The sequence below is a fragment of the Azolla caroliniana genome, unplaced genomic scaffold, assembly GCF_043228905.1.
Source record: "Azolla caroliniana isolate FFs.n. ecotype wild unplaced genomic scaffold, voAzoCaro1.0.p SCAF_15, whole genome shotgun sequence".
Classification (NCBI taxonomy): domain Eukaryota; kingdom Viridiplantae; phylum Streptophyta; class Polypodiopsida; order Salviniales; family Salviniaceae; genus Azolla; species Azolla caroliniana.
The window spans coordinates 8,688,654-8,977,011 of record NW_028230450.1 but is presented as its reverse complement, the minus strand read 5'-3'; the positions used below and the strand labels follow the sequence as shown (position 1 = coordinate 8,977,011).

General features: G+C 46.1%; 5 protein-coding genes across 7 annotated transcripts; 3 read left to right on the top strand and 2 right to left on the bottom strand.

The window, feature by feature from the left end:
• The first annotated feature begins 26,537 nt into the window (after positions 1-26,537).
• LOC147854539 (uncharacterized) lies at positions 26,538-29,009 on the top strand. The gene is made up of 6 exons (XM_087331564.1): positions 26,538-26,619; positions 26,813-27,735; positions 27,786-28,367; positions 28,533-28,655; positions 28,766-28,792; positions 28,911-29,009. The coding sequence occupies exons 1-6, from the start codon at positions 26,538-26,540 to the stop codon at positions 29,007-29,009; spliced, it is 1,836 nt and encodes a 611-aa protein (XP_087187690.1).
• A 37,798-nt stretch (positions 29,010-66,807) lies between these two features.
• Positions 66,808-94,239, top strand: LOC147854538 (uncharacterized). Its single transcript, XM_087331563.1, has 7 exons — positions 66,808-67,435; positions 73,181-73,274; positions 93,118-93,195; positions 93,244-93,294; positions 93,631-93,662; positions 93,796-93,864; positions 94,070-94,239. Exons 1-7 carry the CDS (start codon positions 66,853-66,855, stop codon positions 94,237-94,239), a joined length of 1,077 nt encoding a protein of 358 aa, XP_087187689.1. The 5' UTR covers positions 66,808-66,852.
• Positions 94,240-98,657: 4,418 nt separating this feature from the next.
• On the bottom strand, positions 98,658-186,724 carry LOC147854537 (uncharacterized). Of its 3 annotated transcripts, none has more exons than XR_015531036.1 (2): positions 186,710-186,724; positions 98,658-98,822 (listed from the first exon to the last, which is right to left on the bottom strand). XR_015531036.1 is itself a non-coding variant. In XM_087331323.1 (2 exons), the coding sequence occupies exons 1-2, from the start codon at positions 99,608-99,610 to the stop codon at positions 98,673-98,675; spliced, it is 336 nt and encodes a 111-aa protein (XP_087187449.1). In that variant the 5' UTR covers positions 99,611-99,682; the 3' UTR covers positions 98,658-98,672. The 3 variants fall into 3 exon arrangements, 1 of the variants encoding a protein (XP_087187449.1); XR_015531035.1 differs by lacking the exon at positions 186,710-186,724 and adding an exon at positions 99,030-99,134; XM_087331323.1 differs by lacking the exon at positions 186,710-186,724 and adding an exon at positions 99,425-99,682.
• Positions 186,725-205,356: 18,632 nt separating this feature from the next.
• LOC147854536 (uncharacterized) lies at positions 205,357-206,825 on the top strand. Its single transcript, XM_087331562.1, has 3 exons — positions 205,357-206,050; positions 206,140-206,723; positions 206,816-206,825. The coding sequence occupies exons 1-3, from the start codon at positions 205,622-205,624 to the stop codon at positions 206,823-206,825; spliced, it is 1,023 nt and encodes a 340-aa protein (XP_087187688.1). The 5' UTR covers positions 205,357-205,621.
• Positions 206,826-256,922: 50,097 nt separating this feature from the next.
• Positions 256,923-259,497, bottom strand: LOC147854535 (putative glucan endo-1,3-beta-glucosidase A6). The gene is made up of 3 exons (XM_087331727.1): positions 259,258-259,497; positions 257,550-258,893; positions 256,923-257,058 (listed from the first exon to the last, which is right to left on the bottom strand). The coding sequence occupies exons 1-3, from the start codon at positions 259,334-259,336 to the stop codon at positions 257,021-257,023; spliced, it is 1,461 nt and encodes a 486-aa protein (XP_087187853.1). The 5' UTR covers positions 259,337-259,497; the 3' UTR covers positions 256,923-257,020.
• Between the last annotated feature and the right edge of the window lie 28,861 nt (positions 259,498-288,358).

Below are 288,358 nucleotides of genomic sequence, written 5' to 3'. Positions count from 1 at the left end.
AGTTTTTGGCGACCATGGACACGGAATTGGTATGCCAATCCTAATCCAGACCGGATCGTAGCCGGTTGCAGAGGCGAGGAGCGAACGGGCACTTTGAAAAGGTGGGGTGGGTGGCTAATTAAAGCTTTTAAAGACAGGCGCACCATGTGTCAATTGACTGCTATATTAGTATAGGACGTGCATGCGCGGGAATCAAGAAAAGGCGCCATGAATGGAGAAAGAAAACCCATGCTACGCTAAGTCCCTTTCATTTTGCGGACACAGAGATCTCAGTGTCCATAGGCGATTACGAGTGATCAGGTGAGAGCACGCAGAGCACGCAGGCTCACCCATCTTACCACAACCAACCGATTCTGAAGACGACATGGAATGCATGGTACTCTCAGAAGCGGCTAAGAAATGGCTGAAGCAACACGGTCTAGAGGGATTCTTGCGGATAGTCGAAACACCGCAACATGGAGATGTGGAAAATTTCGTTAAAAACATCGACACAGAGGTCATCACCGAGGAAGCCATCCAAGCCATGACTTGCCTACTTGAAGGGGGAATCTACTCGATCGATAACCCTTCGCCGGAGCTGCTGAAGAGGTATTTTGGGGAATACTCCCTGGGCAGCAAGGCGTACCGCATGCAAGGCGGTGAAGATCTCTTGTTTTAGGAAATCGCTCAGGTACTCCACGAGTATGGCCATGTGTACCCCCGACCACCGGCAATGCCCAGGAATAGAGCCGGTCTGATCATAGCCACCTACGAGGGAGTACAGGTGGATTGGCCGATAATGATTGCCGATGGCCTGAGTGTTGCCATCGTCTCGATAAAAGATGGCAAAAAGATGTGGACAATAGTGGCGCAATGGCTCACCTTGCTAGCACCGCCGGTGGAGTCCATGAAACAAAGGAAGAGGGGAAGATCGACAGAAGCGATCCCCAAAGCAGCTTCAAAACGGCAGCAACTCCTAGCTACCCAGGCGAAGGAACGGCCTAATCGGAAGCGGCTGGCAGAGAAGGAGGCATCGGTGGACACCTTGGGGAGATCAAGCTACACTTGTCGGAACAACAAGCAGACCAGCAACTGGAGAAAACGCAAGGGCAGGACCCCTTGGCGGGGTTAATCAACAATGAGACCCTGGAAGAAGAACAACAGGAAGATGAGCCGACCGAGACGCTGCTAAGGCGTCGCCAGACTAGAGAAAAGGGCTACGAAGGGGGGGCATCAAGGCTAATGGAGGACAATATACGGGAACCCTCCCCTAAGGAGCTGCAGCCAAGGAAGGCGGCAGAACTTGGCTCAACAAGAATCAGGAACGGAGCAAGGGTTGCGACAAGACATCATGGAACCAGCGGTCCAAGACACGACAATCCCTGTGAATCAAGAACCGGTCATTGAATTGCCGGCATCACCGCTGCAGCAGCAACAGCCAGAATGGGAGCGGCTGTGTGATGTAACTGTCAATAGTGGGCTCGTGACCAGTGGAAACAACATCCCACGACTAGAACCAACACGACCACAAGGTTTCGGCAGTCGATGGCTTCGATGGGTAGAAGAATAAGTGATTGGTGTTGTCAGCCAGTTAGAAGCGGAAGAAAAAGTGCAGGAAGTCCGATTGCTAGCCACAACCGAGGAATTAGAGATGGCCCGGTCAAGAATCCAGATCATGGAAGAAGACATAGAGAAGGCCAAAACAGACATGGCCAAGTTGGTCATAAAAGGACCACAACAATCACAACCGGTGGCCCAGGTAACTCGATAGAACGATCAAACCCTGGTAACGGCAACGGGCCTAGATACTCATGACTCGGCAGCACAGGAGCTTGCCACACTAATGGAAGCCCTGGCAGCGCAAGAAGCCTTACGAGCCAGCGAACGAGAATTGAAAAAAGTGGCAGAGGAGGAACAAAGGAGAACGGCCGACAACCTCCGCTAAACAAAGGAAAGCTTGAGAAGAGGGCATCAAGCGTATGATCGGCTGAAAGAAGAGAAAGACAAACTCCTGCAAGAAAAAGAGAAACTCCAGAGGATGGTGGAAGTGGAGATTGAGCGACTCAAAGAAGAGCTCCGGAAACAAAAAGACCATGAGGACCGCGCTCGCTGGTTCATGAATCAAAAGCTCAAAGAGAAAACCAACAACTTTGATTGACTGCACCGGGATTATAAGCATTTGGATGCCGATCATAAGAAATTCACTACCGAAAGTGACCGGCATCAAGAAAAGTGTAGAGAACTCTGAGAGGAAGTTAACCGGTTGATGGCAGTAGTGTTGGAAGAGCAGTCGAAGGGAGCCGAACAAGCGAAACAAGTGGCGGCAACAGCAGCAAAAGAGCGACTAGACCTGAAAGTGCAGTACCATGCGGAAACGGAGTGTGCTACAATGACTCTAACAGGAGGGGGAACAACAGCAGCAGACGACAGAATAGCTTCCTGAGGAGCCATTGCAACCCTTAGATCACAGTATTCTGGACATTTTGGAGGATGAATGAAGGCCGGATAGTGGTATTCAACGTACAAGGTACTGTCCCACGGGCGTGCCATGTGTTAGCCGGCCGGAAATGGAAGTCCGGAATGGGAAACGAGGGGATAATTAATGACCGGGAGTTGATTATATATTTATATAGAATTATTATGATTTTGAGAAGCGAACGGACGGACATGGAATTGGTATGCCGATCCGGATCTGGACCGGTTCGTAGACGGTTGCCAGTTGGCACCGGTTTGTACCTAAACCGGAGACCTATAAAAAGGGTTGGCTAGATTGTAATAATTAATGGATAATTAATAAAATGTTGTTGTTTTGTATCTTAATCATTGTTAATTACCGTTCTGTGCTAAGTGTAATTTATCCTACACGTGTATTGTGACTAATGATATTGCCACTTAGTGACCAATTAGGGTTCCATTAATAGTTGTGCTAACTCTATCTCACCGCAACACCCTTTTGGTGAAGTGTCTCAAACGGACACCCTGTGTTAGGCCATTGTCTGACCTTAGCGATCATAGTTTTCGACTTGTTCAGAGCCTTCTGCGTAGTGCGATCTCTGACGCCTCTCTACGTCTCTTCAGCTTTGTCCGAATCGACTCTCTTTTTCCAACACTCACTCTCCTTGTGGCCTTTTTTGCCACAGTACCAACATTCCAACATGGCCTTCTCTTGCCGGCTTCTGGCGCCGCCATGACTCCCCCTGCTTGTGGAGGGTCTGGAACTATTGTCGACATTTCGATTATGCCGCTTGTTTTGCTCTTGTCGGTTGCCTCCATTGCGCACCGATCTGCCTCATACACCACGAGCACGGGGCCTATCTTCCTCCGTGTACAGCATCTTGTCGTCGGCGTGCGTATTTGTTGACGCACCTGCGTGATTTTCCTGCATGAGCAACATTGACTGAAGCCCAATGAACGAAGGAGTGTTCTGCCTCATACAAATCTCCATTCGGAAGGCTCCGAACCTAGACGCTAGCCCACCAAGGCAAACCTGCACCATTTCATCTTCCTCAACGTTCACATTGATGGAGGCGAGAGAATCGCAGATTTCCTTGATTCGGACCGTGTAATCAAGCACAGACAGATCTTTCTGCCGGACATCGTTGAGCTCCTACCTGAGCTGCGTCTTCATGGCCATTGTGCTTGCGGCGACAATCTTTTTTAGATTCACCCACGCGTCGTTTGGCGTCTTAGCATCCCAAATATAGCTCAATAGTTGGTCACTCACATAGGATGCAAAGCAGTAGACAACTCTGCTTGCCGCTTGTTCGCAAGCCGAAAAATCTCTATGTGTCAAATTGGGTGCCACATCATTAGCTCCTTCGATATAACTCCAGTTGCCGTTGTTGTGTTGTAAATACTATGCTCAACAATGTGGTTGAAAGATAGTAAAATATGGACACAAGCTAGTTATGACACTTTAGGCATGATGGTGGATGCTTTAGTCGAAGGTAGATGTGAAGAATCAAGATGAATTGATGTGACATAATCAAAGAGTGCCTTTACATTAGGCAGTCAATGTTTTGGTCGTAATATTTCAAGGGAATGTTGGATTTCAATAAATAAACATTCTTTGGAAAGCTTGCTCGATGTGCTACAAATGTCTACAAGGGGTCGTGGATAGAATCAAGCATCTTCATACCCAAAATAGAAGATCTATCGGTTACATGCAAAGGAAAGTGGTTGAAGTGTTACATGTGCTCGTAGTTAGACTCGCTCCGATCTGACTCGGCACTACTGAAGTCGTATTCTGGCATTTTCTTCTTGGCCTTCTCCTTGGGCGTAAACCGTCTCCTTGGTTCTTTACCTAGGGACATCACGGCTGAGTCACCACTACTCACTGTACCGTCTCTTCAATAGGTTGGCCATTTTGGCCCAACCCGTCATTCAGTCCACTTAGCCGTAATGAGATCAGACTCTCTCTTAGAGCTCCGATTTCCTCATCATGCAGAGGAATCTCAGCCTCGCTGACTTCTTCCTCAAATTTCGGAATGGAGTCATGAGGTATTGGAGGTGAAGGCAGGTACCACGAAGCGGAGTCGTCGAACACGAGATCTCGACTTATGCGTACTTCCTTTGTTCAGGGGTTAAAACATTATACCCCTTCTACTCGTCTAGATAGCCGATTAATGTTACCGGCCGGCAAGGAGTCCAAAATACGGAGTGAAGGAATTAATTAAGTATGGTTGTAAATAAGCATAGTGTGGACGGACGGACTGGAAACGGTATGCCGTTCCAGATCCGGACGGATCCCGAATAGGTGCGATAGGGTGATTACGGCATAGGATTAAGATTCAACGATTACACCGACTTACGTAGGTTACACGATTAGAGCGCTTTTGTTAATTACACGCGTAAGATATAACAGTAATTACAGAACGGAAATCAACACAGAAGTATAAACACCATATGCTCTATTAATTATCCGCTGCGATTACAATGGGGTCCGGGCCTTTAAATAGGTTTCCGGCCCGTAGTACAAAACGGTGCCTATCGCACCTATTCGGGATCCGTCCGGATCTGGAACGACATACCGTTTCCAGTCCGTCCGTCCACACTATGCTTATTTACAACCATACTTAATTAATTCCTTCACTCCGTATTTTGGACTCCTTGCCGGCCGGTAACACATGGCACGCCCGTGGGACAGTACCTTGTACGTCGAACCCTTCTCGGCCCCTTCATTGTTCACCCAAATTGTCCAAAATACTTTGTTCCAGAGTTTCCCCTTGTTCTTCCGGTTGTGGTTGCTGCGGCTGTGCTTGCTGCTGCTGTGCTTGCTGCTGCTGCTATGGTTGCGGTTGGGACTGAGGCTGCTCCGGCTGCTCTGCTTGCTGCTGCTGCTGTGGTTGTGGTTGTGACTGAGACTGCTCCGGCTGCTCTATAGGCGGCTGCTCCGTTTGTTTTTCTGACTCCGGCATCTCCGTTTGACTGCTTCCGGTCCGGTCTCCTTCCAGTAACGGTTCCTCATCACTGAGGTTGACCGTTACTGGTTCTCGTGCTTTCTCTTCCCGGATCCGGGACCTCTCGTAGCTTTCAAACTGGATCTGCGCCTCCAGCCTGTCGTCGTCCAGCTGAGCTACAAGTTGCCGGACTTGCCCTAGTTGGTCCTCTGCCAAGGCTTGAAAGTCTTCGACCAGCTCATCTCTTATGCCGGTGAAGTCTTCGGAAGTCAGCATATAGCAATCATCTCCCTCCTTCCGCCGGTTCTCTACGTCGGCCCGGAGCAATTGGAGTTCCGCCGCGTTCGTGGCCCACTTGGTCCACCATTTGACGGAACCGTTGTCAATCAAGCTCTTGGTCTAGTTCAACCAGGCCCGCATGATATCCTGGATGCGACTTGCTCCCATTTGCGCTCTACTTTCCACAACTTGTCGTTCCTCCTTCAACTGCTTGATGAGATTAGCCGTATCCTCCGCCTGCTCTCTGTAGCGCGTCAGCTGCCCTTGATATGTTGTCTGCAGCCTTTGCAGTACCTCCGCCGCTCTTTCTTTTTCCGCCTGCTGTTGCCTGAGGAGCTCTGTTCGAACCTTCTCCACCTCTTCCAACCGTCTTCTGGTTTCCGCTTGTTCATTAGCGTATGCCGTTGCGGTCCGATCAACTGCTTGCCGGAGCTCATCCGTCCGTTCCTTGTGCTCCGTTTGCAACCGTTTATACTCCCGGTGCAAGTGCTCAAATTCCTCCGTCTTTTGTTTGAGCTTGCCGTTGATCTGGCGATGGTTCCGGTCCTCCCGGTCCTTTAGCTGCCGGAGTTCCTCTTTCAGGCGCTCTACTTCTGTTTCGGCGTTTCTCCGGAGCCTGTCCTTCTCTTGCAGCATTTTCTCCTTTTCCTCCTTGAGCCGGTCGTATGCTTGGTGGCCTTTTCGTAAGCTCTCCTCGGCCCGGCGTAGATTCTCAGCAGTCTTTTTGAGTTCTGCCTCCGCTGCCGTCTTCAACTCTCTTTCGCGGCTCCTCAGCGCTTCTTGGGCAGCTAGCTCATCCTTTAAGTCCGCAAGCTCTTGGGCTTGTGCCGCATTTCTCTCCGGAACGGTTTCCGTTGCCGGGGTCTGATTGCTATGTACAGGTTGATCTGACGCTTTAGTCTGTACATTGCCCGGAGTCACCGGTGCTTGGACTTGTGTTGTCAAAGCCAATTGAGCCATTTCCCTTGTGACCCTGTCCAAGTCTTGTTCAAGGCTCCGGATTCTGGACCGGGCCGTCTCTAGATCTACGGTTGTGACGAGCAACCGTTCGTGGTGCGCTCTCTCCTCCGCCTCTATGTACTCGACCGCTCCGGCGATCTGCTCGCCTACCCACCGTAGCCACATGCTACTGGTGCCTTGCTGCTGTACTGGTCGAGTCGGCTCGTTCACTGTGGAATTGTCTGGCCTGAGTGCCTGTATCTGCCGTTCTGGTTCTACTCCTTGGCCGCCGTGTGTGCTGGCTGGGCTCGCCGGCTGTTGAGTTCCGGTTCTCGCCGTCTCCGGAGCCGTTGGAATGACTTCTGGTATAGAAGTCGACAAGGCCGGTTCTATACGCACCGGTTCCGGTTCCTCCCTTGTGGTTTGCTCAGGTTATGTTGGGGGTGTTTCTTCCTTTTGCGGGTCCGAACGCTCCCCCGTTGTCCCGGCGGTCCTACTTCTTGACCGTCGTTGGAGGTGCTCTTCTGGCTCCTCCGTTTCCTCTTCCTGGGTAACGGCATGTTTCTGTGTGCTCAAGGGTTCCGGTTCCTTCTGTCCCGGTCACCGTATGGTTATCTTAACGGGTCCCACCGGTGACACCTCCTCCGGTTCTGGGAGCCGTCTCTTCCCTTTCGTCGCCTTTGACGCCAGCAGCTGCTGCCGTTTGGACGCGGGTTTCGAAGTGCTTCCTTCCGATAATCTTGGCCGCTTCTTTGGCTGAACGGTCTCGACCGGCGGCACGAGCAATGTTATCCACTGAGCTACGGCATGCCACAGCTTCCGGCCCTCCTTGCCGTCCTTCCCTCGTACCATGTCGATTGCCGCGCACAAACCGTCTGCAATCAACACCGGCCAATCCACCTTGATCCCTTCATAGGTGGCTATGATCATCCCTGCCCGATTTTTTGGCATGACAGGGGGTCGGGGGTATACGTGGCCGTACTCATGGAGCACTCGAGCTATCTCCCTGAATAGCGGATCTTCGCCGCCCTGCGTTCGATAGCCTTTGCTGGCAACAGAGTACTCACCGAAATATCGGATGAGTTGCTCCGAGGTTGGGTTATCAATCTGAAAAATACCTCCCTCCGGAAGGCCTGTTAGCGCACGGATCGCTTCCTCGGTGATGACTTCCATGTCGAGCTCCTTGATGACCCGGTCGGCTTCTTTGTGCGGTGGTGCCTCCATGATGGTCAAGAACCCATCCAGTCCGTGTTGCCTGAACCATTTCCTGGCCGCTTCCGACAGCGTTTGTGGTTCCATGTCTGCTTCGAGGTCGAGGAAAGATGGCGAGGTAGAGTGGTGATGAGAGTGAGAGCGAGAGAGAGAGCGTTCCGAACGTGGGGGTTCTCTGAGTGCAGGTTCGCGTTTGCTAAGCTTCCACTGCCTTGGTGCTTCTGTGCTTCTTGGCTCGCGAAAGAAAAAGGTCTCCATGCGTTCTTCTTTTTCTCTGTGCGTCTTGGCGCCTTTTCCGAGCATGCGCACGTCGTGTACCAATTTAGTATTAAGTAATGTGGCGGCTCTTAAATGCCCACTACGTACCTTTTCGCTCCTTGCTTTCACGTCCGTTCATACCTCAATTTTTAATGATTTCTTCTTTTTTTTTTTTCTTTTTTTTTTTAATGACGGTATGTGATCTTACACATCCGTAGGTCCCTTCGGACCCTTACCGTTTTCCTTACGGGTTGCCGTGTCTTCCTTCGCCTCTGCTATGGGTTCCCCGTCGTCTTTTTCTTCCATCCGTACCGTTCCCGGTATAGTGCCGGTGGGCTGCATAAACGGGTTACTTGGCATCGGTCCTTTATAGGGCTTTAGTCTAAATCCGTTGACCCACTTGCCTAGCACTTCACCGGCAAGTGTCCCTAACTGATAGGACCCGTTGTATTCCCGTGTCAGCCAATACGGGCCTGTCCATCTGAACCGGAGTTTACCCGGCATCTTGCCCATCCTTGTTTGGAATACTAGCACCGGCTTTCCGATTTCGAACATCTTTTCATTACCTTTCCGGTGACGGTCAACGAACGCTTTCCGTCGTCGTTGCTCCAGTTCCATGTGTAGGATGCTGGCCAGCCGTTGCTCCTCCAGTTCGCATAGTGCTGTTAGCCGCATTTCCTCCGACTCCTTTTCATTGAGCCGTTCCCGTAGTTGGATCCGTAAGCTTGGTACCTGAAACTCCACCGGCATGACCGCCTCTAAGCCGAACGCTAACCGGAACGGCGTTGTCCGGATACTTGTTTTGTATGCCGTTCGGTACGCCCATAGCGCGCTATGGAGCTTTGTATCCCAGTCCGTCCGGTTTTCATTGACGATTTTGCGGAGAATGTTCTGGAGCGTTTTGTTGGTTGACTCTGCTAACCCGTTCGCTTGTGGGTAGTACGGTGTGCTCCGTTTATGGACCACGGCATAGAACGTTGTTAAGCTTTCAACTACCTGGCCAAGGAAGTGCCCTCCTTGGTCGCTGATTAATTCAATCGGACATCCATATCGGCACCAAATGTTCTCGTATAGGAATTTTGCTGTGGATGACGCGGTGTTGTCTTTCAAGGGCTTAGCCTCCACCCATTTAGTGCAATAATCTGTTGCCACGATGACATAACGATTACCCGTTCTCATTGCCGGTGGCTTGAACGGTCCGACAAAATCCAACCCCCACTTCTGGAATGGCTCTAGTGGAAGTACCGGTTGGTGTGTCATCCGTGCTTGCTCCGTAGGCTGGCCCATTCGTTGGCATAGGTCACATTCCTTAGCATACTTGACGGCGTCTTTTAACGTCGTGGGCCACCATAAGCCGCTCTGCCATACTTTCCTTGCCGTCGCTTCCCCGGCATAGTGTCCTCCGGCAACCCCACAGTGTGCTTCCCGTAAGATTACTTGTTTCTCGTCACTACGGACTGCCCGTCTCCATATTCCATCTGCTCCTTTGTGGTAGAGAGTGTCCCGTAACAGACAGAAATTGCGGCTCTGCACCGCCAGTCGTTTCCTCTCGTCCCGGTTCATTTCCTCCGGTGGCAGGCCCGTGCTTAGGAACTGGTGCATGTTTGTCAGCCACCTATCTTCTGATGCCACCGTGTCGTCCGCTGCCGTTTCCGGGGTGATACGGAATAACTCTGCGTCCAGGAATTCATCCGATACTCCGTCGCCTGATTCTCCGGACTCTAACTGGCTCAGGTAGTCTGCTACGGCATGCTGGATACCGGGCCGGTGAAAGATCTCGAATTCGAACTCCTGCAACAGCAAGGTCCATCGGGCCAACTTACCGGTCAAGGACGCCTTGGACACTAAGTACAGGAGCGCCGAGTGATCCACATGAAAGGAGAACTTCCTTCCCAATAGGTAATGACGAAACTTTGTTACACTGTAGATCATGCCCAGGGCCTCCCGTTCCGTCGTTGAATAGTTCTTCTCCGCTTGGGATAGGTTCCGGCTGGCGTAATATACCGGCCGGTACCATTTAGGCTCCGTAAGTTGCATTAAGGCGCTGCCGATAGCGATGTCGGAAGCGTCAACGAACACATGAAATTCCTTGCTCCAATCCGGAGGCTGCACGACGGGTGCTTGCGACAAAAGTACCTTCAGGGCATTGTATGCCTTATCCTCCGTATCCGTCCATTGGAACGGTGTCCGATGTACCGCGGTGTGTAATGGTGTAGCCAAGTCAGCCAAGTGACGGAGCATCCGGCTGTGCCACCGGATCTGTCCTAAGAATCGGCTTAGTGCTTTGGCCGTTTTCGGCGCCGGTGCCCCTAGTATCGCGTTTACTTTGTCCGGGTCGACCGCAATGCCCTCCTTACTTACAATGTGTCCCAGTAAGATTCCACTTGAAACCCCAAAGATGCATTTTGCTGGGTTTAAGCTTAGCCGGTATAACCTACACTTTTCAAGGCATAACCGTAGGTGCCGCAAATGGTCTTTTCCCCGGCTATAGACTGCAAAATCATCCAGGAAAACCTGCATGAAGGCAGGAATGTATTCGCCGAAGATCTCCATGATGATTCGCTGGAAAGTTGTTGGTGCCGTTTTTAGGCCGAACATCATTACTTCGGCCACAAACACCCCCCATTCGGTGACGAACGCTGTCTTCTCCTGGTCGTCAGGGTGCATCCGGATTTGATTGTATCCGCTGAACCCGTCTAAAAAACTATAAACTTCATGGCCGGCGACGGCATCCAGTACTCCATCCGTGAACGGAAGAGGGAATGCATCCGTAATTGTGGCTGCATTTAGTTTCCTGTAATCTACACACACGCGGATTTTACCGTTCTTCTTTGGGACGACAACGATGGGGTCAGCCACGTCGCTTTCTTTACCGGCCGGATGAAGCCCACTCTTAGGAGTTTGTCGATTTCCTCCTTCACTTTGGCGGCGTAGTTGGGGTTCATTCCGTAACGTCTTTGCGCCACTGGTTTCGCATCCTTGCCTAAGTGGATCTGATGCTGATATAATTGAGGGTCCAGCCCTCGCATGTCTTTGTATGACCAGGCGAATACGTCGCGAAACTCCGTGAGAAGTTTGATCATCGCCGCTTTATCTTCCGGCTTCATTTCTTTGGCGATGTGTACCGGCTTTGATTCGTCCTTGCTTCCTAGGTTCACTTCGTCGAGCTGGGATGTTTTTACCCATTGGGAAACGGCCATTTCCCGTTCCAACGCTTCCTGTGCTTGCCGTAATTCCCGAATCGAATCTTTGTCTGGTTCGGCTTCGGTTTCGTCCCGCTGCGGCAAGTATGGCGCTACGGCTTCAGCTACGTCAATCTCGAAGAGTGGTACGATCTTCGGGTGTTCCTCCAAGTACTGGGCTTCTTCGTCGTCTGCCAACCCTTCAAGCATGTTCACGCATTCCGCATACAGCGGTGTGCATTCCTTACCGTTGCTCGTCCGTGGTTGTGTCGGTACCTGGACCTTGGCTTTTCCGCGCCGGAAGGTAATCATATTTTTCCGCCAATTTTGCTTGATGTGTGCTGTTTTCAACCATGGTCTGCCCAGCAACAGTGGGTACGCGCCTTGCGCCTGTAGCTGCAGCACTACAGCCGAGATGTGAAATGTGTGACCTCCTATGGTGACCTCCAATTTCCGTATTAAGCCCGTCGGCCGTACAGAGCTCGTATCCGCCATCCGTAGCCAGAACGGACATGGCTCCCATTCATGTATACCCAAGGCATCACACGTGCGGAGGCTTATTACGTTCACCCCAGAACCTCCATCGATTACTGTGCCGGGAAGTTCGTGCCCTTTGACAATAGCTGTAATCACCGGACTACTAGTGTCCACCACCGTCGGTCCCTCCTCCGGATTCGAGAAGAGGACTGGTGCCGGTGGGGCTATACCGTCTGTCATGACCGTTTTTAGTCCTTCCGTAAATCGCGGCACGAGCTGCAAGAGTCTTCCTAATGGCAACGTGATCTGACATTCTTGCAGTGCTTGCCATGTCTCGTTTTCTGCGTGGCTACCGCCGGCACTCCCTATGGTATTCGCCTTTTGCCGTTCCGCGTCCGCGACGTTCCTTTCATTGGCTTCCTTCACCCATTCCGTCGCCTGTTTTCGTATGGCCTCTGGTGTTTCCCATTCTTTGGCCATGCCTTTCGACCGTGTGGTTACTTGCTGTAAATCCGCCACTTCCGGAACCACCATATTAACTGCTGGTCGTTTATCGTAGCTCTTTGCCGGGCACTGGTTACTGTAGTGGCCTTCCTGCTTGCAGTAGTAGCAGTACTCTTTACGGGTATTGCTGGATTTAGCATTGCTGGTAGCCGGAGTCGGTCCCGTAGTGAGTGGTGCGTTCTGTGCCGGTTGGCTCCTTGGGGTTCCCTGTTCCGGGTCCCTAGTGTGACCACCTTTCTTGAAATTACGTTTCTTATTATTCTTATTTTTATTTCGGTAGTCCTGTCGTGGTGGATCGTAAAATCGGCCGTAGTCCTCCTGGTGCCTTCGGTAACCAGGGGAATGGTCTCTGTCGTATTGCTCGTGTCGTCTGTTGGACTCCCGATAACGGTCCGATCGCTCATACTGGTCGTAGTTATCATGCCGATCCCTGTACCGGCCATCATTCTCTTGTCTGTCTCCGTACCGGACATCCTGTGCCGGTCGGTACCGGTTCATTCTTTGCCAACGATCTTCATCTTCGTCTCGACTGCTTCTTGGCTCGATCCGTCGGACGGGTGGTGCTTGTCGGTTTAACAGGTTATACTCGCACCGGTCCGTTGTATGACTCTTGGATTGACAAATCACACACTGAGTTCGCATGGTGCACTCCACTGCCGAGTGTCCGGCATTCAAGCAGATTGTGCATTGAATTGCCTGCCGGAACCAGAGATCTACTTCTGTGGGTAACACCCGTTGTAGTGCTCCCAGTGTAAGCCATGAGCTTGACTTTTCCATTTCTCTGACCCGGTCAATGACCTGGTCAATGGTGCTTCCTCGAAAGTCGATTACCGTACACACCGTGCGTAACGGTTCCCGGAGTGCGTTTAAAAATATCGTCCGTAATTCCTCCTCCGGGGGTGCACGGGCAAGCTGGCTATGCATTCGTTGGAAACGGATGACGAATTGGGGAATGCTTTCCCCTGCCTCCTGTCGGATCGTATAAAACAGGCCCACCATTGTCGTCTGGTCGACCTCCTTGTGGAAAAAATGCAAGAATTTTGCTTTTAATTCTGCAAAGGTTGTGATGGTCGCCGGGTCCTGCGTCCGCCGCCATCGTGTCGCTGGTCCTTCCAACGTGACCCCGAATTCCGCTATCTTCGAGCGTTCTTCTTCCTCCGGTGTCATTCGCTGGGACGTGTGATTTGCTTCCCATGTCTGCTCGAAGGCATGAACATGCGCTTCCGCGTCCGGATCATCGCAATACTTTGAGTATTGGAACGGCATGTCGTCATCCAGTATTAGGCCGCGGTTTAGTGGCGTTTGTTGATATCTTTCCGGTTTTCTCTCCGGTTCCACTTCCTGTTGTTTTGCCGGTGCTTTTTCCGGTTCCTCTTCCGGTTCTTTTTCCGGTTCTTTCACCGGCTCGTCTTCCGGTACCATCGCCGGCTCTTTCGTTGGTGTCGGTGGCTTTGCTTCTTCCACTTCCGGTGTTGGTGGGTTGACGGCTTCCGTTTGCGGTTCCGGATAGCCCTGGTCGAGCGGTTCCGGTTCTGGAGTCGGCACGGTATCCGACCCGTCGTCCTCCGGGCCGCCGGGGGTATCGTTGCTGCTCCGGTAGTTCGTGTGCACGCTGTATCCCCCTTCGGAATCCGACTCGTAGGCTGAAAAGGCTTCTGCCTCGTTTTCTCTGTTTGCCAGCGCCTCGAGGAGGCGTTCGGTTTCCCGGAGACTACTTAGACTGCTTCCGTCGTCCTGGTCGCGAGTTTGCTGTAACCAAAGAGATTCCTCCGCGACTCTCCGGATCTCGTTGGAGAACGAACGATCCGAGCGAATTTCGTGCGCTGCTTGCTGGAAAGTCTCACGCCGTCTTTGCCGTTCGGCGAGGCGTCGAGCTCGGTCTGTAACCAGGTCGTGCGTTGGTCTCGTCATCCATTAAGCCGTCGTTCGCTGCGAGAAAGCAGGAATCGTGGTCGCCAAAACTGTGTTATTCTCTGACCGGACAAGGCCTAACACAAGGTGTCACGGAGACACTTCACCAAAGGGTGATTACGGCATAGGATTAAGATTCAACGATTACACCGACTTACGTAGGTTACACGATTAGAGCGCTTTTGTTAATTACACGCGTAAGATATAACAGTAATTACAGAACGGAAATCAACACAGAAGTATAAACACCATATGCTCTATTAATTATCCGCTGCGATTACAATGGGGTCCAGGCCTTTAAATAGGTTTCCGGCCCGTAGTACAAAACGGTGCCTATCGCACCTATTCGGGATCCGTCCGGATCTGGAACGGCATACCGTTTCCAGTCCGTCCGTCCACACTATGCTTATTTACAACCATACTTAATTAATTCCTTCACTCTGTATTTTGGACTCCTTGCCGGCCGGTAACAATTAAGATGCACTTTTCGGCTTTGGCATCTAGTTTCCTCCTCTTTTCCTTTGGCACATGCACATATGCAATGCTACCGAAAATCTTCAAGTGTGCCAAGTTCGGCTTCTTCCCGAAATATAGCTCATGTCACGTCACTCCTCCATTAGCAGAAGTCCAACTCTACAAGTAGATAGCCATCCTCACGGCTTCAGCCCAATAGAATTTCGGCATATGCTTCTCTTCAAGCATTGCTCTAGCCGCTTCTTCGATTGTCCGATTCTTCCGCTCTGCCACACCATTCTGCTGCGGCGTGTATCTACACGAAAATTCGCGTTGAATTCCCTCCTTCTATAGATAACTTATGAACTAGTCAGAGAAGTACTCCTTTCTGCTATCGGACCGTAGGCTTTTGATCTTATGCCCTGTTTCCCTTTTCGCAAGGCTCTTCACCTTCAGGAAACATGCGAAGACTTCGCTCTTCTTCGCGATTGTGCATACCCACGTGTGCCAAGTGAAGTCATCGATGAAGATTACAAAGTAACGGCTTTGACTGAGCCTCACGTTCTGTGGCGGTCCCCACACATCCGAATGGATCCAATTGAGCGGACTTCGACTACGATTACGCTCATTGGGAAATGGAAGTCGGTGTTGTTTTCCCATCTCACAAGCTTCGTCGACTTGGCCATTACAGCCCCGGAATTTCGGCAAGCCGAAAACAATGTTGTTCATCTCCATCTCACGAAGCCGTGGGAAATTTATGTGGCCAAACCGCTTATGCCACAGGTCGATCTTGGACACGACCTTCTCCCTTTCGCAAAAATAGCGGTGCCCACATTGTTGGTTTCGAGGATAAACATCCTCCCTTCACGGCTCCCTTGCGCGATTACTTTGCCTTCCTCTTCTATGAAGTAGCCGAGATGTATAAATCAAACCTACATTCCCCGGTCGACAATCTGACCGACCGACACCATGTTCTTCGTTATTGTCGGGACGTGCAACACGTTGTCGAGGTATTCCTCACGGATGCGTGGAGTGAGGCGGGACCTCGGGAGTCCTGTACCGAAGAGTAAGAGAGAGAGAGACCCACTACGTGCGAGCGTAGATTCACAGGGACACGGCCCTTCGACGCAAGGACGCGAATGGGACAGCGACACAAAAGACACGAAAGTATGTATGTATTGACAAGACAAACAACAAGAACACTAAGACAACAAAACACGAAGTCGGTTACAACCGAACAGGCTGGCGGACAGATGCCGATACCTGTTCGTAAACGCACAGAAAGACAGGAACAGGTTGGAGGTGCTGCCGGAAGCACTCGGGCATTCCTCGGAGCAGCGCGAGCCTCCCGAAACCTGCAGAGAAGGAAGCTATGGAGTCCGTGAACCAGAGAGAGAGAGAGAGAGAGAGAGAGAAGCCTTCGCGCCCAATCCGACAACACTTCGTCCTCGACTCTCCGCGATCCCTTCACTCTCCTACCTACCGAACCTACCTAGGATTTCCTTAAGGCGCACGTGCATGAAGAGTCGGTTTCTACGCTCTAGTACACCGATTCCACTTGTGGACGGTTTTCTTCACGACATCCGCCCCCACCTAACCGCGCATCCACCGGCATGCGCCAAATTGTGTTGGGACGGAGAAAACCGGTCCAACCTTCATTCCCCGCCCGTCGGTTCTTCCTCGGTTTCGGATCGCTCGTCGTCGCGGTCCAAGTTAACCTGATCCGGCTCGTCGTCGTGACGCTTCTTGAACGTCTTGATCTACTTCCCAGCTACCGGTATCATCATTCTCGTACCGTCGAGTTCCGCCAGATGGTACGTCCCGTTGTCGTTGGCGCTTTGTACCACGTAAGGCCCGAACCACCTCCTTGCGAACTTCCGCGTTGCTCGGTGCTGGTTGTCGAGGCTGCTGTCGTAGACCAGCACCCAGTCGCCTTCCTCGATCTTCTTCGGTCGGAGCCGGTGTGTTCGGTCGAACCGGGCTTTGTTCCTCATCCTTGCTTCCCGAAGCTTTTCCACAGCCTGCTCCACGTCCTCCGGTCTCCGCTCGAGCTGTCGTATGCGCGCCGTCAACAGTTCCTCCCGGCTCATCTCGTCTCTCCAGTCCACGGTTGCCCATGAGGAGACCGTACGTTCGATCGGCATGATCGGCTTCTGCCCAAACATGAGCTCTGCCGGCATGAATCCGGTTACCGAACTGTGCGTAGTCCGGTCAGCCCACAACGCGTAAGGCAGTAGCCGCAGCCAGTTCCCGACTTGACCTCCGCATGCTCGAACTAACGCCTTGACGATCGGTCCGTGTCCGCGCTCCACCTTTCCATTTGCCTCTGGGTTGTACGCAGTGGTAAGCGAGAGCTTGACTCCTAGCCGGTCGAACAGCTCCTCGGCCTCTTCGGCGTCCAACTCCCCACGATCAGCCACGATCTTTCCGACGCACCCGTACCGGCATATTACGTCCTCGAGCAGGAACCGACATACGGCCGCAGTCGTTTTGTTCTGAAGGGCCCGGCCTTCCACCTGGTTCGTTAGATCTTCCCGAGCCAGGACCAAATACCGCATCTGTCCTACTCCTATCGGCATCGTTACCAGGTCTACCATCCATTTGAAGTGGATGGTCGGAGGGTACGTAGGGTGAAGTTCGTCCCGGTGTCGGACTATGGAGTGCATCTGACAGCTCTCGCAAGTTGTCACGAACCGATGCACGTCCCGGTACAGTCCCGGCCACCAGTACTTCCCCTTTATCTTCTCGAACGTGGCCCAGGTTCCACGGTGTCCGGCCCAAGGGCTGTCGTGGTAGGCCGTCAGCAGCTCCTCCTGTTCTTCCTTCATCGCCACCACCCGGAGCGGAGCGCCGTCCCTCTTCTTCGGGTGCTTCCATAGGTATCCGTCCCGGAGAAAGAATCGGTAAGCTTTCTTCCGGATCCGGTTGGACTCTTCCTTCGTCCATGACGCATCCGGCGTCATTGTCCTCAAGAATCCACCGATCTGGAGCCACTCGCCGTCGTACTTGCTCTCGTCGAAGTCGTTAAGTGCCGGAGTGCTCGTCCCATCGGTCGTCACGTACGTTGACTCGAAGAAGTCCACGCCGACTTCTTCATCCTCCGAAACCATGCCGTCCTCGTCATCAAACCTTGCCCTCGAAAGCATGTCGGCCATGGCGTTATCCTTTCCGGAAATGTGCCGTATTTCCGGGTTCAGGGACTTGACGTAGGCTATCCACCTGATTATCGCCAGGTCCGGTGTCGCGCATCCGGAAACCATGCCGAGAATTGGCAGGCAATCCGTCTCGATAATCACTTCTGCCCCGATCAGGTAGTCTTTGTCGGCCTTTACTGCCGAAACGATACCCCAGAGTTCACGTTTAACCTGGGCGTACCCTCGTTGTCGCTCACTGAGGATCTTCGCGCCGAATCGGATCGGGAACCGAACGCCGTCCTCGTCTTCTTGGTTGACGACCCATCCGATCCCGGTCGGACTCGTATCCACCGTTATGTATACCGGGGTACCCTTCTCGTAGACAGCCTTCAAAATACGAGCGCCGGTGTTGCCGCAAGAGCTTCTTTCAGCTTCCGGACCGACTCCGTGTGCTCGTCTCGCCACTCGAATTTTCGCCCTTTCTTCAGCAACCCGTATAGCGGCTCCGCAACGTGGGCGTAATGTGGGATCCATATGTGGTAGAATGCGCATGCCCCCAGGAACCTCCGAACTTCCGTAACCGAGCTACAGTCGGTCTTCATCGCGGAGATGGCTTCTACCTTTGCCGGAGACGGCTTCCGGCCATATGGTCCGCATAGATGCCCGACCACCAGGATTTCTGATTGCCCGAAGGCCGACTTCTCCCCGGAGAAGGTGAGCCTCGCCTCCTCTAGCCTTTGTAGCACCTTCTCGCAGTCGTTGATGTGTGTTGCAACGAATAGCCGGCATCCGTCCGGCCCGAGTGTCTCGTCCTTCTCTTCCACCGGGCACCCTTTGATAGGGATGTCGTCTAGAAACGGCATGGTGATGTCCCGGATGCAATCCCTCAGTACCTTGTTCATTGCATTCACCATGTGGGCCACCGAGTTGGTCCCTCCCTGTGGCAGGGTACACATTCGCACTAGGCCGAGGGGAGTTCGCATCGTCGTAATGTCTCTACTTTCCACGGCTAGCTGGAACTGGTCGTACCCTGAGTACAGATCACCGACCGAGTAAATCGACCTTCCGGCAAAGGCCCCCGCGAACTCGTCTATGGTCGGTCCGATTCCTGCGTTTCGAATGGTCACTCTGTTGACCGGCTGCAGGTCTTGAATGAAGCGCAACGTTTCGTTTTTCTTCGGTACGGTAAACCATCGGTTCGAGTATGGGGCACTCGACGGTTCAAGAATGCCCATATCTACTTTCTGCCTCAATAGCTCCATCAACTTCGGGATGTGAGCTCTCGGTACCGGAATCGGCTTGAGATTCCACGGCACATGCGGTACCGTGAATATCACCATCGGCTCCACGATCGTCGGGTCTACGCACCCGATCTCTTCCGGTGAGAATGCGAAGGCTTTCCCGTGCCTTCCGAGCATCCTCCGAAACCGGTCTTCCTCCGCCGGCAGTAGGAACCCGCCCCCACCGATTTTGAGCTCCTGGAGCGTCCCGTCGGTGAAGGTGTGCCCTATGCAGGCCGGATCTCGTAAACTGGGGTCCGACGCAACCCCTCTGATCCTGGACTCGCTGCCCTCCGGTAAGGGTGCCAAGACTGGCCTTACCTTCCGGTCCACAATCTTGTACTTTGTGCTAACTCGGGCCGTCTGATCCGTCCCGAGCCCCCGACTGAAGTCCGCGATGACTTCGTACATCTCTTCGGAACATACCGGTATCGTCCGGTCTTCGTTAAGGTCTTCTCCGGCAACCTTCCTCAGCATCCCTAAGGTGTCGTCGAAGGAGACCGCCTCCACGGCTCCGCTGATTTCCTCGTCCGGGCCGAGAACTCCGCACGCTCGAAGTCGCTCTTCCGCCCTTGTCTTTTCTCGGCCAATGATGTCGACCATCATACACCCTTCGTTGTCGGAGAAGCAAAATCCCCTACCTATCGTACAGTCGTGGGGTCTTTTCCGAGTGTCCGGGCTGTCTCGGCCCCACGCCTTGGCAGCCCTCTCTAAAAATCCTCCCGGTTCTCGCCACCGAGGGACTCGCGGTTTCTCTCATGGTTCGGCCGCACCGTCAAAAAGTGCACCGAATGGCGCCCGTCCTGGCTTTTGACCCTCGCGTAGGCCGAACCGTTGTCCAGCACCTTGGTCTCCATTCGCGCCGCCGTGATGTATGGTTCCCCTAATATGACCGGGTGCGAAGACGTTTCCTGTACGAAGAAGTGCTGGTCAATCTCGACGTCGTCGATCTTGACTCGCACGTTCGGGCAGGCCCCATGCAGTTCCTCTGTGGCGCGCGTCGCCGCCCGTATCTTCCACCCGTGCTTGGTGTTGATCGGCCACTTCCCCTTCTTATAGAAGTCCATGGACATTAGGTTTATTTCCGAACCGTGGTCCACCAACGCCACCACCGGTTCCCGAACATCTCCGATTTTCACCGGGGTCTCCGTGGTCGCTCGGGCCCAGTGTGGCCTCGAATAGTGGCTCTCCGCCCACTCATCTTTCAGCGCCGAGTCGTCGATGTGCGTCGTCCGCACCTCCACCGGTTTTTCCGGTTCCGTCTCCGTCGACAGTCTCTTCCGTTTCACCAAGTCTACAATGGAGTCGTGGAACTCCTTCTTGGCGATCCCTAGCACCTCTCGTAATGACAACTCCACCTTGCTGTCGAGGATCCGTTCCTCTAGGACCTTCCGTAGGTCCGTAGTCCTTTCAATTTCCGTCCCTAGTTGGTATCCACCCTTCCTGGGGTTATCTTGCGAGCTGGACCCACTGGCATCGTTCCGTCGTTGCCCGAATCGGGTCTCGTACCGTTGTGAGGGCCCGGCCGCTCCGGCTTTCCCCACTCGTTTTTCTTCTACCAGAGCCTCGTAGTTTCGGCAAGCGGCTTCTACGAAGCCCGTCTTCTCCTCGACCGGATCGCTCCACCCGGTTATTTCCCGGACCCGCCTCTTAGCGCGGTCCGTTTCATCTTTCCTCAGCTGCGCGCCGGCGAGGCCTTCCAGCATTGCCGACCAGAAACCGTCTTTACTTTCCTTTCGGGCCTCGCTACCCCCGACCTGAATACCGGCTGACGCCGAGTAGTGGATGGCCTCCACGTGTCGGGCCACTGCCTCTTCCATCAGTCTCTTCATACCTCCTCGCCCGTCGTTTCAGCTCAGGGCCCTCCTAGTGTCGCCAGCGTGCACCCGGCCTTCCCACAGGGACACCACCCGGTTTCTCAACGCCTCTGCGAAATCGCCGCAGTCCTTCCGAATGTGGCCGACCTCGTCGCACCACATGCACCTGTTCCCTGCTGCCGGCCGTCGGTCACGAGCCGGTTCGCCGCCTTCCCTTCGAGTCTGGGCGATCTGGAGATCCTTTATCGCCCGCGTCAACTCCTCTAGCGCGGCTCCTCCGTACGAGCCATTGACCATGCTGGTCGAAGCTGGACCGGTCTCGAGCCATTCCCGGGTTTCTTCCCTTCGCACTTGCGGTGCCGGTTCAAGCCTCCTTGCTGTAACAGAGCCCGCACCTGCCGCCCCGTTGTCAGCCCATTCTCGCCGTTTGTCAAAACGGCCACAGACTCTCTTAACCGCAGCCCAGTCGGTTGTCAGCCCGTCTTCAGTTTCCAGCAAGGAGCCGACTTGATCCCGGTCCCGTTCGTCCACCGACTTGACGAACAGTAGGACCCGGCTCGTATCCAGAATGGTTTGGTCAAGCGCCGAAAGGCGCGCAAAGCGTTCTTCGAACTCCCGGAGGAGTGCCGACGCGTTTCTTCCTTTGCCGGGGGACTCCACCCATTCCATGAAGTCCCGTTTCGAAAGCCGGAGCGTGTCGTCCAGCCCATATTTCTCTAGGAGTCGGCCTTCGAACTCCTCCCAGGTACGGCTCTCCGCCCGTACCTCGAGCACCTCCGCATGGATGCTCGGCATCGCCACTCGAGGGAACCCGGCAAGACGCCTCTCTTCCGGAATGTCCCGCATCAGCATTTCCGCCCCGTAGGACGCCAAATACTTCGTAGCATCCTTTCCGCTGAAACAGCCGATCGTACCGACGACCGCCTCAATGGCTCTGTCGAGGGCACCGGTGCCCTCGCGTGTGCTCAATATCCGATCCACGGCCGAAGCCATGGCCTCTGCAAGATCCGACCCCCTCATCCTCTGCTCTTCTGCCGCCTCTTTCACGTCGGGTTCACCAAATATGTCGAGGTATTCCTCGCGGATGCGTGGAGTGAGGCGGGACCTCGGGAGTCCTGTATCGAAGAGTAAGAGAGAGAGAGACCCACTACGTGCGAGCGTAGATTCACAGGGACACGGCCCTTCGACGCAAGGACGCGAATGGGACAGCGACACAAAAGACACGAAAGTATGTATGTATTGACAAGACAAACAACAAGAACACTAAGACAACAAAACACGAAGTCGGTTACAACCGAACAGGTCGGTGGACAGATGCCGATACCTGTTCGTAAACGCACAGAAAGACAGGAACAGGTTGGAGGTGTTGCCGGAAGCACTCGGGCATTCCTCGGAGCAGCGTGAGCCGCCCGAAACCTGCACAGAGAGAGAGAGAGAGAGAAACCTTCGCGCCCAATCCGACAGCACTTCGTCCTCGACTCTCCGCGATCCCTTTACTCTCCTACCTACCGAACCTACCTAGGATTTCCTTAAGGCGCACGTGCATGAAGAGTCGGTTTCTACGCTCTAGTACACCGATTCCACTTGTGGACGGTTTTCTTCACGACAACGTTCATGAGCTTCCCTTTCTACCCGACGTAGCTGAGGGGAACTTTGCTTACATGTTCGATGGTATGCGGATTGTTTTCTCCTGTTTCGACCACTCCTTGTGATTCCTATTTCTCCAAGTATGAGAACCATTCCTCGTGACTCGTCATATGATTTGACACTCTAGAATCAACATACCACACCTCGCTTGATTTCGAGGTGTTCACGACCATAGAATTGGCCTTATGCTTCATTACGAAGGTTGGGCCCGATTTGTTTTCAGCTTGTTTAGCGCCTTCTGCGTAGTGTGATATCTGACGCCTCTCTGCGTCTCTTCGGCTCGATCCGGCTTTGTCTGAATCGGCTCTCTTTTTCCAACACTCACTCTCCTTGTCGCCTTTCTTGTCACAATACCAACATTCCGACACGGCCTTCTATTGCCAGCTTCCGGCGCCGCCATGACTCCCCCTGCTTGTGGAGGGTTCGGAACTACTGTTGGCATTTCGATTATGCCGCCTGTTCAGCTCTTGTCGGCCGCCTCCATTGCGCGCCGATCCGCCTCATCCACCATGACCACGGGGCCTATCTTCCTCCGTGTACAACATCTTGCCGTCAGCATGCGTACTCGTCGACGTACCTGCGTGATTTTCCTGCTCGAGCAACATTGACTGAAGCTCGATGAACGAAGGCATATTCTCCCTCGTACAAACCGCCGTTCGGAAGGCTCCGAACCTAGACACTAGCCCACCAAGGCAAACCTGCACCATTTCATCTTCCTCAACGTTCACGTTGACGAAGGAGAGAGAATCACAGATTTCCTTGATTCGGGCCGTGTAATCAGCCACAGATAGATCTTTCTATCGGACATTGTGGACCTCTTACCTGAGCTGCAGCTTCCTGGCCGTTGGGCTTGCGGCGAAAATCTTTTTCAGATTCACCCACGCGTCGTTTGGCGTCTTAGCATCTGGAATATAGCTCAATAGCTGGTCGCTCACACAGGATGCAAAGTAGTAGAGAACTCTACTTGCCACTTGTTCCCAAGCCGAAAAATCTGTGTGTGGAATCGAAAAATACCAAATATCTTAATATTGGAATTGGTGGTATTATTGCTTTATTTGCATATTTTGGCACTTGGGTGTTTCGAAATAATGGCGGATCTCTTTAGTGAGCCTTTCACTAGGACGAATAGTGATGTCGTGCAATTCGTGCGTCGGTTGATGATTTGGGCTCGACAAGCCGGGAAAAGTGATGCTTATGTAGCGATAATGGTAAGCCTTTTGTTGGATGGTCCGGCTTTAGATTGGTTTGTAAGGTTAGTGCCTATAGAGGTAAAGAATGATTGGGAAAGTTTGCAACAAGCATTGTTAACCCAATTTCAAAAAACTGAAACTCCATAAGCTATTTGGAAGGATATTACAAGGGTAAGGCAAGGGTATGAGGAGGATATTAGGGATTTTATTAGGAGGTTTGAAGATTTATATAGGAGATTGGAGAGATTAGGAAATGATCAAGTTCCACCCGATTTTATGAAGTGTAACCAATTTATCGTGGCCTTGCATGAGGATATTAAAGAGAAGGTAGATGATAAGGAACCTGAATCTTTTGGAAGGGCAAAAGAAGTGGCAATAAGTAAATGGAGAAAGAGGATGAGAAATCTTGGGAGGGACATGAAAGAAGATGATGAAGCTATTGAAGGTGCGACATCATACATTCACAGGGTACATGAAAAAAGTCCTGATGTGTGTGTCTTCACGGCGAGAGTCTTTTACAAGTGGGGCCATGGATCTTGCACAACAAGCCGCAAAGATGGCTGATGAAGTAAGTAAGCTTTGTTTTAACCAAGCTGAACTTACAAGGTCTATACAAGTTTCTCAACAAAAGAAAGATATTGGGAGGCCGAATCCCAATGTGCAGTGTTATAATTATTTTGAACGAGGACATATTTCACCAAATTGCCCACATCCTAAGTGCGAAGGAGGAGGTATTGCCCCAATTCCAAGACGAGTAGAAGAGCAAAGGTCACAAAATCAAGTAAATTCTCATGGTGTTAATTTGATTGAGTTTAAGAAGAATGATAATGTAAAGGATGCATTAAATACAACATGTGGGAAGGTCATGTTAGATGGGGATTCATATGATGTTTTAGTGGGAAAGAGAGCTCGTTTAGAAGAGCACGAGGGAGGATCAAGAATGCGAACTAGGTTGCATAATTAGGTGAAAGATGGAGCAATATCACAAGAGGGAGAACCTAGTAAGCATAGGGATAAGCAAGGAATGAAATCTCTAGAATCAAAGAAGAGGATAGCAATCAAGGATTATCCACTAGGTTTAAATCAAGAATCATGTTCCTTGTTGAACGACTTGAAAGAAAGGAAAGTGGATATGACCTTTGCCCAAGCTTTAGAATTAGTTCCTAAGCTACGTAGAGAGTGGTGGAAAATGGTGAGTATTTCTAAGAAGGGTAGAAGGGCAACTAATACTATAGGTAGAGTAGATACTCAAGATATTCCTCGAATATGTTACAGTCATGAAAAAGATTTGTTGCCAGTACTAGAAGTTTGGTGTCAAGGGCAAGTGGTGGCCCCAACATATGTAGATGGTGGTGCACAAGTATGTGTCATCACGGAGGATACATCAAGCAGATTACAATTAAAGATTAATAGAAAACATGCATATAACATGAATATGGCAAATAATGCAGTAGTCCGATGTGTGGGAGTAGCAGAGCAAGTAAAGTTGTATGTGTTAGGGCAACAAGTATTGGTGGATTTGCACATCTTGCCAGCAAGACCAAGGGCTTATCCACTAATACTAGGAAGACCATGGTTGATGGGTATGAAAATGAGACAAGATTGGCATCGTGGGGAATTAGAATTGTTCACCAATAAGCCTCATGGTCAAAGAGTGAAGTGTGATATGAAGACAAGACAATTACTTTATTTCCCAGATGCTAGACTAGAAGAAGAAGGGCAAGATGATGTTGAAGAATTTTCAGATGAGGAATCCTTTTCTTCAAGTGAAGAGGATGAGGTTGATGATGGGTATGAGGAATTACACATAGGAGTCGACCTATGTGGTATTGGGTTAGAACCCACCAAAAGTCAGCCCAATGTGCCCAAGGAGGAACTCATGGTAATGTTATCCCCTAATTTGACTGAAGACCAATATTCCATGTTATTTGATAAGTATCCTAAGTTGTTTGCTACAAAGTATACTTAGATGAGGGGAACACATTCTGTGTTACACGAGATAAAGTTGCATAGCAATGCAATGCCAGTTCCTCAAAAACTCAGAAGGTTAGGCAATATAAGAAGAGAGATTTTGGGGGAAGAGGTAAGCAAGTTGTTGGCTGCTGGATTTATTCGACTTGTAGATGATGCTGATTGGATATCCCCAGTGGTTATAGTGCCTAATAAGAGTGGCAAGTGGAGAGTATGTGTGGATTTCAGACCTTTGAATGCGGCAACCAAGCGACATCATTACCCAATGCCTTTCCAAGATGAAATATTGGATGAAGTGGTGGGACATGAAAGGTCTTCAATATGTGATGGTCTTTGTGGATATTTTCAAATCGAGATTGCACCCGAAGATCAAAAGTTGACTAGTTTCATCACTCCATGGGGTGTATTTTGTTACACTAAGATGCCTTTTGGGTTGGTTAATGCTTATGCAACTTTTCAAGGATGGATGGATAGGTTGTTAAGTCCTTTCTTTGGAAAATTTGCAAGGTCATTTATGGATGACATAGGAATATATAGTGATAGAAAGAGTCATGTAGAAAAGCTTGATCAAATTTTTGCTAGAATAGATGAAGATGGAGGTCAATTGAATCCTAATAAGTGCAAAATTGCACATAGTAAAATTATTCTACTTGGGCATGAAGTTAGTGCTAATGGGATTGCCCCTGATCCAAGTAAAGTAGAATCTTTACTATTGATGGATGCTCCGACTTCTACAAAGCAATTGTTAAGCTTCGTTCAAAAGGTACAATATCTTTCACGTTCAAAAGGTAGAGTATATTTAACCACTACAAAGAGCCTCAATGAGAGATCCATTTGTGTGGGGAAGAGTGGAGCAAAATGCCTTTGAAGAAGTAAAAGATAGATTGAGTACTCTACCCATCCTAATGCCACCTAATTGGGATCAACCATTCTATGTTAGTTTGAGTGTGGGTGTTGAAGCAATAGATGCAGTATTAATGCAAAAAGGTATTAAGCAATCATATATGCGTCCAATATATTATATTAGTAGGAAGATGTCAATGGTAGAGAAGACTTGGACACAAGAAGAAAAACTTGTATGGGCATTGGTGCTTTCCCTCCAAAAAGTCGTATTTGTTAGGAAGAATCACAATAGTTTTAACTTCATGTGCTTTGCTCCCTCATATGTTAAGATTTTCAGGAGATAGCCCATGTATGAAATGGTGGATAATGATTATACAAGAGTTTGAAGTAAGTTTTATTAAAGAAGAAACTACTAGCTCTAAGATGGCGGATTTGCTTACCTATAAGGAGCTTGTGCCAACTAAGAATGTAAAAGAGATAGATGATCATGTCGAACCAATCAATGAATCTGAAATAATGTTGAAAAAATTTGAAGGGGTATTATATTTTGATGGTGCTTTTAAGCAAAAAACAAAGATTGCAGGAATTGGATATGCTTTCATGAATAGAGAATGCCATGAGTTATGGAGTGGAAGTGATCACATTGAAGCAAATAGTCACAATGAGGTCGAGTATCTTAGCTTAATTCATGCCTTACAAGTATGCATGGAAAAAGGAATTAGAAGTTTGATGGTAAAGGGAGATTCATTGTTGATTATAAGACAAGTGCAGGGGGTGTGGAAGGTGCAAAAGGCTAGTCTTCGTCCCCTTCTCCAACAAGTGATGCAATTGCAACGCCAGTTCTTGGAATGTCAATTTCAGCATATCCCAAGAGATAAGAATGCAAGGGCTCATGGGCTAGCAAGAAAGATAGTAACACAAGAAGTGGGAGTGCATGTTATAAATATGCCATCATACAAAGATCGAGAGAGCCTAGAAGAGGAGGAATATGTTTTAAGGACAGGAAGGGCTAGAAAAGAGCTCCCATATCATAGGCATCTTGCCATAACACGTCGTGCACAAAGGTATGTGATAATACATGATGATCTTTATTTGAAAGATATAGATGGGGTGCTTAAACGTGTATTATGGCATGATGAGATTCAAGAGTGTTTGTCTATGTGTCATGAGGAAGGATGTGGAGGCCATTTTGGAATAGAATATACTAAAAGGAAGATCATGCAAACTCAAGTAACATGGGCAAGCATGTATAGGGATGTGGTACATTGGTGTAGGTCATGTCATGAATGTCAATTATATCAACAAAGAAGATGCTTGAACCTCCAGGGAGGATTGTTAGCTATAAGATATTCTCTAAGTGGGGTTTAGATATCATTGGGCCATTACCGAGTTCTATTAGTGGCAAAGTATACATTATGTCAACAGTAGAATATGTTTCACGATGGCCAGAAGCACGGGCTACAGGTATTGCAACAAGCAAAGAAATGGCGAGGCTTGTTTTTGAACAAGTAGTATGTAGATTTGGTGTGCCTTTGGAGTTAGTTACAGATAATGTTGAATTTAGAGGAGATTTTATTAAAGATTTGGTAACTCATTTGGAGATTGCACATAAAAGAGCTACTCCATATCACCCACAATGTAATGGATTTGTGGAGTCCTTTAATGGGATTATACAGAAGCTATTGTTCAAGCTTGTGGACTTGTATCGACGGAGTTGGGATAAAGTGTTAAACAAAGCACTATGGGCATGTAGGATGACACATAAGCTTTCCACAGGTTTTACTCCCTTCCACTTAGTATATGGGGAGGATGAAATGATGCCTGCAAATGTGTTGTTTCCTTCTATTCAAATGATGGAGTGCTTAGGAGTGCATGATGAATTTCAAATGGATGTATGAAAAGAAGCTATGCATGATTTATTTTGGAAAAGAGATGAGGCAATACATTTCTATGAAGACTTGTGTCAATGACGGGATAAAAGAATTCAAGCACTAGCAAGGAAAAAAAACTTGATGGAGGGTATGTTGGTCTTAATATATAATATTTCCTTGGATAAGACTTTTCAAAGAAAATTCAAGCATAGGTGGGATGGACCTTATGTAATCCACAAGAGGTTTACCAATGGTACATATGAGCTAAAGAGTATGGATAGGTCATTAATGACAGAAAGGATCAATGGGGTGAGATTAAAGCCATATCATTTACGCATAATGAGTTCCTCAATGACAATGGCTTCTTAAAGTACAAAGAATGAAACGTTTACTTGTACATATTTGTGAAATGTTTTTAGGTATTTGCTGCTCGAGACAAGGATAAGGTATATATAGAGGATATTGGTAGTTTACTAGTGTTCAACTAGAAAAAGCTTTGACTTTATCAAGCTTTACTTGGAGGGGGCTAAAGTGTTGTGTTGTAAATACTTGTGCTCAACAAAGTGGTTGAAAGATAGTAAAATATGGGCACAAGCTAGTTATGACACTTTAGGCATGATGGTGGATGCTTTAATCGAAGGTAGATGTGAAGAATCAAGATGAATTGATGTGACATAATCAAAGAGTGCCTTTACATTAGGCAGTCAATGTTTTGGTCGTAATATTTCAAGGGAATATTGGATTTCAATAAATAAACATTCTTTGGAAATCTTGCTCGATGTGCTACAAATGTCTACAAGGGGTCGTGGATAGAGTCAACCGTCTTCATACCCAAAATAGAAGATCTATCGGTTACATGCAAAGGAAAGTGGTTGAAGTGTTACATGTGCGACATGTGGCAAGATACATGCAAGAACTAACAATTAAGCCCCGCCCCTATTGTATATAAGTATGAGTGTGAAAGCCTTGAGAATAGAATAGCCATAGAATATCTCTCTTGATGTAGTGTGTGTTTTTATATCTGTCTTCTTAATAAATACTCTATTTTCATTCTCCTTTCCTCCTTTCATAGATTATGATACATATCTTTGTCAATTCCAATCTCCTATTTGTTGTACATGAATGATTATCATAAAATATTGTAAACCCTCTTTGGTGTAGTGAGAATATATATATATATATATATATATATATAATATTATCAACTCTTGATATAGATCCTCCCCTTTCATATTTCTTCATTGATTGTCTTTGTTATACCCATTCATCTCTTTTTGTGTTTGTGGTATTTCTTAAACTCAAAGATGTTGTTATGGTGCCCTATGATGATGTGCCTTGTGTGTTTCGAGATGTATTGTGCTAGAGTTTTGAGAGGCAAATTCTTACGCAGCACCGTGACCGAGCAGGTACTGGTGCATTTTGTACGACCAAGATGCGTAAAAGCTCCTGTCAAGCTTTTCAATCGGTAGCAAGCTTCCCATACCTCTGTCCATATTGTTGTCTTTTCCTTTTTCGAAAAAAAACAAAGAACAACTTCAACTCTGTTTTGTTGCAAGCTTTTCTTGTCGGTTGCATAGGACTTCAACCCTCGTGCTTTGATACCATGTAAAAGAATACGTGTGCGGAAGCGTGTGCGTAAACACAGAGTACACAATTCAGAAATAAAACAATTCGGTAAACTCAGAAAACACAGAGATGGAGATGGAGATGGAGAGACAGAGAGAGAGCATACAACTTAGTTCTATTTCAAAATAATGACGCTCTGTACATTGTTCGTGCTGAGTGAGCACCTTTTATACAAGCCCTGACTATCGGGCTGACACAAGTACTGACAGTACTTGACTGCTCATAAATGAGCCTACTACACTAACTCCCAAAATTATTTCTTATGAGGAATACCATACTAATGGCCTTTCGGTTTACCCACCGATACAGCCACGTTATGCGTACTGTTTTACGCACCCAGTCTACGCACTAGGTTATGCACCGTATTACGCACCCAATTTTGAGCTTGTCACTCAACAAGATGCCACTCCCTTGCCACTGCTATTGCCACCACCACATGAACCATTGTGATCTTCGCCACCAGTGGGAAGGTCTCGTTGTAGTTGATTCCATTGGTATGCGCATATACCTTGGCCACCAATCAGGCCTTGTAACGGTTGACCGAACCGTCAGCATTGTAATTCACTTTGTATACCCACTTACATCAATGTTGGAGATGGTCAACCAAGTCCCATGTGTCGTTGGCATCTAGTTCCCGCATTTCTTCCTCCATGGGCGAACGCTATTTGGAATCTTGTGATGCCTCAGCATAGCCCTCCGGCTCACGCACTTTCGCCACTTTCATCATGTATGCATAATGGTGCGCCATGTACTTGTTATAACCATACCGAATTACCAGCTTCTTATGGTGAGTTGATCGGCGGAGCTTCTCATTTGCTGATTTTATGGCCCTCTTGGCCTCATCTGACCTCAACACTTGAGGTCCATCATTTCTCTGTTTGGTGTCGAATTATTCCTGATTTGACGCCGATTTATCCGTGCCATACTCCGGCATCTTCATCTTCCTCTTCTCAACTATTTAGGTTTAGGACATCTTTGTTATTCACGCTGTAATACGTCATCCAAGAGAGAGAAGTTGAGAGAGAAATATTTTCTTATTCATTCATTCCCCATAAGGGGTTAAATAGTTATAAGAGGGGTAGATACATAGGGTTGCAAGCCCCCTTGGCCATTCACACTAATCACTCACTCACACTTCTTCTTATCTATCCACTCACACTCACATTTACATTCGCTCGCACTCATAATCGTATACACTACACATATATACAACAACATTAAGTCTCTTCACCCGCACTCCTCACACTCAACTCTCCGTACATCTCATAATGTAACACATTATGGCACGCCCATGGGACAGTGCCTTGCACGTCGATCCCACATGCCTTGATCATTATCTTTATTCAACCGGAACTTCCATCGGTCCCACGGGCGTGGCATAATGTGTTATTGTACGAGATGTACGAAGAGTTGAGTGTGATGAGTGAGGGTGAAGAGATTTAATGTTATTGTATGTATGTGTAATGTATATGATTATGAGTGAATGTAAGTGTGAGTGTGAGTGGACAGATAAGAAGAGGTGTGAGTGAGTGATTACTGTGAATGGCCAAGGGGGCTTGCACCCCTATGTATCTACCCCTCTTGTAACTATTTAACCCCCTCCTGGGGAATGAATAAAAAATGAAGAACTTCTCTCTTGTCATTTCTCTCTCTCTCTCTCTCTCTCTTTCCTTTACGTTGAACCCCGTTGGGAGGGTGGTAGAGCCATTCTATGCACCACCCCCCATCCCGTAATGCTTATCAATCTATCAACCTATCAACCTAAATGTTTATGAATCTCTGTGAAAGTTAATATGCGGAAGCTTTCACAAAACCAGTTACACCGGATAGTAACAGAGAATAAACACAGGTTTAATGGAAGCTTAGAATACACAGTTCACGGGAGAGATAGAGAGAGTAGAATAGCATCCACTCAATTTCAAAATAATAACACTCTATACATACAATGTGCTCAGTGAGCACTTTTATACAAGTCCTTAAAAACGACTGACAGAAGTATTGACAAATGCTTCAATGCTCATAGTAGCAACTAACACTAACTCCTAAATATATGCCTACGTACTAGGCTAGATTCGTAGGCCTCAATTGCCTACCGGTTACAATCCGATCCGGCTCCGGATCCGGTTGAGCTTGTCCGCACAATACTCCCCCTCAACCTTAACTTGAGGTCGGATCGTAGTGTCAGTGTCTGATGTGGTCGTTCGTCCTCTCCTCCGGTTCCTCGTTCAGTCCGGTTCTATTTTCCGTGATGTGTCCAGTTCCGCGCACCTCAACCTTCTCGATCGGTGTCATAAACAAGATGCCACATGGAACTGTGGGGGTTGAAGCCATGACCTTTTGGTCTTATTGGGCAACCTTACCAATTCAGCTACATGTATCTATTCATTATTGTATTGTATAAGATTCAACTTATTACATTGTAGATTGATCACTAGAACTTTCAAGAACCTTCTAGAGAATGCATCTTCATGCACTCTCTAGAAATTTCCATGCACTCTCTAGAAGTTTTCTTACTTTCATGCATACCTCCACATTCTTGTATAAATACTCAGGTGCACCTTGATTACAATCAAGGTGAACAGCACCAGTTACGAAAGCATAATTCAGTTCTTGTTATTTTGTCTATTTTGTCTCTCTCTCTCTTTCTTGTTCTCTTGTATATTCTCTCTCTCTCTCTCTCTCTTAGTATTGCGCCTCGTCTACTTGTTTGTGACAATCTTGTTCTTTTTCTTATGCTCTCTCTCTCTCTTAGTATTTAGCCTCATCCACCCACTCGCGACAGTTTGTTCACCTTCCCATTTTCTAAGCCTCAACATGTCGGATCTTTCTGAGAGAATAAATGAACTCATGGAAGCCATGTGTTGGGAGACAGGTCCCTCCGGATGGGAAGGGAGAAGAACAGTGCTGATGAACAAGCTCGGCCGAGGCCGAAACCGGATGAGTACCCAGCTACGGAGAGCCGGATGGTGCAGACCCGGTATGAACCGGATGAGGAGTACCTGGCTTCGGAGAGCCGGATGGTGCAGACCCGGTATGAACTGGATGAGGAGTACCTGGCTACGGAGAGCCGGATGGTGCAGACCCGGTATGAACTGGATGAGGAGTACCTGGCTACGGAGAGCCGGATGGTGCAGACCCGGTATGAACCGGATGAGGAGTACTCGGCTACGGAGAGCCGGATGGTGCAGACCCGGTATGAACCGGATGAGGAGTACCCACCCGGCTACGGAGAGCCGGATGGTATAGACCCAGTGAGAACCGGATGAAGAGACTATATTTGTAAATAGCCGAAAAGTCATATTAGTATAAATATGACTTAGGGCAAACTTTTAGAATGAAAAGGGTTGTCATTTTCTTGTTGGTGCAAGAAGAGAGAGCGTGTAACAGTGTACAGGTTGAGAGAGAGAGAGAACGAGGTCGTTGCCTCCGTGAACTCACTGTTTTGTACATTCCAACATAGTGATAGTTTGTAGCCTGTGGGCTGCCGTGGTTTTTTCCCTCTTTGGGTTTTCCACGTAAACATTCTGTGTACCTTTTTTTTCTCTCCTTTGTGTCGCATGCATTTGTTTCCCGTTTTTTGTGTATGATCCTAAGCTCGGTTGTGGCCGAGCGTTGTGCATAAGGAGCCTTGAGTTCCCGTCAAGTGGTATCAGAGCGAAACAACACAGAAATATGGACGAATCGTTTGGCCGCATGTTCAAGCTCACCGGCTCCAATTATTCGGTATGGAAGTCGAAGATGAGGGACATTCTCGTGGTTAAAGACCTCTGGTTGCCGGTTCAGTTCGGGGACAAGAGACCGGACAAAATCGACGCCGCGATATGGGAGGTGATGCACATGAAGACAATGGGGTACATACGGTGCTTCATCAACATGAGCCTGTACAACAACTTCAATGAAGAGAGCAAGGCTCATGAGCTCTGGGAGAAGATCGACATAATGTTTCTGAACAAAAATGTTGTTAATCAGGTGTCGGTATTCCGGAAGCTAGTAAGACTCCGGTACCAAGATGGCTCCAGCATGGCGGAGCACATGAATAGGCCTTCCAGGGGCTGATACACCAGGCAACATCATTGGAAGTACCTCTCGCCGATGAGGTACTAGCGCTACTCTTGCTCGGTTCCCTCCCGGATAGTTGGGAGACGTTGGTTGTCACTTTGGGCAACGCCGGGCCGGAAGGAAAGCGGTTATCCCTAGCAAGAGTAAAATCGAGCTTGCTAGATGAGGAGGCGCGTCGGAAAGATAAAGATACAAGCTCCGACTTCAAAGCGCTCCTTGCCGAATCGGAACGCGGAAGACAGAGAAACCGTAGTCCCCAGAACCAGGAGATGCCGGCAACCCCTCGAGATACAAAGCCAGGATCGTGGTGAAGGGGTTCCAACAGAAGAAGGGCGTGGACTTCGACGAGATATTTGCCCCGGTAGTAAAGATGACCTCCATCCGGACGGTGCTGAGTATAGCAGCAAGCATGGACCTTGAGGTAGAACAGCTGGACGTGAAGACGACATTCCTTCACGGCGACCTCGAAGAGGAGATCTACATGCAGCAACCGGAGGGATTTGTGGAGAAAGGGAAGGAGCACCTGGTATGCCGGCTGAAGAAGAGCTTGTACGGACTAAAGCAGGCTCCCCGACAATGGTACCGGAAGTTTGATTCCTTCATGACCGATCAAGGGTACCACAAGACGCAGGCCGATCACTGCGTGTTTGTGAAGAAGTTCGAAGGAGGCGACTTCTTGATACTCCTCCTGTACGTGGATGACATGTTGATCGTCGAACGTGACCAAGTCAAAATACGGATGCTGAAGAAGGCTCTCAACTGGACCTTCTCAATGAAAGACTTGGGTCCGGCAAGACAGATGCTGGGGATGCACATCATCCGGAACCGGTCAGCGAAGCAATTATGGCTATCACAGGAGAAGTACGTGACAAAGGTGCTTCACCGGTTCAACATGTCAGATGCGAAACCGGTCGGATCGACACTTCCGGCAAACTACAGGCTATCCGGTAAGCAGAGCCCGAAGAAGAAAGCAGAGAAGGCGGATATGATGAAGATTCCATATGCCTCTGCCGTTGGGAGCTTGATGTACGCAATGGTGTTTACCCGACCAGATATAGGATACGCAGTCGGAGTGGTGAGCCGGTTTATGACCAATCCCGGCAAGGAGTACTGGAACGCGGTCAAATGGATACTTCGGTATTTGAAGGGCACTTCAAATATGAGTCTCCGATTCGGCTCCGGAAAACCTCAACTGGACGGTTTCACCGATTCGGACATGTCGGCTGATGTGGATACCAGCCGGTCTACATCCGGGTATGTAATGACATATGCAGGGGGAGCTGTTTCGTGGCAGTCGAGGCTGCAGAAGACGGTTGCATTGTCAACCACAGAGGCGGAGTACATGGCGGCTGTGGAAGCCGGCAAGGAAATATTATGGATGAAGGACTTCATCGGAGAGCTCAGTATCCGGCAAGAGGAATACCGACTCTATTGCGACAGTCAAAGTGCCATCCACCTTGCTAAGAATGCGGCCTACCATTCCCAGACGAAGCATATCGAGCGGAGGTATCACTGGATCCAGGACAGACTAGATGACCAGGAGTTCGCACTGACGAAGATCCACACGGCCGAGAACGGGTCAGATATGCTGACCAAAGTGCTGACACCCGACAAGCTGAACGCATGTCAGAAGAGGATCAGACTGGTAAGACACCCCATGCCGGAGTGAAGGGGGAGTTTGTTGGGAGACAGGTTCCTCCGAATGGGAAGGGAGAAGAACAGTGCTGATGAACAAGCTCGGCCGAGGCCGAAACCAGATGAGGAGTACCCGACTACAGAGAGCCAGATGGTGCAGACCCGGTATGAACCGGATGAGGAGTACCCGGCTACGGAGAGCCGGATGGTGCAGACCCGGTATGAACCGTATGAGGAGTACCCGGCTACGGAGAGTCGAATGGTACAGACCCGGTGAGAACCGGATGAAGAGACTATATTTGTAAATAGCCGAAAAGTCATATTAGTATAAATATGACTTAGGGCAAACTTTTAGAATGAAAAGGGTTGTCATTTTCTTGTTGGTGCAAGAAGAGAGAGCGTGTAACAGTGTACAGGTTGAGAGAGAGAGAGAACGAGGTCGTTGCCTCTGTTGTAACCGCCGCCTGTGGCGAAGATCGTAAGCACGAGGTCGTTGCCTCCGTGAACTCACAGTTTTGTACATTCCAACATAGTGATAGTTTGTAGCATGTGGGCTGCCGTGGTTTTTTCCCTCTTTGGGTTTTCCACGTAAACATTCTGTGTACCTTTTTTTTCTCTCCTTTGTGTTGCGTGCATTTGTTTCCCGTTTTCTATGTATGATCCTAAGCTCGGTTGTGGCTGAGCATTGTGCATAAGGAGCCTTGAGTTCCCGTCACCATGCATCAACTTCAACTTGAGAATGACAACCTTCGGGAATTGTTACGAAAGCTTCAAGTTGGAACACCGATGGAACGAAGAAAAAAACAACTCTCCTCCTGCATCAACAAATGTTCTACCTATAGAGCATGGTCTCTCATCTAGTATTTCTCCAACTCCTCCCCATTGAACTACAAGTATGGAGCCTGAGCTTAGTTTACCTGACAAGTTCGATGGCATGAGGAAGCACTTCTAAGGGTTCATAACTCAGATTAAACTTATTATCCAACTACAGCCTCTGTTACCTGGCCGACAAAGGAGTTAAAGACCAGAATGTGAAAGGGAATGCTTATTCGGAATAGGGTATAATTAAGTAGTTTATAAAACGTGAACGGACGGACCGGAATCGGTATGCCGATCTGGATCCGAACCGGTTCCGAACTAGTGCCGGTTGGCATCATTTTGTACTCAGCACCGGTGACCTATATAAAGGCCCGGTTACAATGTAGAACGACGACAGATAATTAATAGAGCTTCTTGTTAATCTTTAAGTATTGATTACCGTTTTGTACTAATTGTTCTATCATACGCGTGTATCAAGTATAATGCCATATTGCTAAGTAACCAATTAAGTCTGATTAATCGTTGTGTCTTAAGTTATCTCGCCGTAACACCCCTTTGGTGAAGTGTCTTCCGTAGACACCCTACCCTGTGTTAGGCCATTGTCCGGCCCTAAGGAATAACACAGCTTTTAGCGACCACGATTCTTGCACAAGCGCAGCGAACATCGACGGGAATGGATGACGAGACCAACAAACGACCCGGTTACGGAGCGAGCAAGGAGACTTGCTGAACGGCTGAGGAAGCGAGAGGCTTTCCAACAAGCGGTAGAAGAAATTAGAGCGGATCGCTCATTTTCCAAAGTGATCCGGAGAGTGGCCAAGGAGTCACTTCGTTTACAACAAAATGACTAGATACCAGGATGATCCGGACGCGGAAGCCCACGTCCATGTGTTTCAGCAAACCTGGGAGGCAAACCATGTGTCCCAACGCTTAAATGTAGCCGAAGAGGAATGCTCAAAAAGGGCAGAGTTCGGCATCACCCTAGAGGGACCGGCCGCCAGATGGCACCGAACACAAGATCCCAACACCATCCCCACGTTTGAAACATTAAAGACAAAATTCTTGCATTTCTTTCACAAGGAGATGGACCAACGGGAAATGGTAGGCTTATTTTATAGTATCCGGCAGGAACCAACAAAGAACATTCAATAGTTTGTCATCTGGTTCCAGCGGATCCATAGACAACTCAACCAGACACCACCAGAGGAAGAAACAAAGGCCATATTCTTAGCAGCACTCCAGGAACCCTTACGAACGGTGTGCACCGTGATTGATTTCCGCACCAACAGCATAGATCAAGTGATCGACCGAGTTCGAGAAATGGAAAACTCAAGTTCATGGCTAACCATGGGTGCACTTTAGCGTGCACTACCGACAGATGAGGACCTCCGTTTCCGGCACGCAATTCAATGTACGGCATGCTTGAATGCCGAACATTCGGCGCTGAAATGCACCATGCGTTCCCAATGCTTGCTCTGCCACTCCAGAAGTCACACAATGGAACGGTGTGAGTATAACTTGTTAAATCGACAAGCACCACCGGTTCGGCAGGTTGAACCACGAAGCAACCGGGAGGAAGAAGAAGAACGCTGGCGGCGAGAGGAGCGCTACCAGCCAGCACAAGATGTCCGGTACAGCGATCGAAGAGACGCTTATGACCGGTATGACAGACAGGATAGATACCGGGACTATAATGGATGGTACGAGAGATATAACCGAGATCACTCCCCTAGTTACAACCAACGACGGGACGACTATGGCAAGTATGACGACCAGCCCCGTCATGGTTACCGAAACAAAAAGAATTTCAACAAGAAACGTCATTTCAACAAAAAGGGGGGTCATCCACGGGAACCGGAAAAGGGCGCTCCAAGCAGCCAACCGGACCAAAACCAAGCACTTAGCACTGGACCTCAACTAAGCACAAACGCCGAATCCAGCAACACCCGGAAAGCGTACTGCTATTATTGCCGGTAAGAAGGCCACTATAGTAACCAATGTCTGGCGAAGAGCTACGACAAGCGACCAACGGTGAACATGGTAGACGCGGAAGTCGCGGACTTACAACAAGTCACTACAAGAAGCCATCCGGAAGCAGGCAACCGAATGGGTGAAGAAGGCAAACGAGTGGAATGCGGCAGAGCTCGAACAACAAAAGGAGAATGCCGACGAGCTCACCGGCCCGGGGCAACCCGAAAACCCAACATGGCAGGCGTTACAAGAATGCCAAATAACGTTGCTGTTAGGCTGGCTATTGCAACTGGTACCACGCTTCACGGAAGGACTGAAGACAGGAAGGACGACAGCCGACACGCCACCGGCTCCCGCATTCTTTTCAAATCTGGAGGAAGGACTGGCAATGGTAGACACGAGCACTCCGACAATCACAGCCATCGTGAAAGGAAAAGAGCTACCCGGCAACTTTATCGATGGAGGATCCGACGTGAACATGATCAGTGTCCAAACGTGTAGCACTCTAGGAATCCATGACTTGGAACCATGCCCGTTTTGGTTTCGGATGGCTGACACAAGCTCAGTACGGCCGACCAGATTAATATGTGATCTGGAAGTGACCATCGGGGGTCGCACATTTCGCATTTCCGCAGTAGTTCTCCAGCTACAGGCTCAGGGAGCTTACCCACTATTGTTGGGACACCCTTGGTTAAAAACAACACACATCAAGCAAAACTGGAGGAAGAATATCATTACGTTCTGGCGTGGAAAAACGAAAGTGCGAGTACCGACTCAACCACGGTCCGGTACCGGCAAGGAATCGACGCCGCTATATGGGGAATGTGTCAACATGCTGGAAGGATTGGCGGACGAAGAGGTCGATCAATACTTACAATAAAATCCGAATATTGTACCTCTGCTCGAGATTGATGTAGCCGAAGCAGTATCACCGTACATACTGCAACCGGACGGGCCCGAAGAGGAACCGAATAAAGAAGCAATCCGGGAATTACGGCAAGCACAAGAAGCATTAGAAAGAGAAATGGCAGTGTCGCAGCGCGTGAAAGCATCCCAACTAGAAGAGGTAAACCTAGGTACCACAGAGGACGCAAGACCGGTGCCCATCGCCAAGGAAATGACCCCGGCGAATAGAATGGCAATGATCACACTCCTAAAAGAATTTCGCAATGTGTTCGCCTGGTCCGATGAGGACATGCAGGGACTCAATCCTTAGTTGTATCAATACCAGATACATCTGAGTAAAGATGCCAAACCGGTAGCGCAATGACGTTACCAGATGAACCCGAATTACGCAACAAAAGTCAAAGAAGAAATCGACAAGTTGCTAAGGGTTGGCTTCATCCGACCGGTAAAGAAAGCCACATGGCTCAGTCCGATAGTCGTAGTACCGAAAAAGAACGGTAAGATAAGAGTTTGCGTCGACTACTGGAAATTAAATGCGACTATGGTAACAGATGTCTTCCCAATTCCATTCACAAATGGAGTCCTGAATACGGTCGCCGGTCATGAGGTGTACAGTTTTTTGGATGGTTTCATCGGCTATAATCAGATCCGGATGCACCCAGCCGACCAGGAGAAAACCGCTTTTGTCACCGAATGGGGAGTCTTTGTTGCCGTAGTGATGATGTTCGGACTGAAAACGGCGCCGACAACCTTCCAACAGATCATCATGGTGATTTTCGGAGAATTCATTCCGGCATTCATGCAGGTGTTCTTGGATGACTTCGTTGTCTATAGCCGGAAAGAGGAACACCTTCAGCACCTCCGACTATGTTTGGAGAAATGTAGGGTTTACCGACTAAGCCTGAACCTGGAAAAATGCGTGTTCGGAGTGGCCAGCGGAGCATTACTTGGCCACATCGTGAGCAAGGACGGTATTGCAGTAGATCCGGACAAGGTCAAAGCTATTTTGGAGGCACCGGCACTAACCACGGCAAAGGCATTAAGCCGGTTCTTAGGACAGATTCAGTGGCATAGCCGAATGCTCTGGTATCTGGCAGACCTGGCTACACCATTACATGCCGTGGTACATCGGACACCGTTCCAATGGACGGACACAAAAGACAAGGCTTATCGGGCACTAAAAGTATTGTTGTCACAAGCGCCGGTGGTGCAACCTCCAGATTGGTCTAAAGAGTTCCATGTGTTCGTTGACACGTCCGACATCGCAATCAGGAGCGCGCTTATGCAACTTACAGAACCGAAATGGTACCGGCCAGTGTATTATGCTAGTCGGAAGTTGTCCCAAGCATAACGTAATTATTCCACAACAGAAAGGGAGGCCTTCGGTATGATCTACAGTGTCACCAAGTTTAGACACTATCTGTTGGGAAGGAAATTTTCCTTCACGTAGATCATTCGGCGCTCCTCTACTTGGTGTCCAAAGCATCACTCACTGGTAAACTTGCCCAGTGGACGTTACTATTACAAGAATTTGAGTTCGAGATATTCCACCGACCCGGCATACAACATGCGGTAGCAGACTATTTGAGCCGGTTAGATTCCGGCGAAACCGGTGACGGCATCCTAGACGACTTTCCGGATGCAGAATTGTTCAGAGTTACAACAGAAACGGCAACGGATGGTACGGTCGCAGAGGAAGACAAGTGGTTCACCAACATGCACCAATTTTTGAGCATCGGCTTACCTCCGGAGGAGATGAATAGAGATGAAAGGAAACGCTTAGCGGTTCAAAGCCGACACTTCTGTCTATTACAGGACACACTGTACCACAAAGGCGTAGATGGAATATGGTGGCGTGCAATACGCAACGACGAAAAGGAAATAATATTACACGAAGCACACTACGAGTGGCTGGAGAACATTATGCCGGAGACGCTACGGCAAGGAAAATATGGCAGAGTGGACTATGGTGGCCAACAACATTGAAGGATGCAGTCTGGTACGCTAAAGAATGCGACCTATGTCAGCAAATGGGCCAACCAACCGAACAAGCCAGGATGCCTCACCAGCCCGTGCTACCATTAGAACCATTTCAGAAATGGGGGCTAGATTTTGTCGGTCCATTCAAACCACCAGCAATGAGAACCGGCAACCGGTACGTAATAGTAGCTACGGATTATATGCACAAAATGGGTGGAAGCCAAAGCACTACGTGACAACATCGCGGCATCCACGGAAAATTTTTTATATGAATACATCTGGTGCCAGTATGGATGTCCAATAGAGTTAATAAGTGACCAAGGTGGGCACTTCTTAGGGCAAGTAGTGGAAAGTTTGACGACATTTTATGCGGTTGTGCACAAACGGATCACTCCCTATTATCTGCAAGCCAACGGATTAGCCGAGTCAACAAATAAAATACTGCAGAACATCCTTCGCAAAATCGTCAATGAGAACCGGACAGATTGGGATACAAAGCTACACAATGCACTCTGAGCCTACCAAACGGCATATAAGACAAGTATCCGCACAACACCGTTTCACCTAGCATTCGGATTGGAAGCAGTGATGCCGGTCGAGTTCCAGGTACCGAGTTTACGAATACAGATTCGGGAACACCTAAATGAGAAGGAATTAGAAGCTATCGGGTTAGCAGCACTATGCGAATTGGAAGAACACCGGCTAGCCAACATCATGCACCTAGAACTAGAACAATGGCGAAGGAAAGCGTACGTGGATCGTCACCGAAAAGGGAACGAAAAGATGTTTGGAATCGGTAAGCCAGTACTAGTATTCAAGACCCGGATGGGTAAGATGCCAGGGAAGCTACGGTTTCGGTGGACCGGACCATACTGGATTACGCGTGAGTTCAATGGTTCGTACCAGTTAGGGACACTCGCCGGCGAGGTTTTGGGTAAATGGGTAAATGGGTTCTGACTCAAACCATACAATGGACCCATGCCAAGAAACCCATTTGAACAAGTAAATGCTGACACAGAACCAGACACCGGTAAGTTGGATGAAACGGCAACACAATTCACAATCGGCAAGAGGGAGCACGAGCCGGCAAACAGCAAGAACGACGCAACGGCGGGTAGTCCCATGGCCAGCAAGTCCCACAATTTTGATAGGGGGTCCAATGGGACCGGATGCAAATTAACCAATCAATTTTAACAATAAATAAATAAATAAATAAATAAAATATAAATAAAATAAAATAAAATAAAATCAATCAAAGTAAATCATGCAAGGGTGAGGTGTGAACGGACACATGCAAGAACAAGGAGTGAACATGCACTTTGAAAAGGTACGTAGTGGACTATTAATAGGATATTAAACCGATGCCACAAGGCACATTATTCTATTTTAATACACGACGTGCACATGCGCGAGTCAGAAAAAAGGCACCAACATGTAGCAAGAAAACTCCCACTGCATGGAAGCCTTCACATTTCGCGAATAGAGGAGCACAAACGAGCACAGGCGATTGAAGATCATCAGACGCGAGCCCAAGAACACAGAGCCTCCTCAAACACACCCCTCACCAGCGCTCACCGACCTCGAAGAAGCCATGGACTACCAAGCACTCTCAGAAGTAGCCAGGAAGTGGCTAAGGCAACACGGGTTAGAAGGTTTCCTCACAATCATGGAGGCGCCACCACACCGGGAGGCGGAGAAGATAGTAAAGGAAATTGACACGGAACTAATCACGGAGGAGGCCATCCATGCTTTGATTGGCCTTCCGGAAGGGGGCATCTTCACTATCGCCAACCCTGCCCTGAACCAACTCCAGAAATATTTTGGGGAATACTCTCTAGTCAGCAAGGCCTACCGGACACAGGGCGGCGAAGATCCATTATTTCGAGAGATTGCCCGTGTGCTCCATGAATTTAGACATGTATACCCTCGACCTTCGTGCATGCCTAAGAACCGGGCCGACTTAATCATTGCAACATATGAAGGCGTGAAGGTGGACTGGCCGGTACTGATTGCGGATGGCCTCTGTGCAGCCATCGACTCTGTAAGAGGCAAGGAGGGTCGGAAGATATGGATGGCAGTGGCGCAATGGCTCACCCTATTGGCACCACCTATCGAGCCCGTCAAGACCACGAAGCGGGGAAGAACAACCGAAGGTACCCCGAAAATGGCAGCAATTGTTGGCCTCTAAGGCAACCAAAGGGAAGGCGGCCGACTCGGACCAGGCGGCAAAGGAGCGCGCCAATAGGAAGCGGTAGGCGGAAACGTAGCAGGAGCCACCGGCACGGCCAATCAAGATCAAACTTCACCGACCGGTTCAGCAAGAGTCGGACCCCTTGGCAGCAAAAATCAACATCGGGACTCAGGAGGAGGAAGCGGAGGAGGAACCGTTAGAGCACCTCCAGCGGTGCCAGAAGGCAAGCACCTCCGAACAGGCCGGGGAGTGTTCGGACCCAAAGAAGGATGGAACGCCTCTACCCCGCACTAAGCATGCCGCACCAAGGGTGGAACCGGAACCGGTTCGGACAAAACCGGTCACAGAGCTCCCTGCACAACAAACTATACCGGCGGGTCAGGATACGGCAAGACCCGAATTGCAAGCGCTGGAAGTACAGTTGCCTACCCCACTGGCAGGTCAAGAGCAATCAGAGGCGGGGCGGCCAACGGAGCCGCAACCGGAACCAGAACGGCAAAGTGGTCACCAACCAGAGACAGAGTTGCAGCTCGACACAACCGGACAAAACCGACCACTGGTCAGCGACACCAACAGCCAACCCTCCAGGCAGACGCAACAATAGGGCACCGACAGCCAATGGCTACGGTGGATTGGAGAACAGATTGTCGGAGTGGTGCACTACATAGAGACGGAAAAGAAAGCGCAGATGGACCGGTTGCTCGTCACAATCGGAGAACTAGAGACAGCCCGGTCAAGGATCCAGAGCCTAAAACAAGACTTGGACGGCCACACAAGAATTGGCCAAAATGGCCTTAACTGGACCAACGATCCAAGCACCGGTGACTCTGGTAGATGTACAGAATATAGAAACACCGGCAACTGTACATAGCAATAAGACCCCGAAGACGGAACTAGTCCCAGAGATAGTGCCAGCGCAAGCAAAAGAGCTTGCTAAATTGAAAGATGAACAGGGCAGGGCGCACAAGAAGCATTACACACCCGAGAAAGGGACTTGAAAAAAGCGGTAGAAGAAGAACAAAGGAAGACTGCTGAGAACCTCCGCTAGGTAGAAGACAATTTGCGGAAAGGACATCAAGCATATGACCAGCTTAAGGAGGAGAAAGAGAAAGTGCTGCAACAAAAGGAGAAGTTGCGATGGATGGCGGAAACGGAGATTGAAAGACTTAAAGAAGAACTCCGTCAACAGCAGGATCGGGAAGACTGTGCTCTCCAGCAACTCAACCAGAAGCTGAAGTAGAAGACTGATGATTTTGAGCACCTGCACCGAGACTACAAGCATCTAGATACGGAGCATAAGAACCAGCAGGAGAAGATGGCAGAGCTCCGACAGGAGGTGCATCGAGCTGAGACGGCGCTAGCGGAGGAACGGGCTGAAAGAACCAGGCTGCTGGAGGAAGCCGTGCAAGAATATATGGAGCTCCATAAGCAGCATTATGAAGAGAAGGAAAGAGCGACAATGGTATTGCAGAGGTTGCAGAATAGCTACCAACACCAATTATCACATTACCGGGAGTAGGAGGTAGACACGGTGGCGCTAATCAAGCAATTGAAGGACAAATGGCAAGCCGTGGAGGACAAATCAAAGATGGGACTTGAGCGGATCTAGTTCATTGTCTAGGCATGGAGGAACAAGACCAAATTCTTGATTGACGAAAGCTCTACGCAATGGTGGGACAAATGGGCAAATCACACAGCTGAGCTCCAGTTGCTAAGGGCTGACGCAGAAAACCGGCAGAAGGATGGCGACGACTGCAACATGCTAACAGAGGACAACTTCACCGTCGTAAGAGATGAGTTAGCAAAAGATTTTGTAACTCTGGCGGAGGAACAATCAACAGTGAGTGGTCCGACAACTGGTAGCACAGTTGGACGATGATCGACTGGATGCTCAAATCTAGTTTGAAAGCTATGAGCAGACCAGGCTTCGAAAAGAAGAAGCAAAGCAAGTGGCGACCGTCAACCTCAGAGATGAGGAGCCATCACCGGGGCAAGGACCGGACGGAGACAAGGCCGGGACGAGTCAACCAGAGTCAAATCCGCCAAAGCCGCTGACGGAGAAATTACCGCCACAACTGCCGTTGTAGTGTAATTCGCACACTACGTGAAAAATTACATTTTTGGTTTCTTCGGATAGGATATGGAGTACCCAGTGAGAACCGGAAGGAAGAAGGCCGGTGAGAGTCGGTGAGAAACGGACGAAGAGGACCGGTAAGGAGGATCCGGTAAGAACCGGATAAAGAAAACCTGCGAGAACCGGATGAAGCAGAACCGGCAAGAGCCGGATGAAGAAGGTCAGCGAGACCCAGATGAAGAGACATATTTGTAAATAGAAGAAAGTATAAAATTATATATTACATGCATAGGGCAAGATTCGAACCTTGCACCTCCATGTTAATAATGTTAAGCCTTATCATTATACTAGCGTATTATGAGTTTTAAAGTTATACTAAATTTTATTCCATGTAAATATTCTAGACATGCATGGTACAAAAAGTTATTCATGCAGAGACATTGGAGTTCAAAGAAAAGATGAGATAGAAAGCTAATCATGCACATGCAGTGTGCATGAAAACTAAAGATAGTGTTGAGATATCAAGCTCAACTAGTTTAATCTAGTTAGTCAACACATGTAACTTAGTAGTTACCTAGATCGAATCTAGTTAATGTGTTGACCTTAAGCCTTTAAATAGGACCTTGTACTTAAGTGGGATATTCTAGATCCTCCACTCCTTAGTACATTTAATGTAGGACTTACACAATAGTACCTATGTTCTACCCACACATGTGCACCTTTGCACATGGGTTGTATATATACCTCATTGTGGGTATTTTTGTATGTTGATGACACTTTTCAATATAGTAATCGTCCCCCATTTATCTTTGTGTTCAAGTGTAACTTCCTCTCTCTCTCTCTTCCTCTCACACACTCTCACGCGCATATCATACTAATCTTCCGTTGCTTAACGTAACCATATAATTAGTCTCTAATTAACCCTAGTTAATTACCTAATTACTTAACATGGTATCAAATCGAGTGGTTTACAAAATCCACTAAGCCCACCGCTTATTCGTGATTGTGTGTTCGAGACACCGACGACAAATTCCGGCTATTCGCTATCCGCTACAGTAGTGCCGCTACGAAGGACGTGTACGCGACCAAGAGAAGAAAAATAAAACGGAAGACACAACAATAAACATGAACAAACAAATGGGAAGCTCACTCCCTAGCGAAAAGCTAGACCGAAGCAACTATTCATCTTGGGAGTACAAGATGAATCAATACCTTGTCGGCCAAGGGTATTGGAGCTACATCAACGGTGCACAAGAAAACAAACCCGAAACCACACACGCCAACTACCCAACATGGGAGCAAGGCGCGAGTTGGGTAATGTATTGCTTGGAAATATGTGTAAACGACCACATGCTTAGCCACATTCGTGATGCCAAGACGCCCAAAGAGGCGTGGGAAAATCTCAAGAAGATTTTCGCTGCGGACACATCCGCACGCAAGCTTCAACTTTGGCAAGAGTTGAACAACATATGACAAAAAGAAATGTCCGTGACGGACTACAACTCTTGGCTCCATCAACGTCAACATAGACGAGGATGAGATGGTACAAGTATGCTTGGGCGGCCTCGCACAACGATTCAACCCGTTGAGAACGGCAATCTTGGCGAGAGATACCCCTCCCTCGTTCTTCAACCTCCAATCAATGCTATTGGTCGAAGAAAACCACGTTCAACCAAAGACCAACACATTGGAAGGAAAAATGCTCTTCTCCGATACGGATGGTGCCCATAGACGAGATCGACGCGGAAGAGGTCAATTCGACTTATCCCACGAAGGGAATTCACAATTTCGGCAAGGAAACAGAAGCCATCGAGGAACCTCCACAAGAAGGGGGAGCTTCCATGCCGAACAAGGTCGGCGAACGACGCCACCTACGTGCAACTATTGTGGCAAAATCGGCCATCACGAAGAGGAATGCCAAAAAACACGAAGCGAGTCGGCTTCAACAAGCCGGCAACTCACAAATTACGCCGCGAACGTGGAATACGCGGACTACGGCGGACTCTTCGAGATGAGGCATAGAGCGAACTCTATGATGGCCTCCGATCCCACAAACTCTACAAGCACCTCCAACTCCAAACATGCGTGGTTCGTAGACTCCGGCCGGCGCCTCGCACCACATGACGTTGCACCAAGAGTGGTTTCGCGACTTGCGAACACCGGATCGACCCGGCTACATAGAGACCGGAGACGACACTCCGCATCCCATTCGGCACATTGGCGATGTCCCATTCGGGAAAGAAGGCGAGCAAACTTGCATCAAGAATTTCTTGCACGTGCCCACAATAACAAAGAATTTGGTCTCGGTCGGCCAAATCGTGGAGCAAGGCATGCAAGTCCGCTTCAACAATGAAGGTTGCTTCATCGAGAAAGATGGCCGACTCATAGCCAAGGGACGGAGAGACGGTCGCTTGTTCATCCTTGACTCGAACGAGGTAAAATCGGCCATGTACGCCAAAGGTCTCAATACTGAGACAAACATCGAGTTGTGGCACAAGCGAATCAGCCACGTAAACCTCCAACGGCTTCACGGAATGCAATCAAAGGGAGTCGTAATCGGACTTCCGGCCTTCGAATTGAAACGAGTCGATCGAGTGTGTGAAGCATGCCAACTCGGCAAACAACATTGACTCCCATTCCCGAAGGAGAGCTCTGCAAGCAAAGGCCTCCTTGACATAATCCACTTGGACGTATGGGGACCGGCTCAAATGCTGACGCTCGGTGGATACCGCTACTATGTCACCTTCATCAACGACCACTCGCGCTACACGTGGATATACCTGATGAAGAAGAAGAGCGAAGTGCTCTCCCACTTTCAAAGGCTCAAAAACCAAGTGGGGAAAGAAACCGGTCGCCACATTCGATGCCTACGATCGAACGGAGGAAAGGAGTACTTGTCCGACCAATTCACCTCCTACCTCCAAGGTGAAGGCATTCGTAGAGAATTCTCATGCCGACACACTGCCCAACAAAACGGGGTAGCCGAGAGAAAGAATCGGCAAATACTCGAGGTAGCACGCACCATGATGCGTGAGAAGCACATGCCGAACTTCTATTGGGCGGAAGCGGCATACACGACCGTCAATCTCATGAATCGATGCACCACAAATAGCGTGCACGAGCTTACTCCATATGAGATCTTCGTTAGGAAGCCCATCCTCTCACACCTCAAGGTGTTCGGAAGCATTGCGAATGTACGCATCCCGAACGAAAGTCGAGAGGAGCCCGACGCGAAGTCAGAAGAATGTATCCTCATAGGATACTTGTCCGCGAAAAAGGCGTACAAGTGCTTCAACCCTTCGACCCGAGCGGTGCGGATAAGTCGTGACGTCGTTTTCGGCGAATCGGCATCTTGGTATAAGCCCGATGCGACTCCATCCGACCCGATCGAGGAAGAGTTGAACGCCAACTCGGACGACGAAACTCGGCCAAGTCCTGCACCGAAGGACAATCCAACCTGTACCGACCTAATTGGCCCACAAGAGCCTCCACGTGATGAAAACACGTCGCAGCCAAGTCCGACATCGGACAAAGGCAAAGGTAAGATGCCCGAATACGAAGTCGAGGTCCACCCCGACGACCATGATTTGGATGATTCGGCTCGCTCACTAGATAGTGAGTTCGGTGTACCCATCATGAGGACACCCGGAGTAAAGAAGGCACTCACATCGACAAACGAGAAACTCCGCCGCTCCTCACGAGCGAAGACCCAAGTTACTCGTTACGCCTACAACGAGTATATGGCCCATCACTATGCCCTCACGATGAAGGTAGTGGCCGAACAAGAGCCTGAGGATCCAAGCCTTCGTCACAGGCTTGAGGGGGAGAACAAAGCCGCAGAAAAGCGCGCAACGAAGCTGCGAAGAAAGCCGCGCAACGCCGCACAACAATGTTACGGAGAACCACGCAATGAAGCTGCGAAGACGCGAAGAAAGTCACGCAACGCTGCGCAACAAAGCCGCCGAGAGCCACGCAACGCCGCGAAGAAAGCCACAAGCCGCAAGCCGCACCGATGCCGACGAATCCGAAGGAAGCTAAACCGGACGTTGGATGCCTCACACTTGAGCTTGAGGGGGCGTGTTGAGATATCAAGCTCAACTAGTTTAATCTAGTTAGTCAACACATGTAACTTAGTAGTTACCTAGATCGAATCTAGTTAATGTGTTGACCTTAAGCCTTTAAATAGGACCTTGTACTTAAGTGGGATATTCTAGATCCTCCACTCCTTAGTACATTTAATGTAGGACTTACACAATAGTACCTATGTTCTACCCACACATGTGCACCTTTGCACATGGGTTGTATATATACCTCATTGTGGGTATTTTTGTATGTTGATGACACTTTTCAATATAGTCAATCATCCCCCATTTATCTTTGTGTTCAAGTGTAACTTCCTCTCTCTCTCTCTCTTCCTCTCACACACTCTCACATGCATATCATACTAATCTTCCGCTGCTTAACGTAACCATATAATTAGTCTCTAATTAACCCTAGTTAATTACCTAATTACTTAACAGATAGGAAAAGCATGATGCTTACATGTGATAAACTTAGACTCTTCCAACACTATATAAGGAAGAGAGAAAGATGTATAGAGGTTGTTGATTATTTTACAAGGGTTGATTAATATAATATAATCGTGGGATCCATGAGTTTGCTAACTATTTTTCTCTCTTAATTTGAGTACTCACTAATACACTATACTCGTGGGATTCACGAGTTTTCAATATCTTTCTTTCTTACAATATATTTCATATTCTTAACTGGCTTAGAATTTTCTTTCCTCCTAGTTTAAAACCCCAGCGGTTCCCACTCGACTCACGCAACGATCCGGAGCCGAAAGGCACGACACAAAGTGGTGAACCCGATGTGAAAACGTGTGGCAAGGAGATGGAGAATCAACAAGCTAACAATATGATGGCGATGTTCGAGCGGATGCTTCAAGAACAACGTGTGATGTCGGAGATAGCGGCGGCAGTAGAGCGTCTCGTGCAACGGATCGGGCAATTCAACGGGAAGGACGTATTGCGCTATCTTCGGGACTACAAGGCGGAAATGATACGATGCGGGATTTCAGAAGGATTGCAAGTGACATCCTTCAACCGGTAAGCTACCGACTGGGTTCAAGCAAGTATCCACGTGCTACGACAACAAAATCCGACATGGGAAGCATTTGAAGAGGCGCCAAAGACCACGTTCGCTATCGAGGACTCCTCCAAGGCAACGCGGAGAGGATTCGAGGATTGGGTAGAAACGACGGACATGGGGATGAAGGTCCTCGATGTGTTTTCGGCATTCGAAAGTCAGTTCGGGAGGTTGTCTGTGAGAGATCAAGCTATCCTCGCACCGGACAAAGTTATCATGTTCTTACGAGCCGTAGACGTCCGGGACCGGAAGGACCTTGGACTACTTCTAGAGGACACGACTACCGAGAGTGGCCTCACCGAAACATGGGAAAGCGTGCGGGATATCGTCGCGCGATACACAAAGAGGGGGCAATGGCTTGCCAACGAAGAAAAGAGGGTTTCGGAACCGATTCCGAAACCGAGATCCAGATCAGAAGACCATCAACCGCGGGCTCGGGAAGCTACGACTGAGAAGGGAATCGACGCAACTACAGTGGAGCAGTTGCTGAAGGAGATGGAGAATCTAAAAATCGCGATGGTGAAGAAGTCGGATGACCGTCCTACAAGTTCCAAGTATATGGCCCGTCGATGCATATGGTGCGATAGCACCGAACATGATCGGAGGGATTGCGACGAGCACAAGGAAGTGCTACGACAGGATCTTATCTACTACGAGGGAAATCAGATTCATTCGATGGACTCTCAGAAGCCGCTCCGACCGAACTTCCAAAAAGGCGGCATGAAGAAGGTCCTAGAGGAGGAAATAGTGGCAAAGAGCAATTACACGACAATCTCGGGAATATGTATCGGGGAGTCATCGGGAGCAAAGGTGTCTTTTTGGCCGGAAGTGCTAGAAAACACCGAGAAAACTGACTCTAACGAGATCCGAAGCACCGCGGAAGGCATCCGGGAATCTACGGGATGGGAATGCCCCGTCGATAAGAATAGCGTATACGCCCTATGTCAATTACATGAGGTATATGTGGACGAGAAGCGGCGACGCAAGGAGGATGCGGCTAGACCATCGAAAACACCGGAGAGCTGGAACTCTGACGGAAGAGGGAAAGGAAAAACGATTCCGGCATTCAAGCTCGCCTCGGACATCGAACAACAAACGGACTTGAAAAAGGTGTTCGAGGAGAGAATCCTTGACATCCGGGTAGATTTTTCTCTTCCAACACTATATAAGGAAGAGAGAAAGATGTATAGAGGTTGTTGATTATTTTACAAGGGTTGATTAATATAATATAATCGTGGGATCCATGAGTTTGCTAACTATTTTTCTCTCTTAATTTGAGTACTCACTAATACACTATACTCGTGGGATTCACGAGTTTTCAATATCTTTCTTTCTTACAATATATTTCATATTCTTAACTGGCTTAGAATTTTCTTTCCTCCTAGTTTAAAACCCCAGCGGTTCCCACTCGACTCACGCAACGATCCGGAGCCGAAAGGCACGACACAAAGTGGTGAACCCGATGTGAAAACGTGTGGCAAGGAGATGGAGAATCAACAAGCTAACAATATGATGGCGATGTTCGAGCGGATGCTTCAAGAACAACGTGTGATGTCGGAGATAGCGGCGGCAGTAGAGCGTCTCGTGCAACGGATCGGGCAATTCAACGGGAAGGACGTATTGCGCTATCTTCGGGACTACAAGGCGGAAATGATACGATGCGGGATTTCAGAAGGATTGCAAGTGACATCCTTCAACCGGTAAGCTACCGACTGGGTTCAAGCAAGTATCCACGTGCTACGACAACAAAATCCGACATGGGAAGCATTTGAAGAGGCGCCAAAGACCACGTTCGCTATCGAGGACTCCTCCAAGGCAACGCGGAGAGGATTCGAGGATTGGGTAGAAACGACGGACATGGGGATGAAGGTCCTCGATGTGTTTTCGGCATTCGAAAGTCAGTTCGGGAGGTTGTCTGTGAGAGATCAAGCTATCCTCGCACCGGACAAAGTTATCATGTTCTTACGAGCCGTAGACGTCCGGGACCGGAAGGACCTTGGACTACTTCTAGAGGACACGACTACCGAGAGTGGCCTCACCGAAACATGGGAAAGCGTGCGGGATATCGTCGCGCGATACACAAAGAGGGGGCAATGGCTTGCCAACGAAGAAAAGAGGGTTTCGGAACCGATTCCGAAACCGAGATCCAGATCAGAAGACCATCAACCGCGGGCTCGGGAAGCTACGACTGAGAAGGGAATCGACGCAACTACAGTGGAGCAGTTGCTGAAGGAGATGGAGAATCTAAAAATCGCGATGGTGAAGAAGTCGGATGACCGTCCTACAAGTTCCAAGTATATGGCCCGTCGATGCATATGGTGCGATAGCACCGAACATGATCGGAGGGATTGCGACGAGCACAAGGAAGTGCTACGACAGGATCTTATCTACTACGAGGGAAATCAGATTCATTCGATGGACTCTCAGAAGCCGCTCCGACCGAACTTCCAAAAAGGCGGCATGAAGAAGGTCCTAGAGGAGGAAATAGTGGCAAAGAGCAATTACACGACAATCTCGGGAATATGTATCGGGGAGTCATCGGGAGCAAAGGTGTCTTTTTGGCCGGAAGTGCTAGAAAACACCGAGAAAACTGACTCTAACGAGATCCGAAGCACCGCGGAAGGCATCCGGGAATCTACGGGATGGGAATGCCCCGTCGATAAGAATAGCGTATACGCCCTATGTCAATTACATGAGGTATATGTGGACGAGAAGCGGCGACGCAAGGAGGATGCGGCTAGACCATCGAAAACACCGGAGAGCTGGAACTCTGACGGAAGAGGGAAAGGAAAAACGATTCCGGCATTCAAGCTCGCCTCGGACATCGAACAACAAACGGACTTGAAAAAGGTGTTCGAGGAGAGAATCCTTGACATCCGGGTAGATTTTTCTCTTCCAACACTATATAAGGAAGAGAGAAAGATGTATAGAGGTTGTTGATTATTTTACAAGGGTTGATTAATATAATATAATCGTGGGATCCATGAGTTTGCTAACTATTTTTCTCTCTTAATTTGAGTACTCACTAATACACTATACTCGTGGGATTCACGAGTTTTCAATATCTTTCTTTCTTACAATATATTTCATATTCTTAACTGGCTTAGAATTTTCTTTCCTCCTAGTTTAAAACCCCAGCGGTTCCCACTCGACTCACGCAACGATCCGGAGCCGAAAGGCACGACACAAAGTGGTGAACCCGATGTGAAAACGTGTGGCAAGGAGATGGAGAATCAACAAGCTAACAATATGATGGCGATGTTCGAGCGGATGCTTCAAGAACAACGTGTGATGTCGGAGATAGCGGCGGCAGTAGAGCGTCTCGTGCAACGGATCGGGCAATTCAACGGGAAGGACGTATTGCGCTATCTTCGGGACTACAAGGCGGAAATGATACGATGCGGGATTTCAGAAGGATTGCAAGTGACATCCTTCAACCGGTAAGCTACCGACTGGGTTCAAGCAAGTATCCACGTGCTACGACAACAAAATCCGACATGGGAAGCATTTGAAGAGGCGCCAAAGACCACGTTCGCTATCGAGGACTCCTCCAAGGCAACGCGGAGAGGATTCGAGGATTGGGTAGAAACGACGGACATGGGGATGAAGGTCCTCGATGTGTTTTCGGCATTCAAAAGTCAGTTCGGGAGGTTGTCTGTGAGAGATCAAGCTATCCTCGCACCGGACAAAGTTATCATGTTCTTACGAGCCGTAGACGTCCGGGACCGGAAGGACCTTGGACTACTTCTAGAGGACACGACTACCGAGAGTGGCCTCACCGAAACATGGGAAAGCGTGCGGGATATCGTCGCGCGATACACAAAGAGGGGGCAATGGCTTGCCAACGAAGAAAAGAGGGTTTCGGAACCGATTCCGAAACCGAGATCCAGATCAGAAGACCATCAACCGCGGGCTCGGGAAGCTACGACTGAGAAGGGAATCGACGCAACTACAGTGGAGCAGTTGCTGAAGGAGATGGAGAATCTAAAAATCGCGATGGTGAAGAAGTCGGATGACCGTCCTACAAGTTCCAAGTATATGGCCCGTCGATGCATATGGTGCGATAGCACCGAACATGATCGGAGGGATTGCGACGAGCACAAGGAAGTGCTACGACAGGATCTTATCTACTACGAGGGAAATCAGATTCATTCGATGGACTCTCAGAAGCCGCTCCGACCGAACTTCCAAAAAGGCGGCATGAAGAAGGTCCTAGAGGAGGAAATAGTGGCAAAGAGCAATTACACGACAATCTCGGGAATATGTATCGGGGAGTCATCGGGAGCAAAGGTGTCTTTTTGGCCGGAAGTGCTAGAAAACACCGAGAAAACTGACTCTAACGAGATCCGAAGCACCGCGGAAGGCATCCGGGAATCTACGGGATGGGAATGCCCCGTCGATAAGAATAGCGTATACGCCCTATGTCAATTACATGAGGTATATGTGGACGAGAAGCGGCGACGCAAGGAGGATGCGGCTAGACCATCGAAAACACCGGAGAGCTGGAACTCTGACGGAAGAGGGAAAGGAAAAACGATTCCGGCATTCAAGCTCGCCTCGGACATCGAACAACAAACGGACTTGAAAAGGTGTTCGAGGAGAGAATCCTTGACATCCGGGTAGATTTTTCGCTTCGGGAACTACTCGGAATAGCAAAAAAAGAGTGTTATGATCTTCTTGTGGATCTCGTAAAAAGAAAAAGACAAACTACGGAGGAAAATGCGCCGATGGTGAATGCAAATACCGTTCTGATGAACGACACCGAAGTGGAGGACGAGATTCTGAATTCCCACTATACAAAGCCACACTGGGCACGTGCAACTACGGAGACTCCGGTCTGAATCGGCAACATCAAAGAGCCCGTGCTAACATTGATTGATCACGGATCGGAGATCAATTTGATGTCCAAAGAGTTCTACCGGAAGGGGAAGTGGCCTATTAACACCAATCATGGATGGAAGATCCGGGCGGCTACTAAAGCAACGGAAGATCTATTTGCGGCTTGTCCGAATGTGACGGTGAAGATTGGGGATGTCGAGATCGACCAAAATTTCTTCGTACAAGACGAGGTCTCACACTCCGTAATCCTTGGGCAACCCTTTATCACGGCATCATGGATGGAGACGAAGGTGCTCGATAGCGGTGCGGCTTTTGCACGAATTCGGAACTAAAACGGAGGGAAATCCGCCCAATTCCTAACCGTGCCAGCAAATCATGAAAGGAACAAGAGAGAGCTCTTGTCCCAAAAAAGAATGGATTTTTAGAGCCGACTGTTGCGAAGTGGAGAAGTGATAGTCCGAGAAGCCCTGATACCCGACACAGGAAGAAACCTCTCGGTGCAAAACAAGTACGAATCGGTCTGGATGGGACATCCACATACACGGCCGTAACCGGAGGAATGAAGAAAGAATACCGAAAAGTGGAGGATAAGTTACGGTCGGCATCAATAATAAAAGAAGACGAAGAAACCGTGGGAATAGTCGAAGAAGTGTTCTATGGGAGCACACTACAACGGCTTGAAGAGCTCGCGGAAGATACAAGCCAGGGAAATCGGGTAATTCCGGTGGAGTCGATCGAGATGTACGAGATCATTGTGAAAATGGGGTCGGATGCGCTCCGCAAAGAAGAAGCAATGGTAAGTATGAAATACAAGACCGTGGAGAAGAAAGCGAAACCGGTCGTAGGACCGTTACCTGCAGATAGCGAACAAAAGAGGAAAGAAGTCTCGGGGGATCCGACACTTCGGAAGTCCATGGATATCGGACATGCCTTCACGGATGAGACCTGGAAGAAACTTCGGATTGGTGGAGGTGGGTTCCTATTAAAGAATGAAGAAGAACGATTCCGTGGGATGCTAGAGCGACAGGGGAGAGCATTTGCATTTACATCGAAAGAAATAGGATGCGCTGACCCGAAGATAGTGGAGCCGATGGTGATCTTCACGATTGACCATGTCCCGTGGAACCTGAAGCCGATTCCGGTGCCACCGGCGCATATTTCGAAAATCATCGACTTGCTCAAGGAGAAGGTGGCGATGGGGATTCTAGAGCCATCAAGTGCTCCGTACTCAAATCGATGGTTTATGGTTCCGAAGAAGAATGGGTCACTCCGATTTATTCAAGATTTGCAACCAGTAACAAGGTCACGATCCGGAACTCCGGAGTCGGTCCGATAGTAGAAGAATTTGCGGAAGCATTTGCCGGTTGCACGATATACTCCATCGGAGACCTATACTCCGGATATGACCAATTCCAACTAGCTGTGAAGAGCTGAGACATCACTACTATGCGGACACCGATAGGATTAGTCCGGATATGTACGCTACCACAAGGCGCAACGAACTCGGTCGCACATATGATGAATGCGATGAACAAGGTGCTTCAAGACTACATTCCGGAGATAACAATGCCGTTCCTAGATGACATTCCAATGAAAGGATGCGCGGTAGAAGAAAAAGATGAAACTATGGATGATCGGGGATGCCGAAAGTTCGTAGTCGACCATATTCGTGATTGCGAGAAAGTGCTTCGAAAGTTAGAAGATGTGCACCTAACACTTTCCGGTGAGAAATCGGCATTTGGGCAAGAAGAAATATTGGTAGTCAGACATCTATGTGGGCCCTACGGCCGAAGACCGTCACCAACCAAGATCGACGCGATTCAAGCTATGAAAGAATTATGTGAGTCACAATCCAAAGTTCGAAGGTTTCTTGGAGCATGTACATTCTACCACATATGGATTCCACACTATGCACATATAGCAGACCCACTCTATCACTTGTTACGTAAGGGTAAGAAGTTTGAATGGAAACTAGAGCATACCAAAGCCGTGAAGAAGCTCAAGAATCAATACGGAGGGCAGAAGCACTAAAGAAGCCAAACTATGACCAACCGATCATAGTAACGGTTGACACAAGTCCAACCGGAATCGGATGGGTCATCAATCATGCCGATCCGGAAGGTTTGCAATATCCGATCCGATTCGGAGCAAAGGTTCTCAACGAAAGGCAACGCGGGTATGCGCAAGTCAAAAGAGAATTATGGGCAGTCGTGTCGGCAATCAAATCGGATCGAGATTATTTGATCGGAGCCGAAGTAGTGATCGAAACGGATTGTCTTCCGATACTCGGGATGATGCGGTGTTGTACTATACCGGATGTGGCTATGCTAAGGTGGATTGCATATTTTAAGTCACTTAATCCGGAGGTAAGACACATCTCCGGAAAAGACAACGCTATAGCGGATATGCTATCAAGGGCGGGGTTCAAAGATGACATAACCGAATCCGATAATGAAGAAGTTTCCGAAGACTACTTTGCTTCGGAGCACATATGCCGGGTGGACGTAATCCAAGAATTCCACGAAGAAGGATACGAGGGAGAAAGCTTGTTGATCGGGAAAATGCTACGAGAAATCGAGGAATCATCGGGCAATAAAGAGAAGAGAGCCGAGATCCGAAGTAAGAAACGGCAAGTCCAAAAGTTCTTCTTGAAAAATGGATTAATATGGAGGGAGCCGAAAAGACCAGTGGATCCCACGATTATATTATATTAATCAACCCCTTGTAAAATAATCAACAACCTCTATACATCTTTCTCTCTTCCTTATATAGTGTTGGAAGAGTCTAAGTTTATCACATGCAAGCATCATGCTTTTCCTATCTTTAGTTTTCATGCACACTGCATGTGCATGATTAGCTTTCTATCTCATCTTTTCTTTTAACTCCAGTGTCTATGCATGAATAACTTTTTGTACCATGCATGTCTAGAATATTTACATGGGATAAAATTTAGTATAACTTTAAAATTCATATTACATTAGTATAATGATAAGGCTTAACATTATTAACATGGAGGTGCAAGGTTCGAATCTTGCCCTATGCATGTAATATATAATTTTATACTTTCTTCTATTTACAAATATGTCTCTTCATCTGACTCTCGCCGGCCTTCTTCATCCAGCTCTTGCCGGTTCTGCTTCATCCGGTTCTCGCCGGTTTTCTTTATCCGGTTCTTACCGAATCCTCCTTACCAGTCCTCTTCGTCCGTTTCTCACCGACTCTCACCGGCCTTCTTCCTTCCGGTTCTCACTGGGTACTCCATATCCTATCCGGAGAAACCAAAAATGTAATTTTTCACGTAGTGTGCGAATTACACTACGACACTCGCCCCCTCCGAACCCGCACATCCTCCGGTATGTGCCGAAGTCCCCGATGCTTCCTATTCACCTTCATCCGAAGCTTCCTCCAATTCTCCCCTTAAGTCGACTATGAGTTGTAATTCACTTCCCTTGCTTTCCGCATCACCGCGATCTTCGTCCGATTGCTCCTTCTTGTCGATCTTGTTTAGGACCACATAGGGTTCTTCTTCAGTCCGCTTCTTGAAAATCTTCACCCGTTTCCCAGCTATAGGCACTCGTAGCGTCGTTCCATCCATCTTGCATAGTCGGTAAGTTCCGTTGTCAAAAACTTTCCGAACCTCGTATGGCCCGAACCACCTTTTCGCGAACTTCCGCATCGTTGTATATTGATGATCCAAACTACTATCGTAGACAATCACCCAATCTCCTTCTTCAATCTTCCGTGGTCGTAGTCAGTGCTTTGTGTCGAACTGGCTTTTATTCCGGAATCGTGCTTCTTGTTGTCGGCGTATTGCTTCCGCTATGTCTTCCGGTCTTCCCTCTAGTTGTCGTATACGGACCGCTAGTAGTTCTTCCCGGCTCATCTCTTCCTTCCACGGTAGCACTGTCCATGTCGCGATCACGTTTTCCGATGGCATTACCGGTACTTGTCCGGTCATGAGTTCTACCGGCATGTAACCGGTTGCGGAGCTATGCGTCGTCTGATCCCCCTATAGTGCATACGGAAGCATCTGTGGCCAATCCTTCACCCTTCCGTCGCATGCTTTGGCAAGTGCTTTGACGATCGGACTATGTCCTGGTTCGATTTTCCCGTTGGCCTCAGGATTGTATGCCGTTGTTAGTGTTAACCGAACTCCATGTTTGGTGAAGAATTCTTTAGCTTTATCAGAGTCTAGTTCTCCTCGATCCGCAATCACTTGTCCTACGCACTCGTACCTGCAAAACACCTCCTCCAAAAGAAATTGGCATACCACAAAACACGTTATCCTTCGTATCGCCCAACCTTCTACTTGGTTTGTGAGATCTTCCCGAGCTACCACCAAGTACTTCTTTTGTCCGATTCCGGTTGGCATGGCTACAATATCGACCATCCATTTGAAGTTGATTGTTGGTGAGAATATCGGATGTAACCCATCTCGGTGTCGAACTCCGGAGTAGATTTGACACTTCTCACAGCTTTCCGTGAACTCTGCTATATCTTTGTACATGTTCTTCCACCAATATTTTTGTTTGATTTTCACAAAAGTTGCCCATGTTCCTCGATGTCCAGCCCAATCGGATTCGTGAAATTCAGACATTATCCGGTTTCGTTGCTCTTTTGTCCCGACTACCCGAAGTGGTATGCCACAGGGGCACGACCCGTCAACACAGAAGACGCAAATGGACACAGAGACAGGAAGACACAAGTGTTTGTATATTAACGAATATCAAATACACAAAAGAGCACACGAGCGGCTACAACCGAGCATGCCGGCGAACAGATGTCGATGCCTGCTCGTCTGCGCACGAAAGGAGAAAAGGGTGGAGGAGCTGCCGGAAGCACACGGGCGTTCCTTGAAGCAGCGCGAGCCTCCCGAAACCCTGCAGAGAAGAGTGATGGAGAACGAACAGAGGAGAAGCATTCGGTTCCGGTCCGGCAGCACTTCGTCCTCCTTAATGCCCCCCCTTTCTCCCTGCGTCTCCCTCTCCTTTATAGCTTCAAGAAAGGAGCCGTCTCCCTCATCTACTCCCCACCCACCGAATCTAACTACCCGGATATGCCTTTGTACTTAATTCCCTATTATATACATTAAGGGCGCACACACGTGAAGAGCCAGTTCACGCGCGCTATGCACCGATTGCGCCAAGGGACGGTTTTCTTCACGACATCCGCCCCCACCTAACCGCGCATCCACCGGTATGCGCCAAAATTGGGTTCTGGTTGGAGAAAACCGGCCCGGGTTCCGTTTCTTCGTCCATCGGTTCGTCCTCCGTTTCGGACTGTTCGTCTTCGCTGTCTAGGCCTCTTAGATCCGGTTCGTCGTCGTGGCGCTTCTTGAACGCTTTGATCCGCTTCCCTGCTACCGGCATCGCCATCCTCGTACCGTCGAGTTCCGCCAGGTGATACGTCCCGTTGTCGTTGGCGCTCGTTACCACGTAAGGCCCGAACCACCGCTTCGCAAACTTCCGCATTGCTCGGTGCTGGTTGTCGAGGCTGCTATCGTAGACTAGCACCCAGTTGCCTTCCTCGATTTTCTTTGGCCGGAGCCGGTGCGTTCGGTCGAACCGGGCTTTGTTCTTCATCCTCGCCGTCAAAAGTCTCTCCGCCGCTCGTGCCACGTCCTCTGGCCTCCGCTAGAGCTGCCGTATACGCGCCACTAGCAGTTCTTCCCGACCCATCTCGTCTCTCCAGTCGACTGTCGCCCAAGAGGAGATCACCCGTTCCATCGGCATGATCGGTTTCTGTCCAAACATGAGCTCTGACGGCATGAACCCGGTTACCGAGCTGTGCGTTGTCCGGTCCGCCCACAAGGCATAGGGTAACAGTCGTGGCCAGTTCCCAACCTGTCCTTCGCACGCCTGGACTAGAGCTTTGATGATTGGCCCGTGCCCGCCTCCGGATTGTATGCCGTGGTGAGCGAGAGCTTGACCCCTAACCGGTCGAACAGCTCCTCGGCCTCTTCGGCGTCCAACTCCCCTCGGTCAGCCACGATCTTCCCGACGCACCCGTACCGGCATATCATGTCTTCGATCAAGAACCGACACACGGTCGCGGTCGTTTTGTTCTGCAGGGCTTGGCCTTCCACCTGGTTCGTCAGGTCCTCCCGGGCCAGTACCAGATATCGCATCTGCCCTACGCCCATCAGCATCGTCACCAGATCTACCATCCATTTGAAGTGGATGGCCGGAGGGTATGTAGGGTGAAGCTCGTCCCAATGTCGTACTATGGAGTGCATCTGACAGCTCTCACAAGATGTCACGAACCGATGCACGTCCCGGTACAGTCCCGACCACCAGTACTTCCCGTTTAGTTTCTCGAACGTGGCCCACATTCCACGGTGTCCAGCCCAGGGGCTGTCGTGGTAGGCCTTCAGCAGCTCCTCCTGTTCTTCCGTCATCGCCACCACTCGGAGCGGGATGCCGTTCTTCTTCGGGTGCTTCCACAAGTATCCACCCCGGAGAAAGAATCGGTACGCTTTCTTCCGGATCCGGTTGATCTTGTCCTTTGTCCATGACGCGTCCGGCGTCATTGTCCTTAAGAAACCTCCAATTTGCAGCCACTGCCCGTTGTACTTGCTCTCGTCGAAATCGTTAAGCGCCGGAGTGCTCCCTCCCTTAGTTGTTACGTAAGCCACCTCGAAGAAGTCTACGCCGACTTCCTTGTCCTCCGAAACCATGCCGCCCTCGTCGTTGAATCGCACCCTCGAAAGCATGTCGGCCATGGCATTGTCTTTCCCGGAAATGTGTCGTATTTCCAGATCTAGGGACTTGATGTACGCTATCCACCTGAGCATCGCCAGGTTCGGGGTTGCGCATCCGGAAACCATGCCGAGAATCGGCAGGCAGTCCATCTCGATAATCACTTCTGTCCCGATCAGATAGTCTTTATCGGCCTTCACCGCCGAAACGATACCCCAGAGTTCGCGTTTAACCTGGGCGTATCCTCGCTGTCGCTCGCTGAGGACCTTCGCGCCGAACCAGATTGGGAACCGAATGCCGTCCTCATCTTCTTGGTTGACGACCCATCCGATCCCGGTCGGACTCGTATCTACCGTTATGTAGATGGGAGTGCCTTTCTCGTAGACAGCCTTCCGGAGTGCCGGTGCTGTAGAAAGAGCCTCCTTTATCTTTCGGACCGACCCCGCATGCTCGTCTCGCCACTCGAATTTTCGCCCCTTTTTCAGCAACCCGTATAGCGGCTCGGCAATGTGGGCGTAATGCGGGATCCATATGTGGTAGAACGCGCATGCTCCCAAAAAGCTCCATGACCGAGTTACAGTCGGGCTTCATTGAGGAGATGGTTTCCACCTTAGCCGGATACGGTTTCCGGCCATACGACCCACATAGATGTCCGACGACCATGATCTCTGATTGCCCGAAGGCCGATCTCTGCTTTCTACGGCTAGTTGGAACTGATCGTACCCCGAGTATAGATCACCGACCGAGTAGATCGACCTTCCGGTGAAGGCCTCCGCAAACTCGTCTATCGTTGGTCCGATTCATGCGTTCCGAATGGTCACTTTGTTGACCGGTTGCAGGTCTTGAATGAAGCGCAACGTCCCGTTCTTCTTCGGTACGGTAAACCACCGGTTCGAGTACGGGGCACTCGACGGTTCGAGGATGCCCATATCGACTTTCTGCCTCAATAGCTCCATCAGCTCCGGGATGTGAGCTCTCGGTACCGAAATTGGCTTGAGATTCCATGGTACATGCGGTACCGTGAATATCACCATCGGCTTCACGACTGTCGGGTCTACGCACCCGATCTCTTCTGGTGAGAATGCGAAGGCTTTCCCGTGCCTTCCGAGCATTCTCCGAAACCGGTCTTCTTCTGCCGGCAGTAGGAACCCGCCCCCACCTATTTTGAGCTCCCGTAGCGTTCTGTCGGTGAAGGCGTGACCTATGCAGGCCGGATCTCGTAAACTGGGGTCCGACGCGCCCCCCTGGATTCGCAACTCGCTGCCCTCCGGTAAGGGTGCCGCGACTGGCCTTACCTTCTGGTCCACAGTCTTGTACTTCGTGTTAACCCGGGCCGTCCGATCCGACTCGAGCCCTCGACTGAAGTCCGCGATGACTTTGTACATTTCTTCTGAACAAACCGGTATCGTCCAGTCCTCTTTAAGGCCCTCTCCGACCACCTCTCGCAGTATTCCCAAGGTATCGTCGAAGGAGACTGCCTCCACGGCTTCGTAGATTTCCTCGCTGGGCCCGAGAACTCCGCACGCCCGCAGTCGCTCTTCCGCCCTTGTTTTTTCTCGGCCAACGACGCCGACTATCGTAAACCCTCCGTTGTCGGAGAAACAAATTTTTCTACTTATGGTACAAGGTTTCTTTGGTTTCGCTTCTATCGTACATTTGTGGGGTTTTCCCGGAGTGTCCGGACTGTCGTGGCCCCACGCCTTGGCAGCCCTCTCTAAAAATCCTCTTGGTTCTCGCCACCGAGGGACTCACGGTTTCTCTCGTGGTTGGGTCGCACCGTCAGGAACTGGACCGAATGACGCCCGTCCTGACTCTTGACCCTCGCGTAAGCCGACCCGTTGTCCAGTACCTTGGTCTCCATTCGCGCTGCCGTAATGTACGATTCCCCTAGTATGACCGGGTGCGAGGACGTTTCCTGCACGAAGAAGTGCTGGTCTATCTCGACGTCGCCGATCTTGACTCGCACGTTTCGGCAGGCCCCGTGTAGTTCCTCGGTGGCGCGCGTCGCCGCCCGTATCTTCCACCCGTGCTTAGTGTTGATCGGCCATTTCCCCTTCTTGTAGAAGTCCATGGACATCAAGTTTATTTCCTAACCGTGGTCCACCAGCGCCACCACCGGTTCTTGAACATCCCCGATCTTCACCGGGGTTTCCATGGTCGCTCGGGCCCAGTGTGGCCTCGAATAGTGGCTCTCCGCCCACTCGTCTTCCAGTGCCATGTCCTCTATGTGCGCCGTCCGCACTTCCACCGGCCTTTCCGGTTCTGCCCCCGTCGACAGCCTCTTCCTCTTCACCAAGTCCACGATGGAGTCGTGTAACTCCTTCTTGGCGATCCCGAGCACCTCCCGCAGCGACAGTTCCACCTTGTTGTCGAGGATTCGTTCTTCCAGGACCTTTCGTAGGTCCGTGGTCCTTTCGATCTCCGTGCCCAACCGGTATCCGCCCTTCTTGTGGTTATCCCGGGCACTGGACTCACCGGCCTCGTTCCATTTCAGCCCGAATCGGGTTTCGTATCTCTGTGAGGGTCCGGCCCCTCCGATTTTACCTACCCGTTTGTCTTCAACCAGAGCCTTGTAGTTTTGGCAAGCTGCTTCGACGAAACCCATCTTTTCTTTGACCGGGTCACTCCACCCGGTTACCTCCTGGACCCGCTTCTCCGCGCGGTCCGCCTCGTCTCTCTTCAGTCGGGCACCGGCGAGGCCTTCTAACACCGTCGGCCAGAACTCGGCTTTGCTCTCCTTCCGGGCCCCACTGCCCTCGACCCGAATACCGGCTGTCGCTGAGTAGTGGACGGTCTCCGCGTGCCGGGCTGCCACCTCTTCCATCAGCCTTTTCATTCCTCCTCTCCCGTCGTTTCGGTTCAAGGCCCTCCGGGTATCGCTGTCGTGCACCCGACCTTCCCACAGGTACACTACCCGACTTCTCAAAGCCTCCATAAAGTCCCCGCAGTCTTTCCGGATGTGGCCGACCTCGTCGCACCACATGCACCTACTTCCTGCTGGAGCCGGTCGATCACGAGCCTGATCGCCGTCTTCCCTCCGAGCCTGGGCGATCTGGAGATCCTTTGCCGCTCTTTTCAACTCCTCCAGAGCTGTCCCCCCGGACGAGCCTCTGATCATGCCGGTCGAAGAAGAACCGGTTTCGAGCCACTCCCGGGTCTCTTCCCTTCGCGCCTGCGGTACCGGTTAGAGCTTCCTTGCTGCGATAGGTCCCGCCCCGGTCAACTCTGTATCAGCCCACTCCCATCGTTTGTCAAAACGGCCGCAGACTCTCTTTACCACGGCCCAGTCGGTCGTCAACCCTTCTTCGGTTTCCAGTAAGGAGCCAACTTGCCCTCGATCCCGTGCATCAACGGATTTGACAAACAGTAGGACACGACTTGTGTCCAGAACGGTCCGATCGAGCGTTCCTCAAACTCCCGGAGGAGTACCGACGCACTTCTTCCTTTGTTGGGGGACTCCACCCACTCCATGAAGCTCCACTTCGAAAGTCGAAGCACGTCATCCAACCCGTATTTCTCCAGGAGTCGTCCTTCGAACTCCTCCCAGGTCCGGCTCTCCGCCCGAACCTCGAGCACCTCCGCATGGATGCCCGACATCGCCACTCGAGGGAATCCGGCGAGACGCCTCTCTTCCGGAATATCCCTCATCAACATCTCCACCCGGTAGGACGCCAAATATCTCGTGGCATCCTTTCCACTGAACCGGCCGATCGTACCGACGATCGCCTCAATAGCCCTGTCAAGGGCGCCTGTGCCCTCGCGCGCGCTCACTATCCGGTCCACGGCCGAAGCCATGGCCTCTGCAAGATCCGAACCCCTCATCTTCTGCACCTCTGCCGCCTGTTTCACGTCGGGTTCACCAAATATGTCGCATTACTACGCGCATGCATGGAGAAACGAGGCGGGACCACCGGGGTCTTGGACCGAAGAGCAGGTGATAGAAGGGGAATGAGAGAGAGACGCCCTGTCACGTATGAGTAAGAAACACAAGGGCACGGACCGTCAACACAGAAGACGCGAATGGACACAAAGACAGGGAGACACAAGTGTTTGTATATTAACGAATATCAAATACACAACAGAGTACGCGAGCGGCTACAACCGAGCAGGCCGGCGAACAGATGTCAATGCCTGCTCGTCTGCGCACAAAAGGAGAAAAGGGTGGAGGAGCTGCCGGAAGCACACGGGCGTTCCTCGAAGCAGCGCGAGCCTCCCGAAACCCTGCAGAGAAGAGTGATGGAGAACGAACAGAGGAGAAGCGTTCGGTTCCGGTCCGGCAACACTTCGTCCTCCTTAATGCCCCCCCTTTCTCCCTGCGTCTCCCTCTCCTTTATAGCTTCAAGAAGGGAGCCGTCTCCCTCATTTACTCCCCACCCACCGAATCTAACTACCCGGATATGCCTTTGTACTTAACTCCCTATTATATACATTAAGGGCGCGCACACGTGAAGAGCCGGTTCACACACGCTATGCACCGATTGCGCCAAGGGACGGTTTTCTTCACGACAACGTCGTAAAAGACAAGCTTGGGAAGCATCTCAATATTGGGAACTCTACCATATGCTCATGAGTAGGGACTGTGCCCTTGCATGGAAGAGACTACGGGAACCGAAACCAAAAACACCCATCAAGGATCCCAATATTTGGCACACATATATCGAGAGACTCTACCATGTCCCCAACCAACCACCCATTCCAATGCCTTCCACAGCTCGACATACCATGGGGACACTTTTCACGACCTCTAGGGTCACAAAGGTCATAAAAACATTACAACATAGGAAATCCATGAACCACACAGGATTGCGAGCCGAGCACATCATATATGCTCGAGAGTGCCTAGCCCCCTTTCTCACTCTAATCTTCAATCGCGCCCTTGCTGAGGGTTTTCCACCACAATGGGCCATGAACACAATGGCTCCTATACATAAAGAAGGGGACCCAATGGAACCAAATACATATAGGACCATTATGATAGGTCATACACTCGCTAAACTATATGGTGTAGTAATGGAAGCGGAGCTCAGCAATTATATGGAAACATTAAGTCTTCGAGCACCTGAGCGAGTTGGCTTTAGACGAGCATTCTCCCCCATTGACCATATCTTCACACTTAAGTGCTTAATTGACCAGAGAAAGGCTTGTAAGAAGAAACTATATTGTTGCTTTGTGAACTTCCGCAAAGCCTTTGACACAGTTCCTAGGGAGAGGTTGTTTGATAGACTTAAGAGCTTGGAGATACCAAATGACATGATCTGGGCCATCTATGCCCTATATGAGCAAGTCTCTGGGTGCGTAAGATGCCCAGGTGGCCTATCCGATTGTTTCACTAGCGCCATTGGTGTGAAAGAGGGTTGCCCCTTATCACCGACTCTTTTTGGGATCTACATTGATGAGATCACAAAATTTATTGCTCGTAAGGGAGGCAAGGGAGCAGTTATTGGGGATACGCAAGTTAGCTTCTTACTTTGTGCAAACGACATTGTCTTGCTCTCAGAGTCACAACACGACCTACAAAAGCATCTTAATGCCCTAGATGACTTTTGTACACAACAAAGACTAGTAGTGAATCTACCGAAAACTAAAGTCCTTATCTTTCATACATCGTCCCGAGTTAGGATTAAATGTCACCTAACCCTCTCTCATAAACTAGTTGAGGTAGTTGGATCATATGTATACTTGGGAGTCCCTTTTAGTGCTCACTCAGGTAAATTCTCGATGACCCAAGTAGCCAAAGATAGGCTAACGAGAGGGTATGCATCCCTCTCACTCTTAGAGAGACAATGCCACCAGGCATACTTTCAAGGCCACAGACCAAGGGATGGCTCTTCGACTCATTAGTGACCCCTTCCCTTATGTGTGCATCAGTAGTATGGGCTCCAGGTCTACCATCTTTCATGTAGATGCAATTAGAGAGACCTTTGGTGACGATGTTATCACATCAACTCCGAAGCAAATCGACAGTACCACATGACATTATTAGAGCAGAGTTCAGTCTACCCCCGATGTTAGTAGAAACACTCTTTCAAGTGGTAGTTTTTATTCATCGGATACATAGCCAACCACAAGATAGGATATCCCGTCGAGCCTTTGAGGCATCCCGATCCCTACATGCGTCTGGAGACACTAGCTCTTGGTGGCCATTGGACAACTTAGGATATCATCTCACCAACTTGAGATTGAGAATGGTCGGGCTAATAGAGTCCCTAGAGAGGAAAGGCTATGTAGGTTATGCCACATAGAGATAGAGGATGAGCATCATTTCACATGCAAGTGCCCAACTTATGCCGAGATATGGGCGAAATACCAAGACATATTAGATACCCTGAGTGTAAAGAGACTAGGTAGGTATATTTTAGAGTTAAAACAACATAGGGAGAATAAATTACAAAGTGTTAACCATAACCCTTTTACTATTCATCAACATGTAACTAGTGTAAATTTTCAGGAACAAGGGGAGACGATGTATGTGGATACACGTACACCGATCAGCCTCTCTCTTGAGGAAGTAGAAATGCAAAGAACACCTAAATGCCCTCGGATGTTGGGCTTCAAAACAAGCTGGCGTGGAGTAGAAAAGATTAAGAAGATAAGGGAACGTGAGCTACGTCGACTAGAAGCTATGGTTGGGGTACCTTTTACATTGGCATCACGGGCCACATCCACATCGCAACCCTTTGACCTCCCGCTTCTCTTCGGAAGACTTGGATGGAAATGAAATTAGGCCTAGTATAACCTTTTCATTGTAGAACATGATTTTTATATAGAACATGTTTATTGTTTTACTAGAACTATTTAGATTAAACTCTATTTTATCTTATTTTTATTTATTTTTTACTCTCGATGAATGAGTAAATATCCCATTTTTTGTTGTAAACCATTTGTCTCATGGGCCAATTTTGGCCTTAGAAGACCTTAATATATCTTTCTTTCTTTCTTCTTTCTCTCTCTCTTGTGTACTACTTGGTTTCTTTTCTGTCTTCACTGCCATCAAAGCTATGAACTTGCATTCACTTACAATCTTATCCTAGAAGAGTATTGATCTTGTTATGCATTAGATGACGGTGTACCCAACATCTGGTATCAGAGCGATGTTTGCTTGACTCCACTGCCGCCATCTATCTAACCTCCATCGGTAACTCTTCTCCTGTACACCCTGAAGATCTCGATTGGCAATTCCTCTTGAAATCACATCTGATGAAGAGAGAGACAACCCCAATCTGTGTTTCATTGGGTTGAACGACACTCGGGAGGACTAGTTGGCTCCGTCCCTCTCATCATTGCAGTTACTCGAAAAAGGATTGACCTAGTGAATCGCACATAATCAGTGTTGAGAAATCTCGGAAAAATCGACATTCGAAATCGAACAATCAAATCAGGGTTCAATTTGACTAAGTTAGTTGATTGTAGTCACTTTGAACAAGATTCATCTATATTCGAAACCGACACGACTTGTGTCCAACTCCAGTTAGAACGACATCAAGTGAGCATGGCTACTGCACTCCACCATAGTTCATAGCTGACTCCAGACAAAGTCTATTAAACCAACACAGATGGCATCAACATCCAGCTCGTCAAAGATGAGTCTAAGGAAGTTCAACGGATCGAACGTCAACTTCTGGAATGAGCAGATGCAAGATTATTTAATAGTCAAGGGGAAAATTGACCCCATTGAGAATGAAGACCCTCCATAAGGATACAAGCCTCTTGAATGGGAAAAACTCAACGGAATCGTTCGAGCCACCATTCGGATGCACCTATCGGAATCTGTGTACTTCACGATGCAATCGTGTTCGACTGCCTTCCAACTATGGAAGACACTTTCGAACACTTATGGAAAGAAGGTCGCCGCCACCAAGATATACCTGATTTAGCGCCTTTATAACCTTTGGAATAAAGAGTTTGACTCGGTCCAGGCACACTTGAACGAGTACGAAAGCTTAAGCTCCCAAGTTTCGGCCCAGGGGACGATTATTGAGGATGAACTAAAAGCAATGCTACTCATGAGTAGTCTCCCTCCTTCGTGGGAAACTTTTGTTACAACCGTGTGCAATGCGTCGACAACTGCCATCCTTAGTCACGAGTGCAATTTTGACTGAAGCAGCTTGGATAAATCGTTTGCTAACGATTCAGCCAACAACACTTACATAGTACAAGGTTCGACCGACCGATTGAACATCCATGGAAGTAGTTCTTCACGACAACCGAACAATCACCGAAGTCGGAGCTAGTCCCGAGATAATCGAGTCTGCAACTACTGCAAGAAACCCAGACACATCAAAGCCGATTGTCGTGCACTCAAGGCTAAAAACGATAAGCCTCAACGAGCGGAGCAGAAGAGTGGCCGACACGAGGAGATCAACTAAGTCGGCTCTATAGCCGAAGTATTATCAAATGAACATACTATCAATTGAGAACCCAATCGAATCAGAAGTTCTGCTTACGACTAAAGAATCGAGCACATGGCTCTTAGATTCAGGTGCTTCCTTTGATGTGACTCCTCATCGATCCCAATTCCGGCAATACATGTTGCGATTTCGGACTTGACGTGGTCGATTTCGTCCAGGTCAGCGCCAGCGATGATTAAATCATCAACATAAAGTAAAATACTAACCGGTTTGTTTCGACCTTGCCGGATGAAGAGTGAAGAATCCGACTTTAATGCGGCAAACCCCATCCGACGTGGTCGTTGTGTGATCTCCGCGTTCCAGGAATGCAAGGCTTGCTTTAATCCGTAAAGGGACTTCTTCAGTCAGCAAACGGACGACGTGTTCATTTTGGACTGAAATCTGGGGGGTTGAACCATAAACACAACTTCCTCAAGATCACCTTGCAAGAATGTGTTTTTCACATCCATCTGATATAGATGCCACCCCTTTCTCGCTGCCACCGCAAGTAGGACACAGACAGACGTCATCTTCGTGATTGTCGCGAACTTCTCATCGTAGTCAATGTCGTGCTGCTGCACGTAGCCTTTGGCCACTAACCAGACCTTGTACTTGTTGACGGAGCCGGAGGTGTTGTATTTAACCTTGTATACCCATCGACAACCGATCGGCTTCACTCCTTTCGATACGTCCACTAAATCCCAAATCTCATTTTCCGTGAGTGCGTGCATCTCTTCCTCCATAGCGACACGTCAACTTGCCTCCTTCGCAACTTCTACGTAGCTCTCTGGCTCACGCAATGCCGCCACTTTTGTCATGTACGCATAATGATGCACCATATACACATTATACTCGTACCTCTTCACGGGGTTCTTCTGGCGGGTGGATCGGCGCAATTCCTAATTTGCCGATTTTGCGGTCTTCTCAGCCGACTTCGACCTGTATCTTACTAGGACCAAATGGTCGGAACAAGGAGTGCGTAGGGATAGGCACACAATGATTAGAGGGTGCTTAAGCTAAACAAGAGAAAGTAGGAAACATACACTAATGAGAGAGAAAGATATATATATATATATATATATGTTTTAATTCAAAGAGGGTGGTGGTCTTAGGCAAACTAGTTTCACTCCATAGTGGAGCTCTTCAGTGCAAAGACCATTACAACAAGAGAATGTGATTAATAAAGGGGTGGGAAGGAAGAGGGAGTGAGAGAAATGGAGTGGGGAGGATTTGATTTGTGTAGTAGATGAGATAGAATAGGATGTGGTGATGAGAGAGAGAGAGAGAGAGAGAGAGAGAGAGAGAGAGAGAAATGTGTGTATGAAATGATAGGGAGTGAGAGAGGGGGAATGAGTATAATGATGATGGTGAGGGGGGAGTTCTTAATGTGATGAAAAAGGGGATTTAGGATGGTGGTATAATATTAAGTGTGGGATGTGGGTGAATTATTTGAAAACTTAGTGTTAAGTGGGGGATTTGGGTGGATTGTTTGAAAATTTAGTCTTAAGTGGGAGATTTGGGTGGATTGTTTGAAAACTTAGTTTTAAGTGGGGGATTTCAGTGGATTTTTTGAAAACTTAGTCTTAACTAGGAGGGCATGTATGGACTTAGATTTTGTCCAACATATGAAGGGGCGTGAGATGCTTGTAAGCCCGGGATCTAACATTAAGTCATTATAGAGTTTTTTCAGAAAACTATGAATGCCTAGTTTTGGGGTATGTTTAGTGTATCTAAGTTTAAAGATTGTGGTGTTAAGGGAAGTAGTAGTTTTGGGTTGATATAGGAGTGTTTTTCTAAGATTAAAAGGTATTTTCTAATAGCTTTTTAGTATAAAGGATGGAGGGTAACCACGATTAACTAGTCTATTGAAAAAGAGTTTTTTCATTTGGTAGAAACCTAATGGGGTGCTTTCTCTAATGAGATATCTCTTCACTTCATTAGTGATAAACTATTGTTTTGTATGGGAAGGATGATCCAATGAAAAAGGCAAGTATTGGTATGAATTGAGAGGTTTTTGAAAACAATTGAATGAAAAAGATGAGTTTTCGAGGTTGATCTATATGTCTAAAAATGGTAGCCTAAAGGGGGAAGTTTGAATAGTAAGCTTGATGGAGTTTTTTGTGTGTAAAGGGTAAAAGTCAAGATATTCTAAAAGTTGAGATTTGGTGCCTATCCAGACCCCAGATGCATCATCAATAGAAGAGATGGGGGGGCGATGGTTGTAAGTTTTCGAGATATACTAAAAAGAGGCATGCATATACGACTGAAAAGTTGCTACCCATGGCTGTACCTTTTATTTGTTGGTAAACGATGCCATCGAAAGTTAGATAGTGATATTCTAAAACAAGGGCACTAAGGGTATAGATGAGATTTGTTTTCGAAGGGGAAAAGTGGGGGGTGATTAGACTATGTAGGGCTTGGATTCCTAGCTTAGGGGGGATACTAGGATAAAGAGATTCAACGTCAAACGTGAATAAGAAACTATTAGATGGTGGGTGTAGGTTTTCTAGTGATTGGATTAGTGTGTGAGAGTCTTTTAGATATTGTGGTTGGAGAAGGAGGATTGGTAGAAGTTGGTGGTGTAACCACTTCGATGTTTGTTTAAATAAGGAGTTATTATATGAACAAATGGGTCGAAAACCCATAGGTGTTTTGTGTAATTTAGGGAGGAAATAGAGGAACTTGGATACTTGATATCCTTTTTTGTGTTTGTGGAGGATGAAATTGGCTTCAATTAGGGAAAGTGTACCTAAGTGGTTTGTTATTATGTTATTAAGGCAGTATAGTAACTCTTCCAAGGGGAAGTGGGTGACTCTCTTATAGGTGGTAGAATTCAAGAGGTGTTCTATGGCTTTGGTGTAGTATGTGTCTTTATCTAGAACACATCTCCCATATTTTTATCGGTTGGGAGGATGATAATGTGTTTGTTGTGTTGGAGGCTTTTAAAGGCTCTAGAGAGGAGTTGAGCTTGAGGGGGAGTGTTGAGATACAAGCTCAACATTGGCCGGATCGGCTGTGCGAGCCGAGAACCAGATCGGTTTGGACCGATCGAATAGGCCGGATCGGTGCATAAACTGGTACATAAACTGGTGCACAAACCGGTGTGCAACAAGAGGCCAAATCGGTGCGGAAACCGGGAAGCCGTTGAACAGATATTCCACAAGGGAATATATTTGGGAGTTAGTGTAGGAGCTCAGTTATGAGCATTGAAGTACGTGTCAGTACTTTTGTCAGTCCGTATGGACTTGTATAAAAGTTCTCTTTGAGCACATCCTATGTACAGAGTTTTACACATTATTTTGAATTTAGTTTTTTTTGTGTGTTCATTCCCTCTCTGTCTCTCCCGCATACATTGTCTCTTAAGCTCTCCATTAAACATGTTTTTCCCTGTTGGTATTCTGTGTTTCGTATAGCTTCCGCACGTAACATTCCACAACCGTGAACAAGGGAGAGTATGCCCCTTGGTATGCACGTGAGCCAAGGACCGAGAGGAAGCCAGGCAACAACACGAATAATGATCGATTCACGAACAAACTGAATCACGGTAATAACCGGCACCGACAAGATTATCAGCACAAAGAGGATAATCATCCTAGAAATTGTCGATTTCAAGCAAACGAGGATTGTAGAGATGATCGGCACCCCCGACAAGTGCAACATTATAATCCTTGGCCACGGGACGAACCTACTCGACAACTACCATCACCACCAATAGAACGAGGGGAATCAAGTCAAGCAGCACCCATCATATGCTACAACTGCCACAAACCAAGGGACTACGCTACTCGATGCCCACAAAATGATAGAGGGACCCCCCAACAATCAACATGATCACGGGAGAGGTTCAAGAAGTGACCACCCACAACAAAACAAAATAGTTTGAGTGGGAAGCTCAGAACGAGATCAGTAAAGCGGCAAAGGTCTAAATTGATAAGGCCAACAACGTGAATGCTGAACGCATGCAAAATGAGATGCAAACTATCACAATCTGCAAAACCCACACATAGGAACAACTAGCAACAACCGACAAACCACTTGGGGACGAGCAGATCTACCAAGGGCTGCCAAATTTCAAGGCCACTGAGTAAGTTGCTGAATCTCGTTCCCCCTTTCAAAGAGACGGTGGCGGCAATGGCAAGCAAAAAGGAATGGCCGAATGCATTGATCCATTTTGCCGAATCAAGCATAGAACCGGTGGTGTTGGACGCATAGAACCCAGCCGTGAAACTCGTCATCAAAGGACAAGAAATACCCGATTACATAACCAACGTAATTAGTAAAGCTACATGCCACCGACTCGGAATTAACCAATGGGAAGCTTGCCCATTCTGGCTAAGGATAGCGGATATGAGCTTCGTAAGACCTCTTTATCTAATTCAAAACCTCTAAATCATAATTGATGGGCATGCATTTCAAATTTCGGCGGTCGTCCAACACCTAAACGCATCTGACGCGTATCCGATTCTACTCAGAAGTCTATGGCTGTGGACAACCAACATCAAACAGAACTGGCATAGAAATATCATCACCTTCTAAAAAGGTAAGAAAAAAATTCAGGTCCCGACTCTACGCCAAAAGAGAGAACACCACTCTACGGCGAGGGAGTTCATATGCTCAATGGATTGGCCGACAACGAGGTTGACCAGTATTTAGAAAAGAACCTGAAACTAATATTGTTATTCGAAATTGATGTCATCGAAGCGGCCAGCCCATACATGTCCAATACGGACACTAAGATAGAGGGAAACCAAAATCTGTGGAAGAACTCTACCACGCCCGAGAAGCCTTAGAGCGAGAAATGGAGATATCTTAATGGTAAAGGCATTGACCTTGGAGGAAGCCGATTTAGGGACATCAAATGACCCCCGACTGATTAAGATCGCCAAGGAGCTTTGTTAAGAGTCTATTACTAATCAATAGACCAAAGTAAAGTAAAAGAAGGAAAATAGATTGGATAGAAGAACGTGTTCCACCCGACTTCCTCCAAGCTATGATCTAGACATAGCCAACCTACCATCGACGTCCCATACCGTTGGATATTAGGATGACTATGGAAGAGATAAACACGATCGTCGAGACAAAAGTTGAGCCCGGCACCACCGGTATCTAAGACAGTAGCCTTCCGACGTAATGTCCTTATGAGGGTAGCTAAGCCTCATATTTATACCTTTTCCTAGGCCCCTTGAATAGATGTGCCTTTCTAAAAGGGTCTCCATTCATTGGTTGCCCAAATCATGATAGTGATTGAACCTATCATTCCTTCTATCCAATCACATTAGCCCCTTTTTAATATTATTGAACATACCCTTCACTAATGTAAATATTAGTGACCTACCCTCACCAACATTATGTGTACATAACATACTCCCCCACTTTAAAAGATTGCAATCTTGCAATATGAAGTGAGGAAATTGTGCCTTAAGAATATGCCCGCGTTCTCATGTGCCATCATCAATACGTTTATCCATCCATTTGATCTTGAATAGCCGAATCTCTTTAGAACGTAAACGTTTAGTACGAGAATCAAGAATTCGTTCAGGAACATGAGGTTTGTAAGAAAATCCTCTAATGTTACAAGATCTTGGATTGTGATGGTGTTATCACCAGAACCTAAAAATAGTTTTAGACGACTAACATGAAAAACAGGATGAATACCAACGTTACGGGGTAAGGCAAGGTGATAAGCAGATGACCCAACTCGCTTAAGGATTTCAAATGGGCCACAATATTGGGGCTAACTTAGCACACTTGCCCGTAGACAATGACGTAGAGTCAGTAGGGACACGCAAAAAAACTTTTTGACCAATAGCAAATGCATGAGGACGTGTCTTCTGATCAACATAAAATTGAGCACGATCTTGAGCTATCTTGACATTTTCTTTGGCAATATGCAACATTTGGTTCATGTCTTGCAAAAAATTGCGTGTACTGTCTAATGTATCACAATGAATCGTGACATTGACTGGGGCACGTGGCTGAAAACCATACATCAACATAAAAGGACTATATCTAGTGGATGTATGTTTAGAGCTATTATAGGCAAATTCTAAGATAGGAAGGTATTGCTCCGACTTAGAAGGGGTTTTTGCTACATAAGCTCGAAGCATGTCCTCAATAATTTGATTAACTCATTCAGTTTGTCCATCAGATTGAGGATGATCTGCGGAACTCATGTTCAATGTAGTTTCTAGTTTCTTAAAGACTTGAGTCCAAAAGTCACTAGTAAACTTGATCAGTAATCCATAAAAACGAAATAACTCATCAACAAATTGATAAGCCAATTGTTGAGCGGTTACCATGGTTTTGGTAGGTATAAATCTAGCCAATTTTGTTAGTCTGTCAACGACAACCCAAATGGCATCATAAAAATGAAATAACTCATCAACAAATTGATAAGCCAATTGTTGAGCGTTTACCGTGGTTTTGGTAGGAATAAATCTAGCCAATTTTATTAGTCTATCAATGACAACCCAAATGGCATCATGACCGCTGTGTGTACGAGGTAAACTAACAATAAAATCCATCGAGATACTTTCCCATTTGTTGTTGGGAATATCTAAGGGATGTAAAAGACCAACAGCTTTAAGTTGTTCCGACGTATTAATCTGACATTGTAAGCATTGAGTTACATATTTATGCATGTTAGAGCGCATCTTAGGCCAGAAAAAAGTACTCGAGATGAGAACGAGTGTGCGTTCTATTCCAAGATGACCCGTAGATGGTGCATCATGACATTCATGAAGAATTTTCTGTTTTACGTTTGGTAAATCTGGAACATAGACCTTTTCACTACAGTAGAGCAAACCATTTGTATTGTGAAAGGTCGCCTTCGAGGGCAGGGTGCTAGTAATGGCATCTAAACCTGATTCGGCTTTCATCTAGTATTTTGAGAAATAACTATCATCAAGTTATTTCCCTCGAAGGTGATCTAAAAAACCAGATTTTATTTCCGTGAAGCTAAGCATGTTAACTTATTTAATGTGACTAAGAGCATCTACAACGATGTTCATAGAACCCTTGCGACACTGTATGGAAAAATCAAAATATTGCATAAGGTCAGCCCAACGGCCTTTACAACCAACAAGATTTGACTGGTCACAAAAATACTTGAATGATTGATGGTCTGTTGTAACCACAAATTTATTTCATAGAGATAGTGCCTCCATGTTTGAAGTGAATGTATTACCACAAACAACTCTTTCTCTTGAACCGAATACCGAGATTGAGCAGCATCAAGCTTCTTAGTTTCAAAAGCAATAGGGTGATCGCCTTGATAGAGAATGGCACCAATAGCATAATCACTAGCATCAGTTTCGATTGAGAAAGGCTTATAAGGGTCCGATAATAGAAGAGTAGGAGCCTACACACATGCTCTTTGAGTGTCTCAAATGATTTGTCAAGTTTTTCATTCCATGCAATCGGTTTGACAAACTTACGTGGATGACCTTTTAAAAGGATAGTTAATCGCGTAGTCAATTTGGAATAGTTACGAATTGATTTTCGTAAAAATCCAACAAACCCTAAGAATGATCGCAATTCACGAATATTACAAGGAATAGGCCAAAGTTTAACCTTTTGAATACGAGAAGGTTCAATTTCAACGTCATTTTCCGTAATTAAATGACCTAGGTACACAATACATTTTTGGAAAAAAATCACATTTTGAATGTTTTGCATAGAAAGAGTTGTCACGCAACTTTTGCAAAACAAATCGAACATGTTGAACATGATCTTGCAAGGTATGACTATATATCAAAATATCATCCAAGAAGACAACAACAAAATCACCGAGTTGATCTCGGAAAATGTCATTCATCGCTTGTTGGAATGTAGCTAGAGTATTAGTAAACCCGAAAGGCATGACTAAAAACTCATAATGGTCATAGCATGTACGAAAAACGGTTTTAGGAATATCATCCCTGGCAATGCGAATCTGATGATAACCTGTTCGTAAGTCAATTTTAGTAAAATATCGGGCCCCATGCAAACGATCAATCAAATCATCTACACGAGGTAACGGATATGCATTTTTAATTGTCATTTTATTCAAACAGCAATAATTGATACACATTCGCCATGAACCTTCCTTCTTCTTAACTAATAGAACTGGCACACCCCAAGGTGATTTACTATACCTAATGTGGCCCATACTCGAGTATTCCTAAGTTGTTTAGCGATCTCATCCTCTTCTAATCGACTAAGTCAGTAAGGTGGAATGCTCACAAGAGCAACACCGGGGATGAGTTCAATTTGATGGTCCACATTACATTTTGGTAGTAAAATAAGCGGCAATTCGTTAGGAAACACGTCTTGAAAATCGTCTAAAATAGAGTTGAGTAATCGTTGTTCATAATGTGGTAATTGTGTGGCATCAATATTAAAATAATAAAATTGAAACGCAGGATCAATTACACATGAATAAATTAATGAACTTGAATACTCACTTAAAGATTTAGAAGACACAAGTGAACGAGAAGGAAGTTTGGAACATTGAATAAAATGTTTACAATTATTAAGTTCAAATGTGATTGAGTGATTAACCCAATCAATGGACAAAGAAGGGTTTTTATTAAAAAATCAAGGGTATCCTAAAAGGACATTTACGGATTGTAGTTTCATAACATGAAAATCTAGCTTCTCCAAATAGGTATCTATTTGAATTGGCAGTTGACAAACAATGCCACTGATGTATTGAATGCTTCGATTTTCCATGTGAATTTGATAGATATGATCACTTGCGTTTATGTGGAGTTCCATTTATTGCACAAAGTGATCATTAAGAAAATTGTGAGAACTACCGAAATCAAACAAGAAATGTGTTTGTGTTCCATTGATATACCCGACTGCTTGGGGTAAATCATTAGGTCCAAGTAAATGTGAAGGAAAAGGGCATTCACATGAACTTCAACAACATCAAAAGACTCACATGTGTGACTCGTAGATTTGTCTTGAGGAGGGGTGTTCATTGACTTCCTCTCAAGACGACGACAGGTATCCTTTGTGTGGCCCCGCTTCTTGCAATATGCACAGAAGAGGTTCGGTTTCTTGGAGTCGTGGTCAAGAGTGTCACTGGATTGCTTACGTTTCCCAATGAACTTGACATTCAAAGTTTTGGCAAACTCAGGTTTATTGTGGTCTTTCTTGGAAGTCCTATGGTACTGAAGTACAATGTTGACGGCTTCCTCGAAAGTTGTGGGGTCCTTGTCATGGACAATCCAATGGCAATCCCCATTGGGAATACCATTCAAAAAGTAAGCAACAAACCATTTCTCACCCGTAAGTCCCGATTTTTGGATATGGGTCCGAGCATGATGCACATAATCCTCAAGAGAGGTAAATGGCTTACTCGACAACGTGAGCAAGTGTTGCGCTTGTTCAGTTTGAGAAGGTGGCTGCAAAAACTGTTTCTTAAAAACATCAACGAAACCTTCTTAAGTTGTGGGTAAGTTCTTTGCAGTCCTTAGGCCATGCCACCAAGTAGCAACTCAACCACCCAACTCACAACCGACATAACCAATTTTTACAACATCGGGCTTGGGGTGGAGCTCAAAGTGAGACTCCCAATGACCAAGCCAAGTGTTAATGGCCTCCTCGGTTCTTTCTTTCTTATCTCCCTTGAACCTTCTTTCTTGGACTCAATAGTTGTCATGATATGGCAAGACTCGAACCCATGACCTTATGGTATATGGGTCGAGCTCTTAACCATCACACCATCTATTGTAATTCATAGGATATTATTTTCATTTATGTTTTATTATAAGAAAGTAATGTATATTCCAGATTTCTCTAGAACATTCTAGAAGTTTCTGGATTACTCCTGACAACACTATAAAAGAAGGCACTAGGCATTATGTTGAACCAAATTGGTTCAACGCCAGTCTTAAGCCTCTCAGCCGCTTGTACTTATCTTTTCACATAATATATTAGCTGCTGTCATCATCTTTCTCTCTCTCTTTCTCACTTCCTCTCTCGGGAATCTTACGTAGTCCCGTCCTCTTAGTACTAATAGTACTTCTCTTCTTAGTACTAATTCCATCTCTGCTTTAGTACTATTCCTGACAGTTTGAACCAAATTTTCCTTTCCTCCTACCCTTTTCCCTATACTATGGCTACTGTTAGCGCCCAAGAATATCAATCCGTTTTCTCTGAGTTATAGTGCCTAAAAGAAAAGTTTGTTGCTCTGGAACAAGAAAACCAACGGTTGATAGGGGTTCTGCAACAAATCGCTCCCGAAAAACAACAAACGCAACAACAACATGGGGAGTTAGCATTACGGGTACAACAACTCGAAGCAGCGTTGCAACAACAAGGATCAAGTCCCCAAGGATTTCATAAAGAGCCCAAGATTGGACTTCCTGTGAAATTTGATGGAACGCGATCGCAATTCTGGGGATTCCTTAATCAGGTACGCTTAGTCATCCAGATGCATCCTTCCCGATATCCCACTGATGCATCTCGAGTCGGCCTAATAGGCACGTTACTTAGCGGCTCAGCCTTGGCATGGTTCACTCCGCTTCTAGAAAAACAATCACCCTTGCTTAATAACTTTGAAGATTTTATTGGTGAGTTTAAAGCCTGCTTTGGAGATACCGACAACATCAGGACGGCTATCAACAAGATCTGAAGATTGCGTCAAGGCGATCGTCCAACCTCTGCCTACGCGGCGGATTTCCGCCTACTCGCCTCAGATATTCCCTGGGATGATCAGGCCCTCATGGAGCAGTTTCGCTACGGCTTGCGCAATGATGTCAAAGATCTACTTTTAACCTTCCCCGAAGAACCAAAGTCTCTTACGGAGGCAATCAGTCAAGCGGTCCGATGCGACAACCGCCTTTTCGAACGGCGTTCGGAGCGTCAGTTACAAATACCACGCTCTCGGCCGGAACCCATATACGCCTCAGTCACGGCTAAACCATTTGCACGCGATGTACCTCAAGCCAATATTCCGACACCGATGGAGATCGACACCATGCGTCGACGTGGCCCGTTATCGGAAGAAGAAAAGCAACGACGACGTGCCAATCGATTATGTCTTTATTGCGGTGGACCAGGGCATATCGCCATCAATTGTCCCCATAGGCCAAAAAGACAGGTAAATCAAATCGTCGCTTATACTAAACCCGAGTCAATTCTTCCCTTCGGAGTGTCTGATAGTATTAATAGTACTAATAGAGTGTCAGATAGTATTCATAGTACTAATAGCCCAAGTATCTCAAACAAATTTGAAATCCTTAGTCAATTAGATGAAGAGTTAAACGATTGAGTCCAACCAAAATAGGAACCGTTTGGTTGGACAGCAGCCCTAGATCTGTACAGCCCATTAGTGGTTCCATTCCTTCCAAGCAAGTTAGCAATGTGTTCCTAGCCCAAGTCATTGTTAGTACTAAAAGTACTCCCCCAGTACCCGTCCTAGCACTCTTAGATTCCGGAGCTAATTCTTGTTTCATGGATCGAAATTTTGCCCAAGCTTCTCAGATATCCCTAAGAAAACTTCCTTGTCCTGCATCTGTAGTAGTCATTGATGGTCATCCCATTGCTTCCGGGAATATTGTAGAAGAATCAGAACCCATTCAAGTTGTCCTAGGTAGTTTTGTGTGTGTAATATCATTTAATATAATTAGTAGTCCAGAGCATCCCATTGTCCTAGGATTACCTTGGTTTGAATTACATAATCCAGCCATAGATTGGAGAACAAGAGAAGTCCGATATCGACCACCCCAAGAATCTACTCACCGAGTTTCGACCATTTCACTCCATCAATTACGCGAAGAAGGACACAAGGAGGCAATGTTCCTATTTGCAATATCAGTACATCCTTCCAGCACTATTAAGAAGGACTCCTCAGTACAACTTCCGGCAAAATATCATCCTTATGCCGATGTATTTGACAAGGTAAAAGCCGGTACCCTTCCTCATCACCGTCCCTATGACTGTCCCATCGATTTACAACCAGGAACCGAGCCCCCATGGGGACCAATTTACAACTTGTCACCCACCGAGTTAGAAGTCCTTCGAGCCTACATCAAGGAGAACTTGGCAAGCGGGTTCATCCGTCATTCGAAATCTCCGGCCGGTGCACCCATCTTCTTTGTCAAGAAGAAAGATGGCTCACTTCGTCTCGTCGTTGATTACCGCGGATTGAATAAGGTCACCATCCGGAATAGGTATGCACTTCCTCTTATATCAAGTCTTTTAGAGCGAGTTAATGGTGCCAAGTTTTTTACCAAAATCGATCTACGAGGAGCGTATAACCTCGTGCGGATCCGACTGGGAGATGAATGGAAGACCGCCTTTCGCACGCGGTATGGGCATTTCGAGTATACTGTTATGCCGTTCGGCCAAACCAATGCACCCGCAGTCTTCCAACACATGGCAAATGATATATTCAGAGACCTCTTGGATATCTGTTTGATCATCTATCTTAATGATCTATTGATTTATTCGAAGACCCAGCAAGAGCACGATTCTCATGTACTATTAGTACTAAAGCGACTCCGCGAGAATGGTCTTTATGCCAAGCTAGAAAAATGTAGCTTTGACTACAAGCAAGTGGAATTTCTAGGCTACGTCATCTCCTCAAAGGGCATCGCCATGGATCCAGCTAAAGTCCAAACTGTACTAGAGTGGCAAATTCCACAGTCGGTACGAGATGTACAATGTTTTCTAGGTTTTGCTAACTTCTACCGTAAGTTTATACAGGATTACTCGAAGATTATCTTACCCCTCACACAACTTACGAAGAAGGGCCAAGCATTTCTTTGGTCCATTGAAGCAGATATGGCTTTTCGGCATCTTAAGAAAGCCTTTACATCAGCACCGATTCTAGCTCATGTGGATACTAGCAAACCAGTCATCATGGAGACCGATGCTTCAGATTTCGCCCTCGGTAGCATCCTTTCTCAACAAGGAGATAAAGAAGAGTTGCATCCGGTGGCTTTCCATTCGCGCAAATTCGATGTTGCGGAAATCAACTACGAAATACATGACAAGGAGTTATTAGCCATCGTGGATTCATTTGTGCAATGGCGGCATTTCTTAGAGGGCTCTCCACATCAGGTCATTGTCTTTAGTGATCATAAAAATCTTGCTTATTTCCAGAACGCTCGCGTACTAAATCGACGGCAAGCTCGGTGGGCGCAATTCCTCACGCGTTTCGACTTCAAAATCACATATCGACCGGGGAAGCAGCAAGGAAAAGCAGATGCACTACCACGGCGTTCATATCTTGCACCTCGTCCTGGTGATCCAACATTTGATATCAAAAGCAAGTAATCTTGGGACCAACACGATTGCACACGACGCGGATTTTTCACACCCCGATGGATTCACGGATTACCGATGACATACGTGCAAACTTGAAGACGGATTGTTTTGCTCAAGACATCCTAGATCACATTGATACTTCTCGGGCATCCTGTTCTCAGTCTCAACAACCAGGTATTGACTACCGACAATTCGAATATCATGATGGTTTGTTATTCTTTAAAAAGCGCGTATATGTCCCCGATTGCTCCTGTCGCCTTCAAATCGTCCAGCATTGTCACGACACCCATATGGCGGGACATTTTGGTAGTACTAAGACGTTGGAGCTAGTGCATCGATCTTTTTGGTGGCCCCACAAGCGCCGTTTTGTTGACGACTACGTTCGGACCTGTGATGCTTGCTGCCGAGCAAAGATGCCACGACACCATCCATATGGCTTGTTGGAACCCTTACCGATTCCAAGTAAGTCGTGGCAATCTATTTGTCTTGATTTTATCACAGATCTGCCGGTCTCACAGGGGTTCGACGCTATCTTAACCGTCGTCGATCGATATACGAAGATGGCACATTTTGTTCCGTGTACTAAGGCCATCACTAGCGAGGAAACCGCCGCCCTAGTCATTTGGAGAGACTACGCAAGATCCAGATAGATCTCTCGACTCATCTTCGTCATGCTCAACAGACACAGAAGACTTACGTGGATCGTCATCGGCTTCCCTCCTCTTTTGCCATCGGAGATCGAGTATGTCTCTTACGTCGTCACATCAAGACTACTCGACCGTGCGACAAGTTGGATTATCGACGACTCGGTCCTTTCCGTATTACGGGTAAAGTTAATGATGTCACATTCCGCCTTGATCTCCCTCCGCAGCTTCAGATACATCCGAGTTTCCATTGTTCTCTTCTTGAACCTTATAAAGCAAACACCATTCCTGATCGTGTTACATCACCGCCGCCCCCGCTGGAGTTGGACGCCGGCCCAGAGTATGAAGTTGTTGCCATCCTCAATTCCAAACTTATTCGCAACAAACTTTATTATTTGGTCGATTGGGTTGGTTATAGTCCGAGCGAACGCACTTGGGAACCCGTCGAGCATGTTGCCAATGCTCAGGATCTGCTTGCTGATTTCCACCGAAAATATCCAGACAAACTCGGTCCGCAATCAGCGCCGACTCGTTCCACTCGTCGTCTTTAAGGGGGAGATAGTGTCATGATATGGCAAGACTCAAACCCATGACCTTATGGTATATGGGTCGAGCTCTTAACCATCACACCATCTATTGTAATTCATAGGATATTATTTTCATTTATGTTTTATTATAAGAAAGTAATGTATATTCCAGATTTCTCTAGAACATTCTAGAAGTTTCTGGATTACTCCTGACAACACTATAAAAGAAGGCACTAGGCATTATGTTGAACCAAATTGGTTCAACGCCAGTTTTAAGCCTCTCAACCGCTTGTACTTATCTTTTCACATAATATATTAGCTGTTGTCATCATCTTTCTCTCTCTCTTTCTCACTTCCTCTCTCGGGAATCTTACGTAGTCCCGTCCTCTTAGTACTAATAGTACTTCTCTTCTTAGTACTAATTCCATCTCTGCTTTAGTACTATTCCTGACAATAGTCAATTCTTGGAATTTCTTTTCCAATGCCATATTGGCTTGCCTCATTTCGGCCAATTGATTCAAGGTAGTAGTGAGCAATTGTTCAATAGTGATCTCAGCTGGTGTGCGAGATGCGGATTGGAGTTGAGAGGTCTCAGTCGGAGAGATCGCTCCAACAACGTTCAAAACTTGTTCCATGATGCAAGTTGTGGGTATGCAATATAAATAAGGAGGTTCAGAAAATACACAAGCAAAATGAGTGCTTGAAATTTTGATTGTAAGAACTCTACCAAGAAAGCATCTCACGTCTTTACCCCTCTAAACATATGAGATGTGATTCGAGATCTGATAACTATGGTAACACTATGGTGTTTTAAAAACCATGGGGGGAAACATAGCTAAGATGTCTTTCTCGGATCTCTATCTTGAATAATCATGGTGGCTCCCTAAGGCTCAACCATGGTTCTAACATCAATGTAGTTTCCTAGTTAGCCTTATATTAGAATGCCAACCCAACATGTATTGATATGGTCGAGAAAGTGTATTGCGTTAAAAAACAAGTGCACTCGCAAGTAATATTCTAGTCTTGCATAGCAAGCAAATGTTATGAAAAAAAGAGAAAAAGAAGTCACTATCTATAAGAGTCAAGAAGTGACGAAAACAAGGTTCAAAAAAACCCACGTGCTACCTACTAAAAAAAATGTCACAAATAAATGGATAGTGCGAGGTATGCAGATATACATCCCAATATGATGGTTGTAATTTGCACAATTGTGTCATAAGCCACAAATTGATACAAATGGTGGTGGTGTTGTGTGCAAAGATGTAGTACTCAAATTTATGAGTAAAACATCAATTGGGGAACTCGTGTGTTTTTAATTGAGTTCTAAGGCTCGATTACATGAGTCAAACCTAGAGAACACTTTGGAAAAAATGTTCAAAAAGCGGCATGATGCCCACTCAATATTAAAATTTAGTCTACATGAATCCTTACTGTTGTAGACGAGGTCGTCAATGCGGAAGATCAAGAAGCATTCGATTCTTCTGAGTACCTGCGTATGACAGATTGTAGGTCGTGCACAGAGAGAGAGAGAGAGGGAGAGAGACACAAAAGACTTTCTTATTTCACAAAGAGACAATACAACAACCAACCTTACAAAAAGGTTGCAAGGTCACTATATATAGTGACCGACTTAGGGCAACTACCCTTTATGCTAATTACATAAATGGCCGAAACGGGATAGTGTGAATACGTCCATTATACACATGTATTCGACACTCCCCCGTAATGGGCGTATACATGGGTTATCTAAGATTACAGGTATAGACTTAGGTTCTCGGACATATCAGCTTTGTTCGAGTCGGCAGGGTCCGAAGGCAGAAGACCGAACTGGTCGGGTCGGGACAGTTGAAGCCGATCATTAAGGAACTGATGTCGGTTGTCGGGAACCATCCTGCTCTGTGTCCGGGTCTAACCGGACTGGTTTGTCGTTACGCCCATCTGATGCCGAAGAGACCGAAAACGGTCTGCTGAAAGACACTTGGTCATTCCATCTGCGACATTGTCGGTTGTGGATATTTTCTCTAGACCGATTTTCCCTGAAATGACGCAGTCCCGAACGAAGTGATATCGAACATCGATATGTTTGGAGGCGTTGTGGTGAACCGGGTTTTTCGACAGGGCAACAGCACCTTGACTGTCGCTGTAGACAACTGGAGCCGAGTCATGATCGACTTGTCGAAACGTGTGCGCCAGCCGACCGAGCCACAAAGCTTCTTTTGCTGCGTCGGACGCAGCTACATATTCTGCTTCGGTCGTTGAGGTCGCTGTGCACTCCTAAAGTTTCGACTTCCACGAGATTGCTCCATTGCCGAATTTGAAGCAGTATCCGGTTGTTGATTTCCGACTATCTATACAGCCGGCGAAGTCCGAGTCGGTGTAACCGACTACGCCTGAGGTTCGGTTCGGACCGAAAAGAATGCCGTGATCTTTTGTGCCAGCCAGATATTTGAACACATGCTTGACTGCGTTCCAATGCGATCGGCCAGGATTGTGCATAAATCTGCTAATGACTCCTACGGCGTGAGAAATATCAGGCCGTGTCGCGACCATCAGGTACATAAGGGAGCCGACTGCCGGTGCATACGGTACCGACTTCATATCTTCCCCCTCCGGACCGGATGTCGGGCAGTCTCGCTGAGAGAGCCGAAGATTCATGGGGAGCGGGGTTGAAGCAGATTTGGCTGATTGCATGTTGAAGCGTTCCAAGACACGTCCGATATAGTCGGTCTGAGACAAAAAAAGATGTCGTTTATCGCGATGCCGACTAATTTTCATGCCAAGGATGTGTCGTGCCGGACCGAGGTCCTTCATGGCAAACTTCAACCGCAGTTGCCGAACGAGATCGGCAAGTTCGCCCGCGTGGCGTCCAGAAATGAGCATGTCGTCCACGTAAATGATGAGGAAGATGGGTGATCCATCTTGAGCTGTGTTGGTAAAGAGACAATGGTCCTCATCGCTTTTTGAGAAGCCGATCGATTGGATGAAGTCGTCGAACTTCTTGTACCATTGTCGCGGTGCCTGTTTGAGGCCGTATAGACTCTTCCTGAGTCGGCAGACTAGATGTTCTTGGCCAGTCGCCACGAAGCCTTTTGGCTGCTCCATATAAATTTCCTCGTCAAGATCACCATGGAGGAATGCTGTTTTGACATCTAGCTGAATCAGCTCCAAGTTGTCGGCTGCCACGACGCCGAGCAGAAAACGAAGGGTTGTCATTTTCACCACTGGTGAAAAAATCTCGTCGAAGTCGACGCCATATTCTTGTCGGAAGCCCTTCGCAACTAATCTGGCCTTGTACTTTGGGGTGGTCGAATCAGACGTCTCTTTTAGTCGATAGACCCACTTGCAAGGAAGAGCACGTCAGTTCCTAGGTAATTCGACCAGATCCCAGGTCTTGTTTGCCCGAATGGAGTGCATTTCCGACTCCATCGCCAGATGCCAGGTGGCGGAATCGACAGATGTCGATGCTTCTTCGTAAGACGTCGGTTCGCCGGCGTCGGTGAAGAAAATTCCAGGAGAATACCTCTCCGGAGGTTGCGACAGTCTCTCGGATTGTCGAGGTATGATTGGACTGGTCGCATCGGGTATCGAGGTCGGATGGTCCGAAAGCGGATTGTTCTGCTGTGCCGAGTCGGAGTTGTCCGAGTTGGTAGTGTAAGGTTCAGCTACCCGTGAAGCTGACCGTGTGTTGAGAGAGGGGCCTTCTTGAAGGGTCGGCACATCGGAAAACGTTACCCTTCAGACTTCGATCGGTTTTTCGACTGATGGATTCATAGCCGACTCGTTGAACACAACGTCCGAACTTCGAACGATTTGCCTGTGTTCGGGGTCCCAGAGTCGGTATCCCATTTCGCCGTCGGATCCATATCCAAGGAAAATGCATTTCCGGGACCGAGGTGCAAGTTTTCGGCGATCATCTTTCGGAATAAGGGCGTACGCCTCGCATCCGAAGATCCTCAGCTTGTCGTAATTCGGCTTACTGCCGATCCATAGTTCCTGAGGAATTCGAAGTCCTAGAGGTCTACTTGGCGACATATTGATTATGTGTACTGCCGTGAGTAGAGCCTCTGCCCAGAAGCCATCCGACAGTCCGGAGTGTTGGAGCATGGAAACTATCCTTTCTTGGATTGTCCGATTCATTCGTTCTGCAATCCCGTTTTGCTCCGGACTGTGTGGTGCCGTAAATTCACGTCGGATGCCGCGTTGTCGGCAGAATTTGACGAATTCTTCGGATTTAAATTCTCCCCCATTGTCTGTCCGAAAGCATTTCAGCTTTCGGTCGGTTTGATTTTCTACCATAGCGAGCCAATCGGTGAAGATCGAGAAGACCCAATCTTTGGAGCGAATTGGATAAGCCCACACCTTTCGAGTCGAATCGTCAATAAAAGTGACGAAGTAAGAGGCACCGCCGAGAGACTGATGCGGCATTGGGCCACAGACGTCCGAGTGGACCAAATCAAGAGGTCTCGTTTCTCTGGGTGCTGATGTCGGGTGTGATGCGGCTGCTTGTTTGCCATACTGGCAATGCTCGCAGAATTGATGGTCCGAGAAGGAGAGTTTGGGGATGTATCCGGCTCTATATAGGTGCGTGATGCCGGCCTTGCTGAGGTGTCCTAATCTTCGGTGCCATAGTGATGACACAGGAATATCCACCAAAAACAGGTTACCCTCTCTGAGCGTAACATGTAACGGATACAGGGAGTGTATCTTGGGTCCTCTAGCAAGCAGGAGGTTCCCCCTGTGGAGTGTCCACCCTCCCGAAGAGAAACCGGCACGAATGCCGTCTTCATCTAGTTGTCCGACTGAGATCAATGGCCTTGAGAGCTCGGGTACATGTCGGACATTGTGGAGTACAAGTGTAGAGCCACCTGCAAGGTTGAGCTCTACTGTGCCGATTCCGATGATGTCACAGTGTTGCGAGTTACCGACTCGAACTGAGTCGGAGTGACGGATCGTATATTGCCGAAATTGGGATCGATGAGGAGTCACGTGAAATGACGCGCCCGAATCTAAGAGCCATGTGCTCGATTCTTCAGTCGTGAGTAGAACTTCTGATCCGACTGGATTTTCGATTGATAGTATATTCGGGTCGTCCGGTAGTACATCAGCTGAGAAGCTGACGTAATTGATCTCCTCATGCCGGCCACTCTTCTTGTTGTTCTTGTTCTTGAGTGCGCGGCAGTCGGCTTTGATGTGTCCGGGTTTCTTGCAATAGTTGCAGATTCGGTTATCCCGTGACTGGCTCCGTCTTCGCTGATTGTTCGGCGGCCGTGAGGAATCTCTTCCTCGTATGTTCGATCGGTCTGTCGAACCTTGCACTACGTAAGCGTCATCTGTTGAGTCTTTGGCGAAAGACTTTCTCCGAGCTGCTTCGGTCAGGATTGCGCTCGTGACTTCGGAGTATTTAACAGCCGTGGTTGACGCGTTGCACACGGTTGTGACGAAAGTTTCCCATGATGAGGGAAGGCTGCTCATGAGTATCATTGCTCTGAGTTCATCCTCGATTGCCATCCCCTGTGACGAGATTTGGGAGCTTATGCTTTCGTACTCATTGAGGTGTGCTTGAACCGAATCGGATTCTTTCATCCGCAAGTTGTAGAGGCGCCGGATCAGAAACATCTTCGTTGCGGCGACCTTCTTTTCGTAAGTGTCCGACAGTGTTTTCCACAGTTCGAATGTTGTCATACACGATTGCACCGTAAAGTATACCGATTCCGATAGGTGCATCCGAATCGTGGCGCGGACAATTCTGTCCAGCTTCTGCCACTCAATTGGTTTGTATCCTTCTGGAGGTTCTTCATTTTCGATGGGATCGATTTGCCCCTTGACTATGAGATAGTCCTGCATTTGCTCCTTCCAGAAGTTGAAGTTCGATCCATCGAACTTTCGTAGACTCATTTCTGACGAGCCGGATGTTGATGCCATCAAATTCGGTTTCGGTTGACGAAGCTCGGTTCGGAGTTGACTACGAACCTTGTTGGGGTGCAGCCGGTTGGCTCACCCGATATCGTTCTAGTCGGATTTGAACCCGAGTCGGTTCGGCTTCGGAACTTGCTCGAATTGACTTCGGTAGCTTGAGGGACAGAACCGACTGGTCTTCCCGAATGTTGCCGAATACCGATTATTGAAACCGATTATCTGGACCGATTCTGCTTCGGGTGGCTGCAGCGACGAGAGAGACAGATCCAACTGATCCTCTCGAATGTCGATCAGCCGGATGAAGCGCGAATTGGGGTTGTTGTCTTGAGACCGATCTGCACCGAGTGGTTACAACGAGCAGCGAGCAGCGTTTAATGACCTTTTCGGATGCCGTTTAACCGAATGGAGCACGATCGTGTCAATGATGCACAAGGGGATTTCACCTCGAGCTGTTACGATCACAAGGAACGGAGTACAACCTGATGGCTTACTCCAAGCAAAAGGATCTAACGCGATGAGGTGCAAACCTCGTTTTTGTTCTTCTTCTCTCTTTCTTCGAATGACGCGAATACTGTGCAGGCCGTGATGAAGTGAAGAACCGAATGCTGTGCAGGCGGTGACGACGGCCGACAGCGGATTGAAGGACCGAATGCTGTGCAAGCTCTGATACCAGATGTTGTAGACGAGGTCGTCAATGCGGAAGATCAAGAAGCATTCGATTCTTCTGAGTACCTGCGTATGACAGATTGTAGGTCGTGCACAGAGAGAGAGAGAGGGAGAGAGACACAAAAGACTTTCTTATTTCACAAAGAGACAATACAACAACCAACCTTACAAAAAGGTTGCAAGGTCACTATATATAGTGACCGACTTAGGGCAACTACCCTTTATGCTAATTACATAAATGGCCGAAACGGGATAGTGTGAATACGTCCATTATACACATGTATTCGACACTTACACCATTAAACGTACGTAAATAATGTAAATGAACTTAAAATAAGGGCAAGAAAGAGAGTTAATTGTGGGTGGGTATTTAATGACAATTATGAGAAAATCATTAGAAAGTGAAAAGACAATTTGTGTAATTAGAAAATAATTAGAATAATAATCAATTAGTTGTATGAATATTAAGCATGCCTTAAGGTATGAAACCCTAAGGTAGTCGGCATGCACCTCCTCAAGACCACCACACCTCCCTAGAATCCGCCAAGTGATGGCTCAATAAAGAGTAAAGTGGCATAGGTAAGTGACATATACCTCGTTAAGGCCACAACATCCCATAGAATCGGCCAAGTGATGGCTTAATAGAGAGTAGAGTGGCATAGTTAGGCAACATACACCTCGTCAAGACCACAACATCCCATAGAATCAGCCAAGTGATGGCTCAATAAAGGGAAGAGTGGCATACTCAACATCATATGCAAAAGGGCCATGAGGTGAGCATGTGCGATTAGGGCAAACGCACTCGACCCGATGCACAAGAATAATTATTATCTTAAGAGATGGCTCAAGAGAGGGGAGAGTGGGAGATACATTGCAATATTGAAAAGAGCCATGAGTTGAGCTTGTGTGATTAGTGCAAACACACACGGCCCGATGCACAATAATAATTAAAATCGTAGCATGGTAGAAAGTAGAAAGAAAGAAAATAAAAAGTTATACAAATTTGATTCGACCAAGAAGACAACATCATAGAAAAGGAGAGAGAGATCGAGAAAGAAGAATACCGGGTTAAGAATGTTGTTTTGATCCTGTGAAGAGCATACGAGCCTTGTTAGATCCCCATCGCTCACATGCAAAAAACATTACAACAACAAAAAAAAATTATTAGTAAATGCTCTGATACCACTGTTAAGAGTCTATTACTAATCAACATGACTCAACATGGAAGAGGTGATTGGTGTGCATAGTAAGAGTTTTTTCATAAAAGAATTTTTTCTCGGTAATCTCCGATATGTTTGGTGCGGATAGTGAAGCAGATGCTTTACCTTACATAGGGATGATGATCTTCATCCCTAAGATAGGATGAATGATAAGGTTGTTTCATAAGGACAACAGTGTATGCATTCATTTTTGTTTATGTAGGTTTAAGCTATTGGAGATACTCGATAACAGTGAGCTGATTGATGGGGAACTTCGTGGACATTGGCAAGATGCTAATATGTGAGATGGCTGATGTGGATTGAATGAAGAGATTTTTCCTGTGATAAGGATGAGTGAAGATGATGGGGGTGTTGTAGCCTACTATCATGAATGGGTGAGGTTTTTTCATGGACATTGGCATGAGGCTAATCAGCCAGACGGTTGATGTGGACTGAACGAAGAAAATTTTTCTGTGATAAGGATGAGTGAAGATGGTAGGGAGGTCGAAGCCGACTATAGCACGATTGGGTGAGGAAATGTTTAGACCAATTTTTTTTTGATTAATACAGGATATGCGTGGACACTAGCACCATGTTAATCGGTGAGATGGCTGATGTCGACTGAACGAAGAAATTTTTCTGGGTTAAGGATGAGTGAAGATGGTGGGGAGGGTCGAAGCCAATTATCAGGAGTGGGTGAGGAAACGTTTAGACTAATTTTTGTTGATTAATACAGGATATGCATGGACATTGGAACCATGTTAATCGGTGAGATGGCTGATGTCCACTAAATGAAGAAATATTTGTTGGGTTAAGGATGAGTGAAGATGGTGGGGAGGGTTGAAGGCAATTATCAAGAGTGGGTAAGGAAACTTTTGGACTGATTTTGTTCTTAACACAGGATTACCAACAAGATATAATCCCAATTCAAAACCAGGTTCAATCTTGCATTGGAAAAAGGCAGAGAAAGGTATATAAAGACTGAGAAGATGGGCAGGCTAAAGAGAAACCAGGTTTTTTGGCAATGTTTAAGCCGATGTTTACAGGTCCAAGAATTTGGATAGGTTATGAATCTTGCATTGGAAAAAGGCAGAGAAAGATATATAAATACTGAGAAGATCGGCAGGCTAAAGAGAAACTAGGTTTTTTGGCAATGTTTAAGCCGATGTTTACAGAGCTAGAAGAAGACTACGGCCAAGAAGCAGCAGATTACCTCAGCAGCTTGATAGGAGAGAGGATTTTTACTACCAAACTGGTAGAAAAGGACACATCACATGGGAAAGTTAAAGGCCAAGGAACGGGCACAAAACTGAGTGTTATTCTGTATGACATTGAGCCATTTTAATCTGTCTTATTCTGTATGAGATTGAGCCAGTTTCTGTAGGAGATTGAAGAAAAGCAGATGGGATGCCAAAGAGAAACTAGTTGAGTCTGTGATGAATACCCAATTGTTTTCAAGGGGAAGAAGGAGGTGGCAGTATTATGGGCTTTCATTTTGGGTTTTGTTGTGTTCTATGGCTGTTTGATTTGTTCTATGGCTGCCTCATCGAGATGTCTCCAAAACATCGTACAATTTCAGCATATGATCCCATGGAATATAAATCAATGATAGTGGCAAAGAAGTTAAATGGCAGAGTCTGAGAATGGTTCTGGTTGCACAATGTCCCACATGTTCAAGCAAAGGTGAATGGAAAAGAGGTGATAAAGAGGCTTATTCGTGCTAAAGTGGAGGCCTTCTCAAGGTTTATATGTGGTCTTATAACTCGACATAGCAATGGAATTTTCTCAAGGTTTATATGTGCTCTACTAGCAAAGGTGTTATTGGCAACAATGTAGTTTTTTTGATAATATGTATTTCTGCAAAGGAAACAGTATTATGTACTATTTGTATATTGCCTTTGGCTTTTTAGACATAGCCAACCTACCACCAACGTCCATACCGCCGGAAATTAGGATGACTAATACCTTGGAAGAGATAAACACGATCGTCGAGACGAAAGTCTAGCCCGCACCACCGGTGCCTAAGTTAGCAGCCTTCCGACGTAATGTCCTTATGAGGGTAGCTAAGCCTCATATTTATACCTTCTCCTAGGCCCCTTGTATAGATGTGCCTTTCTAAAAGGGTTTCCATTCATTGGTTGCCCAAATCATGATAGTGCATGCACCTATCATTCCTTCTATCCAATCACATTAGCCCCTTTTTAACATTACTGAACATACTTCACTAATGTAAATATTAGTGACCCACCCTCACCAACGTTATGTGTACATAACAAGCTTGCGCCAACCGAGAGATCAGTGATGGTGAAATTGTTAAAGGAGTATAAAGACGTATTTGCATGGTCATATAGTGACATTCAGGCTCTCGACCCTAGGTTTTATTAGCACCAGATACATCTCAATACGAACACGAAACAGGTACAACAGCAATGGTATCGAATGAACCCAAACTACGCAGTCAAGGTAAAGGAGGAAATTGACAAGTTGTTGCGAGTTGGTTTCATTCGGCCAGTCAAGCAAGCAACATGGAGTCCAATCATGGTGGTGCCGAAAAAGAACGGCAAAATCCGGGCCGATGTCGACTATTGGAAACTCAACGCCACCACTATCACAAACGCATTTCCCCTAGCTTTCACCAATGGAGTATTGCATGTAGTAGTAGGCTACGAAATCTACAACTTCCTAGAGACTGTTTCAGTGGATACAATCAAATCCGGATGCACCCGGACGACCAAGAAAAGACAATGTTCGGCACAAAATGAGCATTTTCGTGGCATTCGTCATGATGTTCGGCCTAAAAACGACACCTGCGACATTCCAGCATATCATCATGGAAATCTTCATGATTACATTCCTCCATTTATGCGGGTCTTTTTAGATGATTTTGTTGTATACATCTGATGACTTGAACATCTCAAACACCTACGCCTTTGCTTGGATAGATGTCGACCGGCTTGACTGAGCTTGAATCTAGCGAAATGCGCATTTGACGTAACAAGCGGAGCGCTACTGGGTCACATCGTCAGGCAAGAAGGAATCACGGTAGACCCCAATATGGACAAAGCAATAATCTAGGCTCCACCACCAAAAAACGTGAAAGCCTTGAGCAAATTTCTAGGACAAATTTGGTGGCACAACCGAATGTTATGATATTTGGCCAATTTCACGACGCCACTACATGCGGCGGTACACCGCATGCCATTTCGATGGAGACCTACCAAGGACGAGGCATACCATGCCCTCAAAATCATGTTGTCACAAGTACCCGTCGTCCAACCGCCGGACTGGCCAAAACTATTCCGTCGACGCCTCCGACACGGCAATTCGCAACGCAGTGATGCAGTTGATAGCACCAAATTGGTACGGTTGGTATATTATGCCAGTTGGAGAGTCTCAGCAACGGAGAAGAATTACTCGACAAGAGAGAGAGAGAGAGAGAGGACCTTGACATGATCTACATCATCACCAAATTTCGACATTACCTACTTGGTTGAAAATTCACTTTTCACGTAGATCGCTCGGCGTTGTTTTATCTTGTCACGAAACAATCATTACTAGGCAGATTGGCCAGATGGATACTACTACTACAAGAATTTGACTTTGATATCCATCACAGGCCAGGGGTACAACACGCGGTAGCATACTATTTGAGTCGACTCGAATCCGGGGAAATAGTCAGCGGCGTACAAGATGACTTCCCGGAAGGGGAAAATTTTTGGATTGACTCGGCCAATTCAGGTGACAGGAACCAAGACCCCAAGGACAAATGGATTGACGATATGATATGCTTCCTAATCTCGGGCCTACCACCTGCTAGCATGCTTCTCGAGTAGAAGAAGATATTGGCGTCCGAAGCCGGCATTTTTGCATACTCCATGACACACTATATCGTAAGGGCATCGACGGGATCTAGCAATGAGCGGTTCGACAATTCAAGAAAGACATGATCCTATTCTTGATTATTGCCATATAGAATGGCTCTTTTATGGTCCACGAGGAGTCTAATATTAGTCTCACCATATCATCTTGTAACATTTTAATTTGTTTTGGAACCATGCTTCAATATATGTCATGCACCTAAACTAGTATAAACTTTCAACATCAAAATCGGTATAAACACTCAACACATTTTAACTTACATTGAGCTATTTGCATTGGAACCATCTACCATTTATGTCATTCATCTAAATCAATATAAACATTCAACACCATGCAACTATATATTTATAATGTGTTTGTTGTGGAACTAATTCTACAATAGATGTCATGCATCTAAATCGGTATAAGCAATCAACACCACGCAACTATATATATATATATATATATATATAATAGTCTTATGTACCCCACTTCACCAAATGCATACTTAGCTTTACTTAATAAAGATCCTCACTTCATTGGACATGAGAGGGTTAATACTATAAACCAGAATGGAGGAAGATAATAAAAAACCTCACTACCCAGAAAGGATGGTAAGTGTCCTCCCATTTTTTCCTTTGCCTTTAAATTCTCATAGCATTTAGGTGGTTGGTTATTTTAGGGCTCTTTCTTAAATTCAATGGTTTTTCCACATATTCTTAAATTCGATGGTTTTTCCACAAAAAATGAAATGTTCCTAACCATTTCGGCAAGTATATGGCAACCAGTTACATTCATTACACTAAATAATCCATGTTCACCTTTAGGTATAGTAGGTAAATTATCATTCTTCCAAGATGGAAAAGGCATCACTGAGATTCACTGTCTTACCATATCTGTGAATGAATAATCAAAACAGAAGTATAAATTCCTCTTGCCATTAAAATACAAAGTGTAACGACATGTATCGCATATATTGTTGCACATGACATATGACCATGTCATAGTCAACAATACAATAGTAGCTCTTCACCTACTGACTCCTACTCACATCAACTTGGTGGTGACAGAACGCTAAAGCCTTGGGTTGGTTATTTATTTCAAAGCTATGGAGCCAATCGTACACCATTTTAGAATGCACATTCTAATATCTATATATTCCTAAAAATTAACTTAAAAAGCAAACAGTCATAAGTCATTCTGTTAAATGACATTTCTGTACAAAACAATCAGCATTTTTTCTGGTATAAACATGACAGAAGAATTTGTAAAGTGAGAACGAAAGACATCACTTGCAAATGCACATAACCAAGATTGATAAAGACCATTTCCACACGCATTCGATCCACACTTATCCAGTATATTGAATTAGCCAAAAAGTCATTTCTAAATGAAACAGATCCACAGTTATCAAGCATATTGTATCAGCCAAAAATCCACGCATATGGTTTCCATCAAGTCTCTTAATTCACATGTCCGCTATACAATGAGCCTTCAAAAAATATTCCAGATAAAAAAGCTGATGATGTGTGTACCTTACATACTCTATGGCGAAATATGCACCCTTAAACATAAACACACACAGCCTTCAAAGCAACCGAAACAAAAAACATGCATGCATCATTGACAATACAAAACATGTGCAACAGTCATTAAACAACCAAATTTGGTAACCTCCGGATGGATTGGCTCCAACTCAAACCGGACAAAAATGAGGCCAACTGAAATGCAGATATGCACCTAACTCAGAAATTTAATCTAGACAACCATTGACAAAATCCCATTATCTACTTCGAAGTTTTTCTTTGATTTTCTATTTAAATTGAAAACAATCCAAAAACATCAATATCAATTAAGGTGCCTCATAACTTGGCACGAACTGACCCCACCCACCCACCCCACCCCCCGGAGAACAATAAATCAAGCATTTCTGCATCCATAGGAAGAATCTAATGAGGTAATGCCATCGAATTCTGATGCTAGTTTTGCTATGCTAAAGCAAGATATTAATCTTTCACTTCTTGTGGGTGCCCACAAGGTTTGGCTTTGTCCTTGCATTTCTTCATGACACTGCAATTCCACATCCACACAAAAATGAGTTGTATGTATGTATGTATGTATGTATGTATGTATGTATGTATGTATGTATGTATGTATGTATGTATGTATGTATGTATGTATGTATGTATGTACGCATGTATGGATGTACGCATGTATGTACGCATGTATGTATGCATGTATGCATGTATGTATCCAGGTATATATACATGGATGTACCATATGTATAACGAGTAGTTACATGTCTACATAGGCATATATACAATGCAATGCATACATTACAACATGTACAAAGGATTTCAAATCAAAAGCCTAAGCAGTGGACATATTTTAGACTTGAGTAATTTGCAACGTAAACAGAAAGTAGAAAATCACGATCAAACAAGCCATTAAGCATCATATGTCAGATTTTGGATACGATAAACTGATGGATACATTCAATGGTAAGACGATCTAATGTGTCATTTAAATCACATAAATAAGAGGGAGAGAGAACTTTATTTCCAAAATTCAGATCTACAAAGAATTAGGTACATTCGAAATCGTTAGGTATTTTGTTCCTGGAATGTATCTCTGTAAGTCCTCTTCGGTGTGTATTTGTGTGTTGTATGTACCTGGGGAACCGGAGCGGGTGCTGGTGGTGCAGGTGCAGGTGCAGGTGGTGGTGGGTAGTCGTCATCGGTGGAGGAGGAGGAGGAGGAGGAGGAGGAGGAGCAGAGGCGGAGGAGGTGCAGCTCGGTGGGGGAGAGAGCTCCTATGGCCCCCGCTGCGAGCCCCGCGAAGCATCCGAACGTAGCCATCTATCTGTCTTCTCTGGTCTGTCCCCTTCCCTCTCTCACACTCTGCACGCGAGCAGACCGAGAGAGAGGGAGGGAGGGAGGGAGGGAGCTCAGAGAGAGGATTTGAAGGGCCTACGGTACATACGTATATGTATGTACATATGTACATATTCTTCTTATATGTATTGTATAATTAATATGTATATATGTGTGTAGCGCTTGAGCATCATCGCTTCTTCTTAATTCACTTGTATTCTAAGAATAAATTCTAAATAAATGGGGTAGGTGCACGTCGTCAAGACTCAAAGAGTATCACAAATGCGGCTCAAGATAGACTATCAAGAATGGCATCTGACTGACATACTTATTCGCTCCCCTCTTGTCTTCTTCTCAACAAGACTAACTTCCGAGTCACAAATATTTGAGCATTCATTCAATGTTATGCTCAATGCATTCGACGTCAACGAGATTGTACCATTTGGATTCATTGATTGGGTTGACTCTACAATCTAACACATTAATACAAGTGAATTTCTTTCTAAGCTTACGAGATAGTTTGTAAATAATGTGAAAGTCTATATGCATAGTCGACCTAGCTCAACTGAATCACAGCAATGAACAACCAAGACAAAAAACAGTAAACTATAGAGATAGTGACACAAAGAGAGTGAGCGAGACAAAAAATACAACTGTATTACAAAAACAACCAGTTCATTACAATGTTGTTCAGTGAGCCTTTATATATCTAAACCTAGTATTGCCCTAATAAGATAGTGGGGTTTTATATGTACAAGGGGTTTGAGCTTGCTATCTCAACACTCCCCTTCAAGCTCAAGGTCTGGCCTCTTCGGCCTTTCGGCCCTTAGAGCCTCCAGACTCAAGCAAGCCCCCCATGCCTGGAACGCGAAGATCATGCAGAGTCTGCATCGGATAGGGTTTGCTCCGTCGAAATCAAACTCTTCACTTTTCATCTGGCACGGTCGGAACGGGCTAGTAAGCATTTTGCTTTCTGTTGATGATTTCATCATTGTCGGTGCTGATATGGACGAAATCACCCGCATCAAATCCCAACTCGCAACATCATTCAAAATGAAGGATCTCGGTGACCTTCATTACTTCCTTGAGATCAAAGTGATCCGCAACCCCAAAGGCATACTGATCAACCAATGGCATTATGTGTTGAGTATGCTCTTCAAATTGGGTATGACGGAAGGCAAATCCGTCTCGACTCCTTTGGACCTGAATGTGAAGCTTCGCCCCGACTCCGGAATGACATGTGACCCGAAAAGGTTCCGAAAGATAGTCGGAAGCCTCATATATCTAATCATCGCCCGACTGGATCTCAGCTATCCAATCGGATTGATTAGTCAATTCATGGCGCATCCGACTGTGGAGCACCTTCAACACGCACTGAATACTCATGTATGTTAGTGGCACTAAGGACAGGGGGTTGTTGTATCGTACCGGTGTAGCCAGATAACTTTTCCGCTACATGAATGCCGATTGGGTTGGAAATGTCGGTGATCATAGGTCTACATCCGGATATGCGTTTTCCATTGGAAGCACCACAATCACCTAGAGCAGTAAAAAGCAGCCGACAATAGCACTGTCGAGCACTGAGGCCGAGTACCGAGGAGCGGTTGTCGCAACGTGCGAAACCATATGGCTAACAAGGCTCCTCAAGGATCTGCAAGTGGAGGTGTCTGATCTGATGACGATCTATTGCGACAACCTCAGCAACATTCAGTTGGCAAAAAACCCCGTCTTTCACGCTCGAACTAAGCACATCGAGGTGCACTACCATTTTGTCTGAGAGCACGTTCTCTCCAGTGGAGTGGAACTGCTACATGTTCCTAACAGATCGGTAGGTGGCCGATATCTTCACCAAACCCCTTGGCTTGGACAAGTTGCGGCAATTTTCAAGTGCATTGGGTGTGTTGTACCTTGATATGCCGAACTTGAGGGGGAGGAATGAGAAACATGACTGGAATGAAGGGAGGAATGGGAAAGACGACCGAAAAGCCGAGTCGGAAACCAATCTTGATTTCGGTCCGACTGAAGAAGTCAGTGTGCACGTGTCGACCGAGAAAGCCGAGACCAGACATAGGGGGAGGCACCGAAATGCAAAGCCCAAGTTGGAGCCAAGCAAAAAAGAGGAAGGCAAAACTGGAAAGACCGAGACCAGGACATGGTTCGACGTGGTGAAGGGTATGGAGATTGAGGACGAATTGGAGACAGCCAACTCGGACAAGAGTTGGAACAAATCGGAGGCACCCGATTCGGAAGAGGTACGATGTTGTAAAGATTTTCGGCAACAGTGTGAAAATCGCGTGGAACGAGGAAAATCAAGAAGGTGCAATGTGCACACGTATGAAAGGAGTGATGATTACACATGTATGTTAGCACGTTAATGTGCACGTGTGATGTGTGTTTAGGTGTTCATTACACAAGATATAAAAATAAGCCTAGGTCCTAGTGGCATACAATGAGGTGCAAGTAAGGTTTTGAACCTTACACCTCAAGGATAGGAGGCAATTGACATACCATTAGGCTAGGTTATTCTCTTTAAAGCTTATTTCTTCATTTCACATGTAACAACTCGTACATGAGGCTTGAATGAGAGACATGTGATGCATGAGCGCCAAATGGCAATCATGCATCACGTGCATTTCATGCATTGTATGCATGTCTTACACCCTCCACGCATCATATGCATGGGGGCATCTATATAAGAAGGAAAGGAAGGGAAAGGAAATCAAGCAATGTATGGAATCAATAACAATAATAATAAATCTTAGTTATCTCATTGGAAATGTGTCTTGTCCCTCAATTTTGAAGTCAAAGGTTCAAACCCGGAATTGGAATTCTCGTTCGTATCTATCTATCTACCAATCTATCTTTAATACTTTCTTGCTTGCGCTAGTCCTTCCGGTCCAGAACACTGACGGTTCCACTTCATTGTCTTGAACGATCCTTTTGATCCTCCATCACCACTTGCAGATAGAGGCCGGTGCTTGTTTGCGCACATGTAACACACACATCACGACCTTTGGCACCTGTCACGTGCTTCACGACATCTTTGTGGTGTAGTAAATATTTTCTCAATATCGCTCTCTCTCTCTCTCTCTCTCTCTCAACCCACACAAGCATCTTCGACAACAAGAACGACCCGATTATAAACCTAAATGACGGTCGATTCCTTACAAGTACAAGTCACCCAATTCATCCTCCTTGGTCAAAGACCCCGGATTTCCGCGACATAGATTTGGTGAACCCGACATGAAGAATGGCAAGGGAGGATGGCCGGAACTTCAAGTGCTAGAGATTCTAATGATAGTCTAGCACAAGCAAGAGCAAGGATGATGGACCAAATGCTCCAGGAGAGAGACAACGTCGCAGGCCTTGACGTTGCCATCAATAGGATCGTGGATACCAATGGATGCTTTGACGGTAGAGATGTGACAGGATACCAGGAAACGTACAAAACAGAAATGCGAAAAAAGGGTATTCCTATGGCAAGACAATTGACAAGCTTCTCAAGGATTGTAACTTCAAGTCTTTACTCTGGGGTCCTAGAGCTACAAGAGATCAATCCTGAATGGTCATCTTTCGAACAAAGTTTACTTGAAGAATATGGGTTTGGTGACTCATCTCGAATGACGAAAAAGATTTAAGGTGAATTCTTCTAACAAAGAGTTGAGTGCGAGTCCGACGCTCCATGAGTTCGAGCAAAGATTTGATCAGTTGCCTACACTTGACAAAACTATTCTTGATTCCAGCAAGGTGCTCCTATTTATCAAGTTAGTAGATGAGAAAGATCGAACAAATCTTGGACTACTACTAGAAAACGATGAAGGCCTCATTTCTGATTGGGCAGTAGTGAAGAGAGCATGTGAACATTTTGATAAGTGTCGACAATGGGACAACAAGACAAGATCGAGTGTTGCAGCTCAGAGTGGCCGACAAGCTTATAACACAAGACAAGAACCACAAGCCCAAAGACCGAGGGATGTTGAAGTAGCTAGCTCACGGACGAAGCCACTATGGATAAACTTGTAGAATGCTTCAAGAGATAAGAATTTCTCAAATTAGAAAGGAAGAAACTCAAAGTTTTCTGGGTCATCGCTTGGACTTTCCCCGCAGGTGTATTTGGTGTGACTCTTTGGAACACTAGCGGAGAGATTGCTCAGAATTCCAAAATGCCCTTCGATGAGATATCATTTATCTCTCAACCAATCAGATTCACTCTTTGGTGATGCAACGTCCTCTCAATACTAACTTCGACCGAGGAGGTATGAAGTAGTTGATGGAGGAAATGGAAGAAAACAAAGTGAATAGTGTTTACTATTCCTCATCTGCCGGGATTCAAGATGGACACAAGACGAGAGCCCAAGAATCTCAAGCAGGAGAATTTTGGCCAATCATATTGAATCAAGTCGGAAAAGGGAAGCTCTGCATAAACGAGGCACTCAAAGCAGAACGAAGAGTCCAAGCAATGACGGGATAGGAGGACCCTGTGGAGGAGAAGTCTAGCTTCGTCGAGGCCATGTGTCAAAACTATGACGTCCTAGTTGAAGAGAAACGAAAAAGACCAGATGACCAATCAGGCTCTTCAAAGAAACATGACACAAGAGAGGCTGTTCAAAGAAGGGAGGAATCATCACCGCCCAAAACGATAACCGAAAGAGGGAAGGAAAGAATCGGACCAATGTTCAAACTACGCTCGGAGATAGAGCAATCCACCGACCTTAAGTGTGTGATGGAAGAAAGAATCCTGGATAGCCGAATCGAGTTCACACTATGGGAGATCTTAGGAATTGCAAAGAAAAAATTTCATGATGTCATCATTGACTTAATAAAAAGGAAGAGACTGACGACAAGTGGAGAAGGAACTAGACCAACAAATGTCTCGACGAGCGCTATCACAACGGAAGGTCTCGAAATTGAACAAGAATTTGCCAATAGCCATTTTGCAAGGCAACATTGGGCTAGGGCTACTACTGAATCACCGGTGTGGATGGGAGACTTGAAAGATTCGGTGGTGGTGCTCATTGATCATGGCTCGGAGATCAACCTCATGTCTCTTGACTTCTATTGAAAGGGTCGTTGGCCCATTAATATTAGGCATGGGTGGAAGATTCAAGCGGCAACCAGGGCGACTGAAGAGCTTCATGGGGCCTGCCTTAACGTTAAGGTAACTATTGGCGACGTTGAGCATGATCCACACTTTTTTGTGTAGGAATCAGTGTCACATCCTGTCATCCTTGGCGATCCTTACATTATAGCATCCCAAGTGGAGACAAAGGTACTTGATAATGGTTCGTCATATGCGGATACAAAGTCAAGATGGGATGAGCTCGGTTCAATTCCTCACCATACGACCAAACCATGAAAGAAATAGGTATAGCTTAGGGAAAGAATCTAGGGAGTATTTTTAATTCGGGCTATTAGGGAGAGGGACAACAACAGTCTAGGACATCTAACTATGTTCCCAAATTAGTGTAATAAAAGTTGTCACCCCATTAATGAAAATGAAGTGTTGTTTTCTGAAAATGGGATGTGTAAATTTAGCAACATTAATGGAGGAGATATTAAAATAGAAATCCTAGAGGAACAACTTAGAGAAATCGGGATTATGAGCGAGGAAGAGGCAATAAACGGGTACATGGAGATAATATCATTTGATGATACTCTTGGGGAAATGGAGAAAGTCATCGAATCGAAACTACAAGTCAACAGAATAATTCTAATCAACTTTGTCGCCTTATACACCGTCATCGACGAATACGAACAAGGTGTTGCAATGGATGAAGTCGAAGTTAATACCAAATACAAGACTGTAGATAAGAAGGTCAAACATGTGGCTACTCCCTTGCCTGAAAACAGTTGGCAGTGAATAAAGAAGGTAACGCAAGATCCGTGCCTTAGAGACCCGAAAGGAGTAGGGCATGTCTTCACCGATGAAACTCGGAGGAAGCTCAAAATTGGTGGGGGTGAGTTTTTGCTTCCCAAAGAAGAGTCCAAGTTCCGGGAAATGTTGGAGCAACACGGGAAGGCATTTGCCTTTTCCCCACATGAGATCGGATGTTTTGACCCAATGCTTGTGGAACCAATGGTTATCTTTACAATACCCCATGTGCCATGGAACTTGAAGCCAATTCCCGTTCCAAGAACTCACATTCCAAGATTGCTAGAGCTGTTAAAAGAAAATATTAGAATGGGAATCCTTGAGCCATCTAATGCGCCTCATTCAAATAGGTGGTTCACAGTGCCGAAGAAGAATGGAGCACTTTGATTTATCCAAGATCTGCAACCAGTAAACAAGGTCACCATTCGTAATGTTGATATTGGACCTAGTGTTGATGAGTTTGCTGAAGCTTTTGCAAGAAGGTCGATTTACTCGATTGGAGACTTGTATTCTAGATATGACCAATTTCAATCGTCTTTGGATAGTCGAGACATCACAATAATGAGGACTCCCATTGGGCTAGTAAGGATGTGTACATTACCGCAAGGGGCAACTAACCTAGTGGCTCACATGATGAATGCCATGAACAAAGTACTAAGAGACTGCATCCCAGATATTACGATGCCTTTGTTTGATGCTATACCTATAAAGGGGTGCCCTAAATCAGAGAAGGACGAGTCTTTAGATCAAGATGGATGTCGAAGATTTGTTTCAAACCATATTGAAGATTGTGGAAGAGTGCTGGAAAGACTAGAAGGTGCAGGGCCTCACATTCTCTGAAGAAAAATCAGCATTTGGCCAACGTGAGATCCTAGTAGTGGTACATTTTTGTGGGCCATATGGATGGAAACCCTCTCCCGAGAAGGTGAATGCTATTCAAGAGATGCGAAGGGAATGTGGAACGTAGACAGAGGTCCGAAGATTCTTAGAAGCATGTGCGTTCTACCACATTTGGATTCCGCACTATGCTCATGTGGTTGAACCCTTGTATAGCTTACTGAAAAAAGGGAGAAAATTCAAATGGGAACCGGTACACACTGTTATTCTCTGACCGGACAAGGCCTAACACAAGGTGTCACGGAGACACTTCACCAAAGGGTGATTACGGCATAGGATTAAGATTCAACGATTACACCGACTTACGTAGGTTACATGATTAGAGCGCTTTTGTTAATTACACGCGTAAGATATAACAGTAATTACAGAACGGAAATCAACACAGAAGTATAAACACCATATGCTCTATTAATTATCCGCTGCGATTACAATGGGGTCCGGGCCTTTAAATAGGTTTCCGGCCCGTAGTACAAAACGGTGCCTATCGCACCTATTCGGGATCCGTCCGGATCTGGAACGGCATACCGTTTCCAGTCCGTCCGTCCACACTATGCTTATTTACAACCATACTTAATTAATTCCTTCACTCCGTATTTTGGACTCCTTGCCGGCCGGTAACACATGGCACGCCCGTGGGACAGTACCTTGTACGTCGAACCCTTCTCGGCCCCTTCATTGTTCACCCAAATTGTCCAAAATACTTTGTTCCAGAGTTTCCACTTGTTCTTCCGGTTGTGGTTGCTGCGGCTGCTGTGGTTGCGGTTGGGACTGAGGCTGCTCCGGCTGCTCTGCTTGCTGCTGCTGCTGTGGTTGCGGTTGTGACTGAGACTGCTCCGGCTGCTCCGTTTGTTTTTCTGACTCCGGCATCTCCGTTTGACTGCTTCCGGTCCGGTCTCCTTCCAGTAACGGTTCCTCATCACTGAGGTTGACCGTTACTGGTTCTCGTGCTTTCTCTTCCCGGATCCGGGACCTCTCGTAGCTTTCAAACTGGATCTGCGCCTCCAGCCTGTCGTCGTCCAGCTGAGCTACAAGTTGCCGAACTTGCCCTAGTTGGTCCTCTGCCAAGGCTTGAAAGTCTTCGGCCAGCTCATCTCTTATGCCGGTGAAGTCTTCGGAAGTCAGCATATAGCAATCATCTCCCTCCTTCCGCCGGTTCTCTACGTCGGCCCGGAGCAATTGGAGTTCCGCCGCATTCGTGGCCCACTTGGTCCACCATTTGACGGAACCGTTGTCAATCAAGCTCTAGGTCTGGTTCAACCAGGCCCGCATGATATCCTGGATGCGACTTGCTCCCATTTGCGCTCTACTTTCCACAACTTGTCGTTCCTCCTTCAACTGCTTGATGAGATTAGCCGTATCCTCCGCCTGCTCTCTGTAGCGCGTCAGCTGCCCTTGATATGTTGTCTGCAGCCTCTGCAGTACCTCCGCCGCTCTTTCTTTTTCCGCCTGCTGTTGCCTGAGGAGCTCTGTCCGAACCTTCTCCGCCTCTTCCAACCGTCTTCTGGTTTCCGCTTGTTCATTAGCGTATGCCGTTGCGGTCCGATCAACTGCTTGCCGGAGCTCATCCGTCCGTTCCTTGTGCTCCGTTTGCAACCGTTTATACTCCCGGTGCAAGTGCTCAAATTCCTCCGTTTTTTGTTTGAGCTTGCCGTTGATCTGGCGATGGTTCCGGTCCTCCCAGTCCTTTAGCTGCCGGAGTTCCTCTTTCAGGCGCTCTACTTTTGTTTCGGCGTTTCTCCGGAGCCTGTCCTTCTCTTGCAACATTTTCTCCTTTTCCTCCTTGAGCCGGTCGTACGCTTGGTGGCCTTTTCGTAAGCTCTCCTCGGCCCGGCGTAGATTCTCAGCAGTCTTTTTGAGTTCTGCCTCCGCTGCCGTCTTCAACTCTCTTTCGCGGCTCCTCAGCGCTTCTTGGGCAGCTAGCTCATCCTTTACGTCCGCAAGCTCTTGGGCTTGTGCCGCATTTCTCTCCGGAACGGTTTCCGTTGCCGGGGTCTGATTGCTAGCAATGTACAGGTTGATCTGACGCTTTAGTCTGTACATTGCCCGTAGTCACCGGTGCTTGGACTTGTGTTGTCAAAGCCAATTGAGCCATTTCCCTTGTGACCCTGTCCAAGTCTTGTTCAAGGCTCCGGATTCTGGACCGGGCCGTCTCTAGATCTACGGTTGTGACGAGCAACCGTTCGTGGTGCGCTCTCTCCTCCGCCTCTATGTATTCGACCGCTCCGGCGATCTGCTCGCCTACCCACCGTAGCCACATGCTACTGGTGCCTTGCTGCTGTACTGGTCGAGTCGGCTCGTTCACTGTGGAATTGTCTGGCCTGAGTGCCTGTATCTGCCGTTCTGGTTCTACTCCTTGGCCGCCGTGTGTGCTGGCTGGGCTCGCCGGCTGTTGAGTTCCGGTTCTCGCCGTCTCCGGAGCCGTTGGAATGACTTCTGGTATAGAAGTCGACAAGGCCGGTTCTATACGCACCGGTTCCGGTTCCTCCCTTGTGGTTTGCTCAGGTTGAGTTGGGGGTGTTTCTTCCTTTTGCGGGTCCGAACGCTACCCCACTGTCCCGGCGGTCCTACTTCTTGACCGTCGTTGGAGGTGCTCTTCTGGCTCCTCCGTTTCCTCTTCCTGGGTAACGGCATGTTTCTGTGCGCTCAAGGGTTCCGGTTCCTTCTGTCCCGGTCTCCATATGGTTATCTTAACGGGTCCCACCGGTGACACCTCCTCCGGTTCTGGGAGCCGTCTCTTCCCTTTCGTCGCCTTTGACGCCAGCAGTTGCTGCCGTTTGGACGCGGGTTTCGAAGTGCTTCCTTCCGATAATCTTGGCCGCTTCTTTGGCTGAACGGTCTCGACCGGCGGCACGAGCAATGTTATCCACTGAGCTACGGCATGCCACAGCTTCCGGCCCTCCTTGCCGTCCTTTCCTCGTACCGTGTCGATTGCCGCGCACAAACCGTCTGCAATCAACACCGGGCAATCCACCTTGATCCCTTCATAGGTGGCTATGATCATCCCTGCCCGATTTTTTGGCATGACAGGGGGTCGGGGGTACACGTGGCCGTACTCATGGAGCACTCGAGCTATCTCCCTGAATAGCGGATCTTCGCCGCCCTGCGTTCGATAGCCTTTGCCGGCAACAGAGTACTCACCGAAATATCGGATGAGTTGCTCCGAGGTTGGGTTATCAATCTGAAAAATACCTCCCTCCGGAAGGCCTGTTAGCGCACGGATCGCTTCCTCGGTGATGACTTCCGTGTCGAGCTCCCTGATGACCCGGTCGGCTTCTTTGTGCGGTGGTGCCTCCATGATGGTCAAGAACCCATCCAGTCCGTGTTGCCTGAACCATTTCCTGGCCGCTTCCGACAGCGTTTGTGGTTCCATGTCTGCTTCGAGGTCGAGGAAAGATGGCGAGGTAGAGTGGTGATGAGAGTGAGAGCGAGAGAGAGAGCGTTCCGAACGTGGGGGTTCTCTGAGTGCAGGTTCGCGTTTGCTAAGCTTCCACTGCCTTGGTGCTTCTGTGCTTCTTGGCTCGCGAAAGAAAAAGGTCTCCATGCGTTCTTCTTTTTCTCTGTGCGTCTTGGCGCCTTTTCCGAGCATGCGCACGTCATGTACCAATTTAGTATTAAGTAATGTGGCGGCTCTTAAATGCCCACTACGTACCTTTTTGCTCCTTGCTTACACGTCCGTTCATACCTCAATTTTTAATGATTTCTTTTTTTTTTTTTTTTTTTTAATGACGGTATGTGATCTTACACATCCGTAGGTCCCTTCGGACCCTTACCGTTTTCCTTACGGGTTACCGTGTCTTCCTTCGCCTCTGCTATGGGTTCCCCGTCGTCTTTTTCTTCCATCCGTACTGTTCCCGGTATAGTGCCGGTGGGCTGCATAAACGGGTTACTTGGCATCGGTCCTTTATAGGGCTTTAGTCTAAATCCGTTGACCCACTTGCCTAGCACTTCACCGGCAAGTGTCCCTAACTGATAGGACCCGTTGTATTCCCGTGTCAGCCAATATGGGCCTGTCCATCTGAACCGGAGTTTACCCGGCATCTTGCCCATCCTTGTTTGGAATACTAGCACCGGCTTTCCGATTTCGAACATCTTTTCATTACCTTTCCGGTGACGGTCAACGAACGCTTTCCGTCGTCGTTGCTCCAGTTCCATGTGTAGGATGCTGGCCAGCCGTTGCTCCTCCAGTTCGCATAGTGCTGCTAGCTGCATTTCCTCCGACTCCTTTTCATTCAGCCGTTCCCGTAGTTGGATCCGTAAGCTTGGTACCTGAAACTCCACCGGCATGACCGCCTCTAAGCCGAACGCTAACCGGAACGGCGTTGTCCGGATACTTGTTTTGTATGCCGTTCGGTACGCCCATAGCGCACTATGGAGCTTTGTATCCCAGTCCGTCCGGTTTTCATTGACGATTTTGCGGAGAATGTTCTGGAGCGTTTTGTTGGTTGACTCTGCTAACCCGTTCGCTTGTGGGTAGTACGGTGTGCTCCGTTTATGGACCACGGCATAGAACGTTGTTAAGCTTTCAACTACCTGGCCAAGGAAGTGCCCTCCTTGGTCGCTGATTAATTCAATCGGACATCCATATCGGCACCAAATGTTCTCGTACAGGAATTTTGCTGTGGATGACGCGGTGTTGTCTTTCAAGGGCTTAGCCTCCACCCATTTAGTGCAATAATCTGTTGCCACGATGACATAACGATTACCCGTTCTCATTGCCGGTGGCTTGAATGGTCCGACAAAATCCAACCCCCACTTCTGGAATGGCTCTAGTGGAAGTACCGGTTGGTGTGTCATCCGTGCTTGCTCCGTAGGCTGGCCCATTCGTTGGCATAGGTCACATTCCTTAGCATACTTGACGGCGTCTTTTAACGTCGTGGGCCACCATAAGCCGCTCTGCCATACTTTCCTTGCCGTCGCTTCCCCGGCATAGTGTCCTCCGGCAACCCCACAGTGTGCTTCCCGTAAGATTACTTGTTTCTCGTCACTACGGACTGCCCGTCTCCATATTCCATCTGCTCCTTTGTGGTAGAGAGTGTCCCGTAACAGACAGAAATTGCGGCTCTGCACCGCCAGTCGTTTCCTCTCGTCCCGGTTCATTTCCTCCGGTGGCAGGCCCGTGCTTAGGAACTGGTGCATGTTTGTCAGCCACCTATCTTCTGATGCCACCGTGTCGTCCGCTGCCGTTTCCGGGGTGATACGGAATAACTCTGCGTCCGGGAATTCATCCGATACTCCGTCGCCTGATTCTCCGGACTCTAACCGGCTCAGGTAGTCTGCTACGGCATGCTGGATACCGGGCCGGTGAAAGATCTCGAATTCGAACTCCTGCAACAGCAAGGTCCATCGGGCCAACTTACCGGTCAAGGACGCCTTGGACACTAAGTACAGGAGCGCCGAGTGATCCACATGAAAGGAGAACTTCCTTCCCAATAGGTAATGACGAAACTTTGTTACACTGTAGATCATGCCCAGGGCCTCCCGTTCCGTCGTTGAATAGTTCTTCTCCGCTTGGGACAGCTTCCGGCTGGCGTAATATACCGGCCGGTACCATTTAGGCTCCGTAAGTTGCATTAAGGCGCTGCCGATAGCGATGTCGGAAGCGTCAACGAACACATGAAATTCCTTGCTCCAATCCGGAGGCTGCACGACGGGTGCTTGCGACAAAAGTACCTTCAGGGCAATGTATGCCTTATCCTCCGTATCCGTCCATTGGAACGGTGTCCGATGTACCGCGGTGTGTAATGGTGTAGCCAAGTCAGCCAAGTGACGGAGCATCCGGCTGTGCCACCGGATCTGTCCTAAGAATCGGCTTAGTGCTTTGGCCGTTTTCGGCGCCGGTGCCCCTAGTATCGCGTTTACTTTGTCCGGGTCGACCGCAATGCCCTCCTTACTTACAATGTGTCCCAGTAAGATTCCACTTGAAACCCCAAAGATGCATTTTGCTGGGTTTAAGCTTAGCCGGTATAACCTACACTTTTCAAGGCATAACCGTAGGTGCCGCAAATGGTCTTTTCCCCGGCTATAGACTGCAAAATCATCCAGGAAAACCTGCATGAAGGCAGGAATGTATTCGCCGAAGATCTCCATGATGATTCGCTGGAAAGTTGTTGGTGCCGTTTTTAGGCCGAACATCATTACTTCGGCCACAAACACCCCCCATTCGGTGACGAACGCTGTCTTCTCCTGGTTGTCAGGGTGCATCCGGATTTGATTGTATCCGCTGAACCCGTCTAAAAAACTATAAACTTCATGGCCGGCGACGGCATCCAGTACTCCATCCGTGAACGGAAGAGGGAATGCATCCGTAATTGTGGCTGCATTTAGTATCCTGTAATCTACACACACGCGGATTTTACCGTTCTTCTTTGGGACGACGACGATGGGGCTCAGCCACGTCGCTTTCTTTACCGGCCGGATGAAGCCCACTCTTAGGAGTTTGTCGATTTCCTCCTTCACTTTGGCGGCGTAGTTGGGGTTCATTCGGTAACGTCTTTGCGCCACTGGTTTCGCGTCCTTGCCTAAGTGGATCTAATGCTGATATAATTGAGGGTCCAGCCCTCGCATGTCTTCGTATGACCAGGCGAATACGTCGCGAAACTCCGTGAGAAGTTTGATCATCGCCGCTTTATCTTCCGGCTTCATTTCTTTGGCGATGTGTACCGGCTTTGATTCGTCCTTGCTTCCTAGGTTCACTTCGTCGAGCTGGGATGTTTTTACCCGTTGGGAAACGGCCATTTCCCGTTCCAACGCTTCCTGTGCTTGCCGTAATTCCCGAATCAAATCTTTGTCTGGTTCGGCTTCGGTTTCGTCCCGCTGCGGCAAGTATGGCGCTACGGCTTCAGCTACGTCAATCTCGAAGAGTGGTACGATCTTCGGGTGTTCCTCCAAGTACTGGGCTTCTTCGTCGTCTGCCAACCCTTCAAGCATGTTCACGCATTCCGCATACAGCGGTGTGCATTCCTTACCGTTGCTCGTCCGTGGTTGTGTCGGTACCTGGACCTTGGCTTTTCCGCGCCGGAAGGTAATCATATTTTTCCGCCAATTTTGCTTGATGTGTGCTGTTTTCAACCATGGTCTGCCCAGCAACAGTGGGTACGCACCTTGCGCCTGTAGCTGCAGCACTACAGCCGAGATGTGAAATGTGTGACCTCCTATGGTGACCTCCAATTTCCGTATTAAGCCCGTCGGCCGTACAGAGCTCGTATCCGCCATCCGTAGCCAGAACGGACATGGCTCCCATTCATGTATACCCAAGGCATCACACGTGCGGAGGCTTATTACGTTCACCCCGGAACCTCCATCGATTACTGTGCCGGGAAGTTCGTGCCCTTTGACAATAGCTGTAATCACTGGACTACTAGTGTCCACCACCGTCGGTCCCTCCTCCGGATTCGAGAAGAGGACTGGTGCCGGTGGGGCTATACCGTCTGTCATGACCGTTTTTAGTCCTTCCGTAAATCGCGGAACGAGCTGCAAGAGTCTTCCTAATGGCAACGTGATCTGACATTCTTGCAGTGTTTGCCATGTCTCGTTTTCTGCGTGGCTACCGCCGGCACTCCCTATGGTATTCGCCTTTTGCCGTTCCGCGTCCGCGACGTTCCTTTCATTGGCTTCCTTCACCCATTTCGTCGCCTGTTTTCGTATGGCCTCTTGTGTTTCCCATTCTTTGGCCATGCCTTTCGACCGTGTGGTTACTTGCTGTAAATCCGCCACTTCCGGAACCACCATATTAACTGCTGGTCGTTTATCGTAGCTCTTTGCCGGGCACTGGTTACTGTAGTGGCCTTCCTGCTTGCAGTAGTAGCAGTACTCTTTACGGGTATTGCTGGATTCAGCATTGCTGGTAGCCGGAGTCGGTCCCGTAGTGAGTGGTGCGTTCTGTGCCGGTTGGCTCCTTGGGGTTCCCTGTTCCGGGTCCCTAGTGTGACCACCTTTCTTGAAATTACGTTTCTTATTATTCTTATTTTTATTTCGGTAGTCCTGTCGTGGTGGATCGTAAAATCGGCCGTAGTCCTCCTGGTGCCTTCGGTAACCAGGGGAATGGTCTCTGTCGTATTGCTCGTGTCGTCTGTTGGACTCCCGATAACGGTCCGATCGCTCATACCGGTCGTAGTTATCATGCCGATCCCTGTACCGGCCATCATTCTCTTGTCTGTCTCCGTACCGGACATCCTGTGCCGGTCGGTACCGGTTCATTCTTTGCCAACGATCTTCATCTTCGTCTCGGCTGCTTCTTGGCTCGATCCGTCGGACGGGTGGTGCTTGTCGGTTTAACAGGTTATACTCGCACCGGTCCGTTGTATGACTCTTGGATTGACAAATCACACACTGAGTTCGCATGGTGCACTCCACTGCCGAGTGTCCGGCATTCAAGCAGATTGTGCATTGAATTGCCTGCCGGAACCGGAGATCTTCATCTGTGGGTAACGCCCGTTGCAGTGCTCCCAGTGTAAGCCATGAGCTTGACTTTTCCATTTCTCTGACCCGGTCAATGACCTGGTCAATGGTGCTTCCTCGAAAGTCGATTACCGTACACACCGTGCGTAACGGTTCCCGGAGTGCGTTTAAAAATATCGTCCGTAATTCCTCCTCCGGGGGTGCACGGGCAAGCTGGCTATGCATTCGTTGGAAACGGATGACGAATTGGGGAATGCTTTCCCCTACGTCCTGTCGGATCGTATAAAACAGGCCCACCATTGTCGTCTGGTCGACCTCCTTGTGGAAAAAATGCAAGAATTTTGCTTTTAATTCTGCAAAGGTTGTGATGGTCGCCGGGTCCTGCGTCCGCCGCCATCGTGTCGCTGGTCCTTCCAACGTGACCCCGAATTCCGCTATCTTCGAGCGTTCTTCTTCCTCCGGTGTCATTCGCTGGGACGTGTGATTTGTTTCCCATGTCTGCTCGAAGGCATGAACATGCGCTTCCGCGTCCGGATCATCGCGATACTTTGAGTATTGGAACGGCATGTCGTCGTCCAGTATTAGGTCGCGGTTTAGCGGCGTTTGTTGATATCTTTCCGGTTTTCTCTCCGGTTCCACTTCCTGTTGTTTTGCCGATGCTTTTTCCGGTTCCTCTTCCGGTTCTTTTTCCGGTTCTTTCACCGGCTCGTCTTCCGGTACCTTCGCCGGCTCTTTCGTTGGTGTCGGTGGCTTTGCTTCTTCCACTTCCGGTGTTGGTGGGTTGACGGCTTCTGTTTGCGGTTCCGGATAGCCCTGGTCGAGCGGTTCCGGTTCTGGAGTCGGCACGGTATCCGACCCGTCATCCTCCGGGCCGCTGGGGGTATCGTTGCTGCTCCGGTAGTTCGTATGCACGCTGTATCCCCCTTCGGAATCCGACTCGTAGGCTGAAAAGGCTTCTGCCTCGTTTTCTCCGCTTGCCAGCGCCTCGAGGAGGCGTTCGGTTTCCCGGAGACTACTTAGACTGCTTCCGTCGTCCTGGTCGCGAGTTTGCTGTAACCGAAGAGATTCCTCCGCGACTCTCCGGATCTCGTTGGAGAACGAACGATCCGAGCGAATTTCGTGCGCTGCTTGCTGGAAAGTCTCACGCCGTCTTTGCCGTTCGGCGAGGCGTCGAGCTCGGTCTGTAACCAGGTCGTGCGTTGGTCTCGTCATCCATTAAGCCTTCGTTCGCTGCGAGAAAGCAGGAATCGTGGTCGCCAAAACTGTGTTATTCTCTGACCGGACAAGGCCTAACACAAGGTGTCACGGAGACACTTCACCAAAGTGTGATTACGGCATAGGATTAAGATTCAACGATTACACCGACTTACGTAGGTTACACGATTAGAGCGCTTTTGTTAATTACACGCGTAAGATATAACAGTAATTACAGAACGGAAATCAACACAGAAGTATAAACACCATATGCTCTATTAATTATCCGCTGCGATTACAATGGGGTCCGGGCCTTTAAATAGGTTTCCGGCCCGTAGTACAAAACGGTGCCTATCGCACCTATTCGGGATCCGTCCGGATCTGGAACGGCATACCGTTTCCAGTCCGTCCATCCACACTATGCTTATTTACAACCATACTTAATTAATTCCTTCACTCCGTATTTTGGACTCCTTGCCGGCCGGTAACACACACTGAGGCGATGAAGAGGTTAAAAGGGCTACTGGTGGCAACACCAACTTTAAGGAAAGCCGTCTACAAAGAAGGGATGCCCATCTACGTCACGGTAGATATGAGTCCAACGGGGATGGGATGGGTCATCAACCAAGAAGGAGAAGATAGCACATGGTACGCCATCCGGTTCGGAGCAAAGGTCCTTAGCGAACAACAACGAGGATACGCCCAAGTAAAGTGGGAACTCTAGGGTATCGTGTCTCCAGTGAAGGTAGACAAGGACTACCTAATCGGGTCGAAGGTGGTATTTGAAACAAATTGCCTCCCAATCCTTGGGATGATCTCCGGATGTGGGACACCAGATCTGGCTATGCTAAGGTGGATCGCTTATATCAAGTCTTTGAACCCAGAGATCCACCATATTGCTGGGAAGAACAACGCCATGGCTGACATGCTATCAAGAGCAAGATTTGAAGATGAAAGTGACATGGTTTCAGAAGATGAAAACGTCGCCCTTGACTTCTTCAAGGCAACCCAACTATCAACAGAAGACAGAGGCACGCCAACCCTCCACGCTTTCAACGAGAACGAGTATGAAGGGGAGTGGTTACTAATCGACAGATTCTTGAGAACAATGATGGCAGATGCTTCATGGATGAAGGAGGAGGCTCTACAAATACAGAAGAAAGATTACCAGTACTTTCTGAAGGGAGGATTCCTTTGGCGGCACCCAAAGAGAAGGACAGGGATGCCACGACAAGTAGTGGTGAAGAAAGAGGACCAAACAACGTTGATGTCTGAATTCCGCGAGAGTCCATGGGCAGGTCATAGAGGAACGTAGGCAATGTTTGAAAAGCTAAAGGAGAAGTACTGATGGTCGGGCATGTATAAAGATGTATTACATTTCGTGTCCACATGTGAAAGCTGCCAAGTACATTCAAACATCATTACCGTGATGAGTTGAGGCCAACATACCCACTCACCATACACTTTAAATGGATGGTGGATCTGGTCTCGATGCCAATGGGAGTGCGACAAATGAAGTACTTGGTACTAGCGAGGGAAGACTTGACAAATAAGGTAGAAGGACGAGCCTCATCAAATAAGACGACGATAGCCATATGCAAATTTCTATTCGAAGAGATCGTCTGCCGATACGGATGTGTGGGAAAGATAGTGGCCGACCGAGGGGAGTTAGATGCGCACGAAGCAATGGAGCTCTTCGAGCGACTAGGCGTAAAGCTCTCCCTCACAACTTCCTATAATCCGGATGCAAATGGGAAGATCGAGCGAGGGCATGGGCTGATAGTCAAAGCCATCGTACGAGCATGCAATGGTTGAGCTGGGAATTGGCCGCGATAATTGCCCTATGCATTGTGGGCCGATGGAACTACGCACAATTCTCTGACGGGCTATATGCCAACAGAGCTCATGTATGGACAAAAATCAGTAATGCCCATCGAGAGGACGATCGCCTCATGGGTAGCAATACCATGGGAGAATGAGATGAGCCAGGAAGAATTATTGGTGGCACGGATAAGGCAGCTCGAAAGAAGATAATGTGCAAAAGATAATGGAGACAGCCCGAGTGAAGAATAAGATTCGGTTCGATAAGACACACCGACTGCGTCCCAAGAAGATCGAAGAAGGAGATTGGGTATTGGTCTACGACAACAGCCTTGATAACCAACACAGGACGTCAAGGAAGTTCGCAAGAAGGTGATTCTGACCGTATGTGGTGATGAGTGCCAACGACAATGCCACCTACCATCTCGCGGAGCTAGACGGATCAAGGTTGGCCATACCCATTGCGGGAAAAAGAGTAAAGATATTCAAGAAAAGACAAGATGAAGGTCCTAACCTCGATGACCTCAGCAACGAAGATAGTACAACCGGACCCACAAACGTGAGCAAGGTCAATGAGGATGTGGAGGAAATTGATTAATCACCATAGCCGAAAACTCACACTCACTTCTTGGCACGTACCGGAGGACGTGCGGTTTGGTGGGGGCGGATGTCGTGAAGACTTTCGGCAATAGTATTAAAATCGCGTGGAACGAGGAAAATCAAGAAGGTGCAATGTGCACACGTATGAAAGGAGTGATGGTTACACATGTATGTTAGCATGTTGATGTGCACATGTGATGTGTGTTTAGGTGTTCATTACACAAGATATAAAAATAAGCCTAGGGCCTAGTGCATACAATGAGGTGCAAGTAGGGTTTGAACCTTACACCTCGAGGATAGGAGGCAATTGACATACCATTAAGCCAGGTTATTCTTCTTAAAGTTTATTTCTTCATTTCACATGTAACAACTCGTGCATGACAAGTTGAATGAGAGACATGGTCATCATGCATCACATGCATTTCATGCATTGTATGCATGTCTTATACCCTCCACACATCATATGCATGGGGGCATCTATATAAGAAGGACAGAAAGGGAAAGGAAATCAAGAAATGTATGGAATCAATAACAATAATAATAAATCTTAGTTATCTCATTGGCAATGTGTTTTGTCCCTCAATTTTGAAGTCAAAGGTTCAAACCCGAAATTGGAATTCTCGTCCGTATCTATCTATCTACCAATCTATCTTTAATACTTTCTCGGTTGCGCTAGTCCTTCCAGTCCAGAACATTGATGGTTCCGCTTTTGAACGATCCGTTCAATCCTCCATCACCACTTGCAGATAGAGGCCGGTGCTTGTCTGCGCACGTGTAACACGCACATCGCGACGTTTGGCACATGTGTCACATGCTTCACGACATCTTTGTGGTGCGGTAAATATTTTCTCAATATCGCTCTCTCTCTCTCTCTCTCTCTCTCTCTTTCTCTCAGTCAACCCACACAAGCATCTTCGACAACAAGAATGACCCGATTATAAACCTAAACGACGGTCGATTCGTTACAAGCACAAGTCACCCGATTCATCCTCCTTGGTCAAAGACCCCGGTGGTTCCGTTCAACCGACCTGCAGGCGCGGATTTCCGCGACAACGATCTGGCCTGATGTTAAGCTTGAGGAGGAGTGTTGAGCAGACAAGCTCAACCGGGTCCGGATCGGCTGAATAAGCCAGAGATGGATCGGTATCCGGAACAAAGAACCAGGTAGGTATTCGGATCGGAGAGCCAGATCGGATGGTAACCGGTACGCCGTTAGAGGTCTACAATCTTAGCCTAGTACGTAGGTAGATTCCTTGGAGTTACTGTCAGCCACTCATATGAGCATTGAAGTACTTGTCAGTACTTCAGTCCGTGTAAGGACTTGTATAAAATTGCTCTTTGAGCACATTCTATGTACAAAGTGTTATTATTTTCAATTTAGTTTAGTGTTATGCTCTCTCTGTCTCTATGATTCAAGCTTCCATTAAACCTTGTCTCTGTATTTTCTGTTGCTATCCAGGTAATAGATATGCTCTACGGTTAATCCCAAATCTTCTAGAACATCTTAGTGGAGCAAAATATTTCACGAAGTTGGACCTTCGCGGTGTCGCGAAGTTTCGCGCGTGCGTGTAGAAGGGCGGGACCATGGGGGTCTCGGATGAGGGAAGGAAGGAGGCCGAGAAGACGATTCCGGATGCGTTCCGGAAGCAACCAAATGAGAGAGAGAAAGAGAGGGAGACAGAGAGGGAGCGCGCGCTTGACACCGACTCATGCACACACACACACACGCCGACCCGACTCACACCCTTATGTGCAGGAACGTAGGAAAGGGGAAGCACCCGACACCAACAGAGACACGAATATACACAGACAGATACAAATGTATGTATTACAAGGGAAAGAATACAACCCCGGTTTCGAGCCGGACCAAGCTAGGGTAGGTTACAATAGCAGTCTGCAGCCAAGCCGCCATCCGGGGAGCTCTCGGGCTCGTCATGCAGAGCGGGGTCTTGCACAGGAGACCGAGTAGAAACAACCCTCCACAGTCCACCCACACCGTGAAGAAGAGGAAGAAGAAGTAGAAGAACTGACCCTAAATCTAACGGTATACCCTCTAACACAAAATGGGCATCCGTTTCACAAGAGGCGCTCCCTTCCTTTTATAGAACAAGGAGGGAGATGCGTTACAATGTGGGATAAATCCCGACTTACATGGGATTCTCTATCCCGACTTGTCTACTCTTCAGTGCCATAAAGGCGCCCTCGTTATTCACACTAAATGTACAAGGGTGATTGCACATGCTGCACCCTGTCGATGCAGCCAATATTTCCCGGTTTCCGCCTCTGGCCAAAATTCTTCACGACATCTGCCCCCACCAAACCGCACATCCACCGATACGTGCCAAATCCGGTGAAGGGTGAGAGATTTCGGCCGGTGAGAAACCGGTCTTCCGTAATCCGCATCCCGGCTCGCTGTCGGTTTGAATCGTCGGCTTCGGTTCTTTCTTCGCGGTTAACTCCCCGTAGGCTCGTTCGACCCGTCGATGGGTCCTTCGCCGCGATCTCCATAGTCTGCCTACTTCCGCTGGCCCTTGTTCGGACGCATGCACGCTCCGCTCTCCGCTTGAGGAACGCCTGTAGTAGCTCGCCTGGCCTCCGTCGACCATTCGCGTGGTCCTGGTCATCGTCCCACATTGTTCCCCATTGCCTTCATCCCCTCGCCGCCACCTTCCTTCTCCTTGGTCTTTCGTTGCCACGTCGGCTCGGACTGCCAAGGTCTTACGTCGGTGTGGAGGATCCTTCTGCAGTCTTCTACGTGTGACCTCCGAATTGTGCAACCCATTCTTCGCGCTCGCTTTGTTCAGCACCGACCGTGCCAAACACCGTCCCGTAGTCACGCTTCGATCCGGCCCACGATGGCCACTTGCGAGACTCTTGTTCCACCCCAGGTGTGCCTTTTCGGCCCGACACACCTCCCCGTGTTTGCCCCTACCGGCTCCTTCCGAAACTGTAACCGGCCGGTAGGGGTTCCGCACTTCGTCCGCCCCGTCTTACCGACCTTTGTCGATGCCGGGTCTCGTTCCTTGCCGCCACCTTCCTTCTCCCTCAGTCTTACGTTGCCACGTTGGACGAACAACCGGGGTCTCCGGAACCGGTGTGAAGATCCCATAGGACCGGTCTTCGTTTCGTTGCTTGCCGAAATTCAGGGTGTCTTTGTTTGAGTCTTTCCCGGACTCTCCTCGTGTCGTCCGCGTAGTCGGGTCCCGTTTCCCGCCGCCACCTTCCTTCTCCCTCGGTCTTACGTTGCCACGTTGGCCGAACAACCGGAGTCTCCGGAACCAGTGTGGGGATCCCGTAGGACCGGACTTCCTTATGCTCGTGACCTTGCCGGTAGGTCCGATTCGGTTTAGTAGCCACGTCGCCGGCCTGATACCTTCTTTCTCTACTTCCGTCGTTCGATCACGTTCACCTGCCGCCATCGACCTCTCCTATAGGACTCATGCCGGCACTCGGCCCGACCGCCAGATCGGTGCGAGGATCTCCGTAAACCGCCCGTCCGCAGTTCCCTCGCCTTCGTCCCCTTTCCGCCACCGATCACCACTCTAGGTCTCACGTCGGCTCTCGGGCCGACTGCCGGAGTCTCTAGAACCGGTGTGAAGGATCCTCTTTGGGCTCATCGTATCCTTGACCCTTATCCCAGGTCTTTCTTTCCTTCGCAAGCCAAGATGGTGGCTCGCTCCACACCCTCTCCCGTGGTACCGACGTACCGTGTTCTCGGCCTCTTCGTAGGCCTGCTCTCTTCCTCCCTCTCGGAATGGTTATCCGGGAGTCCGCTCCGCCCGGTTCTCGTTCGGGTCCGTTCTTCATTCTCCGGATTGCCACTCGGGCCGACGGCCGGATCAGTGTGAAGATCTCATGGGACCGGTCTTCGTTCCCCTCACTTCTCTCGAACTCGTCGTCGCTCTCCTTGTTGCACTCCCGCCTCAATCTTCCTTCTCTTTGGTCTTACGTTGCCACGTCAGCCGAACAACCGAAGTCTCCGGATAGGATGTGGCGTAACCGATTTTGCAACGTCTTTCGGCAACTCGTCCGGGCCACCGCCCCTTTTAGTGGTGTCGGTGGATAGCATCCGCTCTGTGATCAATCAAGCCCCGCCTGAGCTTGATTCTTCAATGTTCGGAGTTTTGGCTCCTATGCCGACCTTGCCAGACTCGTTCCAAACCTCTGACCACCCTCCTTTCAATTCCTGATCTTCGCCCGGTCGGTCTTTCTCCCCATGTAAAAGAGGGCGGCTCGTCCCGCACCCTCTCCTGTATCGGCACCTTCATGCCGAATCCGATCCCGATCGAACAATCCACGACCGGATTACGCTCCACCCGTATCGGAGCATCTCGCAGTTCGGTCCCTGGTCGGGTTGTTCCTTGGTCTCTTCGTCGACCCTTTCGCGGGCCATCTCCCATCCATCTTCGCTGGCATCGTGCCAGGACTCCTCAGTACCGCCATCCATCTCCTTGGTCTTACATGGGCATAAGGGCCCGAATGCCGAGTTCTCCGGAATCGGGTCCGAGGGCTTTCGTCCGCTCCTTCCCCGTATCGTCTCCCCGGTGATTCTTGGTCTCTCGCCGTCGCCTTCCTCCTCTTGGGACTCACGTGGGCACTCGGGCCCGACTGCCATCATCTCGGGAGCAAGTGTGGGAAGACACAAAGAATCGCCCATCCGTTTTACGCCCTTGTCCGTAGCCACCGGCTCTTCATGGTCGGTGGTCGTCTCCTTACCGATCGCGTAAGCCCCACCTGGGCTTGCTTCTCCAATGTCCGGGGTTTTGGGCTGACACGCTTGAAACCGCTGGTCCCAACTATCCGATTTCCACGATCGGTATCTCGGCCTCGTCCTTGGCCGTTCTATCTCTGCAAGTCGAGAGGGTGTTTTGTTCCGCATCCTCTCCCGTGGTACCGTGGTACTGATCTTCCGCCATCGCATGGGGCAAGTCCGTCTCCTCACTCTCGGCTTGCGGCCTCGATCTTTCTTCTTCCTCGAGCATCACCTCGAGAGTTGCGTACGCCTCCGCAATCCTGGACCCAACGCCGATCCTTGCTGACTCTCTTTGCCGTTCGGCCTCTTCCCGCTATGATGGCACGCCGTCATGCGCCTTCCTCTTAGCCTTCTCGGCTCGCTCATTGTCTAGCCGTTGGCACACCCTTCCGACTTTCGAGCAGTCCTCCGTAAGCCCATTCGCTCCGTCATCGTCTTCGAGCTCAATCCCGATGGCCTCCTGTTCCGCTCGGTCGATTGACCTGACGAACAATAGGACTTTGTCCGCCCCCACCAAACCTTGTTCCCGCTCCGGGAGCCGAGCAAGCTGCCACTCGAACTCTCGGAACGCCTTCGTTGCGCCCTGGTGGGTCTTTGCTGATGCTACCCACTGGTCGAAGGCGTGTTGTCCTCAGCTCTTTCGCCGTCCTCCATATACCTGCAGGAGCGCCTCTTGAAAGGCCTCCCACGAACTATGAGCTTCTCGGAGCTCCTTCACTTCCGCGTGCATACAGACGACGACAGCCCGACAGAAGAACTCCAGCCTCAACGCTTCGTCCACGTCTTGCTCCTCCATTTCCATGTTGTAGGCTTCCAAGTAAGATGGGACTTTGTCCCCATTGAAACGGCCGACTCTTTCAACCACTCGCTCGACCGCTTGCTGCGCCGATTCTCGCCTTGCTGTCGCTCGACCAAACTCTCTCACCACTTCGACGAAAGGTTGCACGAAGTCGTCTTCTTCTAACTCCATTCTCCCTTGCCGCCCTTCACGTCGGGTTCACCAAATATGTCGCGAAGTTTCGCGCGTGCGTGTAGAAGGGCGGGACCACGGGGGTCTCAGACGAGGGAAGGAAGGAAGCCGAGAAGACGATTCCGGATGCGTTCCGGAAGCAACCGAATGAGAGAGAGAAAGAGAGGGAGACAGAGAGGGAGCACGCGCTTGGCACCGACTCACGCACACACACACACGCCGACCCGACTCACGCCCTTATGTGCAGGAACGCAGGAAAGGGGAAGCACCCGACACCAACAGAAACACGAATATACACAGACAGATACAAATGTATGTATTACAAGGGAAAGAATACAACCCCGGCTTCGAGCCGAACCAAGCTAGGGTAGGTTACAATAGCAGTCTGCAGCCAAGCCTCCATCCGGGGAGCTCTCGGGCTCGTCACGCAGAGCGGGGTCTTGCACAGGAGACCGAGCAGAAACAACCCTCCACAGTCCACCCACACCGCGAATAAGAGGAAGAAGAAGTAGAAGAACTGACCCTAAATCTAACGGTATACCCTCTAACACAAAATGGGCATCCGTTTCACAAGAGGCGTTCCCTTCCTTTTATAGAACAAGGAGGGAGATGCATTACAATGTGGGATAAATCCCGACTTACATGGGATTCTCTGTCCCGACTTGTCTACTCTTCGGTGCCATAAAGGCGCCCTCGTTATTCACACTAAATGTACAAGGGTGACTGCACATGCTGCACCCTGTCGATGTAGCCAATATTTCCCGGTTTCCGCCTCTGGCCGAAATTCTTCACGACAGTGCTGCATATAATCTAGTTCAGATTCTTCTGGGGGATGAATGGAGGAGTGCTTTTCGCACTAGCTGTGGACATTTCGAGTATACTGTGATGCCATTCTGTCTCATGAATGTACTTGTAGTTTTTCGACATATGGTGGATGATATTTTTCGCACTGGCTATGGACATTTCGAGTATACTGTGATGCCATTCGGTCTCACGAATGCACCTGCAGTTTTTCGAAATATGGCGGATGACATTTTGATCTGCTTGAAGACCCAAGAGGAGCATGATAAACATGTTCATCAGGTACTATGAAGACTACGAGAATATGGTCTCTACGCAAAATTAGAAAAGTGTAGTTTCGCCCAGAATCAAGTGGAATTTTTGGGGTATGTTGTATCTGTGCGGAATAGTGCTTGGGCACAACCAAGTCTTAACCACTCAATGGAAGGAACAAAATAGAAATGAAGATTAGTGCACTTACACAGAATGAGACGCCACTAGATGTTAACGTGGAAAACCCGAATCGGGAAAAACCACGAGAGCCCATAGACTCCAACTATCACTATGAGAGGAAGGATACAAATGCGAGAGTTGGAGGCAACGACCTCGAGCTCTATCTTTGCATACTGATGGTTACAATAGAAAAGCTTTCTATCTCTATCTCAGTCTCTGTTTCTGTACAACAATAACGACAATGAAAACAACCTTATGAACACATTTTCCCTAGTTATATTTATACTCATATAAGTTTATGGTTATTTACATATATGACCTCAACGGTCATGTATGAACATATTAACTAATATGTTCCTACATGTTGGTTCATACTGGATCCGGCTGGACTCCTTCCGAAATCTGTTATTCGCTTAGCCGGACAAGGCCTAACACAAGGTGTCACGGAGACACTTCACCAAAGGGTGATTACGGCATAGGATTAAGATTCAACGATTACACCGACTTACGTAGGTTACACAATTAGATTGCTTTGGTTAATTACACGCGTAAGATATAACAGTGATTACAGAACGGAAATCAAGACAGAAGTATAAACAACATAAGCTCTACTAATTATCCGCTGTCATTACAATGGGGTCCGGGCCTTTAAATAGGTTTCCGGCCCGTAGTACAAAACGGTGCCTCTCGCACCTATTCGGGATCCGTCCGGATTTGGAACGGCATACCGTTTCCAGTCCGTCCGTCCACACTATGCTCATTTACAACCATATCTAATTAATTCCTTCACTCCGTATTTTGGAGTCCTTGCCGGCCGGTAACACATGGCACGCCCGTGGGACAGTACCTTGTACATCGAACCCTTCTCGGCCCCTTCATTGTTCACCCAAATTGTCCAAAATACTTTGTTCAAGAATTTCCACTTGTTCTTCCGGTTGTGGTTGTTGCGGCTGTGCTTGCTGCTGCTGCTGTGGTTGCGGTTGGGACTGAGGCTGCTCCGGCTGCTCTGCTTGCTGCTGCTGCTCCGTTTGTTTCGCTGACTCCGGCTGCTCCGTTTGTCTCTCTGGCTCCGGCATCTCCGTTTGACTGCTTCCGGTCCGGTCTCCTTCCAGTAACGGTTCCTCGTCACTGAGGTTGACCGTAACTGGTTCTCGTTCTTTCTCTCCCCGGATCCGGGACCTCTCGTAGCTTTCAAACTGGATCTGCGCCTCCAGCCTGTCGTCGTCCAGCTGAGCTACAAGTTGCCGGACTTGCTCTAGTTGGTCCTCTGCCAAGGCTTGAAAGTCTTCGGCAAGCTCATCTCTTATGCCGGTGAAGTCTTCGGAAGTCAGCATATAGCAATCATCTCCCTCCTTCCGCCGGTTCTCTACGTCAACCCGGAGCAATTGGAGTTCCGCCGCGTTCGTGGCCCACTTGGTCCACCATTTGACGGACCCGTTGTCAATCAAGCTCTTGGTCTGGTTCAACTAGGCCCGCATTATATCCTGGATGCGACTTGCTCCCATTTGTGCTCTGCTTTCCACCACTTGTCGCTCCTCCTTCAACTGCTTGATGAGATTTGCCGTATCCTCCGCCTGCTCCCTGTAGCGCGTCAGCTGCCCTTGATATGTCGTTTGCAGCCTCTGCAGTACCTCCGCCGCTCTTTCTTTTTCCGCCTGCTGTTGCCTGAGGAGCTCTGTCCGAACCTTCTCCGCCTCTTCCAACCGTCTTCTGTTTTCCGCTTGTTCCTTGGCGAATGCGGTTGCGGTCCGATCAACTGCTTGCCGGAGCTCATCCGTCCGTTCCTTGTGCTCCGTTTGCAACCGTTTATACTCCCGGTGCAATTGCTCAAATTCCTCCGTTTTTTGTTTGAGCTTGCCGTTGATCTGGCGATGGTTCCGGTCCTCCCGGTCCTTTACCTGCCGGAGTTCCTCTTTCAGGCGCTCTACTTCTGTTTCGGCGTTCCTCCGGAGCCTCTCCTTCTCTTGCAACATTTTCTCCTTCTCCTCCTTGAGCCGGTCGTACGCTTGGTGGCCTTTCCGTAAGCTCTCCTCGGCCCGGCGTAGATTCTCAGCAGTCTTTTTGAGTTCTGCCTCCGCTGTCGTCTTCAATTCTCTTTCGCGGCTCCTCAGCGCTTCTTGGGCAGCAAGCTCATCCTTTAAATCCGCAAGCTCTTGGGCTTGTGCCGCATTTCTCTTCGGAACGGTTTCCGTTGCCGGGGTCTGATTGCTATGTACAGGTTGATCTGCCGCTTTATTCTGTACATTGCCCGGAGTCACCGGTGCTTGGACTTGTGTTGTCAAAGCCACTTGCGCCATTTCCCTTGTGACCCTGTCCAAGTCTTGTTCAAGGCTCCGGATTCTGGACCGGGCCGTCTCTAGATCTACGGTTGTGACGAGCAACCGTTCCTGGTGCGCTCTCTCTTCCGCCTCTATATACTCGACCGCTCCGGCGATTTGCTCGCCTACCCACCGTAGCCACATGCTACTGGTGCCTTGTTGCTGTACTGGTCGGGTCGGCTCATTCCCTGTGGAATTGTCTGGCCTGAGTGCCTGCATATGCCGTTCTGGTTCTACTCCTTGGCCGCCGTGTGCTCTGGCTGGGCTCGCCGGCTGTTGAGTTCCGGTTCTCGCCGTCTCCGGAGCCGTTGGACTGACTTCTTCTATAGAAGTCGACAAGACCGGTTCCCTACGCACCGGTTCCGGTTCTTCCCTTGTGGTTTGCTCAGGTTGAGTTGGGGGCGTTTCTGCCTCTCGCGGGTACGACCGCTCCCCTCCTGTCTCGGCGGTCCTACTTCTTGACCGTCGTTGGAGGTGCTCTTCTGGCTCCTCCGTAGTTGGGGTTCATTCGGTATCGTCTTTGCGCCACTGGTTTCGCGTCCTTGCCTAAGTGGATTTGATGCTGATATAATTGAGGGTCCAGCCCTCGCATGTCTTCGTATGACCAGGCGAATACGTCGCGAAACTCCGTGAGAAGTTTGATCATCGCCGCTTTATCTTCCGGCTTCATTTCTTTGGCGATGTGTACCGGCTTTGATTCGTCCTTGCTTCCTAGGTTCACTTCGTCGAGCTGGGATGCTTTTACCCGTTGGGAAACGGCCATTTCCCGTTCCAACGCTTCCTGTGCTTGCCGTAATTCCCGAATCGCATCTTTGTCTGGTTCGGCTTTGGTGTCGTCCCGCTGCGGCAAGTATGCGGCTACGGCTTCAGCTACGTCAATCTCGAAGAGTGGTACGATCTTCGGATGTTCCTCCAAGTACTGGGCTTCTTCGTCGTCTGCCAATCCTTCAAGCATGTTCACACATTCCGCATACAGCGGTGTGCATTCCTTACCGTTGCTCGTCCGTGGTTGTGTCGGTACCCGGACCTTGGCTTTTCCCCGCCGGAAGGTAATCATATTTTTTCGCCAATTTTGCTTGATGTGTGCTGTTTTCAACCATGGTCTGCCCAGCAGCAGTGGGTACGCGCCTTGCGCCTGTAGCTGCAGCACTACAGCCGAGATGTGAAATGTGTGGCCTCCTATGGTGACTTCCAATTTCCGTATTAAGCCCGTCGGCCGTACAGAGCTCGTATCCGCCATCCGTAGCCAGAACGGACATGGCTCCCATTCATGTATACCCAAGGCATGACACGTGCGAAGGCTTATTACGTTCACTCCGGAACCTCCATCGATTACTGTGCCGGGAAGTTCGTGCCCTTTGACAATAGCTGTGATCACCGGACTACTAGTGTCCACCACCGTCGGTCCCTCCTCCGGATTCGAGAAAAGGACTGGTGCCGGTGGAGCTATACCGTCTGTCATGACCGTTTTTAGTCCTTCTGTGAATCGCGGCACGAGCTGCAAGAGTCTTCCTAATGGTAACGTGATCTGACATTCTTGTAGTGCTTGCCATGTCTCGTTTTCTGGCTGGCTACCGCCGGCACTCCCTATGGTCTTCGCCTTTTGCCGTTCCGCGTCCGCGACGTTTCTTTCATTGGCTTCCTTCACCCATTCCGTCGCCTGTTTTCGTATGGCCTCTTGTGTTTCCCATTCTTTGGCCATGCCTTTCGACCGTGTGGTTACTTGCTGTAAATCCGCCACTTCTGGAACCACCATATTAACTGCTGGTCGTTTCTCGTAGCTCTTTACCGGGCACTGGTTACTGTAGTGGCCTTCCTGCCTGCAGTAGTAGCAGTACTCTTTACGGGTATTGCTGGATTCAGCATTGCTGGTAGCCGGAGTCGGTCCCGTAGCGAGTGGTGCGTTCTGTGCCGGTTGGCTCCTTGGGGTTCCATGTTCCGGGTCCCTAGGGTGACCACCTTTCTTGAAATTACGTTTCTTATTATTCTTATGTTTATTTCGGTAGTCCGGTCGTGGTGGATCGTAAAATCGGCCGTAGTCCTCCTGGTGCCTTCGGTAACCAGGGGAATGGTCTCTGTCGTATTGCTCGTGTCGCCTGTTGGGCTCTCGATAACGGTCCGATCGCTCATACCGGTCGTAGTTATCACGCCGATTCCCGTACCGGCCATCATTCTCTTGCCTGTCTCCGTACCGGACATCCTGTGCCGGTCGGTACCGGTTCATTTTTTGCCAACGATCTTCATCTTCGTCTTGGCTGCTTCTTGGCTCGATCCGTCGGACGGGTGGTGCTTGTCGGTTTAACAGGTTATACTCGCACCGGTCCGTTGTATGACTCTTGGATTGACAAATCACACACTGAGTGCGCATGGTGCACTCTACTGCCGAGTGTCCGGCATTCAAGCAGATTGTGCATTGAATTGACTGCCGGAACCGGAGATCTTCCTCGGTGGGTAACGCCCGTTGCAGTGTTCCCAACGTAAGCCATGAGCTTGTCTTTTCCATTTCTCTGACCCGGTCAATGACCTGATCGATGGTGCATCGTCGAAAGTCGATCACCGTACACACCGTGCGTAACGGTTCCCGGAGTGCGTTTAAAAATATCGTCCGTAATTCCTCCTCCGGGGGTGCACGGGCAAGCTGGCTATGCATTCGTTGGAAACGGATGACGAATTGGGGAATGCTTTCCCCTGCCTCCTGCCGGATCGTATAAAACAGGCCCACCATTGTCGTCTGGTCGACCTCCTTGTGGAAAAAATGCAAGAATTTTGCTTTTAATTCTGCAAATGTTGTGATGGTCGCTGGGTCCTGCGACCGCCGCCATCGTGTCGCTGGTCCCTCCAACGTGACTCCGAATTCCGCTATCTTCGAGCGTTCTTCTTCCTCCGGTGTCATTCGCTGGGACGTGTGATTTGCTTCCCATGTCTGCTCGAAGTCATCCACATGCGCTTCCGCATCCGGATCATCGCGGTACTTTGAGTATTGGAACGGCATGTCGTCGTCCAGTATTAAGCCGCGGTTTAGTGGCGTTTGTTGATATTTTTCCGGTTCTTTCTCCGGTTCCACTTCCGGTTCTTTTGCCGGTCCTTTTTCCGGTTCTTTTTCCGGCTCTTCTTCCGGTACCTTTGCCGGCTCTTTCGTTGGTGTTGGTGGCTTTGCTTCTTCCACTTCCGGTGTTGGTGGGTTGACGGCTTCCGTTTGCGGTTCCGGATAGCCCTGGTTGAGCGGTTCCGGTTCTGGAGTCGGCACGGTATCCGACCCGTCGTCTTCCGGGCCGCCGGGGGTATCGTTGCTGCTCTGGTAGTTCGTGTGCACGCTGTATCCCCGTTCGGAATCCGATTCGTAGGCTGAAAAGGCTTCTGCCTCGTTTTCTCCGCTTGCCAGCGCCTCCAGGAGTCGTTCGGTTTCCCGGAGACTACTTAGACTGCTTCCGTCGTCCTGGTCGCGAGTTTGCCGTAACCGGAGAGATTCCTCCGCGACTCTCCGGATCTCGTTGGAGAACGAAAGATCCGAGCGAATTTCGTGCGCTGCTTGCTGGAAAGTCTCACGCCGTCTTTGCCGTTCGGCGAGGCGTCGAGCTCGGTCTGTAACCAAGTCGTGCGTTGGTCTAGTCATCCATTACCGTCGTTCGCTGCGAGAAAGCAGGAATCGTGGTCGCCAAAACTGTGTTATTCGCTTAGCCGGACAAGGCCTAACACAAGGTGTCACGGAGACACTTCACCAAAGGGTGATTACGGCATAGGATTAAGATTCAACGATTACACCGACTTACGTAGGTTACACAATTAGATTGCTTTGGTTAATTACACGCGTAAGATATAACAGTGATTACAGAACGGAAATCAAGACAGAAGTATAAACAACATAAGCTCTACTAATTATCTGCTGTCATTACAATGGGGTCCGGGCCTTTAAATAGGTTTCCGGCCCGTAGTACAAAACGGTGCCTCTCGCACCTATTCGGGATCCGTCCGGATCTGGAACGGCATACCGTTTCCAGTCCGTCCGTCCACACTATGCTCATTTACAACCATATCTAATTAATTCCTTCACTCCGTATTTTGGAGTCCTTGCCGGCCGGTAACAAAATCCATTCGACCCGGTATACGGATACCTTCCGGACCCATCTAGTCCGGTTCCTCCCTTTGGCTCGTCCGATTCGGCTCATCCGGATCCCATCTGAAGGGACCTATTTCCCAACAATCTCCCGTTTCACTCCGGTATGGGATGTCTCGTCATTACGTTCTGTCTCCGGCACATGTTCAGCTTGTCGGCTGGCAGAACCTTGGTCAACATGTCTGACCCGTTCTCCTTTGTATTGATCTTCGTCAGCAAGAACTCTTTATCTTCTACCTTTTCCCAAAGCCAGTGATATCTCCTTTGGATGTGCTCTGGTCCGGGAATGGCAGGATACGTTCTTTGTGAGGTGGATGGCACTTTGACTGTCGTAGTAGAGCCAGAATTTCTCTTGCTAGATCCCGAGCTCTCCAATTGTGACTGCCACAACACTGCTCCCCCTGCATAGGTCATCACGTACCCTGACGTGGATCGGCTCGAGTCGACATCTCCCGACATGTCCGAGTCGGTAAAACCTTTTAGCACAAGTTTTTCGACACCATACCTTGGCATACCCCCGAGGTGCCCTTTAAGTACCCGAGTATCCACTTCACTGCTACCGAGTGTTCTCTCCCTGGATTACTCATATATCGGCTTACTGCTCCTACAACAAATGCTATGTCTAGTCTCGTACAGACCATAGCATACATTAGACTGCTGATGGCCGAGGCATATGGTACCTTCCTCATCTCGGCCTTTTCCTTCTCCCCTTTTGGGCACTACTTCGCATTCAATCTGCAATTTTTCGGCAACATTGAGCCGACCGGCTTTGCATCTAACATGTTAAATCTCTCTAGGATCTTTGCCACATACTTCTATTGTGACAACCATAACACCTTTTGAGTTCTATCTTGAACTATGTGCATTCCCAAGATATGTTTAGCCGGTCCAAGGTCTTTCATGGCAAACGATTTGCCGAGAGCTTTCTTCAAGCTTCCAATCTTCCTTATATCTTGACCAACTATCAACATGTCATCAACATATAACAAGAGAATCAAGAAGTCTCCTTCTTCGTTCCTCTTAACGAACACACAGTGATCGGCCTGTGTTTTCTGGAACCGATGTTCCATCATGAAGGACTCGAACTTCTTGTACCATTGGCGTGGAGCTTGTTTTAGACCGTACAAGCTTTTCTTCAGTCAACACACCTGATTCTCTTTCCCTTTCTCCTCAAAGCCTTCGGGTTGCTGCATATAGATTTCTTCTTCTAGCTCGCCGTGCAGAAATGCAGTTTTGACATCCAACTGTTCGATCTCCAGATCCATACTGGCAGCTATGCTCAGAATAGTTCGAATGGATGTCATCTTCACAACTAGTGCGAATATTTTGTCAAAGTCGACACCCTTTTTCTGTTGAAAAACCTTCACCACTATGCGGGCTTTATACCTAGGCTCACTATCGGCTTCTCCAGTCTTCACTTTGTAAACCCATTTATTCCTGAGTGCTCTCTTACCTTTCGGCAGTTCTACTAGGTCGTAGGTGTAATTCTTGTGCAAGGATTCCAACTCATCTTGCATCGCGCTCAGCCATTTCGCTCTGTGCTTGTCAGCAATGGCTTCTTCATAGCACTCCGGTTCACCTTCATCAGTCAAGAGGATGTATTGGTTGGCATATGTAGTCGGTGCTTTCCTCTCCCTGAGTGGGTATCTTCTTCCACTCATTGTTGGTTCTCTTTTCGATGTCTCTGCCAACTCTTCTCTCTGCTCAGGATTCTGCTCGTCAATCGGCCTCTCTTGGTTGGACAACTCCAATTCATATTCATCAATTGACCTTTGCAGCTCTGCTGACTCTGACTCGTAGTCAGTCGGTCTCTCCGAGTGGATAGACTTAGATTCGGCTCTATCGGCCAACTGTCTCCTTATAGCTGTCGGTGACGATTCACTTGGCCTTAAGTTGATGGTAGTTGAGGTTGACTGGGGAGTCGATTCTGACTTCTGTTGCTTCCAATCTTCAACCGTCTTATCTTCTGGAAAGACTACATCCCGACTTCTCACTACCTTCTTGTCGACTAGGTCCCATAGCCTATAGCCGAACTCATCTTCCGAGTATCCCATGAATATGCATGCCTTCGACTTACTGTCGAGCTTTGACCTTTGATCCTGCGGTACATGCATATACCCCAAACATCCAAACACCCTCAGGTGTTGATAGGAGACATCCTTCCCTGTCCACACTCTCTGTGGGACATCACCCTTTAATGGTACTGAGGGAGACCTATTGATCAAATAAACAACTGTGTACATCGCCTCCGCCTAATAGGATTTCGGTAGTTTGGCATGAGAGAGCCTGCTCCTTACCCTCTTCATGATTGTTCGATTCATCCTCTCTGCAAAGCCCGTTCAACTCTGGGGTCTTTGGCAATGTGTATTCGATCCGAATACCTTGGCACTTGTAGTATTCCTCGAACTGCCCTCTATACGCGTCACCGTTGTCGGTTCGAACAACCTTCAACTTCCGACCTGACTCTCGTTCAACTCTAGCTTGGAACTTCTTGAAAACCGACAATACTTGATCCTTCGACTTCAGTACGAAGGCCCATGTCTTCCGACTATATTCTTCAATGAACGTCACAAAGTACTATCCACGTTGATGCGATGGAGCATCCACATAGCACACATCCGTGTGTACCAGTTCTAGTGGCACTTCTCTTCTCCTCGGTGGTCTTGTGTGGAATGCTTCTCTATTTTGCTTTCCGACTAAGCAGTCGACGCACTTCTCCAGGTGCACTCCCTTGACTTCTGGTAGAAGTTTCTTGTCTGCTAGCAGGTGCATTCCCTTCTCACTCATGTGGCCTAGCCTCTTATGCCATATTTCTCCCGTCGAGTCGGCTGCCACATTTAATTCTGATTTGCACAGTCGGGCATGCATCATATATAATGTGCCTTCTTTCTGTGCTCCGACCACTATAAGATTTCCTTGATAGAACTTCCACTTGCCTTTTCGAAAGCTACCACTATAGCCTTCGTCATCTAACCTTCCAGTCGATATCAAATTCAATCTGATATCGCAGACATGTCGAACACCCTTCAGTGTTAGTCGACACCCTGTCGATGTCGTTAAGCAAACAATTCGGACTTCGGTTACCCTGCACTCTCCACTGTCACCCATCTTTACATAGCCACGATCCCCGACTATGTAAGTCGAGAAATACTCTCTCGACGGAGTTATGTGGAACGATGCCCCGGAATCAATCACCCATGTGCAATCTTCACTTGCAAGATTTGCACTCATCTGTTCACAAATGAATAGGAGTTCTTCATTGCTCGTAGCAATGGCCGAAGTGTTCTTTTCATCAGGAATCTTCTTGGGTTCGACATTATTTCCAACACTCTTATCTTTCGTTAAGTGTCGACAGTCCTTCTGGAAGTGTCCAGACTTTCCACAATAAAAGCACACGGGCTTACCTCTGGACTTCGATCTGGCATGGGATTTATCCATTCGTTGCGGACTTCTTCTTCGCCGGTCTCTTCCTCTGTCCATATGTTGAGTCCGATTCGACTCCGATTGGGATAGGACTCCTTTGTCTTTCCTCCTTGCCTCCTCATTTAGAATGCTTGTCTTCACCGTCTATAAAGACAAGTTCTCTTCTTGACAGGAGGTGCTGAGAGTAACCACCAGGTTCTCCTAGCTGTCCGGCAGTGCGCACATCAGCAAGATGGCCTGCATTGCATCATCCAAGGGAAACTTGGTCGCAGCAAGTTGATTTACATACCCCATGAACGTGTAGATGTGTTCGACGATGCTCTCACTGTCTTTGTATTTAGCCTTACGGTTTTTCTCATTAGTGAGGTTTTATTGAGCACGTTCTTCCTTTCATACAGACCCGACAACTTCTACCACATCTCGTGGGCAATAACCCTTGTTTGCCACATGCTGAAGGACAGTTACATCGACGCATTGCCTTTCTGTTTGGAAGTTTCCAATCCGACTCCAATACCACCCTGGGTATGTCTGCTCTGTCGACTAGCTCGTACAGGTTTTTCACGACGAGGAGATCTTCCATCTTTATCTTCCAGTCTGCATAGTTCTGTGAGTTTAGAACTATCATACTTGGGAAACTGCTCACACCTCCTTCCATGCTTGCACCTCAAGCTCTGATACCAATTTGTTGAGAAATTGTTCGGTCAAATCACAATAAACGAACTATGCTGAAATACGAATCATAGATATGCTAGAAAAACAAGACAACAATGGTGCACAGAGATTTAACGTGGAAACCCTAAAACGGGAGAAAACCATGGGAACAGAGCTTCACTTTGTATAGTGGATATACAACACAGAATGTTACAACACTCCTTCGAGTGTATCAGTGACTGTGTCGTGCCTTTCGGCTCCGGATCGTTGCGTGAGTCGGGTGGGAACCGCCGAGGTTTTGGACTAGGAGAAAGAAGAATATGAGATGAGGCTAGTAATGAATAGATTATTAGAAAGAGAGATAGAAATTTCGTGAATCCCACGAGTGTATTGTATTCGATTAATCAATATTTAGATAAGAATATGTATTTAGATTGAAAGAAAGATATAAGAAACTTGTGAATCCCACAAGTATAGATTATATTATTTTCGTGAATCCCACGATTATATTAATCGGTTGGTGTTTTCGGAAATATATCCAATTTCCAAATATTTCACACACAATTACATTGTGCTCCCCATCCTTATGTAGTGATGAGGAAGTCTTAGTAATCCATGCTTTTTCTCTAACTATAGACCCCATGCTTTTCCTATAGATAGACTATATGCTTTATCTAAAGTGACCATGCTTTTTTCTAACTTGTGCGTTTTTTATCATGCACGCTAGATGTGTATGTGTAGCGTTTTCTTTTGTTATGCGTTTTTCTAATGTTTATCCTAGCGTGAATTTACCTTTCTATGTGGGACATCTATGCTTTAACACTAATGAAATGCTAGTGTAATGGTAAGACATTACATTATTAACATGGAGGTGCAAGGTTCGAATCTTGCCCTATGCATGTTCCATTTATTTTGCTATTTTCTTCTATTTCTTCATTTTTTATTGAATCTAATACTATATACGTTTTTCACGTAGTGTACAAAATACACTACGACACTCGCCCCCTCCAAACCCGCACATCCTCCGGTATGTGCCGAAGTTGTTGGTGTTTGTTAGTCTCCTCCGTCCGGTCTCTACCCGATTGGTTTCGTTGCCGGCTCGTAGTACCCTCGACTTCTCTTGTTATGTTGACTTTGTCTCTCCATTTGGAGCACATCCATTCTTTCCACCCGAACCATTGTCGACATCCGATCCACCATAGTCTTCGTTCGCTTTTTGCATGGCCCGCTTGGTCCTTGTCATCCGCGGTAGTATCTTTTCTTGCCCTCTTTCTTTTCTTCATCAATCTCGACTTCTTTTCGGATTTTTGGTTTAGTCGGATTAGCTTACTTCCGATTCGGTCTCGTCGGATCGTCTTTCGTTTAGTTCGGCTTCCTTTCCGATTTGTATTCGGTCGATCCGGACTCGGTTGATCGGTTTTTACCGATTTAGTGCTCTTTCGGGTCGGTTTCTTTTCTTTTCTTTTCGTCTGGATTTGCTTTCTTTTCTTCGTTTTCACCTGCCTTGTCCGGTTCGACTTTCGGCACTTCTTTCCGTTGTTCGCCACGTAGGTCCTCCGATATGTGCTCGTTGTTCGGTCCTCGTGTGGTTGTAATGCATGCTTCTTTTCTCGCCGTAGCGCGTGCTTCTTTATTCGCCATAACACGCGTTTCTTTATTCGCCGTAGAGCGTGCTCTGTATTACGCGCTTCTCCCGTCGTAGACCCGACCTCCGCATTGTCACACTTTCTTTTAGATTGGAATTTCGGATGAATCATTTTCCATCCGAACCGACTTCCGACTTTACCTTCCTCGCCGTCATCTCCCGTCTCTCCGGTCTCACGTTGGTTCTCGGACACAACCGCCGAAGTCTCTAGATATTGTTGGCATGAATCCTCGGTATTACCTTCTTTCGTAGTTTCACCCTTAGCATTCTTCTCGGCTATCTCTTCATCGTATTCGTCGGCTTCGACATTCGTTTTCTCTCCGCCACCTTCCGTCTCTTTGGTCTCACGTTGCCTTTCGATCGCAACCGCCGGAGTCTCTGGAATCAGTGGTGGGGAAGTCTCGATATGGCAATCCGCCATTGATTCGTCCATAGCCACCTCCGATTCGATTTCGTCTTTTGTGGCTACCTCCTTAATCACATCCGCTTCACACTCTTTATCTGCATCAATTATGCAAACATCTATTATGCTTACCCCTTTTTGACCCGATGTCTCGGGCACTTGTATCCCGAAATTTCCTTCTACACTTGAATTATCGGCCTTATCCTTCGCCATCGTTCTTTCACAAGACAAGTGGGTGTCTTGTTCCACTCTTTCTCCCGTGGTACCATCATGTTGTATTTCGGCCTTCATATTGGCTTCATCGTTTTTCCTCAATCGACCATCCTTCATGGGCCATGTCGTTGTTGACGAGATTCTCAGCTTCCTTTCATCATGTCTTCGGCATACCCTTTCGACTTTGGCCCAATCCTCAGTAAGACCGTTCGCACCGTCATCATCTTCGAGTTCGATCCCGATGTCCATCCTTTCTTTTCGATCGATCGATTTTACGAACATTAGGACTTTATCCTCCCCCACCAACCGTTGTTCTCGCTCCGAGAGTCGAGCAAAACGATTCTCGAACTCTAGGAATGCTTGTGTTGCACTTCGGTGGGTCTTCTCCGATGCCACCCATTCGTCGAATTCTCGCTGATCTTTTCCCTTCGATCTCTTGTAATCATATGCCTCTCGTAAACCTTCTTCAAATGACCCCCATGTCGAGTTTTGTTGCCGTATCTTGTGGATTCTCTCTTGTAGCTCATCCGTGGCCACCCGATTGAAGGATGTCACTTGCAATCCTTCCGGTATCCCACATCGTATCATCTCCGCCTTGTAGTCACGTAGATAGCATGACACATCGTTTCCGTTGAATTGTCCGTTTCGTTGTACGAGCCGCTTTACTGCCCCCGTGATCTCCGACATCACTCGTTGTTCTTGTAGCATCCGCTCGAACATCATCATCATCGTTATGCTCATTGCCTCTTGTTGATTCTCCATCTCCTTGCCACCCGCCTTCACGTCGGGTTCACCAACTGTGTCGTGCCTTTCGGCTCCGGATCGTTGCGTGAGTCGGGTGGGAACCGCCGAGGTTTTGGACTAGGAGAAAGAAGAATATGAGATGAGGCTAGTAATGAATAGATTATTAGAAAGAGAGATAGAAATTTCGTGAATCCCACGAGTGTATTGTATTCGATTAATCAATATTTAGATAAGAATATGTATTTAGATTGAAAGAAAGATATAAGAAACTTGTGAATCCCACAAGTATAGATTATATTATTTTCGTGAATCCCACGATTATATTAATCGGTTGGTGTTTTCGGAAATATATCCAATTTCCAAATATTTCACACACAATTACATTGTGCTCCCCATCCTTATGTAGTGATGAGGAAGTCTTAGTAATCCATGCTTTTTCTCTAACTATAGACCCCATGCTTTTCCTATAGATAGACTATATGCTTTATCTAAAGTGATCATGCTTTTTTCTAACTTGTGCGTTTTTTATCATGCACGCTAGATGTGTATGTGTAGCGTTTTCTTTTGTTATGCGTTTTTCTAATGTTTATCCTAGCGTGAATTTACCTTTCTATGTGGGACATCTATGCTTTAACACTAATGAAATGCTAGTGTAATGGTAAGACATTACATTATTAACATGGAGGTGCAAGGTTCGAATCTTGCCCTATGCATGTTCCATTTATTTTGCTATTTTCTTCTATTTCTTCATTTTTTATTGAATCTAATACTATATACGTTTTTCACGTAGTGTACAAAATACACTACGACAACGCAGGGCTCTTGGTGTCTACTGTTACGCACACAGCTATGGCACTGCTCTCACTCACTCTCTGTCTCACACGCTCTCACACTACTTTTGTTCTACACACACGTTTAGCCCTAAGTGTATTTATACTTATACACTGTATGGGCTATTTACAAATGTAGCCTTTACTACGTATCATTATTATTATTGTTATAATAATAATAGTTGAACTATCAAACAATCGACTCATTGTTTTCGACTCTTCAATTGTCAGCTTTCCGAACAATCGAATCTTCCTTGTTTTCGACTATCGTCACTCCTTGGTCCGATCAGTCGGCTCCTCGTAGTCATCGACTATGAGCACCTTCTGGACAGTCGGTTCCTCCTCCCATTGGAGGGACATATTCCCAACATTTTATTCATCCGAGTAGCCATTGAGAATGCATTTGTCATCTTTCGCGTCTAACTTCCTCTGTTTTTTTTTCGGTACATGCACATATGCAATGCTACCGAACACCCGAAAGTGTGCCAAATTTGGCTTCCGCTCGAAATAAAGTTCATGCGACGACACCTTTGTCCCTAGGGCCGATATCAGATTCTAGATGTAGACGGCTGTCTGAATTGCTTCGGCCCAATAAAACTTGGGCATGCTTTTCTCCTCAAGCATCGCCTTTGCCACTTCTACCAGCGTCCTGTTCCAATGTTCGGCCACGCCGTTCTCTTCCGGCGTGTATCTACAAGGGAATTCCCATAAGATTCCCTTCATTTGCAGATAGCTCGTGAACTAGCCGGAGAAGTACTCTTTTCTTTCATCTGGTCTTAGACACTTGATCTTTCTTCCGGTCTAATGTTCGATGAGGTTCTTCAAATCCCGGAAACACGAGAAGACTTTGCTTTTCTTCTGGATTAGATAGATCCAAGTATGCCGATGTTGTGTAATTCTTCACACACTATGTAAAAAAATAATGAAATAATTATTTTAGATTAGATTAGTGGCTTGGTATAAAAAGATAGACATCTTCAAGAGCTTCAAAACGCCTTTTACTACATATAAAGTGGACAACTACATATCAAGTTATGTGAATATGATGTTTGAGAAGATAGGGAAAATAGAATTGTGAAATATCCCACATAGATAGGAAACTTTAGGATCCAGCTATATAAGCAGATTGAGAACCATTAGTTTTCATCTATGTGTTAAGAGCACAAAAGGAATGGTTGGACTTGGGTCACTTTGTCTAGATGGACAGATGTGGCTAAGTCGTCGGATGTGGCTAAGTTGCCCGAACCGGCCAGTGAAGGAACAAGAACAGGCCGATGATAGAGCTAACAACTGGCAACTAGAATGAAGTTGGAAACCGACAATTGGATGGAGTTGGCAATCGGATAGAGCCAGAAATTGGCGACCGGGCGAAACTGGTTACCAGACAAAATTGGCAACTAGACGGAGCTGGAAACCGGACGACGATAGATCAGAACCGGAACGGCAACTAGACGAAGCTGGGAATCGATGATCGGACAGAACCGACAACTGGTTACTAGACGAAGCCGAGAACCGGATGGAGCCGACAACCGACAATTGGCAACCGACCGAACCGGAGAAGGAACGGAACCAAAACCGGTTGGCAACGAAGCTGGGAACTAATGACGGAACGGAACCGGCGACGAAACCAATTGGGCGGAGACCAGACGGATCAGATGGGTGATGATCGAGATGGATGGATGATAGGATCATGCGGCGAATTAAAGTAAAGTAAAGAAAAGTAAACTAAAGTAAAGGCGATGTGGACGCATGTAACTAAAGTTGGAGGGCATGCATAAAGTAAAGGTCATGTGGAAGGCATGCAAAAGAAAGGTGGAGGCCATGCAACTAAAGTAAATGCCATGTCGGAAGCATGCAATGGAACTGGAGATGCAAACTGAAGTTCCTTCATGCAAGTGTATTTGCGGGAACAAAACTAGGAATCCTAATTTTCTTAGGGGGCCATCCATCAATGAAAGATATCACCCAAAAACCCTAAATTTCCTATCGAATCCAATGCAAGTGATTGTCGGGACGTGCAGGACGTTCATCAGCTTTCCCTTCTGCCCGACATGGTTGAGACGGATCTCACCGATGTTCTCGATGATATGAGGAGTGTCGTCTTTGGTTTTGACAACTCTTGGTTGCTCCGGTTTTTCCAGGAACGAGAATAATTCTTTATTTCTCCTCATATGGTTCGACGCTCCGTAGACAACATACCACACTTCCTTCAAACCAGAAGTGGTCTTCTTCATCGAGTTAGACTTGTGTTTCATCACAAAGGCTGGCTCAGTTCCATTTCCGGAACCAGATTTTTCCGATTCCTCGACGTAGTGCGAGCTTTGCCGGTTCCTTGACCGGCCTTGCCGGATCCGAATTTGTCCGAATTAGCGCCCGCCTTCCAGCACTCGCTCTCTCTATGGCCCTTTTGGCCACAATACCAATAGTTCGTTGTCGTGATGTGTCGTGCTCGAGAGTGGGAAAAATTGGCGAAAGGGGAGGGTCAAAATATGCATGTGCAATGTGTGTGCACACAAAGGCAATTAATAGTGCACATGGGTGGAAAGGGGGTATAGGAGCTCGTGTAAAAAGTAAGAGAGAGGAGAGATAAAAAGTAGAGGGGAGACAAGTTATGAATTTGTAGATATAGAATTATATATTATATAAGAGAGAGTTAATGGGCTAGTGGATAGTCACATTGATTTCTAGCTAGAGGTGCTCAGTTCAAATCCGGTCTTACAATGGAGCGTGATTTAAAGAATTTTATTCCTTTTTCATTGAGGACAAAATTGGTGACCCCCCTTCTTTTTTTCCTATAAAAGGTGGTCAAGGGGGGCTCATTTAGAAGGACATTTTGGGAGGAGGAGACTATCGCCATTTTTCCTTCGGAGCTCTTCATCTTCTTCTTCACCACTTCCCTTCATCTCATACCCTTCATCCCCTCATCGCCACGTGCTCGTCTTCTTCACGTTCGCACTTGAAGTGCTCGTGAGCCCGAGTTTGTGACGAGGGAGTGTTTCGGGCGTGCCCATGCACCTCTCCTCCTCATAAAGGTGTACGAGCATTTTGTGCGTGTGTTTGTGTCTTCCTTGTACGTTCGGCCGTCTTGTGATGAGGGAGCGTTTCAGGAGTGCCCATGCACCTCTCCTCCTCATAAAGGCGTACGAGCATTTGTGCGTGTGTTTGTGTCTTCCTTGTACATTCGGTCGTCTTGTGACGAGGGAGCATTTCGGGCGTGCCCATGCACCTCTCCTCCTTATTAAGGCATAAGAGCATTTTGTGTGTGTGTTTGTGTCTTCCTTGTACGTTCAGCCGTCTTGTGACGAGGGAGCATTTCGGGCGTGCCCATGCACCTCTCCTCCTCATAAAGGTGTACGAGCATTTTGTGCGTGTGTTTGTGTCTTCCTTGTACGTTCGTCCATCTTGTGACAAGGGAGTGTTTCAAGCGTGTCCATGCACCTCTCCTCCTCATAAAGACGTACAAGCATTTTGTGCGTGTGTTTGTGTCTTCCTTGTACGTTCAGTCGTCTTGTGATGACGGAGCATTTCGGGCGTGCCCATGCACCTCTCCTCCTCATAAAGAAGTACGAGCATTTGTGCGTGAGTTTGTGTCTTCCTTGTACGTTCGGTCATCTTGTGACGAAAGAGCGTTCGAGCTTGCCCATGCACCTCTCCTCCTCATAAAGGCGTACGAGCATTTGTGTGTGTGTTTTGTGTCTTCCTTGTACGTTCCACATCTTGTTACAAGGGAGCGTTCGGGCATGCCCATGCATATCTCCTCCTCATAAAGACGTATGAGCATTCGTGTTTGTGTTATCATCCCCTTGTGCGTTCATCTTGCGTGCTCATCTTTGCTTGTACCCGCTTGATCACTTGGCTCGTGTGGTGAACTCAAAAACTCGACGAGTCGTGATCAACGAAAGCCATCGGCTTCACAAAAAGGGGCAACGAGGCATTGCTCAAGAACGGGTCAGGAAGTAGCATCGTCCTAAAGCAAAACTCGGGTCTCTCTATCCCTTCAGTACTCCCTACCGTGGTCCCACCCAAGTAACAAACACGCGCGAAACTTCGCAACACCATTGCGGTCTTCTCTTGCCGGCACGCGACACCGCCTTGACTCACCCTACTTGTGGAGAGTTAGGAATTGTTGTCGGCACATAAAGACTACTTGACCATGTGATAAGCTAGAATATAAACACTTGGGTCCTTTTGTCATCACGAAGCCGATTAATGATGCAACATTCCGTCTTGATCTTCCTGCAAATTTGCAGCTTCATCCAGTCTTTTACAACTCTCTTTTGGAACCTTGCCACACAAGCTCAATTCCCAATCGTGTCATGTCGTTGCCGCCTCCTCTCCAACATGTTGATGGCCTAGAGTACGAGGTAGCCTCCATTCTTTGATTCTAAGATTGTTTCCAACAAGTTGTATTATGTAGTTGATTGGCTAGGGTATACCTTGAGCGATCGCACATGGGAACTTGTCGATAATGTTTGTGCTCAAGCTCTTATCGACGACTTCCATCGTCACTATCCCAACAAACCCGGCCCTGCATTGTTAACAACTCCTTCCACTCGTCATTTTAAGATGAAGGATAATGTCATGAATCCGTGAACACTACGCCTCACCTGCACTTAAACCCAGGACTTCATATTACGAAATTGAAAGCTAACCATTAAGGTAACCTATGAGGACGTGAAATGATAAAAGACTACTTTTCATAGTGATTATTGTATCAAAGAAACTTCTAGAACTTCCTAGAACATTCTAGAAATATTCTGGAACACCCTAGAATATTCTAGGTCTAGAACATTCTAGAAATCTCTAAGCTATTCTAAAGAAACCTATAAATAGAGACAAATAGATCATATCAAATCAGTTTGAATAAACACAAGTCTTGTGCTCCAAGCCTACCTTGTACTCATTCTATTCTAATAAACCCACTCTTCTCTTATTAGTCCATTCTCCTCTCTTCTTCTATTCTCTTATACCTTCCTTCAATCGTTCAATCTCTTGCTTTGTTCTGACAGGTTTCGTCACAGGTAGCTCTCCGTTGTCGTGAAGATTTTCGGCAATAGTGTGAAAATCCCATAAAACGTACGAAATCGAGTATGAATCACGTAATACAATAATTGTGAAGATAACATTTTTAATATCTAAGTACAAAATGATGGAGGTTTCGAATGCACTTTATTACACGAGAAATGGACAACTAAATGTCAAGATATGAGGGTATAAAGTTTGTGAAAAGAAAAGAGAAAATTGTGAGATATCCCACATAGGCACGACAAATACGACTCTCATCATATATAAGGTGGAGCAAAAGATATTATCTTTGTGTCTATGTGTGGAGCATAGAGAGTTCAAGGTAACTTGAACTAAGAGTGGAGGTGGCTAGCTACTCGAAAAGAGTTTTGGCCAACCAAAACCGGACCGGCGATGGAGCCGGTGATCCGATGGCATCCGACCGCAATCCGGCGGCGGCATGTGGCACCGGTATCCGGCGTCGACATCCGGCGGCGGCACCGGTATCCGACGGCGGCATCCGGCGACGACACCGGTATCCGGCAACGGCACCGGTATCCGGCGATCGACGACATCCGGCGAACCGGCGACTAGATAAAATAAATATATAAATATATATACATATTTACATATACAAGGAGGGCAAGTATGGATTCGAACCTTGCACCTCCAACTTAGGAGTCAATTGGCTTACCATTAAGTCATGCTATTTAGTTGAAATTATATTTCTATCATTGTACTTTTACATGTAAATTCTCATACATGAGAGCTAAAATGAGTGACATGGTTAGCATGCACCACATGTAATACTTAAGCGCCAAATGGCAAACATGCAATTTATGCATGTCTTGTACCCTCACATGCATCATATGCATGAGAGCATCTATAAAAGAGGGAAGGGGGAGGAGAAAAAACACGGTTTTTTTTTATGAAAATTAAGAGGAAGAAATTCGTTTTCAAATCAATCGTGTAATCTCAACTTCTCTCTTTCCCAATCTATCTTAAGTACTTTCTCGCCAAAGCTTGTATCGACTCTAAATCCTTCTGGTCCAGAACCCCGGCGGTTCCGCCTCACGATCCGCGCGTAGTGACGGATCTTCACGACACCGTGTAGGTCTCTCAGCCCTATAGGCGGGGAAGACAAAGTTGTTCCCTGACTGTCATGATGACACATACATGATGCCTCGAAAAGATTTGAACACACAACCTTGTTATACACATGTCAAATCTTTAACCATTGTAGTAACATGTTTATGTGTATGGTTTTTAGAATATATAATCTAATATCATAAGAATATTCTATAATAGTTTTGTATTCTAGAATGTCCTATATGCTAGAACCTTCTAGATTACTTGATTACTCTATATTCTAGAATGTCCTAGAATATTCTAGAGTAACCTATTTTACTCTATCAAAACTTATAAATAGGGATCTATCAATCCTCCAAAAACCAAATTGGTTCAACGCCATCCTATACCTCCCTACGGTCTACTCTTTGTTCTCCATTTTATATTGCAGTACAATACTTTCTTAACAATTGTATCTTTCTATCTTAATACTGTATCTCTTTTCCTCTCTCTCTTTCCAATCTTTTATTTCTCCCTCTTCCAACAAGTGTCATGAATACATAAACATCATGGCTTCACTTGGGCTTGAACCCAAGACCCTATAATACATAATCAAAAACCTACCCATTAAGATAGCATATGATCATATGAAATGATAAAAGCTACTTCTTGTAATAGACTGAGGATTTTAAATGTTCGAGAACATTCTAGAATATTCTAGAATATTCGATAACATCTTAGAATATTCTAGGTCTAGAATATTTTAGAACATTATAGAAATCTCTAGGCTATTCTATAGGAACCTATAAATATAGACATACAATTCTTCTCAAACCAACTCGAATCAAGAACAGTCTTAAGCTTTCATCGCCTATCTTGTATCCATTTTTATTCCAGCTTATTAATACATTCATTCTTTTGTTATCACTTCATTCCTCTCTTCTTGTGATCTCTTACAATCTTTCTTCCGCCACTCTATCATTTCTTTTGGTTCTGACAGTTTGATTCGAATTCTCTCTCTCTCTCTCTCTCTCTCTCTCTCTCTCTCTCTCTCTCTCTCTCTCTCCTTTATCCTCCTCTATAAACATCATGAAACCATGGCTGCCATTAACTCAGAAGAATATATCACCCTTGTTGTAGAAGTGGAGAATCTTAAATCCAAGTTCGCATCTCTTGAATTAGAGAATCAACATCTTCTTGGGGATCTACAAAAGGTTACTTTGGAGAAGTAACAACAACAAGAAGAGTTTACGCGACGGGTGCAACAATTAGAATCGACAATTGTAATTTTACAACAACAAAGGGTCAAAGGTCAAGGAAGTATTAAGGAGCCCAAAATCAGTCTCCCAGCTAAATTTGATGGTTCGAGGGCGCATTTCTGAGGTTTCTTGAATCAAGTGGGGTTGGTAATCTAAATGCATCCCATGTGTTATTCGACAGATGCATCATGAGTCGGATTAGTGGGCACCTTATTGACTGCATAGTGTTCTAATGGTTTGCTCCATTACTAAGACAAATTCTCCGCTACTGCATAATTTCGAGGAGTTTGTCGAAGAATTTAAGGCTTGGTTCAGAGATACAGATGGGGCAAGAACAACAATCAACAAGATTAGTACACTACGTTAAGATGATCAACCAACATCAACATATTCAGCTAATTTCCGTCGCATCACAAGAGATATTCCTTGGGATGAACAAGCCCTAATAGAGCAATTTTGTTCCGGTCTCCCTAGTGATGTAAAGGACTTACTTCTTACCTTCCTCGAGGATCCAAAATTACTTACAGAAGCTATTAGTCGAGAAATACGGTGTGATAATCGTCTTTTTGAGCGTCGATGTGAACGACAACAACAACAAGATCAAGATACACACCAACTTATGCATCAGTAACGCTGCAATCGTCTCCAAGGCAAACGTATAACCCTGCTCCAACCCCAAGGCAAACACGTAGTCCAACCCGAATGGATAAGCCAACACCCATGGAGATCGATATGACCCAACGATGAGGACCATTGTCGGACAAAGAAAAGCAATGACGTTGAGCAAACTGTCTATGCTTATATTGCGGAGGTCCAGGGCATATAGCAATTCATTTCTCCCGTAGGCCAAGACGTCAGGTAAATCAAATTCACTATGACAATAAAAATGAATCCAACATTTTCAAAGCACTTAGTGATTCTAATATTATGAATAATCCACCATTGTCCAATAAGTTTGAAGTCCTAAGCCAATTAGAAGAGGAGTCAAACGAATAAGTCCGGCCAAAATAGGAGTCACTTGGTTGGACAACCCTAGATCTATACAACCTAGTGTAGGTTCCATTTCATCCAAGCATGTTAGTAGAGTCTTCTCAACCCAAGTACAAATTAGGACACCGAGTTGCCAACTTCACATCCAAACCCTCTTAGATATCGAAGCCAATTCTTGTTTCATGGATAGAGATTTTGCCCAAAAACATCAAATATCCTTGCATACACTTCCTTGCCCAGTTTTTGTAGTAGTGATTGATGGGCATCCCATAGCTTCCGGGAAGATATTCGAAGAGTCTGAGCAAATACACATACTCTTAGGTGATTTTGGATGTGTAGTCTCCTATAACATAATCCATAGACCTGAGCATCCATTTCTCCTTGGTTTGCCATGATTTGAGCTACATAACCCAAGAATCGATTGGAGGCGGCGAGAAATTTGGTGCCCTTCTACAGAAAACATCAATAATAAGGATCGAACCCAGGACTATTCTATTAAAGAATATAGTTCTATGAGTGCACCATCTCCTTTTCACCAAATCTCAACCATCACATTGCAACAATTGTCCCAAGTGGGAGGAAAGGAGAAACTTGTCTTATTTGCAATATTAGTGACACCTTCTAGTGCCACTCACGGCAATTCAGACATCCAAATTCCCGAAAAATATCAAGAATATGCTGATGTTTTCGACAAAGTCAAAGCTAGTGTACTTCCAAAGCATCGACCGTACGATTGTCCCATCAACCTCCAACTAGGAAAAGAGCCACCCTGGGGTTTGATCTACAATCTATCACCAACTGAGCTTGAGGTTCTTCGAGAATACATCGAGGAGAATCTTGCATATGGGTTTATTCGACATTCAAAGTCTCTAGCAAGTGCTCCTATATTTTTTGTGAAGAAAAAGGACAGGTCGCTTCGTTTGGTTGTGGACTATCGAGGATTAAATAAAGTCACCGTAAGAAATAGGTATGATCTTCCTTTAATCTCCAGTCTTTTAGAGCGCATTGGTGGGGCAAAACATTTTACAAAAATTGATTTAAGGGGTGCATATAATCTTGTTCGCATTCGACTGGGAGATGAGTGGAAAATGACATTTCGCACTCGATATGGTCATTTCTGACGGGAACTGAACGCTCCTTATGCGCAATGCTCGGCCACAACCGAGCTTAAAATCATACACAGAAAACAGGAAATGAAACGCACAACACAAAGAGGAGAAGAGTACACAGGATGTTTACGTGGAAAGCCCAAAGTAGGGAAAAACTACGGCAGCCCACAGGCTGCAAACTATCACTATGCTAGAATGTACAACAGTGAGTTCACGGAGGCAACGACCTCGTGCTCACAATCTTCGCCACACGCGGCGGTTACAACAGAGGCGACGACCTCTTTCTCTCTCTCTCTCTCTCTGTACACAGTTCCGCGCTCTCTCTCTCCTTGCACCAACAAGAATAATAACAACCGTTAACTAGAAGTTTGCCCTAAGTCATATTTATACTAATATGACTTTTCGGCTATTTACAAATATAGCCATGATGGACTCTCATAAACATATTTACTATTATGTCTCTTCATCCGGTGAGCACTTCTCACTGGGTCTGCACCATCTGGCTCTCCGTAGCCGGGTACTCCTCATCCGGTTTCGGCCTCGGCCGAGTTTGTTCATCAGCACTGTTCTTCTCCCTTCCCATCCGCAGGGACCTGTCTCCCAACAATTTCAACTATACAGTCATGCCTTTCGGGCTGACGAATGCACCCACAGTTTTCCAACTTATGGCAAATGACATTTTCCGAGATTTTCTGGATATCTTTCTCATAATCTATTTAGATGATCTATTGATTTACTCTAAAACACAGGAGGAGCATGATATACATGTCCGGGAAGTACTTGAACGCTTAAGAAAGTATGGTCTGTATGCCAAACTTGAGAAGTGCAGTCTTGACAGCAAACAAGTCGAATTCTTGGGTTATACTATTTCATCTAAGGGTATCTTCATGGATCCAACAAAAGTCAAAACAATATTGGAATGGCAACCCCCACATTCTGTTCGAGACATCCAATGTTTTCTCGGATTTGCTAACTTCTAATGCAAATTCATATGGAGTTATTCAAAGATCGTGTTGCTTCTCACCCAACTCACCAAGAAGAACCAAGCATTTGTTTTGACTATTGAAGCGGACACAACCTTTACTCAGCTCAAAGAGGCATTCACATTAGCTCCTATATTAGGACATATTGATCCCGAAAATCCATTTACCATTGAATTGGATGCATCAGACTTTGCATTGGGGAGTATCCTATCCCAACTAGGCAAGGACGGGCAGTCCCATCCAGTCGCGTTTCACTCGAGAAAATTTACTACTGCGGAGATAAACTATGAGGTGCATGAATTTTGTTGATCATACGATCGTCGACAAGGAGTGTGAATGGTGTATCATCGGTCGGTGATAAACTATGGGGGAGGTTTAGGGGAGGGGTAGGGTGGTAATAGGAGAAAGTGGGAGGAGGGGTAGAAAGGTAATTTGGAAAAAGTGAGGGGGAAGGGTAGGAGGGTAATTAAGGGTAATTTAGGAAAAGTAATTTTGGAAGGTAAAGGAGGGGTAGGGGGGTAAGTTGACAAATTGGGGGTTAAGTGAAAAGTTCACCAAGAACGATTGAGCGCACCCAAACCATTTGATACACTTGGTGTGAGCTAGGGAGGGTTAAGGTTAGGGGTAGGGTGATAATTAAAAAGAAAAGGGAGGGGTAGCGGTAGGAGAGAGAGAGAGAGAGAGAGAGAGGTAGGAGAGAGAGAGAAGAAATATATGGGGCAACCAAGAATTCAAAGAGAGAGGGGAATAAAAAAGGAGAAGAGTGTTATGGAGAGAAAAGAGGGAGGGGTAGGAAAAATAAAAAATAAAAAATAAAAAATGGTAAAACATGGGTGAGGGTAGAAACTACAAATAAAAAGAAAGTGAGGTTGCATTATAAAGCTACTAAAAGAAAGAAAAGTTAAGGGGAGGGGTAAAGTTAAAATATATGGAAATCGATGAGGGGGGTAGTGGGTAAATATAATCTAAAGATTAGGTTTTTAATAAAAGTGTAGGAGAGAGGTATGAGTAAAATTATGAAATAAGTAGGGGAAGGGGTAGGGCTGAAATTAGGAGAAAGTAGGAGGGGTAGGGCCGGAAATAGGAGAACGTAGAGGAGGAGTAGGGTTGAAAATAGAAGAAAGTAGGGGAATGGTAGGGCTCAAAATAGGTGAAACTATGGGAGGGGTAGGGCTAAAAATATGAAAAATCTAACAAGGAGTGAGTGCATATGTAGGGATGTGGGTGAGAAGCATCGTGATTGGTGATATAGTTTAGGGTTTGAGATACAAAAGGAAAATAATGTCGACTACCGAATGTAGTCCCTAACATATACAATGAAAGAGGGATAAGAAATGGGAAATCCATGGCTACTGAATGTAGTCCCATGCTTACAACACAATGATGTGCGAAAAGTACGATAGAGTGTTGAGAGCTTGTTATGTGAGAGGATATGAGAGACAAGTCGATGACGCCATTGCAATGCCACGTAATGCTTTGTGGGGGCACTCGACACGAATGAGGACTCGGTGGTTGACAATGCTATCTCGTCGTGGATTCCTATCCTCGATACATGGGCCTCCATAGAAAATGCGGGATCATGAGTTTTGTTGATCATACGATTGTCGACAAGGAGTGCGAATGGTGTATCATTGGTGCACGACTTAGAGAGCATCAGAGAGAGAGAGAGAGATTAAACCTTGATAACTTAAATTACTATAGGGATTAAAACTTAAATATAACTAAAATATCTAAAAATATAATGAGAAAGGGAGAGAGGGCTAGTCATTAAGTATTAATTGAAAAGACTCAAACAAATGTTACTACCATGTTAAGAGAGAGAGAGTGTGATTAAGAACAAAGCTATTACTAATTATCATTAAGATTGAAAAAGAAATTACATGGGGATATGGTCATGAGCAAACTAGTTTCGCCCACTACGGGGCTCATCAGTGCTAAAATGACCATTAGGGGTGGATAGGTTTATATAAGGAGTTTTAGGAGAGGGTTCAGAGAAATGACAATAGGGAGTGGGGGTGTGTGCTTATAGATATGATTTGAAAAGAGGAAGATTTGGAGAAGAAGGAAAAGGATATATGAGCTTTAATGTGACAAGGGGGAGGTTTTGGTATAAGGAAAAAGATGTTATAATGTTAAGGAGGGATAAGAAGAAAAGAGAGAGTTAGGATATGAAATGTAAAAAGAGGGGAAATATTAAAAGGGGGAGTTAAGATTGAGGGGGGAATAAGGAAAATATGTGAGATGGAGAGAGAGAGAGAGAAAGAGAGAAATGAGTAGACATAAGGGGAGTTAGTAGATCTACGAGAATCAAGGGTGGGAAAATGAGTGAAAAGTAAGAGAGAGAAAGAGGGTAGAGAGAGGAGAGAGATGGATTTGTAAACTAGACAAAGTAAGAGAGAGAAAGGAAATAGGAGAGAGGTAAGGGAGAGAGACAAGCATAAAAAACAAATCCTTTTGGGTCCTAATCGCCTACGATTAATGGCAGCTAATGCCGTAACAATACTTGAAGATTCCACTCTTCTTGACTCCATTCGACATCATATGGCCACTAATGAAATTGCCAATGATGTTTTGCATCATATTGTCCTAGATCATGCTTCTTGCTCGTAGTAAAAAAACCCTAGTAATGACTATTGTTAGTTCTATTGGCATGGTAGTTTGTTTAGACAAAACCTATTGTATGTTCCTAATGGTCCCCCGCGATGACAAGTCTTAAAATGTTTCCATGACAAACCAATGGTTGGACATTTTGGAGTTCGAAACTCTAGAATTAGTTTCTTGGCAATATTGGTGGCCTCACCTTCGTCATTTTGTTGAGGAGTATGTTCGTAGTTGTGATACGTGTTGTCGATCAAAGAGTCCTCGACACTGATCCTATGGCTACTACAACTACTTCCCATTCCTGAAAATCCTTGGAAGTATATATCCTTGGATTTCATTACCAATCTCCCAGTTTTGAAAGGTTTTGATGCAATTCTCATTGTGGTCAATCAACTTACCAAAATGGCACATTTCTTGCCATGTACAAAGTCTATTACTAGTCAAGAGGCGGTCGATCTAGTTATGTGGGAGGTATTCAGGAAACATGGTCTTCCGGATGATATTATTAGTTATCGTGGCCCATAATTCATCGCAAAGTTTTGGAAGCACATATTCAAACTTCTCCGAATTTCGGCTAAGATTTCTTCAGGCTATCCCCCTGAGACTAATGGTAGTAAAAGAATAAGATTGTTGAAGCTAAGACAAAACCGGCTCATTTAGATAGCTAAAGAATACAAACATAGGTTTATGGAAACCTTACATGGGAGAGACAAAGTTAGAGCAGAACACAGAAATGTGTATATTCCAAAAACACTAACAACACTCTATACATACAATGTGCTTTGTCAACACTTTTATACAAGTCCTTAAAAGGACTGACAGAAGTACTAACAAGTACTTCAATGCTCATGCGAGTGACTAACACTAACTCCCAGAAAATATGCCTACGTACTAGGCTAGATTCGTAGGCCTCTAACGGCCTACCGGTTACAATCCGATCCAGCTCGAGGTTTAGAATCCTATCCGCATACGATCCGGCTTTGGCTTATTCAGCCGACCCGGATCTAGTTGAGCATGTTCGCTCAACACTCACCTTCAAGCTCAACTTGAGGTCTGACCGTTGTGTCGGTGTCAATGTCTGCCGGTCTTTCCCTCCGGCTTGAGGTCTGATTGTTGTGTCGATGTCAATGTTTGTTGGTCTTTCCCTTTGGCTCCTCCAAGCATCTTCTCGCCTTGCTCGTGCTCCTTGACCTATCCCGTTCTGCTTCCCATGACCCATCCGGTCCCGTGCATCATGACCTTCTCTTTCGGTTTTCTAATCATACGGCTCTTCTCAGCTCTTTTGCTGGTGTGACTTCGACGCTTCTCGACCCATTGGTTCCTCAATGTTAGTGGTGACTTTCACTGCCTTCTTGTCTGTTTGGCCACGACTTAATCTGTCTCCTCCAAACCAAACTCCTCTTCCAAATCAGCTGCCTTCGATTCGTTCCAGATCTTGTCTGAATTGGTTGTCTCCAATTCGTCTTCACCTTCAAGCCCTTCATCACATCGGACCACATGCGGGTCTTGGCCTTCTCGTTCTGGTCAGCTCTGTCCTTCTTGAATCTGTTGCCGTCGCCGATTGTTCTGACTTTATCGGATTTGCCGACTTCTTCAATCGACTCGGCTTCCTTTTTCTTCTTGTCTCCCCCTGCTTTGGTTGTTTTCGGCTTGGGCTCTTTGTTCCGGTGGCTCCCCCTGTGTCTAGTATCGGCTTTCTCGGCCGACCCGTGTACTCGGATTCGGTCTAGTCATTAGGCGAGAAATCAGACTATCCAGTTGTTTGGAGTTCGCGACACTTCTCTCTGTTTTGGATCATCAACAACAGTTTGCTCGGGTTCGGGTGGAGAGAAGTACCAAGATCGGGGGTTATAACACTTATAACCCTTTTATTCATCCGAGTAGCCGACGAGAATGCATTTTTCAGCTTTTGCATCTAACTTTCTCCGTTTTTCTTTCGGTACATGCACATATGCAATGTTACCAAACACCCGAAGGTGTGCCAAATTTGGCTTCCGCTCGAAATAAAGTTCATGCGACGACACCTTTATCCCTGGGGCCGATATCCGATTCTAGATGTAGACAGTTGTCCGAATTGCTTCAGCCCAATAAAACTTGGGCATGTTTTTCTCCTCAAGCATCGCCTTTGCCGCTTCTACCAGCATCCTGTTCCAATGCTCAGCCACGCCGTTCTGTTCGAGCGTGTATCTACAAGAGAATTCCCATTGGATTCCCTTTGTTTGCAGAAAGCTCGTGAACTAGTTGGAAAAGTACTCTTTTCCGCCATCTATTCTCAGACACTTGATCTTTCTTCCGGTCTAACATTCGATGAGGTTCTTCAAATCCCGGAAACACGAGAAGACTTTGCTTTTCTTCTGGATTAGATAGATCCAAGTGTGCCGGGTGAAATCGTCGATGAAGGAGATGAAATACCGACTTCCACCGATGCTCATGTATGGTGCCGGTCCCCACACAACCAAATGGATGAGATCAAGCTGATTCCGACTCTGATTCTTCTCGTCGGGGAATGGAAGCCTATGCTGCATCCTGAGTTAGCAAGCTTCAAATATTTGGCCTTTTTGGCCACTAAACTTCGGCAGGACGGAAAGCAAGTGTTTCGATTGCATCTCTTGAAACTTCTGGAAATTGATGTGGCCGATTCACTTGTGCCCGACCTTCTGCCCTTCCCCGAACATAGTGGTGCCAACATCATTCGTCTCGACGATAAACATCCTCTCGTCTCGGCGCCCTTGCGCGATGACTTTGCCCTCTTCTTCAATGAAGCACTCGAGGTGCGTGAACCGAACCTGGATCCCTTGATCGACAATCTATTCGACTGACACGAGATTCTTTTTGATTGTCGGGACGTGCAAGACATTCATTAGCTTTCCCTTCTGCCCGACATGGTTTAGAGGGATCTCACCGATGTTCTCGATGATATGAGTGTCGTCTCCGGTTTTGACAACACCCGATTGCTCCGGTTTTTCTGGGAATGAGAATCATTCTTCGTGTCTCCTCATATGGTTCGATACTCCGTAGTCAACATACCACACGTCCTTAAAACCAAAAGTGGTCTTCTTCATCGAGTTAGCCTTGTGTTTCATCACAAAGGCTGGGTTTGTTCCATTTCCGAAACCAGATTTTTCCGATTCCTCGACGTAGTGCGAGCTTTGCCTGTTCCTTGTCCGGCCTTGCCGGATCCGGATTTGTCCGAATCAGTGCCCGTCTTCCAGCACTCGCTCTTTGTATGGCCCTTTCGACCACAATACCAACAGTTTGTTGTGCTCTTCTCTCGTCGGCTCGCGACACCGCCTTGACTCACCCTACTTGTGGAGGGTTAGGAATTGTTGTTGGCACATAAAGACTACTCAACCATGTGACAAGCTAGAATATAAACACTTGGGTCCTTTTGTCATCACAGAGCGGATAAATGATGCAACATTCCGTCTTGATCTTCCTGTAAATTTGCGGCTTCATCTAGTCTTTTACAACTCTCTTTGGAACCTTGCCACACCAGCTCGATTCCCAATCATGTCAAGTTGTTGCCGCCTCCTCTCCAACATGTTGATGGCCTAGAGTACGAGGTAGCCTCCATTCTTTGATTCTAAGATTGTTTCCAACAAGTTGTATTATGTAGTTGATTGGCTAGGGTATACCTTGAGCAATCGCACATAGGAACCTGTCGATAATGTTTGTGCTCAAGCTCTTATCGACGACTTCCATCGTCACTATCCCAACAAACCCGGCCCTGCATTGTTAACAACTCCTTCCACTTGTCGTTTTAAGATGAGGGATAATGTCGTGAATCCGTGAACACTACGCCTCACCTGCACTTAAACCCAGGACTTCGTATTACGAAATTGAAAGCTAACCATTAAGGTAACCTATGAGGACATGAAATGATAAAAGACTACTTTTCATAGTGATTATTGTATCAGAGAAACTTCTAGAACATTCTAGAAATCTTCTGGAACACCCTAGAATATTCTAGGTCTAGAACATTCTAGAAATCTCTAAGCTATTCTAAAGAAACCTATAAATAGAGACAAATAGATCATATCAAATCAGTTCGAATAAACACAAGGCTTGTGCTCCAAGCCTACCTTGTACTCATTCTATTCTAATAAACCCACTCTTCTCTTATCAATCCATTCTCCTCTCTTCTTCTATTCTCTTATACCTTCCTTCAATCGTCCTCTCTTAGTCTATTCTCTTATACCTTTCTTCAATCGTTGAATCTCTTGTTTTGTTCTGACAGGTTCCGTCCCAGGTAGGTCTCTCAGTCCTACAAGGGGGGAAGAAGTTGTTCCTTGACTGTCATGATGACACTCACATGATGCCTCGAAAGGATTTGAACCCACAACCTTGTTATAGACATGTCAAATCTTCAACCATTGTAGTAACATGTTTATGTGTATGGTTTTTAGAATATATAATCTAATATCATAAGAATATTCTAGAGTGTTCTATATGTTAGAACCTTCTAGACTACTAGATTACTAGAGTGTTCTATATGTTAGAACCTTCTAGACTACTAGATTACTCTAGATTCTAGAATGTCCTAGAATATTCTAGAGTAACCTATTTTACTCTATAAGGACTTATAAATAAGGATCTATCAATCCTCCAAAAACCAAATTGGTTCAACGCCATCCTATAGCTCCCAACTGTCTACTCTTTGTTCTCCATCTTATATTGCAATACAATACTTTCTTAACAATTCTCTCTTTCTATCTTAACATTGTATCTCTTTTCCTCTCTCTCTTTCTCTTTGTCTTGAGAGTTTGGTCCAATCTTTTATTTCTCCTTCTTCCAACAAGTGTCATGAATACATAAACATCATGGCTTCACTTGGGCTTAAACCCAAGACCTTGTAATACATAATCAAGAACCTACCCATTAAGATAGCGTATGATCATATGAAATGATAAAAGCTACTTCTTGTAATAGACTGAGTATTTTGAATGTTTTGGAAGATTCTAGAATATTCTAGAACATTATAGAAATCTCTAGGCTATTCTATAGGAACCTATAAATATAGACAGACATAATGGGTAGAACAGTCTTAAGCTTTCATCGCCTATCTTGTATCCATTTTCATTCCAGCTTATTATACATTCGTTCTTCTCTTATCACTTCATTCCTCTTTTCTTGTGATCTCTTTCAATCTTGCTTCCGGCACTCTATCTTTTCTTTTGGTTCTGACAGTTTGATTCGAATTCTCTCTCTCTCTCCTTTATCCTCCTCTATAAACATCAAGAAACCACGGTTACCATTAACTCAGAAGAATATATCACCCTTGCTGCAGAAGTGGAGAATCGTAAATCTAAGTTCGCATCTCTTGAATTAGAGAATCAACATCTTCTTGGGGATCTACAAAAGGTTACTTTGGAGAAGTAACAACAACAAGAAGAGTTTACGCGACGGGTGCAACAATTAGAATCGACAATTGTAATTTTACAACAACAAAGGGTCAAAGGTCAAGGAAGTATTAAGGAGCCCAAAATCAGTCTCCCAGCTAAATTTGATGGTTCGAGGGCGCATTTCTGAGGTTTCTTGAATCAAGTGGGGTTGGTAATCTAAATGCATCCCATGTGTTATTCGACAGATGCATCACGAGTCGGATTAGTGGGCACCTTATTGACTGCATAGTGTTCTAATGGTTTGCTCCATTACTAAGACAAATTCTCCTCTACTACATAATTTCGAGGAGTTTGTCGAAGAATTTAAGGCTTGGTTCAGAGATACAGATGGGGCAAGAACAACAATCAACAAGATTAGTACACTACGTTAAGATGATCAACCAACATCAACATATTCAGCTAATTTCCGTCGCATGACAAGAGATATTCCTTGGGATGAACAAGCCCTAATGGAGCAATTTTGTTCCGGTCTTCCTAGTGATGTGAAGGACTTACTTCTTACCTTCCTCGAGGATCCAAAATTACTTACAGAAGCTCTTAGTCGAGCAATACGGTGTGATAATCGTCTTTTTGAGCGTCGATGTGAACGACAACAACAACAAGATCAAGATACACACCAACTTATGCATCAGTAACGCTGCAATCGTCTCCAAGGCAAACGTATAACCCTGCTCCAACCCCAAGGCAAAGACGTAGTCCAACCCGAATGGATAAGCCAACACCCATGGAGATCGATATGACCCAACGATGAGGACCATTGTCGAACAAAGAAAAGCAATGACGTTGAGCAAACTGTCTATGCTTATATTGCGGAGGTCCAGGGCATATAGCAATTCATTTCTCCCGTAGGCCAAGACGTCAGGTAAATCAAATTCACTATGACAATAAAAATGAATCCAACATTTTCAAAGCACTTAGTGATTCTAATATTATGAATAATCCACCATTGTCCAATAAGTTTGAAGTCCTAAGCCAATTAGAAGAGGAGTCAAACGAATAAGTCCGGCCAAAATAGGAGTCATTTGGTTGGACAACCCTAGATCTATACAACCTAGTGTAGGTTCCATTTCATCCAAGCATGTTAGTAGAGTCTTCTCAACCCAAGTACAAATTAGGACACCGAGTTGTCAACTTCACATCCAAACCCTCTTAGATACCGAAGCCAATTCTTGTTTCATGGATAGAGATTTTGCCCAAAAACATCAAATATCCTTGCATACACTTCCTTGCCCAGTTTCTGTAGTAGTGATTGATGGGCATCCCATAGCTTCCGGGAAGATATTCGAAGAGTCTGAGCAAATACACATACTCTTAGGTGATTTTGGATGTGTAGTCTCCTATAACATAATCCATAGACCTGAGCATCCATTTCTCCTTGGTTTGCCATGATTTGAGCTACATAACCCAAGAATCGATTGGAGGCGGCGAGAAATTTGGTGCCCTTCTACAGAAAACATCAATAATAAGGATCGAACCCAGGACTATTCTATTAAAGAATATAGTTCTATGAGTGCACCATCTCCTTTTCACCAAATCTCAACCATCACATTGCAACAATTGTCCCAAGTGGGAGGAAAGGAGAAACTTGTCTTATTTGCAATATTAGTGACACCTTCTAGTGCCACTCACGGCAATTCAGACATCCAAATTCTAGTGCCACTCACGGAACCTATAAATATAGACATACATAATGGGTAGAACAGTCTTAAGCTTTCATCGCCTATCTTGTATCCATTTTCATTCCAGCTTATTAATACATTCGTTCTTCTCTTATCACTTCATTCCTCTTTTCTTGTGACCTCTTTCAATCTTGCTTCCGCCACTCTATCTTTTCTTTTGGTTCTGACAGTTTGATTCGAATTCTCTCTCTCTCTCCTTTATCCTCCTCTATAAACATCAAGAAACCACGGTTACCATTAACTCAGAAGAATATATCACCCTTGCTGCAGAAGTGGAGAATCGTAAATCTAAGTTCGCATCTCTTGAATTAGAGAATCAACATCTTCTTGGGGATCTACAAAAGGTTACTTTGGAGAAGTAACAACAACAAGAAGAGTTTACGCGACGGGTGCAACAATTAGAATCAACAATTGTAATTTTACAACAACAAAGGGTCAAAGGTCAAGGAAGTATTAAGGAGCCCAAAATCAGTCTCCCAGCTAAATTTGATGGTTCGAGGGCGCATTTCTGAGGTTTCTTGAATCAAGTGGGGTTGGTAATCTAAATGCATCCCATGTGTTATCTGATTAATGCATCACGAGTTAGGTTAGTGGGCACCTTATTGACTGGCATAGCGTTGTTGTGTGGTTTTTCACACACGATATGAAAACTATGTAAAAAAATAATATTGAAATAATTATTTTAGATTAAATTAGTGGCTTGTTATAGAGAAAATAGAACTATGATTTATCCCACATAGATAGGAAACTTAAGGCCCTGGCTATATAAGCACATTGAGATTCCTCATTTTTTATTTGTGCTAAGAGCATTTTGGCCACTTTGTCTAGATGGATGAATGTGGCCAAGTTCCCAAAAACCGATTGGCAATAAAGTGGAACCAGCTAGCAATGGAACCGGAACCGGTCGGAAAGCAAATGGGAACTGGCCGGTAAACAAACAGGAACAAGTCGGTAAGCAAACTGGAACCGGTGTCGTAGTGTATTTCGTACACTACGTGAAAAAGTAAAAATAATATAACCGATTTAATTACATATAAATAAATAAAATAAGAATATCAAGATATTTATCACGTGCATAGGGCAAGATTTGAACCTTGTACCTCCACGTAGCCAAACCTCAACTTTACCATTATGCTACCTTATCTTTAGTGTTCTATAAATAGATTTAATAACTATAAGTGCTTTATTTGCGCCTACCTTTATTAAAAAGGTAAATCATGCATTTTTAGAGTGCATGAATATTTTATAGAAAAACGCAAGCAACTAAAAAGTGACTCATGCACATCTAGCGTGCATGAGCACTATATTTAGCAAATAAAAGCAAGGATTAGAAAAGCATCACATGCACATTTAGTGTGCATGAACATATTAGAAAAAAAAGCATGTAGCTATGCTTAGTCTCTCCCATCACTACATAAGGATGGGGAGCACAATGTAATAGGCGTGTGAAAAATATTTGGGAAATTGGATATATTTCCTAAAACACCAACAATCAATAAAATATACTTGTGGGATTCACAAGTTTCTATATCTCTTTCTTATAATCTATTCATATTCATAACTAGATTAGCCTCAAATTCTTCCTCCTCCTAGTCCAAAACCTCGGCGGTTCCCACCCGACTCACGCAACGATCCGGAGCCGAAAGGCACGACACAGTTGGTGAACCCGACGTGAAGGCGGGTGGCAAGGAGATGGAGAATCAACAAGAGGCGATGAACATGATGATGATGATGTTCGAGAGAATGCTACAAGAACAACGCGAGATGTCGGAGATCACGACAGTAGTACAACGGCTCGTGCAACAGAACGGGCAATTCGATGGAAAGGACGTGTCACGCTATCTACGTGACTACAAAATGGAGATGTTGCGATATGGTATCTCAGAAAGATTGCAAGTGTTATCTTTCAACCGGGTGGCTACGGATGAGCTTCAAGAGAGAATCCACGAGATACGACAACAAAGCCCGATGTGGGAGTCCTTTGAAGAAGCTATACGAGACACATATGACTATCTAAGACCGAAGCGGACGAGGACATGGTCCACGAACGGCGGTCAACAGTGGGTGAAAAGCGGCCACCGACTACCACCGAAGGAGAGCTTGATGCGGAAGGGTTCGGAGATGCATGAAAAGTCGCAAGTCGACATTGAAGGGGAGCTTAAAACCGAACCAAAGTCGAGGCCAACAAAGGACGAGGAGGAGGAAGATCGAGGACGAAAGGGTATCCCCACACCGGTTCCAGAGACTTCGGCGGCTGTGCCCGTGCACCAACGTGAGACCGGAGAGACGGAATGTGTCGGTGGAAAAGTGGAGGACCGGAAGGGCAACGAGGAAGACAAAGTAAATGAGCACGAACGAAGGGATTCCTTCACCATTGTTTCGGAGACTTCGGTACTGGAGCCCGGGTGTCGACATAACACCGAAGATAAGGAAAGTGGCGGCAACGAAACGAAGGTCGAAGCCGATGCATACGAAGGAGAGATAGCCAAGGAGAACATGGCTATGGGTGAAACAACGGAAGATGATAATACCGAGGATTCCTACCCACTGATTCTAGAGACTTCGGCGGTTGTGTCCGAGAACCAACGTGAGACCGGAGAGACGGGAGGTGGCAACAAGGAAGGTAAAGTCGGAAGCCGGTTCGGATGGAAGATGATCCGTCTGAAATTCCGATGTAACCAAAAGCATGACAACGCGAAGGTCGGGTCTACGATGGGAGAAGCATGTAATACGGAGCACGCACTACGGCACGAAAAGAAGCACGTGCTACGGCGTAAAGAGAAGCACACGCTACGGCGCAAAAAGAAGCACGCGCTACGGTGCAAAAATAAGCATGCACTACGGGGTAATACGGCGCATGCACTACGATGGAATACGAAGCATGCGCTACGGCCTAATACGACGCATGCGCAACATCGAGAAATAAAGCATGCATTAAAGCCGCACAAGGACCTAACAGCGAGCGCGTATTCGGAGGTCGACATCGACGCGTGGGTAGAACCTACGGAAGACAAGCGCGGAGTGGAGAGAGACAACACACCGAGATGCTCAAGAGTACCACAAGGGACCATGACAACCACTCATGGCAATGCAAAGAATGAACAAAGAATATGGTGGATCGGATGGCGACAATGGTTCGGGTGGAAAGAATGGGTCTACTCAAAATGGAGAGACAAAGTTGACATAGCGGGACAAACGGAGGATGAAGGGGAGACAACGAGCATCGGCAACTTCGGCACATACCGGAGGATGTGCGGGTTCGGAGGGGGCGAGTGTCGTAGTGTATTTCGTACACTACGTGAAAAAGTAAAAATAATATAACCGATTTAATTACATATAAATAAATAAAATAAGAATATCAAGATATTTATCACGTGCATAGGGCAAGATTCGAACCTTGTACCTCCACGTAGCCAAACCTCAACTTTACCATTATGCTACCTTATCTTTAGTGTTCTATAAATAGATTTAATAACTATAAGTGCTTTATTTGCGCCTACCTTTATTAAAAAGGTAAATCATGCATTTTTAGAGTGCGTGAATATTTTATAGAAAAACGCAAGCAACTAAAAAGTGACTCATGCACATCTAGCGTGCATGAGCACTATATTTAGCAAATAAAAGCAAGGATTAGAAAAGCATCACATGCACATTTAGTGTGCATGAACATATTAGAAAAAAAAGCATGTAGCTATGCTTAGTCTCTCCCATCACTACATAAGGATGGGGAGCACAATGTAATAGGCGTGTGAAAAATATTTGGGAAATTGGATATATTTCCTAAAACACCAACAATCAATAAAATATACTTGTGGGATTCACAAGTTTCTATATCTCTTTCTTATAATCTATTCATATTCATAACTAGATTAGCCTCAAATTCTTCCTCCTCCTAGTCCAAAACCTCGGCGGTTCCCACCCGACTCACGCAACGATCCGGAGCCGAAAGGCACGACACCGGCCGGTAAGGAAACGGGAATCGGTCGGTAAGCAATCCGGAACCGGCCGGTAAGCAAACCGGAACCGGTCGGGATCCCTCATTTTTCATTTGTGCTAAGAGAATTTTGGCCACTTTTTCTAGATGGATGAATGTGGCCAAGTTCCCAAAAACCGATTGGCAATAAAATGGAACTAGACGGTAATGGAACCAGAACTGGCCAGAAAGCAATCCGGAACCGGTCGGTAAGCAAACCGGAACAGGTCGGTAAGCAATCTGGATCCGACCGGTAAGCAAATCGGAACCGGTCGGGAAGCAAACAGGAACCAACGACCATACGAGGTTGGACGCGGACCGGACGGATTGGATGGGCGGTGATCGAGATGGACAGATGATAGGATCATGTGGCTAATTAAAGTAAAGTAAAGAAAACTAAAGTAAAGGTCATGTGGACGGTCACATGCAACTAAAAGAAAAAGGCATGCAACTAAAAATAGATGCAACTAAAAGTAGAGGCCATGCAACTAAAAGTGGACATGCAAAGTAACATTGAAGGCTATGATCAACGGAGAACTCCAGATATATATTCCATTGTTTTTTCCTACACTCAGGGAGGCTCTCTCCATATTATTTTTCTTTTCCTTCTCAACTCTCTTATCTTATCGAAGCCATATCTCTCATAAACCCTAATTTTCCCTACGGAAGTCATTACACTCAAAAACCCTAATTTTCCCTATGGAAGCCATAACACTAAGAAAACCCTAATTTTCCCTACGGAAGCCATAACACTCAAAAAACCCTAATTTTCCCTATGGAAGCCATAACACTAAAAAAAAACCCTAATTTTCCCTACGGAAGCCATATCTCTCAAAAACCCCTAATTTTTCTTTTCTATTAATCTTAGTAAACCTAAACTTATGAATCCCAATCTTGAGACATATTGTAATTTCTTTTCCTTTGTTAATGAAAATTATTAAATTTTCTCCTTTCTCTTAATTCTTAAAAGTATAAACACACGAATCTTATATCCTCTGGTCAGAGGCAACCAGGGTCCCTACGGAACCCATATCTCTCAAAACCCCCTAATTTTTCTTTCTATTAATCTCAATAAACCTAAAACTTATGAATCCCAATCTTGGGACATATTGTAATTTCTTTTCCTTTGTTAATGAAAATTATTAAATTTTCTCCTTTCTCTTAATTCTTTGAAGTATAAATGCACGAATCTGATATCCTCTTGTCAGAGGCCCCATGGTCCTGCCTCATGTTCACGTATCCTTGTCGTATTTTCGCGACATCTTTGGTGAACCCGACGTGAAACGAGGTAGTAGGAGGATATCAAGTGCGACGATGGATTCGACAAGCAGAACTGAAGGAGAAGAATTGATGAAAGACATCGTATCGTGTCCGTCGTGGAAATCATGCTCAAGGCGAGAGATCGAGAGACTTTAATCAACAAATGTGGTTACAGAAAGGTGGAGGGACAAAGTTTATCCAAGTTCAACCAATGGGTGTCATTTATGAAGACCCACCAGAGTGCCATGCATGTTTTCGTTGAGTTTGAGTGTCACTTTGCGCAACTCTCGAGGTGGGATCAAAGATTGGTGGGGGTGGATAAAGTCCTAATGTTCATGAAATTGATAGACCGGAAGGAAACGAATGTCATTGGAATCCGACTTGAGGATGACGATGGTGAGCAAATGGCCTCACAGAAGATTGGATGAAAGTGGAAAGAGTATGTCGACTTCACGATGAGAGGAAGATAAGATTCTCATCGACGACAACACAACATACGAGGGATGATGAAAGGAGGACGAGATGCAACTACAAACTACCACCTACAGAAGAAAGCTTGAAGAGGGAAGATTCGATACTCAATATAGAAGCCTTAATCAGAGAAGCATTAGAGAACTTAAAGGTGCAAGATGATTTTGAAGAGAAGCTTCAAAAGGAGCCAAAATTGAAGCAAATGGTGATTGAGGAAGCAGAGGCCTCCGAACAAATGTTGATTAATGTTACAGTTGATACAAAGGCCTAGGTTCGGTACCACGATGGTACCATGGGAGAAGATACAAAACATAACACCTTCTCGTCTTGCAAAGAAACAATGATGAAGAATGAAACAAATGAATCGAGGGTGGAGAATGCCACTTCAAGCGAAGACAAATGTTTTGAAACACGCATCGTGTCTAAAACATCAAGTGATGAAGGTGCAAGCATGAGCAAAGCTTGCATGATCAAGGGAGTTAAAAAGTGTGAGGCCGACATGATTCAGGAGATAGCCACGAAAAATGACATCGAGTCAGATATGGCTATGAACGAGTCAATGGCGGATGGCCATGTCGAGACTTTCTCCACACTTGTTCCAGAGACTTGGGCAGATGCGTCGGAAAGCAAACGTGAGACCCAAGAGACGGAAGGTGGCGGCGAGGAAGTGAAGGCCGAAGCTAACACATGCGAAGAAGAGGGAGATGTCAAGATGAAGAGGGTAGACGATGATCATGAAGAGACTTTCCCCACAAAAGTTCTTGAGACTTGGGCATTAACCGATGTAAGACCCAAGAGATGGAAGGTGGCGACAAAGAAACAAAGGTCAAAGCCAATGCAAACAACCATAAGGTGGAAGCGACAAAGACAAACTATGAAAACATATGGATCCCTCCATGCTCGTTCAAAAGACTTGGGCATTAACCGATGTAAGACCCAAGAGAAGGACGGTGGCGGCGAGGAAGCAAGGATTGAAGCTAGTGCGTGCAACAAGGAAGTAAAGCAAAGCACAAGAACGAAAGCTAATGCTTGCAACAAAGAGCCAAGGAGTAGCACAATAAGGGAAGACAAGGGCCAAGTGGGCCAAATGGATCCAAACAATGTGATCACAAAATCTAAAAAGGATAATACTAGCGTAGAAGTCATGGTCAACTCCAACACGAGAGTATACCACGAAAGTGGACAAAGTGGGAAGCATGCAATGTGGTCAGTTAAGGACCTAGATGAAAACATGCCGCTAAAGAACGAATCACTAAAAGTACTCAAGAATAGTATTTCAATAAGGCCTTCAAAAGGCATGCATGGAACAAGAAAGAATGATAAAAGAAAATTAGATGACCAAGGAGATGGTCAAGATGAAGGTGGCACATGCACAAAGAATGAAGCATTATGCTCTACCGGAGAAAAGGGAGCCATAGCAACCAGCCACGGAAATGCAAAGAGTGAGCGAAGATTATGGTGGATCGGATGGCAACGATGTTTCGAGTATAAAGAAGAAACATCGATGAAGTAGAATAATCAAAAGAGGAACCTCACTACAATTGGCACATACCGGTGGATGTGCAGGTTAGGTGGGGGTGAATGTCGTGTGGTTTTCACACACGATATGAAAACTATGTAAAATAATAATAATGAAATAATTATTTTAGATTAGATTAGTGGCTTGTTATAGAGAAAATAGAACTATGATTTATCCCACATAGATAGGAAACTTCAGACCCAGACTATATAAGCACATTGAGATACCTCATTTTTCATTTGTGCTAAGAGCATTTTCTAGATGGATGAATGTGGCCAAGTTCCCAAAAATCAACTGGCAATAAAATGGAACCGGAACCGGCTGGTAAGCAAACCGGAACCGGCCGGTAAGCAAACCAAGACCGGTCGGTAAGCAATCTAGAACCGGCCTAAAAGCAAACCGGAACCGGCTAGAAAGCAAATCGGAACCGGTCGGTAAGTAATCTAGAACCGACCGGAAAACAAACAAGAACTGGCTGGTAAGCAAATCGGAACTGGTCGGTAAGCAATCCGGAACCGACCAGTAAGCAAATCGGAACCGGCCGGAAAGCAAATAGGAGCCGGTCGGTAAGCAATCCGGAACCGGCTGGTAAGCAAATCAGAACCGGCAACCGCACGAGGCTGGACGCGGACCAAACGGATTGGATGGGCGGCGATCGAGATGGACAAATGATAGGATCATGTGGCTAACTAAAGTAAAGTAAAGAAAACTAAAGTAAAGGTCATGTGGATGGTCGCATGCAACTAAAAGTAGAGGCCATGCAACTAAAAGTGGACATGCAAAGTAACATTGAAGGCTATGATCAATGGAGAACTCCAAATATATATTCCATTGTTTTTTCCTACACTCAGGGAGGCTCTCTCCATATTATTTTTCTTCCTTCTCAACTCTCTTATCTTATTGAAGCCATATCTTTCATAAACCCTAATTTTCCCTACGAATGCCATTACACTCAAAAACCCTAATTTTCCCTACGGAAGCCATAACACTAAAAAAACCCTAATTTTCCCTACGGAAGCCATAACACTCAAAAAACCCTAATTTTCCCTACAGAAGCCATATCTCTCAAAAACCCCTAATTTTTCTTTCTATTAATCTTAGTAAACCTAAAACTTATGAATCCCAATCTTGGGACATATTGTAATTTCTTTTCCTTTGTTAATGAAAATTATTAAATTTTCTCCTTTCTCTTAATTCTTAAAAGTATAAACGCACGAATCTGATATCCTCTGGTCAGAGGCCCCGGGGTCCTGCCTCAAGTTCATGAATCCTCGTCGTATGTTCGCGACAGTGCTGTCATGGTTTGCTCCATTACTAGAGACAAATTCCCCTCTACTACATAATTTCGAGGAGTTTGTCAAAGAATTTAAGGCTTGCTTCGGAGATACAGATGGGGCAATAATAACAATCAACAGGATTCATGCACTACATCAAGGTGATCAATCAACCTCAACATACGCAGCTAATTTCTGTCTCATCGCAAGCGATATTCCTTCGGATGAACAAGCCCTAATGGACCAATTTCGTTACGGTCTTCGTAGTGATGGTAAGGACTTACTTCTTACCTTCCCCGAGGATTCAAAATCACTTACAGAAGCTATTAGTCAAGCAATACGGTGTGATAATCGTCTTTTTGAGCATCAATGTGAACAACAACAACAAATAACAATATCAAGACACACACCAACTTATGCATTAGTAATGATGCAATCGTCTCCATGGAAACCATATAGCCCGACTCCAACCCCAAGGCAAACACATAGTCCAACTCCAATGGATAAATAACCCAGCACCGATGGAGATCGATATGACCCAATGAGAAGGACCATTATCGGATGAGGAAAAGCAACTACACTGAGCAAACTGTCTATGCTTATATTGTGGAGGTCTAGGACATATAGCCATTCATTGCTCCCGTAGGCCAAGACGTCAGGTAAATCAAATTCACTATGACAATAAAAATGAGTCCAACATTTTCGAAGCACTTAGTGATTCTAATATTATGAATTATCCACCATTGTCCAATAAGTTTGAAGTTCTAAGACAATTAGAAGAGGAGTCAAACGAATAAGTCCGGCCAAAATAGGAGCCATTTGGTTGGACAACCCTAGATCTGTACAACCTAGTGTAGGTTCCATTTCATCCAAGCATGTTAGTAGAGTCTTCTCAATCCAAGTACAAGTTAGGACACTGAGTTGCCAACTTCACATCCAAGCCCTCTTAGATACCGGTGTCGTAGTGTGAATCACACACTACGTGAAATATGTAAAATACTATATCCGATTAAATGTACGTATAATAAATAAAATAAAATATTAAAGATATTTATTACGTGCATAAGGTAGGATTCGAACCCTGTACCTCCAGGTAGACAAACCCCAACCTTACCACTATACTAGCATATTATGAATTTTAAAGTTATACTAAACTTTATTCCATGTAAATAACCTAGATATGCATGGTAAAAAAAGTTATTTATGCATATACACTCGAGTTAAAAGAAAAGATGGGAAAGAAAGCTAATCATGCACATGCAAAGTGCATGAAAACTAAAGTTAGGAAAAGCATAATGCTTGCATATGATAAACTTAGACTCTTCCAACACTATATAAGGAAGAGAGAAAGATGTATAGGGGTTGTTGATTATTTTACAAGGATTTGATCAATCTAATATATTCGTGGGATTCACGATTTTGCCATCTATTTCTCTCTTACATTCTAAGTATCAATTAATACACTATACTTGTGGGATTCAGGAGTTTCATATCTTCCTTCAAATATATCTCTTTCTTGGAATCCATTCATAAGGAGCCTTATCTCATATTCTTCTTTCTCCTAGTCCAAAACCTCAGTGGTTCCCACCCGACTCACGCAACGATCCGGAGCCGAAAGGCACGACACAAGTGGTGAACCCGACGTGAACACGGGTGGCAAGGAGATGGAAGATCAACTAGAGGCTAACAACATGATGATGATGTTCGAGCGGATGCTTGAAGAACAACGTGCGATGTCGGAGATAGCGGCGGCAGTAGAGTGGCTCATGCAATGGATCGGGCAATTCAACAGAAAGGATGTATCACACTATCTTTGGGACTACAAGGCGGAAATGCTACGGTGCGGGATTTCAGAAGGACTGCAAGTGACATCCTTCAACCGAGTGGCTACCGACGGGCTTCAAGCAAGTATCCACGGGCTACGACAACAAAATCCTACGCGGGAAGCGTTTGAAGAGGCACTAAAGACCACGTTCTTTATTGAGGATTCCTCCAAGGCAATGAGGAGAGGATTCGAAGATTGGGTGGAAACATCGAACAAAGGGATGAAGGTCCTCGATGTGTTTTCGGCATTCGAAAGTCAGTTCGGGAGGTTGTCCACAAGAGATCAAGCTATCCTCGCACCGGACAAAGTGATCATGTTCCTACAAGCCATGGACGTCCGTGACCGGAAAGACCTTGGAGTGCTTCTGGAGGACACGACCACTGAGAGTGGCCTCACCGAAACATGGGAAAGCGTGCGGGATATTGTCGCGCGATACACGAAGAGGGGGCAATGACTTGCTAGCGAAGAAAAGAGGGTTTCAGAACCGATTCCGAAACCGAGATCCGGATTAGAAGACCATCAACCGAGGGCTCGGGAGACTACGACCGAGAAGGGAATCGATGCAACCACGGTGGAGCAGTTGCTAAAAGAGATGGAGAATCTAAAAATCGCGATGGTGAAGAAATCGGATGACCGTCCCACAAGTTCGAAGTATATGGACCGTCGGTGCATATGGTGTGATAGCACCGAACATGATCGGAGGGATTGCGACGAGCACAAGTGTTACCGGCCGGCAAAGGAGTCTAGAGTGTGAAACGGAGGAGTTAATTAATTATTAGGAATGGTTGTAAGTAAGCTATGAGTGTGGACGGACGGACCGGAATCCGTATGCCCTTCCGGATCCGGACCGATCCCGAACTGGAGCGGATGGCACCGTTTTGTACTACAGACCGGAAACCTATTTAAAGGCCCGGATACAATGTAATGAGGAGCGGTTAATTAATAAAGCTTAATGTTTTTATCTCTGTGTGTTGATTGCCGTTCTGCATTCATTGTTATATCTTACGCGTGTGATCATTAAGGAAGATCTTGCTAAGTAACCTAATTAAGGCGGATTAATCGTTGAAGCATAATCCTCTTGCCGTAACACCCCTTGGGTGAAGTGTCTTCGGTAGACACCCTATGTTAGGCCATTGTCCGGCCCTAAGAGTTAACATAGTTTTTGGCGACCACGATCCCTGTTTTTGCAGAGAATGACGGCACAAATGGATGACTAGATCAACGCACGACCTGGTTACAGATCGAACTCGACGCCTTGCCGAAAGGCAAAGGAGACATGAGGCTTTCCAGCAAGCGGCGCAGGAAATTAGAGCGGATCGCTCGTTTTCCAATGTAATCCAGAGAGTAGCGGAGGAGTCCCTCTGGTTACAACAAACATCGCACCCAGACGACGGCAGCAGCCTAAGCAGCCTCCGGGAAACCGAATCCCTTCTCTAGGAGTTGGCAAGCGGAGAAGGCGAAGCAGAAGCCTTTTCAGCGTATGAATCGGATTCCGAAGGGGAATACAGCGTGCACACGAACTACTGTAGCAACAACGAAACCCCGAGCGGACCGGAGGACGTAGGATCGGACATCGTACCGACACCGGAACCGGAAGTGCTAAGGCTGGAACCTCCGGAACCAGCAAAGGAAGAGCAACCTCCGACACCGGAAGTCGAGGAGGAGAGGCCTTCATCACCAAAATAGGAGGAAAGACCACCGACACCGGAAACAAATCAGGAAAGACCACCGACGCCGGAGAAAAACTAGGAACGACCACCAACACCGCCAGCCCGCGCACCGATACCGGACGACGACATGCCGTTCCAGTACTCCAAGTATAGAGATGATTCGGACGCGGAAGCTCATGTTCACACCTTTGAACAGACATGGGAAGCAAACCATGTGTCCCAACGATTGAGCCCGGAAGAAGAGGAACGCTCTTAGATAGCAGAATTTGGCGTCACATTGGAGGGAGCGGCAGCGAGATGGCGCCGGACGCAGGACCCGTCTACCATCACCACCTTCGCAGATTTAAAAGCTAAATTCTTGCATTTTTTCCAAAAGGAGGTGGACCAGACAGTAATGGTGGGCTTATTTTATACCATTCGATAGGAGGCAGGGGAGAGCATTCCCCAGTTTGTCATCCGGTTTCAACGTATGCATAGTCAGCTTGCCCGCGCACCCCCGGAGGAGGAATTACGGACTATATTCCTAAATGTGCTCCGGGAACCCCTACGCACGGTTTGCACGGTAATTGACTTCCGCACAAGTACCATCGACCAGGTCATTGACCGGGTGAGAGAGATGGAAAAGACAAGCTCCTGGCTCACACTGGGAGCACTCCAACGGGCGTTACCGTCTGATGAAGACCTCCGGTTTCGGCAAGCAATACACTGCACAACTTGCTTGAATTCTGGACACTCGGCACTAGAATGCACTATGAGGACGCAATGTGTAATCTGTCAATCCAAGGGCCATACGACGGATAGGTGCGAGTATAATCTATTGAACCGGCAAGCACTGCCCGTCCGACAAATAGAGCCACGCAGCAACCAAGATGAAGAAGAGGAATGCTGGCGGCGAATGGACCGCGACCGACCGGCACAGGATGTCCGGTATGGCGATCGACGGGAGAATGATGTCCGGTACGGTGATCGGCGGGATAACTATGACCGGCATGATAGATATGATCGGTACCGGGATTACAATAGACAATACGAACATTACGACCGGGAGCACTCCCCCGAGTATCGTCAGCAACGGGAGGAATACGGCAGATATAACGACCAACCTCGTCAAGAGTACCACAATAAGAAGAACTATAACAAAAAACGGCATTTCAAAAAAGGCGGCTACCCACGGGATTCAGAACAAGGAGCTTCAAGCAGCCAACCGGCCCAAAACCCCGCGCTTACCACGGGACCAGCCTCGGGTACAACAGACAATGCCGAATCCAGCAATACCCGAAAAGCCTACTGCTACTACTGCCGACAAGAAGGCCATTATAGTAATCAATGCCCGGCGAGGAGCTATGACAAATGACCGGCAGTAAATATGGTAGTCCCTGAAGTGGCAGATCTGCAGCAGGTGACCACAAGGTCGAAGGGCAGGGCCAAGGAATGGGAGACGCAAGAGACCATCTGGAAGCAAGCGACGGAATGGGTGAAGAAAGCAAACGAGCAAAATGTCACGACTTACAACGACAAAAGGAGAACACCGTAGGGCTTGCCGACGGCAATCACTCCGACAACGAGACATGGCAGGCATTGCAAGAATGCAAGATTACGCTGCCACTAGGAAGACTCCTACAGCTCGTGCCGAGATTCACGGAAGGACTGAATACAGCCATGACGGGAGGAGAATCATCACTGGCACCGGTACTCTTCTCGAATCCGGTTGAGGGACCAACGGTGGTGAACACCAACAGTCCGGTAATTACTGCCATTGTAAAAGGGAAAGAACTCCCCAACACAGTAATAGACGGAGGCTCCGGGGTGAATGTAATAAGCCTCCGGACGTGTGATGCCCTGGGAATCCACGAGTGGGAGCCGTGTCCGTTCTGGTTACGGATGGCCGATACAAGCTCAGTGCGGCCGACAGGATTAATACGAAAATTAGAAGTCACCGTTGGCGTTCATACATTTCACATCTCGGAAGTAGTGCTACAATTACAGGCACAAGGCGCATACCCGCTATTGCTGGGGCGGCCGTGGTTGAAAACGGCACATATCAAACAGAATTGGAGGAAAAATATAATTACCTTCCGGCGAGGAAAAGCCAAGGTACAGGTACCAACACATCCAAGGACGAGCACTGGCAAGAAATGTACACCGTTGTATGCAGAGTGCGTCAACATGCTAGAAGGGTTAGCTGATGAAGAAGAAGCTCAGTACTTGCAGGAAAACCCGAAGATCGTACCCCTCTTCGAAATTGACATTGCCGAAGCAGTACCACCATACTTACTGCAGTCGGAAGAGACTGAAGCAGAACCGGATAAAGACGCAATCCGACAGTTATGGCAAGTGCAGGAAGCGTTGGAACGGGAAATGGCCGTTTCACAGCGCGTAAAAGCGTCGCAACTTGAAGAGGTGAACCTAGGTACCACAGACGAAGCAAAACCGGTGCACATTGCCAAGGAGATGAAGTCCGAAGACAAAACGGCGATGATCACACTTCTCATGGAATTTCGCGACGTGTTCGCCTGGTCATACGTAGACATGCGAGGGCTCGACCCTCAATTATACCAGCATTAGATTCACTTGAGCGAGGACGCAAAACCAGTGGCACAAAGACGGTACCAGATGAATCCCAATTATGCCGCCAAAGTCAAGGAGGAAATCGACAAACTGCTAAGAGTGGGCTTTATCCGTCCGGTAAAGAAAGCGACATGGTTGAGCCTGATCGTAGCTGTACCGAAGAAGAACGGAAAAATTCGAGTTTGTGTGGACTACCGGAAACTCAATGCGGCTACGGTAACGGATGCGTTTCCACTTCTGTTCACAGATGGAGTGTTGGATGCCGTCGCCGGCCATGAGGTCTATAGCTTTCTAGATGGATTCAGCGGGTATAATCAGATCCGGATGCACCCCCACGACCAAGAGAAAACGGCTTTCGTCACCGAATGGGGGGTGTTTGTGGCCGTGGTGATGATGTTCGGACTCAAAACTGCACCGGCAACATTTCAACGAATCATCATGGAAATCTTTCGTGAATATATCCCGGCTTTTATGCAGGTTTTCCTTGACGATTTCGCCGTCTATAGCCGGGAGGAGGACCATTTTCAGCACCTCCGTCTTTGTCTAGAAAAGTGTAGAGCGTACCGGCTAAGCTTGAATCCGGCGAAGTGTGTATTTGGCGTGTCCAGTGGAACCTTACTAGGACATATTGTGAGCCAGGAAGGCATTGCAGTCGACCCAGACAAAGTGAAAGCCATATTAGAAGCACCGACACCAGCAACGGCAAAGGCATTGAGCCGGTTCTTAGGCCAGATCCGGTGGCACAGCCAGATGCTCCGATACTTGGCCGACCTGGGTACACCGTTGCATGCTGTCGTACATCGGACACCATTCCAGTGGACTGACACCGAGGATAGGGCGTATAGGGCCCTCAAGGTACTATTGTCGCAAGCATCGGTAGTGCAGCCTCCGGATTGGAGTAAAGAATTTCATGTGTTCGTGGACGCCTCCGACATCGCAATCAGAAGTGTACTGATGCAGCTTACGGAGCCAAAGTGGTACCGGCCAGTGTACTATGCCAGCCGAAAGCTATCCCAAGCGGAACGGAACTACTCTACCATGGAACGGGAAGCTCTAGGGATGATCTACAGTGTGACAAAGTTTCGGCATTATTTATTGGGAAGGAAGTTTTCCTTCCACGTAGATCATTCGGCACTCCTCTACCTAGTGTCCAAGGCGTCACTCACCGGTAAATTGGCCAAGTGGACCTTACTGTTACAGGAATTCGAGTTCGAAATATTCCACCGACCCGGTATACAACATGCCGTAGCGGATTATTTAAGCCGATTAGAGTCCGGAGAGATGGGCGACGGAGTAGCGGACGAGTTTCCGGATGCGGAGCTGTTTCGAGTCACTACGGAAACGACAACAGATGAGACGGTGGCACAGGAAGACAAGTGGCTCACAAATATGCACCAGTTTCTGAGCACAGGATTGCCTCCGGAAGAGATGAACCGGGATGAAAGGAAACGCCTAGCGGTGCAAAGCCGATATTTCTGCTTACTGCGAGACACACTTTACCACAAGGGCGCGGACGGCATATGGAGACGGGCTGTGCGTAGCGATGAAAAGGACCTCATACTGAGGGAAGCCCACTACGGAGTTGCCGGAGGTCACTATGCCGGAGATGCGACGGCCAGGAAAATATGGCAAAGTGGCCTATGGTGGCCAACTACATTAAGAGATGATGTACAGTACGCAAAAGAATGTGACCTATGCCAGCGAATGGGCTAGCCAACGGAGCAGGCTTGGATGCCACACTAGCCTGTACTACCACTTGAACCATTCCAGAAGTGGGGGCTGGACTTTGTTGGACCGTTCAAACCACCGGCAATGAGAACAGGTAATCGGTACGTCATCGTCGCGACGGATTACTGCACGAAATGGGTGGAGACCAAAGCCTTAAGAGACAACACCGTTGCGTCAACGACAAAATTTCTATACGAATACATCTGGTGCCGTTAGAGATGCCCGATTGAAGTAATAAGCGACCAAGGGGGGCACTTTCTCGGCCAAGTAGTTGAAAGCCTGACGACATTCTATGCCATTGTCCATAAACGGAGCACACCATACTATCCGCAAGCAAACGGGTTAGCTGAATCGATAAACAAAACGCTCCAGAATATCCTCCGGAAGATCGTCAACGAAAACCGAACGGATTGGGATACCAAGCTACATAGCGCGCTTTGGGCATACTGAACAACATATAAAACGAGCATCCGAACAACACCGTTCCAGTTAGCGTTCAGACTAGAGGCGGTAATGCCGGTGGAATTCCAAGTACCCAGCTTATGGATCCAGCTACGGGAACGGCTGAACGAGAAGGAGTCGGAGGCAATACGGTTAACAGCGTTGTGTGAACTCGAGGAACAACGACTGGCAAGCATCCTGCAGTTAGAATTGGAACAACGGCGACGGAAAGCATTTGTCGACCGGCACAGGAAAGGAAATGAAAAAATGTTCGCAATCGGCAAGTCGGTGTTAGTATTTCAGACCCGAATGGGCAAGATGCCGGGAAAACTACGGTTTAGATGGACCGGCCCGTATTGCCTGACACGTGAGTATAATGGGTCCTACTAGTTAGGGACACTTGCCGGCGAAGTGCTAGGCAAATGGGTCAACGGATTCCGATTGAAGCCATATAGAGGACCGATGCCCAAGAACCCATTTGAGCAAAGGACCGACACTGGTGAGGAAACGGCAACTTGTGAGGGGAACGGCAACCACCAAGACGGAGGAGACGGCAAGCCGGTAACAGGGGAGAATGAGGTGATGGCAAACCGTAATGAGGCCGGTAAGGGTCCGATAGGACCAATGGACAACTAACCTCACACCACATTAAAATTTATCAAAAAAAAAAAAAAAAACAAATGAAGTAATCATGCAAAAGCGAGGTATGAATGGACGAGAGAGTGAGGAGCGAAAAGGTACGTAGTGGGCATTTAAGTGCCACCACAGGACATAATGCTATTTTAGTACACGACGTGCACACACTCGAAAAAGGCGCCAGAATGCACAGAGAAAAACCACTGCGCGTGGAGACCCTCTACTTTCGCAAACCCAGGAGCACAGAAGCACCAAGGTGCTGAAGATCATCAGACGAGAACCTACGCACAGAGAACCCCCGCTTTCTGAACTCTCTCTCTCTCAATCTCACTCTCATCACCAGCCAACCTCGCCACCACAATCCGACCTCGACACAGACATGGACCCGCAAACGCTGTCGGAAGCCGTCAAGAAATGGATAAAGCAACACGGACTCGAGGGCTTCTTGACGATTATGGAGGTACTGCCACACAAAGAAACCGACAAGGTGATCAAAGAAATCGACACAGAGGTCATAACGGATGAGGCGATCCGTGCATTAACAGGCCTTTCGGAGGGAGGCATATTCACGATCGACAATCCGACCTCGGAGCAACTCATGAAGTATTTTGGTGAGTACTCCCTAGCCAGCAAGGGCTACCGGACACAGGGCGCTGGAGATATGCTGTTCTGCGAGATTGCTTGTGTGCTCCACGAATACGGCCATGTGTACCCTAGACCCCCTGTCATGCCGCAGAACCGGGTAGGGATGATCATCGCCACCTATGAAGGGATCAAGGTGGATTGGCCGGTATTGATTGCAGACGGTTTGTGTGCGCCGATCGAGATCGTCAGAGGAAAAGCTGACAAAGAAGGCCGAGAAGGACGGAAGATATGGCACGCAGTAACGCAGTGGCTCATTTTTGCTTGTGCCACCCGTCCAGCCCAAGAAGCGGGGAAGAGTGGCGGACGGCACCCCAAAGACTGCTTCCAAAAGACAACAGTTGTTGGCCTCTAAGGCCACTAAGGGGAAGGCGGCGGACGCAGAACAGGCGGGAAAGGAGAGCGCAAGCCGGAAGCGGCCAACGCATGCGCAGGAGGAACCACCGGTACGGCCCGTAAAGGTTACACTCCGCCGACCGGTGAATAGAGAAGCGGACCCCTTGGCGGCAAAACTCAATGCCGGGACTCAGGAAGAGGAAATAGAGGAGGAGCCTACGGAGCACCTCCAGCGACGGTCGTCGGCAAGGACCGTTGAGGCAGCAGGGAAACATTCGAACCCTCAGACGGAGGGAACACCGGCTCCCCATACTGAGACTCCCACGCCAAGGGAGGAACCAGAACCGGTGCGCATGGCACCGGAATCAGAATCCCTTGCACCACTGGCAAGTCCCATTCCGCCAGAGCCGGAAAGGTCAATACAGCCTCCCTCGGCCAACCAAGAAGAAGCGCAAGGGGAACCAGGACAACAGGGTAGTCCACGGGCGGAAACGGAATTGCAACTCGGCACAATCAGGCGGGACCACCCATCTACAAGCGAGCCCATCCGTCAAACCTCCGTGCAAGCGCAACAACAATGCACCGGTAGCCTATGGCTCCGGTGGATAGGCGAACAGATTGCCGGAGCAGTGGGGTATATTGAGGCGGAAGAAAGAGCGCACAGCGAACGGTTGCTCGTCACAACTAAACAACTAGAGACGGCCCGGTCCAGAATCCGGTGCCTTGAAAAAGACTTGGATCAGGTCACGGTAGAAATGGCCAAAATGGCCTTAATGGCAACACAGATCCAATCACCGGTGACTCCGGTAAGTGTACAGAATAAAGAACCCGACCAACCTGTACATACTAATAAGACCTCGGCAATGGAAACCGTTCCAGAGAGAGATGCGGCGCAAGCCCAGGAGCTTTCGGAATTGAGAGATGAACTTGTCGCACAAGAAGCGCTAAGGAGCCGGGAACGGGAATTGAAGACAGTGGCCGAAGCAGAATTAAAGAAGACTGCTGAGAACCTCCGTCGGGCAGAGGAGAGCCTTCGGAAAGGCCATCAAGCGTACGACTGGCTAAGGGAGGAAAAAGACAAAGTGCTGTAGGAAAAGGACAAGCTGCGGAAGACGGCGGAAACGGAAATTGAACGGCGAAAGGGAGAGAGCTCCGCCAGCAGAAGGACTGTGAGGATCGGGCCCTTCGACAGATCAACGCACGGCTCAAACAAAAGACAGATGATTTTGAGCACCTGCACCGGGACTACAAAAGGCTGGAAACGGAGCATAAGGAACGGGTGGCCGAGCTCCAGCAGGAAGTTGATCAGGCGGCGACGGCGCTTGCCGACGAACGAGCGGAAAATACAAGACGGTTGGACGAGGCGGAGAAGGTCCAGACGGAGCTCCAGAGGTAGCAGCAGGAAGAAAAGGAGAGAGCGTCAACGGTATTGCAAAAATTACAAAGCACATATCAAAGGCAATTGACGCATTACAAGGAGCAGGCGGAAGACAACGTCAAAATCATCAAGCAATTGAAGGAGGAACGGCAAGCAGCGGAGATCAAATCGCAATTGGGAACGGGCCGGATTCAGTGCATCCTCCGGGCATGGTTGAATCAGACAAAACGCTTGATTGACGAAAGCTCCGTAAGATGGTGGACAAAGTGGGCACAAAATGCGGCGGAACTCCAATTGCTATGGGTAGATGTGGCAAACCGACGGAAGGAAGGAGATGATTGTTACACGTTGACTTCCGAGGACTTCACCGCTATACGGGCCGAAGACTTCCAAGTCCTGGCGGATGAACAGCTGGCGCAGGTCCGACAACTCGTAGCTCAGCTAGACGATGATAGGTTGGACGCTCAAATCCAATTTGAAAGCTACGAGCGGTCCTGGGTTCAGGAAGAAAAAGCACGGGAAGCGACAACGGTTAACCTTAGTCATGAGGAACTGTCGGCGGCCGAGGGCCAGGCCAGAACCAGTCAACCAGAGACCACTATGATGGAGGGAGCAACGACGGAAACGCCGGTGTCAGAGCAACAAACGGAGGAGCAGCCGCAACAACCATCAAAGGACAAGTCGCAGCAGCCATCAACGGAGCAGCAACAGCACCAGAAGCAACCACAACAACAACAACAACCAATTCCAGATGAACCATTGGAGACTCTCGAACAAAGCATTCTGGATATTTTGGACGAAGAATAACAAGGGTTGGATGGTGGATTCGACGTACAAGGTACTGTCCCACGGACGTGTCATGTGTTACCGGCCGGCAAAGGAGTCCAGAGTGTGAAACGGAGGAGTTAATTAATTATTAGGAATGGTTGTAAGTAAGCTATGAGTGTGGACGGACGGACCGGAATCGGTATGCCCTTCCGGATTCGGACCGATCCTGAACAGGTGCGAATGGCACCGTTTTGTACTACAGACCGGAAACCTATTTAAAGGCCCGGATACAATGTAATGAGGAGTGGTTAATTAATAAAGCTTAATGTTTTTATCTCTCTGTGTTGATTGCCGTTCTGCATTCATTGTTATATCTTATGCGTGTGATCATTAAGGACGATCTTGCTAAGTAACCTAATTAAGGTGGATTAATCGTTGAAGCATAATCCTCTTGCCGTAACACCCCTTGGGTGAAGTGTCTTCCATAGACACCCTGTGTTAGGCCATTGTCCGGCCCTAAGAGTTAACAACAAGGAAGCACTACGACGGGATCTTATCTACTACGAGGGAAATCAGATTCATTCGATGGACTCTCGGAAGCCGCTCCGACCGAACTTCCGAAAAGGCGGCATGAAGAAGGTCCTAGAGGAGGAAATAGCGGCGAAGAGCAATTATGCAACAACCGCGGGAATACGTGTCGGGGAGTCATCGGGAGCAAAGGTGTCTTTTGGGCCAAAAGTGCTAGAAACCATCGAGAAAACCAACTCCAACGAGATTTGAAGCATTGCGGAAGGCATCCGGAAAGCTACGGGATGGGAGTGCCCCATCGATAGGAATAACGTATACACCCTATGTCAATTACATGAGGTGTATGTGGACAAGAAGCGACGACGCACGGAGGATGCGGCTAGACCATCGAAGACACCGGACAGTTGGAACTCCAAAGGAAGAGAGAAAGGAAAAACGATTCCGACATTCAAACTCACTTCGGACATCGAGCAACAGACGGACATAAAGAAAGTGTTCGAGGAGAGAATCCTCGACAATCGGGTAGCGAAGAAGGAGTTCCACAATCTTCTTGTGGATCTCGTGAAGAGAAAAAGACAAAGTACAGAGGAAAATGCTCCAAGGGGTGAATGCAAATACCGTCTTAATGAATGACACCGAAATGGAGGACGAAATACTGAACTCCCACTACACAAGGCCACACTGGGCACATGCAACGGCGGAGACTCCGGTTCGAATTGGCAACATGCAGGAGCCCGTGCTAGCATTGATTGATCATGGATCGGAGATCAATTTGATGTCCAAGGAGTTCTACTGGAAGGGGAAGTGGCATATAAACACTAACAATGGATGGAAGATCCGGGCAGCCACTAAAGCAACGGAAGATCTATTTGCAGCTTGTCCGGATGTGATGGTGAAGATCGGGGATGTCGAGATCGACCAAAATTTCTTCGTACAAGATGAGGTATCACATTCCGTAATCCTCGGGCAACCATTTATCACGGCATCACGGATGGAGACGAAGGTGCTCGATAGCGGTGCAGCTTTCGCATGAATTCGGAGCCAAAGTGGAGGGAAATCCATCCAATTCCTAACTGTGCCAACAAATCATGAAAGGAACAAGAGAGAGCTCTTGTCCCAAACAAGGATGGATTTTTAGAGTGAACTGTTGTAGAGTGGGGAAGTGATAGTCCGAGAAGCCCTGATACCTCACACAGGAAGAAAACTCTCGGAGCAAAACAAGTATGAATCGGTCCGGATAGGGCATCCACGTACACGGCCGTAACCGGAGGAATGAAGAAAGAATACCGAAAAGTGGAGGATAATTTATGGTCGGCATCAATAATAAAAGAAGAAGAAGAAATCGTGGGAATAATCGAAGAAGTGTTCTATGGGAGCACGCTACAACGGCTTGAAGAGCTCGCGGAAGATACAAGCCAGGGAAACTGGGTAATTCCGGTGGAATCGGTCGAGATGTACGAGATCATTGCAAAAATGGGGCCGGATGCACTCCGCAAAGAAGAAGCAATGGTAAGTACGAAATACAAGACAGTGGAGAAGAAAGTGAAACCGGCCGCAGGACCGTTACCTGCAGATAGCAAACAAAAGAGGTAAGAAGTCTTGGGAGATCCGACACTTCGGAAGTCCGTGGATATCGGACATGCCTTCACGGATGAGACCCGGAAGAAACTTCAGATCAGTGGAGGTGGTTTCATTTTACAAAATGAAGAGGAACGATTCCGTGGGATGTTGGAACAACATGGGAAAGCATTTGCATTCACATCGAAGGATATAGGGTGCGTTGATCTGAAGATAGTGGAGCCGATGGTGATCTTCACGATTGACCATGTGCCGTGGAACCTAAAGCCAATTCCGGTGCCGCAGGCGCATATTCCAAAAGTCATCGACTTGCTCAAGGAGAAGGTGGCGATAGGGATTCTAGAACCATCAAATGCTCCGTACTCAAATCGATGGTTTACAGTTCTGAAGAAGAATGGGTTACTCCAATTTATCCAAGACTTGCAACCGGTGAACAAAGTCACGATCCGGAACTCTGGAGTCGGTCTGATAGTGGACAAATTTGTGGAAGCATTTGCCGGACGCGCGATATACTCCATCGGAGACCTATACTCCGGATATGACCTATACCCAAATGGATTAATATGGAGGGAGCCGAAAAGACCGGATGGCATACCACTTCGGGTAGTCGGGACGAAAGACCAACGAAATCGGATAATGTCCGAGTTTCACGAATCCATTTGGGCTGGACATCGAGGAACATGGGCAACTTTTGTGAAAATCAAACAAAAATATCAGTGGAAGAACATGTACAAAGATATAGTGGAGTTCATGGAAAGCTACGAGAAGTGTCAAATCTACTCCAGAGTTTGACACCGAGTGAGTTACATCCGACATTCTCACCGACAATCAACTTCAAGTGGATGGTCGATATTGTAGCCATGCCAACTGGGATCGGACAAAAGAAGTACTTGGTGTTAGCTCGGGAAGATCTCACAAACCAAGTAGAAGGTTGGGCAATACGAAGGATAACGTGTTCTGCGGTATGCCAATTTCTTTTGGAGGTACGAGTGCGTAGGACAAGTGATTGCGGATCGAGGAGAACTAGACTCTGATAAAGCTAAAGAATACTTCACCAAACATGGAGTTCGGTTAACACTAACAACGACATACAATCTTGTGGCCAACGGGAAAATCGAATTAGGACATAGTCCGATCGTCAAAGCACTTGCCAAAGCATGCGACGGACGGGTGAAGGATTGGCCACAGATGCTTCCGTATGCACTATAGGGGGATCGGACGACGCATAGCTCCGTAACCGGTTACATGCCGGCAGAACTCATGACCGGACAAGCACCGGTAATGTCATCAGAAAACGCGATCGCGACATGGACAGTGCTACCGTGGAAGGAAGAGATGAGCCGGGAAGAACTACTAGCGGTTCGGATACGACAACTAGAGGGAAGACCGGAAGACATAGCGGAAGCAATACACCGACAACAAGAAGCGCGATTCCGGAATAAAAGCCGGTTCTACACAAAGCACCGACTATGACCGCGGAAGATTGAAGAAGGAGATTGGGTGATTGTCTACGATAGTAGTTTGGATCATCAACATACAACGATGCGGAAGTTCGCGAAAAGGTGGTTCGGGCCATACGAGGTTCGGAAAGTTTTCGACAACGGAACTTACCGACTATGCGAGTTGGATGCTACGAGTGCCTATAACCGGAAAACGGGTGAAGATTTTCAAAAAGCGGACTAATGAAGAACCCTATGTGATCCTAGACAAGACCGACAAGGAGGAGCAATCGGACAAAGATCGCGGTGATGTGGAAAGCGAAGAAAGTGGATTACAATCATAGTTGACTTAAGGGGAGAATCGGAGGAAGCTTCGGATGAAGGTGAATAGCAAGCATCAGGGACTTCGGCACATACCGGAGGATATGCGGGTTCGGAGGGGGCGATTGTCATAGTGTGAATCACACACTACGTGAAATATGTAAAATACTATATCCGATTTAATGTACATATAATAAATAAAATAAAATATTAAAAATATTTATTATGTGCATAGGGCAAGATTCGAACCATGTACCTCCACATAGACAAACCCCAACCTTACCACTATACTAGCATATTATGAATTTTAAAGTTATACTAAACTTTATTCCATGTAAATATCCTAGATATGCATGGTACAAAAAGTTATTCATGCATATACACTCGAGTTAAAAGAAAAGATGGGAAAGAAAGCTAATCATGCACATGCAGAGTGCATGAAAACTAAAGTTAGGAAAAGCATGATGCTTGCATATAATAAACTTAGACTCTTCCAACACTATATAAGGAAGAGAGAAAGATGTATAGGAGTTGTTGATTATTTTACAAGGATTTGATCAATCTAATATATTCGTGGGATTCACGATTTTGCCATCTATTTCTCTCTTACATTCTAAGTATCAATTAATACACTATACTCGTGAGATTCACGAGTTTCATATCTTCCTTCAAATATATCTCTTTCTTGCAATCCATTCATAAAGAGCCTTATCTCATATTCTTCTTTCTCCTAGTCCAAAACCTCAATGGTTCCCACCTAACTCACGCAATGATCCGGAGCCGAAAGGCATGACACCAAAAACATCAAATATCCTTGCATACACTTCCTTGCCCAGTTTCTGTAGTACTGATTGATGGACGTCCCATAGCTTCCGGGAAGATATTCGAAGAGTCTGAGCCAATACACATACTTGTTGAGATACAAGCTGAACATTGGCCAAATCGGTTGTGTAAGCCGAGAACCGGATCGGTTGGGATCGATCAGTTAGGCTGGACCGGTGCGTAAACCGGGTGCGCAAACTGGTACGCAACGAGAAGCCGTAGCGGTGCGTAAACCGCGAGGCCGTTGGAAAGATATTCCGCATAGGAATATATTTTGGGAGTTAGTGTAGAGCTCATTTATGAGCATTGAAGTACATCTCAATACTTCTGCCAGTCCGTATAGACTTGTATAAAACTGCTCACTTTGCACATTCTATGTATAGATTGAGTATTATTTTTGAATTGAGTTTGTGTGTACTCTCTCTCTCTCTCTCTCTCTCTCTCTCTCTCTCTCTCTCTCTCTCCCGTGTACTATCTATATTCAAGATCTCCATTAAACCTGCGGTTCTATGTTCGGTTTTCTATCGCTTCCGCACGCTATTCTTTTTACTTGGTATTAGAGCGCGAGGGTTGAGAACCTCTACAACCGACCTTAGCTCAAAGAAGAAAACCTAACCTTCGCAAGGAATAGGAAAAACAAAATGGATAGAGGCATGGCTAGTACGCTTCCAACAGAGAAGCTCGACAGAAAGAACTACGCGTCTTGGTCTTACAAGATGCACCAGTACCTGCTCGGGCACGATTATTGGAGCTATAGCGACGGAGCAAATGACACAGCACCCGATTCAACACACAAAGACTTCCCGGCTTGGGAACAGTCAGTGAGCAGAATCCTCTATTGCTTCCCGTCTTGTGTGGGCGAACAACTTTTGAGCTATATTTGGGATGTGAAATCGCCGAAGGATGCTTGGGGAATCTGAAGAAGATTTTCACCACAAGCACCACAACCAGGAAGCTTCAACTCCGAGAGGAGCTGAGAAACGTACAACAACGCGACTTGTCGGTGGCTGATTACACCACGATAATCAAAGAGATATGCGACTCCTTGGCCTCTATCAATGTGAACGTCGAGGAAGGCAAGATGGTGCAGATCTGTCTCGGGGGACTAGCGTCGAAGTTTGGAGTGTTCCGAATTGCTGTGTTTACCTAGGAGAATATGCCGTCGTTTTTCAACCTATAGTCGATGGTCCTTATAGAGAAGAACCATGTGGGTGCGTCGATGAGCACACATGCCGACAACAAGATGTTGTATACGGAGGGAGATAGGCCCCGTGGTGGTTCTCATACCTTGAGAAATCGATGCAACCGGGAGTAGTCACAACCGGAGATGACACTCCGCATCCGATCGCGAATGTCGTTGAAGTTCCCCTAAGCCATGTCGGGCAGAAAGGGAAACTCATGAACGTGCTACACGTCCCGACAATCACGAACAATTTGGTGTCGGTCGGTTAGATCGTCGACCAGGGGATGCAAGTCCGGTTCACGCATCTCGGGTGCTTCATCGAGGAAGAAGGCTGAGTTATTGTGCAAGGGCGTAGAGACAGGATGATGTTTATCCTCGACTCTAGTGATGGTGGCACCGCAATGTTCGCGAAAGGACAAAAAGTCGAGTCGGTTTCGAGCTATAGTCGATGGTCCTTATAGAGAAGAACCATGTGGGTGCGTCGACGAGCACACATGCCGACAACAAGATGTTGTATACGGAGGGAGATAGGCCCTGTGGTTGTGGCGGACGAGGCGAGTCGGTGCGCAATGGAGGCGGCCGACGGGATTAAGGAAGAAGGCACCGATGTGATGCCGACAGCAATTCCGGACCCTCCAGAAATAGGGGGAGTCGAGGCGACAAGAACCAACAAAGGAAATCCGCCGCCTAATGCTGGTACTATGGCAGGAAAGGCCACAAGGAGAGCAAGTGCTGGAAGAAGCGCGCCGATTCGGAGAGGACCGGATCGCACTACGCTGAAGGATCTGGAAAAACTGGAAAAGGGTCAGCCTTCGTGACAAGACACAAAGTGAACTCGATGAATAAGTACACCCCGAAATCAGACGAGGTGTGATACGTCAAGTCCGGTGCATCAAACCACGTGACATGCCATAAGGAGTGGTTCTCATACCTTGAGAAATCGATGCAACCGGGAGTAGTCACAACCACAGATGACACTCCGCATCCGATCGCGAATGTCGTTGAAGTTCCCCTGAGCCATGTCGGGCAAAAAGGGAAACTCATGAACGTGCTACACGTCCCGACAATCACGAATAATTTGGTGTCGGTCGGGTAGATCGTCGACCAGGGGATGCAAGTCCGGTTCACGCATCTCGGGTGCTTCATCGAGGAAGAAGGCCGAGTTATTGTGGAAGGGCGTAGAGACGGGATGATGTTTATCCTCGACTCTAGTGACGGTGGCACCGCAATGTTCGCGAAAGGACAAAAAGTCGAGTCGGATATCGACTTATGGCACAAGCATATAGGCCATGTCAACTATCAACAGCTTCAGGATCTGCAATCGAAACAGGTGATGTTCGGATTGCCCAAGTTTAGTGGTTAGAAGGCAGAAATTTGTGAAGCTTGCCAGCTAGGGAAGCAACACCGACTTCCTTTCTCTAACGAGTGTAACTAAAGCCAGAACAAGCTCGACTTGATACATTCCAATGTATGGGGACCGACACAGAACGTTAGTCTTCGCAGGAGTTGGTATTTTGTCTCCTTCATTGACGAGTATACGCGGCACATGTGGATCTACCTCATTGAGAAGAAGAGTGAAGTCTTCAACTATTTCCGGGACCTCAAGAGTTTCAACGAAAGGGAAACAGGAAGAAAGATCATGTGTCTGCGGTCGGATGGCGGAAAAGAGTACTATTCCGGTCAATTCAACGGGTATCTGCAACAGATGGGAATTCATCGCGAATTCAGTTGCAGATATACGCTGGAGCAAAACGGCATGACCAAAAGGAAAAATTGGTCGATTGTGGAAGCGGCGTGGGCAATGGTGGAAGAAAAGAGCTTCCCCAAGTTCTATTGGGCCGAGGCGGTACGAACCGCGGTCTACATCCAGAATCGGGTCGGAGACAAAATGTCGACGCATGAGTTGTACTTCGGAAGAAAGCCGAATTTACGACACTTGAGAGTTTTTGGTAGCATTGCATATGTGCATGTGCTGAAGGAGAAATGAAGGAAGTTGGACGCGAAAGCTGAGAAGTGTATCTTAGTCGGTTATTCGGACGAACAAAAGGGTAACCCCTGAACCAAACAAGCTCGCGTGAGCCATGATGTTGTGTTTGACGAGTCTGTGTCCTAGTACTTGCCTCTGACTCCGGACCTCAACTCCAATTCGAGCTCTGATGATGAGATCAGTGAGGCTGAAGTGCCTCCGAATGAGGGTGAAATCGAGACCCTCAAAGAGAGTCCGATCTCGTTTCAGTTAAGTGGACCGAATGGACGACTGAGTCGGTTTGTCCAGTCCGAAGAAGAGCCGGCGAGTAATGGAGACTCGGTTGTGCATCCCCGCGCAGGAAGCAGAGGAGACGGCTTACGCGCAAGGAAAAAGGGAAGAAGAAGGTGTCGGATTACGGCACGTAGAGGAACGAGTCGGATCAACACTAGTCTGACTCCGAGGGAAGTGATGACCGGTCTTCGAGAGCGAAGTCCGCATCGGCCAAGAAAGCCTCAACATCGGCTAATGAGCAATTACACCGATCTACCCGCTAGAAGAACCTTGTTGTGCGGTTCGGATACAATGAGTACATGGCACATCACTATGCATACATGACCGGTGTAGCGGAAGTGCGTGAGGCGGAGAGCTACGCAGAAGCGGCGAAAGACGCGAATTGGCATGCCGCAATGGAGGAAGAGATGCGCGCATTGGCGGAAAATGAAACTTGCGACTTGGTTGACGCACCGAAAGGTGTGAAGCCGATCGGATGTAGGTGGGTGTACAAGGTGTTACCTGGTTGGCAAGAAGGCTTAAGGAGGTCCGGACCAGAGTGTGAAAGGAATAGTTTATTCGGGAACTGTTGTAATTATTAGTCTTAATATATATTAATATATGAGAAGATGTGGACGGACGGACCAGAATTGGTATGCCGATCCGGATCCGGACCGATCCCGAAAAGGTGCCGGTTGGCACCGTTTTGTACTTTGCACCGGAGACCTATATAAAGGCCCGGTTACAATGTAATCGACAGCGGATAATTAATAGAACTTATTGCCTTAATCCTTCAGTCTTGATTACCGTTCTGTGCTTATTGTATATCTTACACGTGTTACTGATGTATTGCTAAGTAATCGATTAAGGTCTAATTAAGCGTTGCGTCGTAAGTCATCTTGCCATAACACCCTTTGGTGAAGTGTCTTAAGTGGACACCCTGTGTTAGGCTGTTGTCCAGCCCTAGGATTAACACAGTTTTTGGCGACCACGATTCCTGCACAATCGCAATGAACAACGGCGGGAATGGATGACTAGGCCAACAAACGACCCGGTTACGGAGAGAGCACGAAGACTTGCTGAACGGTGAAGGCGGCGAGAGGCTTTCCAGCAAGTAGCGGAAGAAATCCGATCGGATCGATCATTTTCCAAAGTGATTCGGAAAGTGGCGGAGGTGTCGCTCCGTCTGCAACAAGACGCCTACCTGGACGAAGGAAGCAGCTTAAGTAGCCTCCGAGAAGCAGAATCCCTTCTCCAAGCCTTGGCGGGAAGAGACGGTGAATCCGAAGCATTTTTAGCGCTGGAATCGGATTTGGAAGGGGGTTACAGTGCGCACATGAACTATCGCAACAGTAACGACACCCCAGGAGGACCGGAGGACGAGGAGTGGGATACAATACCGACACCGGAACCAGAGTTGGCAGACCAGGAACCTCCGGCACTAGAAGTGGAGCAACCTCCGGAGACGGAAGAAGACAAAGAAAGACCTCCGACAATGGAAGTCGAGCCAGAAACACCAAGGGAAGACCGACAAAGACCTCCAATGCCGACGGAACAACAGGAAAGACCACCGACACCGCCAGCCCGCGTATCGACACCGGACGACGATATGCCGTTCCAGTACTCCAAGTATAGGGATGACCCGGACACGGAGGCTCATGTTCATGTGTTTCAACAAACGTGGGAGGCGAACCATGTGTCACAACGGTTAACCGCAGCCGAAGAGGAACGATCTAAGATAGCCGAATTCGGCGTGACACTGGAAGGACCGGCCGTCAGATGGCACCGGATGTAGGACCCCAGCACCATCACCACCTTTGCGGACCTAAAAGATAAATTCTTGCACTTCTTTTAGATGGAGGTGGACCAGAGAGAAATGGTGGGCCTATTTTATACCATCCAGTAGGACCCCGGGGAGAGCATTCCGCAGTTTGTCATCCGGTTTCAACGGATGCACAGTCGGCTTACCCGCGCACCTCCGGAGGAAGAAACACAGGCTATATTTTTAGCCGCGCTCCGGGAACCTCTACGAATGGTATGCATGGTCATCGACTTTCGCACAAGCACCGTCGACCAGGTCATCGACCGGATTAGAGAAATGGAAAAAACGAGCTCTTGGCTAACAATGGGAGCCCTCCAACGAGCGTTACCAACCGATGAGGATCTCCGTTTCCAGCAAGCAATCCAATGCACGACCTACTTGAATTCCGGACACTCGTCACTGGAGTGCACCATGCGGACGCACTGCTTACTCTGTCATTCTACGAGCCACACGATGGACCGGTGCGAATATAACTTATTGAATCGGCAAGCACCACCAGTCTGGCAAATTGAGCCACATAGCAACCGAGACGAAGAAGATGAACGTTGGCGGCGAGAGGAGCGATATCGACCGACACAAGATGTCCGGTACGACGATCAGCGAGACAACTATGACCGGTACAAGAGATATGACAGGTACCGAGCTTATGGATTCAGATTCGGGAACGACTCAATGAAAAGGAATCAGAGGCAATTTGGTTAAAGGCTCTATGTGAACTAGAAGAACACCGACTGATGAGCATCATGCACCTGGAATTGGAACAACGGCGACGAAAAGCGTTTGTAGATTGGCATCGGAAGGGAAACGAAAAGATGTTCGAAATCGGCAAGCCGGTACTAGTGTTCCAGACCCGGATGGGTAAAATGCCAAGCAAACTACGGTTTAGATGGACCGGACCGTAATGGATCACACGCGGGTTCAATGGGTCTTACTAGTTAGGGACACTTTCCGGCGAGGTGCTAGGTAAATGGGTCAACGGATTTAGACTAAAGCCATACAAAGGACCTATGCCCAAGAACCCAGTTGAACAAAGGGCCGCCACCGAATCAGATGCCGGCAGGCCAACCACGACGGCAACCCGTGAGGAAAACAACTACCACCAAGCCGGTAAGGAGGACCACGAGCTGGGCAACCGGGGAAAGCAAAACGAGGGAAAACTGTCAAGAGGCTGGCAAGGTGCGCGTTTTGGGTAAGGGTCCGACATGACCGGAGAAAAATTAAGCACACAATTAATTATTACAAAAAAAAAAAAAACAAAACAAGCGAATCATGGAAAGGAGTGGTGGAAACGGCCATGCAAATGAGGAATAAAGAGGCACGTCGAAAAGGTACGACGAGGCTATGAATAGGACATTAAACCACCGCCACAGGGCACGAAATGCTATTATAGTACACGACCTGCACACAAGTAGGCTCGAAAAAGGCGCCAAGATGCAGAGAGAAAAACCCCCACGCATCGAGACCTTCTTCTTTCGCGAACCAAGGAGAACAGACGCAGACAGACGCGTGAAGATCAATCGAAGAGAGCTCGCTCACAGAGAACCCCCTCACTCAGAACTTTCTCTCTCACACTCTCCCCACCATCAAACCTCGCCAACGCTCTCTGACCTCGACACAGAGATGGACTGCCAAACACTGTCTGAAGCCGCCAAGAAATGGCTGCGGCAACACGGGCTGGAGGGTTTCTTGACGATCATGGAGGCGGCGCCACACAAGGAGGTCGAGAAGATTATCAAAGAAATCGACATAGAGGTGATCACAGAGGAGGCGATCCGTGCGTTAACAGGCCTTCCAGAGGGGGGCATCTACATGATCGACAATCCTACCTCCGAGCAGCTCATCAAATATTTCGGTGAGTATTCTTTCGCCAGCAAAGGCTGCAGGACACAGGGCGGCGAAGACATGTTATTCTGCGAAATTGCCCGTGTACTCCATGAGTTCGGCCACGTATACCCTCGACCCCCCGTTATGCCTCAGAACCGAGCAGGCTTGATTATCGCGACGTACGAAGGGGCCAAGGTGGATTGGCCAGTGCTGATCGCCGACGGGTTGTGTACGACTATTGATATCGTAAGAGGAAAGGACGGCAAGGAGGTATGGAAAATATGGCATGCAGTGACGCAATGGCTCACCCTATTGGCGCCACCGGTTGAGCCCGTCCAGACCAAAAAGTGAGGAAGGCGGCAACGGTCAACCTTAGTGAGGAGGAACCGTCGTCGGTACAAGGACCAGACGGGGACCAAGTCGGGGTCAATCAGCTAGAGACAACTCCGACGGAGGAACCAACGAAGGAAATGTCGGTGCCAGAGCGACAAACGGAGCCGCAACCCCAAACAGAGAAGGCACAAACGGAGCAGCCACAGCCACAAACGAAACAACAGCAACAACAGCAACAACAGATTCCCGACGAGCCATTGGAAATTCTGGAGCAAAGCATTCTGGACATTTTGGACGAAGCGTAAAAGGGCCGGATAATGGGTTCGACGTACAAGGTATTGTCCCACGGGCGTGTCATGTGTTACCCGGCTAGCAAGAAGGCTTAAGGAGGTCCAAACCAGAGTGTGAAAGGAGTAGTTTATTCGGGAACTGTTGTAATTATTAGTCTTAATATATATTAATATATGAGAAGATTTTCACGGACGGAACAGAATCGGTATGCCGATCCGGATCCGGACCGATCCCGAAAAGGTGCCGGTTGGCACCGTTTTGTACTTTGCACCAGAGACCTATATAAAGGCCCGGTTACAATGTAATCGACAGCGGATAATTAATAGAACTTATTGCCTTAATCCTTCAGTATTGATTACCGTTCTGTGCTTATTGTATATCTTACGCGTGTTACTGATGTATTGCGAAGTAATCGATTAAGGTCTAATTAAGCATTGCGTTGTAAGTCATCTTGCCATAACACCCTTTGGTGAAGTGTCTTAAGTGGACACCCTGCGCTAGGCTGTTGTCCGGCCCTAGGATTAACACAAGGTCAAGTACAACACTACAAGGCCCGATTAGTAGCAAAAGGCTACACGTAGAAGCACAACGTGGACTACGACGAGACCTTCGCACTTGTCGCGAAGATGACTACCGTGCGTGTTCTGCTGGCAGTAGCTGTGGCGAAGGGGGGGCACTTACATCAGATGGATGTAAAGAATGTGTTCTTGCAAGGTGAGCTTGAGGAACAGGTCTACATGGTACAACCCCCCGGATTTCACTCCGGAACGAACACCTCGGCGGTGTGCCGGTTTAAGAACTCCCTTTACGGACTAAAGCAAGCCCCGCATGCCTGGAACGTGAATATCATGGAACGATTGTGTCGGATGAGCTTTGCGACGTCAAAATCAGACTCCTCACTGTTCATCCGGAAAGGTCGACTTGAGCCAGTTTGAATTTTACTTTATGTTGATGACTTGGTCATCACCAACGCCAACCTAGGTGAGATTGACTGCGTGAACTTCTAGCTTGCAGCATCATTCAACATGAAGGATCTGGGGGACCTTCATTACTTCCTCGAGATCGAAGTGATCCGCACTCCCGAAGGCATACTGATCAGCCAACGACATTATGTGCTGAGTATGCTCTTCAAATTCAGGATGGTCGATTGTAAGTCCGTTTCGACTCCTTTGGATAGAATTGTCAAGCTTCACCCCGATTCCGGAAAGGTATGTGACCCGACGAGGTTCTGACAGATAGTCGAAAGCCTTATATACTTGACCATCACCCGACCAGATCTCAGCTACCCGGTTGGGGTGATTACTCAGTTTATGGCGCGACCTACCGAGGAGCATCTTTAGTGTGTGCAACACGTACTGAGGTACATAAGCGACACTAAGGACCAGGGGCTACTATCTCGGACTGATACAACACCGCAGTTGGTCAGCTACACTGATGCCGACTGGGCCGACAACGTCGTTGATCGCTGATCCACGCCCGGTTTCGCGTTCTCTCTTGGGAGTGTCGTGATCGTGTGGAGTAGCAAGAAGCAGCCGACAGTTGTGTTGTTGAGCACCGAAGCTGAGTATAGAGGAGCGGTTGTCGCGACATGCGAAGACATATGGTTGAAGCGGCTACTTAAGGATCTGCAGGTGGAGGTATCCGATCCAACGACAATCTACTGCAACAACCTCAACAACATCGAGCTAGGAAAGAACCCCATCTTCCATGCCCAGACTAAGCACATTGAGTTGCACTACCATTTCGTCCGTGAGCGTATCCTCTCTGGTGAAGTCGAACTTCAGTATGTTCCGACGGATCGGCAAACCGCCGACATCTTCACCAAGCCTCTTGGTTTGGACAAGTTGCGGCAATTCTTGAGTGCGCTTGGGTTGCGTCACCTCGGCGTGCCGAACTTGAGGGGGAGAGACATTCCGAATAAAGACAGAAGGGGGACAGAAGTTCCGGAAGACCACGATGCCGAGTCAGATGACGAATTCGATTTCGGATCGTCTGAAGAAGCCAAGCGTGGATCTGCGGAAGATTCCGAAAGCGGATATAAGGGGAGCAATCGAAAGAAAGAGCCGAAGCCATCAAGGGAGAGAAGAACGAAGACGAGTTGGAGACAGCCAACTCGGACGAAAGCGAAAACCGATCGGAGGAAGCCGAGTCGGTTCATATGCTTGATTCGGATACGCCGAATCAACTGAGGGCCAAGCGGAAGAGAAGGCAGCAGAAGAAGCACCAGCACTGCGACAACAACGGAGCAGAGGAGGGCTGCATGAGCACGTAAGCCGACTAGAAGGGTTGAGGTGCGCGGAATCAAACAGGTCAAGGAGCGCGAGCAAGGTGTGAATCCAGAAAGAACCGGAGCATAAATCTGGAAGAGCGGATGGAACCTCAAGTTGAGCTTGAGGGGGAGTGTTGAGATACAAGCTCAACATTCACCGGATTAGCTGTGCAACCTGAGAACCGGATCGGTTGGGATTGATCGGTTAGGCTGGACCGGTGCATAAACCGGGTGCACAAACCGGTACGCAACGAGAAGTCATAGCGGTGCGTAAACCAGGAGGCCGTTGGAACGATATTCCGCGAAGGAATATATTTTGGGAGTTAGTGTAGAACTCATTTATGAGAATTAAAGTACGTCTCTGTACTTCTGTCAATCTGTATGGTCTTGTATAAAAGTGCTCACTGAGCACATTCTATGTATAGATTGAGTATTATTTTTGAATTGAGGTTGTGTGTACTCTCTCTTTGTGTCTCTCTCCCGTGTATTGTGTATATTCAAGCTCTGTATTAAACTTGTGTTTCTATGTTCGGTTTTCTATTGCTTCTGCATGCTATTCTTTTTACTACTCGTAGGTGATTTTCGATGTGTAGTCTCCTTTAACATAATCCATAGCCCCGAGCATCCAATTGTCCTTGGTTTGCCATGATTTGAGCTACATAACCCAAGAATCGATTGGAGGCGGCGAGAAATTTGATGCCCTTCTGCAAAAAAAATCATTAATAAGGATCAAACCCAGGACTATTCCCTTAAAGAATATAGTTCTACGAGTGCACCATCTCCTTTTCACCAAATCTCAACCATCACATTACAACAATTTTCCCAAGTGGGAGGAAAGGAGGAACTTTTCTTATTTGCAATATTAGTGACACCTTCTAGTGCCACTCACGGCAATTAAGACATCCAAATTCCCGAAAAATATCAAGAATATGCTAATGTTTTAAACAAAGTCAAAGCTATTGTACTTCCAAAGCATCGACCGTACAATTGTCCCATCGACCTCCAACCAAGAAAAAAGCCACTCTGGGTTCGATCTACAATTTAACACCAATTGAGCTTGAGGTTCTTCGAGAATACATTGAGGAGAATCCTGCATATGGGTTTATTCGACATTCAAAGTCTCCAGCAGGTGCTCCTATATTTTTTGTGAAGAAAAAGGACGGTTCACTTTGTTTGGTCGTGGACTATCGAGGATTAAATTAAGTCACCGTAAGAAATAGTTATGCTCTTCCTTTAATCTCCAGTCTTTTAGAGCACATTGGTGGGGCAAAGCATTTTACAAAAATTGATTTAAGGGGTGCATATAATCTTGTTCGCATTCGACCGGGAGATGAGTGGAAAACGACATTTCGCAGTCGGTATGGTCATTTCGAGTATACAGTCATGGCTTTTGGGCTCACGAATGCACCCGCAATTTTCCTACTTATGGAAAATGACATTTAGATGATCTTTCTCATAATCTATTTAGATGATCTATTGATTTACTCTAAAATATAGGAGGAGCATGATATACATGTTCGGGAAGTACTTGAACGCTTAAGAAACTATGGTCTGTATGCCAAACTATAGAAGTGCAGTTTTGACAGCAAACAAGTCGAATTCTTGGGTTATACTATTTCATCTAAGGGTATCTTCATGGATCCAACAAAAGTCCAAACAATATTGGAATGGCAACCCCCATGTTCTGTTCGAGACATCCAATGTTTTCTCGGATTTACTAACTTCTATCGCTAATTCATGCTAATTCATATGGAATTATTCAAAGATTGTGTTGCCTCTCACCCAACTCACCAAGAAGAATCAAGCATTTGTTTGGACTATTGAAGCGGACACATCCTTTACTCAAGTCAAAGAGGCATTCACATGAGCTCCTATATTAGCACATATTGATCCCGAAAATCCATTTACCATTGAAGCGGATGCGGAAGCCGAAAATAGGAGACAAGCTCGGTGAGCACAATTTTTAACTCTTTTGATTTCAAGATCATTTTCTGCCCCGGGAAGCAAGAAGGAAAGGCAGATGCTCTATCTCGCCGTTGTCGTGCCTTTCGGTGCTGGATTGTTGCGTGAACCACTGGGGTTTTGGACTAGGAGGAGGAAGAATTTGAGACAAGTTTATAGTTATGTATAGATTATTTGAAAAAGATAAAAGAACTTGTGAATCCCACAAGTATATATAATTAGATTTATTAATATTTAGAATCCTAATAACAATTTAGCATAAATTGGAAGAGTAGATTATATAAAAATTTGTGAATCCCACGAATATATTTTATTAATTGGTGTTTTAGGAAATATATCCAATTTCCCAAGTATTTCACACACCTTACATTTTGCTCCCCATCCTTATGTAGTGATGAGGGAGTCTTAGTAATCCATGCTTTTCCTCTAGCTATAGACTCCATGCTTTTCCTATAGATAGACTATATGCTTTATCTAAAGTGATCATGGTTTTTTTAACTTGTGCGTTTTTTTTTATCGACTATAACGTTCATGCACGCTAGATGTGCATGTGTAGATTTTTCTTTTAGCATGCATTTTTCTTTTAACTAAAGTTTATCCTAGGTGAACTTACTTTTCTATGTGAGACATCTACTTTTTAACACTAATGAAATGCTAGTGTAATGGTAAGGTTTCACATTATTAACATGGAGGTGCAAGGTTTGAATCTTGCCCTATGCATGTATTATTTATTTTGACATTTTCTTCTATTTCTTCATATTTACTAAAACGTTACTTTATAAGTTTTTCATGTAGTGTACAAAATACACTATGACAACGTTCATATCTCACACCTCGACCTGGAGATCCCGCCGTCGACAACCAAAAGCAAATTCTCCTAGGACCATCAAAGCTACAAGCAACAACAATTTATGCCACACCGCTTGATTCATGCCTTGTTGATACTATTCGGCAACAACTTCACTCTGATGATTTCGCTAAGGATGTCTCGGCCCAAATTAGTCCAAGCCATGCATCTTGCTCCACATTGCAAGTTTCATCTCAACATTATCAGGAATTCAAGTGGCAAGATGGCTTACTCTTTTACAAGAATCTCCTTTACGTCCCTGATGGATCACCCCGCCTTCAAGTATTAGAGCATTGTCATGATGCCCCTATGGCTGGACATTTTGGTATTGCAAAGACCATGGAGTTGGTGAAATGCTCGTTTTGGTGGCCTCATTTGCAAAAGTTTGTCGAAGATTATGTTCTTACATGTGACACCTGTTGTCGAGCCAAAATACCCAAGAATCATCCTTATGGATTGTTACAACCATTACCGCCTCCAACCAAGCCATGAGAATCTATTTCTATGGATTTCATTACGGATCTGCCACCTTCAAACGGATTTGATACTATTTTAAAAGTAGTGGATCAATTTACCAAGATGACACATTTTTTACCATGTGTAAAGAGCATCAATAGTCAAGAAACCGCAGATATCGTTATGCGTGAAGTGTTTCACCATCATGGTCTTCCAGACGATATAATTACCGATCGTGGTCCTCAATTTATCTTTCACTTTTGGAAGCACATATGGGCAAGCCTCAAAATCTCCTACAAACTCTCTTTGGATTATCATCCACCAACCGAGGGACAAACAGATCGCACAAATCAAACGCTCGAACAGTATCTTCGATGCTTCATCAGTTATCAACAAGATGATTGGAGTAATATTTTACATCTTGCTGAGTTTGCATACAACAATGCAGTACATTCTTCTACCAAGGTTACACCTTTCTTTGCCTACACTGGCAACCATTCTCGATGGTGCATCTTGGATCTTCCCAAGGTTGCACGAAATCCTAGTGTTGAGCATCATCTTCATTGGCTACATCGAATCCAGTTAGCATTATCTTCACATCTTTAGACAACTCAAGCACAACATAAGACCAACGCAGATCGGCATTGTCTTAAGTCTCCTTTTAAGGTTGGTGACCAAGTATTGTTGCTTCGTCATCACATCAAGACTACCCGACCATGTGAGAAGCTCTATTATCAGTGCTTAGGTCCTTTTCTCATCATTGCGCGTATTAACGATGCCACCTTTTGTCTTAATCTTCCAGCACACATGCGGTTTCACCTAGTCTTTCATAGCTCTCTTTTGGAACCTTGCCACATGTCTTCCATTCCTAATCGTGTTGTGCCACCTCCGCCCTCTATCCAACTTGTTGACGGCCTATTTTCTAAGATTGTGCAGAATAAGCTCTATTATCTGGTTGATTGGGTAGGCGATCCTCCGAGTGATCACACTTGGGAACCCATCAATAATGTTTCTAATGCTCAAGCTCTTGTCGAAGACTTCCATCACCGTTATCCAAACAAACCAGGCCCTACATTGTGAACAACGACTTCCACTCGTCACCAGTATTAAGTTTTCATCGCCTATCTTGTATCCATTTTCATTCTATTTTATTAATACATTCATTCTTCTCGTATCACTTCATTCCTCTCTTCTTGTGATCCCTTTCAATCTTTCTTCCACCATTCTATCTTTTCTCTTGGTTTTGACAACAAGTTCTCTTCTTTCTTCTCCTCTCTCCTCGTAAGTTATGGAGGCCGTGAGCAAACAAGAATACATGCGTGTTCTTTCTGAGCTGGACATGCTCACGAATAAATTTGTGGCATTAGAGCATGAAAATCAAAGACGATTGGGCGACAAGTGAGTACCGAAGAAGCTCAATAATATGAAAAGTTATCACAGTGGGTTCATCAACTCGAGGCTACTATATTATCATTATGAGAACAAGCGTCGGGGGCTCAAAACTCCCCTCGAGAACCAAAGATTAGCCTCCCTGCCAAGTTTGATGGTACGAGGTCTTTATTTCAAGGCTTCTTGAATCAAGTCCATTTGGTTATTCGGTTACATTCCAATCAGTACCCAACCGATGTTGCTCGTGTGGGATTAGTGGGAGCCTTGCTATGTGGTACAACATTAGTATGGTTTGCACCACTTCTCGAGAAGAAATCACCATTGCTGGAGAATTTTGAAGCATTTGTTAAAGAGTTTCAAGCTAGTTTCGGAGACACCAACAACACTAGGACGATGATAAACAAGATTTGAAGGCTCCGACAAGGAGATCATTCCACGTCGGTTTACGCAACTAATTTCCGTGTTTTGGCATGTGATATCCCTTGGGATGAGGCGGCCTTAATGGATCAATTCCGTCAAGGTTTGCGTAATGATGTCAAAGATATTCTTCTTACTTTCAATGAAGATCCAAAGTCTCTAACAGAGGCCATTAGTCGAGCCGTGCGATGTGATAATCACCTATTTGAGTGAAGTTTTGAGTGCCAACAAATGTTACGTCGCCAACTGGAACAGACGTATGCATATGTAGTCGCAACGCCTCCACAAGTTTCCAAACCCATTACAAGGGATTTCTAGTCGTGGTTCCATTTCATCTAGTCAAGTGAGTAGAGTTTTTCCTGCACAAGTTGAGCTTACCACATCTACATGTCATCGAGTCCTAGCCTCTACCCTCCTAGATTCTGGAGCCAACTCTTGTTTAATGGATCTTGAATTTGCATTGCCACAAAACATCCTTTTGAATAAACTCCCGAACCTAGTAGCCGTAGGAGTCATTGATGGTCGTCCCATGGCATCATGTGATATAGTCGAGGAGCCTGAGCCAATCCGTATAGTTCTTGGCGATTTGGCAAGCATAATCTCTTTCAACATTATTTCCAGTCCGGAACACCCAATAGTTTTAGTTCTCCCTTGGTTTGAACTCCATAACCCGAAGATTGATTGGATGAAAAGGACAATTGAGGAGACCCAGGAAGAAAGAACAAAGCTCACATCCCTCAATTTTCCGACATTTGATACTAGATTCCATAAGTTATTGACCATCTCTTTACGCCAATTACGTGAGGAAGGGGGGACCGAGGATATGTTTGTATTTGCAATAGTAGCAACTCCATCATCCACCTTACATGAAGGGGACATTAAACTACCAGAGAAATACAAAGAGTTCTCCGACGTCTTTGATAAGGTGAAGGCCAATACATTGCCAGAGCATCAGCCATACGACTACCCTATTGATTTACAACCAGCGAAATAACCTCCATGGGGCCCAATTTATAATCTCTCCCTTGTAGAGCTAGAGACTTTGCGGGAATATATCGACGAGAATCTCGCAAATGGATTCATTCAACATTCTGGATCCCCTGCTGGTGCACCTATCTTCTTCGTTAAGAAAAAGAATGGGTCTCTTCGGTCGGTCGTAGATTATCGAGGGTTAAACAAAGTGACCATCCGGAATAAATATGCTCTACCATTAATCATGAATCTTTTGGAACATCTTAGTGGAGCCAAATATTTCACTAAATTGGACCTTCGTGGTGCATATAATCTAGTTCGGATTCGTTCGGGAGAAGAATGGAAGACTGCTTTTCGCACTCGCTATGGACATTTCGAGTATACTGTGATGCCATTCGGTCTTACGAATGCACCTGCAGTTTTCCAGCATATGGCGAATGATATTTTTCGAGATTTTCTCAAAATCTTCGCTATACTTTACCTAGATGACATTTTGATCTACTCGAAGACCCAAGAGAACCATGATGAACATGTTTGTTGGTTACTACGTCGACTACGAGAATATGGTCTCTACGCAAAATTAGAAAAGTGTAGTTTTGGCCAGAATCAAGTGGAATTTTTGGGGTACGTTGTATCATCAGATGGTATTTCTATGGACCCGATGAAGGTTCAAGCAATTTTAGAGTGGCAGACGCCCGTTTCAATGTGCGATGTGCAATGTTTTCTCGGGTTTGCAAACTTTTATCAGAAATTTATTAAAAATTATTCTAAGGTTGTGCTTCCGCTCACTCAACTCACACACAAAAATGAACCATTCATATGGAGTTTAGATGCAGCTGAGGCATTTGAAAGTTTAAAACAGGCGTTTACAATGACACCTATTTTAGCACATGTTGACCCAGCAAAATGCTTCATCCTTGAAACTGATGCATCTGATTTTGCATTAGGAAGTGTCCTATTGCAGACTGGAGATGGTGGAGAGCTACACCCCATTGCCTTTCATTCTCGAAAGTTTGAAGCTATAGAGATCAACTACGAGATCCATGACAAAGAACTTCTTGCAATCGTGGATTCTTTTCAACAATGGCGACATTTTCTAGAAGGCTATTCTCAGCAGATCATTGTCTACAATGATCATAAGAACCTGACATATTTTCAAAATGCTTGAGTGTTGAGTCGGCGACAAGCCCGGTGGGCACAATTTTTGACCCACTTCGACTTTGTAATCATATATCGCCCTGGGATGCAGCAAGGCAAAGTAGATGCGCTTTCTCAATGCTCTTATATGGAACTTTATCCAGGGGAACCTGCATTTAAGCATAAAAAACAAATCCTTTTGGGTTCTAATCGCCTACGATTAATGGTAGTTAATGCCATAAAAACACTTGAAGATTCCACTCGTCTTGATTCCATTCGAGATCATATGGCCACTGATAAATTCGCCAAGGATGTTTTGGATCATATTGTCCCAGATCGTGCATCTTCCTCGCAATCAAAAAACCCTCATAATGATTATCGTTAGTTCTATTGGCATGGTGGTTTTCTATTTGGACAAAACCTATTGTATGTTCCTGATGGTCCCCCGCAACTACAAGTTTTACAACATTGCCATGACTCACCAATAGCTGGACCTTTTGGAGTACGCAAAACTCTAGAATTAATTTCTCCACAATATTGGTGACCTCGCCTTCGTCATTTTGTTGAGGACTATGTTCGCAGCTATGATACATTTTCTCGATCAAAGAGTCCTCGACACCGATCCTATGGCTTACTACAACCACTTCCCATTCCAAAAAATCCTTGGAAGTCTATATCCTTGGATTTCATTACCGATCTCCCAGTTTCAAAAGGTTATGATGCAATTCTTACAGTGGTTGATCGACTTACCAAAATGGCACATTTCTTGCCATGTACGAAGTTTATTACTAATCAAGAGGCGGTCGATCTAGTTATGTGGGAGGTATTTAAACACCATGGTCTTCTAGATGATATTATTAGTGATCGGGCTCCACAATTTATCTCAAAGTTTTGGAAGCACACACTCAAAATTCTCCAAATTTCGGCCAAGCTTTCTTCGGGCTATCATCCTGAGACTAATGACCAAACGGAGTGTACCAACTAGACATTGGAGCAATATCTTCGTTGTTTCATCAACTACCAACAAGATGATTGGGTTGATTTTCTGCACTTGGCTGAATTCTCTTACAACAACTCGGTCCATTCATCTACGGGATATTCCCCATTTTTTGCAAATACGGGATGTCATCCTTGGTGGACAATGAATGCGCATCTGGAAACGCCTACCAACCCTGCTACTGAGGATCTTCTTAGTTGCCTCCAAGAAATTCATGCTACCATTCTTCACAATTTCATGATGCTCCAGTTACATACAAGAGGTTTGTGGATCGTCATCGCCTAGATTCCTCAAAAAAATTCTGTGTTGGGGATTGTGTATGGCTTCTCCAACACAACATCAAGACATGTCGGCCTTGCGGTAAATTGGATTACCAACGTTTTGGCCCATACATGATCACTGGTAAGATAAGTGATGTTGCATTTCGTCTTGGCATCCCTTACATGTGTCTTCATTTGTTGTTTCATGTATCCCTTGCAGAACCTTACACCACAAGTTCAATTCCGAGTCGTCATATAACTCCCCCACCACCTATTGAGTTCTTGGAAGGACCCGAATTTGAGGTTACTGCCATTCTTGATTCTAAAATCGTGCGCAACAAGTTGTATTACTTAGTTGATTGGGTAGGCTATACCCCCAATGATCGAACTTGGGAATCTGCAACAAATCTTTCCAATGCCTCGAACATGGTCACCACATTTCATCCTCATAAACCAGGTCCTACTACAAGCCCTACGACCCGTGAGATGTGTCGTCGAAGAAAGGGGATAGTGTCATGACAACACTCACATGATGCCTCGAAAGGATTTGAACACACAACCTTGTTATACACATGTCAAATCCTTAACCATTGTAGTAACATGTTTATGTGTATGGTTTTTAGAATATATAATCTAATATCATAAGAATATTCTATATTACTTTATATTCGAGAATGTCCTAGGGGTTGAAGCACGCTACGGTGTACCAAAAATGTATTGTTGTTGGCCAAAAAAAACACGAGTACTGTTAGTACTGAGTGATTTAAAAAAAATAAAAAATAATTAAAATCTTTTTAGGGAGTGGTGTACGTTGCATTAAAGACAGGGAATGGGTGGGGGGACAGTTGCTATGAATTCAAGACTGTTTTGGGGGCTATTTCCCCCTCACGTTTAATTTAGGATGCCACATTAAATCCTTTTGGCGCTTCTCCTCTTCCGCCTTCCAACTGAGACAATGCAGGTCTTCACAACACACTTTGGTCTTTCGCCTTCCAACTCAGGTCTTCACAGCGCTCTCTGGTCTTCCGCCTTCCAACTCAGGTCTTCACAGTGCTCTCTGGTCTTCCGCCTTCCAACTCAGGTCTTCACAACGCACGCGAAACCTGATTTGCTATTCTCTGCGTCACTCGTCTTCCCCATCTTCTCCTTCCATCGGTATGTCTTCTCCATCTTCTCTTTCACTCGGTATGTCTGCGCCTATTTCTATAAAGTGGTTATTTCTATACAGTACTGTTAATTGAATGTATACTCTAGCAATCTTAAATTAGCACGTATGAAGATTAATGTTGAATAGGAATCTTAAAATAATGTAAACATGACATGATAACATGAATCTGAAATATTTACACCAACCAAGTGGTTAGAACCTGCATATTTGGAGTCTGTAATGTTCTAACCAATGGTTTCAACCAAGTGCTTCTGGTCATTTTACTGATCATTGTGGATGTTTTAATGATATAATGGATTAGCAACATCTAGGCTGGGCTTGTAAAATGACCAGCTAGGAGCAACAAAATATACAGTTTGAGTTGACATAAGTTATTCATCATGGAAAACGCTAAACATAAATTGTTTTTGCATGTTCTGGAAATCTTCAGGGGAGTCTTAAATTGATCCATGTTAAGGTTTGGGTTGAAATGTTTAACATGAATACCAATATGTTAATAAGGCTTGATAAACATGCATTTTTTATGGAAAAAGCAAATGAATAGTGTTTGTGTTATGAACTCATGCATAACATGAGTTATGTTATACTTATCTTAGTCTTAAACTCTAGTTAAGAAGACTTCATGATGTAAATAGTATGCATGCATCTCATCATCTTGTGAGTCATAAAACTTATGTATTTCAAACAACAAGTTAATTGATGCAATTATTTCTTAAAAGTTAATTGTTTTGGAAAACGAATATATGACTATGGCAAACTCTCAAATGTTTATCCAATTTCCAGTTGATGTTTATGCTATGGGGTTATTAACTATGTTTATTTTATGATGTATTAAGCACTTATTCTAATTAATTAGGTGCTGAAATAACAAGAAATTAGGTGTTGGAATATATGAGAGTGACAATGGTCGTCGATGAGGAGAGCGAGGTGTCCCTTAGCAAATCTATGTCTGAGAGGAGCAAGAGACGGTTGGTTCTTCACATAGTCCATTATTTACTAGAAGTAATTGAGAGATTTAGCTAGGAGGATCGTAGGGATATTATCTCTAGAGTGTTGCACAATCAACTTTTGAATGAAGACATGGAGAATATTAAGTTTAGGGACCAATGTGTTTCAGAGGAAATCGTAGAGTGTATGAAGTCATCCCTACACTTAGTGAAAGGGGTAGAGAGCATAGATAAGCTTGGTGCAAAGAGAGCAGCCCTTCACATGGTTGTAAATGGTACAACTAAAAAAAAATATAGTGATACTAAAGTTGCCTTAGCACTTGGTATCCAAAGAAGGAACTTGAGGAAGCATCGGACAAATATACAATCAAATCAATTTAAGTGGTTGGGGTTAGGTCGTAGACGACAATGTGATGCATTGTCTCATGAGATTATTGAGGAAGTGGGTTTCTTTTGGGCAAAAAACACACGTGTCTCACCGAATAAAAAAGATGTATGTAGACAACATATAAGTCGGGGTAGGTACCAGATTCACCCAAGACACTTCTTGGAGATGACTGAGGTAATTCAATTTTTTATCTATTTGGTTTTAAATATTTTGTTGTTTACTAAATGCTTCTATTAATGTTGCCTCTTTATTGAGTGATGTAGGCTGAATTGTTCATGAACTTCAAAGACCAACATCCTAGCATCAATCTTGGATTTCGCAGGTTCCAAGGTTTGAAACCATTTTTTGTTAGAAAGTTAAAGGAGAGGAACACATGTTGTTGTGTGTACCACATTAAAATGGACATGTTAAGGCTTGGCGTGAACAGTATGCGTACTAATTCTAAGGGTATACACGGGGATTGGTGTGTTTGCACTTGTGAGGTATGTAGACCAAATGGGAGTGGTAATAGATGTAATGCGCGAAACATGACTTATGCAACAATTTCTGAGTTATGGAGGTCTTTTGTTTGTGAAAAACAACCATCATCTGAGTGGCATAATCGTACATGTCTTGTTAGAACATGTAAGGTTTGCCCACAACCGTTATTTTGTAGACAGGAGGTTGACGTGGATAACTGTCATATTGTGAAATGGAAATATTTAGAGTATGTGACAGAAAATATAGGTAAGGGTCTTGTTAGTAAGCGTATCAAGGAAGTATATAAGGAGACATGTGCTGCTACCCTTGTCTCAGTGTTTAAGAAGCAACTCGGGGAGTTCATTCCACATAACTTTAGGAGTTATTGGCAAAATTCACAGTTCAAGGAATGTATAAATAACTTACCGCCGGATGTTATGGTATCTGTTATTGACTTTGTAGAGAATTATACCTTTAAAGTTCAAAATGAGGTTCAGTCAATGCATTGGTACAATGACCAATGTACAATACTTGTACATATTTGCTACTGGAGAAAAGATGGTGAGTTACATAAGAAAGCAATATTCTATATTTCAGATGATAAAAAGCATGATACGCTATTTGTTCAACATTGTTCTTGGGTGTTAACTTTTATCGCCATTGGGTCTAGTCTGATGGTGTTGCCTCGCAATTTAAGGCGGCTCGGTCCTTCTACTTCATTGCAAGGTAAGGAAATAATCCATATGATTGGTATTTATAACTCGAAGTCTATTTTGGTAATACTTCATAGTACATAATCTATTGCTTGAGTTTCCTACTAGTATGAATATTATATGAACAGTCATAAAAAATGTTTGTATAAAATACAATTAGTAATACTCCTACTACATGCACCAGTACTGTCTTGAAATGTTTGTACTAATTATGGTGTAAGTGTTGTATGTATCGTTCAAAGCCTTGAAAAGTATCCTTATTTTACAACTTAGTAGTATCATCCCACATGCACAAGTACTGACTACGGTTCAACGCCTTGTAAATTACCCTTATTTTACAACTTAGTACTATCATCCCACATGCAAGTACTGACTATGTTTCACAACTTAGTACTCAAATCCCGCATTCACAAGTACTAATTGATAACTTTGTGGTGTCATCCCACATGTAGGAGTACTAATTTGTAACTTAGCACTGTCCTCTGTCGTGCATTAGTACTAACGAATAAATTAGTACTATCTTCTTTAGGTCATTACTACTCATTTATAACTTTGTTCATTATTACTAACTTTGTTCATTAGTACTAATTAGGATGGGTCTCTCTACTGCATTAGTACTAAATAATAACTTAGTATTGTCCAACTTTGTTCATTAACACGAGTTTATAACTTATGATTGTCCAACTTTGTTCATTACTACTAATTATTAACTTAGTACTATCCAACTTTGTTCATTAAGACCAAGTTATAACTTAGGACTGTCCTCTCTCATGTATTAGTACTAATCAATAGCTTAGTACTATCCTCTCTCATTCATTTCTTTTAATTTATAACTTAGTATTGTCCTCTCTTGTTCATTTCTTTTAATTTATAACTTAGTATTGTCCTCTCTCATTCATTTCTTTTCATTTATAACTTAGTACTGTCCTCTCTTGTGCATTAGTGGAAATTTTGGTTTAAGTCATGTTAAGAGATGTAAGCTCCAGTAATGCACTAACTCTGTTTGTTGGCTAACTGTCATGTAAAACACCCAGTTACAAGTGAAAGGTTGGATAATAAAGGTGCAAAGTTACAAAATGCACATGATGTTGTGGAGTGGCTGACATGGAAGATGTCAGATGATTGTAAGAATAGATTGTTTATTGTGGTTGGTGCTAATGAGGTGGATAGGAGTAAATCGTATGGTTGTAAAACTATGAAAGGGACACGCAAGACCCATTGTGTTTTAGGGTTTAGTCGCAGGGACACAACACGATTGTTATTCCGTAGTTTATCGTGCTTTTGTTCCATGTGTTTAGATGAAGCTTACGATGAATGCACCAATCTATCAATTGTGGAGCCATGGAAGCTACAGAAGCTTGAGATTGAACAATGTGTGGATATCCAGGAAGACGAACATGCAAACAATATTGTATACTACAACCAATGTGAGGACTTGGCAGTATTATTGGAAGTTGGAGATCATTTTGCAGTGCTCAAATCTCCTCAAAATGAAGATTTTGAAGACTACTACATTGTGGTGTGCAAGCAAGGAAATACAATATTGGAAGAAGTCGTGAGGGACGGTTGGGGCAACATGTTCAACGTTGGTGAGTGTGTCGTGTATGGAAACTACTATGCAAAGTTACCACAATGCAAGAACACGTATGCATGATTAAAAGATGCACCCACTGCAGTAATCTATGCTGACGCTGTCATCGCAATCAAGTTCACTATGAGTCAAGCAAAGCACAAGGTTAAGGGATACAACACTGTCTACAAGGTCCCCAAAGAGGTTCACGAACATATATTGGGGGAGGTCTCCCTCTTTAATTCTTAGAATGGCAAGCTTTGTTCATGTGTAACATTCGCATGTCTTGTAATCTCTGGCCTACAAATGAATGGAAATATATCATCTTTGGTTTTCTTATGAGTTTGCAATGACAAAGATCTTAATCTCGGTGTTTTGTTTAGATATGTATGTATCTTTTACATACAATTTATGGTGAAAAATATCTTTCGTTACTACTAAAACTATGTTAAGTGTTTCCTAACCTAGAGATATCTAAGATAGGAGTGTTCATTCCACACATGTTTCTAGTGTGTGGTACACTCATGAGGGTGTGGTTGACTAGATGAGGGAACACATTGAACATGTTAATTGCTAGTACTAATACAATGGTTTGTTCAAGTGTACATACCATGTTCATATGCATTAAAATATAGTATTAATACTGTGCTAAGTGTTTACTAACCTAGACATATCCTGTCTATATGTGTCCATAACAAGCGTCAATGTCATATGTGTGCATAACAAGTGACATTCTTACTATCAAAGTTAGTACATTCTTACAAATACTATCAAAGTTGATGAGACCTCAAATAGTATCAAATTCACATTCTTACAAATATATGTATCAAAGTTAGTACATTGCATATCAAATTGGTATTAAATTAGTCACTAAGATGTGTACTCAAATAGAGGATAAGTAAACCAAAACAGTGTCAAGAAGCAGTTAATCAAAGACTTGCTCATATGGTAATCAATTACAAACAACGATCTAAATACAAAAAACTTTGTTTTTAGTTTTTTCTAGATCTTGTAATGCCCCTATTTTTTGTTACACTCTTCTCAGATTCCACACCCTTCTTCTACTTCATCTTAAAGCCACGAGGTAGTAGACTACTAAGTGGCAGTTCATCATCAGAGGGGGGGGGCAAGCTTGAGGGAACCTTGTGCTCTACTACAACTGCCTGAGACACACACACTTCCAAGAAGATCTTGTCGATTGTATTAGCATTAATCTGCTCTTCATGGGTAGAACCGGTGTTCTGTAGTAACATGGTATTTGTAGTACAAACATGTTCCTTTACTTGGGTGGTTGCCATCTTCATTGCAAACTCCTTGTGATTAAAGCTAGACACCTGGTTCTTTGTACAATCTTGTTCCATGTGCAGGCTACTTGCGGTGTTTTGGTAAAACATGTGATTCGTAGTACCACCTTGTTCCTCTTCTTGGGTGGTAGCTACAATCCCCTTAATGATACAATCTTGCCCCACGTTTATGGTACTGTCAAAGTTCTTCAACTCCTCTTCTTGGGTGATTTCACATTCTTCATGTGTGGTGCTATCTAAGTCTGAAAAATCAAGATTGCTCCATAGACTGCCTAAATCATCTGATCCTATTTGGGAATCTCCATGTTCCTCTATTCTTACAAAGTGAAGGAACCTAGCCATATCAATTAACATACTAGATTAAGGGAAAATCGTTTACCTACTATTACATCTCCATCCGGAACGTTTGAAGATGAGTCTTTGCAGATGATTGTGTTTGTCATGTGCTGCAAGACCTGGTTTGCATTGGTATCACACTCATCATTATTGCTTGGGATGGTACCAATGTCAAGTGGGGCTCTGAATCATGCCAAGATTTTACATCACTTTCTATATATTAATAGACCAAAACCATTATTGTCACTTGGGTGATATGGTCAAAATAACTATTATATAAGAGGGTTCACAACATGTAGCTGCGAGGACGATAAATTCTTCTTCATGTTGTGGCTCTGAATCGGTATCTCCATTTTCATTAAAGGTTTCTTCCTTGTCTAACAACAGAAGCAGGTGGTCTTAGTCTAAGTCATTAACTTTACAACTCTCAAAGTTTGTGAGAATTTGTATGACCCACCACTACAATGAACTGTGCATTTCTTCCCCTTTCCATACAATTTCCTTATAGCATTACACTTATTTGTAGGCTCTTTGATAGAAAAACATAAGAAATTAGAAGTATAGCAACAATGCCTTATTAAAAGTTCACACACAATTAGCATTACCGTTCACACAGTCAAGGGGAGCCGAGCTAGGAGAATTTGTTTGAAGCAACATGTCTTCAACTGTTCCAATGGCCTTTCTCATACATTCATCTTCATCATAAATTTCCTCATTTACCACTAAGCAATGACCATGGACTTTGGAATTTGCAGCAGACTTTGTACGTAGTAGCGCGGGGGCTAGTCGGTCAGTAACCTTCCCTGGTGTGGTGTTGCTTGATACTACAACATTCATATTATAATCGTACATTAGTTCTAACATGACTACAATGTTACAAATATTATCAGTACTGAATCAAGTGGACATTTAAGACCTTCAGTACTAAAAAATCAGTCATGTTCCAACTGATCACCAAGGAATATGCATGTAACAGTAATATTGGTACTAAAACAACAAAGAGGAACTTGAGGACACAATACAGAACCATCTGGACATGCTATCGATATTTGTTCGGTACTAAAGAAAAGACCTGCATGCCTATTTGTTCGGTCATCCAAAGCCTATTTGTTCGGTTCTCCTATTTGTTAGTACACATACAAGTGATACAACTAAACCCTACTAAATAATCAGTACTGAATCAACTCAACACCAAAGGATACAATGTAATCAGTAAGTTAGAACTAAAACATCAATCAAGGAACTTGAGAGAACAATATTGAACCACCTGGACACAAAATGTACAACGTAATGGACAGTGTTAATACTTATACAAGTTATACAACGAATCAATTAAGACATTCAGTACTAAATAATCAGTACTGAATCAACTAATCACCGAGGAATAAAATGTAATCAATAATGTTAGTATTGAATCCTCCAACAAGGAACTTGAGGGCACATTACACAACCACTTGGACATGCATATTTCATGTAATGAACAATGTTAGTACTAAAAAACCTAGAGCTTCATGCCTATTTGTTCGGTCATCTAGAGCCTAAGCCAAGTGGACACAAAAAGTACAATGTAATGAATAATGTTAGTGCACGTGCAAATTATACAACTAAACATTTAAGATCCTCAATACTAAATAAGATTCACATTGTCAACTGATTACCAAGGAATACAATGTGATCAGTAATGTTAGTATTGAATCATGTAAAAATGATCACCAAGGAACAGTACTCATGGGTATAAGACCATAACCAAATGTTAAAATTATAAAAGCATAGTATAAAAATTACATATGTTCTTAATCACATACCATAGGAATGTACTTTCAAACCCCAAGTTAAGTACCATTCGGCGCCAACTGTACTTTTACAGTGTAAACATATATTTTCTTTCTCAAAATGGTACTTAGCGCATAAACAATGATATGTGTGCAAGCATGGTGTAATGATAGCATCCATGGCCTCAAACTTGAATCCAAGGCCACAAAATACACACCTTCAAATACGAGAAACAACATACACTATATGAGCAACGATGATATTTTATACAATAGAAGGTCAACTTGTAAAAATATAAACCATTACCTTGATACAGTAATTCTTGTAATGGTACTTTCATTGCAAATGGGATGCTAAACCTTTATCTTTTAGACCCTTCATCAAACATGTTAGGTTCTTAGATTGAATTTTTAAGGCTGATAACTTATCATCAATTTCAGAACGAGATGACCTCCATGTCTCCATATCTTTCTTTTGTTTTCCTAGTTGAGTGCCCATATTTGTCAGCTCCTTCTTCAACTCCTCTTTCAACACATCGCTTCTAGAATGTTGGATTGTTGTTGTTATCCATTTGTATGTATTCGATATAGATCTGAATTGTTTCTCTGCCGCCATCTCACTAGATGAAACTTCTTCCAAATCGGTGAGCAACGCTTGCATTCTTGTTTTCATGGAAGCTACGCAATGCAACAATCGTTGTTCATGCTTTTCTGTTAGTGTAGCTCTTTCTTTTGCAATCTGTTTAGTCAAAACAGATGTCCTAGCTAGGATTTCAATGTGAGAGGTATCCTCAGACTTCATAGTGTTGCTACTTGAGGACCCTCTATAATGTGATGATCGATGATGAGCAAAATCTTCCCAATCAACTTCAATGCCACCATGGAGTCCACATGCAAATGCATGTGCAAAAACAGTTCCTACCTCATTGTTTAGGATATGTTTTGTATCATAAACTTGTTCATATCGTGACTTTAGTTCAATGATATAATCCTTCTTCAATTGATTGAGGTGAAAACCTCTCCTTGTCTCTAGTTGTGATGAGCCCCATGTTTTGATCATCCACATGTCTACGTTTTCACAAGTGTCAGGTCATGCACGAAGGAAATATCCCCATCCTAACTTTCTACCTCGAAGGATGTTTGTGAACATATTCTTGCCATGAGATGTTGACAACCTAAACCTCCCTCTGGTGGGGATCATCTTACTTTCTTTGATGGGGGTCCTTTTTCTTTCCTTGCATGGTGTGTTGACATTTTCTTTGACCATTTTCGTCTTCGTGGGTGTCTTCCTTGTCATTTGAGTCCTATCTCTCTTCTTCACCTCACACACACAACAATAGAAAATAACAATAGATCAATCACAACTGTCTTTTTTCATCATATGATTAAATCATGTATAATAACAACAACAATGAGACAAAAACATCAACAAAGATAAAACCTACAACATAATGTTAACTCCCAAAACATAACATATATATGCTAAACCATGGAAAATCATTGCAGCGTACCATCATAGAACCATCTTCGAATATGTCAACATGAACCAAATTCTAAATCATGCAATAAATGACATATGCATGTCAAACACTCTCAATTTCAAGAATATGCATGTACAAGTGTCTGAAATGATCAAGGGAGAACAACAGGAACAACAACAACAAAACCCTAACATGTAGCAGAACGTGAAGGTAAGCCTAAAGCAGGATTACCTTTTCAGATGTCGTTGGGGTTGCAGATAGTAGGATTACCTTTCTGAAGTCCTTGCAGAGGGGACACATTTGAAGCATGGGTTGCAAGCAAACGGACACACCAAGTAGAGGGAACATAGTGACTTGAGAACACCTGGAGGTAGAGCAAAGCAGAGGTCACAACCAGCAGAGGGGACACGGCCAGCAGAGCAGAGGTCGATGTCGTTAGGACACGGTGAGCACAGAACACCTAACAATGAGGGAGAACAAGGTCAGCTGAGGGAGAGAGAACACAACTAACCCTAGAGAGGTTGAAAGACCTGTGCAGAAGGTGGAAGAGAGATAGAGAGGAGAAGAGGAGGTACGAACTACGAGCAGTGACACGCTTGGAGTCTGCAGAGACCTGTGTGGAAGGTAGAAGAGAGATAGAGAGGGGTAGAGGAGGTACGAACGACTAGCAGTGATGCGCTTGGAGTCTGCAGAGACCTGTACGGAAGGTAGATGAGAGACAGAGAGGGAGAGAGGAGGTACGAACCTTGGGAATCAGCGAGTACAAGGGGGAAGGAGAGAAGGAGAGGGAGAGAGACTAACTAATAGTTCGAGATTAACATATGTGCCAAGAGAGAGAGCGAGAGAGAGACATACTTACTATATTCATAATTGAGTGACTACTCGAGATCTTCTACAATTAAGATTTCCGTACAACATTGCCTAGGACTGTGACCCAACAACCTCAACTTTTTTAACCCAAATATTGGATTATTTTTCTTTCCTCCTCATCGAATTAGTACTAAAATTTTGGCCAAAAGTTAGTACACCGTAGCGTGTTTTCACCCCTAGAGTGTTCTATATGCTAGAACCTTCTAGACCTTCTAGACTACTTGATTACTCTATATTCTAGAATGTCCTAGAATATTCTAGAGTAATCTATATTACTCTATAGGGACTTATAAATAGGGATCTATCAATCCTCCAAAAACCAAATTGGTTCAACATCATCCTATAGCTCCCTACTATCTACTCTTTGTACTCCATCTTATATTGCAATACAATGCTTTCTTAACAATTCTCTCTTACTATCTTAACATTGTATCTCTTTTCCTCTCTCTCTCTCTCTCCCTCTCTCTCTTTGTCTTGACACTGACCTTGCTCAATATCTGTCTGTGCTCTATCCAACCCATTCCGCCCAAGCTCCAAGGAAATACCTTGACCTACCTGCACCACCCACTCACACAAAACGAGTTTGTAAATATTGTGAAAGTCTATATGCACAGTCGGCCTAGCTCAACTGAATCACAACAATGAAAAACCAAGACAAAAACTAGTAAATTATAGAGATAGTGATACAAAGAGAGTGAGCGAGACAAAAAAATAGAACTGTATTACAAAAACAACCAGTTCATTACAATGGTGTTCAGTGAGCCTTTATATATCTAAACCTAGTATTGCCCTAATAAGATAGTGGGGTTTTATATGTACAAGGGGTTTGAGCTTGCTATCTCAACACTCCCCTTCAAGCTCAAGGTCTGGCCTCTTTGTTCGAGAGCATGTTCTCTCCAGTGAAGTGGAACTGCTACATGTTCCGACAGATCGGCAGGTGGCCGATATCTTCACCAAACCCCTCGGCTTGGACAAGTTGTAGCAATTTCCGGTGCACTGGTTGTGCAGTACCTCAATATGCCGAACTTGAGGGGGAGGAATGAAGGGAGGAATGAGAACTTCGTGAACATAGCGATGCCAACATCATTCGTCTGGAGGATAAACATCCTCCCGTCTCAGCGCCCTTTGTGATGACTTTGCCCTCTTCTATGAGGAAGCACCCGATGTGTGTGAACCGAACTTGCATCCCTTGATCGACAATCTGTCTGACTAACACGAGATTCTTTGTGATTGTCGGAACGTGCATGACGTTCATCAGCTTTCCCTTCTACCCGACATGGTTGAGAGGGACCTCACCGATGCGTCGTCTCCGGTTTCAACAACTCCCAGTTGCTCCGGTTTTTCTAAGAATGAGAACCATTATTCATGGCTCGTCATATGGTTTGACGCTCCGTAGTCAACATACCACACTTCCTTCAAACCCAGAAGTGGTCTTCTTCATCGAGTTAGCCTTGTGTGTCATCACAAAGGCTGGGTCTATTCCATTTTTGGAACGGTTCACAAGTGGAAGGATCGCGCATTCCACTTATACATTCCTTTTATAATCTTGTGATTTTAGGCGATTTTCAGAAACTTGATACACCAATATCACATGTTTTAAATAGCATGTAAAATTTGTTAATTTTTTGAGATTTAAAATAATAATTTTTAAAATTGAATAGTTTTTCAATGCTTAAACGTTGATGGTTTGAAAATATGAAATGTAGTTAACTTAAAGAAAATCACAATCGTTAACTTAACACACAAGTTAAGATTAATGGTTTCACCATCTTGAGAAGATGTAGGCTCCAGAAGTGGAAGTTACATCTATTGTTAGACTTGAAAATGTTTTAAGTATAAGAGATAACATTATAATCCTTAATGCCATCATCTACAAATTTAGTGCTCATTAACATCCATAAATTTACAACTCAAGAAATGTATACAATATTCATAAACAATTTTGAACTCATAAACTGTAGATGATATTCATAAATTGTCAAAACTGCCAAACTTAGATGTAAACATTAATATATCAATTTGAACATATCACATACTTATCAAGGTATCCACAGTGCTCTCCTCTTCTTCATTTTGAGAACTCCCCTACAAAATTTGTGAAGTAAATGGCATTTGCAAGGTTAAATTACCATCAACACAATTATTAATGGTTTTATGTTAATCAAGGAAGCACATGTTCACCGTAAGGTATCTTGTTGTGCAACATAATTCTTTACAACATCGATATGCATCTTTTACTCTTGTCAAAACAGATATTTTAGTACAATTCAAGTTCATGTAAACCTTAAACCTCTTTTATTTGAAAAAAAAAACGATTTCTAAACATGAACTTCATACATTGTATTGAGTTGATGTAAAAAACAGAGTTTTCATCACAATTCCATAAAATGTATCAAATTTATGTTCAAAGTTTTTTTTCCCGAATTAAATAAAAAATAAAAAAATCGAACTTGACTTGATGACCAGATTTTTCACCACAATTCAGTTAAATGTACCTAGTTTATGTTTAAAGTAATTTTTTTCAACTTTTTTTCAATCTTTTTCAATTTTTTTTTATTGTTTTTTAATTTTTTTAATTTTTATTTATTTTTATTTATTTTTATTTTCTTTTGGAAAAAAAAACTTTAAACATGAATTCAATACATTGTATCGACTTGTGATGAAAAATTCAGGTTTTTCATCATTTCAACTTCTTTTTTTAAAATAACCAAAAGAACCCAAAATAAATAGAAAAAAACCAAAATTATTATTTTTTAAACCCCCCAAAAACACCTTTAAACATGAACTCAATACATTGTATTGAATACATTGTATCGAGTTCATGTCGAAAAGTTGACTTTTCAACATGAATTTGATACGGCGTATCGAGTTCGTGTTTAAATGTTTTAAACACAAACTCAATACATTGTATCGAGTTCATGTCAAAAAACTGAGTTTTTCAACACGAACTCGATACGGCGTATCGAGTTCGCGCTGAAAACTCTGTTTTTAAACACGAACTTGATACGGCGTATCGAGTTCATGTTTAAAAACAGAGTTTTCAACGTGAACTCGATACAATGTATCGAGTTCATGTTTAAAGATTTTTTTATTTTTTTATTTTTTTATTTTTTCTATCTATTTTGGGTCTTTTTTTTTTTAATTGTTTTTGAAGTGATGAAAAAACTAGAGTTTTCATCAAAAGTTGATACAATGTATCGAATTCATGTTTAAAGTTTTTTTCCCAAAAAACAAATTATAAATAAATAAATAAAATATCAAAACATTTTGAAACAATTTTGAAAAAATTACTTTAAACATGAACTCTATACATTGTAGGGTCAAAACATGCTACGGTGTACGAACTTTTGGCCAAAAATTTAGTACTAAATCGAGGAAGAAAATAAACATTAAAAATTGAAAATAAAACAATTATCATCTATTGAATGGTGTTCAATTTCAAATAACAAATTCATTACGTTACACTCGAATGTACAAAGATATTATACGTCACACTTGAAATGTCCCAAGGCCATATTTAATACATTAATTGTAACTTCATTCTCCTAGGTAGAGTTGTACGAAAGCACACCTGGAGAAGGTTTCGAATGTGATAGTTGGTTAGTCTCTCTCTCTCTCTCTCTCTCTCTCTTCTATCTCGAAGTTGTCAGACAGACAGTGGCAGAAAGTTAGAAAGACGACACATATCTATTACCTATCTCTCTCTTTCTCTCTCTCACTCCACCTTCGATTCTCTGTTTCCCCGCGTAGTTTTTGTTGTGTTCCCCTCTATGCCAGGTTTGATCTTTGTCTTTGTATATGCAGAGATTTCTGTTTCCCCGGATTGATGTTCTTGTTGTTGATTTTCTTTCCTTGTGTATGCTCGTTTGTCTCCTCTGCAGGAGCCTCGTCAACAACCTCTTGCATATAGGTGATTTTGAAGGCTTGGTGTGCTCCCAAGGTGTGGTACCTCTGCCTTGACCTTCGCTCGATCTACCTTCGACCCATCAATCCATGTGCAACTTGTACGACGTCCAGGTATTCTCTATGCTGCATGCCCAACTGGTATGTTTTCGTTTTCTCTGTGTTTCCTGTCCGTCTGTTTTTAATTTGTATGTGTATGGGCATTTTAAGGTTTTGATTATTCATAGTCTATGTGTTGCATGCCCAACTGGTATGTTTTCATTTTCTCTGTGTTTCTTGTCTGTCTGTTTTTAATTTGTATGTGTTTGACATGGATGAGTTTTCTTCCGATTGTTTAGGGTGGTTGTGTGTTTGACATGGTTTGTACATGCAACTTAGATGGAGTTGGCTATGATGAGTTGCTATGTTTTTGTTTTGTTGGTATGTTTTCGTTTTGTCTATGTTTCCTATCTGTCTGTTTTTAATTTGTATGTGTTAGACATGGATGAGTTTTCTTCCGACTATTTAGGGTTTTTGGGTGTTTGACATGGCTTGTACATGCAATGTGATGATTTGCTATGTGTTGATGGTAATTTGATGAGTTTTATTCTAGTACATGCATATTCATTCAACGAGAATAGTGATGACTAGGACAATGACGAGAAGGACACCCATAAAGAAGACATTGATGAAAGAGAAAGTGAAGACACCAGTGAAGGAAGGAAAAAGGACACCTATCAACGAAAGCAAGAAGACACCCACAAGAGAAAGAAGATGTACCACTCCATTCGAGACACACCTCTCGGATGGAGTTATTTCCTTCGAGCATGACTTGAAATTTATCCTGAGCTGAGAGAGTGGTTGATAAAAACCTGGGGGTCAGCACATCCCGATACAAGGCAAGGATTCCACATAAGTGGATTGAAGAGGGAATATGTGAACTTATCGAAGACGAGATATGAACATGTTTATGATACAAATCAAATCTGTAACAATGAGGTGGGTACTATTTTTGCACGTGCATTTGCATGTGAAGTTCAAGGTGGCATCGACGTAGATTGGGAAGATTTTAATCGGCATTGGTCAGAACATTATAAAGGGTCCTCCAGTACCAACACTGGCTTGAAGTCATCGGGAACCTCTCATGTGGATATTCTGGCTACAACACCTGTCCACCAAGTTCAATCTGCAAAGGTATGGGCCACAATGACTGAAAAGAATGAACACATGATGGCCAGTTGCATAGCTTCTATGAGCTCAAGAATACAAGCACTACTTGCTTATTTGGAAGCAGTTAAATCAGCTGAGATACAGGCAGAAAAGAAATTCTCTTCATTAAAGACTACATATGAATGGATTGCATCGACAATCCAAAATTCAGAAAGTGAGGTGTTGAAAGAGGAGTTGAAAAAAGAGTTAAACAATATGGGCACTCAATTAGGTTCACAGATGAGAGACCTTGATACTTGCAGGAATGCACATTCCGAAATAGATAATAAGTTGTCAACTTAAAAGTTGCATTCCAAGAACCTTGTGTGCTTGATGCAGGATTTAAAACAAAAAGGTTTTGAAACTTTGTGTCCATCTGTAATTGAGCACCCAAGTGGTATGGAAAGTACCATTACTAGTATAGCTATATCACGATATTGACTTTAAAAGTTATTTATTTCTACTTCTATGGTATAAATATCATATTAGCTAATATATTATAACTTGTGTTTGCAATCTGCCAGGTGTATATTTTGTGGCCTCGGATTCAAGCTGGAGGCTATGGATGTTGTGATTACACCGTGCTTGCACACATATCATGTGCTATGTGCTAAGTATCATTTTGAGAAAGAGAATACATGTATGGACTGTAAAACTACAATTGCGGCTGAGTGGTACTATGCTTGGGGTTTAAAAGTACACCCGTACGGTATGTGGCTCTACTATTCTATTGTTTGTATTAGATGATGTCAATTTACATTTGGATTAGAACTAGTGTACGCCACAATTCATACTTCAAATTTAGGAGAACAATGGATTAGTATTAGTGTATCTCTAACAACTAATATGTGGAACCCTAATTATGTGGGTTAGTATTGGCAGTACTCTTAATATATAATTGGTATGTGTAGTTGAAGGGATATTTTCCAGAATTAGTACTAAAAGGGAACCAGGTACAACATCGTCCAATCTATATTGCAACTTTCCTAGTACTAGTTTAGTAGACACTATACTTGTAGTACACTGTTGATTGTTAATATTGTTTGTGTAACTTGGGAATTAGTACTAGTTATGTAATTTGGGAACAAGGTGTATAGTAAATTGTTGAATATTAGTATAGTTTGTGTAATTTGGAAATGAGGTGTGTCAAACACATATCACATTTAGTACTAATATTGTTCAAGATTAATATTGTTGGTGTAATTAGTACAAGTTATGTAACTAGGTGTGTAGAACACATATCACGTTTAGTATTACTTGTGTGCAAAATACCACGTTAGTACTAAAATCCAATCTACATTTGTTGGATTAGATGTTAGTCCAATCTATATTACAACGTGCCTAGTACAAGTGTTAGTACACACTATACTTGTAGTACATTGTTGACGATTAGTACTTAGAGAGTAGTACATTGTTCATGATTAGTACTAGTTCTGTAAATTGGGAACTAAGTGTGGAGTACATTGCTCATGATTAGTACTAGTTTTGTAAATTGGGAACTAAGTGAGTAGTACATTGCTCATGATTAGTGCTAGTTTTGTAAATTGGGAACTAAGTGAGTAGTACATTGCTCATGATTAGTACTAGTTTTGTAAATTGGGAGCTAAGTGAGTAGTACATTGCTCATGATTAGTACTAGTTTTGTAAATTGGGAACTAAGTGTGGAGTACATTGCTCATGATTAGTACTAGTTTTGTAAATTGGGAACTAAGTGAGTAGTACATTGCTCATGATTAGTGCTAGTTTTGTAAATTGGGAACTAAGTGAGTAGTACATTGCTCATGATTAGTACTAGTTTTGTAAATTGGGAGCTAAGTGAGTAGTACATTGCTCATGATTAGTACTAGTTTTGTAAATTGGGAACTAAGTGAGTAGTACATTGTTCAGGATTAGTACTCCTTGTGTAATTTGGGAACTAAGTGAGTAGTGCATTGTGCATGATTAGTACTACTTGTGTAAATTGGGAACTAAGTGAGCAATACATTGTTCATTATTAGTACTACTTATGTTCCTTATTAGTACTAGTTCAATAATTTAGGAACTAAGTGAGTAGTATATTGTTCAGGATTAGTACATTGTTCATGATTAATACTATTTGTGTAATTCGGCAACTAAGTGAGTGGTACATTGTTCATGATTAGTACTCCTTGTGTAATTTGACTAAGTGAGTAGTACATTGTTCACGATTAGTACTAGTTGTGTAATATGGGAACTAGGTGTAGCTTAATGAATTAGTAATGCAACTCTTGTGACCTACATTGTATATTTTATATCACGGTACTAACCTTGAAGGTTTTTTGGTTTCTTGCAATGAATGTTGTAGTGTCAAGCAACTCCACGCCAGGGAAGGTAATGGAACAACCAACCCCTGTGCCTAAACCCTCGGTATCTGCTGAACATTCCAAGGTTGAGGGACCATCATTACCAATAACCTATGAGTTTTATGATGAAGATGAATGTATGAGAAGGGCCATTGGAGCAATGGAACATATGCTTCTACAAACAAATTCCCCAAGCCTTGGTCAACATCAAAACAATCCAGGTAACACAAATTTTGCCAACATATCTTAATTCTCATTTGAGAAAGTGTTGAATGCCTAATTTCTTTAGAAATAGAACCAACTAAGAAGAGGAATGTTGCAAGAATGTTGTATGGAAAGGGCAAGAAAGGCAAAGTTGAATGCAATGGTGAGTCATATATGTTCTCACCTGTCCGAAGAGTTGTCAACCTAATGCATTGTCTAATACCATGTACTTGTGTTACTAGCTGATGACGAAATGATCTTTGGTGAGGGAGATACAAGTCCAAAACCTGATCGTGAAGACAAATTTATCACACTCCCAAGTACACGTCAAAAGCCGGTTTTTGAAAACAATGATTTGGATCATAACAACCCTATGATAGTGTTGCTTTTGGTGCATTCTATAGATCATAACAACCCTATTGAGCACTTAGATGTTGTGGAGAAGATGACCGAGCCTACCACTTGCAATGGGGTATCTACGGTTGTACATTATGAAGATGTAACAATAAGTAAAAATGTGGCTCTTAACCCTATGTTCATTGTTGTTGGTATGTTTGCAAACTTTTGAGTATGTGAGTTGATGATACTAATATTCTTTGGAATCCCATTATTTAGGTATACAAGAGCAGTATGATTCCCAATTGCAATCAAATGAATCGGGAACTATATGGAGCACAAGTGTAGAGTCAGATTCTGGGATTAACCTTTGCACGGAGGCAGACTCTCGAGGCACATCTTCCACACATGAAGACTGTGAGAAAAACGAAGCATTCATATTTGAAGAGCAGCTGGCATGTACAAACAACAATTTGTCTAAAGAAGCCCATGAGGAGTGTGGAAAGAATATGGCAAGTACTGAAGAGAAGATTGATTGTACTGAGAATGTATATGTAGTGTCTAAAGATTCCCATGAGGAGTGTGGAAAGAACATCGCTAGTACTGAAGAGGAGCCTAATTGTACTGAGAATGTGCTAGTAGGGTCTATACAAGCCCATGAGGAGTGTGGAAATAATATAGCTAGTAATGAAGAGGAGCCTGATTGTATTGAGAACGAGCATACTAGCATCACCCATGAGGACCAGGCAATAAAGACCACCCAAGAAGGGGAGCACAGTGGTCTTAAGAATGAGGTGACTATCACCAACCAAGAGGAGTTCACCATGAGTACTGCTATAGCCCACATACAGGAGCCTAATTGTATTGAGAATGAGCATACTAGCAACAACATGAGTACTAAAACAACCCACATTCAGGAGATGAGTGATAATTTTTCTATCGACAGTACCTTTGTGGATGTGTGTACAAGCTTTGCAGTTGCAGAAAACACAGTTGCTCTCTCAAGCTTGCCACTAGTACAAGGTGCCCGTGCATCCACGCCTGTCTCTAATGCCTCTGATGATGAAGTGCCACTTAGTCAGCTGATACCTAAAGGCTTTAAGATAAAGAAGAATGTAAAATCAGAAAAAATTGGCACCAACAACAAGCGCATTACAAGATCAGCCAAATTGCCCTCTAGTGCCTGATTGTCTTTCAATTGTACTTGAATTTTAGCTGAACTGTTAGTGATGTCTAAAATTGAACTATTTGGTATACCAAAATACTTTCTCATTTATCTGAAATAGTTATACCAGTGTCTTTCGATTGTACTTGAATTTTAGGTGAACTGTTAGTGATGTCTGAAATTGAACTATTTGGTATACCAAAATACTATCTCATTTATCTGAAATAGTTATACTAGTGTCTTTCGATTGTCTTTCGATTGTACATGAACTTTAGCTGAACTGTTAGTGATGTCTGAAATTGAACTATTTGGTATACCAAAATCCAGTAGTTATACCAATGTGAAATTCTATATTGCCAATTGCAGAGAATGAAAATGTATTCTATTGTTAACTCTAAAATGTTGTGAAGATCAGATCACTCATCTAGTGTTGTAGTGTAATCTGAATTTCTATATTGCTAATTTTGAAATGATCTTTGGTGAGGGAGGTACGAATTTATCACACTCCCAAGTACACTCCCATGCAGCCATGATTGTGTTGATTACAAATAAAATTCTATATTGTTAACTGAGATGTTATATACAGTTCGTTATACCAGATGAAGATTTAGAAGACTGGTATATACTGTCATTGCAATAGAACTTTACATCAGATGTATGTATCCGTCTAACTGAGATACTTTGGGAGACTACTATGTATTACTTAATACTTGCAATTGACATTGGGAGACTGTTATGTATTACCTAATACTTGCAATTGACATTAGTACTAAATTAATATGTATATTGATACTTGCGTTAGTACTAATATGTATATTGATACTTGCGAAGTATGGTCTCCTTGAGTGCACATGGTTAGAGTTGAATAATGACTTGAGTGCACATAATAGAGACTTGATAGTTGAATAAGTTTGGGACATATTTAGGCTACTAAGTATTCAAGACTTCACACCTTAAACCATAGAAACAAGCAACTCTATAATTACCATAAACACTAACAATACAAAAGTATTGAAGACTTCACACCTTAAACCATGGAAACAAGCAACTCTATAATTACCATAAACACTTACAATACAAGCTCAATAAATAGTCTCAATACATCAAATATATCGATTCATAATACATAATTGAAGAAAGACGAAATATATCGATTCATTTGTCAATCATCAAAATTAATATATCAATACATCAAATAGTGAACTACAAGTGGATGTTTTTCAGTTTTCTGGTACAATGTATTGATAGGGTGACTTTCAAGCATTAAATAGAGAGACCTCCCCTAATATGTGCTCATGAACCTCTTGGGGGACCTTGTAGACAGTGTTGTATCCCTTAACCTTGTGCTTTGCTTGAGTCATATTGAATTTGATCGCAAGAATGGCATCAACGTAGATTATTGCGATCGGTGCTTCTTTTAGTAATGCATATGTGTTCTTGCACTACGGCAACTTTGCATAATAGTTTCCATACACGACAAACTCACCAAGGTTGAAATTGTTACCCCAGCCATCCCTCACCACTTCTTTCAATAATGTCTTGCCTTGCTTGCACACCACAATGTAGTAGTCTTTTAAATCTTCATTCTAAGGAGATTTGAGCACTACAAAATGATCTCCAACTTCCAATAAAACTGCCAAGTCTTGATGTTGGTTGTAGTATACAATATCGTTTGAATGCGCATCCTCTTCAATATCATCTTGTCGTTCAAGCTCAAGCTTCTGTAGCTTCCAGGGCTCGACGATTGATAGGTTGATGCATTTATCCCAAGCTTCATCTATACACATGGAACAAAAGCATGATAAAGTGAGGAGTAACAATTGTGTTGTGTCCTTGCGGCTAAACCCTAATACACAATGAGTGTTGTGTGTGCCTTTCACGGTTTTACAACCATATGATTTAGTTCTATCAACCTCATCAACGCGAACTTCAATAAACAATATGTTCTTACCATCATTTGACATCTTCCATGTTAGCCACTGCACATCATGTGCATTTTGTAACTTAGCACCATTATTATCCAATTGCTCACTTGTAAGGGCACGTTTGATCACAGCCCCCGCGCCATCATGCTCTCCTTTTCCATGTCCAGGCCTGAAGTAGTTCCATTGCATACGAATGTTGAATAAGGAGAAATACATGCTTTTGTATCTCAGGTTTCCAACAAAATTAGTACTATGTTGTCAATCGAGAGTACTACACATCCATTAATATTGATTTAGTACAAATACAAAACAAAGCATAGCACAACATATCCATTGAGAACACTCTACACTTATTAAAAGATAAATAGTACTATGTTGTCAACCATGTGAACTTGGCATCCATTAATACTAATTTAGTATGGATACAGCACAAAGCATAGTACAATGAATTCATGGAAAGCACTCTACATGAATTAACAGATAAATAGTACAAACTCTTCAATATCGGATAGTACTATGTTGCTGACGACGAGTACTTTGCATTCATTAATACTGATTTAGTACAGATACAATACACAACACAGTACAATGTGTCCACGGAGAACACAACCCTCCTTAGAAGATAATTAGTACTACAACACATGTACTTTACATCCCCCAATAAACACTGATTTAGTATAGATACAACACATAGTACAATACAGTGTGTTCATGGAGAACACTCAGCATGGATTAATAGATAATTAGTACGAACTCTTCAATATAAGACAGTACTATGAGTACAAGACATGTACTTTACATCTTCCGATAATTACTGATTTAGTATAGATACAACACCAAGTACAATACAGTGTGTTCATGGAGAACACTCAACATTGATTAATAGATAATTAGTACAAACTCTTCAATCTAGGACAGTACTATGAGTAAAAGACATGTACTTTACATCCTTTGATAATTACTGATTTAGTACAGATACAACACACAGTACAATACAGTGTCTATGGAGAACACTTCACATGGATTAAAAGATAATTAGTACAATTCTCTTAAGGACGGACAATACTATGAGTACAAGACGAGTACTTTACATCCTTCTGTAAATACTGATTTAGTACAAATACAACACACAACATAGTACAATGTGTCTATGGAGAACACTTCACATGGATTAAAGATAATTAGTACAATTCTCTTAAGGACGGACAATACTATAGAGTACAATACGAGTACTTTACATCCTTCAATAAATACTGATTTAGTAAAGATACAACACACAACATAGTACACTTTGTCTATGGAGAACACTTCACATGGATTAAAAGATAATAAACACAGATTCACGTGACAAGATAGTACTATTTGATCAATCAAGAACAGTTAACTTAGTTACAAACAAAATTAGTATGCATGCATCCATGTGAATAGTGTTGTGTTCAAATAGTTACAAACATAATTAGTATGCATCCATGTGAATAGTACTGTGTGTGAATAGTTACAAACATAATTAGTATGCATGCACAAACACAAGAATTACTTCCTTACACATTGTATGATAAGTACTAAACATATGGATTAAAAATTACATGGCAATAAAGTAGAACGATCGTGCCGCCTTAAACTGCGAGTCAGCACCATCAGACCAAACCCAATGATGGTTAAAGGTTAACCCTAGAGACAATAAATCTGCATGGTGAAGCTTAAAACAATGTTGAACAAATAGTGTATCATGCTTTTTATCATCTGAAATGTAAAATATTGATTTCTTATGTAACTCACCGTCTTGCATCCAATAGCAAATATGTACAAGTATTGTACATTGATCATTGTACCAATGCATTGATTGAACCTCGTTTTGAACTTTAAATGTATAGTTTTCTGCAAAGTCAATAACGGATACGATGACACCCGTTGGTAAGTTATTAATACATTCCTTGAACTGTGAATTTTGCCAATAACTCCGAAAGTTATGTGGAATGAACTCCCCAAGTTGTTTCTTAAATTCTGAGACAAGGGTAGCAGAACATGTCTCCTTATATACTTCCTTGATACACTTAGTTACAAGTCCCTTACCAATCTTTTCAGTCACATACTCTAAATATTTCCATTTCACGATATGACTGTTTCCCAAATCAAGCTCCTGCCTACAAAATAATGGTAGCGGACAAACCTTACATGTTCTTAATAAACATGTACGACGATGCCACTCACATGATGGTTCTTTTTCACAAACACAAGACCTCCATAGCTCAGAAACGGATGCATAAGTCATGTTTCGTGCATTACACCCATTGTCCTCCCCATTTGGTCTACAAACCTCACAAGTGCAAACACATAATTCCCCGTGTATACCCTTAGAATCAGTACGCATTGCATTCACTCCTAGCCTTAACATGTCCATCTTCACGTGGTACACACAACAACATGTATTCCTCTCATTTAATTTTCTAACATAAAATGGTTTCAAACCTTGGAGCTTGCGGAATCCAACAGTCAAGCTTGGATGTTGGTCTTTAAAGTTCATGTACAATTCAGCCTACATCAATTAATATATATAGCAAACATTAATATACACTTGGTCAAAACACAAATTTATGGAATGTGAATTGATATAAAAAAATGGAATACCTTTGTCATCTCCAAGAAGTGTCTAGGGTGAATCTGGTACTTACCCTGACTTATTCGTTGTCTACACACGTCCTTCTTATTTGGTGAGACACGCGTATTTTTGGCCCAAAATGAATCCACTTTCTCAATAATCTCTTGAGATAAGGCATTGCATCGTCGTCTACGTCCCAACCCCAGCCACTTGAATTGGCTTGAGTGTATATTTTGGCAATGTTTCCTCAAGTTCCTTCTTTGAATACCCAGGGCTAAGGCAACTTTAGTATCACTATATTTTTTTTCTCTCGCACCGTTCACAACCATGTGTAGGGTTGCCCTCTTTGTAGCAAGTTTGTTTATGCTCTCTACACCTTTCACTAAGTCTAGGGATGACTTCATAGACTCTACAATCTCTTCTGAAACACATTGGTCCCTAAATTTTATTCTCTCCATGTCTTCATCCAAACGTTGATGGTGTAACACTCTACATATAATATCCCTATGATCCTCTTCACTAAATCTCTTCGTTATTTCTATCAAATAACGGACTATGTGAAGAACCACTCGTCACTTGGTCCTTTCAGATATACATGAGTTACTTGACAACTCACTCTCGTTGGGGACTCCCATTTGGTCACTAGATTTATCTAAAAAAATTAAGTGTCCGTAATGTTATATAGACTACACTAAGAAAACACAGTCAAATGTTTTTAAATGTGGCCTGCAAAGTGAGAAATAATTTGTTTCGAATATTAGAATTACAGATCAAATATGACAATTGTAAAATCTAAAAGTAGTACTAAAAAATGAAGAAATGAAAAATTTTAGTCCTGAAAATTAAAAAATGGATGGAAGGAACCTCCAATGGTGGTGGGAGCGTTGATTCTGTGTGATATGCCGCCTCAATTTGCTAGAAGGAACCTCCAATGGTGGAAGCACGATGTACAAATTTGACAATTGTAAAATCTAAAAATTTAGTACTGAAAAATGAAGAAATGAAAAATTTTAGTCCTGAAAATAAAAAAATTGATGGAAGGAACCTCCAATGGTGGCGGGAGCGTTGATTCTATGTGATATGTCGCCTCGATTTGCTGGAAGGAACCTCCAATGGTGGAGGGTGCCTTGAATCTTTGTGATATGCCGCCTTGATTTAGTGGAAGGAACCTCCAATGGTGGAGGGCGCCTTGAATCTTTGTGATATGCCGCCTGGATTCGGTGGAAGGATACTCGCCTCAATGGAAAAAGCCCCAAATCACCACGACATAAATTGAAATCGGTGGAAGTAAGAAAGTCGTTGTCGAAGAAGTCACTATTGGCTGTTATAAGAGGCCTCATAACAGTCCCTGTTCCTCAACCTAAACCCTAACAAAAACAGAAACCCTAAAAAAACGAGAAATCCTCTACTCAAAAGCTCCAACCTGACATGGATGTCTGAGATTTGCTCCCTAAACCCTAACAAAACTCCAAAAACGACATGAGGGGAAGCGCCAAAATCGACGTGAGGGGAAAATAGCCCCCAAAATGGAAAGAACATCTCCTCACGTGTTCCCCCCACTCCTTGTAGTAAATGATACTTGTACTACAGTCACCCCACTCTCTAAAATCGACTTTTTTTTTCTCTGATTTTTTTTTTTCTGAATTATTCAGTACTAACAGTATCGAAAGTACTGACAATTTTTGTGGCCAAAAACAATACTTTTCTGGTACACCGTAGTGTGCTTCCACCCTGTATTGAATTGTGGTGAAAAAACTGGTTTTTTCATCAAGTCAAGCTCAATTGTTTTATTTTATTTTTTATTTAAATCCGAGAAAAAAACTTTGAACATGAATTTGATACATTGTATGTAATTGTGATCAAAACTTTGTTTTTTACATCAACTCGATATAATGTATGGAGTTCATGTTTAGAAATCATCTTTTTATTCAAAGAAAAGAGGTTTAGGGTTTACATGAACTCGAATTGTACTAAAATCTTTGTTTTTACAAGAGAAAAAGATGCATATTGATACTGCAAAGAAGTATGTTGCACAACAAGACACCTTATGGTGAACATGTGCTTCATTGATTAACAAAAAACCATTAAGAATTGTGTTGATGGTAATTGAACCTTGCAAATTCCATTTACGTGGTGTATAAAATATTCTCGTGGTTCTTAATCACCATGTCAAGCACTTAATGTTGATCTTCATAGTTTGGTTCATCTACAACAAAGAAACATTTATGTGGAACTAAGGATGACAACATGAGCATAACTCAGGTGACAAGGAAACTTGCAAGAACTCAAGGTGGGGATATTAATAGCTACACATGTAGATGGCCATCAACTAGGGCACCAATTCTACACTGGTAAAGTTTTGGATGTGGTGATGGATTAAACTTCTGTAATACATCTATCATTGACATTAGTGAGGTGATATCATTGTGTAGGCCTTTACACTGACAAAAGTTGGATGTTTAAGGACGAGAACGATAGTCATAATAAAAAAGATATTACCAAGACTAGAAGATATCTCAAATTGAAGGCGAACAAGATTTAGTTAGTGCACAGAATTTGGAGACACCATTTAGTGAAGACAATGATTTCATTGGTATATTTGAAAATGAGGAGGAAGAGTCACAATTGTATATTAGCTATAGTAGTGATTCTCAGGAAAGGAATGATGATAGTGATGCAAATAACTCTTAAATGTATTTTTTTTGCAACGATATGTAAGAAATTTAAACAATATTTTATCGAATGAAATAAAAAAGTTGATTGTTTTGAAATCTTTCACTTATGATTTTGTTAGGATCTAGAATACTACTAGTTGTAATTTCTTCTTAAAAATACACAAAGTTACTTTTCATATTTGACCAAAATTTGACATTTTTCAATTTTACCAAATGGTGAAAATTTTAGCTTTTTCATCATGTTTTTGAGAACATGTGATACTGGTATCAAGGTGTTTTGTGAAATGGCAAAAAAAGCCCCAAAATCAAATGTAAAATTTCTGTATCCTTCCATTTGTGCGCGATCCTTCCACTTGTGAACACGAACGTGTTTAATCAGATTTTTCCGATTCCTTGGCGTAGTGCAAGCTTTGTTGGTTCCTTGACCGGCCTTGCCGAATCCGGATTTATCCGAATCAACGCCCTTCTTCTAGCACTCACTCTCTGTGTGGCCCTTTCGGCCACGGTACCAACAGTCCGTCGTGATCTTCTCTCACCGGCTCCCGACACCGCCTTGACTCGCCCTACTTGTGGAGGGTCAACAATTGTTGTCGGCACCATCCTTGTGCCTTTGATTCTACTCTTGTCGGCCACTTCCACTGCATGCCGATCTGCCTCGTCTGCCACAACCACACTGCCGATCCGCCTCCACATACAACATCTTCTATCAGACATTGCTCAACTCCTGTTAGAGTTGCAGCTTCCAGGCCGTGATGTTTGCTGCGAAGACCTTCTTCAGGTTTCCCCAAGCTTACTTCGGCGTCTTGGCATCCCGGATATGGCTGAGCAGTCGGTCGCCGACACTAGACGCAAAGTAGTACATAACTCTGCTTGCCGCTTGTTCCCAAGTCGGGAAGTCCCTGTGTGCCACATCAGGTGTCGTATCGTTTGCTCCGTCGACCTAACTCCAATAACCATGCCCAAGCAGGTACTGGTGCATCTTGTACAACCAAGATGCGTAGTTGGATCTGTTGAGCTTCTTAGTCGGGAGCGAGCTTGACGGGAATTAAACGCTCCCTATACGCAACGCTCGGCAGCCCACAGGCTGCAAACTATCACTATGTTAGAATGTACAACAGTGAGTTCACGGAGGCAACGACCTCGTGCTCACTATCTTCGCCACAGGAGGCGGTTACAACAGAGGCAACGACCTCTTTCTCTCTCTCTCTCTCACTGTACACAATTACACGCTCTCTCTTTTCTTGCACCAACAAAAATGACAACAACCTACATTGTAAGTTTGCCCTAAGTCATATTTATACTGATATGACTTTTCGGCTATTGACAAATATAACCTCGATGGACTTTACGAATATGTCTCTTCATCCGGTGAGCATTCTTCACCGGGTCTGCACCATCCGGCTCTTCGTAGCCGGGTACTCCTCATCCGGTCTTCACCGGGTCTGCACCATCCGGCTCTCCGTAGTCGGGTACTCCTCATCCGGTTCTCACCGGGTCTGCACCATCCGGCTCTCCGTAGCCGGGTACTCATCCGGTTCTCACCGGGTCTGCACCATCCGGCTCTCCGTAGCCGAGTAACCCGTCATCCGGTTTCGGCCTCGACCGAGTTTGTTCATCGGCACTGTTCTTCTCGCTTCCCATCCGGAGAGACCTGTCTCCCAACAAACTCCCCCTTCACTCCGGCATGGGGTGTCTTACCAGTCCGATTCTCTTCCGGCATGCATCCAGCTTGTCGGGTATCAACACTTTGGTCAGCATATCTGACCCGTTCTCGGCCGTGTGGATCTTCATCAGCGCGAACTCTTGGTCATCTACTCTTTCCCGGATCTAGTGATACCTTCGCTGGATATGCTTCGTCCGGGAATGGTAGGCCGCATTCTTAGCAAGGTGGATGGCACTTTGACTATCACAATAGAGCCGGTATTCATCTTGCCGGATACCGAGCTCTCCGATGAAGTCCTTCATCCATAATATTTCCTTCCCGGCTTCCACAACCGCCATGTACTCCGCCTCCGTGGCTGACAACGCAACCGTCTTCTGCAGCCTCGACTGCCACGAAACAGCTCCCCCTGCATATGTCATTACATACCCGGATGTGGACCAGCTGGTATCCACATCAGCCGACATGTCCGAATCGGTAAAACCGTCAAGTTGAGGTTTTCTGGAGCCGAATCGGAGACACATATGCGAAGTGCCTTCAAGTAACGGAGTATCCACTTGACCGCGTTCCAGTGCTCCTTGCCGGGATTGCTCATAAACCGGCTCACCACTCTGACTGTGTATCCTATATCTAGTCGGGTACAAACCATTGCGTACATTAAGCTCCCGACGGCAGAGGCATATGGAATCTTCATCATATCCGCCTTCTCTGCTTTCGTCTTCGGGCTTTGCTTACCGGATAGCTTGCAATTTGCCGGAAGTGTCAATCCGACCGGTTTCGCATCTGACATGTTGAACCAGTGAAGCACCTTTGTCACGTACTTCTCCTGTGACAGCCATAATTGCTTCGCTGACCAGTTCCGGATAATATGTATCCCCAACATCTGTCTTGCCGGACTCAAGTCTTTCATTGAGAAGGTCCTGTTGAGAGCCTTCTTCAGCATCCGTATTTTGACTTGGTCCCATATGACACAGCCTCTTGTGCCACAGCTCACCGGTAGTGTCGGATGCAACGTTCACTTCTTCCAGACATAACCGGGCATTCATCAGGTACAGTGTGTTGACCTTCCGGGCCCGAGCCACAATCAGGCTCCCTTTACTGAATTTCATGACACTGTTCCGGATGCTACCCGTGTAGCCTGCAACATCTAGCCGACCGGCTGATATTAGGTTCAGACGAACCTCCGGAACGTGTTGGACATCCTTCAGCAGCAACTTGCATCCGGTTGGTGTTGTCAGCCACACGTCTCCTATGCCGACAATTCGGCATGTACCTTCATTCCCCATCCGGACATAGCCATGATCACCGGCTGAGTAGAATGAGAAGCATTTCCGGTCCGAGGTAAGGTGGAACGACACTCCGGAGTCTACCACCCAGGTCATCTCGTCGCCGGCAAGGTTTATCTCACTCTCCTCAGTGATGAGCATCAACTCTTCTTCACTTGCCACGATTGCCGTCGTCCCCTTCCGGTCCGTTCCCCTCCGGTCTTTACCGTTCCGGTCCGGTATCCGCTTCGAATCGGTACCTTCGGTTTCCTTGTCCTTTCGGAAATGCCGACTGTTCTTCTGGAAGTGTCCCGGCTTGCCGCAATAGAAGCAAGTAGGCCTCCCCCTTGACTTTGACCGTGTCCCCGACTTCTCCCGGTTATGGGGACTACGGTTTCTATGTCTTCCGCGTTCCGATTCGGTAAGGAGCGCCTTGGAGTCGGAGCTCGTATCTTTATCTTTCCGACGCGCCTCCTCATCTAGCAAGCTCGACTTTACTCTTGCTAGGGATAACCGCTTTCCTTCCAGCCCGGCGTTGCCCAAAGTGACAACCAACGTCTCCCAGCTATCCGGGAGGGAACCGAGCAAGAGTAGTGCTAGTACCTCGTTGGCGAGAGGTACTTCCAATGACGTTGCCTGGTGTATCAGTCCCTGGAAGGCATTCATGTGCTCCGCTGTGCTGGAGCCATCTTGGTATCGGAGTCTTACTAGCTTCCGGAATACCGAAACCTGATTAACAGCATTTTTGTTTTGAAACATGATGCCGATCTTCTCCCAGAGCTCATGAGCCTTGCTCTCTTCATTGAAGTTGTTGTATAAGCTCATGTCGATGAAGCACCGTATGTACGTCGTTGTCTTCATATGCATCACCTCCCATATCGTGGCGTCGATTTTGTCCGGTCTCTTGTCCCCAAACTGAACCGGTAGCCAAAGGTCTTTAACCACGAGCATGTCCCTCATCTTCGACTTCCATACCGAATAGTTGGAGCCGGTGAGCTTGAACATGCCTCCCAACAAATCGTCCATTTTCTGTGTCGTTTCGCTCTGATACCACTTGACGGGAATTAAACGCTCCCTATACGCAACGCTTGGCCACAATTGAGCTTAGAATCATACACAGAAAACGGGAAATAAAGCACGACACGAAGAAGAGAGGTGTACGTAGGATGTTTACGTGGAAAACCCAAAACTAAGGAAAAAAACCACGGCAGCCCACATGCTGCAAACTATCACTATGTTAGAATGTACAACAGTGAGTTCACGGAGGCAACGACCTCGTGCTCACTATCTTCGCCACAGGCGGCGGTTACAATAGAGGCAACGACCTCTTTCTCTCTCTCTCTCTCACTGTACACAGTTACGCGCTCTCTCTTTTCTTGCACCAACAAGAATGACAACCTACACTGTAAGTTTGCCCTAAGTCATATTTATACTAATATGACTTTTCGGCTATTTACAAATATAACCTCGATGGACTCTCAGAAACATATTTACAAATATGTCTCTTCATCCGGTGAGCATTCTTCACCGGGTCTACACCATCCGGCTCTCCGTAGCTGGGTACTCCTCATCCGGTCTTCACTGGGTCTGCACCATCCGGCTCTCCGTAGCCGGGTACTCCTCATCCGGTTCTCACCGGGTCTGCACCATCCGGCTCTCCGTAGCCGGGTACTCCTCATCCGGTTCTCACCGGGTCTGCACCATCCGGCTCTCCGTAGCCGGGTAACCCGTCATCCGGTTTCGGCCTCGGCCGAGTTTGTTCTTCTCGCTTCCCATCCAGAGAGACCTGTCTCCCAACAGAGCTATCCATTCCTCAGTCCATATCCTTCTTCTGTCTGTTCTTTACCTTGTGTTAGGGTTTGTCTTTAGAAAATGCTTGTCGGATGCAGAGGTTCTCAACCCTCGCGCTCTGATACCATGTAAAAGAATACGATTGCAGAAGCCAAGACAAAACCGGCTCGTCCGGAAACCTTACATGAGAGATACAGAGTTAGAACAGAACACAAAAACGTGTATATACCAAAAACACTAACAACATTTTGTACATACAATGTGCTTTCTGAGCACTTTTATACAAGTCCTTAAAAGGAATGACAGAAGTACTGACAAGTACTTCAATGCTCATACGAGCGATTGACACTTACTTCCAAAAATTATGCCTACGTACTAGACTAGATTCGTAGGCCTCTAACGGCCTACCAGTTACAATCCGATCCGACTCTAGGTTCCGGATGCTATCCGAACGCCAATCCAGATCTGGTTGAGCTTGTTCGCTCAACAATGGCCAAACTTAGCGTACCAACCTGACTATGGAGCAATATCTTTGGTGTTTCATCAACTACCAACAAAATGATTGGGTTGATTATTTACACTTGGCAGAATTCGCTTACAACAACTCAATCCTTTCTTCTACGGGATATTCCCCATTTTTCGCAAATACGAGTTGTCATCCTCAGTGGACGATGAATGTGCATCCAGAAGTTCCTACCAACTCTACTGCTGAGGATCGTCTTAGTTGCCTCCAAGAAATTCACGCTACCATTCTCCACAATTTTCATGATGCTCAAGTTACACACAAGAGGCTTGTGGATCGTCATCGCTTAGACTCCTCCAAAAAGTTTCTTGTTAGGGATCGTGTATGGCTTCTTCAACACAAAACACAACATCAAGACCACTAGTCCTTGTGGTAAATGGGATTCCCAATGTTTTGGCCCATACATGATCACTGGTAAGATAAGTGATGTTGTATTTCTTCTTGGCCTCCCTCTGCACATGCGTCTGCATCGGTTTCATGTATCAATTTTGGAACCTTACTCCACAAGTTTAATTCTGGGTCATCTTACAACTACCTCCCCCACTTGTTGAGTACTTGGAAGGACCCGAATTTGAGGTTGTTGCCATTCTCAATTCTAAAATTGTGATCAACAAGTTGTATTACTTGGTTGATTGGTTAGGCTATACAACAACCCAATGATCAAACTTGGGAACCTACATCAAATCTTGCCAATGTTGTGGACATGGTCACCACATTTCATTGCCAATATCCTCGTAAACCAAGTCCTAATACAAACCATACGACCCGTGATACGTGTCGTAGAAAAAGGGGGATAGTGTCATGATGATACTCATATGATGCCTCGAAAGGATTTGAACCCTCAACCTTGTTATACACGTGTCAAATCCTTAACCATTGTAGTGATATGTTTATTGTATAGATTTTAGAATATATAATCTAATATCATAAGAATATTCCAGATTACTCTACATTCTAGAATGTCCTAGAATATTCTAGAGAGTTCTATATACTAGAACCTTCTAGAATACTATATAGGGACTTATAAATAGGGATCTATTAATCATTCCAAAATCAAATTGGTTCAACACCATTCTAGAGCTCCCTGTTGCCTACTCTTTGTAATCCATCTTATAGTGTAATATAATACTTTCCTTTCAATTCTCTCTCTCTCTCTCTCTCTCTCTCTTGTCAATATGTTGTTGGAGCATAAAAAAATAGCTACACCCTTACCTGTATTTTGCTATTGACAGTGAATATGAAAATTCTAGTCAACAAGCATAAATATTTGATGAACTTCAAATTCATCACCCACATACCCTCAAACTTTAATTCTCTCCCATAAGAATGTTAGCATCAATGCCTACCTGCATCTTCACTTCCTGCCCGACTTGTAAGTTCTTGTGAGAGACAAAGCATTTCGAGGTGCCAATACCTTCAATTGCCCTTTTTGATAAACAATTGGATGCTTCTTTGATGTTGTAAAGAGCATATCTGTATAATCAGCCAAAAAAAGTTTCACACAATTTCATTTCATATAGGCACTTTCATTAAGGGAAAATTTGTTGTAACATGGAGAAGGAGTTAGTCTCGTTTTGATACATTATGCGCACAAAAATTGTGCCCCTTCTCCAAATTACCCAATGAAGAATTGGACCTAATCTCCTGGTTTTGGATGACTTCTTAAACATTTAGACTTATATAGTTCTTTGGAAAATATCTATGATTGGCAGGCAAGACTTTTTTGTGAAGTTTGTACTACCCCAAGTGCAAATATATGTACCCTCAATAGCGTGTAATAACCTCTCTGCATATACCATGCAGAGATCGAGATGTTTTTAGGCCCATTGACAACGTTATCCCATTATTGATTCATATTTTGAGGAGTTTAGGTTCCTTGAATTGAGTAGTACTCATGATTTGATCCATGACCACTCTATTGATTTTATTCATATTTTTAGGAGGCTAGGTTCCTTGATGATATTTGCTCTGACCACTCAATTCTATTTTTCTGTCTGATCTAGATTGGGGAAATCTAGGCTCTAGTGCAATGGAGCATTGAATCTATAATCAATGTCATGTCATGTCTTTGGAGACCAAAAAGATAGAAAGCAAAATTATTGCACATAGATTAAGAATGGATTGTCTCTTTCTTGATGTTATTCCATGCTAAACCTCTATCTTTAAAGATAATATATCTTGTACAATCATGACTGAATCATCTTTTGTCATAATTCAATAGTATGTATTTTTCTGTCCTTCTATTTAGAGATTTTATAACTCCAGTTTTAGGTAATTCTTTTGTTTGTATCCAACAGTGAGACATTGACCTTTTTCTTTTCAGTCCGATTTAAATAGCTTCCATCGATACTCAAGCAGATATAATTTCTTTGATCTCTTCATAGATCTCTTCATTCCCATGACTTGAAGGATGTTTGTTACCACAAACATCAACATGGCCTCAAATTTGTTTAATCTTCTTCAAGTTTGGCCTTTTCTCTTGGTTCAAAGTTAAAGGTTTTGATGTTCCTCCATGTTGCATGCATTCTTAAGAGAACCAAAATTGTTTGACTGTAGCAAATATAAAGAATTTAGTTCCCTTCAATGTTAGATTGTGCTCCATATGTCTTTGAGCATATAGAATCTCCTCCAATATCTTGAGTAATCCGCGCCCTTGATTTTATACATATCATCTTATTATACCACTAATTATGACTTCCTTTGGTCCAATACAATTTTTTAATTCCTCATAGAACATGGAATCAAGTGTGGACACCCCTTTATTGAACACTATATCAGCCCCAAATTCAATGGCCTCAACTTCTACAAGTAACACATCTAAAGGCAAATTAAAGAGACAACGAACTTCATGGACAGACCGACACCCTTATAACTATCATAGATGATGGTGTGCCCCGTAATCGATGCTCTCATTGCTCTATTATTTGGTCAAATAATACATCCATGGTACTCTCACAAAATATTTATTAGAAAAACATCACATTACTAACACATCTCAACCACATAGTTTCTCAAGTATGAATACAATATCTGTGATCCAAAATCACAGAAATGTTGAGTCCTTCTGTTTTAAACAATCCATGCATTATGTCTTACTAGGGTATGTGCTTAAGTCAGCACATACTTTAAAATGTATGTTGTCATTTGTCAAATAGTTATACTCGATTCACGTTTTGCAATTCCGTTTTATGGGTGGTGAAATAATAGTTTGAAAGGATTTTATCCAATGACATTACATTAGCAATGTAGAGAATCTGTTAAGCCAATGTCTATGCTCATTGATTTCTTCCATGTATTTACTCATGATGGTGCAGGTAAGCATTGTGGTCCAGAATTATTTATGCGTGTGAAATCCTTTGGTATGTCTTCTCATATTTTATCCATAACATCTTATGGTTCTAGTGATGTTATTATGGCCTTGAATGAGTTGGGTAGATTGTTACATGATATGCATGGAAATGATATTTTTCCTTCGTCAAATATGTTGAGATGTATGGTTCATGCATTTCAACTTGGTATTAAGTCTGCATTAGAGGTCATCTCACCTTCCACTATGAAGTTGAGAATTATTTTGTTATCCATATGTTCTAGTAAAGTTCGTAGAGATATGTTTAGAAAATATTCTAGATCAATGTATTAACGAAAGTATATGAACAGATATGCGGAAGAGTGTGTATTAGGATCTTCAAGAGATGTACAACAAACAACACAGATATGAAGCGAGAAGAGTTCTTATTCTCTTACCCTGCAACTCTTACGCTCCAAGTATCTTTACAATGTTAGGGTTGGGCTTATATACTCAAGCCCTAACTCAAAGGCGTGTTCACACTTAGGATGAAAAGTGGAAGGAGTCGGCCTTTTATGCCAACAAACTCCCCCATAAAAGGGCTACTCTTTCCTATGTATACAAGTACTTGGGGTTGTCTCCCTCATGAACCTAGATTACAAAACTAATCTATAGTTACAAGTATACATATAAGGCTATCAGTATTTAGCTGAATCTGCAAAGGTAAGGTCGGGCTCTAGCCTTATTTGGCTAGTTATCCAGATTGTGTCAAGGACACACCAACCATGGACTACGATGGAGCATGGATGACAAGGCGATGACCGATAAGTGGACCCGGAAATGACAAGGCTAGGAACTCTAGAAGTTGTGGGCGACAAGACTATGAACATAGGAAGCTAGGGTCAACTAGAGCACATGAAGACAAAGATGAAGAAGGAGACAAGATGAAATGAAACGAGAATACTAGATTGATGTGTCAATGACTGGTGTTAAATCCCTTGAAAGGGACCGATGACATTACAAGCATTTACACAAGTTCTGAGATTGAATATCTCTAGAATATATTTGAGAAATATCTCTAGAATATACCCAACAAATATCTCTAAAATATACCCATCTAGATTACACCATAGAATATTTCTATAATATACTAAAGACTAGAATATTCTGGAATGTATATATGCTAGAATAATAATACTAAACTTTTATATATAAGTACATGCTCATATCGAAATGGTTAGGCATGATGTTGTCGTGAAGATTCTGGGCCATGGTGAGAAACCGGGGAATATCGGAAGAATCGGTGGGGTGCACCATGTGCACTTACCCTTGTAAAAACATGTGAATAGTAGGAGTCAAGTTGGGACAGAGAATCGCATGTAAGTCAAGATTTATCCCACATTGTAACACATCCCTCTCCTTGTTCTATAAAAGGAAGGGATGGTCCCTTGTAGAGGGGTTGCCCATTTTATGTTAGAGGGTATACCGTTAGTTTAGGATTAGGCAGTTTCTCCTTCACTCTATTTCGTTCTAGGGTTTCCTTTCTTCTTCTTCTTCTTCCCCCTCTTTCGTGTCTGTTTAGGGTTTCGGCCCGGTGAAGAGCTTGTATGTTCTGTGGGGGTTTACTTTTGCTCGGCCTCCTGTGCAAGTCCCTGCTCGGCGCAACGAGCCCGAGAGCTCCCCGACGGTAGCTTGGCGGCAGATTGCTATTGTGACCTAGCTTACCTCAGTCCGGCTCGGAGCCGGAGTTGTAACTCACTCTTGTAATCATATAAATAAAGGGTTGTGCATATTTGTGTCTCTGTTGGTGTCTGGTGCATTTCTTTCTTTCTAGTTTCTGTACATAGGGTGCGGTGCGTGTGTCTAGTCGGTGTTGTGTGTGTGCCCTTTTCCCTCTCTCATACGGTTGCTCCCTGTACGTATCTGGAAACGCTCTGGTTGGTGTCTTGGCCTGTCGCGGGAAGAAGTGAGGCTCCACTTACATACTCCGTCTCTCTCTCGTCTGAGACCCCCGTGGTCCTGCCCCTTCTACACGCACGTGTGGAATAACGCAACAACGTCTTGTAGATGTGAGGTTGTAGGTTCAATCCTCACTAACTATTTGGTGTCATTGTGTCATTACAAAAGCCGTCGATTCAGACTCTTGGCCTTGGGTCGATCGTCTACTTTTTGCTTGTGCTTGATATTGTGCTCCTTTCTGGCTCCATGATAAGTTTGCATGTTCATTCGTCCCTCGATCGTTTCCTCTGAAGGAAGTATTCTCGCTCAGTGTTGCATCTTCAGCCTCTTGGTATTTTCCAATTCTTTTAACTTTGCCTCTTTGGCTTGTCCAATCGGGCTGGTCATTGACTTACCTTTTGCTCCTCGTTTGGGTTTCTTCTTCTCGGTCTCTTGTCGTAGTCCAATCATTGTCCTTAGTGCTCCGAAGCATTGTTCTGGGAGTGGCTTTAGCAAGCAATCGTCGATGTTCACCTCAGTGTCGATCTTCCGGATTTCGAGCTTCTTGTCTATTACAAACTCCCGGAGATGATGAAACCGTACCTCAATGTGTTTCATCTTTGCATGATAGAATGGATTTCGAATGAGGTGTATTGCGCTCTGAGAGTCGCAATAGATGGTCGGTGTTGGATGATCGATTCGTCTTGTCACCCAAAAATTGGTTGACAGTCGGTTCAGCTAGATGGCTTCCTTTGTTCCCTCCGATGTTGTTTTGTACTCAGCCTCTGTGGTAGACAAGTCCATGCACTCTTGAAGCTTCTATTTCCATGATATGGTGCCACCGCCATAGGTGAAAAGATATCCTGATGTCAACTTCCGATTATTCGTATTTCAGGCATAGTCGGTGTCGGTATAGCCTTCGACTTTGATTGGATTGGCTGATCTGAAAGTCAGTTGTGCATCCTTGGTTTCTCTCAGATACCTAAAGATGTGCTTGACAACCTCCTAATGCTTCCATCTTGGTTTTGACATGTACCGGCTGACAATCACTACGACATATGCAAGGTCGGGTCGGGTCGCCACCATAGCGTACATGATACTTCCTATGGCCAATGCGTAGGGTATCTTCCTATTGAGCTCTCTCTCCTCATTGATCGAAGGAGAGTCTCTGTCTAATTGTCGGATTGACGTCGGAAGCAAAGTTGATGCTGGCTTCATGTTCTCCATGTTGAAGCGCGTTAACACCTTTCGGATGTAGTCGGACTAGGAGAGCCGGAGAGAGAGTCTTTGTCTTCCGATTTCGCTCAATCCTCATGCCCAATATGTGTCGGGCATGTCCTAGTTCCTTCACTGTGAACTTGTCATGAAGGCTCCACTTTAGCTTTCCAATCTCTACTCGATTTCTCCCTGCAATGAGCATGTCATCAACGTATAGGATTTGGGACTCGTCAGCCAATCGCCGAATATACATGCATGGGTCGGAGTCGGACTTGTGGTAGCCAAGCTACGTGATGTAGGAGTCAAACTTCTGGTACTACATCCTTGGCGCTTGTTTTAAGCCATAAAGGCTTTTCTTCAGTCGACATACTAGGGGATCTTTATTGAGAATCAAACATATATACTAAACCCTTTTCTTCATTGAACTTCCCTAGTGTGGGAATACACCTTAGTATACTCTAGTGTGTGAACACCCCCATCTCCTACTATATTAACTAGTGTATCATAGAATTTTAAAGTTCTATAACATGTATTTAGTGTAGTTAAGTCTCCACCGCTCTTTAGTAAGTGGTGGTTGTATAGAGAGAATGTGACTACATAAGCACCTTTCTCTTCCTCTTTGTAACATTGGTGCATTCCTGTCTTGTTAATACAGTTTTTCTCATTTTCTGTATACATTGTATTTTCTCTCTCATTCTCACTCTCTCTCGCTCTCACATACACACACACACACCTCTTCCATTGCACAAAATCCCTCAGGATTCTTTACAACCTTCCTCCCTCGTTGCTGTGAAACCTACCAATTGAGACATCTAGATGTCTTCTTCTAAATCTCCATGTAGGAATGCCATCTTGACATCCAACTGCTAGAGCTCTACCTCTTTAGTCGCCACGACTCCAAGTAGGAACCGAAGGGTGGTCGTCTTGACTACTGGTGAGAAATCTCGTTCTAGTTGACCCCATGTTCTTGTTTGAAACCCTTTGCACTGAGCAAGGCTTTGTATTTGGGTTTCTATGAGTTAGATACATATTTGTATTTGAAGGCCCATTTGCAAGGTAGTGCCTTCCTTCCATCTGGTAGTTCAACCAACTCCCACGTCTGACTCCGATGTATAGAGTTCATCTCGGATTTCATGGCTTGTAGCCATGTGTCGGCATCCAGTGCGGCTATAGCTTCTTTGTAATAGCTTGGTTCGCCTGCATCCATGTAATTGACAAAGTGGAGACCCAATTGATAGAACTCTGTTGGCTTTTGGACTCATCTGGATCTCTTGGGTGCCGATTTTGTTGGTATCGCGAAGATGCGCGTGCATGCGTGCTTCGCTTGAACGGGACCACCGGGGTCTCAGACCAAGGAGGATGTCTGTCAACTAATGGAGAAGAGGACGATGTGATTATAAGAAGAACAATAAGAAGTATAATAAGATTGATTGAAGATAAAATAAGATGAACAATAAGAAGTATAATTATAAGAAGAATTTTATATTTATGATGATGGTGATGGTGATTATATCCTCTTTTGAGCCCCTGTACACAAGCCCAACTAGAGGCTTTTATAGGCCGCTCCCTGCTTGGGACATGCATAAAACCATGGGCTTGTGCACACAGTTTTGCTTATAACATGCACAAAACCATAGGCTTAAAACCATGGTTTTGTGCACATGGTTTTTACATTTGTTTCCTATGAAATATTATGACAAGAAAATATAGAAAATCTAAAGCACTTTGTAGTAGCTTTAGTGGTAAGTTAATTGCCTTCTATCTTGGAGGTGCAAGGTTCAAATCTTACTTGCACCTCTATACACACTCAATGCCATAAGGCCCTAGGATTGTTTATTTTCTTTTTTACAAGTATTTGTGTAATGTGCATGAATCCTCAATTTTTCTCGCATTAAACACGCCACATCACGACATCCACCCCCACCAAACCGCACATCCTCTGGCATGTGCCAAGAAGGAGAAGAGTCATGTGGTGGGGCAAAAGGTTGTCAACCTTTGATTTGCTCCTTTCTTGTGCCTTGCTCGCACTGTCTTTGTCCCTCTATTCTGAGCTCATCCATTCTTCTAGCCGAACCATCGTTGCCATCCGATCCACCATATCATTCGCTCGCACTTCGCAATGCTATGACTGGTTGTCATGGCCCCCTTCGCCCCTCTTGAGCATAACCTTTCACAATTTATGTATGTGCCACCTTCATCCCATTTGTCTCCTTGGTCAAGAAACTTCGATCATTCATTCTTGTCCCCCACTTGCCATCACAAGACCACATTTGAATGTCGATGTTACCGGGGTCTCTAAGAGACCATATTGCATGCCTCTCTTTCTTCCATTTGTTGTGGTAAACTCTCACATTTGAGTTGACCATCATACCTTTGATCTTCATGCTTGTGTCCTCCCTCATGTGAAGACATGATCACTTTCTGAGGTACACCTTTCAAATCATCTTGGCTTGCTTGGCTTGCTTGGCTATGTTCCCATCATGTGCATCAGCTCCGATTTCGCTTCCTCGCTGCCACCTTCCGTCTCTTGGATCTCACGTTGATTCTCAGATGCAACTGCCTAAGTCTCTAGAACAAGTGTGGAGGATTCCATACACCTTTGTTCGATCACCTTTCCCATGTTGTCCATAGCCACCTCCTTGATGTCGTTTTTTGTGGCTACCTCCTTAATCATGTGGGTCTCACACTCTTTATCCTCCTTGATTGTGAAAGCTTCTATTAGGCTTGCTCCTTCACCACCCGACATTTCGAACATGACACGTGTTCCGAAACATTCTTCCTCGGAGTGGCGTTCACCGTCCTCGATTCATTGGTTTCATCCTTCTCCGTTGTTTCTTTACAAGATGAGAAAGTGACTTGTTCCACACTTTCTCTTGTGGTACTGTCATACCGAACTTGAGCCTTCGAATCCACCACTTCATTAATTTGCATTTTTTGAGAGGTCTCTTCTTCCTCAATCATCGTTCGCCTCAGTTTTTGTCCCTTTTGAAGCTTCTCTTCATCCTCAACTTGCGCCTTTAAGTTTTCGAATGTCTCTCACATAAAGACTTCTATGTCGAGTATCGTTGAACCTTCCCTCTTCAAGATTTCTTCCTTTGGTGGTGGCATGTTGCTGCATCTTGTCCTCCTTTGATCATCCCTCATCGGTCATGACTTTGTCAACAAGATTCCTATCCTCCTCTTGTCATGTCGTTGGCATACCCTTTTCACTTCGGCCCAATTTTCAATGAGGCCATTCGCACCATCGTCATCTTCGAGTTGGACTCCAATGGCCTTCCTTTCCTTCTGATCAATTGACTTTACGAACATTAAGACTTTATTCGCTCCCACCAATCCTTGATCCCGCTCCGAGAGTTGAGCGAACCAACACTCAAACACAACGAATGCATGCATAACACTCTGGTGGGTCTTCCTCGATGACACCCATTGGTCAAACTCGTATATACCTTGTCCCTTCGGCTCTTCATAACCATATGCCTCTCATAAAGCTTCTTCGAAGGACACCCACGAATCGTGAGCTTTTTGAAGATCTTTCATCTCTTCGTAGATTGGTTCGGCCACCACTCGACAAAAGTACTCAAGCCTCATTACTTCGTTCACACCTCTTGAATCCATTTCGGCATTGTAGGCCTCTAGAAAATTTTGGACTTTGCCCCTGTTGAAATAGCTGACTCGCTCGACCACGCTTTCGATGACTTGTTGGACTACATCTCGTCTTTTTCCCTTCGCTTGAAAAATCCATTATCATCTTTGACATTGCCTCCATGAAATATTCCTCATCCATCTTCATCCTCCCCTGTGGCTCTTCACATCGGCTTCACCAAAACATATCGTGAAGATGCGTGTGCATGCATGCTTCGCTTGAACGGGACCACTAGGGTCTCGGACCAGGGAGGATGTTTGTCAACTAATGGAGAAGAGGACAATGGTGATGGTGATTATATCCTCTTTTGAGCCCCCCCCGTACACAAGCCCAAGTAGAGGCTTTTATAGGACGCTCCTTGCTTGGGACATGCATAAAACCATGGGCTAAAACCATGGTTTTGTGCACACGGTTTTTGCTTATAACATGCACAAAACCATAGGCTTAAAACCATTGTTTTGTGCACACGGTTTTTACATTTGTTTTCTACGGAATATTATGATAAGAAAATATAGAAAATCTAAAGCACTTTGTAGTAGCTTTAGTGGTAAGTTAATTGCCTCCTATCTTGGAGTTGCAAGGTTAAAATCTTACTTGCACCTCCTATACGCACTCAATGCCATAAGGCCCTAGGATTATTTATTTTCTTTTTTACAAGTATTTGTGTAATGTGCATGTATCCTCAATTTTTCACTTTTTCTCACATTAAGCACAAGGTCCCACGGAGATCCTCACACCAATCCAACGGTCGGCCCGAGTGCCGGCGTGAGCCCTAAAGGAAAGGACGGTGGCGGCAAGAGAACGTGATCGGACGACGGGAAGCAGAAAGAAGAGCGGAAAGAGGTATCAGGCTTGTGACGCGGCCACGAACCGGATACGGACCCCACCAGTAGAGTCGGCAAGACAAAGATCGGACGCGCTCGGTACACGAGTCAGTGACCCAACAAATCAGAAGCCCAAGAAGGATCCTTCGCACTTGTCCAGAGACCCCGGCAGTTCGGCCAACGTGGCAATGTGAGACCGAGGGTAATGGAAGGTGGTGCCAAGGGGACGAAGGCGGCAACAACAGAAGCACCAAATAGCCATGGCGTCACGTGAACAAAGGAGGCCATGCAGGCCGAAACACGGCGACGATGATCATCCGGTAAGCTGCGGGGGACACCCGGTCAAGGAGCGGTGTGCCGAGCCGAAAAGGGCACACCCGAAAGCGGATCGGAAGACGTGCGTGTGGCCATCGAGGGCCAAAGCAAAGCAAGGGAAAGGGATGGCGGTCAGCACAGGCGGTGCCAAACAAGGAAGGCAGAAGACGGCACACGGTGGTGCCGGGAACGAGAGCACGGGCGCGTAACAAACGACACAGACTGGAGACCGGAAACATGATCGAGGGCCGGAGAATGATCCTCCACACCCGCTTCGGAGATCTCGGCGGCCCAGTTGGAGTGGCAACGACTGGTGTGGCAAGCCAAACCCAAGGTAACAAGCTGGTGGGGGCGAGGGGACGACGCCAAGCGGAAGGCTCCACACCGGTGGCAGCAGCTGAAGACGAAAGTGGCCAAGCGGGCTACTACGGGGGTGTTCCTCATATGCGGAGGACACCAGTATGCCGAGAAGCGGCGATGCACGATCTGGTCGGGCGAGGGCCGACAACACGTGCATGGGAAGTATCCAGAGTTTGGCACGAGCGGTGCCGAACGCGAAAAGGGGATGCGCGGCACACGCAGGTGCCAGAGTGGGAAAACCGGCGTGGAGATAGGTTGCTGGTTCAGGTGATCTTGCGTAGAAGGCCAGAGAGGGATCCTCCACACTGGTTCCGGAGACCTTGGCAATTCGGCCACCATGGCAGCGTAAGACCAAGGAGAAGGTAGGTGGCGGCGAGGGGACAAAGGCAGTGGAGATCAGCGCGGAACGAGAATCGGGACGACGCGAATGTCGACGGAGGCCAAGCGGGCCATCACGGGTGCTCCTCGAACGGAGGACACCGCGTATTCGAAGCAACGAGAAGCGTTCATGCAATCGAAGGAAGGGCCAACGGCGAAGCACGAGCACTACGGGACTGCAGCGAATGACCTATTGACGGGTCAAACTAGCCTACGGGGAGGCAAACGCGGAGAAGGAACCGGGGCCGACGATTCGAACCGGCGAGGCCAACGCGCAACTGGAATGCGGACCACGGAAGACCGGTTCCTCACCGGCCGGAATCTCTCACCCTTCTCCGAACTTGGCACATACCGGTGGACGTGCAATTTGGTGGGGGCGGATGTCGTGAAGATTCCGGGTCATAGTGAAACCGGGGAATATCGAAAGAATCGGCAGAGTGCATCATGTACACACACCCTTGTATAAACGTGTGAATAATAGGGGTGCCTTTATGGCGTCAAGTGGGAGTCAAGTCGGGACAAAGAATACCATGTAAATCGGGATTTATCCCACATGGTAATGTATCCCTCTCCTTGTTCTATAAAAGGAAGGGATGGTCCCTTGTAAAAGGGTTGCCCATTTTGAGTTAGGAGGGTATACCACTTAGGTCTAGGGTTTAGTAGTGTTCTTCCTCTTATTTCTTTTCTTCTTCTTCGTCGTCATGTGGGTTGAGAGTTCGTGTTTGTTTAGGGTTTGCTTATGCTCAGTCTCCTGTGCAAGACCCCGCTCGGCGCGACGAGCCGAGAGCTCCCCGATCGGCAACTTGGCAGTAGACTGCCGTTGTAACATACCCTACCTTGGTCCGGCTCGAAGCCGGGGTTGTATTCTTTCCCTTGTAATATACATACTCATATCTGTTTGTGTATATTGGCGTATTTGGTGGTGTCGGGAGCACAACCCCTTGTTTCTTGTGCATAAGAGTCGGTGCCGTGTGCGCATGCTTTCTTTCCTCTCTCTCTCTCTCGTGTTCAGTTGCCTCCAGGCCGTGTTCGGTGTCGGTTTTCTTGTCTCTCGAGCTCCCTCGTCTGAGACCTCTGTGGTCCCGCCCCTTTCTACACGTACGCACGTAACAACGAGACAACGTAAAAATCGACATGTAGTAGAAGTCGCACGAGCCATGATGAACGAGAAGAACCTGCCGAAATCATATTGGGCAGAAGCGGCAAATATGGTCGTATATCTCATGAACAGGTGCACAACCTCGGGAGTACACGATATAACTCCGCATGAGAAATTCTTCGGAAAGAAGACGGACTTGTCACATATCCGCATTTTCGGTTTAATCGCCTACGTACATATTTCCGATGATACGCGGCAAAAGCTCGACCCAAAGTCGAAGAAATGTATCCTCGTAGGATACTCACTCAAAGAGAAGGGGTACAAATGCTACAACCCATCTACCCGTAAGGTTCGAACAAGTCGAGACGTAGTCTTCGACGAATATGCATCCTTGTACGCACCAGAGAATACTTCGACTCCAACCCCGCTCGGCGCAGATGACAATGAAATAGGAATAGAACCTGAGGATCGGCTCACACAGATGTTAGAAGACAGCCCAATTACTACACGGCTGAGTGGGCCATCAGAACCATCGAGCGATGAAAGCACATCTCGACCAAGTCCGAAGCTAGACAAAGGGAAGGCGAAAATGCAGGAATATGAAGATCAGGAAGAGACCGAGATGCTTCACTCTCTTGACAGTGAAGTTGAAGATCTCGACATACGCATAGATGAAGTGAAGAAAGCCATGCTCCCCATGGATCGAGAGCTACGCCGATCCACACGTGAAAAGAACCCCGTAAACCGCTACGGTTATGACACGTACATGGCGTATCACTACGCTTTTATGATGAAAGTGGCATCAATACGGGAACTGGAAACGCTTTCCGAAGCCGCAAAGGATCCGCGATGGGTCGACGGGATGAATGAGGAGATGGAAGCTTTAGGCAAAAATGAGACATGGGATCTCGTTCCTCTCCCCCCGAACAAGAAAGCGATTGGTTGCAGATGGATATACAAAGTAAAATACAATGCCGACGGATCCGTAAATCGCTTCAAAGCACAGCTCGTTGCGAAAGGCTACGCCGCGCAAACGCATGGCATAGACTACGAAGAAACCTTTACCCCGGTGGCAAAGATGACAACTGTACGGACAGTAATTGCACTCGCCGTAGCGAAGGGATGGCACCTCCACCAGATGGACATGAAAAATGCTTTCCTCGAAGGAGAGTTAGAAGAAGAGGTATACATGATACAACCACCCGGATTCGAATCGCGTAAACATCCGCACGCCGTATGCCGACTCAAGAAGCCACTCTACGGCCTCAAACAAGCATTGGGTGCTTGGCATTCGAAGATCACGCAGTATCTTCATCAAGTCAGATTTCGGATGTCAAAATCCGATACTTCTCTGTACGTCCGAAATGAGTCAGATAGCCCGATCATCATCATCCTATACGTGGATGACTTGGTCATCGGAGGAAAGGATCTTGTCGAGATCAACAAAGTCAAAACACTTCTCTCCGACAGATTCGAAATGAAAGACCTACACGAACTCCATTACTTCCTAGGCATCGAAGTAATTCGGACACTAGTCGGGATAATGATCTCACAACGGCAGTACGTCCTCAACTTACTCTACAAGTTCAGAATGACTGAGTGCAAGCTTGTGTCTACCCCTCTTGATCGTAACCTAAAGATGGATGCCAATTCCAGAACCGCTGAGAGCGAGCCGACTCAGTCTCGACAACTGATCGGTAGTTTGATCTATCTAACCATTACGCGACCCGATCTCAGTTATTCGGTCCGCCTACTTAGCCAATTCATGCAGAATCCGCGAAACCTTCATCTTGATTGTGCTAAGAGGATACTATGGTATGTCAGTACGACAATGGCTTACAACATCATGTATAAGTCGAACATGACTATTCGACTCGAAGGGTACACCGATGTGGACTGGGCAGGCTATAATGCGGATAGACGATCCCTCTCCAGATTTGTCTTCTCCCTTAGCAGCAGAGCAATCTCTTGGAGCAGCAAGAAATAGCCGGCAGTCGCACTGTCGAGCACGGAAGCAAAATATAGGGGCGCAGCAGTCGCCGCATGCGAAGCCGTATGGCTTAAACGCATACTAAAGGATCTGGGCATCCCCATGAAGGATCCAATTCGTCTCTATTGCGACAACATGAGTAGTATCTACCTAGCATGGAACCCTGTATTCCACGCGCGAATTAAACATATCGAAGTGCATTACCACTTCATCCGCGAGCGCGTACAAGCCAGTGAGATCGATCTACAACATACTAGTACGCACCTCCAAGTTGCTAATATATTTACGAAGGCCTTAGGAGTCGACAAGCTTAGGCAATTTGCATCAAACCTTGGTCTCACGACATCTACATTGCCGAACTTGAGGGGGAGTACAAGTACAGGCGACATGGAAGCAATACACAATGATACGCAACGATACGCAACATAACCGACTAGACAAGTCGAAGTATGAACTGAACAACCTTCTCGACAGATAGAAGTTGTGTTCGAAGGGGCATGTTGAGAGTCGAACTCAACTTCCCATAGATAGGTTTCACACTACCTCATGGACATGTTGGGCTAGTTTTGTAAATAGTAGAAAGGGCACTTGCCCTAGCTTAGTTGGTATATAAACCAACGCATTGTAACTTAGTTACTGTTGGATGTTTTATGTTTTGAGGTATTTTTGGTTAATATACAGTCCTTCTATCTCTGCCTTAAGAGCTCTCTCTCTCTCTCTCTCTCTCTCTCTCTCTCTCTCTCTTTGTTGCCTCACACACACACACACTCAATCTTCTTTTGCTGCATTGCAATCACTCTTGCTTCCCATTCTGTTACAGGAGGTAAATGGGAAAGTCGAACACGAACATGGGTTGATCGTGAAAGCATTAGTGCGAATGTGCAACGGACAAGTTGGGGATTGGCCAAGACTACTACCTTACGCATTATGGGCTGACCGAACTGTGCATAGTTCGGTAACCGGGTTCATGTTGGTGGAGCTTATGTTCGGACAGAAGCCGATCATGCCGATTGAGTGGACAATCTCTTCGTGGATGGCGATCAATTGGGCAGACGAGATGAGCAGAGAAGAGTTTCTGGCAGCACAAATCCGGTAGCTTGAGCGAACACCGAAGGACCTGGAACCAGCGAAGGCAAAGCTACAGGTAGCGCGGAAGAAGAACGAGGCCCGGTTCTACCGAACACACCGATTCCGGCCAAGAAAAATCGAGGAAGGTGATTGGGTGCTAGTCTACGATAGCAGCCTTAACAATCAACATCGGTCGACACGGAAATTTGCGAGGCGGTGGTTCGGGCCTTATGTGGTGAAGAGCACCAACGACAACGCCACATATCACCTTGCGGAGCTCGACGGGACGAAGATAGTAGTACCGATTGCAGGAAAAAGGATAAAGGCTTTCAAGATACGGCATGAAGCAGAACCGAACCCAGAGACCGAAGACAAAGAGGCCGGTGAAAGCGAAGAGCCAGATTAAAGCCAGATTGTCAACGGATTAGAGGAAAAGTAGAGGTTGTGAGAAGGATTATGTGCGGAAGCAATAGAAAACGAACATAGAAAACACGCAGGTTTAATGGAAAGCTTTATAGTACACGGGAGAGACAGAGAAAGAGCAGAACAACTTAAATCTATTACAAAGCAATAATAGTTCTTTGTACATAAAACGTGCTCAACAACACTATTTATACAAGTCCTAAGAGGACTTACAGAAGTACCGCGTACTTCGATGCTCACTCGAGCGTCTGACACTAACTACGAGACTATTAACTACCTAGTAGTCTAGGCTACTACTAGGCTTCCGGTTATTGTTTGTTCCAGCTAACCGGCTCCCCAACTCACCAGCTCACTTGCTCACCGTCTCGCCGATCCCTCCGATCCGTCTCACCGATCCGGCTTCATCCTTCCAGATGCCGATCCGACTCAAGCTTATTCAGCCGATCCGGATCCGGTTGAGCTTGCCACTCAACAGGTTGGTCATGCACTATCCGGCCGAGTTCCGGGAATCGTTCCGGATCAGGCACGCGTCCAGAAACCGAACATGCGAAGCCGTTTAGACATCGTTCCGGGTTGCCTTCTCTCTTACCAATTCCTTGGTCCGAGACCCCGGTGGTCCCGCCGCATTTCCACACACACGCGCGGATTTTCTATGACAACTTTGGTGAACCCGACGTGAAGAGGGATGGCAGAGGAGTTCGAAATGAGAGGAAGTGAACTAGCAGAGGTGATGGCGGCAGCTGTCGACCGTATAGCAAACGCACAAGAGGGTACTAGTACCCTTGACAGAGCCATAGAAGCGATAGTCAGCGCGATTGGCCGGTTCAATGGCAAAGATGCGACAAGCTACCTGGAACGTTTTGTTGTGTCTTATTCTCGTTCAGTCTCTATTGTGCACTGTCTGAGTCCACAGGCCCATGAGCTCATTACCGTTGTCCGGCATTCTGACCGGAACAATACACTTCTTCAGACCATGCACTTTTGGCTGAGTTCCGTGAATCGTTCCGGATCGTACACGCATCTAGAAACCGAACCCACGAAGCCATTCCGACATCGTTCCAGGTCGCCTTCTTCCTTATTGACTCCTTGGTCCGAGACCCCAGTGGTCCCGCCCCATTTCCACACACGTGGGCGGATTTTCCGCAACACCGTCTTCAGGAGTCCTTCAGAATGATTTGCCCCTTCGATAGGATTTTGGCATCTTCGAATCATCCTCCCTGTTTTCAAGATTGATTGACATGGAGGTAGGGGACTTAATCGACTTGGGTCTGTTTTTCCCTTTTGCCTTGGGTATTTCGGTCGGGTCGACTTTGTATCTTTCGACTCTGTCGTTTCCGACTCGCATCTTCTCAACTTTGCCGTTTTCAACTCTTCTCGATTCGGCTTTGTCGTTGATGGCGTTGTCTTCGAGTTCGACTAGTGGACCTCCTACTGGTTTAGAGTCGGGAAGTGTATGTTCGGTTATTTGGTCGGTTTCGACTATCTATCGATTTTCCAATTCAACCCGGTAAATTGATCCTTCTCCGACGATTGTGTCGATGTCATAGGAGATCCTTTTGCCGATTATTTTCGGATAGTTCTTCATGGAGAGAATTGAGTCTTTGTTGAAGACTACGTCACTGCTTTAGATCAATTTCCAATCTTCTGGGTACCATAGCCGATAGTCGAAATCCCCATCGGTTCCATAACCGAGAAATATGCATTTCGTTGCATGAGGTGCCAACTTGGTCCTTTTCTCCCTGGGATAAATGCGTAGGCTTCGCATCGGAATATACGGAGCCTATAGTAGGTTGGTTGTTTGAATGACCATAGTGCATGTGGCACTTTGAGCCTTATTGCCTTTGACGGCGACAAGTTTATCAGGTAGACGATCGTCTGCAATGCCTCGGCCTAGAACTCTAGCTTTAGTCCAGCTTGTTAGAGCATTATCGTCACCCTCTCTTGGATCATTCGGTTGATTTGTTCAACTACTCCATTCTGCATGAGTGTATAAGGAACGGTCTTTTGGTGACGGATCCCTTTGTCGGTTAGGTACCGCTTGAAGGCTCGGGAGGTCTATCACCTCCGTTGTCGGATCGGAGTGTCTTCACTCTGTGTCTTGACCGATTCTCCACTTTGACTAGCCATCGAGCGAAGATCTCAAGCACTTTGTCTTTGGACTTAATCGAGTAGGCCCAAACCTTCCATGTACAATCATCAACAAAAGTAATGAAGTATCAGGAGCCACCTAGATATCTTTCAGGCATCGGCCCACATATATCTATGTGCATGAACTCTAGGGTTTGTCTTATTGTCTCATAATGGAGAGAGTGTGGACTTCAGGTCTGTTTCTTGTATCGACAATGCTCGGAGAAGTCCATCTTTGTTAAGAGTTTCGGAATGTAGCCGACTGCCATCAACTGATTGAGTCCGGCTTGAGACATATGGTTGATCGAGTCCGGCTTGAGACGTATGTAAATATAAATATAGGTAGGGCAAATAGTTAGTTATATAGATAGTGTGTTAAAACAGTTATAGTGTTGTAGTCAAAGAGCAAGGTAAAACAGTTGTGGCTGCTAGAAAAGCAGAAGACATTCTCTAATACTCTCTCTGTTGTTGTAGTTATCCGTCTACATCTTAAACAAAGGCTCAAGCATTCAGTTGTGGTTAAATTAGAGCATTAGTGAATATCTTGTAATAGAGTTGTTCTGGAGTCTGTGGGGTCCCATGGTTTTTCCCTTTAGGGTTTTCCACGTAAAACTCTGTGTGCAATCCTACATTCGTCGATTTTTCCTAACATTTTGAACATTCTTTGTAAGTTTCGAATTCTATTATTTAGGTATTTTTGGAAAGACCTATAAATAATTTTGGAGATGCTATAATCAATATATTTTTGGGCCAATTTTAAAAATCCTTTTTGTGAATCGACCTATTTTGTGTCCTTTTTTTATGGATAGTTTTCTAAGAGCATTTTATCCTATGTTTCGCGTGTTCCTTGTGTGTTATGTCTAATGGTATTTTTGGGACATAATATATATGAATCTATGTATGTGTATAAATGAATGACTGTGTATGCATACATATATGAATGATTGCATTTGTTTGTAGTCTACCCGCGTATGAATATATGAATCAATGTATGTACATATATATACATGTGTACGTTATATGTTGTGTGTGTGTGTGTGTGTGTGTACATGTGTACGTTATATTTTGTGTGTGTGTGTGTGCGCGCGCATACGTGTGTATGCACATCAACTTATTTATATGTAGTGCGTTAATGTAAACCCTAAACAATACTTGCTTGTATATCAAAAGGGCAAGAGGACAGCTGAAGTGATGGTTCTTGATTAAATAATCGGTTGTGGGGAAACGATAATAAAGGAGATTCGCGCCACCAAACTTGAAGGGACACTAAACAACACAGTTAGAGCTTTCTAGAACATTTAGTGTAACCTTTTGTTAAAAATATCATATCAACAATTTCCTTGTTTGTAGTAATTACGAATTATATTCTATTGCATTGCTCAATATGCATATATATATATATATCACTTAGCATTTGACACCCATGAATACAAGGGGTGTAATATAGGAGGCAAACTCACAATTAATATTCACTTGTTCATACTTTTTGTGGATTTATTATGTTTGGGATTTTGCGATCACTTCGGAGTTTTCAATGCTTCGAGTCCCTTATGGACTACTATTTTGAGACACTCTTAATTAACATCATCAATACAGGGTTAGGCTAGGTAGCTTTATTGCCCGTGTTTGAAGAAACAATCGTCCTTTCCTATCCTTGATATTTGAATGATCCAATCGGAATGTTAATTACTATTTATTAATGCCTTAGCATGCGTCCAACTCCAAATCGAAAAGAGTTAAAACAACAATACTTTTATTTAAAGTATATCACATTTACCAGTAATTTCACGTTCTAAATCTCTAAACTCCCAAAAACTGTCCTGTCTGTATGTAGAGAGAGATTCTTAAGAGGTTCTTGAGTCTTCGATAAAGCCGAGTCAGTCTCGCTCTCTATTTTAAGTTCTTGTATTTAAATTTATTTAAACTTATAACTTTTCAGATTTTTATTTCCTACAACATATTCCCAAATCAGTGATTGGATGGATCCCCAAACCGAGAGGGGGAGGAGCAGTAGAGAGAAGACAGTTATTATATATGAATGAATGATGTGAAAGTTTTATTGAACGGGTGGCGTACGGTTGGGAGCACAAAAACAAAACATGGGGCGGCCAACAACAAACAAAGTGTATATGTGTATGATTGTGTACATATGATGTACACATTACATAACCAGCAAGGGAAGCAAGAGAGAGCAGAGCCATATTTATCTTCACACACAAGGCATGAATGAGATGCATACCGCCATGGTGATGATGACTAACGACAACAGGAGCAGCACCCCATCCCATCCCATCCCCATGCGCATCATCATCCATACATACATACATACAATGGTTGTTGGCTGCGCAGACATGACATGCCATCCATGCCTACCGCTCTTACCAAACTGGGGTGTGGAGGCTATAATTTTTGTGTTTACACAAAGGTGGGTACATACGTGCAGTTTCCATAACCTGGATGGTTCAGCAGAAAAACAAAAATCAGTCGTGAGATTTGAAAGAACAGAAGATCCATCCATCTTATAGAATTAGCTCTCTCACGCACTCAAATAAGCAGTGTTTACAGATAGATAGTACATAGTACTCGGCGCTTCTCTCTCTCGCTCTTAAATAATGAATAATGGCTTTCATTATTTACTAAAAAGAAAAATATCACCATGACCAACTACAAAGTATAGTACCCTACACACCAATTCAAATGGTGAATACGATGATATGTGACCTTGCAGAGTTCTCTCTCTTTCTTCATGGTTGAGATTAGGTGACTTCTCTATAGCATTCTCAATTGCAGAGTTCTCTCTCTCTCTCTCTCAACTATGTGTCTTTCTATTCTAGACTCTAGAGATGGATGTACCGTTTTGGGTTGAAAACAATTAATTAATTAATTAATTAATTAAGTGAGGGAGGGAGGGGAAGGGGGAGGAGCCTGGCTGGCTGGTGCTTACTTGGATCTTGAGCAGTCAAGTTGGCAGCACCACCGAACACACAAGTTCCGCCGATGCTTTGGAATTTGTTGTAGTAGCCATTGAATGCATAGGAAGCATGTGAGAGTGTGGAGTTGGGAAGAAAACAAGATTGATGAGGTTGAATGGGAGCACAGTCGAAGTGGGCACAAGCATAGGTGAGAGCAGGTGCCAATGTGGTGTCATCAGCTTGGGGGTTGGCAACGCACCATAACTTGAGCTTGCCAGCTTCAGCTTCAAGCGGCGGCGGCGATGGTGGTGGTGGTAACTGCTGCTGGTGGTGGTAGTCAGATTCATTGAGGTAGCCTCCTGTGAGGTCGATGTCATATATATGGGTTCCATTTGGATAGAGAAGGCCCCAGTGGCGCTCTGTAACAGGCCCCGGTTTCAGGTTCTCGTTAAATAAAGCAAATATGTAGGTCTCTACAACTGTTCCGGGGCGAAGAGGAGTGCCCTGTTGTTGCATGCCCACCACTTTCTTTACAAGCCTCCTGTTGTACATAGCTGCATTGTATACGTTTGCACCTCTTTCATCCAAATCTCCCAATGTGGGCCACCCAGTTTCACTGAGCGTCAGCTGGACCTTGGGGTAGCCCAGCTTGGACATGGCAGTCACCACAGCATCCAGTTCCAGGTCCAGAAGATTGTGGTACAGCAGAGGATGATGATGATTGGGCATGGGATCCTTGTAAGGTGGGGCGTTGGGCCCGAAGAGAGCGAAATCTATGGAAATGTTGTTGGAGGTATCCCCCCCCCGTTCCTTCCATGTGAGGTAGGGATAAACATCCACAAAGAGGGGAGAATTGGTGTGCTGCAGGAATCGCAGCATGGGCATCATCACAGACTGGGCAATGTTGGTTCGGAAGGCAGCCTGAGACGGTGGGAAGACGGATCCCTGGGTCAGCACATCCATGGCCACTGGGCTACTCACTTTTACTTTCCTAACCTTCTGCCTCCTCAGGGCTTTGTGAAGATTGATCATAGCTGGAACGAGGAAGGGCCAATACATCTCATCAGATTCAGAGAGGACCTCGTTTCCCACCAGGAGCATCCGGATCCTTGTCTGGGGGTAGAAGGACGACACATTGTTTCGAACAAAGGCATCAGCCAAGCTCTCATTAGCAGCAATTGGAGGGATTTGATCGTTGGGAAGCATGATGCACACTTTGATATCACTGTTGGCCAGTTCTCTGAGGATGGAAGGGTTGGCATCATAAATCTTCACCTTCCCAATCTTCATATCTTTCATGAGCGCTACGGCTTCACTGGGAGAAGGCAAGTTGTCTCCAAGTTGTCCATAGTTCACTCCAATACTCTGCCTTGTATCTGACATCAAATACAACCAAACCAACCTAGCGGAATGAGTTTCTACAGCCACAGCCACAGCCAGCCAATGCGCTGCAGCAGCACGCACTTCACAGGAATGCTTGCTATTTTACATCTAATTTCATAATAATAATAATAATAATAAAAGTTAAAGCGTGCGTGCGTGCGTCATCAGCTAAGCTAGCTCCTTCAGATTGGAGGAGTGTTGCTCTAATCAACCACCCAACTTCCTTCTATGCTTCCACCCTCCTTAACGTCATTGATTGATGCAGGCGAGATTTGGAAGAAGCTAACATAATAAAATAACGAAGGACGACACCAAGGGGCCCTAACACTTAATAGAAGGGATTGTTAACTTAATTACCTGCCGAAAAGACCAAGAGCTGCAGAAGCAAAGCTATGAAAGTGGCAGCTGCCCATGGCCGAAAAGTTATGGTGCCCATGGCCTTTGACAGATATCAATTAATTAGCTCTTACTCTTTCCTGTCCTTCTTCTTTATTCCTGCAGATGGACTCTGCGTCATCGGTTTCGTGAACCCAGTGGAGAATGAATGGGGAAGGGAAGGGTGCAGACTAGCTAGAACTCTCTCTCTCTCTCTCTCTCTCTCTCTCTCTCTCTCTCTGTGTCTATGGTTTTTACTTCTCTTCCTTTGCTTTCCTTTCCTTTGCTGCTGTCGTCGTCCCTGACGACGTTTGCCAAGCTTGCCTTTACCTTCGCGTATATAATATATATATATATATATATATATGTACATATATACATATATGTATGTATTTTGTAGAGGGAGAGAGATGCAGACCGCGCTTGCTTTCTTTCTTTCTTTGTATTCCTTCATTCGCCTGTGATATATATGTATAAATACGTAGAACATCCGTCCATTTATTTATTTATTTATTTATTTTTCTACGTTATTCATTTGTCCAAACGGTTCGGTCGTTGGAACGTTGCCATAGAGAGAGAGAGAGAGAGAGAGAAAGAGAGAACGCGCGCGCGCACAAAGAGCCAAAGACAGACACAGATACGATTGGTAAAGTCGCGAGGATTCGATTCAATCATGCCAAAACACATATTTTATTTATATATTATAATTGAATCAAATCCCCGTGACTTTATTTAGAAGAAGAAAAATTCTCTCTCTCACATTCGCATTCTCATTCTTGGGTCGCCCGCCCCCTTTATTGTAACGTTCATTATTCCATTGTCGAGAATTTGTTGAGTGGGTTCACATGTTACAAATCCAAACACAAAGCGCCAGTTTCTTAAACCTTCTTGGCATCTTATGGTCGTCCAAAAACGAATTTTTCTCTTTTAATAACATTCTCCCATTCTTATGCTACCAAGTCCCTCCCACCTTTACACTTCCCATTTTTCACATTTATTTGTTCTGGATTGTCGAAACTAACAAGAACAGGTTGCTTGTCTAGGGTAGCTACTTGTCAATGCCTATTCTCTATCAATACTTGCACTTTCACAATTTGTTGCCATATTGCTTAGACATATTGGAGCTCTTAGAGACAAATATATGTATAAATACTCAATACATTCATTCCCTTATTCTAAAATCCCCTTCTACCACATGTTAATTCTTTTTTTTTTTTGGAAAAAAAAAGGGAAAAGTACCAGTATACCCCTGGAAGTTCGTCTATTCACCAGAATGCCCTTGGAAGTTCCAAATTTACCAAACTACCCCTATGTCCAAAAAATTACACTTTATAAAGTAATTATACACTCAAATCTTTGGTAAATAGGGTTAGTTCAGGTCCATTTCTTCCATCTTTGGTAAATAGGACTTGTGGATTTGAGTGTATAATTACTTTATAAAGTGTATTTTTTTGGACATAGGGGTAGTTTGGTAAATTTGGATCTTCCAGGGGCATTCTGGTAAATAGACAAACTTCCAGGGGTATCTTGGTACTTTTCCCAAAAAAAAATCCCCTTCTACCACATGTTAATTCATTTTATAACTCTAGTGTCTCTTAAATCCTAATATATAATCTACCTATCATGTATCCTTGTCTCTCTTCATGTAGAACCTACCATGTTCCTTTGGACGAAAATTTACAAGAACATGTTGTTTGTCGAGTACATATGCAATGTAATGCCTTATCCTTTCTATCTCTCAACAAATGAGACTTCACTTACACTAGATCCCATTATCAGGACATTCCTCTCTTCCCCAACAATGAGCGTTCCTACTTATGATTCTCTCTCTCTCACACACACACACACATGCATGCATGCATGCATGGATAAGTCATATGTTTATTCATGCATTGCAACATGGTATGTCATATGATTGGACTACACACTAGATCAAACCTTTACATACAAGTGGAGATGTAAATAATGTAAACAACTATAAAACCATCATGGTTGGCATGCTAATGGCAAAATTATTTGGATGTATAATGGAGTCAAAGTTAAGTGCATGGGCATTAAAAAAATGGTAAGAGAGCTTATGGACGACAACCTGGCTTTCAAAAACATCATAGCACCATTGATCACCTTATCACCCTTCGAGTAGTAATGGAGTAAAGTCGCCTTAGAGGTAATGGTTTATATTGTTGCTTTGTAGACTTTAAGAAAGCTTTTGATATGATGCCTCATAAGCATCTTTGGAGGCAAATGGCCAAACTCGAGGTGCCAAGTGAATTTATGCTTGCAATTTCCCGAATATATGAGAAGGTTATATATTGTGTGTGTAGTCGTGATGTGGCATGTGAAGTGTGAGAAAACGAGAAAAAATGAGGTTCCACGCACATTTACAAAGTCATGTATATATGAAATAAAATAGATAATGGCTTAGTGGTTAGGGCCATTAAGTGTGTATAGATGGGTGTAGAGTTTGAGTCTCTATCAACATGTATTAAGGAGTATTTTATCCCCTTTTTCTATTTTTAAGCCAAAGGAATAAAAAAAAGGCATTCAATGCTAAAATAGGCGTCTCTTTTTCCTCTATAAGAAGGGATGAAGAGGGCCTGTCGCACATTTTGTCTTAGGGGTGTACCACTAGGGTTTCTCTTTCTCCTTCTTCTTCTTCTTCTTGAGCTTCTTCTTTCTACTTTTCTCCTCAACATACTAGAGGACTTAGGGTTTTAGGGTTTGTGAGTTTTGCTTCTATTCTTCTTCTTACTCAAGAGTTAGGGTGTTACGTGGGACGATGGTTTCTAGATAGGGATGGGCTAACTTGATGACCAGTTGAGGAAGGGAGGTTGTAGTGGTAGGAGAGCTACTCCAAATCGAGGCAACGTAGCCATTAGGGGTAGTTGTGCTCGGAGCCCACTAGACTCACCTTCACCAAATTGCTTTTAGCCCCTTTTGTGTTGATTCATAGTCGTTTGTGAATAAACATGAAACCAATTCTATGTAAAAAAACCACCGAAATCATGTTATTAAGCATAACCGTTGTTTAAACTCTATTTGTGTATCATAGCTTATGTATATTTTCCCCATGATTTTGTCTTAATATCATGTTTAATCCCTTAACTAAGTGTTAAACTTCACACGGGTCATCATGTTGATCGTGTCCGAAACCCTAACTTTGTCGACGAGCTCCTAAGCTTGACGAGCCTCATACTCAACGAGGGGCCTATTATTTTGTGAGCGCGAATCTCCAACTTCCTCATCCCTTCTAACTCCCCAGTACAAGGCCCCTACGGTCCCGTTGGAGTGACACATGCACGTGAAACCTAGAGTCGGATCGGATGGAATCCGACAGGCCGTTAGGGGCCTATATTCCTATTTTAGTAAATAGGAATATTATAGGTTGTTAGTGTTAGGCTCAATTAATGAGCATTTAAGTAATTGTCAGTACTTCTATTAGTCCTTTTAGGTCTTGTATAAAGAGTGCTCACTGAGCACATTTTATGTAGAGAGTGTTGATTATTTTGAATCAATTTTTTTTTGTTGTCTCCTCCATCTTTGTCACTCTCTCATCTCTACATATACCTAACTGTCGTATTTCCGGATAATCGATTGTGTTTTCAGTGTGTATCGCATAAGCTTTTGCATGTAATCTTTTACATGGTATTAGAGCGTGAGGGTTAGAAGAATCCTTTGTTACTAACAAAGCAAACAAGACAAAGACAAGTTTTTCATCTTTTGGAGAAGAAGAGACAGGAACATGGGTAGAGGTATGGGTAGATCGCTTCTAATGGAGAAGCTCGATAGAAGCCACTATGCATCTTGGTCATACAAGATGCACCAATACTTGCTTGGACATGGTACTGGAGCTATGTCAAAGGAGCCAATGATGTAGTACCAGATTCAACACACAGAGATTTCCCTGCTTGGGAACATGCAACAAGCAGAGTTCTTTACTGCTTTGCACGTCGACAACAAGATGTTGCACACGGAGGCGAATCGGCACCGTGGTCGTGGTGGACGAGGCGGGTCAACACACAATGGAGGCAACCGACAAGACCAAGAAAGAAGGCACAAAGGTGGTGATGATAGTAGATCCGGGCCCTCCATGAGCAGGGGGAGTCAAGACGGCGCCGGAAATCGGCAAGGAAAGTCCGCACCTCTACATGGATTCTGGAGCGTCGAACCACATGACGACCCATACGAAATGGTTCTCCTCTGTGAAAGATTATGTGCGAAAGCAATAGAAAACAAACACAGAGAAAAAACGCAGGTTTAATGGAGAGCTTGAATATACACAATACACGGGAGAGACAGAGAGAGAACACAAAAAGAAATCAATTCAAAAAATACTAACTCTGTACATAGGATGTGCTCAGTGAGCACTTTTATACAAGCCCTGACAATCGGGCTGACACAAGTATTGATAGTACTTGACTGCTCATAAGTGAGCCTCGACACTCACTCCCACAATTATTCCTTTAAGAGGAATATCTCTCTAACGGCCTTTCGGTTTACGCACCAATATGCCTTTCGTTACGCATTGGTTTGCGTACCAGTTTACGCATCCATTTTACGCACTAGTCCGGCCTAACCAATCGGTCCCAACCGATCCGGTCCTCGGCTTGCTCAGTCGATCCGGCCGATGTTGAGCTTGTCTCTCAACACTCCCCCTCAAGCTCAACTTGAGGCTCTTCCGGATCACCGCTCCGGTTCCCCCTGGCTCCACGCCTCGTTCGCGCTCCTCGACCTGTTCGACTCCGCGCGCTTCGACCCTTCTGGTCGGCTTGTTTGCTCCCATGGCCCTTCACAGCTCCCTTGCTGTCGCGGTGTTGGCGCTTCTCTTGCTGCCTTCTTTTCCACTTGGCCCTTGGTTGATTCAGCGTATCTGAATCAAACATCTGAATCGACTCGGCTACCTCCGATCGGTTTTCGCTCTCGTCCGAGTTGGTTGTCTCCAACTCATCTTCGGTCTTCTCGCCCTTGACGACGTCATCTCCCCCATGCTTGGTTGGCTTCGGCTCTTTCTTTCGGCTGTTCCCCTTATGTCCGCTTCCAGACTCTTCCACGGATCCGTCCTCGGCTTCTTCAGCCGATCCGAAGTCAAATTCGTCATCCGACTCGGCGTCACGGTCTTTTCCGCTCCTTTCATGCTCCCTTCCGTGGTCATCCGGGACGTCTCTCCCCCTCAAGTTCGGCACGTCGAGGTGACGCAACCCAAGAATTGCCGCAACTTGTCCAGACCAAGAGGCTTGGTGAAAATATCGGCGTGCTGCCGATCCGTCGGAACATACTGAAGTTCGACTTCACCAGAAAGGACATGCTCACGAACATGCTCAATGTGCTTGGTCCGTGCGTGGAAAACGGGATTCTTCGCGAGCTGGATGCTGCTGAGGTTGTCGCAGTAGATTGGCGTCGGATCAGACACCTCCTCTTGCAGGTCCCTAAGTAGCTGCTTCAACCATATGGCTTCGCATGTCGCGATAACCGCTCCTCTATACTCGGCTTCGGTGCTCGACAGTGCAACTGTCGACTGCTTCTTATTGCTCCACGCTATCGCGACACTCCCAAGAGAGAACGCGTATCTGGACGTGGATCGGCGATTGGCGGCGTTGCCAGCCCAGTCGGCATCAGTGTAGCCGACCAACTGCGGGGTTGTATCAGATCGATATAGTAGCCCCCGGTCCTTAGTGCCACTAACGTACCGGAGTACGCATTATGCGCACTGAAGGTGTTCCTCAGTCGGTCGCGCCATGAACTAATTGATCACCCCGACCGGATAACTGAGATCGGGTCGGGTGATTGTCAAGTAGATAAGGCTTTTGACAACTTGTCGGAACCTTGTCGGGTCGCATACCTTTCTGGAATTGGGGTGAAGCTTGACGGTTCTATCCCGAGGAGTCGAGACGGACTTACAGTCGGCCATCCCGAATTTAAAGAGCATACTCAGCACATAATGGCGTTGGCTAATCAATATGCCTTCGGGGGTACGAATCACTTCGATCCCGAGGAAGTAATGAAGATCCCCCAGATCCTTCATGTCGAACGATGCCGCAAGCTAGAGCTTCACGTGGTCGATTTCACCTAGGTCGGCGCAGGTGATGACCAAGTCATCAACATATAGTAAAATACTGACCGACCGAGTCAACCTTTCTGGATGAACAAGGAAGAGTCCGATTTCGACGTTGCAAAGCCCATCCGACGCAGTTGTTGCGTGATCTTCGCGTTCTAGGCATGCGGGGCTCTCTTCAGTCCGTAAAGGGACTTCTTCAATCGGCACACTGCCGATGTGTTCGTTCTAGAGTGAAATCCGGGGGGCTGTACCATGTACACTTGTTCCTCAAGATTACCTTGTAGGAATGCATTCTTTACATCCATCTGATGTAAATGCCACCCCTTTGCCGCAGCTACCGTGAGCAAAACACGAAAGGTCGTCATCTTCGCGAGCGGCGCAAACGTCTCATCGTAATCGATGCCGTGTTTCTGCACGTAGCCTTTTGCCACTAACCGGGCCTTGTATCGGTTGACCGAGCCGTCGGTGTTGTACTTGACCTTTTACACCCACCTACACCCGATCGGCTTCACACCCTTCAGTGCGTCAACCAGGTCCTAGGTCTCATTTTCCGCCAATGCGTGCATCTCTTCCTCCATCGCGGCGCACCAATTCGCGTCCTGAGCCGCTTCTGCGTAGCTCTCTGGCTCACGCACTTCAGCTACACGGGTCATGTACGCATAATGATGCGCCATGTACTCGTTGTATCCGAACCGCACAACTGGGTTCTTCTGATGGGTAGATCGGCGTAATCGGTCATTAACCGATGTTGAGGTCTTCTCAACCAACGCGGACTCCCCTCTTGAAGACCCATCACCGCTTCCTTCAGAGTCGGACTCGCGTCGGTCTGACGCGTTCCTATCCGTGCCGGAATCCGACACCTTCTTCTTCCCTTTCTCTTTGCGCGTAAGCCATCTCCTCGGCTTCCTGCGCGGGGAATGCATGGCCGAGTCTCCACTACTTGCCGGCTCTTCATCGGACTGGTCGAACTGACTCAGTCGTCCATTCGGTCCACTTAACCGAAACAAAATCGGACTCTCTTCGCGGGTCCCTATTTCATGCTCATCCGGAGGCATCTCAGTCTCGCTGACCTCATCGTCAAAGCTCGAATTGGAGTTGAGATCCGGAGTCGGAGGCAAGTACTAGGATGCGGACTCATCAAACACAACGTTCGGCTCACACGCGCTTGTTTGGTGCGTAGGTTATAACACTTATAACCCTTCTGCTCGTCCGAGTAACCGACCAAGATACATTTCTCGGCCTTTGCATTCAGCTTCCTCCGTTTCTCCTTCGGCACATGCACATACGCAATGCTACCGAAAACTCGTAAGTGTCGCAAGTTCGACTTCGTTCCGAAATATAGCTCGTGCGTTGACACTTTGTCTCCGATCCGATTCTGGATGTATACCGCGGTCCTTACTGCCTCGGCCTAGTAGAACTTGGGCAAGCTGTTCTCCTCCAGCATTGCCTGTGCCGCTTCCACAACCGACCGATTTTTCCTCTCGGCCATGCCGTTTTACTCAGGCATGTATCTACAACTGAATTCACGCCGAATTCCCATCTGTTGTAGATAACCATTGAATTGACCGGAAAAGTATTGTTTTCCGCCATCCGACCGCAGGCACTTGATCTTTCTTCCTGTTTCCATTTCCACGAACCCTTTGAGGTCCCGAAAACAGTCGAGCCTTTCTTCCTCTCAATGAGGTAGATCCACGTGTGCCGCGTGTAATCGTCGATAAGGGAGACGAAGTATTGGCTCTTGCCAAGACTAACGTTTTGTGCCGGCCCCCACACATCGGAGTGTATCAAGTCGAGCTTGTTCCGGCTTCGGTTACGCTCGTTGGGGAAAGGAAGTCAGTGTTGCTTCCCAAGCTGGCAGGCTTCACAAATTTGTGCCTTCCGGCCACTAAATTTGGGCAATCCGAACACCACTTGTTTCGATTGCAGGTCTTGAAGCCGCTGGTAGTTGACGTGGCCTATCCGCTTGTGCCATAAGTCGATGTCCGACTCGACTTTTTTTCCCTTTGCGAACATTGCGGTGCCACCGTCAGTGGAGTCGAGAATGAACATCCTCCCATCTCTGTGCCCTTGCGCAATAACACGGCCTTCTTCCTCAATGAAGCACCCAAGGTGTGTGTAAAGAATCAATGGTGATTCTTGTGTAGCGGAATAGGTGTGAACTATGTGTGTGTATGAGAGAGAGAGAGAGAGTGAGTGAGTGAGAGAGACAAGGAATAATACACAGAGAATACGCAAGGTAAAAATATATTAACAAAGGAGAAAGACTCAACTAAATACAAGGTGGGAGGAGGGTGCTTTATATAGTCACCCTCTCTCTTCATTAACTACAAGGTTCATGGAGCATGGGGAATGTGAAAGCTCATAAGTTATGTGTCATAGAATATGATTCTATGACTCATACTAAATGCTAGAATACAAAGAGGTAACTTAATGGTGACTTTTGACCGTTGGAGTGTCTATTCACTCTCAAGGTGAGTTCACACACTAGACCAAGTTGAGCTTGATTCTCAACACGCCCCCTCAAGCTCAAGTCGGGTCAGTTTCAGACGGTATCTGAAATCTGCTTCGACTCACGTTCCAGAGTCCGCGTTGACTGGTGTCGACTCGCTTTATGCGGAGATGCGGAATCCGTGCTCCAGCTTGCGTTGTGCATAGTTGCGAAGTCTGTGCTTTGGCTTGCGTCTTTCTTCGCGGCTTTGCGTGGTAGATCGGCTCTTCGCGGCTTCGTTGCGTGGTTGTTCTTGCATAGTGTGTGCGGCTTGCGGAATCCACGCATTATTGTGTAATGTCTTCAGTACTCCCCCTCAAGCTTGGCAGGTCAGGGATCGTCAATCCGAGATCGGTCATGAATTGCCATAGCTTGTTGGCTCCTAAGGCTTTAGTGAAGATGTCGACCGTTTGAAGATTTGTGCTAATGTGTTGTAGGTCGACATCGCCAGCTAATGTGTTGACAGGAATACACGCTCCCGATGAACAACGCTCGGCCACAACTGAGGCTAGAATCAAACACAGAAAACGGGTAATGAACGCACAACACAGTAAAGAGAAGAGTACACAGGATGTTAACGTGGAAAACCCAAACTAGGGAAAAACCACGGTAGCCCACAGACTGCAAACTATCACTATATCATAATGTACAATAGTAAAGCACCGAGGCAACGACCTCGAGCTTGTTATCTTCGCCACAGGCAGCGGTTACAACAAAGGCAACGACCTCTTCCTCTCTCTCTCTCTCTCTCTCTCTCTCTGTACACAGTTACGCACTCAAATTTTGCACCAACAAGAATAACAACTGCTACAACACTATGTTTGCCCTAAGTCATATTTATACTAATATGACTTTTCGGCTATTTACAAATATAGCCCCGATGGAATCTTAGAAAACATATTTATGAATATGTCCCTTCATCCGGTGAGCAGTTCTCACCGGGTTTTCCGTTGCCGGGTACTCGTCATCCGGTTCTTACCGGGTCTTCCGTAGCCGGGTACTCCACATCCGGTTTCGGCCGAGGCCTATCGGCCTTGGCCGAGTTTGCTCATCAACACTGTTCTTCTCACTTCCCATCCGGAGGGACCTGTTTCCTAACAAACTCCCCCTTCACTCCGGCATGGGATGTCTTACTAGTCCGATCCGCTTCCGACATGCATCCAGTTTGTGAAGTATCAGTACTTTGGTCAGCATATCTGACCCGTTCTCAGCCGTGTGGATCTTCGTCAGGGCGAACACTCGATCTTCTACTCGCTCCCGGATCCAGTGATACCTACGCTGGATGTGCTTCGTCCTGGAATGGTACGCTGCGTTCTTAGCAAGGTGGATGACACTTTGATTGTCGCAATAGAGCCGGTATTCATCTTGCCGGATACCGAGCTCTCCGATGAAGTCCTTCATCCATAATATTTTCTTGCCAGCTTCCACAGCCGCCATGTACTCCGCCTCCGTGGTGGACAACGCAACCGTCTTCTGCAACCTCGACTACCACGAAACAGCTCCCCCTGCATATGTCATTACATACCCGGATGTAGATCGGCTGGTATCCACATCAGCCAACATGTCCGAATCGGTGAAATCGTCAAGTTGAGGTTTACCGGAGCCGAATCGGAGACACATATTCGAAGTGCCCTTCAAGTACCGGAGTATCCATTTGACCGCGTTCCAGTACTCCTTGCCGGGATTGCTCATAAACTGGCTCACCACTCCGACTGCGTATCCTATATCCGGTCGGGTACACACCATTGCGTACATTAAGCTCCCGATGGCAGAGGCATATGGAACCTTCATCATATCAGTCTTCTCTGCTTTCGTCTTCAGGCTTTGCTTACCGGATAATCTACAGTTTGCCGGGAGTGTCGATTTGACCGGTTTTGCTTCTAACATGTTGAACTGCTGAAGCATCTTTGTCACGTATTTCTCCTGTGACAACCACAATTGCTTCGTTGGCCGGTTCCGGATGATATGCATCCCCAACATCTGTCTTGCCGGACCCAAGTCTTTCATTGCGAAAGTTCGGTTGAGAGCCTTCTTTAGCATCCGTATTCTGGCTTGGTCCCGTCCGACGATCAACATGTCGTCCACGTACAGAAGGAGTATTAGGAAGTCACCTCCTTTGAACTTCTTCACAAACATGCAATGATCAGCCTGCGTCTTGTGGTACTCTTGATTGGTCATGAAGGAGTCGAACTTCCGGTACCATTGTCGGGGAGCCTGCTTCAGTCCGTACACGCTCTTCTTCAACCGGCAAACCAGGTGCTCCTTCCCTTTCTCCACGAATCCTTCGGGTTGCTGCATGTAGATCTCCTCTTCGAGGTCACCGTGAAGGAATGCCGTCTTCACGTCTAGCTGCTCTACCTCGAGGTCCATGCTTGCCGCTATAGTCAACATCGTTTGGATGGAGGTCATCTTTACTACGTGGGCAAATATCTCGTCGAAGTCCACGGCCTTCTTCTGCTGGAACCCCTTCACCACGATCCTAGGTTTGTATCTCTCGGGGGGTTGCAGGCATCTCTCGGTTTCAACTTGTACACCCACTTATTTCGGAGTGCCCGCTTTCCTTTCGGCAACTCCACCAATTCGTACATATGGTTCTCATGCAGGGAATCCATCTCATCCTGCATGGCACTTAACCATTTGCAGCTGTGGGTGTCATCCTTCGCTTCTTCGAAGCTTTCCGGCTCTCCCTCATCGGTCAACAGCACATGCTCCGCATCTGGAAATCTCCGGGGGGCCCTTCTCTCTCTAAGACGATATCTCCGTCTTTGGCCTTTGGCAACCGGCTCCACTATTTGTTCTTCATCCGAATCCGATTCAAGGTCTTGGCCGGTTCCTATTTCAGCTTCATCTACTTCTTCTTCTGTCGGTTCGGTATTCTCACCAGAACCGGCTGATTCCTCCAGTGTCAACCGGCTCTTAGCCGGGTGTGTCCGAATCTCATCGGAGTTCATTATCTTCTTCTCCGACTCCCAGTCGGAAAGGGTCTTGTCCTCCATGAAGATAATATCTTGACTCCGGAAAGCCTTCTTGTCAACCGGATCCCACACTCGGTAGCCGAACTCATCATCGTCGTATCCGAGGAATATGCATGGCCGGGTCTTTGGATCCAATTTTCCTCTCCGGTCCTTAGCAACATGCACGTACACGAGACACCCGAACACCTTCAGATGCCGGTAGGACACTTCGTTACCGATCCACACCTTCTGCGGTGTGTCTCCATCCAAGGGCACTGAGGGTGATCTATTTATCACATACGTCGTTGTCGACAACGCCTCAGGCCAAAACGTCTTGGGTAATTTTGCATGCGCCAACATACTCCGGATCCTCTCCGATGCGCCTCCTCATGTAGCAAGCTCGACTTCACTCTTGCTAGGGATAACCGTTTTCCTTCCGGCCCGGCGTTGCCCAAGGTGACAACCAACGTCTCCCAGCTATCTGGGAGGGAACCGAGCAGGAGTAGCACTAGTACCTCATCGGCGAGAGGTACTTCCAATGATGTTGCCTGGTGGATCAGCCCCTGGAAGCCATTCATGTGCTCCGCCATGCTGGAGCCATCTTGGTACCGGAGTCTTACTAGCTTCCGAAATACTGAAACCTGATTAACAACATTTTTGTTTTGAAACATAATGCCGATCTTCTCCCAGAGCTCATGAGCCTTGCTCTCTTCATTGAAGTTGTTGTATAGACTCATGTCGATGAAGAACCGTATTTACACCGTTGTCTTCATGTGCATCACCTCCCATATCGTGACGTCGATTTTGTCTGGTCTTTTGTTCCCGAACTCAATCGGGAACCAAAGATCTTTAACCACGAGCATGTCCCTCATCTTCGACTTCCACACCAAATAGTTGGAGTCGGTGAGCTTGAACATGCCTCCCAACGAATCGTCCATTTTTCTGTGTCATTTTGCTCTGATACCACTTTGACAGGAATACACGCTCCCGATGAACAACTCTTCGCCACTACCAAGGCTAGAATCAAACACAGAAAACGGGTAATGAACGCACAACACAGTAAAGAGAAGAGTACACAGGATGTTAACGTGGAAAACCTAAACTAGGGAAAAACCACGGCAGCCCACAGACTGCAAACTATCACTATATCACAATGTACAATAGTAAAGCACCGAGGCAACGACCCCGAGCTTGCTATCTTCGCCACAAGCGGTGGTTACAACAGAGGCAACAACCTCTTCCTCTCTCTCTCTCTCTCTCTCTCTCTCTCTCTCTCTCTATACACAGTTACGCACTCAAATCTTGCACCAACAAGAATAACAACTGCTACAACACTAAGTTTGCCCTAAGTCATATTTATACTAATATGACTTTTCGGCTATTTACAAATATAGCCCCGATGGACTCTTAGAAAACATATTTACGAATATGTCCCTTCATCTGGTGAGCACTTCTCACCGGGCCTTCACCATCCGGCTCTTGCTAGGTACTCGTCATCCGGTTCTCACCGGGTCTTCCGTAGCCGGGTATTCCACATCCGGTTTCGGCTAAGGCCGACACTGTTCTTCTCACTTCCCATCCGGAGGGACATGTTTCCTTACAAATCCGAGATCGGTCATGAATTGCCATAGCTTGTCGGCTCCTAAGGCTTTAGTGAAGATGTCGGCCGTTTGAAGATTTGTGCTAATGTGTTGTAGGTTGACATCGCCAGCTAGAACACGCTCTCAGATGGAGTGATATTGCACTTCGATGTGCTTTGTCCGCGCTTGGAACACCGGGTTCCGAGCCAGATAGATATTGCTCATGTTGTCGCAGTAAAGGGAAGTCAGATCCTTGATGGATACGCCCAAATCCTTCAAAATCCTCTTGAGCCATACGGCTTAACACGCAGCTACGGCTGCGCCCCTGTATTCCGCCTCCGTAGTTGAAAGAGCGACGGTAGGCTGCTTCTTTCTACTACAGGATATTGCTCCGCTGCCGAGGGAGAAAACAAATCTGAAGGTTGATCTTCTATCGGCTTTGTAGCCGGCCCAATCGACATCTGTGTACCCCTCGAGGCATATTCGCATCGCGGTCTTGTAGAGGATGCCGCAATCCATTGTGGCGCTCACGTACCGTAGAACTCACTTAGCGCAATCCAAGTGAGTATCACGCAGTGTTTGCATGAATTGACTAAAGAGATCGACCGGATAATTGAGATCGGGTCGAGTGATCGTGAGGTAGATGAGACTCCCGATGAGTTGCCAATATTGAGTCGTCTCACACGCTTTGGTGCTGGAATTCGCATCTAGTTTGAGATTACGATCGAGCGGGGTTGCCACGGATTTGCACTTAGCCATACCGAACTTGTATAACAAGTTGCAGATGTAGTGCCATTGAGAAATCATGATTCCGGCCGAAGTCCAAATTACCTCGATGCTGAGGAAGTAGTGGAGTTCCTTCATGTCCGTCATCTCGAACTTGTCTGAAAGGAGGGATTTGACCTTATTGATTTCGACGAGATGCTCACCTCCAATGACTAGGTCATCCACATATAAGATGATGACGATCGGACTTGCGGAATCGCTTTGTATGTAGAGGGAGTTGTCCGATTTTGACATACGGAAGCCGATTTGATGAAGATATTGCGTTATCTTCGAATGCCAAGCACGCGGTGCTTGCTTGAGGCCGTAGAGTGGCTTCTTGAATCGGCATACAACTTTCGGATGGGTGCTTGAGTTGAAGCCGGGTGGTTGTACACCTCCTCTTCCAATTCGCCTTGGAGAAAGGCGTTCTTGATGTCCATTTGATGGAGGTGCCACCCTTTCGCCGCGGCAAGCGCAATCACGGTCCGTACCGTTGTCATCTTTGCCACCGGGGCAAAGGTCTCTTCATAGTCAACTCCGTGCGTTTGGGCGTAGCCTTTCGCTACGAGTCGCGCTTTGTAGCGGTTGACAGAACCATCGGCGTTGTACTTCACTTTGTAAATCCATCTGCATTCGATCGCCTTTTTGTGTGGTGAGGTGGGAACGAGATCCCACGTCTCGTTCTTGCGTAGTGCCTGCATCTCCTCGTTCATGGCTTCGATCCATCGCGGATCCTTGGCTGCTTCGGAAAATGTTTCCGGCTCGCGTACGGTCGCCAACTTCATCATAAAGGCATAGTGATATGCCATGTAGTCGTTGTAGCCGAATCAGCTGACCGGATTCTTTTCACGGGTGGAGCGACGGAGCTTTTCATTTGTAGAGATGAGGGCTTTCTTAGCTCTGATTGGTACATCTAAGCCGCCGAACTCACTGTCGAGTGAGTGAGTCGACTCATCGTTGTTGTCTGCCGAAATAGTAACCGACGGACAAGAGCGTAGGAATAAGAAATAATATAAGATCATAACGCATGTAACGGTTCACGTAGGAAGCGTGAACGGCTAAATAGACCCTTCGTATATAAAGGGCAGAAAACCTCTGATAAAGGGAACGTGTATTTTTGGAATGTAAAGAAGCGTATCGTAATATAATTCTATCTTCTCGGAAAACCTGTGTATAGCTACGACTAATCTATTGTGTGTCTGGAACCTCTGAGAGTGTAAGAACATGAGTGTAACCACTGCTAAGGAGTCGGTTGTAGCCGTCTCCCTTATGCGTTGCTAGGTTACGGGGAACATTCCCCTACGTATTATGCATAGATGCCACCATTCGTTGTTTCACAATCACTTGCAGGTCTAGGTTGAAGGACTGATTACAGACCGTGTTCCTAATTGGTAACACTTTTGGCACGCCTGGTGATCTGTGTCTTCTCATAGACGAACAACGACGAATGGATGTTTAGCTGTAGACGCCCCACAGAACCAACACGACAAGACCGGCCAATCACAAGGTCCGTCACACGCGAGGCAGAGGAATGCGCACGGCAAAAGCCTCGCCTCAGCGACCTTAGTACTACCTGCCGTGATTACAGAGGTGATTCTTCGCTCTCCAAATACCTCGACGACACGCGGGGAGCACGCTCACCACAACCACACTGGTCTTTCCCGATCCGCCGTAGCCCCCAGCATGGCGTTTGCCTATCCCCGCTTTAACGGCGAAACCGACGCCGCAACCCATATTCGCATGTTCCTCAATGTTTAGAATGCGAACCACATGGCGCAGAGCCTTTTAGAGGCCGTAGCGCACCAGTCGAAAATGACGGAGTTCGGGTTAACATTGGATGGGCGAGCGGTATTTTGGCATTCACAGATGGATTTACCAGCAATCACAACCTTCGATCAGCTGCAGTCCGCTTTCTTGCGGTTCTTCCATCGGAGGGTTCCACAACGCGAAATAATCGAACAGTTCTACACGATCAAGGAACTGCCGACCGAGACGATCGCAGACTTCAACTTACGTTTCCAAAATTTATGGCGGAAACTAGAACGGAGCCCCGCGGAGGACGAGGCTCGAGAGACATTTCTGGCAGCATTATGCCGACCCATACGGGCAACGCTCAACAACAATAGCGTGAAAGGGGAAACGACGGATATGGTCATTGAACGAGCGTTGCAGCTCGAGTTGGACGAGGAGGAGGAAAGGTTTGCTATGTCCTCCTTACGACAAGCGTTACCTCAGGACAAGGAACACTAGTTTCGTCAAGCAATCCAGTGCACAATTTGCTTGAACTCGGGGCATTCCGCAGTGGAGTGCAACATGCGAATCCACTACCCAATCTGCCACTCGAAGGCTCACACAGTCGACCAATGCGAATACAATATGTTAAACAAAGCCGCTCCCACAATATGCAGCATGGACACACAATGTCCCCCACGCCGTACAGAACAAAGGAGGCATGAAGACCGACCACGATATGTGGATCGCAACCCACGTGACGACCGACACCACCGGAATTGCCGAAATCCCAACGAGTCCGAGGAAGACGAACTAGAGGATGAGGAGTATTGTGGACCTCCGAGTTATGCTAAAGGGGGCCGGCGCTATGAGAATCACCGGCCGACAAACAAATGTGGCGGCTTCAATGGTTATCGTGGGAAGCTGCGGCAATATCGAGATCACCGACGTTACGACGAAAGCTCGAGGGATGAGCGACACCAAGAACCATGCCCGGACCAACAACAACCACCGCGTACGTTCCGACAAACAAGGCTGGACCGTGAGGAGCAAGTCGCACCAGGGGATCGACACACACCACTAGGAGCCGAGAAGGGCGAATCACGCATCCATTGTTTTATTTGACAGTAGCCCGGACATTATGCCACGCAATGCCCAACATGCAAGGGCAAGGGGCCCACCATCAATACTATTACGGCGGAAGTGCAACAAGTCACGACATGCCAGCAAAAAAAAACGGCTGAATGGGCCGCGCAAGATGAGATACGACAACAAGCCCAAGCATGGGTGGAAAAAGCAAACATGACCAATACAAAGCGCATGCGGAAGGAGTCCGCGAATACAAGGGAGCGAGCGGAGGACGAAGGATCGGTCCTGGACCCCATTTGGTAGGCATTAGCGGGCTATGAGATAACGTTAACCATGGAGAAGCTGCTGCAGCTAGTCCCACGCTTCCACCAGACCATGGAGGAACGGGTGATGGGCATACCCAGGGTGAGCATCGCTACAAACCTTACAGACGTTAGCGACGGACCGCCTGTAGTGGATCACCACAACCCGGCTATTACATTAATATTACACGGACAGGAAATTCCTGGATGCGTAATCGATGGCGGCTTAGGCGTCAATGTAATTAGCGCGAAAACCTGCGAGCAACTAGGCTTTTCAGAATGGGAGGCTTGCCCATTCTGGCTCCGAATGGCAGATACTCACTCAGTACGGCCATTGGGGTTAATTCGCAAGATAGGGTTGTTGGCCGGTCAGAAGAGCAAGGACAAGTGGGAAGGCGGAGTCGGATCAGATAATAGGAAGTAAATAATAGTAGAATTATTATTTGGAGGGACGGATCCGGTACAGTTGTACTGATTCGGATCCGGTACAGTTGTACCGATCCGGATCCGGACCGATTCGGATGTCGGTTGCCTAAGCGCACCGATTGTAACCTTGCCGGATGCCTATAAAAGAATCCGATGAATTGTAAAGGGTTTGACGGAAGTAATACAATAGTAATTATTGCGTGTTTATCTGTATCTTCGTATTGTTTACCGTCTGTGCTTAATTGTAATCATCTTACGCGTGTAACCTAGCATCCAATCCTTACCACCCCTTTGGAGAAGTTTCGGATAGACACCTGTGTTGAGGCTAGTCCGGCCAGGCAGACAACACTATTTTGGCAACCACGATTCCTGCAAAGTGCAGAGGACAACCGGGGGATGGATGTCTAGACCAAACGACGACCACATCATCGAACGAGGGAGACGATACACTGAACGCGAGCAACGACGGGAAGCCCTGCAGCAAGCCGTCGACGAGATCCGGCGTGATCGGTCATTCTCCAAAACTCTTCAGAGAGTCGCAGAAGAAGCACTGCAGTTCCGGGTTCTGCAAATCCCCGACGAAGGCAGTAGCATAACAAGCCTGCAAGAGGCGGAAACGATACTACAGAGGCTCGCCGGGGGCGATGGGGACTCGGAAGCATTCGCAACACTTGAGGCGGAGTCGGAAAGCGACGGAAGCGTTGCGTCCCAGTATAAAAGCAGCCACGACACACCAAACGACCGGGAGGAAGAGGGGTCGGAAGACTCAGTAACACCGGAGCCAGAGGAAGAAATAACCCTGGAATTCGGTGACTGGCAATCGCCGAGGGAGGCTGACCGGATACCGACAACAACCGCGAAGGAACCAAAGGAGCGGATACCGACAACACCCGCGAAGGAACCGAAGGAGCGGATACCGACAACACCCGCGGAGGAACCAAAGGACCGGACACCGGCAACACCCGCGGAGGAACCAAAGGATCTCACACCAACGCCAACATCGGACAGAGAGCGGAGGAAGCAGGAGAGTCAGTTGGACGACACGATGCCGTACCCATACCCAAAATACCGGGATGAGGCCGACGCGGAGGCACACGTGTACGCATTCCTCCAAACATGGGAAGCCAACCATGTCTCCCAAAGACTGACGGAGCCCGAAGCCGAACGATCCAAAGTCGCCGAATTCGGCATAACCTTAGAAGGACCGGCGGCCCGATGGCACGCAAAGCACTTACCGGGCAGCTTTGCCACATTCGATGCCTTGAAGGCTAGATTCCTCAGGCTTTTTCACAGACAATTTGAGCAAAGGGAATTGGTCGGGCAGTTCTACACCACCCGGCAGGAAGAGAACGAGATGGGGCCACAATTCATCATTCGGTTTCAGACCCTGCACAGCCAACTGACAAGAGCACCACCCGAAGACGAAGCCAAAGCAGTCTTTTTGGCCGCGTTGAAAGAGCCACTTCGAACAATGTGCGGAGTCCTTGATTTCCAAACCAGCACAATGGACCAAGTTATTGATCGGGTTTTAGAAATGGACAAGACTAGCCCCTTCTTGTCGATGGGGATGTTACACCGGGCACTCCCGAAGGAGGAAGACCTGAGGTTTCGACAGGCCTTACAATGTACAACATGCCTAAATTCGGGGCACTCAACAGTAGACTGCACCCTGCAGACACAATGTATGATCTGCAACTCTCGAGCCCATACAACGGACCGATGCGAATATAACCTCTTAAATCGGCAGGCAGCACCGGTTCGACACATAGAATCGCGCAATCAGAACCCGGACGAGGATCGATTCCGGAGAGACGACCGCTACCAACGCGAACGCGGTAACAGATACGCTGATAGAAGACGCGATAACTATGACCGAGAGGAGAGACGCAGAGATAGCTACCCCTGGGACCGGTACGACCGAGACGAATCCCCGGAATACGAACGACGCAGAGAAGAGAGGCGACAAGGGAACCGAAATTTCCGACGGAATCAAAAGCGTGGATTTTTCCGAAGAGAGGAACGTCGGGAGGCAGCAAGGAATGACAACCCGGTATCGGTACCGGATAACCGAAAAACCGAAGACGACCGCCGGAGCATACCCACCCTCCAAACCGGGGACAAAGGAGAAACGAGCAACAGTCACAAGGTGTACTGTTATTACTGCCGTAAGGAAGGCCACTATAGTAACCAATGCCCAAGCAAAACCAATGACAAGCAACAGGAAGTCAACATGGTTACAGCCGAAATAACAGAAGTACAGCAAGTCACAACCCGGTCAAAGGGAAAGACCGCCGAGTGGGAAGCCCAGGAGGCAATCAGAAAACAAGCGGCACAGTGGATCAAGCAGGCCAATGAACAGAATGCAGCAGAAGTAAGAGACCAAAATATGCCAAAAGACGAAGAAATCATACAGCCAGGAGAAAACCCGACGTGGCAAGCGCTACAGGATTGTCAAATCGTGCTGCCATTAGCACGACTACTACAGTTGGTGCCACGGTTTACGACAGACTTACAGGCATCCGTGAGCAAACCGAAGCCGACGCCAGCACCGGCATTCTTCTCCAACCCGGAGGAAGGACCAGCGGTGGTCGATACAAGTAGCCCGGCGATCACGGCAATCGTGAAAGGAAAGGAAATTGCTGGAACGATTATTGACGGAGGCTCCGGGGTAAATGTCATCAGCCAACAGACATGCAACAACCTGGGCATCCGGGAATGGGAACCATGCCCCTTCTGGTTACGCATGGCGGATACCAGCTCAGTCCGACCGACCGGGCTTATCCGGGATTTGGAAGTAACGATCGGAGGCCACGTATTCCGGATATCAGCCGTGGTGCTGCAGCTGAATGAACAAGGCGTGTACCCCCTACTGCTAGGACGACCATGGCTGCGAACGACGCATATCAAGCAGAACTGGCAAAAGAACATGATCACATTCCGGCGAGGGAAAACAAAGGTACGAGTAACGACGCAACCACGGGTGATCACCAGGAAGGAAGCAACTCCATTGTATGCGGAAAGCATTAACATGTTGGAGGGATTACCGGACGAGGAAGTCAAGCGGTACCCTGAGGAACACCCACGAATCGTCCCACTATTTGAGGTGGATATCACGGCGGCAGTAGAACCGTACATTACGACGCCGGACGAACTCGACCAAGCGGCGATCCGGGAATTGCGACAAGCGCAGGAATCCCTAGAGAGGGAAATGACGATATCCCAGAGAGTAAAAGCATCCCAACTAGAGGAGGTGGACCTCGGCACAGCAGACAAGCCCCGACCGGTAAATGTTGCAAAGGAATTGCCGAAGGAAGAAAAGAAGGCAATGGTAGCATTATTAACAGACTTCAAGGATGTGTTCGCGTGGTCGTACGAAGACATGCGAGGGCTGGACCCCCAGCTCTATCAGCACCAAATTCACCTAAGTACGGACGCGAAACCGATCGCTCAACGCAGGTACCGGATGAATCCGAATTATGCGGCGAAGGTGAAGGAGGAAATTGATAAGCTCCTCCGGGTCGGATTTATCCGACCGGTCAAGCAGGCAACCTGGCTGAGTCCGATAGTGGTGGTCCCGAAAAAGAACGGCAAAATCCGGGTATGCGTGGACTACCGAAAACTAAATGCCGCAACAGTGACCGATGCGTTTCCACTACCATTTACGGACGGGATGTTAGATGCGGTAGCCGGCCACGAAGTTTACAACTTCCTGGATGGATTTAGCGGCTACAACCAAATACGAATGAACCCAGCCGACCAGGAGAAGACAACGTTCGTTACGGAATGGGGAGTGTTCGTCGCGGTCGTGATGATGTTCGGACTAAAGATGGCTCCAACGACCTTTCAAAGGATAATAATGGAAATTTTCGGGGAATATATCCCCGGCTTTATGCAGGTCTTCCTTGACGATTTCGCGGTCTAAAGCCGGCACGGAGAGCATCTCGATCACCTCCGGCTATGCTTGGAGAAGTGCCGCGAGTACCGATTGAGCCTGAACCCGGCCAAGTGCGTCTTTGGAGTGGCAAGCGGCAACTTACTAGGGCACGTGGTGAGTAAGGAAGGAATTGCGGTAGATCCGGATAAAGTCAAGGAGATTCTCGAGGCACCAGCACCAAATAACGCAAAGGCTTTAAGCCGGTTCCTGGGCCAAATAAGGTGGCATAGCCGGATGATACGACACCTCGCAGACTTCGCTACACCGTTACATACCGCCGTACATAGGGTACCCTTCCTATGGGCGGAGACGGAGGAGGAAGCCTACCCAGCGTTGAAGGTTATACTGTCGCAAGCTCCGGTGGTGCAACCGCCGGATTGGAGTAAAAGCTTTCACGTCTTTGTTGACGCGTCGGACGTAGCAATCAGCAGCGTTCTGATGCAACTCACGGAGCCGAAATGGTACCGACCGGTGTACTACGCAAGCCGGAATCTCTCAAAAGCCGAACGGAATTACTCTACGACGGAACGCGAGGCATTGGGAATGGTGTATAGTGTCACAAAGTACATGCACTATCTGCTCGGAAGGAAGTTTTCCTTCCATGTCGACCATTCGGCACTACTCTACCTGGTCTCGAAGGCATCCCTGACGGGAAAAATTGCACGATGGACACTGCTGTTACAGGAATTTGAATTCGACATTTTCCACTAGCCCGGGGCGCAGCATGCGGTAGCAGACTACCTAAGCAGACTCGAATCCGGAGAAGCAGGGGACGGCGTCCAGGATGAGTTCCCCGACGCCGAGTTGTTCCGGATCACGATGAAACCGGCAACAGATGCAACGGTAGCCGATGAAGACACGTGGCTAACTGAGATGCATTAGTTCCTGAGCACCGGAGTTCCCCCGGAGAACATGGACCGCGATGAAAGGAAAAGGGTAGCAGTAAGAAGTAGACATTTCTGCTTGGTTGGAGACACCCTCTATCACAAGGGGGCAGATGGCATGTGGAGACGAGCAGTGCGGAGCGATGAGAAGGATCTAATCCTCAGGGAAGCCCACTGTGGAATTGCCGGCGGGCATTATGCCGGCGATGCAACCGCTCGGAAAATATGGCAGAGCGGACTGTGGTGGCCCACCACCCTAAAAGATGCCGTGAAGTATAGCAGAGAATGCGATTTGTGTCAACGACTGGGCCAACCCACGAAGCAGGCCCGGATGCCACACCACCCGGTCTTGCCTTTGGAACCGTTTCAAAAGTGGGGGTTGGACTTTGTCGGTCCCTTCAAACCACCGGCAATGCGAACCGGAAATCGGTATGTCATAGTGGCGACCGACTATTGCACCAAATGGGTAGAAGCAAAGGCCTTACGGGACAACACGGCCGCGTCCACGACAAAGTTTCTGTACGAGTGCATATGGTGCCGGTATGGATGTCCGATCGAGCTTATATGTGACCAAGGAGGACATTTTCTCGGGCAGGTAGTAGAAAGCCTGACGTCATTTTACGCGGTGGTACATAAAAAGAGTACTCCCTACTACCCTCAAGCCAATGGACTAGCGGAATCAACGAACAAAACTCTGCAGAACATCCTACGAAAAATCGTCAACGAGAACTGGACCGACTGGGATACGAAATTGCAAAGCGCGCTATGAGCGTACCGAACAACGTACAAAACCAGCATCCAGACAACCCCGTTTCGGCTAGCATTTGGTTTAGAAGCGGTCATGCCGGTAGAGTTCCAGATCCCCAGCTTACGGATTCAGGTGAAGGAGCGCTTAAGTGAGAACGAGTCCGAACGAATCCGGCTGGCGACGTTGTTGGAATTAGAAGAAAACCGAATAGCCAGCTTACTACAACTCAAACTGGAGCAAAGGAGGAGAAAAGCTTTTGTGGACCGACACCGGCGTGGCAACGAAAAGGAGTTCGAAGTCGGGAAACCAGTGCTACTATTCCAGACACGGATGGGGAACATGCCGGGAAAGTTGCGGTTTCGGTGGACCGGACCATTCTGGATCACCAAGGAGTACAATGGGTCGTATCAGCTCGGCACGTTGTCTGGAGATGTTATCGGCAAGTGGGCAAATGGGTTTCGGCTAAAGCCGTATAAGGGAAATATGCCAGCGAACCCGTTCAAGCAAAACCCGAAAATCCGGCAAGATGAGGAACCGACACCGACAGACGCTGCTGAAGATATTCGGACCGAGGAAGAACCGACACCGATACTGACAAAGACTATCCCGGAAAACCGACAGAAGGATCCGGTATCCACACGAACCGACCCGAACAAATCGGGGGGAACCAGCAAATGACGTGGTCCAAACAAAGAAAAAAAAAAAAAAGAAAAAAAAAAGAAAAAAGAAAAAAGAAAAAAGAAGACGTGGGCAAAATCGACGCGAATCATAGTAATGATGGGGAGATCACAAGAGGTGGGAGCGCCACCATGCAACGAAGAGGCGCCATGCATTAAAGAAGGACGTGCGCGTATTTGGTATTTAAAGCATGGAACGTGGGCACTCACACGCGGCAAACAAGAAAGGACATACTAATTATGGCGGGAGAGGAACATGCGCGGGAAATGAAAAAGGGCGGCTCGAGGCAAAAGCTACTATATAAGACACAGGCCTGCGAAGGACTCACTTTTTACGAATTTTCCTACATACAGGCGCAGAAGCACTGAAGAGCGATCCGACGCACAGAGCACACATAGCCCGATCCCGAACAACAGGCAGAAGAAGAAGAATTCGAAACAATGGTACTGTCGGAGGAGGCACGCCAATGGATGAGGGAGAACGGGTTAAAAGGATTGCTGCGGATCGCCGACGCTCCACCACACGTAGAACCAGAGCAAGCGGCAACATCAATCGATTTATCACAAGTCACGGAAGGAGCGGTGCAGGCGCTCACGGGGATAAAAGCAGGAAGGCTTCAAACAATCGAAAACCCTTCAAGCGAAATCCTGTTCAAATATTTCGGTGAGTACTCTATCAGCAGCAAGGCGTACCGAACACAGGGCGGAGAGAACCTGTTGTTCGGAGAAGTGGCCCGCGCCATGATGGAATACGGATTCGTGAATCCTTGTCCCCCGGCCATAGCCAAGTACCGGGCAGCGTTCTTAATAGCAGCATACGAAGGATTACAAGTAGACTGGCTCCATTTCATAACTGAAGGATTGAAGGAGGCCATCAAGAATCTTGGGGAAGGAAAAAAGCCATGGGCCGGGATAGCACAATGGCTAACGGTGTTAGTCCCACCGGTGCTCCCCATCACACAAAAGAAAAGAGGTCGGCAGGAGACGACGCCGGAAAAGGTCACAAAGCGCCGACAGATCCTGGAGAAACACACCCCCGGATGGACCCAGCAAGAAGCAGAACAACGGGGGGAAGGACCATCCCGACAGCAACAGGAACCGGCAACAAAGGCAAAACCGGCAGGAAAAGGCAAAGGGAAATCGGCCGAGGAGGAACCAGTAGCACATAAACCAATCAATATAACGCTGCGACAACCGGAACCGGAACCAGAGGTCTTTATACAAAAGGTCCGCCTGGTAGCCGCACCGGAGGAGGAAGCTGAAACAGAAGACTCATCCGAACCACTGGTAAGACTCCCAGCAAGACAGGGTCGGGAGAGACGGGCGAAAGGACCGGCTCCACCAGTTGACAAAACTCAGCAGAGGGCGCAAGGACCACCTCCAGTAGCCGAGGCGGAAGTAGTACCAGAACCCGTACCAAGGGAAGCAGCGCCGACACCGGTTGTGCCGGACTTCAGAGAACCGGTTATCCCAGAGAAGAAGAATGAACAAGCGCCGGAGCCAGAGAAAAGGCCGGAAAAACAGCCTGAGTTAAGTGAGCAAGGCCACCCCGACACAGGAAGAACAAAGCCACAATGGCTGAGATGGCTTTCGGAGCAGTTATCGGGAGTAGCGGACCAATTAGAGAAAGAAGAAACGTGTAGGCAACAGCTGACGCATACAACAACTCAGGAGTTGGTCGCGCTCCGAACACAGATCGAGGAAATGCAAGGGGAGCTGTTGCAGGCAAGGGAAGGAATTCAACAAGCACAAGTTGTCACCGAGCCGGTCGAGACAACAAGGAAGCAACCAGAACCGGAACCGGAACCGGTAGCCTTGCAAACCGGCCCTGAGACCGAAGAAATAATAGAAACCTTACGAGAGGAATTAAAAGCTCAGGAGGCATTAAGGGAAAGAGAAAGGGAGCAGCGGAAAGCGGTGGAGGACGACAGACGAAAAATGGAAGAAGGCCTCCGAAAAGGTCGAGCCACTAATGACCGACTGCAAGAAGAAAAAGAGAAGCTGCAAAAGGAGAAGGACCGACTGCGTCGACATGCCGAGCAGGAGATAGAACGATTGCAGGAAGAACTCCGACAACAGAAGGACCGGGACGATCGGTTAAGAGCTCAGGCAAACCGACGCCTGAAGCAGAAGACGGAGGACTTCGACCGTCTCTACCGAGATCACAAGCAGGCCGAGTCGGACAACAAGAAACGGGCAGTAGACTACGACCGGCAAATAGAGAAGCTGAAAGAACAGCTCAAAGAGACCCGATTAGACCTGGCTAAGGCAATGGATGAGGTCAGTGCCAACAAGGAAGCATTGTCGGCGGAAATAGCCCAAGCGACAGAGAGAAGGAAGGAATTAGAGGCGCTAAGGCGGGAAAAGCTGGATCTGACCAAGATCAGGAATGAAGAAAAGGAAAAATCGACCTTCACGATCAGCAAACTGCAAAGTACCTATGAAAAGCAGAAAGCGGATTACGAGGCCCAGGCTCAGATAATGGCCGACATTATAAAACGGGCAAGGAAGGAAAAGCAAGAAGCTTATGCGCATGCTAAGGCGGGGGTTGACCAGATCAAGCTCATCATGTCAGGATGGAGTACCCGAGCTCAGGCAAGCATCAACGAAAGTACGGAAAAGCTATGGAAGGAGTGGTCACAACAGGCAGCCGAGCTGCAGACACTCCGAGCGGATGCCGAGAATCGGAGGAAGACCGGTGACAAGTTCTACAAGATGGATGAAGAAAGTATCGTCGCCATTCGGGAAGAATTGTCGGACGATTTCTACACTTTAGCGGAAGAACATCTCAAAGAAATCCGAGGGTTGGTAGAGAGGTTGGATGACGGGCAGCTCGCAACTCAGTTGGAGTTGGAGAGATACGAGCAGGACCGGTTACGACAGGAAGCTAAGGGAAGAACGACACCAATCACTATAAGTGAGGGAGAGCGACCGGCTGAAGTTGAACCAACTGACACCGAACAACCCCGACGAGGAATACCCGAAGAAGAACTTCCGTTCGAAGGAGAAGAAGAAGAGCAGGAGCAGACCGAGGCCGGAGAAGAAGAAGAGCTGAGACCGGAAGACACCAGAGCAGAGGAAGAAGGCGTACCGAGCCAACCAGTCGAGACCGGAGAAAGCGACACTGGTAACAAAACAGAGCCTGGAATGGAGGGAGAACAGGAAGAACCCGAACGAAGCGGTGAGGAAGCACCGGCACCACAGAATCAAGCAGAGCCGGAGCAGCAAATTTTTACGGAACAACCAACCCAACCGGAGGTCGGAGACCAGGAAGGCAAGGAACAGGAGGAAGAAGCACCACTTGACACCATCGAGCAGAGTGTGCTCGATATTTTGGAGGAAGAATGAGGCCGGGAGTGGATTCGAAGTGCAAGGCACTTTCCCACGGGCGTGCCATGTGTTGGCCGATCAGAAGAGCAAGGACAAGTGGGAAGGCGGAGTCGGATCGGATAATAGGAAGTAAATAATAGTAGAATTATTATTCGGAGGGACGGATCCGGATCCGGACCGATTCGGATGTCGGTTGCCTAAGCGCACCGATTGTAACCTTGCCGGATGCCTATAAAAGGATCTGATGAATTGTAAAGGGTTTGACGGAAGTAATACAATAGTAATTACTGCGTGTTTATCTGTATCTTCGTATTGTTTACCGTCTGTGCTTAATTGTAATCATCTTACGCGTGTAACCTAACATCCAATCCTTACCACCCCTTTGGAGAAGTGTCGGATAGACACCTGTGTTGAGGCTAGTCCGGCCAGGCAGACAACAAGGGTTTATCGTAGGCGGACATCGCTTCGACATTTCGGCGGTCTTCCTCGCCTTGGACGCCCCAGGGGCATACCCAGTGCTTCTGGGTAGACCATGGCTTCGGGCAACAAATATCAAGCAGAGCTGGCAACACAAGTGTATCAGTTTCCGACACGGACGCACTAAGATTCGCGTACCTACGGAAGGAAGCACGCCATAGCCCAAGGGTATAACACCATTATACGTAGAAGATATAAATATGTTGGCTGGGGTGGAGGATGCAGAATTAGAGACATACGTAGATGAGCACCCTCGGATCATTCCACTGTTCGAAATCGATGTCATCGCAACTGCGGCAGAATATGCCCTAGCCACTATTCTCTACGATGAGGCTTACGAACCAAACCCAGAGTCCATATTTGAACTCAGCAAAGCACGAGAGACATTCAAAAGGGAAATGGAAATTTCACGACGAGTCACCGCCTCCGCCCTGGAAGAAGTAAATGTGGGTACGGAGTCGGAACCCCGTTTCCCCTCCATCGCAAAGGAATTAAGGCTGGACCAGAGAAACACGATGATCGCACTACTCAAGAAATATAAAGAAGTGTTCGCCTGGGCTCACGAGGACATGAAGGGGTTAGATCCTAAGTTCTATCAACATAAGATCAATTTAGCAACCGATGCAAAACCCGTCCAGCAGCGCCGCTACCGCATGAACCCAAACTACGCGACCCGCGTAAAAGAAGAAATTGACAAACTCCTGAAGGCAGGGTTCATACGGCTAGTTAAACAAGCCACATGGTTAAGTCCGATAGTTGTCGTTCCAAAGAAAAACGGCAAAATACAGGTATGCGTGGATTACCGAAAATTAAACGCCGTAACCATTACGGACACATTCCCTTTACCATTCACCGATAGCGTACTGGACGTCGTCGCAGGACATGAGATGTACAGTTTTTTAGATGGCTTCAGTGGGTATAACTAGGTACGCATGCATCCCGAGGACCAAGAGAAGACGACATTTGTCACAAACTGGGGAGTCTATGTGGTAGTCGTCATGATGTTCGGGCTAAAGACGGCGCCGACAACATTTCAACGGACAATTACGGAGATCTTTGGGGAATACATTCTGGTGTTCATGTAAGTCTTTTTAGACAACTTTGCGCTATATGGGAGAACAATAGACCATTTTACGCACCTGCAACTATGCCTGGAACGTTGCCGCACTGCACGCTTAAGCTTGAATCCTGCGAAATGTGCTTTCGGCGTGACCAACGGGACTCTTCTAGGCCATATAGTCAGCAAGGAGGGGATAGCGGTCGATCCGAACAAGATCTCCGCGATTACGCAAGCCAAAACTCCAACAAACGCGAAATCACTCGGCCGATTTTTAGGACAAATACGGTGGCATAGTCAGATGATACGATATTTGGCGGACTTTGCCACGCCGTTACATGCTGCCGTGCATCGAACTCCCTTCCAATGGACCGCAATGGAGGACAAGGCCTATGAGGCACTTAAGATAATGCTGACACAGGCCCCCGTCGTACAACCACTAGTTTGGGCGAAGCCATTCCACGTGTTCGTCGACGCCTCGGACATACCAATAGGAAGTGCGCTAATGCAGCTCACCAAACCAAACTGGTACCGGCCAGTGTACTACGCTAATCGCAAATTATCAACAACAGAGCGTAACTATTCC

Coding starts and splice junctions, on each gene's coding strand:
- LOC147854539 (XM_087331564.1), top strand. CDS start 26,538: ATGCCACCTAATTGGGATCAACCATTCTATGTTAGTTTGAGTGTGGGT. Junction 26,620..26,812: donor TGCAGTATTAATGCAAAAAG/GTATTAAGCAAT, acceptor TAAGATTTTCAG/GAGATAGCCCATGTATGAAA. Junction 28,656..28,765: donor TGACAGAAAGGATCAATGGG/GTGAGATTAAAG, acceptor AAATGTTTTTAG/GTATTTGCTGCTCGAGACAA.
- LOC147854538 (XM_087331563.1), top strand. CDS start 66,853: ATGCTCATGAGTAGGGACTGTGCCCTTGCATGGAAGAGACTACGGGAA. Junction 93,295..93,630: donor TACTATCATGAATGGGTGAG/GTTTTTTCATGG, acceptor TGATTAATACAG/GATATGCATGGACATTGGAA. Junction 93,663..93,795: donor CATTGGAACCATGTTAATCG/GTGAGATGGCTG, acceptor TTCTTAACACAG/GATTACCAACAAGATATAAT.
- LOC147854536 (XM_087331562.1), top strand. CDS start 205,622: ATGGAGAATATTAAGTTTAGGGACCAATGTGTTTCAGAGGAAATCGTA. Junction 206,051..206,139: donor ACTTCTTGGAGATGACTGAG/GTAATTCAATTT, acceptor TGAGTGATGTAG/GCTGAATTGTTCATGAACTT.
- LOC147854535 (XM_087331727.1), bottom strand. CDS start 259,336: ATGGGCACCATAACTTTTCGGCCATGGGCAGCTGCCACTTTCATAGCT. Junction 258,894..259,257: donor GCTCTTGGTCTTTTCGGCAG/GTAATTAAGTTA, acceptor ATTTGATGTCAG/ATACAAGGCAGAGTATTGGA. Junction 257,059..257,549: donor CTTGACTGCTCAAGATCCAA/GTAAGCACCAGC, acceptor TGAACCATCCAG/GTTATGGAAACTGCACGTAT.
- LOC147854537 (XM_087331323.1), bottom strand. CDS start 99,610: ATGGCTACGTTCGGATGCTTCGCGGGGCTCGCAGCGGGGGCCATAGGA. Junction 98,823..99,424: donor CACCCGCTCCGGTTCCCCAG/GTACATACAACA, acceptor GTGGAATTGCAG/TGTCATGAAGAAATGCAAGG.